This window comes from Gambusia affinis, linkage group LG19 (assembly GCF_019740435.1).
Source record: "Gambusia affinis linkage group LG19, SWU_Gaff_1.0, whole genome shotgun sequence".
In the NCBI taxonomy this organism is placed as follows: Eukaryota; Metazoa; Chordata; class Actinopteri; order Cyprinodontiformes; family Poeciliidae; genus Gambusia; species Gambusia affinis.
The window spans coordinates 20265227-20549439 of NC_057886.1; the positions used below are offsets into that span (position 1 = coordinate 20265227).

The window sequence follows — 284213 nt, forward strand, 5'->3', positions numbered from 1 at the left end:
TTTGTTTCTGCTTTAACTAAGCCTTGGTGGACTTCTTGTCCTTTTTGGAGATCCAGTGATGCTCAAGTTTCTGCTTTCCCACAATTCCTTGACGTTTTATCCAAGGGTTTCCTGGATCTTGACTGATTCTTGACTTGTTCCCTGTGTAGCGCATTGTGGCTACACAGCGGCTACAAAACCAGCTTCATTAGAGGGTTTGTTAAAAGAACCTGAGAGAGATGCAAAACAGAGCATGCCACAGCTACCAGGGAGACGGAAGAGGAAGTAAACTGTGGCCTGTAACTTTAAAAATATTTAAAAATTGATGCAAAATTGTACGTTTCCTATTTTTTTACAATAGGGAAGTTTGATGTGCTTTGGCATTCAGCCCCTTTACTCTCATACCCCTTAGAAATTGAAGCAGTTCTGTGACGTCCTCAGTAAGACATGGCCCATGACGTTGTCATCCACTTGAGGTTAAGCTTCACGTTTAGCAGGGATGAACATTAAGAATCTCTCTGATGTAATGATTCTTAATCTCAGCAAAATTACATAATTGATCAGTTGCAGCTTTGGAAACCACTGTAACCTGTGCCAGCCTGACCCCACCTTCTGAAAATGAACCAGTACCTTAATCCTCATTGGTTTGTGGAAGACACTAAATGGTAGATGTGTGCTGATAAATGTGAGGTGAAGCAGCTTGCATTTACACAAGAGAGTTAAACCAAAGTGCCTGGTGTCTCAATGTTTTGTCTATTTTTGTGGGCAATATTCCGAATGTCCTTCTGGTTGTAATAAGGGGTTGGGAAGTACTCTTCACCTTGAGAGTACTTTCTGAAGTTACCTTCAGATCATCCTAAAAACACTGCTATCATGCTGGAAGAAGGTGGTGGATGCATCATTCAATTAGGATAATTTAGTCTCTTTAGTCGATTTAACAGTCAGGTAAAATAGTTTGAAAACCACAAATCCTTCGTCACAGTTTGTCTTTCATATGAAATTCCAATAAAGCACACAGAAGTTTGAAGTTATAACATAAAAATGTGAAAAATTTCTAAACTGCATTAATACAGCACTATATAGCATTAAAAGTCCCCTTTTATTTACAAGTTTATTGTAAATAAATGAGTTAAATTTCTCTAAATAAATAAATGAAGATGTTTTTCTCTTGTCACAAGGCTAGCATTTTGACTACCTGAAGTGATCTTTCATGTTTCTCTTTGAGTCAGCACATCCTAATCCCTAATAATCAGAGACGAGGGGAAAAGAACTGTTGAAATCCTGGGTCACAAACTTGTATGAGGACACAGTTTACCCCCATTCAGTCCCAATAGCTGCTTTTAATGCGCTTTCTGACTGTCAGTACTTTGGGAGATTTAAAATACACCAACAGCGGAGAGCCATAACTTAGGCATGCTTAAAAAGCCTTTAATCCATTTTAATTCTATTAAGCATTGGACTACAGCTGGACGAGAGCATACCTCCAGTGGCTAAGCCGCCAGTGGCTTGAAAACACAAAGTGAAAAGCCACCACTTTATGAAGGACAAATGCATCTATTGGTAGTTGTGGTAAGCTAAGATTTGTTGCAGTGTGTGTGTGCATCCTGTCAGACAGATGCAATGTGTGGAAAACTGAATCAAGACAATCTGCAAATTCCTGAACGTTATCTTTCTTAGACAAAAAGAATCTCACATCCAGGTGTTCCCGTCTTCCTCAGACATGCAGATGTGGCGGTGAGCTACGTGCCTTTTCCCCAAACGTTTCTGCGCTGATCTCAATCGGCTGCAGAGTCCGTCTGTGCTGCTTTGCACAGTTCTAATCTTATCGAGGAATTCCCCAAAGGTATTGTATAAGGAGGCAGCTTTAATTTTATTTTACAGCGAAGCGTGCAGAAATAAATGGCTTTCACCTGTGGAGATTAGAGTTCAAATAGCCCCCCTCCTCATTTTAAATGACCACTATGGGAGGCCACTGCTCCTGTGTGCACAATCAGAGCAGAGCAAATAGCGAGACCCTTCTGACTCGACCTCAGTAATCTGAACATGGAGAATCTGCCCCTGCTTGTTGATTCCCATTTGTTTTGAAACAGGCCACGGGGTTTTTCAGCAAGACGCCTGCCACTCACAGAGTAAACGAGACGTCTGACAGGGTGTGTGAGCTATGTGCCTATGTGGAGCCTCCATCTCACTCTGCTCCTTCACACACACCTAAACATGAGACAATAACAGGCAGAGCGAGAGAGAGGCAGACGCAGAAAGACGGGTACCTGTCGCACAAGCATGGGCATATGCACAGGAATGAGACATGTCTCCTTAGTAACAACGTTATGAAAGAAAACAACTATGATCACATTCTTACCCCAGGAACTTAGCAACTAACATCTGATCTACAAAGCCTTGCAAAACTATTAAAACTCCCTGAACGTTTCGAGTTGTATTTTATTTGGATTTGATGTGATATCTCATCACAAGAGCACAGAACTGAAAAGTGGAAGGAAAATGACACATGGTTTCCCACTTTTCACAAACAAACAAAAAAGTTGCACAAATGTTTTAAATCCCCTTTACTGAGAGTCCTGTAAATAAAACTTAGAGAAACAATCCCAGCTCTGTGCTCCTCACCCTAAACACATCTCCGTTGTGAATATTAAACTGAAGCAGAGGTTCACATTTCAGTGATGCAATAAGCTACAACAAGATGAACATTCAAGATTTGGAAACTGTTGTCACTACAGGCTCCCTACACATTTTAAATGAGCTAATGGTGTTTTGCAATGAAGACTGGGCATAGATGCAAATTTGGTAAAAACACACCAAGTAATGAAAACAAAAAATAAAAATGCACTCAACGCTCTCCAAAGTTGTATTTGTAAAATAAACCCTCCACAATCATCCTCTGCCTTTGGTTAGTGTCACATTCTGTCTCAATGTAAAGCATAGAGCCTTTTGGGATGCGCTGTATACTTCCATCTGTTCTGCCACACGCTCCAGAACTTTTTCCCGTCATTACTGGTTCACCCTTAGTTTAGCGTTACACTCACAGAGCCATTACCGGGGCCCTCTTTCCTCCTCTTTTTGCTCTCTTTGTTTGATCTGGGCTGCTTTTCATTCTCCCCCAGTAAGCTTGGAAGTGAACTGGAAAGAGAAAGTGGGGGGAAAAAAAGAAAGAAATGAAAGTAAATGCCTCAAACGTCCTAACCTGTGTCGCGCTAAGCTTCTCCATGGTAGCATGAACCCCCCTGAAACAGCCCATCGTGCTCCACTGCACTTTAAAAGAAGTGCGGGGAAGGGGCAGAGCAAGGAAGGGTGTGAAGGAAAGAGAGGGAGTCCAGATAAAGAAAACTGCAAACAGAAGTGGAGTACAAGACTCTAAACTTAACACATGGCTATATCGCTTATCACTTCTGCTTTTATGTTTTGTTCCAGCACAAATTTCTTCACTTCCTGCACGGAAGCAATTTAAAAGCTGTTTACTGACTGATGTGCATGAGTCAGTAAACAGCTTTAAAGATAATTAAATAAATGATTGAAACCACTGCTGCTCAAGGAAACCATGAGAGCCTCCACTGGGCATGTATTGTTCAAGTTGGAACAACTCAACGAGACATCCACTAAACCGGAAAATTGTCAACAACCAAATAAATAAAGAAATAAAATAAATATTATTTACACAGCAACAAATCTTGCTCAGATCATTTCTATGAGAGGTTTGTATGTTCTTCTCCCTTTGAGATTTTTATTGACTGTAAGCCTCGTTAACATCAACAAAAATGCTTCCAATATTGTTGCTTTGAGTCTAATGAATTTACATGCAGCAAGTTTTCACTCAGTTGCAGAAATTAATCATGTTTTCTGATATATTTTCAATTATTACACCACATGAATTAAGGAGCAAGGACAATACAAATAAACTTAAAACTGCAAAATTGCTGCAACTTTCTAAACCTTGATAAACAATTTTTTTGTTTTTTATTTGTTTCTATATATATTTCCATATAAATATCCAGAATCTCCTTGCTAATTTATGCAGTTTCCACAGTTTCAAACCCCTTATACTTGACCGAATCTTCACGTACTTAGTACGTAAATTACTAAGTAAATTCACGTAAATTAGTTTTTCTGTCATATTAACTGGTATTGTGCTTTCTTGCTGGAAGTGTTTTTTGCTTGTTTTGAAAAAGGTTCTGATTTGCTGTTTCTGATTGGCCCATTGTGTTTTGCCTTACAGCGTATTTTGCAACAGTACCGCAGGCAGACATGGGAAAGAAAATCGTGCTTCACATGTACTTCTTCCAAAAATAACAGACAGCAGAAAAATTCGAAAACAGTTGACATTCACTTTAATGGTTTGGTTGGGATTTTTTTCCTTTTTTTTTTTTTTTTTTTTTTGAGTACAGTGGTTATTTCTGCCTCTGCGGCATTCACAGATATAGACATAAACAAATAACAATAACTGGGAACACAACACATATAGCTTTGTGATAATATCTGTGGCTCAGTCTAGTTGTTACAAAAGGCACAAGAGAGACACTCTGCACCTGTACATACATTTACACAAACAAGTAAAATTTGTCCAAGTCTTGGAACTAATACTTTTAAAATTCTGTGGTTCATAAAATGACAGCTATTTACATACAGTTTGCACAATTAGAATCTTAAGACAAAATCATAGTGTATGAGTTTGAAGTTAAGAATAATAAACACTGATTATTCAGTTGTAATAAAACATTTAACATAGATTATAATTAGAAGGTTAGCTACGGTCAAGTGCTATTAATTTTGATACACAGGAGAGCAACGTCTCTGTCTCAGTGGCATAAATCAAGGTGCAGCTTAGAGATTGGAGTCCGGGGCAAAAGTCAGAGGTTACAAAAAATTCAGTCAAGCCTCCACCTTCTGAGAAAAGTGGTTAGTACAAAAAGTGGTGTTGTAGAAGAAGAGCCGAAACCAACCCGGCTCCTCCACAGAGAACGATAACATTGTATTGTGTTGTATTGTACTGTATTGCAAACACACTGGGGATTGTTGAGTCAAGGTGATGCCAGGCAGCCTGATGTGGAAAGTGGCCCATCGTAGCACCAGAGGTAAAGATGGTCCCACACTTAAGCAAGTGCTTGTTGGTCATCTCTGCTAGTTATGCTGACTTGTGCAAAGCGCTCTTCACATCTGAAGTGGTGCGGTGCTCTATGTTCAAAGCTGCTGGTCGATATTTTCCCAGTTGAACAGAGAAGCAAAAATAAAGAGGAGGCTGGTATTTTCCCATAGATCACTTGTGATCAAAGAGTGATCAGATGTGCTCTGAAAGCCAAGACAAACTCTAAAACCCTCCTCATTGGGAATAAAAAAGACCAAAAAGAGTTTAACATTAGCAGCTTATAAAATCATCTTGTAGAATATGCATATATCTTAAATTTATATAAAAAATATCTGAAATATTCATTCTTTTCACTGGGCAGGTTTTACGTACCGCCGTATGAGCCTGTTGTATTTCACGAGTGTGTGAACATGTTACATGAAAGTACGTCAGCATGTGAATGAGTATGTCAAGATGTATAAGCTTGCGTTAGATTGTACTCTATCACATCCTTGTCTTGAAATGAGTCCCTTACTTTATATACTAATGTTTATCTTTTCAACATCTGTTGTTCTTGCTTTGTTGCAGTCCATCCTCTCTTGTGTGTCTCCTGACTCCACCTGCTAGCAAACCGTTTGCTGGCTGGACAGTGGGCTCTCTAGGCACACGCTTGTTGGAGACATGTCTGAACGGGTGCAGGGCTTGAACATGGACGAGATGTGAAAAGCCTGCAGGCAGAGATAAAAAAATGTAAAAAAAAAAAAAAGCATGTCAGGAGATATACACAAACCCCACATGAGAGGGCAGAGTGAGATGGTGGAACGAAACTACTGTTTAACCCAACTCCCCCGAAAGGAAACAGAAATTAATCTTGCAAAGAGGAGAGTAACTCTGAACATACCACCCAGTATGCAGTGAGCCCCCCTTGTATGAAGCCAGTGAGGACATCAGTGGGGTGGTGGCGGTAGTCGGAGATGCGACTCAGGCCTGTGTAGATGGCCAGCATCACTAAGAGGAACTGCACCAGTGGACGCAGTAATCGAGCTCCTCGCCATGACAGCCTCGCCTGCAGGTAGAACTGCAAAAAAAGAAGATAAATACTGTTATTTTACAATTCCCACACTATTAATATATGCATGTAGATGCTTGTGTGCTAATGCATGCCCCAAACACATAAAACTGTGATTATGTTTAATGACTAAAGTTCTGCAAACGGAGACAAAGTACTTTAAGTGAAAGATGAGCATCCGCTCCATCTGCAACCCAGAGGGAAAACAGAAACTTGGCGTGACTCCATAAACAGTTCTTATGCCGTGTTCCATCCCTACGTTCATCAACCACATCGGCGCTAAAGGGAAAATAGAAATTTGCGGCTTCAAAATACATTTAAGTGTGATGTTGAGGCAGGAAGAGCTTTATAAAGTTATCTGAGTTCTGTCTGGGCTTATCAGACAACAGGACCCACATTCCTCCAGGAAAGTCGACCTTCATTGGGTTTTTCTCAACTTCCACTGTGAGCAGGTGTTACTCCCACTGCTTTATGCACCAACAGCTGGCTACAGTCCGGGAGGCATGCACCTACAGGCCTAAGTCGTCTACAGATTATTGAAACATTAGGAAGTAGTAAGCCAATGTGCAAAGCTGTCTGTCTGAACACCTCTTATTATTTTTTATTTCCCGTTGTTTCTTTTTTTCAGTAGTTCTGTTACAACTATCAACTTCATCACCTTGTAATGGATATGTATGCAGAATAACTGTCAAATTTATGAAAAAAAATGTATGCAGCCTTCCAGAAACAATATTCTTTAGCTTCTACATCTTTTGCAAAACAATGCACTCTCTACAACAGACCTCCACTTCTTCCACAATGGAAATAGGGTTTGATCTAACCCTGTTTCTCCTGAAATCTACAATCATTTCCTTTGTTTGGTTCAAGTTGAAGATGAGCTGATTGTTCCCACACTACGTCACAAAGCGGTCCGCCAGTTTTCTGGACTCAACTTCTTGTTGATGCACCCGACGGCTACAGAATCATCTGAGGATTTCTGCAGATGACAAGAGTTGGAAAGGAACGGTGAGCGTACAGTCCCCTGTGGTGCTCCTGTGTTGCTGACCACCTGGTTAGGCTCACAGTCCTTCAGTCTCTCAAACTGTGGCCTGGTTCTCAGGTAGTCATTGATCCAGGTGACCTGTGTCTCCTGAAGTTTCTGATGAAGCACATCAGATTCCACTGGAGAAATGAAAGAACATGATTTTCCAGATGACAGTGGGTTTGTTGAAGCAGGTGTATGATGGCAACTCCAATTCCATGGCAATAAGCAAACTGCAGGGGGTCCTGAAATGTCTTGTCTGCTTACTCAGATGATCCAACCGGAGTCTCCCAGGACTGGTATACAGTCGTTGATGACTGATGGGTGAGTTTTCTTCAGTACTGAAACAAGACAGGATGTCTTCCACAACTCTGGAACCTTCTTCTGGATCAAGCTAAGGTTGAAGAGCAGATGCAGAATCCCACAGAGTTGCTCTGGCCTTCTGGACTTTAGGGCTGACACCATCTGGACCTGCAGCCTTCTTCCGGTTCAGTCTCTCCAGCTGCCTCTTCACCTGACTTCTAGAGACAGAAAAGTGGGAGGGAGAAGCAGAAGGAGCAGCAGCATCTCTGGAATTGCTTGAAAACAAACTTGAGGAAACAGAGGAGTCTATGACTGAGGTGGAAGATAAAACCCCGGAGGTTTGACAGAAAAGCTGCGGGTCAATGGAGGGTGAAATGATGAGTCTGTTCCTGAACTGAGTCCGAGGAAGAATGCGTTCAGTTCATTTGCTCTTTCCCAACTTTCCCGTTTGCTTGAAATCTGTGATCTTCTTCACCTCTAACCACACATCTCTGATATTATTCTTTTGTAGTTTGCTTTCTAGTTCCTTCCTGTACACATCTTTGCTGTCTCTATTCTTTTGTGTTCTTTTTAATAATTCCCTGAAGACTCTTTTTCTTCTGCTCAGTAGTTCCTTCAGGCTGGTCACTCCTAGTCTCTTCTTAGCCAGAAAGAATTGTTGACAATTTTACTTGTCAAGGCCCCTTTAAATAAAAAGTCATTGAAAGTCAGACTTGTTTAGACCATTTGAACCAAACCACTATTCAACCACATTTAGACATCAATAGACTTCTTTATGTGAAAGTAATTTTCGACTTTAATTTCTCAACCACAGTTATGGGTTGTTTGGATGGAAGAAAAGGTTTTCTATTATTTCAGGGTGACTTTTAAAGGTAGTTGGTAACACTGGGTTTTATTTAGGCCTATCAAATGATTTTACTGGTAAGAAATAAATGTAAAAAAAAAAAAAAAAAACAGGCGTTTTTTTTCCCCACGTCACACATAGACCGACATAAAGAGCACATCACATAAAATCCCACTTAGACACACTGAAGCTTTCCTTTCCAGAGGCATAAAGCAAATGAATGAAACATAAGAGGGGCTACTTTGTGCATGGAAATATTTAGGTCATCTGAAATGATCAATTATGGATTAATTATGGGTAATACACAAGGAATGTGGACACTGTATGGATGATGACAGGCTTTTGTCTCTCTCTAACTGTCACTTCTCTCTCACAAAGCAGCCATGAGCGCCGGGCAGTGCATTCAAAGGGAGAGAGATGAAGAGATGGGGGCGATTGGAGGAGGGGGTTTAGAGGGTGTCTATTGCTGAAAGAAGCCTGTCGATCTCTCAGCAGGCACTTTCAGCCCTCCACCCCCTCTGCTAAATGAGAACCACAACAAGGCCTCCTCTGTTTGTGGAGTCTCTTCATCTATTCATGCTCCCTGTGGAAAACAGCCTCCCTCATTCTCCAGCCCCCACCATCTCTCTGTCTCTCCAGTTCTTTCGATCTGAGACAGGATGCATGTTGGGAACTGCCGCTCTCAAACATCCCCTCCTTCACAATCAGGAGTTAATGTATTAAACAGCACATGCCTGTCGGTGTTTGTTCATCTGTGTTGAATGGATTCATGAATACTCGCAAATTTGGTTCTCTAGTCTCAATGGATCAGTACTTCAAAGTTTTATTTCACATAAAGAGAAAGTTGGAGCTGCAGCACTTAGAGAAAAAAAAGACCTTTAGTAATTGCAGCATATATGCTCATGAGTGAAAGTGAAGGTCATGTTTATGATTAGTTTCATGGAAAATGTGTCTGTAAAGCACTTACTGCCAGATATAGCATGGTGTACATGGCGAAGGAAGCATGCCCGGAAAAAAAGGATTTCCTGAAAGAAAAGATTAATAAAAGATGTCACATTTTACACATTAACTGCTTGAGTTAGCTAACACCATAATCCACCCTTATTTAGCACTTTAGCACTGAGCACAAAGAAAATAGAGAACAAACATAGATACACACCTTGCCTCTACCACCAACTTGTCATTGCGTGGATTGCATTTGACCTGATTGACATAGCTGCCAGGAGTGCAGTTAATGGATTCATATGTGATGTTACACACAGAGAGGAAGTTTGGCCGCAGGCGCCCCACACTGAGCTTGGCCATGTTTGTAAGAGACTGGCCCACACAACAACCAAACAGGAAGCTTCCCAGTTCCTTGTACAGGCACGACACGTAGCGGTTTCTGACAAAAGCTCGTGAGAGCACGCCTCGAAAACGCACACGGTAGCACTCGCCCAGAGCAATCTGGAACAGAAACAGCAGAAATTGGTTTGTTAATGTCACGCTGGACAGCTGAGTGAAAAAAAACATGAGGAACTTATATATGGTCGGCCTTACTGTTAAGCCAGTGATGGCGATGCCACCTGCGATGAGCAGGGTGTCGGGGATGGCCTCCCTCTCTAAGTATGGGTAGGTGATGCTGTCGTCTCCGCAGAAAAAACCTCGTTCATACGGAGTCACTGCCTTCAATTCACATGCAAAAAATGGGATGGAAGCTGATGAGAGACGAAAAAAAAAAGGGTGAGGATCGAGAAGCAGACAAAAACAAAAGATGACTTGATGAATGTCTGAGTTGTGGTTTGTGAATCAAGGATCACAAAGACTCAAAGAAAAGAGAGGGGGCAGCCTTGATGGAGGCACAGGCTGCTGGCAGCATGAAAGGCTGGCTTTCTCCTGACTTCTGTCATGAGATACAGGTAAAGTAAGGAGTGATATTATGTATCAGGCTTTTGGGTACACAATCTGCTAATAACTGGGGAAAGACATTCCAGTCATAGCTGCATCAACCTGGATGCAGCTATTGGGAGGAGGAAGAAGGAAAAGGACTGACAGACAAAGACATGGAAAAATGAGCATGGCACTGGAAAGTTCAGAAGTGGAAAATCAAAAAGAGGAAGGAGGAAGAGGGCATTACAGAGCATAGTAACAAAAACTACAGAACTTCAGAGAGTAAAAGGAACAATGAATTCACTCTTCAAAGAGATCTAATTTTAAACCAGCAATGAGTAATCATCTAACCTGACTTTTCAACCTGGTAAATGATTATCAAAGCAGAGGTCAAAGTCTAACTTTTGCAAAATAGAAAGCCCAGTCAGACAGCAAAAGTCAAAAGTTGTGCAATGCTTCAGTGATGAGTGGCAATGCTGTGTCAGTACACCACTTTACCCCCCCCAAAACACAAAAAAAAAAACTGATGAATGTACTTTTAAACTAAAAGCCAATAACCTTGTAAAGGCTTACCCAGAATCCTCCATTTCTTTATCCCATGTCCCCCTGTGGAATGCAGTGAGAACATGGGACTAATCATTAACCTCTGCCTCCCCTTCTCATCCCAGGCCTGCTCTTTGGTTGGAACGCGCCCAGGCCAAAAACGCTGCTCCTGCCAGGGAATCTTTCAGACTACGTGACTTTGTAGTGCACAGGATATACACTTTAAATGCAGGCAAGATAAACAACAAGCAAACACACAAACAGCAGTCTGAAAACACGTATCTAAGGTTTAAATATAATCCATTGTCAGGTATTGTATTGTCTTCATTCAGCTCTCTCACGTCTATTCAAGATCACTCTCACTGTACAGATAAACAGTTGCTATGGCAATTATCTTCTGCCACTTAAAATTCTGAATACTCCTGAGACTAAATTCTCATATCGCACGATAACTTGATTTACAAACGTCTGGTGCAGTCGAGATTTACTGGTTGAACTCTGTTCAAAGTCAAGTTGCCCTTACAGAAAGACCAAACAGAGCCATGTTTAGGAAGTTTAGCAGGGAAGCAGAGAGGAAAACCCACAGCAGACAGATAGCAGGGGCCATGACGCCAACAAAGAGAGGGAGACAGATAGGAGGCACCTCTCATCTGACCCCCATCTCTCACTCATCACATTCAGTCACCACATACATATACACACCCACACACCTCCCACAGGTATCCTTTCATCATTTATGTTCAGCTTTTGTTTTGACATCTTTGATTTTAAATCATGTAAAGCAAGTCAAAACACTAAGCTTCGACAGTAAATTGATATGGGACTGCATGTACTTTATTCCATATTTAGAAATCTTATAAATCTTGAGATGAAGACCTGCTTAAAATGTGTAGCGACCACAGAGGTTTTGCAACCCTGACAGACCACACAGAAAAATCTTCCTAATGGTAGGTACAGAAGACATGCTTCACGAAAAGATTCATACAACTTGGACTTCTTCACATTTTATGCTGCAACCACCAACCTTAATGTTTTGTGACAGATCAACTCAAATTAATCCATAACTGTGAATTGGAAGGAAAATGATAAAAGGCCTCAACAAGTTTTTAACAATTAAAAATCTGAAAAGCATGCATTAATATTCTGACCCTTTGAGTCAATACTATGTAGTACCACCTTTGACAAAAACAGCTTAACGTAATTCTCTTGGGCTATATTTTTACCGGCTTTGCATATCTAGACACTAACTTTTATATCCTGTGATTTCACGTAAAATAGAAATTGAGTGAAAAGTTTAGAAACAGTAATTTTCAAGTATTGCGAAAGATTCTTGTTTGGATTTTGGTCTCGGCTTCGGAGTTTCGTCTGGGCCGTTCTAATACATAAACATGCTTTGATCGAAATTCTTTGTGGCTCTGACTGGATGTTTGATGTTGTCCTGCCTGATGGCGAACCTGCATCCCAGTCTCAAGTCTGCATTTTACAAGTTTCCTTCCAGGGATTTAATTCAGTTCAACTCTGACCAACTTCCCTGTCCCAACAGAAGAAGGGTATCCCGAGCGCATGATGCTGCCACCAGATTTTACCATAGGGACTGTGGGATTTAGGTTATGCAAAAACCAAAGTAACAAAACCAAATGTAAAAATATTCATGAATTTGTTTTGCAGGTAATATATCCTAAGAGGCATTAATGTTATAGAAAATGTTATATTAAATAGTAGACTCCTAATAATTGGAACCTAAAACAGGAAATTGTTTGAGAAAGGGTGTCTTGCATGCGTTTTGCTATTGGAAATGCATATTTAATTCCAACATTTCAGTGTTTGTTTCTCTGTTGCAGTTTAAGTCACAACAGTCCAGCTTAAAACTGGATGCCAAAAGTAATTTGTATCACCCAATAGTTCACAACAATTTGCTGTGCTGGTAAAAATGTTTTAAACGATATTTGGGCACAGGATATGTCCTCCTAGATAGTCACCATTTGAACATAACTGACGTGTGTTAAGCATAACTGAGGCAGTTTTGTGACAAACAGAGATAGAGGCTTTTTGCTTGTCCATGAAATCCATTAACATCCCCTTTCGGACGCCTCATCTGGTTTTACGATAGAGCCGGTCCTTTTTCAGCAATCAATATGTTGCTGCATTGACAGAGAGATAATGGATAGGCCCACCATTAGGGTCCAAACACGGCGCTTTTACAGAATGAACATGGACTTTTTAAGGGATCGTTTTCATTGCTCAGTGTCTAATGGGACCCATGAAATGCTGAGCCAGACAGAGGTATTTTTTATCAACCAGTGAGTGGCAATGAGAAAGGCTTCTGCTGTAGCCCTGTTTTTGCGTATGGTGCAACTTGCCTCTAACACACATTAAACAGTATTAACGGTAATATGACGCAAGTCACTCCGGCTTCAAATCAACTACAAAAGTTACCTTCATCATCAGGTGAATCACATTCAAAATGAGTTGATCAACAAAAAAGAACATAAACCAAATGCACAGGCCTAACTGCACATTACAAACTCTTGCTTGCTTTGCAGCTACACAACCTGTTTTCACAACAAGACACAAAAACCCTCCAGAGACTGTCACATCATCTATCAGGCAGTTGTGAGCCAACCTCTGCACCTGGCCTAGACATGCTTAAAAGAAAGCCAGAACATGAGGGCCTGCGAGGAAACTGAGAGGAGGCAGAGAAGTGGTTCAGCTCAAACAGCCGAACCGAGCCGGGCCAAGTGCTGCTCTCTGGGCCTGGCTTCAGAGCCAGAATTCTTTCAAATAGTCAAAAGGGACAGAAAAAAACAGGGGGAAGAAGGAGGGGAGACAAGCCCCATTCTGAGAAACTCTTCTGGTTCTAATTTACACATCTATGACCACGGTGCAGAATGAGCTCACTGTGAGAGGAGAAAAACAACAACCAACAACAAGAAAATAACAAGGAAGTAATTAAAGATTGCGAGCAAAAGCAAGTAAATTATAGTTATTCTCTGTCATGGAGTGTCAAAACAAAAACAGGCTAAAATGGGCAGTCAGGGGAAAGATTATAGATGATTTGGGCAGTAATGCTTGTGTGAGAGAACAATTCAATAGACAGAGTAATGAAAGATGCAACAAGGGCTTCTCCAAGAGGAGCAGCACACGGAGGCGATTAGTGGCGGTTCTGGAATGTGAGGGTCAGGGATCTGGGCTCTGCTGGGACCCGCTCTGTAAACACGACCCCGCCTCAGCTAAGAGAATACCCCTCACATGCCTAAAGAGATTCATATACACTTTAAAACCCACAATTACATACAAATAAGGCTAAACCCACAGACTAATAGACAACTAAACACACCACAAGAGCAGAAAGGGAAAAGAATCACTCAGAATTAAAACAACTCATCAAAATATACAATGCTGCCAAAAAATTACAAGGGCATACTGTACATTCAGGGCTCTTACAAAATCACATGCCTAGATAACCTTGGTGTATTCTGCTTCTATCTGTTATACAGTCCATCCAACCTCATAGATAAGGGACACAGCCTAAAGCTAGATCTAAGCAGCAGTAATGGCCACCCGTATTATTGCACCCGATAGCACAGGCTTGGATTAGCTTTTGGCCTTTGACAGAAGTGAAGGACATACAATTAGTGACCTGTCAACACAGGTCTATCTGGCCTGCAGCTTGGGACTGAGCTATGCAGCCTCCCTGACAGGTGGTCCATCTCCTGTTTACCTTTGACCGGCTTACATGTACCGACGTACTCTACATAAATCTTCAAGCTGCTTATTTTTCTTCTAGTCAACTCTTTAAAAAGAGGAAGAAAAATGCTGGATATGCATTGGCATATTCTGAGGCTTTTGTGGGCACAATAATCCCCTGTAACAAAATAAGGAGCAGCCTGATGTCTTCCCTAATATGCCAATAAACAGCAGCGAGGGTTTTGTTTGTGATGCAAGAAAACTGGCATCCAAGTAATGTCTATAAAGTCTGAGCTAGGTCTTTTGTGGCAATGTGAGAAATTATGTTTCACTCTCACCACCAATTAAAGCCCAAAGACATTAAGCAATTGCCAGTAGACAGTGTCTTGCCCTGTTCTTTCTTGGTGACCCAGTTCAGGAGATGGACAGGCAGAAGAACAATTAAACTCCTTCTGCACTGACACATTCTCTATTTTCCCTTCTGATGTATTTTGTCTGCCCCAATGGCACCACAAAGAGATTTATCACTGAAGAACAAAAAGGTCTGAGAAGTCACAACAGACTCATATCCTGAACCCTGAGATACCATCAACGTCTTCTGCAGCTGGACCCAAAGCAAGAATCCCCCCCTGCTTCATTTATCATCATGCATCTTATGGAGACAGAAAAATGCCCAGAGAAAGACAGTGACTCAGCTCAAGGTACCAGTCTAGCTATAAACAATGATATCATTGGCCTAAATCAATAAACAGACATACAACAAAAATAAACCACAAATATTTCTACCTGGATCTAACTTGAATTATTAAAAAAACAAAGACTGTCAGGAGAGAATTCATGCCCTTCAACACCTTTATTGTTACCACTGGCCAGAGGAGACATGCTACCCACAGCTGCTTCTGTTCTCTTCACACTTCAATGCCCGGCTTCCTGGAGACCAGTTTCGGAGCTAAGGGTATGAGTGGAGTGTCTTGTATGTCTGTCTCTTATTCAGCAGGAACAAAAGGGACATATTCCAGTTGTATGCACCTTGGAAACCTTCAAGGTTTTCTTTGGAGGGCTTTTGTGGTGAGAGGGTAAAGGTGCACACAGAAAGGTGAATGGTGGTGATGTCAAAAACAGGATTCCAGAAAATGCATTGAGTATGGAGTTGACATGAAGTGATGGTACTATATATTTGGAAACTGGTGTATGTGGATGGGTATTACGTTGGTCAGTTCTGATTTAAAAGGAAACTTGCTTGAACAAAAACTACAGAATGGAGCCAAAAGTGGACTGCATGCCTTATGTTGACTGGAAATCAAGTGTAGCTTTGTGAAAAAGTCACAAATCAACAGAAGAAATTGTTGGAAGTTCTTGGTGCACCAGCATGTTGACTCAAACAAAAACTTGATGAGTTTACACAGACCTAGTGACATTTTGGCTATTAGCAGCCTGGCACTCTTCAGGGTTCATCTGACCTGACCAGAGATAGTGATTGCGAGGGAAGGACAAACCAGTGGCATGGGATAAGTAGTTGTTGTGTCTTATCTAAGAGGTCTATCAAGGTTATTTTCAAAGGAGGAGAGCAGTTCTTGTGTGTCAACAGTCCAACCTGGGTGTGGTGATTTAAAGGGAAAAACACTTTTACAATAAACATTGCACATTTCTTGATGGCGAGAGGAAAGTTTGTTTAAACAGAAGAAGAAAAAAGCCTTTAAGTTTAAAACACTCAAAGGCAGAGACATTGTTTGTAATCAAAGTCAGGTGGAAAACTTGGTGGAGACCCTTCTCCAGACCGACTCCAACTAACGAGCGCTGAGGTTTGAAATGCTGCACAGATCTTCATTCACTCATTAAGGCTAATACCAACAAAACCACCAAAGGCATTTATGGAACTGTCATCTAGATTGGAGCTGTCTCATTAAAATTACATTTGAAGCTTTCGGCAGCCAAAATTGTTTTCTGAGTATTCCGTCCTGAGATATAAACAGACAGCTGTGTATAGGATCCCACAGGTACCCAAGGGTTGAACCTTTGCCCCGTATTGTAGATCTTCATCTTGTATCCTTCCATATCCCTCCCAAAGGATGTCGACTCATTCCGGCTTTCACTCGCCCCTCAGCCTTTAGGCAACTGAGACATTTCTCAGTCCTGTAACATACTAACAGAAGAACGAAGCAATACAGTAAAGTGCAGTGCAGTGGATGGTAGAAAGGAACTCTTATTGGATTTCTGAACCCTGACCGTGCTGTCAAATGGAAAGAAGATGCATTAATACACTAATAAAAGGCAGTATGCAAAGTCACTTCTTCCACTGACTAACGATTTGACTGAGCCACTTTTTAATAGCTCTCCATCTGTCAGCCCCAGAGTGACGCCAGTTTGTTCCATAACTTCAGGGAGTCAGGGCCCAAGACGTTCAGAAAAACAGGACCGGCAAATTTGTCAACAAACAGCAAGCACATGGCCGCTGTAGTAGCGTCGGAATTAGAAGCCATATGACTCATACACTTTTACACGCACGCACACACACCCACACCCAATTACACACATTGCAAGCTATTTAATATTCCTGGGCAGACACACGCAAACGTGCTGTGACGTGTTGGCCTCCAGCCGTCTTACTCACTCGGCAGCTTTCTCTGTCAAAAGACGAGGAATAAAACCTTCTAACATAAACCTGCCCAAATCACATGGAGATGCATAAAAAAACAGAACACATTTAGACCACAGATTTTACATTTGGGACACCTGAACTGCTAAAATAAAGTTTGCTTGAAGCTAAGAGAGGGACAAAGAATTTGTTGTGTAACTGGAGATACGGTCGAATGAACAAGCTCTGCTTGAATCCTGATTTCTATCATAGATACTAGCCATCTACGGTCGCAGCATGCTGCTTCACGTCTTGGAACCAGATCTTGCTTTCCACAATGATGATAATCTGAATATAGCTTTCTTTTACTTTTCAGCTGGGATACACATTCTGCTGTAAAAGTGGTTGCTTCTTTAATTGCCTTTCATTTTGTGAATCTGTTAGTTCAGTAGCTAAGATAAACCACAACCATGTCTTTTTCTGTACTTCTGCCTCTTGTGGTATCAGATGTGTGAAAAGAACACAGTTCAGTGTTTAACCTCTAGAGAAAGGTCAAGCCTAAAGGCATTCCTACTGGTCCAAATTAAGCTTAGAGGAGGTTTTTTAATGGCACCTTCATATATTGCCCAATTATCCTTGAATTATCCTTGTGAGACTTAATAACAGGCTTTATTGGGGTGATGACAGGGAGAAGAACACCAATGCAGGTGGAAAGCTGTGAAAAGAGAGGAAGACCTGTCCACGCTTGCTCTTCAGAAATGACAAACACCCAAAATCTGCTGACCTCTCAAAGTTCGGACCCTAAATCTTAGTCCCAGCCAAAGGGCGCAGATTTTGTCAGCTCTGGTTTAGTCTAAACCCCACAGTCTCAACAGGAATGCATATATTTAAGCACACAAGCAAACACTTGACTAAACTCAGGCAATTGGATTCTGCAGCTTACACAAGGAGAGCCGAGCTGATCCAGAACAATCCATCTTTGTGAAGCAAGCATTGTAATCATGTCTTTGCTGCCTGTAACCAGCCCTGTCTTATAAATGACGAATGACAATTTTCAACAAACCTGGTGTTGAGTCAGAAGCAGGTAGACCGTGTCAAAGTCTCTGCTTATTTTGTCAATAATCCTGAAGACTAAAAATGTGACCACATAATAGAAACTTTATGTTGCCACATTGAGCTAAACTTTAGAAGAAAAGCCCTAGAAGCCTCAGAAGACTTAATCACTCGTCAGGTGATCACATAATTACGATGACGCCTCAGGGTGAAATTCCCCCATCCCAAGCATGAATAATACTCCAGGTCAACTGTCTGTGAAGATCTAACGAATGTGTTTCAGGGGGATTTTTTTCTTTCTTTTTGTCAGAGATAAGCAGGCTGTGAAATGAAGAGTCCGATTCATTTCCAATAAATGGAGCCATTCACTTCCAAATGCCAACAGATGAGCCAAAGTTCAGCAACTGCTGTCAGCAAGCATGCTGGTTACCAGGACAAGGACAAGGACGAATCAAACAGATGGCAGCCTGTAGAGCTAATAATACTAATTATTACCAACTGTATGTTATGGTGTGGTGATTTGAAGGCTGTGACTTCAGCATGCAAAGAATTTACAACTTCACTAGAAGAGGTCGCACTGTGGGCCCAATGCTGGCGATGCTTTGTTACAAAAGACTCTCAAACATGTCAAGAAATACACACTTTAATGCATTTTACTAAATCTGTGTAGCAGTTTATACAATAGAGATAAACTGCTACACTCGTTAACTGCTTTAAATAGATTTTACTGATGCTCTCTCAAAGAGTTTGTCCTACTGCAGAGATCCTAAATATATCCAGTAACATTCATAAAATGGGAATACTCATTCCAAACAGGCTTGTTTCTCTTTGAATAGCACAATGTTTAAGCAGATATTCTAATTACTTTAGCTAATCTCACATTTTTATATTAAAAATATTGTTTCATTGGTCCGATGTAATATTCTAATTCTAAATGCCATGTTTTCATTAGCTGTAAGTGAAAATCTTCATAATTAACATAAATAAAGGCCTGAAAACATCAGTCAGACTGCAGTTTTTCTACATAATGTGTGAATAGAGCTACGAGAATAAATAAAGTTTCCAATGATATGCAGGCCTGTACAAATACAGATCAAACGTTTGGAAGTATGGCCAGTACTGACCAAGAAAAACTAAAATACCAGATAAAAATGTATTCTGAAAGGTCACTTTATAAATAGTAATTTGTTTTTAGAGCCACATATGATATGATTCATTACAGTCAACACAGCAATGTCAGTGTGTCTAATATCACAAACTGCAAACGGCTGATTTAACGCATTCTTTGTGGAGCTGTAGAAGTCCACCTGCCATGATTACCGTCCACTCTGGCCACAAATAATAAACGTGTCTTAGTGTTCACAACCAGAAGGTTCAGGAGGAGAGATGGGGACATCGTGGTGATGGAAAAACAAAGAAAGAATAGACAAAAATGTGGGGTAATCATAATCAAATACAACATTCAACAATTATGTCGCAAAGCTATGTTTTCCTGCATTTGATCTCGCTTTCAAACACTTGAATCTCATCTGGTGAAATTGTTTCTCTTTTTCAGTAATAAAGGTAAAAGATGAAAAAGGCACAACAAATAAAAAGTGCCCACTTTTAGGGAAAGAATAAATATAAATGTGTTGGTCAAACTGTTTCTACCACCTTTACATGCAAGTTATTTTAACTCATACAAATAGAGAAGATTTGTACACTTCAATACCTGTTGACTTTATTTTTATATGGACACAAAATCCTTCATGTCTACATACAAGTGAATTTGTCAAACTATGTGTGGTGATGATAACATTCCTGTGCTCTACATTTAGATTAAGGTACATATGTTGTTAAATTTTGTTGTTGCAAAGTTTACTACTCTGGTCTCTCTCCAAACAAATGACACAAATTTTACACTGTAAAACTAATCCTAGCCCATGAAGAAAATGTATTCTTCCCAAAGGAACGCTGCAGCAAAGCAGCAGGTACAAAGTCTGTGCAGCATTTCATTTTCTAACAAGTCCAAGTATGGATCTGGGAATTATGCAACATCCAGTTTATGCTGCAATTTTTCTGCAGCAAGTTGCTGGCTACCAGACGTCAATATGAGGTTCTGATGCATGTATCTCAATCCAAAATGTTTAAGGATAAAAGAGGTCAAAGAAAGAAGCTCTGTGAGAACGAAAGCTGCATGGTCACCTGGAGTTTTAGTAGACCTGACCTTTCCTCTACTCAGTAACGATGACAGGTGTCCAACCACTTTCGGAACCAGCAACCATAGCTGTTAAGAAGTGTGCTAAGTGAAAAGCTAATTGCATACCTTTAGGGTTAAGAATTGTGTGTTACTGAATCTAAGAGCCTCACAAAGCAGTTTTGTTTGTCTCTTTATTTCTTACACTTCAACTGCCAACGAGCAGACCCGTTGGTCTGCCTTGACGGGTTCTACCTCTCCCATGTTTGCTAGTTAAACGAATCAACACTTACTCACACAACATCAGTTCTCTGTTCCCTGGGCTTGTCACAAAGTAATGCATAAACCAATCTACCCTTTCAATCTTCAGAATTACCAAATAGCACTCACTACCAACTACTTCAAGGTTAAGATTCAACACAGAGCAAAGTTTTAAACCAGCTTGAAATGCATCCTTAAAACCTTTACTCATGTTCTTGTAAACATCAGCCATGTAATCCTATTTCTTTGTAATAGGAATAGTAACGTAAAGAAATATTTCATCAAGATTTATCAAAGGAATGAAACTTTAAAAAACACTGACGTTACGTTATTATATATTGTGTCCAGTTGAACAAACTTACTCGAAGTTTGATGCAGCATTCTCACATTACTATTTGCTTTATATCCTTTCAACAAATGTTTGAAAGCTCAGTTCAGTCTAAGTACAGCAATAATAGTTCTGATTATATGGCTTTTACAACAGCCTCATCACCTGTGCTCTACCAGCCAAACATAACAGCACTGAATCTTGATCCCATCAAAAGAACCCCCCCCCCACCCCCCCCAAAAAAAAAAAACACATCTGTTTGTACATGTAGATTGGTATTACAACTATGACTGTTTACATTTATTATTTTGTCTGAACATGAAGCAGGCAATGGTTTCTGTTTTGAGACAAGATAGGTATGCTAGAACATTAATAAGGAAAATCATTGTTTGTTGTTATTTGCTTTCTAGGTAAGGCTATTATTGTTTGACATCCACATTTCATAATAGCTAATTTCTACTGTTCCCATATCATAATTAAGCCCTGGCAGAGGTTCTCCAATTATATTGGTATTAAGAATTCTTTTTGTGCTTCTGCCAGCTAATTTATCACATAATAAGCCTACAAAATATTTCAGCTGTGCTTGGTAAATTACTTGGGGATAACGCTCAGTAATCCTGCAGTGAGACAGGCTAAAGAGCTCGGTGAGGAGGGGTAATTTTCAGCACGAGAACACAAGCACGAGGCATGTTTTCATCCTAATTCCCACGTTCTTGTCCCGGGAACTTTGTGGGGTTGCCATGGGAACAGATGAATTCTCGGGACAGCTCTGCTGCTGCCAGATGACCACCCCCATCCCACCCCTTGCCCCTGCCTGCGCCGTGCCTCCCTCCCTCTTTCTCCCCCACGTGAATTTTCTTCCTCTTGGAACATTTTCCACGTCTGGAACTTCTGGAAAACAGTTTTGCAGCTGTGTTAACTTTACCAAATTTCCATTTGATGTTGCTTTCCTGTCTCCCTGAAAAGCAACTTTATTCCTAACATGCATGTGAGAATGTTGAAAAGAGAGAAAGTTGATAATCAATTAGCTACATGTTTGAAAACGGTCTACGAAAGCAGTGACGTCTTTAGGTTTATGAGTTAGACTTGAATAAATTGCTTACCAACACAGAGACATATAACATCCAAGCCGACAAGCATCTTCCGCTTGGTACAGAACGAGCCCTGGTCTTCTGGCTGGGTGAGGAAATGTATCCCTGCGCCGTTCTCCCTCCCTTCCCCGGACCCTCCGCTGTCAGCCAACCGCAGTTGCAGCTCCGCGTCCCGGGGCAGCGTGCTGCAGTGAGTCCCGCTTGAGTTGAACTTCTGCATGTCTGGGAAAGTTTTTTTTTTATGTATATGCGTAGGTATAACTTTAAAAAAAAAAAAAAAAAGTTGAAGACAAAATAATTGCAGTCAGTTCGTCCTGTCGCAACTAGTCGGCGAGTGAAGAAAATTTCCCAAACTGTTCAGTGCGTCCGTCGGTGCAACAGATCCATGTCAGCTGAAGTTTGACAGCAGCAGACCTCGGTCACCAACTGATCGACCGCTCCCCTGGAGGCAAAGTTTGTCATCAATAAGAAGTACAGGACGTGGGTAAAAGAAGCTGAGGAATCAAGCAGAGACCTGGAGGGAACAGTACTCTTTAGATTAAGTTCACAACACATTTCTGAGTGGAAGCATGTTGTTCTGCTCGGTCCCTTGAATCTTAACGAGTTGAACTTCTCACAGTGCTCCTCCCCTTTTATTTTGTTGGGCTCAAAACCCAATTACTGCTCATACCTGTTTTCTGTGAATTGTTGCAGCTCTGGGTCTGAAATCGAAAGGGGCTTTGTCTGCAGACCCTGAAAATCGATGCGTATTGATCAGACTGTAACCCACATGTTACCCCCGCCCCTGACCTCCCTGCTGTTTGTCTGCTTCCATCCACTCAGATATTTCCTGAGGCGTTAAACTGTCCCACCCAGGTCAGGACGTGCTCCACTTACAGCTCCTGTTCTGTTCCACTAACAAACTCATAAAAGGACACTTTGTTTACAACACATCGTTCAACTATGCTGTTCCTAATATCCAAGTGGCTGCTAAGCTACGCTGTTCTGTACTGCAGTTGAGGAAAGAAACCAGGTTTTACGGTAAAATAAAAAAGAAAAAAAGGTATGTTCTTTCACAGATGTCTCTAATAAATAACAGAGTAAATACAAAAAGCTATTCTGAAATGGTGATTGCATTTATTGAGGGGAAAGTAAACAAACCAACATGATCCTATGTAGACATTTTTTCCCCACTTTGTTGAATCATTAATTAATTATGATTAGCATTTTTTTGTTTTGTTTTGTTTCGCTTTGACCAGCCACACCCAGGCCCCTTTACTGCCTGACTTGTGAAATCATGAAACCCCTCTAGCAGAAACAACATGATTAACACACACCAGTCTGGAAGGAGCACAAAGCTATTTCAGAAACTTTTGAGAGTCCAGGGAAGCAAAGTGAGAGCGATTATTGTCAAATAATTACTGAGCCACCCAACCAAAATTACTCCATGACGCATTGACAACTCATCCAGGAGTTCATGAAAGAACTCAAAACAACACTGAGAGGGTTGCAGCTCAAGATTAAGAATTACACTTGGCATAATTGGCATCCAAAGAGCAGTTACTTGGAAAATCCACCACTGAATAAAGAAACAACAGACATTTATTTTGCACAACTTTATGATGTCTAGGAACTTTGACATTATCAACACACAGCAGGTCATAATTTTTGAAGGTTTGTCCCAATATACATATGTGATAAAGCTAATATGGCATATTTTTTTAAAAAGTACATAGCAGAAAGAGCTGAACGTGTCTTTTTCTGCGTGATGGCCAGAGGCTTTGCTGCTTCAGGAACTGTGACTGATGGGAACCAAAAACAGGATTTTTTTTTTTAGAATGACGTAGTCCAAGTCTGATGTTAAATCTGATTAAGATGCTGTGGCATGACCTTAATTAAGCCATCCATTCTCTAAAACCCTACAAAGAGACTGAATTAAAACAATTCTGCAAAGAAGAGTGGACCAAAAATCCTCCCTGGGTCTGAAACCTGAGTTCTCAAGACCAATATCTTAAAATATCCTTTAATTCCTTTGCTTCAGCATAAGAAATCAAATAAGAAAACCCTTATGAAGACCCTTATGAACCTGATTGCATGTTCTGGAGTAAGGTTAATGGCTGATGTTTCTACCAAGAGGGGTACAACCAGGTACACATAGGATCACAACAGTTTATATGTGGATTTTCCACTTTCTTTACCTGCTTGTTCCTGAAGAATTGAAAGAGCCATGAACTCATTTAGTGGTCAGTGGCTGAGAGGCAGAGTGCACCTTGAACAGATTGCCAGGTCATCACAGGAAAACAGGGACAAGCATTCACACTCATATATCTTGGCAATTAAGAGGTGACAGCAAACCTTACTTTCATATTTTTAGAATGTGAGAGGAAGTCATACTGAGAAAGAAGAAAGTTGTCTGGTTGGGATGTGAGCCTAAGACCTCCTTCTTCCTGCCGAATAACCGTTCAGCAAAATCTGAAAGATGTTATTGAAAAACTGTCTTTTGTACATGCTCTGGTTATCTATGTTATTTAATTTTGTTAACCAAGACATGCTAATTGGTTTTGGATGGTTTTCATCATGCACAGAGATCTGAAACTTAACAGGAAAATACATGATTTCATTTCCATTGCTGGTAAAGATTTTGTAACTACTTATGGATGACAAATTCGTTTTCACTTTTTGGGTTATCCTGCCACCTGCTGAAAGCATTCTGAAGGAGCAGGGGAAAAAGTCAAGAAGATGTGATGGTTGTTATGGTTGGTGACAAAGGAATGCAAACAGCCTAAAGTTGTGAAACATGATGATTAATTACATGCTGTGACTTTTTCTTTTTCCCCTTTCCTTTCCTCACTGACACATCATTGGAACATCGAAAAATTACAAATAACATTAATAAAATGGCACTCAAGAACTATGCTTCCTCTAATAAAAACAAATACAGCTTGATTTTCAATTAGATTTTTTTCAAATTATGTAATTTTTCATGCAATTAGATTGGTCAGTGATGTATTTGCAGAAGTGTTTCATACCCTATTCAAATTTTACGAACATTTGTATTTGTAGAACCACTTTTATCTGCATTTAGATCCTTTGTGATTTTTGTCACAAATAAATAATGACATTCTTATTTTCAAAATAGCTCAAATGCAAACAGATTGAACATCGAGCATCAATCGATATCTGTTTTAAAATTTTGATTCTTAATTGGATTGAGGTTTGTGCTTTGACTGGGCCGTTGTAATTGGAGTGAATCCCCAGTGTGGAAATGCAGAAGAAGAGACGATTTCCCTCCTGGAGGTTTCAGCGCTGAAAGCCAGTATTCACAAGAAACAGAGTAAAAAGAGAAGCCGCGGGGTCAGAGGTCATCCCTCCAGCTGCCTTGTGGAGAAATAACAGTGTGATTTCTGGGGACTTCCTCCATGCTATGATGATTCAGATGTTTCTGTCCCTCCTGGCACAACAAGTAGATGCCAAAGAGAATTGAAAGAGACCATCTGTCTGGGGGAGAATAATCGTAAGAAGAGTGGAAGTGAGGTCCATGCAGACTCTTTCACTTTTTTTAGTTTATTCCCTCCCAGCAATTTTACTCATATTCACCTGCTCCTACATATAAACTTTGAGAATTACCTTGAGATGAGTCACTTGGGATGTTTTGAGACAAACCAACTTGTCTTTGGTAACTGTCTGTCTCTTTTTAATATAGGATTCAGGTCATGGGTGCCCAGCTTCAGTCCTTGTTTGAATCAAGTCCTCTGATTCAAATGACCCAACTACCTTCTCAACATGACAATATTCTTCTGAGTCTTACTAATGAACCCTCATTTGACTCAGGGAACAAACTAGAAGGACTCACTCTGGACTCCACTGTGTTAGTGGTTTCAGGTGAATGGTCTCGTCTTCTACCTTTCCCATGGATTTATCAATACTATTGAAGATCTCTTGTAATAATCCAAGCCTACTGTCCCTGATCTGTTTAAGATGTTCCTTGGTCTTATAGTGGCTGTTTGTTCGCCAGTGTTCTCCAACAAACATCAGAAATGTTTATTGAACAGCTGGTTTTTTTTACCAAGATGAAATTACACACAGGATTCCCTCAAAAAGCAGTTCATTGCACAATATTTATTTAAAAGCAACAAAGTAAAGCGAATGTAAAACCAATATATAACAAGCTTTTTAGATTTTTATTTGTTAAATCTGTTTATCCTTTTCTCCCAACACACGGAGATGTGCTACTTTGTCTTGGTAAATCACAATGGAATGCATTGAAATTTCTGGTATGACAAATTTTGACTTTTTCAAGTAGGAGTACATTTATGTTATTGTTTTGTATAATTGAATTTCTTTAAATGTGTAATAATAGCTGCTTTAAAACCTACAGTAAAAAATTCAGCTGGGAAAAAAGTAGTTTTGAAATAATAAACTGAAAAAAGTATTCAATTTTCCAGTAGAAATATTGCATGTAGTAAAATAGTTTATTTATCTTTTTCTGGCATTTCCACTTATAACTAAAGTTGTTTGAAGAAAATCTTCAACTAATGAATTATCAGTCATTCTTCAAGAATTATTGTATTTTTACAGGCATTCACTAACAGTGAAAAAGACATCTTTAGTAAAGGATCAGAAGCATTGTCTATTACTGACTATTAATCTTACTATTTATCATAAACCTTTGTGCATTTCTGACTGTCGTCCTCTAGATGGCTGTAATTCATCAGACCTTAGAGAAAAGCATAGAGGAAGTAGCGCCTCATAAAAGTTGATCAAATATGGATTGAGTCTCGTTTTACTGGTGAGATGTTTTCCCATGCAGTGTGTATTTCATGACATCAGTGCTACCACATGTAGGTCTGTGTCAACATTTTCAATTCTCTGTGTTTGTTCACTAGATTTTCCGGAAACTGACAACATCACGCTGATGTTGTTTCCCACTAGATACAACATGACTCCTTGTTTCCAACATGAATTTATCACGTCTCAGGTGTCCATCCTCACCCACTCTCACTTTGGCTCGCAAGTTATTGAAAAACATCTGTAGTACGGTGCTTCCTCTGTTTTTCCCTAGTGAAACTATGATTCATTCAGCTTAATGGCATTTGATTTTGACTTTTGTTTGGAAAAAGTTACATCATCTGAAAATGCAGAAGTAAGCAAAGCCATTCTTCTAAGACTTTGCTGAGACAGGTCTATTTCCTTTCTCATTTGCATTTTGTTTTTCATAAACACAAGGGAGGCCTTCTGACACGACATGACTTTGACATGCACAGCTGCAGCTGATGTGACCATCACACAACGTTTATTTATTTGTTCCAATTAAAAAAATCTTTAATCAGGGTTTCAGGTACTGCAAAGGATAGTTGGTACCTATTCCATGATATAGTGCTTCTTGATTCCTAGTTAAAAATAATAAAAGTACCTCACCTCAATCATCATGTTGTCTTTTGGTCCTTCATAAGGTTTGATGACACATAGCTGAACTAGAGCCCATCCTGTTTTTCTGCCATAAAACTTTCCACGAGCACAGAACAAACGGAGAAAGTGAAACCACAAGCACTGACCTCAACCAGAATTTTTGTACAGGTGGGAAATTTTGCGAGGTGCAAATAATAAACAGAGTGTTGTGACATTTTGTTAGTTGTTCACTTTATTTCTGCGTGACATTTAGTTTGCTATCACACACCATACATTGTAGATTAAGAGATAAGGTAGAGATCGCACCATTTCTTGACTTTGGGATTTTATGTAAATAGGAGATAAGAAAACCAGAACTGATAGAATAGAATATTGTATTTTTAATATAGTAGTAATTTTACATAATCTTCTATCAGGTACTTTATTAGTTTCTGGTGTGTGTCCTTTCAGTTTGAAAAAAATGACCAAAAAAAATATTTTGATAATGATAATAATTCTTAACATTATTATTATTATTATTATTATTATTATTATTATTATTATTATTATTATTATTATTATTATTATTATTATTATTATTATTATTATTATTATTATTATTATTATTATTATTATTATTATTCGATGTTGCCTCCTTTATTGTCATTCAGATTTGCTTCATTTGGTTAAACCTGGACATACGTTTGGGGAAAATACTTCATAAGTGAGAGGAAAGGTTACCGTGTTGGATTGCATACATAAAGAAGGAAGTTTAATAATTCACATATGTTAATGTCAGTAGTTCTCTTCTCTTCTTGTTCTCCCTGGTAGCCTTGTTCCTTATTTCGGTGTGAGTTGTGGTGAGTGGGAAGGAAAGGGCCAGCCCCCAGATGCAGACACTCTCTGGGCCTACCGTGTCTGCCTTCACTTGCACAAAAGGGAAAGTACCACTTGGATAATTTTTTGTTCTGCAGATAGATAGAGCCATCTTCAACGTATCACAGGAAGCGACTTCACTCTGCTTGGGTGCACACCAGAGGAAACTCAGGACTTGAACAGTCGTCACTTCTCAACATCTGTCTTCCTGCGTACTCTGGGCTCAGACGGCTCTGAACGCAGCCATCGGACGGATCATGCCACAGAGGAGCCAGCATCCCCTGGTCTACATCCTCCTGATTTGGATCAGTATTCTCACCATAGCCCAGCTTTCATTCATCCCATTTTTCTTCACACGGGGACAGGTGAGTTTTTATATACAAGTTCCCTATTTAGGCGTAGAGAGTAAAAATGTAGGATCAACAATAATGACGCTAAATCCACAAGCAGGTATCTCAAATTTGAATGAATTAAAATGATAATGTCCTTACTGGCGTACATAAATACCTCAGCAGCGCTTCTGTTCTTTCATGTGGTTTAGGCAGTAGCTCAGCTGGTGAGAAACACACCTGTGCCTGTGGTAGTCAGCTGCGTACAGACCCCCGCTACGGATCCCACGTAGTCACAGCTTTTTCTCAGAGTTCAGGCAGAAAATGTCTGACAAAAAAAAAAAACAACAACAACAAAAAAAAAATCATGCACTTTGCTCCGTCTCAGACTACTTTCTCTATAAATCTTTAGCGGTCTAAGATCAGTCACGTCATACACAACCGTCGTTCTGAAAGCCCGTTGATGCCAGGTTTCCCTGTGTCATTTAGGGAAGCTGAAGGAAGTTTTAGCTGGTGTAGAAAGGAAATATCCATTTCCAGACACTATTTTGTAACTTCCTCTGGTGCCATGTATCATTGGTGTGTTTTGTGCTTCTGTTTCCCTTTCCAGCCTACGAACATTAGCAATCCAATCTCATCCCCATTATCGGTACAAAGTATATCGGTAAGACGACTACATTTTCCATCTCTTGCTCCCATTGACCTCACCATGTTCAATTGTTTAGTCTCATCTTGTCAAAACAACCTCATGGTGATCAAACTTCCATAATTTGTATTTATTGATTATTGCATTTGCTTCTAACATTTGCAGTCTAGGTATTTAAGAAACCCAAATCCTGGAGAGCAAGCAGATTAATCTCGAATGACTTCCATTTCGTTCTGAGTTACTTGTTGCAGTTGCTTGTTTGTCTAACCACTCTCCTCATGTCTTGGAGGAAGCTCAGTGACGTCATTGACACATTCGGGGAAATGCCACTAAACTAAACAGATCTCTCTTCATTTTCCTCTTTAAGATCTATTCTGTTCTCTCTCTCAGGCGTAGGTGGTGGCCTAATCCCCACATGAAATAAATCTTAAGTTTTATGCAGCTGCTCTGTTTGTGACATAAAGAAATGATGCAACTTTCGAGACTAACTTCTATTGTATTCTTTTTTGACAGAACCCCGTTGAACTAGTCAACTTCAAAGCTGAAGGTAAACATTTCGGTTTGCATGAAAAATGTGACTGCAGTTATCACTACTGTTATAGTAAAGGTGCAGTTTCAGTCATTTTATACACAACTCAGAAAACTTCCAGCTAACAGGAGCGTTTGTTTCATTCGCAGAACCAGAATCAGCCAGGAAAACCATTAAATGGGAGGTAGTAACAAGGTCAGACCTGATTGGAACAAAATCTGCAAATCCTATCCTATTAATGAAGGAAGGACACTATATCCTAAATCTTCAGGTAACACTGTTGCCATCTACAACACAAGTCTCAGACAAGTTGCACTCCGTCACCCTCAAGCTGAACAACATAGTCAGGCTGATCGGATGGTTTAATAAAAATTCAAACAGCACAGGCATGCTCAGCAAGGCTATGTTTCTGCCAGCGGGGTCTAAGGTCGACATAACTATTGAACCTGAAGCCTTGATCAACCACAATCTGTCAGTGACTTATCTGGACATCATTTGGCTGAAGAAACTACAGTAATAGCTCCAATGAAACAAATGGACCCTTCCTCCATAGAAATCCGGCTCTGAATAGAAGGTTGTTTAGTATGTAGAGTTTGTTTGGAACTGATCTAAACAGAAAGGCCATAAGTTTCATAGAGTGTGGACTAAACACACAAATTTAACTTTTCTTTCAGAAAATGAGGTAAAAACTTTTCTTCACAATTTCCAGCTCAACAATTTATCCTCAAGCAAAACCTGTCAGAAAAAGTTTTTGTATGTTTATGAGTCTCAGGGGTTAAAATTATCACTACAAATTGATTTTTTATTTTTTTTTTTTGCTTTCTTTATGCCTTACAGCTATTTTTAGTTACTATCTACACATACACATCCAGTAGAATTACCAGAATTATGCTGTAACTCTGAGAAGGGAGGACAAATACGTTTTTGCTCATCTCTAATCTTAGCTCTCTGATACAGCCTTACTAAATTGTTTAGATGTTATTTCTTGGTTGTAGTTATTTTACATCACAATGTGATTAGCAATCTTCAAGAATGTTCTATACAGAAGTGCCAAAAATATTGGCAAATAAACTTTTTTTTTCTTGAAATTGTACTTTTATTTCACCAATTTTTTCTAAATCCTGGTTTATTGACTTTATTTGCCATGCGCTATGAATTTATATATTTATGTTGAAGCTATTTATTAATCTGACAGGACTTATTTACAGCATGGACATTGTAAATATTAAATTTTCACCGATACTCAACGAATGTATAACCTTTTGTGTTACTGTGTTTTTCTGTGCTACACATATTTGTTTGTTTTTTTCTGTCATGATTCACTGGAATACACTTAAAATATTTTCATTATGTCCGTCCACCTGACCGTTTTCGAACTGGAAAATGTGGTTTCCTTTAATTGCTTTGAGGTGTTTTTGGGTTATACTTGTTTATTTTTACAGCCGATCATGTTTTATTTTTAAATTACACCGCCTACACAACTGAGTTAATGTTTTATAGAATTATTTTTAAACTGAAGTTTCTCATACAAGCTAAGCATCCCAGTCATTGTTCATTTTATTCATTCTGGTACAAAGAAATCTGTTTGTTTTTTTTATTGTTAATGCAGATTTTGTCCTGGTGTTAATAAAATTATTGTTTTTAGTACTTGATTTTCAGTTTGTATTAATTTGAAGTGATGGGAGAAGTTTCTTGGGTTTTTATAATATGGTGTTACAATTGAGCCTTTCAAGAGAGCCTTGAAAATTGTGCTAGACTCCCTTTAATTGGATGCATTAGCTGCAGTGTTGAGCCAAATCGAGTCACAACAATGACTTACATCCATTTACTGAGTCATTTTTGAGACCCTAAATTTAAAGGGGAAGTGAGAGGTTAAACATTAATCATCCTGCAGAGTCACTAAAAGAAATTTACGCTGGGACCCTCCCTGTTGCTTTCGAAGAACGTGCCCTCCAGTCAAAATATAGAACAGATCTGCTGTTTGAAAAGTGTACATCATAACATCTATTGACCTAAATTAAAATGATTACCATCTGCTACAGAAAAGGTCACCGGAACATGACATTAGTCATCACAGGCAGGAAAGATATTTTCCAAGTTGGTGAAAGTTTTTCTTTTCCAAACCTCAGCAACAGAGTCATACTTCTCAGGCTGCTCTTAACTGCTGCCTCCGAAGGTTTCGATTAAACTAAAACTATATCCAGGGAGTTACAATAAAATACAGACAGCAGAAATATTCAACTACGCCCGCCCACTCTGTCTCATTTATTAGAGTCATTTGCACAACTTAGTTTGTCCCTACTTACTTTCCATGCAGCCGAGGCAACGACTGCTGAAATATTTATCGACTTTCTTTACATTATTTCCACCAAAACGTCACAGGAAAAGTTCAGGTGCAGCCATCATAAAAACTTCCACAGCAATAATAGAGTTTCCAAAACTCAACAGTTTTGTGGGACACAAAAAAAATGCTGTAATTAATTAATATTACCATTCTAAATTTAATATTTATAGACATACAAATGTATATGTATGTATACATTATACACACAGTGCAATATAAATAATACAGATTATTTTCATTAGAAACATTTCTAATGTGGCCCAATAAAGACTGTTTTTAATACCTGCTCAACATTATTTTCAAAAAGGCTGTTTTAATCTGACACACGACTCTAATCAGAGAGCATACGCAACATGGCAGCATACATGCCTGAGTCTGGAGGTTTTTGATAAACGGTTTTTACTTTGTTGAGGATAGATTATGGTCCATCCTTCTTTGAAGAATTGTTTTAAATCATTCTCTTTGGAAGGCATGAAACTTCTGTTGACTAAATCTTAATTAACAGAACATGTCATCAAGTCAGAAGAGATTTGGACCAGACTGCTCCGAAACCTTCTGCTTTTTGGTTGAGCCATGTCATAGTGGACCTGTTCTTGTTCTCTGGATCATTGTCCTGCACCATTATCCAAGTGAACATGAGCTTAAACTGACAAACTGATGGCAAGACATTAGGAACCTGAATTAATGGTCTCAATTACTACAAGCTGCCCAATTTCTAATGAAGCAAAGCAGATCATAATCTACATGCTACGTGTGGCAGAACACATTCCCAAAAAGATCCCCCTTCTTTTTCAATTTAGGAAATATTCCCAAAGGTTCTAAGAAACCCTTAGAAATAATCTTGTAACCCTTTTCAGGCAGATAGATGTCAGAGATTTCACTTTCATCAGACTGGGGCATAATGCGTTGCTTTTTCCAATGCTTATGTCTTGGTTTTGTTGTGGGATTGGTTCAAATTGAGTCATTTCTTGATTTCACAAGTGCGGCATCAAACAGATGTGGTTGAGGCCGTAAAACTGAATTTAAAAAAAAAATCCCAATCAATGTTAAGTTCAAGGTCAGCAATTGACCTGAGATCTGGCTTAACATTTGGTTAAAAATGACTTAGTTATCCTTTAAAAGCACTTAAGTTATCGGTTTAAAAATGTTTGATAACTTGAAACATCTAAGTGTAACAAAAAGGGGAAAAAAAATGGAAAATACTTTTTCACAGAAGCCAACTTAGAAGAAAATTATCCCCAGCTAAAACACTATATACAATGTAACAACGATTCCAGTGAATTAAAACCATGCAGTGACAAAAATGGAATTTATTTATCATCAAAACGCAGACAAAGCAAACACTGTCTCACAGAGTTTTGTATTACTTCAGATTTTTTTCATTTCTGCCCGGTTTCATTGTGCATGTTCTCTTTCAGGAACATGTGTCTCACATGGAACATCCCTGGAGCGAACTTCAGATCAACAGAGCCTTCAACAGTTTCATGTAAATCACTGTTAAACGCAAAATGGAAAAACAGTGTAAAGGTTTCAATGAACCACTTTCAAATATTTGAGAAATCCACCCTATTTCAGTTCATCCAACCTGTGGTATGTAAACATTACTACAAACTGAATGGAAGATGTTGATAACAACTCATAGCAACCCTACAAATATCCACTTAAAAAATTTTTTTTTAAATTCTTGTTTAAATCCCAGCAATTGTGGGTCTTATGAATTGAATATGTTTGGATTAAAGTGGTAGCGTTCAGCTCAGAGCAAACACCTGCTACATGTTTCCCCTTCAAGAGCCCGACACAAGGGGACAGCATTTAGCCGCGGACCATGAGAGGTGCGCCGCGGCCAACACTTTCACTTGTGCTTTCACTGAGAAAAAAAACCTTAACGACACCCCATGTTTGACCTTGCTTCAATGTAGTGTGTAAAAATAAGCATTTCATCAGAGCACCTGTGTCTGACTTCACAATTTGGCTTCATTGATGGAAAAAAAAAGATGGTTTCATTGATTCAGAGTATAACTGCAGACAGAGAAATCTCGTCCCACACAAATTCTCTGTAAAAGTCAGAACTGGTTTAGAGTTTAATGATGACACGGCATGAATCCGAACCGCACACCACATCACCCCCTCCTTTGAGACAATTGAGCTGCACACCTCACAGGACAGTCAGCGCTGGAACATGATGACTCATTCTTGAACATTCAAGACGACAGTGCAGAAGCATCGGTAAGGGCCAACATACACACACACACACACACAAACACACCCCGTCTGCAACAGTCTTTATCAGCCACCGTGCTCCAGGTCTGGGGTTGGAAAGTGAGTCAGGCATTCTGCTACTGACAACCCCCCCTCCGCTCTGCTCCCTTCCCCAGCGGCCCCCACCACCACTTCCTCCTCAGTTTACAAACACACAAGTCAGTGGGTGCTATCATAAGGCTTCTGCGAACCGTCACAAATGAAGGGAAAGAGTAAGAGTGACTGTGAGAGAAATGAAGAGCGAAAAAATGCACTTCAAAGAGTGATGGGGCTTTTTTTTTTTTTTTGTACAAACCAAGTAAGAGAATTTGTCATCAAGTCATGAATTGAAATTGCTCATTTGGAAGTTTACAGTTAACAAGAAGACATCCAGATTTTGAGCATAGAACATAAACAGGACACAGTGTCCCTCCCCAAAAACTTGGATCGAAGCTAATTTGTTTTTCAAATGTTACTTCTGAATTTTTCATGCTTCAACCAGAAGACCTTCAGCAACTGATGACATTTCAGGTTAACGTGTTGGAGCGGTAATAAAAAAACAAAAACCAATTTGTACACTTTGTGGTTGGAGAGAGTGGGTGACACATTTTCTTTAACTGAGACCATTCTGCTCAGCCTCGCCTGATATAACAGGAAATGAATTCAACTGGCTCACAAGACCGCAACTGCAGAAAGATAAACTTTTACTTGTTCAATATAGACTTTATTGCATATTTTTTGGATAAACACAGCACTGTTAACATAGTTACATACGAAAGGAATAAATAAATAACATTTATAATTTTTTGAAGCAGTAAAATAAAAAAAAGTGCACCATCCTTGTTTATGTTAGTAAATAATATTTAGCAACACAACAGTTGAATCTTTAATCAGCACTTGAAGTTTTGATTCGAAGTAGAAAAATGTCTTTTGCTTTTACATTGCCTTTCGGTCAGGTATAAAAAGGCAACTAAAAATGGCCCTGAGAAGAGTTATAAACTCTTTTTTAATCTCCTGTCTGTCTGATATCTATATCATATATGCACCAAACACGTTCTCATAAGATCTGTGTCTGGCAATCTGTGTTGTGCTGCTAACATTTACATAGATAGCATCATTTTGAGACAGGTAAAACACCCCAGCTAGGAAACTGTTGGAATAACTCTTGGATTCTTTGTCTTTCTTTGATGAATACTCTCTGGCCTGCAAGAGGGGGATGCCTTTTCCGGCATACATTTTAGTCTGCATCTCCACAGAATGGTAAAAAGCACCACCTTGTGAGAAGTAGACCTTGGAATAGATGTAGTAGTATCCCTCTTTCTGGATGATGAGGTGTTTGTTCTCGTATTTCATTTCATAGAGGAGAGGCTCTGCGATAACGCTCCATGCCATGACATGTGGGCCGTGATGGACGTCTTGGCCATCTAATGAACAAAACACGAGAAATGGTGTCAGTACTGTTTTGAAAAATGTTTTCATCTTGGTTGGAAAAATGGAACATGTCATTAGAAGAAGTTGCAAAATTACTGGTTGCACCTGTGAGATGTGCAACCGGTTTGGATGGATGAAGACGACCATCAGGGTCTGTCATATCCGGCGGAGGGCTTCCTGTGTGACGGTCAGACACATTGTTTCCCGGTCAGAAGAACAGACCTCAAGACCTTTGATTATGCGAAAAAGAAAATGCTGAGACATACCGTTGATTTGCATTGAGGTGAAACCTGAGGGGGCCTGCAACAGTAAACAAAAAAGGACATTCAAGTGGTTTAGCTTTGATCTGCATGCATGCATGCTTTCCTGGCAAGCATTCAAACACAGTTGCATGACCGCTGGTGCACATGAGGCTGCATTGGGATGTGGAAGGTGTTAAATCCAAGGCAGTACAATGAATCATTACCTTTTTTTAGCATAAGCTAGCATTTATTTTGTGTTAAGCTATCATTGAAAGGGTTTTGGGTAAGGTTTGTATACAATGCTTATACGGTAGATCATAATCGTGACACAGGAAATAGACCATTTCCTTGTCTATGCTGTCTTTAATTTTTGCAGCATGCATGAAATGCAGACCCACAGAAGGTGAATCAATAGTTTCCCTAAGTACAAAACCCGTGACTGCTGCCCTCAGACAGCAGCGGGATTTCATAGGAAGCCAAACACAGAGTCTTCACTGTCCGCAATCTCAGGGCAAAGAGCGACTGTGTGTCCAACTCCAAAAGACGTCAGAGGAGTTCTGTATAAACCGGCGGATTTCTCCATCTGTGGTCCACTCTGTTCCTCTTTACCGTAAAATAAATGCAAGCTCAACACTTTTTGGAGTGGGATGGGGGGGGGACTTTCATGCACATGATCTGAGTAAATGTGAGTGTGGTTTCTGTCACAAGAGACCTTCATTTTTACTCACGTCTCAGTCTCAAGAGCCCCACATATGAAGGAAGAGGAAAGGAACATCTCGTTGTGGAAAGCAGAAGACTGAAGTTTCCACGTTGGAAATCCAGTTAGGTGGAAAAGCCGATGAATTTTCACTCAAATATCAATTGGCTCTTATTAACATGTGCAAAAGAAAGAAACTTTTAATTATAACCATGTTTTTGATTGTGTTTTGAATTTTAACCCACATTTCCATTAAGTTTGTCATCTAGATTTATGAGTCCACCTCACTGAGACATTTTCTTCACAGAATCAATTTATTCAGTTTATTCCAGTATTTTCAGTAAGCATAATTTAACAAGTTTAAATATAGAGTTGTGAAGTACTCATGATTCATGATAAACGGAATATATCCCTTAAAAAAAAAGTAAAACTGCTGAGACAATGAAAAAAGTGTGAGAAAACACTCGAAACATGAAAATAATACCGAAAGCAAGAATTGGTAGCAAAGATGATTAAATTCTTATCATGAAAGTGAGATTCTGTCAGTGGGGTGAAAAGGTAAAGGTAGTGGAACAGAAAATGTACAACGAAACACACACGTACACAAATCACAGACCGATATTACACAATTCTTTACGTGATACTCACATATTCAGCGTGGTAGAGGCGATAGATGAAGAAAGCTTCAAAGAACACGCCAAGCAGTGCCAGGGTGACCAGGATGAACAGCAGAGTCTGCATGGCCCCACTTTGCTTCCTCTGTTTGCCCAGTCGAGGTGGCACAGCTGGTCGGGTGGCATGGGTGTCCACTACAAACACAGAGGGAACGCCATTGTGAGCCATACGCCCCCCGCCACTTTTGAAATTGAAAAACATCTCAGATAGAAATGATCCTCCAGCGGTCAAAGCTGCTGTTTCAGAGGGGCTGAAGAGACCAAACTACAGTGGAGAGGCAGCGAGGTGCAACAAGATTGCAAAATGGGTGGGCTCACTTCTGGTTGGTCCAAGTGGAGATGTCTCATGAGTAGACAGAAACAGACAGCAACATAAATCTTAGGATGTATCACCACAGCACCTGTGAAGGCTGGTAAAAGATCCACTTTTACTGTACTCATCAAAATGAAACTTTACATAAAGGTCGCTTCTCAGTTTAGAATATAAAGGCTGAAGTTAAACGACCATATGAGTGAAGCGGAGATCAGACAATGTGCATTTTAACCGTGTTTCACACCCTCCCACTTCACTGCAACAGCTATGTCGTTCACACTTCCTCTCATCTGTACTCTCTCTTTGTCTTCATGTTTAAGCTGCAACATTTGTACCCAGAGTCAAATTTAAGGTCTCAATCTTTTATCCTCTTCTCATTCTCATCATTGCTCAGAGGAAATAAAGTCTGGTCGCATAGTTTTGGTACAACCACTAAAACATTTCTGTGTGTTTTGAAAGCCACAATATTCTACTGACGGGGAAACGGTTCTGTTTATACTTCCTAAAGTCTTTACCTTTTAAAATGTTGATTGGGTTTCTCTGGCAGGTTTTGTTTCACTGTTCATAGGGAATGGCTAAGTCCAGTTTTACAATTTGTCCAAGCAAAAAAAGCAAGATTAAAATGTTTTGTCTTAAAGGTAAAACAATCAGTGACTAAGTCTTCGTGAAAGGTTTGATATAAAATAGTTAAAAATTGTCAAACTAAACTTACAACTGACCCTTTACTCCTGAACCTTTTCTTATTTTGTAGATTTTGTGACCTTCCAGTCCAGTTGAATAGTCTTTACTGATCATGTTGAACAACTTGCTGCATAATGGTCTTTTTTTCAGACCTCATGTTGTTCCTGAATGGTCTGCAGTGTAGAACGTGTCTATTTAACATCTGCTTCAGTTTTCTGTCTTCTCTGCGGGTTTTCTTGTGTTCCTCATCAAGTTTATGTGAGATAGGGTTAAAAGTTTAATGGCACTTTTCTGTTTTATTTTATTATTTCTGCAATATAGACTCTCGTCATGGTTAGACATTTTCTTCTTGACTCCTTCAAATAGACTTCTTTTCAATGTACTGCATTAAAGTATTAGATCAATTATCTTTATGAGCTTGAAGTCTTTCGAGAAGTCAGATCTTGGGGTGTGTTTATGGAAATATTTGTACATTCCACCAAGAGAACTTTTTTGAGGTCAAACACTGATGTTGGACTAGAGGGCCAAATGCATCCCAAAGGTTTTATAGACCAGTGACATTCATGTTTTCAAGAGGTTATCTCTTTTACACCACAGACACGTCCACAACATTTTATTTTGAGCTGCTTTTTGGTTGCTGACCACTTCCTCATAAAATAATGTGGGGACACGTTAAAATGATTTGCACATATTTCCTCATCTTTGCAAAGGTTTTTCTTTTTAGAGATTTCAGAGTAAAGAGAACAAAATGCACACCATATCTTTAATTTATTTTTGAGGGGGGAGGGACATCATTTTCTGTAAAAATGAATATATAAATATCATTTATAATTTCTTTGTTCGCCAAAAGAAATCCCCCCAAAATACACAGACATTTGAGGCTGTAGCGTGGTAAAATGTGTCCTAGACGTGGAACCTTTTTCAAGGCTCTGTAAAGGATGTAGATCAGCAGACAGATCACCAGTTTTGACTCCATTGTGGCTGGCGATGCACCCTACTTATTTAAGAGGGACCACATCTAAACGAACTTAGACACAGTCAAGTCTGCACGCCACATGTGGCTGTAGGGGAAGGTCTGCAGGTGTAATCTGATATTCACTTCCTCCAAAACAAACTAATTCATGGCAGCCCGTGAATAATGTTGAAACTAAATACTTACATCGAATAAAAAGATTCATGTACATTTTTCCTCCCAAATTATTCCTATTTGCAAAATGTCACAAATCTTTTGAGATTTTTTTTCAATAGAATTTTTTTAATTCAGAAATGTACATACATTTTCTTAGTAAAACCTTTTGGGCTTCCTTCCACGAGCTTCTCACTGGAATAGCTTTCCAGTAAACTACTGGAATAGACAGTATGGAGTATTTCTATTTTTATTGTGGTATCTCAGAGTCTGATTCATCCTTGGGGTATAATTTCCACAAGGCTGAAGGAGACACATTCATCTGTTATATCTATAACTGGTTCTCAGAGTTTAATCTGTTTTGGTGAGAAATCCGATAAACAAAACCAAAATTTTGGGAGATTTTTGGGCTGAGGCTAGTAAAAGCTGTCCAAGTTATCCAAAGTGAAACAAATCTGAGGCTGAAAGGTCACCCAGAGAGGAAGAAGTTATTACTTCAAAAGCAACATAAAAAGCCAGATTTCAGTTTCCAAATGCACTCAGTGGCAAAGACATGTCCTGTGGTTTGATGAAGCTTATTAGAACTAAACATGACTCAGTTGTGCTGACAAACTATTTACCAAAATTACTAACTACCCAAAACAGATGTTTCAGGTATGTAGGTTAACAATAATGAAATGTATGGCAAGTTCTGAATAAAGCTACTTTTTTTCTCTCTCATTTACCAAACAGAAAATATTTTAAAAATTCAAAGTTAAAATCAGACAACAAGAAAATAGATGTCCTTTTATACAGTATCAGTAAATACTTGGTTTCACGTTCAGTTATCCTCATCAAAACTCGTGAAGAGTTTTGAACATTTATTTAATTTATGAGTTTATGTTCATTTGTGTGTGTTGTGTGCTGAAAGAAATATGTGGGCCAGTAAGATTAAGATGTTCAGAACTAACAGCGCCTCCTAAAGTCAGAGGACAAGATTTGTCGGGAAGTGCTCTTCAGTTAAAAATGAAGCTAAACGTTTTTTTTACAATCAAGGAAAATTATGGGGCATAAAAACATGTATGACTTGCAATTTCTTTGAAATATACTTGAATTATGAACTTATAAATTGCTATGTTGTTAGGTTGTTATTAAAAATCCCAAGGAGAATCTTTTTTTCCCCCCCACAGCACTTAAATCACAATTTCACGACTCAATTGACGTGAATAAAACTCATGAAGTTCTTTTTTATGTTTTGTTTTGTTTTTTTAGTTGGTGCACAAACCCAGAGTTTTGCATTACCCCCATATGACCCCTTAAAAAACTTTCTGAAGTAGCCTATGTTTGCTAAAACGCAAATGAGAACTCCGCAAAAAAATAAATAAAATAAAATAATAATAATAATAATAAAATATTAAATTACATAATTTTTTTAAAGCCTACCGTAAATATTATTCCGACAGCCGTCAGTGCTTGATTCATTAATAAATGTGCCATCACAGCTAAAAATAAAGCCTGGGTTTAACCCTGTCAACTCACAGCAACTTCTCAGCATCTAATTGTTTGTCTCTAACCTCGTTTGGTCAAGTCATGGCGGAATGATCCCCACCTGAAACTTGTGTTTTATTGCACACAGTTTTTCATCTCTGCTGCAAAACGAAACTGAAATAAATAATGACCTAGAGGAAAAACAAAATCAACCTGCTTGTTTTTGTGGCTTTTATTACACTGGAGGTGCACACGTCGTTTGAGTGTGAAGTCCAGACCGCAGAGCGCTTCTGATCCACAGATAGTGGCTCCACTGACTCAGATTTGACTCAGGACGCAAGCTCTATCTGACAGACTATTGTTCAACCACCGGAGTATGACAGGAAGTAATTACACACATTCAGTGCGTTTGGCTTATTGTGCACTGGAGAAATTACCCAGGTTCTGGTGGAAGTGGGGTCACTTTATTTACTGGACCGTTCAATGATGACTTCGTCTGCACAGCTCTATCTGATGGGATGTCTGATTCTGACTGTGGGGCTGGCTTTGGATATGGGGCCAAACCAAAATGTGGAGTTTACATTTATGCTACCCACAAGCGGCACAGAGTGTTTTTACCAACCTACCACGACAGGTGACACCATGGAGATAGAGTACCAGGTAAAAACAATGTGAAGAGGAACTTTGGTGCACCTTTTGCTGCTATTTAACTGTTTTGTTTGGGATATCTTTTAGTTGGTTGTTTTAAAAGTTTGCAAGCAACCGAGTCCAAACCGTTGCTTCAACCGAGCAACAGTTTGGACTTTGGCCTTGTTATCAGAGAGATAAGGAAACCGCTGAAAGTTTTAAAGGCACATGCACAATAATGGGGCAGAACAGAAAATTTTTTTCCTTGTTAAGGTACCTAGCCTGTTACTAAACGAGGAATTAGCAAAACATTAGTTCCTCTGGCAATGTGGCTAATTAATCTAGTCTAACGTCTAGATATGAATCCTTAATGTACAACCAAACTCAGAGAAGAAGCCCAGCAGATCTATTTCTATTCACAAAATCAGGACAGCCTAAATCATGTATATCTATGCACGCTATTCTCTGATGAAGAGAGAAAGACAGAGTTTGACTGTTTAACTCTGAAATGTTTTTCTTGATGATCTAAAACACAGATAAAAAATGACACCAATGTTAGCATGTTAATGCTGCACCCTGTGGAGGCTGCAGACTCTCTGGGGTTGAAGCAGGGTTGGTTGAGCATCCTCATGAACCTCCAAAGTATTGCGTCATCATGGGAAACTAACGTCACCATCAGTTTTTGTCAGACTGAAACCTGATACATTATAACCTGAGAAAGCTTCGGCTGCTTTGTGTTATCTGGTTTGCTATCACGCCGTTCATTTGAATTTCAGGTAGCAGTTCCAAAGATATTATGAAGCGAACTTGAGCAGCTGCATGGGTTAAAATGTGAGGATGACTCTGGATATGTCACTTCTTTTTTTGAAGGTTATTGCAGGATCCGGTCTGGATGTTGGGTTTGCCTTGATCTCACCCAGTGGTCAGCGGGTGGTCTCTGAGTTCAGGACATCTGACGGCATCCATATGTGGGTGTTCCTCATGCTTTCCTGCTGATCTGAAGCTAAAACCGTGGTCACCAATAACGTCTTGTTGTTGTTACACATTGTGTTTTCTCTGTCAGGGTGGATCGTACAGAATTTGGAGATTACCGGTTATGCTTTGACAACAGCTTCAGTAAGATGTCTGAGAAGATGGTGTTTTTCAAAGTCATAATTAACAGTCAAGGCAACACATCTGGAGGCCAAGAGGAGTGGATCGACTTCACTGTGACTGAAAGCGTGGCGGACTACAGAATAGAAGAAATCAGGGTGAGAAGGGGAAACTTCTTGCATATTGTAAGTAGCTGCCTCCCACTGATGCCACCTGTCTTTTAATCTTTCTGTTTCAGAGAACAATGGACTCGGTGTACCGGCACCTGGAGAAGACCCGTCAGGTCCAGGCTGTGCTGCGGGCCTTTGAGGCCAGGGACCGCTACTTGTTAGAGGACAACCTGTGGCGAGTGTCCTTCTGGTCCTGTCTGAACCTGATGGTGATACTTGGTGTGGCCGTCACTCAGACTTACACCCTGAGACGTCTCTTTGATAATACCAAGCGGGTCTGCACTTGACAGAACCAGCACATTACTTTTATCCCTCATGGGATAATACGACAAAGAGAACTTTTTTACTTCTTGTTTTGTAAATTTTGTATTGATATTCCATTGCATCATGTTGATCTACAGATCCTCGATTTAGAGATGCGGGTAATTTGAGAAATTAAAATTGAAAGTGAAACCCATATTTTAGGGAGGTTTGTGATGCATTTTGAGAAGATAAAATCTGTTAATTTGATTACTGTGGCTCATAGGTTATGACCAATGACACAGGCTTAATAAAATACAGAAATATCAAGTCTGACCACTTCACAGAGCTCAGACTCAATGCTTAGTTGAGGTTCTTTTTTGTGAGTCACTGCCATGTTGCTTGGAAGTGATCACCCTGTTTGCTCCAAGGATTTTGTGGGGGGTTTGTCAGGCCAGCTTGCATTTGACCTAAAATGATGCCAGATTTTTTATTAACGTTTAGTTTTTCAAGGTTTGATTTTACAGCGTTTTATTTTTTAATTCCAAATCTCTTAGCTATCTTCATTTTAGCTGGCCCGTTTTACCTTGGGTTAGGGTTAGGGTTAGGCTTCATAATCGTGAAAGGAGACCTGATACTTTAAACAGGTGCCAAGTCCTGCAAGAAAAAAAAATAAGTATCTCCCTGGAGGTAGAAGCTGGGGAAAGAATGAACTGTTGTGAAAAGAACTGAAAAATTGCTGTGTGGATTTTGGTTATGAGAAAACTCAGTGGACCAATAGCAGCAGATGACATGACTTCCTAAATCATCAACTTTGGAAACGTCACAGTGGACTCAGACAGCTTTGATTCTCTCCAATTTTTCTCCACTCAGGGACCTTAATTTCCAGATTAAATGTGGAATTAAATGTGCATCGTAACAGTCCAGTTGTTTTTCACCTTATGCCTCTGATATCATCACTGGTTCAGAAGTGGCTAAAAACTGAAAAAGCTGAAACCTGTGTCCTAAATAAATCAGGGTGTTGATACTTGAAAGTTTAGACCTGATGACTCTCCAGGTCTCCTACAAATTCATGATTGCTTCTTTTAACCACACTTCTTCCTTCCACTCATTTTTCATTAATAGGATTGGATACAGAAACAACCACTTGTGGTGTCGTCAACCTCTCAAATGTGTGTGTAGGTTACAATTTTACATATACTTTAAGACATAATAAGGACACTAAAGACAAAGTAAAGCTTATAACTTCATGAATTTGAAGTGCTAGACAATATAATTTAATTATAAAAGCCCCAATGTATTGATATTTGTGAATATTGTCAAGTGAATCTAGAAAGCCATAATTTGCTCCAATGTTATTTTATTAAATACCATTAACAGTTTCATTGATATCTTAAACTTTCAGAGAAATCATTTACAAATATTACCCTCATTGGATTATCATAGCTTGGCAAAAACAAACAAAAAAAATCTGTTTAACAAACATCAAAATCAAACACTGGGATTCAATAAAGGAAGTTAAATGTTCACAAAGATGGCTGCCTTATCAATATACGTCACCATATTTTGTTTTATGTCTTTGTACTAATTAACCAGGGTCCTTACATTTTGATAATTATTTTCAAGTGTAACAGCCAGTTTCTTGGACAAGATTGCTTTGGCTTTAGAAAAAACAAAAGGTATATATATATATATATATATATATATATATATATATATATATATAAAAGGCCTTTTGTCCACCTCTTGGTTTTACCATTGTCTGAAAATAAAGGTTCAATAAACAGATCTTCCTGCAGATCTCAAATTTTCAGAAAAAAATATGACATGTCAATATTTATATAATATTCAGGGCTACTCCCAACATGAACTAAATGGTAAAATACCTTTGTTACAGTTTAATGCCCATGAAGCAGCTTTAGCAGCTCAAAATATCAAAACAAGGCGTCTGGTGATGCGGCTTTACGTCCTTTAGAAAAGGTAAAGGACATAAAACATGCAGCTCCTCTGCGTCTCCTTTGCCAAACTTCTTCAAGTTCAAGTTCAATGCCTGCTGGTTTGGGGGTCACTGTTTTCCACGGGGAACCGGCGGGGGGCGCCTGTTCAGGAACAATCAGCCTACGTTAGTGTGTTGACCTTGCGAGATGCAGTAAAGAAATGGTTTTGCAAATTTTCTGCAAAGAAGCAAACATCAACCTGATAATTACACAATAATTCAAAGAGACAGAGGACAGCTTTACACTTTAGGGGGGTTCTGTTGGAAAATTCAGGGAACATGAATAAAATATTGATACTTGCCCTAAAATTGACCATGGATCACATGGAAATGTTTTTTTTTTTTTCTTCCTACATTCTGCTAAGCCTTCAATCACATGACAAAAAACAGACGAATAACTGAAAATATGTTGCTATATTGCAATAAACTTACTAGGAGGTGACAAGATCCACCAGTCAGGACATGACTGCTGCATTGTGGGCAACTAAATCAGTGCTTAAAAGGGTGTGTTAAAAAAAGGCAAACTGAAGTTTAAACATTGAGGTCATTCTTTTTGGGAAAAAAAACCACTGATGTTTCTTATTTAAGGACAAAGGCAACATGTGCATGCAGATTGAAGCATTCCTCCATTAAAATCTGAGCAAAGTCATAATTACAAGTTTGATTGGAGGAGAAAACATTGAGAAATGTCCAGAAACCAAACAGTCTTATTGAAAACAGCCTGAAATGCTTTAAAATGGAAAGAGATTTAGAGGAAAACCGTTTGCCATTTTGGCTGTATGTTGGTTCATTCAAAGCCTTAGTTTTGCCATTAAAACATACCCAGAATATTTGCAAGAATATCCAGAACGTTTTCCAAATACTAATGTGGGATTAAATGGGGTCAATAATTTTTCAGTTTCTATAGAAAATATTGGGAGTTTGCAGAGAAAAGCAGATCGTTTGCTGCCCAATCTTCCTTTATTCTCTTTGCTACAGTGATGCAGGTTTGCATTTATGAAAACAAACCCACATAAACAATTGTATGTGACCTAAAGGAACATATTTAATATGAGTTTTATTGTGTTTGTGCAAACATTTTTGCATGACAGAACAAGTACGGAGGTAAAGATCACTAACCTACTTGTAGGAACAAAAGAAAAATTGAAATGCAAAGTGTATCTGTTCGGTTTAGAAACTGGAGAAGAAAACTAATAAAGGTTCTCTACCCGTGACAGAAACAGCAGATCACACAGGACACAAGAAGACACCAACCACCAAAACCAGTCCCTTTATTGAACACACCTCTTTATTTACTTTTCTTTCTAAATCAGGTCATGATGTTTATTAAAAATCCATTAATTGCTACAGAGGCACTTCATAAGGGTTTGAAAAACAAAAAGAAAGATGTTTGCGGGATGGTTTCCAACCCCTTCCTGCAGATTCAGAGAGGGGAGGGAATAAGGATGGACGATACACACAGACAGTATTCCTACATGTTCATGTAGATTTTACAGTCTTCACATGGACAAGCTGGAGTGACAGGCATGTGGGAACTTAGTTTTTTTTAACTTTTTTTAATCTTTCATGGTTTCTTAGGATTCAATGCTGATTATGTTTTAGGTTCTCAGGCTCTGTCACTGAAAGCAAGACCAGGAGAAAATAAAACAGGAATAAAATACACATCCTGTCTTAAGACAGTAATTTGGGATTTATATAAATCATTTTCTTCAATCTTTTAATGGTTGTGTAATTATTATTTTTTCAGTGTTCTAGGCAGCTCCTCTAATGGAACCTGCACTTATTCACCAAAACCCCCACCACCAAATGATCAAAAAGAGAAGAAAATCTAAGAGGCCCATTATCACTCCCAACTTAAACCATCAACACCTGAAGGTCAAGACAGAAAAGAAGTATATATATATATATATATATATATATATATATATATATATATATATATATATATATATATATATATATATATATATATATATATATATATATATATATATATATATATATATATAAAAGAACAAACCCTTAAAAAGTAATCAGACATTTCTCAGCATATAATTACAGCTGTGTTTGTAAAGACCCAATAACAATCCCAACAAAACCCATCGCTGCAGCAAAATTGAAATAACGGAACAAAAGTTAAGGAATTGGGCAAGATGGAAGCTGAATCGAGCTACTAGAAGTGCATCCAAAAACCGTAAAAAAAAGAACAAATGCCCAGGTTATAAATAATAGGAGCTGAAAAATTATTTTTAGAATCCTGAGGTTAAAAAAAAAAAAAAATTCAATAAATTGAAAGTTTGTTTGTTTTTTGTTTTTTTACTGTAAAGACTGATGAGGCTGTTTTACATTTCCTGGGATGATTATGCCTAACATTTATTTATTTTTATAAACCTTGTGACAAAATGAGACATCTCTTCTGTCAAGGCCAGCTATTTACAATATACCTGATGCGCGGAAGCAGAACCGATAACTGTAATAATAATAAAAAAACATTTTCTTAAGGAGAAATTAGACATCCTCCTACTCTGTGACCCAGATCTCATCTCAACACCCTGCAGCTCAGAATCTAATCCTCTTTCACAGAAATCTGCTCTTTTTGAATCAGCTAATCTAGGAATTAGACTCAACCTCACCAAAATCTCAATGGGATTAAGAGAAAAGAAGGATTATCAATCAAACTTTAACATTTCTGAAAGAGCAGACAGGCTTCAGTCTGTCTCCCTCTCCTGGAGGTGTGGGGGCGCATAGTGTCCAGACTACAGCATCCGTGCTACGAGTGGTTTCTTGCAAAGGCTCAGTGGCTAGAAACAGATGGACTAAAGCGAAAATAAAACTTTTCTCTATGGAAGAGCAATTAAAATAATCTTTCCCATATGAAGAAACGAAGGCGGAACGATTATGAATAGCTTGCATCTTGTCTTGTTGTGTTTTATGAGTCGACTCTGAACTTAATTTTAAAGCTACATTTATAACGCTCATCAGGAAAGACAGTCACTCAAGTGAAAACAACACAAGAACAAATTATTTATAACCGACACCACCACAGACATCATGTTAAGTAACTGTTTTCAGTATGAAATGAGTTGGGATGTGAAAAACCAGTAAAACATCAACAATAATGTATTCTATACCCAGAGTATCTGGGGCTAAAAATGGAGGGAGTGGAGGAAAAGAGGAGGGGAGACACCGTGCACCAGATAATATGAGACTATATGTAGCATGTGGCTGAGAACCAGCTGAATAAAAAAACAACAGGAGATTTACAAGAAAATCTGAAATTAATTTGAAATGTTTGCTAAAGGCGCTGATGGGTTTTAGTTTGCAAGACATGGCAGGCAAATGGAAAATTTAAATGATAAAATGTTTTTTTGTTGTTTTTTTTTTTTGCTTCTTGGGCGTGTAAATAGAAAGTATTAGCAGCTTATTAACATTGCTTGTAATCTACACGTCATTAAGTCATCCCCTCCTGTTGACCCCCTCCATTCCAGGCCAACAGTGTGCAGACACACATCCAGGAACAAAAAAGCATGCTAGGGTGGGCTTGGCCACAGGTCTAGTCTAGCAGGGAAGGCTCTGCAGGACGAATAATGGTGGGCCGGTGAGACGGGGCACCAGGGGGTCTTCGGCTGCAACGGGGAGAGAAGAGACAGACAAGGTGTGAGACGCGCTCACAAAGAGACAGCGATGAAACCAAACAACCCAAAGAGAGAAGAAACAAGAGGCAGAGAGGAAGAGGAAACCAACAATAAAAAAGTCAAGAATGAGTTCAAAGAAATGCGATAAAAGGTGGAGGAAAAGGGTGGGGTGGGGAGAAACGATACTAAACGTTTCCAACTTTAGAAAAACATGATCATTAGATGTTGGTGATAAAATGTTATAAATGAAATGCAACAAGATCAGTGACTGTTGAGGCTTTGATCAAAGTCTTACCTGGGAACGCCGGGTGGGACACGGGCCGGCCGGGAGGGGATCTGGGGTGGAGCGCTGAACGGATCCTGGCTGCTGTTGAAGGCACCGGCGGGTGGACCAGGGCGGGAGGGGATCGGAGGGGCACCAAACGCTGGGGAGGGATTAAAGGCTGGGGTGGCGTTCATGGGGGGCCCTGGGGTCGGGCCCCGAACAGCGGGAGGACGGTTGGGGGGCTGGGACGATGAAGGCGGTGGTCTTCGCTGAGGGGTTGGGCTGCAACAGACACATGTCTTTAAATGTAACCAATGCTAAAATATGTAGTAAATCATTTGATGCTAAATTTAAAAACTGTTTGGTAAAACAACATTTCTGAACTACCTGGAATCCTGGAGCCAATTGTCGCTTACGGGTGGTGGAACTGGCGTGGAGATGGTGTTGGTGGTGATGTCGCCGATGATGTGCAGCGCTTCCTTGAGGGCGTGATACATGCGCAACATTTCGTCCCTGCGCTGGGCCTGGTCAGCCGACTCCTCCATCAGGCTGTTCTGGTCCCCTGATGAGTAAAGATAAGCCAGCAGCTCCGAGTGGATGAAATCCTTCGCCTGGAAGGATCGCCACAACGGCAAGAATTTATTTTCACAGGAGCAACACAAGCCAAAAGAGAAAATATTTAATTTTCTGGAGTAAGAAACTAGAACTTGAAACTGAATATATTTAAGGAAGCAGTAATAGTGAGAAAAGCTCTTATATTGTAGATGTGTAATAATAGGGAAGCCTTGCTCCCACAGCTACTATGATGTGACCGTTAAGAATGGACAAAGGGTTTCATTTTAAAACTTTCCATCAGAAAAACCAAACTTCTATCCAACTTCAATTTCTCAGAGTATTTCTCAGTACATATTGTTTTCTTTTTAGTTTGTGTGAATATTTTTCAATTAAATGGTTTACGATAAGAGTTTGTCTTTTGCCAACTGGCTGAACCACATATGAGACAAAACGCCCTTCGCCTGCAGGTTCTGCTGGTTCCGCTTACATTGTTGATCATGAGGTGCATGATGGTTTTGGGCACAAGGTCTCTGATGGATTTGTTGATGATGCCAATGTACGAGTCCACCAGGTTGCGGATGGTTTCCACCTGCCGCTCCAACTGAGGATCCATGGAGAACGTGTCTGTGGGTGCCGTCTCTTCGTTCTCCACCTAAGCCAAAACAAAAACCCCAGAGAAAACCATTATATAAAGAAAGGGGGGAATACTATATGTTACAGAATTATAAAGGCATTATTTGAATAGAAATTACCACAGTCTTAAAAACTAATTATTAGTCTTTTACTACCTTGTTTACATAAGATAAAAGTACTAAGTTAGAGTCCAAGAATTACCAATGTTGGTAAATTGTTAGTCATACCTGGTCTTTTTCAGGATAAACCCCAGCCCTGAGGAAGGACGCCTTCCAGCTGTCAACATCTTCCTGAGAATCACAGGCCAGCTCTATTTGTCGATGATCCTTGTAGACGTTTCTGTTCAGACAAACGAAAACAATAAAGTTTTCCTGTAGGCTATATCTAACATTACGCCATGCAAGAGAACAGAAATCAATAGGATAATATTGATGTGCATCCGCTGGGGTCAACTAATGTGCCGACCTCTGTTCAATGTTGAAGATTGCAAAGATGTGCTTTGTGGACATGAAGCCTTTCTCCACGTCTCTGAGCTTCAGGTTGTCCAGAGGCAACATGTACTTCTTTTCTTTTTCCTTAAAAAAGACGAAGAACAAATTTAACTAAATACGATGAAAACTATGAAAACAACTTTACAGACACAGGTGCCGACACTTTGAGTTCATACATGCAGTCTATGACTACATCTGTTTAATTCTAATCTATTAAATAATGTGATAAAATTTAATTTGTTACAAATATGTTAAAAACGGTCTTGGTAAATGGGGAGACATTTTGTTAGTGTTCATATATGGTTTTTACTTCAGTTAGCAGGAAAACTGTACAGACGGCATCTTCTTAATTAGGATGTATTTTAATTTCCATGCCATTTCATAAGGGTTTTATGCAGATGAAATTGGGTTCTGAAGAAAGGACAAAGCATTCTTTTTTAAATTATTTCACTGCTAAGATGTTTGGTATATAAAATTGTACTTTTTATGGGTTATAAAACCAGAAGAATCTTTTGTGCCATTCTTAATCAACAGGGTTTGATATGTTGACTCAACCTTAGCAGCTTCAAATCGTCTGGGAAGAAGGTTTTCCAAAAGCTTTAGGAGTGTGTTCACATGGATTTGTTTTAACCATTATTCTAGAAGCACATCTGAGTGGTCAGACACTGATGTTGGACGAGAAGGTCTGGCTCACAGTCAACGCTTTAATTTATCCTAAAGGTATTAAAGTGTGCTGAAGTTCGGTATCTATGAATGCCAGTCCATTTCTTCCACAAAGTCCCTCATCAAGGTCTTTATGGACAATTGTTAATGATTAGGTCTTCACAGAATCCACTTCATGCCTATCCTACTTTGAATTAATTAGATCATGGTGCCAAAGTAATGGCTAGTAGATCAAATACTAGATGTATTTTGAATAAAAAATTCTTAGGTAACAAACATATTAACTTGGAATAAAGAGTAAATCAAAACCAGATGCATCTTGTGTCTAAAATCATGTTTCTTTTAACCACGCAATCTGTAGGAAGGAAGCCATTGCTGTAAAAGGTATTTGTGCACATCATGTAATTACAAACACATGGATGCATTATTTATTCATCACACGTCTCCGTTTCCCTGCATCCTCCCCCGGTCTCCTCAATGATCCCCATAACTGTAGAAAGATGTGCATGACGGTTATAGAACTGCTGAGCAGATGCACATATTTCCACAGCCACCTCATTATTGGTAACATAGTACATCTAAATGTGGAAATTACCATTCGTCATGTTTTAGAAGTCCCTGAAGAATTTCTAAAAATTGTGTCCAAGTAGATATGACCTTCAAATTTAAACATGGGAAAAAAAGCATAGCAAAATCTACATATAGTTTTTATTTTTAATAAATTTCTTTATTTAACTATGTTTATTTAATATGGCTCAACTATACATAAAAAAATATCAAATATTAAGAATATGTACTTTGCTTTCTCTTGGTGATGGCATTTATTCCGTTAGGCTTCTTGTGATTATGTATAAAAATAAACATTTAAATAACCTGGATGTGTACAATGCATTTAAACCTTAACATATTCAATGTAATAGTACAATTTTTAAAAAAGTAAACCAGCTTTATTACATAGTCGCCAATGTGCAAACATGAAAGAATGCATTTCCTGAGTGTGGACCACCCCCAGGCCCGCGAGATGGAGAAATGCATGATGAAGATGAGGAGGAGGAAGAAAAGGAGGAGTTTGTAGGAGGATGGGGTGGGGGTGCCAGCTTTCACTGCTGAGCAGAGACATCTGGAAGCATTTACATCTGCACTAACAGAGTGGCGCAGGCCCAAAAGTTACATCACTCAAAGATCTGCACAACCCCCCTCCCTCACCACACATCCACACATATCGGAGTAAATCCTTAGTTTCAGGAACGAAATGCACGTGTGGCGGAAAGAGCCGGACAAAGGCATAAAGTGAACACAGAGTGCGATCAGAAAGACACTTGTAGAGTTAAATCCGACTTCCCAAACACCCAGCGGGAGTTGTGAGGACAAGCGCCTACACACTTGTACACACAATCACCCCCTCCCCTCCGGCCCCCGTAACCCAGTACGATTTCCTGCAAATTCCAAAGTCAGATCCCGGCTGGAACATTTCAGCTTGACTGCCACGTCAGTTTGCCTACACCATCCTAGCCCGCTTATTATCCAAGCTTTTCCGCAAGAAAGCCGGTGAAAGAAAGAGAAAACGAAGACAAAGAGACATCTGTTTCAGTTTTTAATTTGAATCAGTTCTTTAATATTTTTTTAGATTGCGTTTTTGATGAAAGAAGACAACGAAGGCTTGAGAGAGCGAGTGGTGAGTAAGCAATACCAATGACAACTTTGAATGTAAAATAGTTTTAAAGACTTTCGCTAATATTTCTTTAGATTCTTTACTGATTAAGCTGCTTGCTTAAGATTTTAAAAAGCAGTTTTTACTGATTCATATTGAAGCAGTGTCTCAATGTGTATGCTCTACACTTTATTCTGTACAATAAACAGTTGTGATTTATGTCATTTTATTCGATGTATGACTAGGAGATAATATTTAAGCTTTTTGTCCTCTGTCCCACAGTCCTCGTGTAGCGACCTACAGACGCAATGACCTCTGGGTCCTTCCTCTCAGTCCTTCCCCCCCCACCCAGCCTGCCCAGTGTTCAGACTACCTGTTCCTACAGCTACAGTTGAACAGTAGTCTGCACATTGGTTAGGCCAGGCTGGGATGCACACAGCTCCTCACCTCTGATGACGACAAACCTCCATAAGGATATATACAGTCTGCAACATTGCCACCATTTGCTACAATTTAACCGATTTGTACCCGTTTCTGTCACATTAAAGAAGTCGTTGAAGCAGCAGTTCCTCTCACCTCCTCATCTTTGTACCAGGATAGCGATTCGGCCGTCAGCACGAACCAGTATTCCTTGGAGCCTCCTTTCATGATGCTGATGTTGAGGGTTAGCCAGCCTTTCCTGATTACCTGCACAATGAAGGGATCGTGTGGAGGAGACAAGGATTGCAGGGAGATGGGGAAACAATAGAAACAGTTAAGCTGTTCTGAAAGTAAGATTTAAAAATGATGAATTATTTATTCAAACACTGACTTACCTGTGTGGTTAAACACTAGTTTTGTTTAAGTTTTAAATTAAACGTAATTTAAATGTGATTTTAGTGATAGTCAAGACTTCCTACGACAGAAGTGCAAAAAGGATGGAATAATCAGAGGATAGTAAAATGTGCATCTTAGAATGGGCAGTTAGATGTTAAAAAATATATACAGTACCCAGACTGAAACTACTGAACAGAAATGAAAGCCTGAGTTCTGTTTTACTCAATAGAAAATGAATCAAACCAAGAAAGTGAGATGCTTTCTAGGGCATGCCTGCCCCAATTTAGGGGCAAATCCGAAAGGTTGACGGCGGCGTCAGAAGTTAACCAGAGGATCAGAGGTGCTCAATTACACAGAGAAAATGTTAAACAGCTTTCCTTCAGAAGCATACAGAACGAATGTGTTAGTTGAGTAGACAAATGCTGCGTTTTCAGACAAGCACAAATCTAAACAGCGGCTGGTTACATGTTAAGAGAAGGAGGATGAGACAGAAACAGCTAACTGTAGGAGGTTATTTTAGAAAAAAGTTATCTAGTTTCAAAAGCTCTTCTAAAAATCACATCTTTATACATCGACTCCCATGCACTCCTACTACGATATCAGGAAGTACGTTGTGGAAAAAAAAGCTGGGGGGGCGTGGGGTAATGTGTTGGGTTCATGTCAAATCCTTCTTCAGACTTTGGTTGTACAATTTCTGTCCATTCAGAAGAGAACTTCAGTGGGAGATGGTGGAGGAAGAGAGGGAGCTTATTTACTTGGCGTAAAAGTGCCAATATCAATATGGGAGAGGAGGTAACAGAGTTCCTGGAGAGAAATGACTCAAGCTTTACAGAAATGAAAAAACCCAAAAACTTTAAATCCAGTCAGTTGGGAATATTGTTTCCTGTGTTTTACAGTCAGCCTGTGTACGTTATATAGGGGAGTCATAGATGCTCTGGTTTCCTTTCACAAATGTTTATATTGAATGTTCTGCTTAAATGTTGCTAATTCATTGGTTAGTTAAAGCTGACAGACATCTGAGATTAACAACAAAAATGCTTCATAAGACGTGTGTGGGGGACATAAAAGCTCCAAGTTCAATATTAAAAGCTTGAGATATGTAAAAAAATGGGACTAAAATAAATTATTTTAGTTTTTTCCACTTTTATTGTGATGTAAAACTGAAAGAAAAATACATCTGACAAGTATGTCGGCTTTAACTAGTAAAATATTGTGTTTCCATAAGTGTGTACACCCTCATAACTTGATATATAGTGGTGTCCTAATCAAACTGCCATCATTTCAACAGCCTCTGCTTAACCGGACATACAAATTGAGCTGTAGTTTTTCGCCCCTTTTCGTTCCCTTAAATTTCATTAGCAAGCCAATAATAAAACCCAGAGTCTGCAAAGATCTCATTGGTACGAGGAATCAGTTGGGGCAGCAGGGCACAAACACCTTTCAAAGCACTCAATACATCTTAGAACAGTACAGACAGTCATCAGGTGGCAAGACGGAAATCTTCTCTAACCAAGAAAAGGAATCCAAACCCAGCAGTTAAATTCTGTGAAAACGTGTCTTGGGTTTTCCAAAATCAAGTAGGAAAATGTGTGACTGGTCAGATAAAGCCCATATTTCATCAAAAAGTAAGAGTATTTGGATCAAAAACTGCACACCACCAAAAACGTATCATACACACAGTGGTGCATGGTGGTAGCAGCATGATGCTCTGAGCCAGCCTTTTCATTAGTGGAGTAAAGGTATTTAATAAAGTATTTAAGGGTACACACACTTATGACACCACAGTATTATTATTATTCCCCCTAAAAGATTTTTTTTCCTCCAATTGAGCTTATCTGTTGCATTAAAGGTGGAAAAAAGTTCTAAAATGATTTGTTAGTCTCATTTTCTTACATTACAAAAACTTTGCTTTTTTTAGGGGTGTGTGGACATTTTGTATGTATTGTGTATAAACATGAAGTTTGCCTTGATAAAACTCTAGAAAATAAAACAAAGATATGATGGCGAGGATTTATTTTGTATTAGCCATTAGCATACACCCCAAAGCCATGACAAGTCACCAGATTAATTAAAAAACAGATTGGATGAGATGAGAAATTATCGTCAGACATTTGATTATGTTAGTAGAATTTTAGAACTTTTACGTAAAAGAAAAGAAAGTCATATTTTTTCAAATAATAAAAAAAAAACAAAAAATACACTTTTTGTGTATGTCGCTGATTTGATTGGTCCCGTTATTCCCCCAGTGACCTTCAGGACGGTTCTCACAAGGCAAACATTTGGATCACAATGCATGAGGCAGCAGCAGAGGTAAACACCAAGAGACAGAGGAACTGACACCTCCGCAATTACAGGCTGTAGGGTTCTTCATCCTCTCTCTTGTCCTCAGTGGAGAGACAGTAGGATTGTAGCGTACTACGACAATAAATTAAGACCTTTTTCAAAATTTACACTTGAACGTTGTTAGTAGAATTACTGGCAATTACTGCCCCCTAAAAGAAAAACATTACAAGTTTAAATAAGTCAAGTGTTAGTCCAAATTACTGGCAGCTGTGCACCACAGTTGGAATTACAACTGGTGACACTTTTGTAAGTCTGGAGACTCTACCTTCTCTTCCTGGGCCTCGCCTAAACCGGCAAGCTGCAGAAGGGTAAAACATTTCAATAAAGTGACGGCGTCACCTTTTATTTACACAGGAACCAACGTTCGTTCAAGTATCTCTGAGGAGTTTGTGTTCGACGCTAACTGAACTGGCTGACCTTTACTGACACGGCCTCAGTTCTTCTGCATGGCCTACCCCTGCTGCCCCTGACAGGGTGTGGTTTAATGCGGGGTACTTACCAGAATCTCACCCTGCAGTAATAGGAAGGGAAGTGGGGTTAAAGCAGAGGGGTAGTGTAAAAATCAAAGCCAAAAACAAATTGGAAATCAAAGAAGTGGACAGTGCAAGATAGGTAGAAGAAGTGAGGAAAAAGAGGTGGAAGTGAATGAAAATTAAGAATAGAAGAAGAGAGGGAAAAAAAAAGTGTTTAAGGGAGCAAACAGAAAATCCAAGAGGCAGCCAGAGAAAAGGATGAAAAAAGGACAGAGAAAGAGACAGAGCAAAAATAATTACATGCAATTAAAATTACTTCAAGATATATCACAATTTGGTTATGTCACAATTGTTGCTCAGATGATTGTTGTGATATCCATGCTCATCTTGAATTTTAATGAGCACAAAGATGCTTGGAAGTTAATGGGAAGGCAAAACAAACATCATTCAGTTATTAATTAATCATCGTTGTACTAATGTAACATGCCCGGATCACATGCAGAAAATCAATGTTGATCCTGAAGAGATAAGCTTGTGTCAGAAAGCAGGGAACGGGGTCTTCCTCTTACTATCTAACACAGCTCTCCCTTTAAACCATCATCATTAAAAAAAGGTGTGTTCAAAAAGGTCAACAAGTTGTTATAAAACCATTAAATAATAGACAAATATCGGCTTTAAAACGTTAAACAGATAAACATAAGGACTACGAAAGACTGGGTGATAATATTACCAGAGGAAGAAATTGATTGGCCGTGGCTTGTTGAGAATTTGATTAATTAGGTTATGTAATACAATGTATCTGTGAAAAGATGATTAAACCTGGCATTTGAGAAAAGGACAAATCCAAGTGTCAAAACATACCTGGTTAGGTACTGCCCTCTTTTTGTTTGCAGCAATGTTCCTCTGCTGAGCGCTGTCACACACACAGAAAGACAGACAATGATGGAAACATTTGTGGCGTTCCTACATATGTCTGACGCTGCATTTTTAAATAACACTATGGTTACTTCCTCTTTTTATTCTTCTGGCTTTCATTTGTTAAAGGAAATCAACTGTCACATTTTAAAGTGGTCTGAATTATTTATTTAACAACAAAAACACAAAGTTAGGCATAATTGTAAAAAGCTTTAAATATTTGTGCACTCTGAGATGCACAGGTGCATTTTAATAAATTACAATATTAAGAAGTTCACTTATTGCAATTATTCAAAAGTGAAACTCATATATTTGTTAAACTCAGAGTGGCATTCCTAGCATTTGTTTTCATTAATTGTAATAATTATTGCTTACACTTAAGGAAAACACAAAATTCAGTTTCTATGAAACTTTGAATGTTACGAAACATTTTTCAAAATAAACACATTATATTTTGGTCGACACAATCAAGGTGACGACTACTGACAGAAGTTTTCCCAGCAGACTTTGTGGCATCACTGTGCTCAATTAGCCAAGCAAACTAGCCTGACCAATATCAACATAGAGAACCTATGAAGTATTGTCAAGAGAACGATGAAACGCGCAAAACAATCAGAAGCAATCGGGGCCTCCTGAGCAGAACCACATTCTGATCGGCTCCACCCCACGTTGCATTCATCTAGTAATTATACTGTGCAGTAAGAAGATGTAGACAATACCATAAAACATTTCTATATCAAAAAAATACATATACAATATCAAATATTGTTGTTCTTGAATATTAATTTAACGCTCTTTGTGAGACGTCTTTAATATTATGTAGAGAACCATTTATTTCCATGCACTTGTGTTACAAACAAAACTTTGATTCGTTCCCGTATGCCCACCTGTTGTTGCTGTACCCTGGGGAGCTACCATCATCCAGCCTTCTGTAGTCAAGACTGAAAGTGATGTCATGAAAACCATTAAACCGCTCTTGCTGACCTTTGATGCAATGTGTCAATTCCCTTGCCATGCAGAGGCAAAACATAAACTCTGACACATGCTCCCAAAGGGACTTTTCTGTTACATTGTCAGAAAAAAAAAATCCACACAGCAGAGGAGCTTTACTCAACTATAAATTACTGTTACTGCTGCACTAGGAAGCACATGAAACCACCCGCAAACTCTAGATTGCTTTGAGATACACCACAGAAAACATGAAAGCTATGCCTTGTGCAAATTAGTTTCCACACAAAGCAGCAACAGATAAAAATCGCGAGCGTCGCTTTTTTGAGTTCAACTAGCATGCTTTTTAACGACAACATGATGCAAAAAGGAATTTTTATTTCTTTTTTTCAAAGAAAAGTGACTTTTGGGGAAGGATGGGATTGTTTCATGCAAGGGGGAAAGAAACTCACAAATAACAGAACTTTGATCAACGGGGCAATTTTGATTATTGTGGCATCCACCTCCCTCCTCAGGGAGACATAACGTGTGTATAACTACTGGTGACATTTAGATTTATCACTCATTCTGATGAGAGATAAACATAAAAGTACTGGGGCTGGGTTCAAGACACTAAGCTGTAAGATAGACTAACAGGAATGATGGTTACATACTTGGCAAAGCCTATGAAGTCTTCATGGTTGGTGTTGATGTAAGACAGCTCAATGTCAATCAGCAGCAGAACCTTTAACAGAGAGAAAATAGATTAGGACAGAGATGACTTTAACATACTAAGACAGGCCTCAAATTAGAAAGTGAAGAGTCTCACATCTGATATTTCAAGCTAAGACAAACCAACTGAAAACCATCAGGTAACATCATGGCTGCGTACTGCAGCACTGAGGTTGAGTTGAGAAAACGGTATTACTCAAAAGTTTCTGTTTATAAATCTTCAAATTTACCAAGATCCTGACCAGAGGTATCGCTACTCACTTTTTAAATCAATGTTTGGGACATTATTACCATCATGTCTTCTGAAATCACTCATATTTTATAATGAATTAAATAAGAAATAAATTGTCTCAAATTGTATAAGAAAAGTTGTCTTCTTTCATTTTAAATATTGAAAAGGCAACTAAACAAATAGACACATTTTCTGTCTTTGTTGCACAGCTGGTTACTCAAATATTTAGTTTTTAACAAATGAACAGATAAGAATCTCACAAAACTTGTGTCTTTTTAAACTCATGTTGGAACTTGCATAAAAACTTAAAAGAGGAACAATGCAAATATTTTGCCAAACAGATTTAATTCCTGATTTTAAATTGGGCATAAACAGGTCGGAAAAGGTCCATAAAAGCTTTTGAGTACACCTCCTGTAATAAAATACATATAATAATCAATCTGCACTTAGTAGAACCCATTTCATCTTTCAAATGCTCCCTGCTGGGCTCTTGTTGCTTGCTGTTGCAAACAGGACAGAAAGTGAAGTAATGGCAGATAATTATTGGTAGATAACTGCAGGTGGACATAACCTCAGCTGTCTCTGGCCCTAAATGGGAACAGCTACAGAGTTTTTAATGCCATCAACTGATGAATGCAAAGATGGAACCTAAGTGGTGTTAAAAAGGTTCACAGTAGAGTTTTTTTTTTCTCACTCACACTGCCACTGGAAGATCAGCAAATTGAGAAGCCAATGACTCATAACAGCTAACAAGCAAAGTGGATGTCACTTACTGACTTTACCATAGACTACGTCTTATCTACCTTTATATGCTAAACTACCACATTGTAAAGTCCTGTTTCTGCATACTTCTGTTTAAAGGAGATAAACATCAAACCATTGATTTTAACCACAAGGAACCTTTACCAGTAAGCAAGGTTTTAATGTGGGGACTCATTTGAGCACCACAGCTCTTAATGCCCTACTTCCACAACCAATGTAGGAAATATTAATCACTGAGTCTAAATTGTAAACACATAAAACTGGACTAAGCAGAAGATAAATGATAAATATTTTTTATTTAACATAGAAATAAAAAAGTGTTTCCTATACAATTTTTCTTTTAAACTGTCTCAATTTTCCCAAGTCAAAGTTCTGACTAGTGTCAGACTGATGCAACAAAGCAATGTTGCTATCTGCAAGTTGCTAACATTCAAACAGTGTGTTTTTATTACTTCACTGCTGCCAATATAGACTTTATGGATCTTTTAAAATCCCTCTCAAAACACGTCACTAGGCTAGTGGTGTTACTCAGCACAGTTAGCATCAGAGCTTGTCAACAACTTTTGACTTTTTCTACTCTATTCTAGGCAGCTGTCTCACGAACAAAATTTCTCCAAGCAACTTCTTTGATTTCCAACTAAAGTTGCTCTTCCACAAACATTGTCTTTCTAGCTATTAGTATATAAACTCTTAAAAATCCCCAATTTCCTCACAAAACCTTTTAAAACGTGTTTTTAAAGCTTTGGTTCAGAAGCCCAATGGTAACAATGGGGAATAATGCCAGGTCCTGTAAAGTCTCAAGTTGCCCTTGGGCAACACAATGAACTGATCAAGATGATCAACGAGGAACTAGATCATTGGATTAAAAGCCTAGCAACGCACCTGATCCTTGGTCTTCCCTTCTCTTTCTCTTACGTGGGTGGTGACGATCCTCTCCGTCTCCTCTCTCAGTCTGGGGTAGGAGTTGAGCTGAAAGGAAACACATCATGTAACTGCAGCATTTAACACAGGAATACAGACATATACACACTCACGCACAGCTTTACCTTAGTAGGACTTACCAACAAGAATCAGAGAAAAACAGGAGTGAGAATAAGTAGGAAACAAAGAAAAGAGTAAAAACATTGTCAAGTGACATTTTAGTGTCACACAAAGGCAGGCAACCACAATCCAACACAAACACACCACAGATTGTAAAGACATGGTGGTTATTGGTGTTGGAGGCTATATACCAACAGCCAAAGATGACATTAAATATGTTTAGTTATGTTAACCAAGACACATTTAGTCTAAACCATACATTAGTAGCAAGACACTGATAAGTATGAACTTTAGACATGCCAATAAACGTTTAAACTGTCATCTGTGACTGGTAGTACAGGCTTGAATAAACAAATGTTAGCAAAGACTGGATGACAGAGGACAGTCTAGGCTGAGGCAGAGGAAAGCCAAAAGGCAGGGAAGAGGTAAGTTTGGCCAAATATGCGTCTAACAGCATTTCTTACTGTGTTGTGCCCTCAATTGTCCACAAGATGGCAGTGATGCACTGTTACAAATAAAATGCTTTTGTCCAAGAAGCCACAGAGGGTATGTTCTGGAAGTATTATTCCATTTAACCCCTTTTATCAGTTCAATTTCTTTCCAGTTCAGGTGATAGCAAAATGGCAGTCATTTTGCTGTGTGGGTCAACAAGCGTGCAACACAAAACTGAGTCGGTCGGCTCTTAAACAGCAAGGGCAAAAAGGAAGCAGAGTGGGGAAAAAAAAATACATCTGAAAAGCTGAGGCTGAGGTACAGAAATATGTACACAATGAGTCGGACGGGGGACAATTTGCACAAAAATATTTATATTAAATGGTACTGTGACATCAATAGAGAGGAAAAACGGGGCGATGCAGACTTTAAAAGCAATGATGAGCAGTGGATGAAAACTGGACTTTAATGGCAGTCATAGACAACAACAAAAAAATCTCTTCTCCCATCATGGCATTATGTTGTGATATGCATCCCTGGTTACCTTTTTGGCACACTTCATGACGAGAGCAGTGAGTTCAGTCACCACAAGATCCACACATTTGAGGCTTGGCTCTTTGAGTTTGCGGATCTGCTTTTTGACAATCGTCTCGAAAGCCAGGTCCGGGGTGAAGAGCCCCGTTCTGAAAGGTCACAGGATTAGTTTGGCAATTTGTTGTGAAGGTGGTGGGAGGGGGTGGAAATAAAAAAGAAAGAGGAATATTTGGAAAGACAGAGAGGAAGAAGACAGGAAGTGTTTGTTAAGTAAGCCATTTTCTAGTTGATTAGAAAGAACTCAAACAGTGGAGGACAAGCTGCAGGTTGTTCACATTTTGTTGCCTAATGATCCACTTCCTTCTAAACTTGGGTGGTAAAGATAGACTTTGCATTCTGCTGGTTATATGTACTGAGATATGAGACCTGCAGCTTGTCCAGCAGAGATAGCAGAATCTCGGTCCTGAAAACACCTCTAATCCATCACAACACACCACCCGTCACAACACTCCACAACACGACAGCGCTGCCTGAACTCAGTTTTCAGGGCCGGGTTGGCAGAGGGCAAACTGCAGGGGACGTTCCTCAATTAAAGCATAGAAACTAAATCTAGATACTACAGCTAACGTTCTGTGAGAGCATGCCCTCTGCTGTGCCCGTGGTTGTCCCTGCTCCGAGTCATGGCTGGGTCGGGAGATGCTGGACTCTTGCAGTACCTTGCTGGTGCACTGCCTGACTGTGTTGATGAGTTCTTGAATGACCAGATCGATACATTTCAGACAGGGCGTTTTCAGCTTAACAATCTGCTTTTTCACGATGGCCTCAAACGCCAGATCTGGAGTGAACAGCCCCGTTCTGAGGATGCACAGAGACAGAGGCACAGAGGCCGACACACGTAACAGTTAACAGACATGTGGGCTGAAGCAAAAAAAAAAAAACAACAAAAATTAAAAGCACAATGGAACAAAATGACAAAGCAGGTGTTGAGGAAACCTCTAAATTGGCAGAAAAACAGGATTGAAACAGTGACAACCTAAATGGGGAGAAGATATGAAGTGCCAACGCCAGGCTAACAATGAATGTGGCACATAAGATGGCTCATAATACAAAACACAATAGAGACCAACATTATGAACTGAAAACTCTAGTAGACACAAACCGAAAATGAGTGGGTGGCATTTCTGAGAGGCAGTCACCAAGAAACAGCAGAATGGAAAACATAATTCATAGAACAGCTGACAGTTTCTGAATACATCACATTCAGTTGGTACTGCTAGTCTGTGGTACTTGGGTTTGAATTAAAGCTCTGACAAAAGACGGACAACCGTATTCAGAGTCAGATACATTTCAGAAGTGTTATCTTGGGAATTTTTGAAGTTGAACTGTACTTGCCTGACACCATGGACATTTTTGATTGCATGACTGATTTCCCTCCTCAGTTCTTTCTCATCAAATACAATCTGGAGAGCAAATTAGATGATAAAAGACTTTTAACAAACCTCGCAGTTAAAGTGAATTTGACAAAACACAAACTACTTAAAACTCTAAGGAGGAAATTAACACTGGCGCTCTTAACCTTGACTAGCTCGAAAGGGAAACGTTCATGGAAGAGTCGGTTGATCCTGGCACCACCTGACAGCTCGTTAGTGTCCACCTGGTCCCCAGATCCCTCGATGCATTTTTCAAAGTCCACACCAAACTGCTGGACCATCCTTTATTTAGAACAGAAATGACAGGAGGTCTGAGAGTCGTCTCTTTTTTATGTGTTTGAGACAAGACATCTTTCATTTAGAAGACTTTGGATCTCTTTAAAGTCTAGCTATGATATTAGATTATGAAACTTTACAATCCCTTTACCCTTCTTTATGTTCTGAAGCTCAAAGATGCATCAATATGCAGCATTAATGTGTCAACTGGTTGCTAAATTTGTGTACTGGGATGTTAAAACCCAAAAATCTTACTTTTACCTGTACAACTAAACACTTATTGTGCCCTAGCTCTAGGTACTAACTGTTAAACATTAATTTGTAACTCTGGAGAGACATCAAAAGCTACACTCACTGCAACAATGCCTTTGTCTTGCGAGTCGGATCATCAGGACGGAAATTCTTGTACTCTTCCACCTCCTTCTCCAGAGACAGCAGTTGACTCTGCAGCTTACTGCGCAGCCCAGGCAGAGTGTCCCTGATGTGGTTGGTCAGTTGCTGCAAACCCATAGTCATGGGATTTTAGAAGTTGATAACATGGAACGGCAAGGAGATTGTTTCGAAACAGAAACAGAATGACACAGACCTGGTTGAGAGTTTTTTGTAGATGCGGGGTGCCCATACGGTCTGCCATGTGTCGATAGGCGGGGTGGGACAGGAAGAACTTTCTCTCTGCAGCTAAAGCAGCTCGGATGTCTTTTTTACCGTCAATGTCTTTTTGACTCCGGTTGACCACACCAATGTAACCTGTACAGACAGTTTGAACAATTATATAGTCAGCCTGTACATGTTTCATGTAAATATATCTCTGGGAGCCACACGATACTGACCTCTCCTTAATGGAAGCAGTTTATTTTCGAGAATATCCTTTGCATCTGTGCCTTCATCCATAAGGTCCAATTTTGTTATGACACCAATGGTGCGAAGACCTGAACATATTCATAAAGAGCAGCATGTTTTAGTCAAATATGCTTTACCTTTCATCAAGCAAAGTCTACTGGAATTTCAAAGTATCGGACTGCTAAGGGTAATGCTATGTTGCAAGTCTGATGTTTCAGTGTTGAACTTCGTAAAAACTACATGCTTCACCTTGTGGGTCCACCTCTTTGGCAATCTTCAAAGCATCTGAGTTAGCCAGGTCCATGTTAGCAGGGGTGACTGCCAGGATCAGACAGCTCTCCTTGGTGATAAACTGCATCAGCATGTCTCTGATTTGATGCTCAATGTCTGCGGGCTGATCTCCAACAGCAACCTTGGTCATACCCGGGAGGTCAATAAGAGTCAGGTTCAAAACTGTCACATGAGGGGGAAAAAAACAAAAAAAAAAACAAGAATATAATGTAAATTTTCTTTTATTCTTGAAGTTTACCATAACCTGACATGCAGTAAACGTTCATGTTTATTAATAAATAATTTGCATAATAATTACAACAATGCTATTACCATTTGGGGAGTAGACCCTCAAGTTAATGGGGATAGGAGAAATGCCTTTATTGGATCCTGTAATCCTATCCGTTTCCGCCTCAATTTCTGCCCGCACTTCTTCAAAATCCACAAACTTCTTTCCTTTGCAGTGCAGGAATTCAGCATGTTCTGCACAGAAGAGTGGGAATGAGTTTGCAAGAGGTAGGCAGAAAAATAAGGAGCAGACAGTAAGACAGAAAAAGCAGTGAGAAGAATGAGAAAATTAAATTTGAGACATGAAAGTAGCAAATAGGTTGCCTAGCTTGAGGCGCAGTGACAGAGAGGCCATATGCAGGGCAGTGATGAAAGAAAATTGGGATTTTGTGTTGCCTGGGAAAGGCGCACTCACCTGCTATATTATTGACCAGCTGCAAAATGAGAGGTCTGCGAGTAACAATGCCTGATCCGCGAGGAAGAAAGTCCCTGAGCGAAAAACGAGGCAGAAAAAATAAACAGCTGAAAGGTGCAGAACAAAAGCTCTAAAAATAAATACAAAGAAAACATGCTGGATTCAATGCAGCAAACACAAAAAAACAAACAGGACAAAGGTCTAACTGACAAGCAATAACATTTAATTATTCTATATAGTAGAGTCCAATTTGTATCATAGCCTTTGGTAATTTAACAAGAAAATTAAAATTCTTTTTTCTCTACCTTGCTAAATGAAATGTAACTTTAATAATGTTATTAAAACTCTAGTGATCAATGCATTTGCTGAATTCACTTCTAAAATAAGGACATTTTACTCAAACACAAATTCTGCAATATTTTACACAACTCTCCAATCATGTTCTAATTTTGATTATAGTTGTTAAATAAGTAAACAGGGAAGTATCTTTCATACTATAAAGTTAGCATAGCTAATTCTAGCTGTAACATTTTACCCAAACTCAAAACTCAAAGTTTAAATCTTTAAGTGATTCTCATAAGATATGCCAGCTTTCTGCTACAGTACAAAAACACAAATGTCATATTAATGGGTCGTTTTAAATTTCCATCAGGAGTGAGTTTGTATCCCACCTCTCACCCAATCACCACTGGAAACAGGCACCAGTCCACACAGATAAGCGTATGTACACAAAGGATGAATGTTGAAGCAAAAATGAGTCAGAGGGAATAAACTTCAGCTCACACAGTGCTGCTCATGATAAAAGGTATTTTATTTTGCTTACCTAGAGCTCTAATGTGCTATGCAGAGATAACTGTAAACAAACCGCAGATTGCAATGCAACCTAATGGCCTTTCACAACAACATTAACGTTAGCAGCTGAGCAAAAAGCAAGCGATCATCACTGTGCTTCAATTATGTGGTTAGATACCCTTGCTTCAAAGGATGGATTCAAAGTTTTGATATTGACGATGATTAAATAAATGTTAACTTTTTAGTTGTAGTACCTGTGAAAGGGGGAGGTGACTGTTTTAATGCCTTAACTGAGACTTTATGCTGATCTGGTCAAAAAGGCTTTCAGTTATAAAATGCTGAGGATTTTATTGCAACAACGTAATTTTAAGAGGTTTACCTTTTAGCACCTACAGTTTTGTGCTTGATCAGCGTTTACGCTGCCAGAAGAAAAATATACAAATGGATAAATGTGAAACAAAATTACTAAGAATTACTGTACACAGACTTTACAAAGGAAATTTACTTTGTTTTTAATTTTTCTGAATGTGATTACAATTTACTGATTATGCCGACACTGTTCTGGTTTAGTGTCATTAAACTGTTTCATGAATATGAGTACATGTTTATTTAAAACTGATTCTCAACAGCTTTTTTCATATCATTCAGATAAGCGAAATAAGATGGTTTTGGCGGCTTAATCCTTCAAATTTTATTTTAGGAGTAAGAGAAGTAATAGTTTGTTTTCTGCTGAAGGGTGACAAAATATCCTTGAACACATTTTCCTCTGTTTCATATCCACAAAAAGGTTTATTTAAATGCACCTATGTTCTAAATCCTTAATCGGTTTTATTTAGATTTTATTTTTATTTTATTTGATTTGAATTCTGTTTAATCAACTAATAAAAAAAGCCTAAATTAATTAAGCTAGGGTGAAACTAAGTGCAGACTGTCTTTTAGCAGCGGAACAACTTCTGTTTTTAGCTACAACTGCAAGTTGAAGTGGGCCAACAGAGAGTGGTGCCCTGAAAGAAGCATTTTAAATAATAGCACAATAACAAATAAGTTTAAAGTATAAATAACTGAATTATCAAAAAGATCATCACACGTCTTGATCATAAGGTTTAGCCACATGACCTTAATTTTTTTTGTCACTTAAAATGACGAAGGTACATTGTAGCAGCTGCTACTTGGAATAAAGCTAATAAAATATATGACCTCAGTGAGAAGCCACTCCCATGGTTTCTGGCAGGGAGAGACGTGTCAATAAGCCATATATGCACCACCCTGCAAAGCAGTGCACAACACAATAGTTCAGTCACAAGCTAACCACAACAAATGCTACAAGTGCAAGACTGAATCATCGAGACATAGGCAGGCAGGAAGAAAAACTTGTCTGTTTGTTCTCCTTAAGTCATTTGCACAAAACATGGCTGACATGAGAGGAATTATCAACTTTAAGCATATAGTCCCTTAGCATAATCATAAATATGTAATTTTAAAATTACCATAAATTGAGCGTAAAGCAAAACTAAAGTGAAATTTCTTGTTTGTTTGCACAAACTTGCCAATAAATGTGATTGTGATTCCATTGTGAGAATTATTAAAAAGTGGAAATTTTTTAACTGCTTTTTTCTGAACTGTGCAAATTGTGAAACAAAGGCTTTTCCAATAGTTCATGTACAGAAGCAGCTCTTCAGCTGCAGCTAAAACTTTGGTTCAGTTTTGCTCATTCAGCTCAAAGCAAAAAAAGAAAAGTTGGTGATGCAATGAACTATTTTAGGTCAAACCATGGAAAAGGGATGTTTGTGTCTAGTTAGCCATTTACTGTCTTTAATACTTCCTCCGACCAAAAAGGTTGGAGGAAGATTCTACTCACCACAGCTCTGGTTATACTGGCTTCTTCTCTGCCAAAGTAACTAATGCACTTTAAACTTTAGTGAACATTGGGGGTACATAAACATCTATAAAGTACTAGATCAAAACCAGTCTGAGGTACACCACCAACCAAACAGCAAAGTACTGGTGAAGTAACTTAAACAACAAACCAATACAGCTGAACCCCCATGTTTTACTAACTAAACCTTTCCAGTTGTAAGGTAGGAAATATCCAGTCAGCTACTCAAAATATTCAACCCAAGTAATACAGTTTGAGCTAACAAGGAAAAATATGTGAACTCATACATTTAAGAAAAGTAAAACATTCTCTTAAAGGGACATTCTTCCTTTTTCTGGTATTTTGTAAATATAAATATTTAAATCCAAATCGATCTAAAAGAGGAAAAGTTTAGGTTAACTTAAAGCAGCAAAATAAATTAAGTCAAATTATCAGAACCACACAGGGCTGCCTGCTTTGATGCAATATTAGTGAGATAGTAATATTTTAACAGTCAGGCATTTCTAGTATGGATATCCCTCATATATTTGACTCTAACTGATTATAATTTATATTTTAAGTAACTAAACATCATGTAACAGTGAAGAAATAAGAGTCAGGAAAATTGAGGATTGATTGGAATCGATATTTTCTTTGCAACGTTCAGCTTTAATACCAGAATTATACACATTATACAGGGTTCTAGTCTAATCTGAGTGTCTAGAATAAATGTTTCTATTTATTCTGTTTATTTCAATTTCTGGTTCCAACTGTCAGCCGATGATGATGAAGAAACATACATCTGGTGGAAATTACTCAATCTGAATGATTGCAGCAGGGCTCGGGATGGATTCTCTCTTTATTTTCATAGCAGAGCCAGACCTACATAACTGAAGAGAATGAGGCAATGTTCACCCAGCCATCTGATTTCAGATTAGATACTATGTGTCTGCCACAAGGCAAGAGTTGCCATGGTATGCTCCCAGACTGTGGTCACACAGCGTAGAACCTTCTGGATGGTACCCAGAACAAAAACCCACTTGTCAGCAAAAAGCCACACGTCTGTGGTTTAGCACTGGTGTTGTGTCATGGACAAAGTGTGAAGCCCTCAGACCGTTGTTTCCATGTTCGGCAGTATAGGACGCTCAGTGTGAAGCTTGTAAGCAAGTGAGAGAGAAGGAGACAAAGTATAAAATTAATTCCAGCTGAGGGAAAAAGACAAAGACGCTCAACTATCAGAATACTAAAAAGTTTCTGCTTACTGAGCACAGCAGTGATCTCTCTAAAAACATTGGCAGCTCAAGAGAGGATTATTTCTAATTGTCTAAAGCCTTCAAGTACACTGACAAACAAGGTTACTTCATTGTTTTTTTTAACAGTTAAACCTCACAAGCAAAACAGGAACTTTGGGTGAAACTTTTTTTAATATAAAAGTAAAGCTGTTACTTTTAAACTTGTAAACACAAAAAGAAATTATTCTTTAAGTCGTTCTCTTGTGTCTTCTCAGTGGAAGCGATACACAAAGGCAGAAGTGAGCCATCCGGTTTTTATAGAGAGAATTGGATAAATGGCAGCGGCATAATAAAAAGAAGCAAGCGGTCAGGATTCTATTATTGATGTCCTTTAAATGATAGAGGAGGCTCAGCAGATTGTGTATCATTTCATCAATCATTTATAGTCAAGCTAAGAGCATCATCAGTCTGTGTGCCTCCCTCTAAGAAAGCAGAAATCAGAGGAGTAGAGCTGCCTCCCTAATCAGTTACGACTCGCAGCCGAAAGTTTCTTTATTTCACTTGGCTCACAATGACACACTTCCAGTGTGAGAAACTTTGAGGTTATACTAAACTCTCAAGAGAGCATCGTTGCACAGAAATTTGTTTGTGGTTTGATCGAGCTCTTTCAATGGGCCATTAGAGTGGCAAAGAACACATAATCGTGGCTACCCGCATTCCCACATCCTTCAGTCACTGTGAGAACCAACAGGCAACCCCATGCACCCAAACCTCCTCAGACACGACTAAAATCCAACTGCTTACTGGAAAATCCCTTCAATCACTATTTGTGTCTTAGTTATCCCACAAGCTTCAGGGATGATGGATTTCTGTTTACAGATGAGAGGAGGTTTGCTTCACCAAACAGAGTTGAGATAATGCCCACTTTTTAAGACAACTTTGATTTAAACTAAGTGCTTTTTTACTTAATTTTTGAAAATTGGCTGATACTTGCAAACCGATTTTACTCCACAAAGGTCTGAAAATCTGTCACTGTCTGCTTTTACTCTGCAGTGAGAGAGGATTGACTGACAGACCTGCCCAGAAGGTCACTGCACAGTCCTGAGGCGACAATAGTCACATCATCATTGGCAACTCTGTTGCTAGATTTAGAAAGTTTTCAGTGCCCTCTGGCAGCGTCAGTTATAAAAGAAGAAAAAATAATTGATATCGGCAAGTCAGGCTTTTTAAAGATCGGTGAGCGACAGGAAACTGCAATCGATGCACCTCTAATTTTAGGAGTTAGGTTTTTAGTTAACAGGACAAAGCACCAAAGTTCAACTGCTGGATGGATCGCTCACAAACAGCAGCCTACAGCTATACAAACAATTTGCCTAAACCTATGCAAATTGTTTCAGGGCTTGTTTGCCATGGTTTACGTCACAAATCTGAAAACTCTTTTCACCCAGACCAGTCTGCAATGCCAGATATAATATCTGAATTACCAAGTACGATGACTTCACAACGCAAAAATTAATAATTTAAAATACAGCTAACGATGTGGGTTATTTTATTGTGGCTGTGCCAGGAAGGTACCATTTCTAAGATGAACTGCTATGTTACTGCTACTGCTGTTTGTTTATAAGTTATTCAAAAAAGTCTCACTGTCCAGAATTTCAAATACAAGACTGAAGAGGAAATAAACAACAGAAATACTTATTACTGCAAACTCCAAGGCAGAGAATCAGAATCTACTACATGCTTTACTTTAGTTGCAACATAGAAGACTGTTTTCCAAGCAACTCATATTTTAGTCAAACATTTGTCGGTACATTATAGTCAATTAAAATTTTGCAGGCGAAACAAAAGGTCCAACTACAAGATGAATTCAGCTGCTCAAAAATAAGAAATCATGCTGCTTGATGTTTTTTACTCCTGGCACATTAGTTATGCCCGTGTGTCTCTTCAGCTGATCATCATACATGGTGATGTGTTTCATAAGAAAACCAAACAAAAAGGTCAACTTCCCCTGTATGATGACACCTAACTCCAAGTCCATCCACGCTTCAGACAACTTCAACTATGGAGAAATTTTAAAAACCTGAATAACTCAGCTCATCAGACAGTTAAACAGACGATTCTTTAAATTGAGCTAAATGGAGGAAGATAGTCGTTACATTTGTTGTGAGAAAATAAAATAAAAATCTAACCATTATGTGTGGACAGACTAACATAGTCAATTATATATTTATGTGAATTAGTGGCAACATCCTTAATTAGGGCTGTGAACATGGTTTGACTCTAAATAGCAACATTGGTACAGTGAGAAAATAACAGCAAACAGCACAAAGATGTGATATCTGAAAATTAATGTTTCTTTTTTAACTGGAACAACAGAAACACGGCAATGAACATGTTACGCAAAACACAAGGTTTTGACAGGAAGTGGGTCTAAAACATCTAAGAAACATTTGTCTAATTGTGCGACTTCAACAAAACTGCAAATGTTGTGAACACAGATGCCAGTGTTTGAAACCAATCTAGAAAACCTGGAAAACATTGGTTATTAAACTGATTTTACAATCTATATTATCTGTTTTTACTCCAAGCTAACCTCTGAACCTCTAAGCAACAAAATGTCTGACTGATGAACCAAGAAACAATCAAACACCACTGATGTAGTCAGAAAAAAAGAATTACTAAAGCAGCAGCCGCATCAAAAGCTAGAGATCGAGGAACTGTTACCTTCCTTAAAATAGAGGCTGCAAAATAACTAAAAGGCTCTTCATAAACAAATCATACTTAAATGACTCCAAGAAGATGGATCACCAAGACTTCAGTCATGGCTACATCCAAGGATGAAAAATCGGAACAATACCAGAAATTACAGAAAAGGAGTCTTCTGGTCAAACTGTCATTTTTCTAATGAAATGAAATAAATCTGGGCAGCACCAAAAATACTGGTGCAAGACATTTGTTGCTTGAAACGAGTACGTCTGTAGATCAAGACTGCTTCTAAATATACCAACTCAAAGTCAGCAAAAAGTTCACGCTGGGGAGACAAAAAGAGGAAACATTTTTTCTGTCAAGATCAGACTAGTTGTTGTCTGAAATGCATGTCAAGACATGCTATGTGTACATTTTAATTGTAGAAAATACATGTTTTTTTTTTTCCTTGGACAAAGATTTTAATCTTACTATGCAAAACAATAAAAAACACAATCTTTGTCAAAGTGTGAACTATAAATCAGCAGTAACAAAGTTATACACTGCAGACGGTGTAATACCACTACAAAAAATCTGCGCTTGAAGCATCCAATTAAACAATACCTTTTGACAAAAAAAAAAAAAAAAAAACCACTAACTCAACACATGACAAAGCATTTATGTTATCAATTCCTCCTGGGCTCAAACACACCCTAACATCAACAGTGACTCATGAGCCTGCTTGTTGTTATAGTGATGTGGAGCACCACCCGAGTACTTCCATATTGTAGGAAGGCTCCACCTTAAACAGATGGCTTCGATTTGAACAACTCACCTTGCCTGCTCTCAAAGTCACATGCACACCACTGCCAGTGCACCATGGGTAGAGTATTAACTGAGCATTTGTGTTATAATGTTTGGTGGTGTAAAGTGCTCTTTACTGCATCAAAGGAAGAATAACAAATGGCATTTTAAACTCAACTGAACAAAAATAACTCTAATCATTGCAGAGGCAGTGGAAAGAAATCACAAATGGAAATGACAGAACAAAGGATAACACATATTTTAAAAATCAGAGCCCTCTGAAATACAATGATCATGTATCGAGTGATGTTGCATCAAGTCATTTGAATTAATGTGCACCAAGTAGAAATACATTAGTGTCTGCAAAGTTACCCTTGCCTAAGAGAAACATTCTGTTTCAAATATGCTTTTATCTGACAATCACTGAGCATGTCATTTTACCACCCATGTACTGTCTCTCCAGTGCAGGATATACCGTGCTGCACTGTGAATGTGAGTAACACTGAATGGGGCAGAAACCTGCTAAACCAGTTTCTTTAAAACTACTTGTTTTGATTTTTACCCTCACTGCCTGCGTATGTGGGAGAGTACAAAAGGATAAACTTGTTGGAAGACAAGAAAGCCAAGCTGCAGGGAAGCAATGTCACTTCAAGCCTCCAAACAACAAAAACAGGTCTTTCATATTTCCTTCATTTCTAAACGCTAACCATAAACAGAATCAAAAGAGGAAGACTGTGTAGGAAGTTGTGTCTGATACAATTGTGAGGCCATGGAGAAACATGTTGACATTTGTGACAGTAGGCTTTAATTTTATGCTAAAGAATAGTCGAGATAAAAATCAGCAGGCCAAAGCAAGTTGTGACAATATCGAGAAGTATTCTCCATCTGCACTACCTGAAATAAATAACACTGCACGGAAGAGCTTTTACAGTTGACAAATGTAACAATTATTGATTACTATGAATTCTATCAAAATTTCAGGGTGTGGCTCTAAATATGCAAAGGGGGAGAAGGGTAACAGAAAAATGAATGTGACAAACCTATTAGTGAGAAAGGCACATTGTTGAAGCCACTTTACAAGAAAGGCTGGTTTACAACATGCCGTAAGGCATTACATTGAACATGTACCAGGAATACATTTACTAGGTTAATTTAACTTTCTTAATAAATATCTTGCCGAAATACTCTTATTACAAGCAAGCATGCATTTTTAGAACGTACCAACACAAACAAGAGGAAAGAGAAAGATCTTTGCAACCGATATCTATCCTAACCATTCTCGCTTACCTGCCAACAAAATTTTCCAGGACAGAGCTTTTCCCTGCGCTCTGTCCGCCTACCACAGCAATCTGAGGAAGGTCTAAATTGACACTCTGACCAATTGAACTGAAGGCGTCTTGTAGCTTGTTGATTAGGGGAATCAGGTCTTCCATGCCCCGGTTCCCCATGGCTTCGTTAGCTCAGACAGCCCTTCAACACACCGCAGACCGGAGGCTAATGTTAGCTTAGCAGCGAGCTGCTCTCGGGTTACTCTGAAAGTGTTCAGCACCGTCGCTTCAAGCAGCTCGCTTCTTGTAATCTCACTTCAAAAACCGGTGCGCCTGTCTGACAAGGGTAATTCAGAGAACCATAACTTTGTATTCTTTAACGCGCATAAATTAGGACCTCGGCGAGTCGAAACGGACGGAAAACTCGCAAAACAAAACTTCCTCTACATAAACGCTATCCGGTTTGAGGACATGACGTCAGATCGAAACCGGTGAGAATATGTCCACCTACTTTTTTTTTTTTTTACAAAACTGAGATGTCTATTGGCTAATCCAGAAGACTCTCCTCATAACTATGTTTTCATTGGGTGTTCAAAAGGCGTGTTCATCTTGCTGAGCAAGAAACGTGTTTCTAATTGGTCAAACCAACTGTCGGTCGTTTCCACTACATGTCAACGGTCGGAGGAATATGGCTGCTACCATAACCTCTGAAGCAGATGGAAATATCAAAGAAAACAGCATGTTTTTAAAGAAAACTTTAGCCACCGTCCCGCCTCTTACTCTGAGGATTATTGCAGAATGTCCTGTGACAAAAGCAAGAGCTTGTGATCTGACTCTGCCTCACTCCAGCGTCAGCACGCCGGTTTTTATGCCTGTTGGTACACAAGGAACCCTGAAGGGGATCACGTCGGATCAACTGGAGGGTCTCGGTTGTCAGATTTGCTTGGGAAACACGTACCACCTGGGCATGAGGCCGGTAGGTAGATTAACGGTATCTGATGGATGATTTGTTTTTTACTGCTAATTTTTCACCGATATAGAACTCATATGGTTACAATCCTAACTCTAAATCCAGATGTTACCAGATGTAAATGCCTGCGAAATCAATGAAGAAACATTAATGTATTGTCTCGCTGTATTTTTTGATGGGAAAAAAATATACCAGAAATTTTAATTTCACCTTGCCTTCTAGTGCTTTTAGAAGGGGGTGTAAATAGGTATTTTCTTCTTACTTCACTATCTCAAGGGACCTGAGTTGATAGAAAAAGCCAACGGTTTACACGGGTTCATGAACTGGAGGAGAAATCTTCTAACTGTAAGTGTACCTTAAACTTTTTGAAAAAGATTTTGGGAGCTAAGTTTCGGCTTTAAGTCTGTTGTAGTATACACAAAGGTTGCATAATATGTTGGAAATATGTTGTCATCTCATAATCAATATCACAGTCTATTTATTTTCCAGCAATTCTATCAAAATGTCAGGGAATTACATATTTCCTGGCATTAATACTTCTAATTGGAGCCTTACTGCAGTAGTTACTCCGATGTTGTGGGTCGCAAAGAGTGATGGAAGTTATAATGACACAAGAAAAATCTATTGTCATAACAATACTTAAAAATAATGATTCAAATCGTAGAGTTTTCCAATACTGTACTGCCCTGTAATAAATATCGACTCGAGGGGATATGAAATAAGATTTATATGAAAAACTTTATTTTTTCCTCTTTTTCTTTCAGGACAGTGGAGGATTTCAGATGGTGTCTCTCGTTGAACTCTCAGAGGTCACAGAGGAAGGGGTCAAATTCAAGTCCCCATATGATGGCAAAGAGATCTTGTTGAGTCCTGAGAAGTCCATTAGCATACAAAACAGTCTGGGTGAGCTAAATGTGTATTATAAGTTAGTTTTAGAGCATTTTAATTGTTAATGCTTTTCAGTGCTTTTCATTATGTCTTTTGCTCTTTTGCAGGGTCAGACATAATGATGCAGCTGGATGATGTGGTCAGCAGCACTGTGAAGGGACTGCGTGTGGAGGAAGCCATGCATAGATCCATTCGTTGGCTGGATCGCTGTATAGCAGCTAATAAGCATCCAGATAAACAGAACCTTTTTGCCATCATCCAGGGAGGACTAGATACAGAGCTGCGCAAGGCCTGTTTGGATGGTGAAAAAAGAAAATATATAAAAATAACCCCCCATATTGAAAGTTTTAAAGACTCATTGTTCTTGGAAGTTTACAATATTTAGTCTCCCTCTCTCATTGTTTGTCTTCATGCAGAAATGACTAAACGTGATGTTCCTGGTTTTGCCATTGGCGGCCTGAGTGGAGGAGAGGAAAAGGACGATTTCTGGCGGATGGTCACACTGAGCACTGACCATCTGCCACGAGAAAAGCCTCGCTACCTGATGGGTGTCGGGTGTGTTCTTATGCACATGATTCAAGAACTGTGCTGTTTATTTGCTATTGAGCCATTAATCTCTGTGTATCCCTCACATGGGCAGGTATGCCGTGGACTTGGTGGTGTGTGTCGCTTTGGGATGCGATATGTTTGACTGCGTCTTCCCAACCCGCACTGCAGTAAGCTCCCTTCACCTCACCTGCTAAAAAAAATGGAACATTTTATTTAAGGTGATTGATCCACATTGATAAGTGATTCAAAGTTTGTCTGTGACCATGATTGCTGTCTTTCCTCAGAGGTTTGGTTCTGCCTTGGTACCTTGGGGGTCTCTTCAGGTGAAGCAGAAACAGTACGCCAAAGACTTTCAGCCTATAGACCCTGACTGCCAGTGTCCCACCTGCAAAAGGCAAGTGAATGAAAAACCATTTACATTTCAAGCTGGAATAGCTGAACTTTGCTTTTACTTTTTAATTCTTCATTAATTTACATTGAAACTTTGTTAATAATGTATATCTGACCTATCAACCTATCAGTGGTGACTTATGTTGTCAGCAGAAAATGCTTGAAATGTATTTAACCCAGGAATGTCTTTTTCTTTTTTTTAACGTTATTATTTATTTCAGACATAGTCGGGCCTACCTGCATGCTTTGTTTAAGAGTGACACTGCCGCTATGCATCACATCACCATTCACAACATTGCCTACCAGGTCAGTATCAGAAAAATCCTACAAGCTCAATGTAACTTTGAATTGTTAGTATTATCAGATAACTCGTTTTAAAGCAAATTTCTTTGCTGAATGCATTATTTAAATGTTAGTATTTCCATTTTTATTTTTTTTTAGATTTGTTTAGTGTATTAGATTACGTGAGAAAACGTTCAGTTGGAGTCGAGATGGTTTCAAAAATATTCAGCCTAGTTATACTTATCCTTTTCTCAAATTATTTTGTTTTCAAGCAACACAAACTGTCCTGTTGTTTAAGTGTAATGCACTCAATGGAAAGCCTCACAGTTACATAAACAAGGAGCTGTTGGAAAAATGTAATAGTGTTGTTATAATACTGTGTTTCAGACAGAATGCAGTCGCTTTGCCAAAGAATAAAGCTGCTCATTCTGGTTCCACAGTGGCTCCTTTTATCACCAGAATAGCTATAAAAGTCATTTTTTTAATCTATGAGCCATAAAAGCTTACTTTAAGAGTTAAGAAGAAGAGTGGGAGGAATATTGGCAGCATCATTAGATTGCTTTATGAGAAATGGAGACTTTTTTTAATCTAAGAATCTTGGCAGTCACAAGCTGTTATAGTTTTGGCTCATCACTGAAGCCCAATTTCGTTTTTACTTTGCTCATATCTTCCAAATAAGCATTTAGCCTGTTTAAAATGAAATATCGATGGGATGAATTTACCCTGTCCAATGCTGACCTTTTGTCACAGTGATGTATTGTGCACCTGCTTATTATTGTAACAGTTTTAAACTGAAAATCACAACCTATAAATTGATTTTTCTATCAAACTCAAAGCGTTAGTAAGGAATTAGAAATGACTGAATATCACTTGGTAGATATTGATGAATTGCTCACATAGATGTTCCTCTCGCATGCAGGGAGGTGGGGACAGTTTAAGACAATGATAAATAATTTCAACTGAATAAGGCAGAATTTTGTGTATCAACAAATTTTTAGTTTAAAGGTGCACTTAAATGTGCACCCAGGTTATAGCATCTCTTTTTCTTTTTTAAAATTTCTGACACTAACAGATCGGTTTGTTTTTCAGCTGAAATTTACAGAATATCATATTTTAAAAAACGCATACACACAATGGAAATTATTTACGAGGATTTTTACTTTTTAAGTCCTAAAAACCTGAAACACCGTTAGGTATCAAAACATTATTTAAAAATCCCATTCCCTGCAGGACAATGACACTTTTTGTATTAAACCCCCTCAGAAGTTTTTTTTTGTTTGTTTTTTTACCAGTGACTTAAAGAACAAAACAAACAATCAGAAATGTTCAACCAGGTTCTAAAAGCTTTAGATAATAATCTACTTGTGCCTGATGTTATCCCTGGGAGGCAATGGCAGTTTTCAGAATCCCTTCCTTTCAATCTGCAAAGCACAAAAGACCTATTAAAAAATCCAGAATATCCCCAGAGGATATTTATCCAAACCGAGCTAGTCAAAATAGTTTGGAGGTGAAAGTGAGACCTTCTTATTTGACATTGTTGCCTTCTCAAATTGAACCTCTTGATGTCACCGACTGTTATTTACTGCACCTTTAATTCAGTGTGGCGTCTTAGGCACTCCTGTTTCCTCAATCTGTTTTAATGATTTATCAGAATTCAACAGACTTCAGTAATAACGTAAATAAATATTCTGCTGCCACTGTATAAAACTCCGACTGCTCAGAATATCTTGACCTGAAGCTGACCTTTTATTTCTCAGAAAATGCACAGCAGATCATAATGGATCTCTAGAGGTTTACAGTAATCAAATGATCCTTTGTTCTGCTCATGAATGTTTTTTTTTCTGTACAGCTCACCCTGATGCGTTCTGTGAGGCAGAGCATCGTGGAAGGCTGCTTCCCTGAGTTCATACGGACATTCATGAAGCGAATGTTTCCATCGCCGGATCAGTACCCCAGCTGGGCGGTGGAGGCTTTGGCTTCTGTAAATGTGACTTTGGAGTAGAATTTTGAAGTTGGACTCTGAATGGAGGGAACCATCAAACAGACTGATTTATTTTATTTTTTTTAAAAAAGAAAAACTTTAATAACTTTTTTACATAAGATTGTTTTCTACTCTTTGCATTTTTAAGGTCTTTAGAAATACCTAATTTCACAATCAGCCACTGAAGGAGGAAATTGGCTTTAAATTAGGTTTGAAACACACGACTGTTTCTTCTGAAATAAGCTGTTTTGGTTACCATGGTTACAGAAGAAATCCTTTTTGATTTCTTTTTTACTTCTCTGTCAAGCCTTTTATAAACGTAATATAGTTCAAGACTGTTTTATTTTCACCACTGTAGAGTGCTATTCTGGGCTTATCTCTATTAAGGTTGTGTTTTTTTAAAACTTGCATCTCATCACATCCTGCTAGAGCTGATTCAATTTGGCTGCCTGCAGATTGTATGTTTGCTCTTCGATGACCACTAGAGGGCGAAATAGATGCATCTTCCTGAACTTCTGCTTCCAAAATGAGTATAAAGCAAAAGTTAATAAATCAAATAAAGGTAGATTAAAGATTTGGAGTGCACAAACACAGCAGTATCAAATTACACATACGCCAAGCTCTTCATCTAATTAAATGAGTGTTCCTTATTGGATAAACACCTGAACTCACATAAGTGTTAATTTGCCAGGGCCAGGAGATTAATATTAATTAATGGAGGTTAATTTGAATAACATCTGTTGTCAGCCCTCCTAAGTACCCCATATGAATTTCATTACTTTTTCCAGAACATTAATGCCGTTTCATCTTCTGAGTTGTAGATAAAGTAAAATGTTGCACAAAGTCGGGTGTTGCATTAAAGAAAAGATAGTGAATTTGTTGCAAAATTACATTACATATGTTGGCTGTTGAAATTACTTTTCTTTTTTTTTTATAGGAATAAGTGAGGAAACCAACATGTTCTTCCTGATGAAAATGAGTTTATTTTCCTCATCTTCTGCTTCCACTGAGTATTCTAATTAAATTTAGTTTATGAATAAAATAACAGCTCTCAGCTTACTTGGCAAGCCACCCAAAATCGCGTTAAATGTCTTCCAATGAATATACACCATCTACAAATCAACTAATTTCCGTTGTACATTTCAGCTGTGCTTTTCCAAACTTAATTTTAGATAACTGCATCCACCTTAAAGTGACTATTTAGTCAGCAGTGGAGTTGAGGTGAAAAAATAAATAAAAGAGAAAGCGCGGATAATTCCACGCCTCTGAGCCTCTTCTGAGTGTGTTTGGCATTTCTGGGGGGTCAAGGGTGAATGTGGGACAGATCGCAGAGCAGTAATTGCTGTCACAATTCAGTGTGGATTCTGTGAAGATCGCTCTTTGCTAATTGCTATTTTTATGTTGTTCTAAGCCGTGATTTCATAATTGCATCTGCAAGCTGTCCCCTTTCTGTGCGCGCCTGCCCCTCAGTGCGTCCATGTGGAGCTCAGGCGGGGAGGAGAGGATGCTGCTGTTGGGAGAGAAACCAGTTGCGCTCAGCCTGAGAGTGGAGTCTCCCCTCCCTCCAAGCACCGAGGGATAAGCTTCCTCGACCTGTTGCCTCGTTTCGACTTGCAGTAAAGCTGCTCTTTTTTTGTTGTTGTTGCGCAGACTGGAAAAGAAGAAGTGGATTTTTCTCTAAAGGGGGGAGGCTGAGGACAGTGCCATGAGACGGACCAATGTATTCGTCTTTCATTTACGTTGTGAATAGCAGAAGGAAGAGTAGCGGAGCTGTTGGTTCCGGGAGCCACCTTCTCGGCCCGGAGGTGCGGTTTGAGGTGCTATTTCTCTCCAGCTCCGTTTTTATGAGGGAGGTGAACCATGGTTGAACTGGAAAAGGAGGTGCTCCCGTTGCCGCCTCGGTACCGGTTCCGAGACCTGTTGCTCGGGGACTGGCAGACTGATGACAGGTAAGATAACAGATTGTCTCTCCTTGTAGCGTTTTACGCACGGCGCGCTGCATCTGTTGCGCATCTCTGAAACGGGGAGAGCATCACATCAGTTTGGGATGAGAAGAAGTGGCTCGCAGAGACACAATGATCCCATTATGTCAAAGCTCAGTGCTTCAGGTGTATGAAGCAGCCACGCTGTCGACCTGTTGGATGTTGCAACAAGTTCCTCTTTTCCTTGTGTGCGCAAAAGCGAGTGTTACAAATCGTAACTGGAAACTGCACACTCCAGTATTCAAATTAATTTATTTAAAAACCAAAATGAGAGCAGGAGGCCAGCAGTAAAAACATACAACGCTTTATTATGTACATTTTTAAAAGAAAAAGTGCAAATGGGGGGATTTGGAACAAGTCATTCAGCAAAATCTACCAACAAGAAGAAGCCCATTGAAAACATTCTCCTACTTATATTCATCCCTCAATGCCACATTTTCTGAGATTAACAGAACATCTGCCACCTAGACAGTCAACCTGGATAACTGGCAATTAACCTTTCCCTACAGTCCACTTTGCAGGGCAGCCGATTTGACGTGCTGTATGAAATTTGTTGCTTTAATAAGCTCATTTTATTATGCTGTCAAATGGAAATATTTACCCCCTTCCCCAGGCCCAATGTGTCTTGTTGCTAGGTGGAAACAAGGACCAGAGGACTTGCTTGTGGAGTTGAGTGGGTGTTTTTAAAATCTGATAATTGGGTGAACTCACCAGTCCAAGTCTAAACATTTTCAGCATACCAAATAGGAGAACTGTAGTTATGTCCATGTGATAATACAGAGATTGGCTTTTTCTCTCTCTCTTTTAGTACAGTTTATGGCTCCTGTTTTTGCAGCTTAATGACGGAAAATAATATCATGCAGTTTATCTCCTCCCTGACCATTGGGTCACTGGCTGCCCAGCAGAAGCCTGAACCTGTTTGCTCTTTCTGCCTGTAGCTCCTCTGGCCTTCTGAAATTTGTCATCTATTGCCCAAGGACTGATGTTCCAGTGAAGCGTGACCTCAGAGACCCGATTACAGAGGTTTTGCTGGCTTTTATTTTTTCTAAGTCAGCGAGACAAGAAGGGATTCTCTCTGTCAGTGCAGTTACATCATCCTCTTGAAACGGAGAGGAAAGGAATATACACTGTTAAATTGGCCAAACCATCAACTTGACTAGTACTGTGGTTCAAGACTCATGGTGTGTGTTGATGCTTCACTGGCTTCCCCAGATGTTCATTAAAAAAAAAAGAAAAAGAACAATAAGATTCCAAGCTAATTTCTCCTCATAGTAAATCTATAAGGTGAATAGCATAGACCACATGCTGGTCATTGTTCACATCTCAAAAAATACATTTTCTATTCCACCACCTAATGTCAGGGCTGTATAATATTACATAGTTGTTACTTTGGAATATGTCAGAAATATGTTTATGTAACAGTAACCTATGCCAAGAAATTGCATATTTATTTTAAATATCAATGAAAGAACAATTGTACAATCTCACTCTTTGCTGTCTTGCAGATTTTGCTGTTTTGGTTACATTTAAATGTATCAGATCATCAAGCAAATGTCAGAATTGTACCAAAAAAAGTTATATAATTACTTGTGGCCCTATGTGAAAATAGAGTTATCACCCTTAATCATGTGTGAACTATGATTAACTACTTTAATTGATTTGCTTTAATTTCACTATCCACACTCAGGCTTGGTTACTATTTTACCTGAGAACGTCTCTGACAGCATAAAGTCTGTCACAGACATTTATCAGACTGGAAATGTTTCACAAAGGTTTTTCTAAGTGTTTGAGACTCCAATATATAATGGAAGGGTGAAAAACTTTTCCACAAATGGTCAGCCTGTCAAAATTATCTTGAGAACACATTCACGGCACATCCAGACGGTCACAAAAAGAACCAAAAGCATCGTCTAAAGAACGGATGACCTCAATCTTCTATGTTAGAGTTAATGCTAATATTATAAAGAACGAGAAACTGGGCAAAATTGTATCCATGTGATAGATTGATGGCAAAAAAAATTAAATAACACAAAAGTCTATCTCACATTTGTAAACAGACATTCTGAAGATCTCTTAGACGTTTGATGAGGAAAAACTACAAAACTAACAGTGTTTCAGGTACACTGTTAGTTTTGTGTGCTTGTTAGGTTCACCGACCATAACATGGTGGTGTTGGGTGGATGCATGCCCCTTCAGCCTAAAAGCTAAGGGGATAAGGGACTGTCTGTGGCTCTAAAGCTAACTTTATGTTGTTGATTTCAAACATCATCAACACACTGGACACTTTGCTTTACTGTGATAAAGAGACATTTTGTGCTACCTGACAACATGAGCAAAAATAAGTAGGTACAATCTTGTGGGAATTTTGACTCTTTTCCACTTATATAAACAAGCATTCACTCTACCTTCTTCAAAGCTGTGCTAATAAGTAATGGAGGTTCATCCAAATACCTTAACAGAATATTTCTTTAGTTTTTTAATTTTACAAAACTGAGCTATGCTTTCTGGGGCTTCATGCCCCTAGGGTCACCCAAGGCAGACAGGTCATAGGTCAGGGACCAGACAAAGAGCAGCCCAAAGACCCCGATGACGAACAGCAACATTGGATTTCGTGTTCCCTCGCCCGGACGCGGGTCACCGGGGCCCCACTCTGGAGCCAAGCCTGGATGGGGGGCACGATGGCGAGTGCCTGGTGGCCGGGCATTTTCCCATGGAGCCCAGCTGGGCTCATGGAGGGTTCTGGGAGTTCGCCCAACCGGTCTACATGTGTTTTGTGGACTTGGAGAAGGCGTTCGACCGTGTCCCTCGGGGAGCCCTGTGGGGGGTTCTCCGGGAGTATGGGGTACCGGGCTCCTTGATACGGGCTGTCAGGTCCCTGTATGACCGGTGTCGGAGTCTGGTCCGCATTGCCGGCAGTAAGTCGGGCTCGTTTCCGGTGAGAGTTGAACTCCGCCAGGGCTGCCCTTTGTCACCGATTCTGTTCATTACTTTTATGGACAGAATTTCTAGGCGCAGCCAGGGTGTTGAGGGGATCCGTTTTGGTGGCCTTAGGATTGCATCTCTGCTTTTTGCGGATGATGTGGTCCTTTTGGCTTCATTGGGACGTGATCTGCAGCTCTCGCTGGAGCGGTTCGCAGCCGAGTGTGAAGCGGCTGGGATGGCGATCAGTGCCTCCAAGTCCGAGGCCATGGTCTTGAGCCAGAAAAGGGTAGAGTGCCTTCTCTGGGTCGGGGGGGGGGGTGTCCTGCCCCAAGTGTAGGAGTTCAAGTATCTCGGGATCTTGTTCACGGATTGGGGAAGAAGGGAGCGGGAGATCGACAGGCGGATTGGTGCAGCGTCTGCCGTCAAGCGGGCGCTGTACCGGTCCGTCGTGGTGAAGAGAGAGCTGAGCCAAAAACCAAAGCTCTCGATTTACCGGTCGATCTACGTTCCCATCCTCATCTATGGTCATGAGCTTTGGGTCATGACCGAAAGAACGAGATCGCGGATACAAGCGGCCGAAATGGATTTTCTCCGCAGGGTGGCTGGGCTCTCCCTTAGAGATAGGGTGAGAAGCTCAGTCATCCGGGAAGGACTCAGGGTAGAGCCGCTGCTCCTTCACGTCGAGAGGGGCCAGTTGAGGTGGCTCGGGCATCTGGTCAGGATGCCTCCTGGACGCCTCCATGGTGAGGTGTTCCGGGCACGTCCCACCGGGAGGAGGCCCCGGAGAAGACCCAGGACACGCTGGAGGGACTATGTCTCTCGGCTGGCCTGGGAACGCCTTGGGATTCCCCCAGAGGAACTGGTGGAAGTGGCTGGGGAGAGGGAAGTCTGGGCCTCCCTTCTGAAACTGCTACCCCCGCAACCCGACCACAGATAAAACCGAAGAAAATGGATGGATGGATGGATGGATGAAAACAGAAATAAGAAGAGGTCTTGACTTTAGAGAGATATGCCAAAAATATCAAATTTACTTCCAGCGAGAGAATTTCAGCCCAAGAGCAAACCAACCGATCCAGTAAATACAAAAAAAAGCAACAACAACATAATACTACCTCCAGTATGTAAATGCATATGCTGAGAACAGGAACTGATGGTGCAGATGTGACCTTCATTAGAGCAAAACGACAGTTTGCCAGAAGACAAGGGCCTTAGTTGTTGCTGTAAACAAGTGCAGTCCAGAGCTGAAGACATATTTTCAGCAGAAGACTGTTGTACCAGCTGGGGTTGTTTTCTGCTTCGGGGACCCGGCGGCTTACTGTCTCCGTTTTCAACTGTGAATTCTGCATCACTGCAGCGATTTCTTTTACAAAATGAGAAGCCTTCTGTCTGTAAAACTGAGCTAAACTGATCACAGTCGGTACACTAACAAGTTTGCTAGACATACCGTGAAGGCAATTTTAAAACCTATGGAATCCCACTTTAGTGAGGTTTAGAAGAACATGTTGCACATGCAAAAACATCACTGACACCTCTTGTACCGGAGGACAAATTTCATAAGTTGACGGCTGATTGAAATGATAGTGATGCAAAAATAAAACCAGCCAACATAATGTAACTTTATCTATTGACATAAATTGTCTATTGTATTATTTCTGCTACAAAAAGGATTTAAAATCCCTTAGCAGTATATAAATGAGTGTTTTATGCTCAGATGTTGAAATAATCATTTCCACTTGATGTTTTTTTTATTTTCTGCATCCATTTTGCATTTTGATTTGAAGAGTTTGCTGCAAGGATACCGTTATCTGAAAATGTACCTCTTTGAATTTCTGCACACCTGTCACTCTTTTTGGCTCCTTTTGACTTGTGCCATCAGCATGCATGAATGCTGCTTTAATCCGCAAATATTTGTGCTGTTGTGGCAGTGGAGAGAGTGGTCATGCAGCGGCGCAGCGTGTTGATGTCAGCGCCTGGGGAGTAATCACTCCTGTGGAAAATGGACTGATTAGAGGGAAATTGAGAGCTATGATTGATAGTGACAGAAACTTAATTACAGCTGAATCACACAGAGTTTATCCGCCCTGGTCCATAAATCTAATATTTTTCATTTCTAGCATCCTTCATTTGCTGCCGGTGCTCAGATTGCTTTTATCCAGTAGGACCACATCCAACCTCAAACATCCGAATCTCAGTATGTTTACACAAAACTTATCTCCCCGACACACATGGCTGTGCTTTAAAAAAAATAAAAAATCTTACATCACAGAACACAGTAATACCTCTTCTGTCACCCTCAGTGGGCCCGGTCTATTCCTCTCTCCTTTCTGTTTGCATCCCTCTGGGTGTGTGTGTGTGTATGCGTGTGTGTGTGTGTGTCTCATGTGTCACCCTTATTTAATGTTCAGCCCCCCTCTGTCCTTTTTTTCTGTATCTTGCATTTGATTGAAGTGGCTCCAAATCTTTCTTTTTCTCTCTCTATTCAAAACCGTTCCTAAAGCCCAGTGGGATGTGATTTAGTTGTTGAACAAGATTGCAGTTGAGACTTTTGGAGAATAAATTTGATTTAATGATTAATTTCACACATGGGGATCTCCTATTCTTTTCTCTGAAAAATGTCTCCATGCATTGCATAAACCAATTTTTTTTCACCTCTGCTGTTTCTTTAATTTAATTACATTTTTACAGAGACAGAGAAAATAATACATTTCATGGATTTCATGTCTTATACTTTTGACAAATGACACAAAAACATAGATACAGCTGGCCCTCAGTAAATTCGATGCAACTTACTTAAATTTACATAGGGAGTCTCCTAAATTCAAAAAGTGAAGTATATATTTCAAAGTACAGGGCTCCTAGAACGTTAGATTAATTTTACTGATCTTCATTATCCTCAGGAGTGAGTGTGTATGTGTGTGTGCACACATGGTTGTTTGTATTGTGTATCGATGTTTTGCTGTGTGATAAACTGGCGACATGTTCAAGGTGAAACCCACTTCTAACCCAATTACAGCTGAAGACAGGCACCAGCCCTTCCATGACCTTATCAGGATACATGGATATAGACAACAATTGGACATAACTAATTTGTCTGCAGTAAATTTAGTTTTTTAATTTGTCTTATGTAAAACCTTCCAGAAATAAACCCTGGAATCTTAGTTTCGTTATTTGAATTGAATTCATTCAATAACTTTAAAAAATACCAATAAGTAAGTAGCTATTGAGCTGCACCTGAAAAATGTGCCTCTGCAGACTGAAACAAGAGTTAAGTTTGGTTTCTGCAGAGCTCCCACCGTTCTGTATTTCTGCACTGTAAGTGAGAAGCACGCAGATACTCATCCTTTTGTTGGAGAAGTTTTTAGAGAAATTAAACTGGGAACATTCTGGTGCCTGTTCTGATCAAACCAACATTTATATTTTTTGCCAGTGAGTCAGAGGCTTCTGTTTGGAGGAAATGCCAGATGACTAAACAGTCAAGTACAAATCTTCTTCAGACTGTTGAGGACTTTGCCAGTCAAGCAAACTGCCCGTATTTACCTAAACTATGGCCGATTGTCCAGAAATAGCTCTATTTTTCTTGTCTGGTTCGGAGTTTAATATTTGTCAACCTGGCACCCGAAGTTGTATTATTTTACCAAAATTCTGTTGTGTCTACAATTGATCTTGGGGAATATCAATAAAGGTCGGTTGGCGCTTTAATGCAAAAATGTTACTCCTATCTGAGTTTAACTCAAATGTCTGATTTGATTAAAGTTGACTAAAAGCTAACAAAATCTCCTCAGCTGCAATCAAACCACTGTCATACAAATCACAGGCTTTTGATCTTAAAACAATTTCTTACTTGTCTCCTTCTCAACTGGCGCTGCTCCAATAATTTTTTTCCTTCCCTCTTAATTTTTTTAATCAAATCCTAATCTAGTGAGAACAGAGCAGAACATGATCTCTCAATAATGCCAATATTCATATCTATTAGCCTAACAGTGTGTGAGCGAGATTTTCACAAAGGATTTGTATTCTGCTCATGTAGGACCTCAAATCGCCATGAGCTATTTCTGTCCAGAAATCTGGGAATAAAAATTGTATTGTACATAATTTTTTCATGTGATCAGCCTTGCCTTTGGCAAATACGTTTAATTATCAAATAAGATACTTATAAGCTTTAATTTGAATGGAAGCGAAAAGGTAAATTATGGATAGACATGGTGTAATATTCCTAATAAAGTCTTTAACATGTTAACTCAGAAAAAGTTAACGCATGTTTTACAGCAAATTCACCTTATATGCATAGGAAAACAAATTAAGGTGCCAACATGGTTGATTAGAAGATTTGGGCGTCTATTGTCTGCAAAGACCAAAACTTTTTTTGAAAAATATTCTAATAAATGGCTTTTAATTAGCCCTCAAAGGTCGCCAGTTCATCACTAGGCAACATAGAGACACACAGGACAAACAACCATGTGTGCACGCTCTCCTACCTGAGGCTAATTTAGAGAGACTAATCAGAGGAAAGTACAGAAGGCAAATAATGTACTGTCTCTGTTCTGAAAATATAACATTTTGTATACTTTTTAGCGCTTTTCAACTGATTGTCAGATTGAAATCAGGACTCTGGACATAGATTTTACTTCCAATCAGAATAAACACATTAATCAAATTAGATACTCACTGTGTTTGGCTTAAATTGGTTGCACCCTGTCTCTTTTAATGACATGATAACAACAGCCTAAAGAAGTATTGACAACAGACAGTAAACAGGTTGTCTCTCATGGTCTTCAAGGCTCTAAGACTATTTTTAGGCTATCTTTGACTGCAAATACACCTTAATGAGGCAGCTATTGAATTCCCATGACAAACCTTGAAGTTTTTGAATTTGCAATGTTAACACTTCAGTCTTTTCATGCTGTGCATGGAAACATTGCCGTGGGGCAAGCCAGCAAATATCTGACTGTTTTTGGGGGTCTTGCAGTGGGAAACTATAAGACCCAAATCCAAAGTGTGGCAAACTGTTGGGTGCTATAGCCTCAAACACCAAAAGAATTACATTTCAAGTCCAAAGCAGCTCAATGACACAAAGGACAGAAAAACAGAAAGTTCTTCTCTCATGTTTCAGTCATTTTGCATCGGCCATTATTCTCAAAGAGATTTTTTTGAAGCCTAGTGTGAAAAAAAGGCCCATATCTCCCATTGATCTAATCAAATCTGCAATGCCTGTGCACAAGTGGAGCTAATGCAGTCTCCGGAGATAAAAAGATAGGATTTCATTGAAGCACTTTCAATAGAGTTGAGCACCAAGTCAAGCCATATATTATTTCATGATTAGAATAACTAATGCAGGGCTATTTGCTGTCTTTTTGTTCTGTCACTCAATGAGTTTAAAACTGAACTGAAGCCATATTTCTCAGCTTCAGCTTTCATGCCTGTAGAAAACTTTTCTTAGTATCAAAACGACAGAAGCCAGAGAGCAGCGGATGCATTTTATAGTGAACACTAAAGTTTTTATCTTTTTGTATTTATGTCTAATATGCCGTAGGATTAAATGCTAATTTTCTTGTAAACAATTCTGGCCTACGGACTACACTCACTTTTAAGTCGGGTAGAAATCTACATGCATTAGTGCAGTTTGTCACTCATAATTATATATTTTTTTTCTTGTTTCTGAACTAGTAAATGAACAGAATAACAGACTCTTTGAATGCCTCAGTCATAATTATGCTCTTATGAAAGTGCTTGATGCACTGGAGTGATAAAATCAAATAGGTGGCAACAGCGAGGGGTATTAAAAAATGCTCTTCATTTCGTTTGACTCCTCCGTTAACATGAATCCCTGAATTGTAAGTCATGAAATATAGAAATGTGCCTGGAAAATGGATTTTTCTCATGCAGGGATGTGTCCACACGGCCTCGTTCTTTTCCACCTGCCGTCTTTGCTCTTTTATGTGGGTGATGGTTGTGTATCTGGGTCAGGGACAAGCTGTTCTCCTGCCCTTTGCTTGGTTGAAGCACAGTGCACCTTGTCTCTCTTTTAGATGTTAGAGCCGGGTCATGTCATTCATTTGCCTCATTTAGTGTAACTGAACTTATCTGCCCTTGTTTATGATCTGTTTTACTGTGATTGAGAAGCATTTCTTTCAGGAACTTCTTTGTTTAAGAAACCAAGAGAGCTTCTATAAACTCACCTAAATACACAGAGAAACTCACCTTTACCTCAGAGGCTGAATGAACTTCTCATAAAACTGAAGACAAAAATCTCTACTAATAAGCTACTGATGCCAATTGTGATTAGTTCCCAGCAAAGCATTGCATAAAAAGGAACCCCTTCCCTCTGTAGAGGTTCCTGTCTATGAGCTGTCACTGCCTCCAAAAGGATTTGTGACACAGAAATATTGGAAATGAATATTTTATATAGGGCTATGTAAATTTATCCAATTACTTTTGAACCTTTAGGAAAGAGAGAGCTAATTATGGAAGACTTTTTATTTCTTAGCTGTTCCTTCCTCTAGGGTGCAAATAGCACACATTTAAAGCTGATGATCTGCACTTCAGGATTATTGTTGTAATTTATGAAGCAGACATAAGATCATTAAACTGTCAGATATAAAACACTTCTGTTACATCCTTTAGTTTAGCTAAATTGATGTTGTGTACCTCTTGAACCTATTGGCCCTAGTCTTCCAGCTCAATACTTTAAGATTATTTTACTTATTTTAAATTTTAGCCTGTGAAATTTTATGTAAGTCAAGTATATTTGTTCTTAAAAGTGAAATTTTACATCTCACTCATAAAGTTGTGAATTTAGCTACAATTACTGTAAGTCAATAAAGTGTTTGATATAAATTTGGTGACATGGTTAAATGCAAAAAAGAATAACATTTGAATTATTTGTTTTAGTTGTGTCTAAACTGTCAAAATTTTGCCCTGGCCATGAAAACTTGTGTTGTAATTTTTATTGAAACTTAACATGAAATTATCAAAATATTCTAATTCCTCTAGAAAACTGGTATGTAAGGCATAAAATTTCCAAGGTTTTGGGGATCAGTTTTCAGTTTATACAGGTGTAGAAATTTTTCTTTTAGGTATGTAAACATGTAGAAATCGAATGTGTATGAATACATTTAAGATAAATGTAACTTCTGCTAGGGGAAATAATTAAACTGTCCAAATATAAGGTCTGCAGACTGTTTCATATCTTTTATTGGGTAAATTCTACCAGTTAGTTTTATCAGTGTGCTGGGAATGATGAATTCATCCAGACTAACAATGGCAGCCTCTTCTATGAGGGGGACATGATGTGCTAATGAGAAAGGAGATACCGAAGGAAAAATATTCATAGAGGACAGTAGTTTCTGATTTAAACCGAATTATTGGAAAGTATATCCAACGAGAGAAAGAGCAGATGGATATACAATACAGGAATACTTTAAAATCTAACATTTGAACTAAGAAAGAAACGACTTAAAATCTTTGTTCCCTTGTGTGCTGATACAATCTTGTTACCGCTGCACACTCACCATGTACTACCACGAACCTGTGGAAAGAGAGAGCGAGGAAAGGTCAAGGGCGTACATCATTATCCCTATCATCTGAGAATGCATTCCAGGCATCGACGATTTTTAAGGTGATGACCTGCAATAAAAAGCTGGAGCCACAGATGCTCCTGGCATCCAGGCTGTTTCACAGACACAATTTCTTATGTTTTGAAAGACAACAGCGTTTAGGTAGAGAGAAAGGTTTTAGCTGTAATGTCTTCTATGGTGTTGGTGAATGACATAGACATGATTGGAAAAATGACTACACGCTTTAGTCCACAGCGTTCGGCACTAAAAGATGGATTTCACAGGGGCGACAAAACAGAAACGACATGCTTCATGTTAGGAAACAAACACTGGTGATATTCACAGATCTGAGCTTCCTCATGTGCCATGCCAAGCTTAGGAGTGGAAATAAGTTTATATTTAAGATATTTTTTTATTTCTCCCACACCCAATCTGTTCTGAAGACTTTTTTCACAGCCTGGTAGCTATCAGTTTGATTCCACTTGTGAATTTAGATCATCTCATTCAATCTGAATAACTCCTAATAAGAAAGAAGGCTTCTTTATTTCTTTTTTATTCACTCAATCACTGCTTTTAAATTTAACCATGGAGCCAGCACAGTGCTGCTGTGCACATGCACACATTTAGGTTTCTGTAGTTTCCTTTACTGTGTCATTAGTTGGCCGACTGCTGTGTCATTATAGAGTGAAGGCATGGGTGGAAAAAGCAGGAGGACAAAGCTCGACAATCTCTCCCTCTCTAAGATCCGCCTCTGCATGTCTCCTTCGGTCTGTCTGTCCATTTAACCGTGTCTCCTTATTTTGGCTCACACTTGTGCATGCTAAGACAGATTTACTCCACATTACAAAATGATGTGCAGTCATCCTCTTCAAAGCATGCTTTCTTTGTTAAAACTGAGCTACAGCTTCAGATCTTTTTTTTTTTAAATTAGATTTCAATTATGCTTTTGTTTAATTCATATTTTTGACGAGATCAAAGGATTTTCTTTTATTTGATACATGGAAATGTTATTCCTGAATTCACAGATTTATATAATTGTTTGGAAAACTAACATTTTCTTAAAGAATCTAGTAAATATTAGCTTTTCTGAACATGCGGGTGTGTGTAGGTAGTGGTTATTTCTATATATTCTTTCCTTAATTAAATACCCCAACCCAACAACATAGAAGATTACTGTGCTTCAAAGTGCCTTGCAAGAGTTTTAAGACCCTTTGAACATTTTCACACATTAATTAGAGAAACAGCAGAGAGGCCCACGGCGACACTGGAGGAGTCCCATAGTTCCACGACTCAGGTGGGAGAAACTCAACAGGACAACTATAGTGCACTCCACAAATCTTAAGTCTTAAGATAATTATTTTTTAGATTAAGACAATTATGGCAGAAAACCTGTTAGAAGATGCAGAAGACTTGAGACACGTGAGGGAGCTCATCTTTCCTCAGGAAAATGACCCTAAAGATACAACCACATACATTTCATTAAAAGGTCATGACTATAAACCACTTCCATTTTGATAATTATGTGTCATTTTGTTGGTCTAGCACAGAAAAACCCAATAAGTGCTTTGAAATTTGTTATGTCACCAAAGTGAAACATGAAAAGAATACTTCTGCAAGATGCTGTCTCTGTTTTCAGCCATCAACTCTGCTTTTAAAACATTCATATTAGATGCCACCGTAGCTTTAAGATATAAAGTTTGAACATGCTTCAAGAAAGAAACTTGAGTGTTTATTTGAATTCAAGGACATAAGTCACCTAAAATGTCCTGGGAAATAATGAAACCGGTGGGGAAAAAAAAAATCTGAAGTCGTTGGATGTGATAGAAAAACACTGTCAGCATGAGATAAAAAAGTGCTTTTTCTGATGGATGCTGCTGTAAAAGAACACATTACCTTGGAAGAAAGAAATCATAAAAGCATATGCAGTATTTTTATGAGAATAATAAACAAGAATACAACACAGCAAAGCTTTTCAGAAGAAATGGAGGACGATAACAGACGTGCAGCTGTGGGAGGCTACCGCACTATTCTGGAAGTACTTAGTAGGCTGTCGATTGCTTGAGTGGTTGAGTTTGCATCTTAAAGAGTATCTAGGGATTTAAAAACGAACACAAAGAAAGACAGGTTGGATTTTGTTTTTAAATGATTTGCTAAGTGTATAAACTTAGTCCTTAATTATTAGCTTAATCTTGTCGAAATGCGTTGTCATCCACTTGGATGTCAAAACTTTACCACAATTAGCCTACTTATGTATTTTGTCAACCGTCTTGTTCTTATAGAAGGTGAAAGCTTAAGTAAAACCTCCTTTTAGTATGGAGCTATGCAGATTTGTGTTCTGGGTTTTTTGTTTGTTTGTTTTGTTTCAATCCCCATTATGTGTTACCAATCTGCTCAGAGAGAAGGGGGCCGCCGACAAGTTGCAGTGGGGCCTTCAACTCCGATGGCTGAACACAATCCACTGGAACATGTTTGCACACATCTGCTCCTGTGAGACTGAGGGAAGCGAACAAAAACGGCGTTCCCATAGAAACAAAAGAAAGTTACCGCCTCTCCCAAATCTTCACTGAGAGGTGTGCTGCTTTGGTGTGTGTCAGACCATGTGGACCGGTGATAAAGCGAACCCTCCGGAACACAAAGAGGACCCCCTACCGACGCTGCCACCTCTTCCTGCATTCAGGAGAACAGACACCGGTTGTTCTGCTCCTCTTTTATCCTCCCATGTTGTATAAGGAGACCACCAGCGTGCGGGGCCAGACTTATTTCACGTCCAACCTGAGTCATCCACTGCTCTGTTCACTGAATCAAAGCAGAGCTGCGGAGAATTTCCCCCCCTGAGGTGGTCAGACAGGAAATGCAGTCACCTTACAGCCTGTGTGATAACGTGACTCCACACATGGAGCCGTTTCTTAACCATTTCCGCCACATGAAAATCCGCAGGAGCTGGACGTATAATTGGTCCGATATTACTAATACCCAGGTAGCAAGTGTGCGTTTTTTTGCGTTTGTACGTGCATAAGTCTGCGTGTGTGTGCGCGTGTGTGTGTCCCTCCTAACAGGGGGTGCCGGACTGGGGAGGCAGAAAGAGCAGTAATTATGGCCTCCCATGTTCAGCAGAAACATCAGAGGGAAGTAATTTGTTGCTCTATATTTAATCAGTGGAGATAACGAGAGCGAGTGCGGCTGTCTGGGCCGATGGGCAGGCGCACAAGCAGGAACACCATTTCCTCCCAAAGCCATTAGTCTTTAATGTAGCCAGCCGCACTGTCATAGTTTCATACTTTTCTGCTCAAATAATCATTATCTCCTTTTCTATCTCCAATTTACTCAAGTGTACGCTTTCTTTTCTTCACCTTTGTTCTTTTTTGCTGTTTACCTCCCACCTCTCGCTCCTCTCGGCTCCTGTTTCTTGACAATGAAAGAAGCGTTTTCTCCCCTCAACTACCCAAAAGCACCTCCTTGTTTTACTCGTTTCCTCATTATTCTCACCTCTCTCTTACCGACTGCCCGTCTCTCCATGCCTCTCTTATAGGGTGCAGGTGGAGTTCTATGTGAATGAGAACACTTTCAAGGAGCGTCTGAAGCTCTTCTTCATCAAAAACCAAAGATCCAGTAAGTCCTCGAATTTTGAAGCTCACCTCCAGCCATCTGGAAACGAAATGTGAATATTGCTGTTTTTCCGTCTTTGTTTCCACCCATTTTTTTTCCCCACTGTTGGTGGAAAAGATGGGTTTCACTTTTGAGCGTCAAGCTCTGTGGCTCTTGCTCTGTATTTCATCATGTTTCCTCAACTTGTCCTCTCTTTGAAATGGTCTCATCTGTATCTCTGGTTGTTAAGATTAAACCTGCTTCGTTCAGAGTGTTAAACTTTTTCCTGTTAGCCGTTTATAGAGAACTTCACACTTATTGGCCCTCAGAGTAGAAGGTAAACTCTTTAACACGGATTCATCTTTTTATTTCCACACCAAGAACTTCATATTATGGATGTTTGACTGAAGATGTGGACACATTTAGACAAACAGATATTTGCTTGTTGGTGATTTTCTGATTGACAAACATAAACACACATATCAGCCTTATGACTGAAATAAGTCATAAGAATAATGACTTCCCTATTTGTTTTTTAATTAATAAATAAATGTAATCATTCTAAAAGGCTGTATTTCTGCAATTTTCAGTGTGAAATTCTGACTTAAAAGCATAACAAATTTACTTTAAGCCTTTTTATGCTTGTTTACCAGGAGTGCCAATATGTTTTAAAATGGTATAAAGAGTAACTCATAGAATACTATAATGTGTCTTTGTGTTTTTTGTGATTTAAAACATTCAGTGTCTATTCCCTTTCGATTTGCATTACAGGTCTGCGAGTGCGAATGTTTAACTTTGCTCTGAAGGTGCTGAGCTGCCTCCTCTATATCGTCAGAGTCCTGCTTGACAACCCGCAAGAGGACAGGCAGGACTGGTGAGAGAACCGGCGATAACACGGGGGGATTAATGAGGTGAAACTCTGTGACTTTAAGGGCCTGATAACAGGAGCACCAGGTCAATATAAGAGAGATGATGGTGTGTGTAAAGGCAGATTTTTTGCTGGAGAACAGAGGGATGTTGGAGTTTTTGCTTAAATTTTGTAGATGTGGCAGAGAAAAAGAATTGTATATAAATGGGTTGTTTTTTTTTTCCCTACTTCTTCATTTGTTTTGCCCCCTGCAGTGGCAACGGAGTCAACTGCACCAAGCAGAACACATCTTCCCGTCACTGGAGTGAGTTTGACTGGTAAGCATGCAAACCGCTGCGGCGCTAATGAGGAGCGATGGCCTCTGCCTGCGGACGAAACCTGAGAATGAAACCACACATCCAGGAGGACGAGAAACCCACGACCCCCGGCTCACCGGACGGAAACGCTGCATAACACGATCAATGCAGCTTCACTGGACCGGCGCAATCTGCAGTATTGATATTAAGCAGGACCTCATTCATTTGTCACAATCCAGCTGTATCGAGTAGCTGTCATCATAATATGTACGTAGTGGCTGCGCAGGCTAATCAACAGCGATCTAGTGGAGATAAAGTATGTAATATACTAGAACAGAGACAGAAGAGCTCTGGACGGCGTGCACAGACCTGAGGCTGTGTCATATCTCCTGTTCAGGGGACCTATTGATCTAATTGATGGCTAATGACACTGGCTTAGCTCTGGCTCCAAATGAATAAGGAGCCTGACATAGTGAGTTCAGGCCGCCTCCCTTTGCAGGCAGCATCACATTCATGGCAAGCAGCCTACCCTACGCTCTGGCGCGCCTTGGAGGAAGGAGAAACACCCGTTCCATCACAATAAGAATTCAAATGTGAATCCGCAAAAATGACTTTACTCCTTCCATACGAGCCCTCTGTGTTTCAGCTGTGAACACTGTAAACACAGCTGGATTAACTCAGCAACTCAAGTTGTGTTTGTAGACACAGTTGCAGTGTTTGGGGGAAAGAGAGTTGCCTGTATTTTGCATTTTAAAACTATTTATATAAACATTGTTTTTACTCGACTAATCTCCGCCCTCCAACCCTCTTTTCCCTCCAACCCTCTTTTCCCTTCGTTGCCTCTGTAGGAAACTCATCATCTGGGTTGACAGACCTCTACCGCTGTGGGCGCTGCAGGTCAGATATTTCTTATCACATGCCTTGTTAAACATTTTTCAGCCTACAGTCATTCACACATACTCACAGAGTTAGTATATGTCCCAAATACTAGGTTATATGGGATATTTATTGGTCAGCTGCAACATTAAAATCAAGAATGTGATAATAATTAATGACCTAGAACTTAAGTAAGGTTTTAATATCTCACAGTATAGCTTAGGCCTTTTGCTGATTGTTTATTCACTTCATTGAAGGGAGGCTGGATTTTTGTCCCTTCACTTCAGTGTTTTTCATTGTAAAGAAGATGGACCTTGTATTTTTATTTGTCTACTGTGCTATTCAACCCCTAAACATAATAGAAGACAATTTATATGCATAGTTTACGTCTCATTGCACCAAAACGCATCAAGCTGCATTGGACCTGAATGTAGCAAATACATTCATATTGATTTTTTAGCTGATTTGTCTTTAAGAACTTTAAATAACTGTTAACTTGGTAAATGATTAACTTGTTTGCTTTTTCTATAAATGGAGCTTTGAGAAGCCTTTTAATTGTGAATAATCAATAATACATTTTTAAATGCAGTATGTGTTTCAGTTTTACAGCTCAGAACATAATTTCACCAATATCTTGATATTAAGCAGGACCTCATTCATTTGAAAGCATTTAGTGTGGTTAGCATGGCTGGCATTAGAAAATAGAATCAGTCTATATATGTATTTCGTGCTAGCTTAACTGTGACATTTCTAAGGGATTACTAAGATATTGCAATCCATCATGATACATGACAGGTAAAATTGGACTTCTTAAAATAAAATACAGCAAATTTGCTGTAATGTTCAGTTTCCTTTTTTTAGCCAAAGTGCCTCCGTAGAAAATAGTTCCCTTTCTAAAAGTGTCGTGTCTTTTTGCTTCCTGTGATTCTATCTCAGGGATGCTGAAAGAAACGCCATCAAAAGTCTTTTTCCCACATTAACAACTTCCACACAACCTGACCTGTTAACACTTACATGTGGGAGGCTCACTGATCAGAAAAAAATAATCTGTCAATTCTAGTTGGCAGTGATTACTTGGTGTATCCTGCACATCCTTGCTAAACCTGTTGCAGAGCCTTTTAGTGATAAGAAATAAGAATGAGGCCTAATAAGTTTGTCAACGCTAAGTTTTATTGGAATTTCTTAGTAATGTATTTTGTTTCTCAGAGAAAACTGCCTCTGGTTAGACCAGCGTTTCTCAATTCCAGTCCTCAGGTCCCCCTGCTCTGCATGTTTTAGATGTACCTCTACTCCAGAGCAGCTGATTCAAATGATTGCATGACCATCAAGAGCTGCAGAAGCCTGTTAATCACCTACAGATTCAATCCAGGTGTGTGGCAGAAGGGGAATGCCTAAAACATGCAGGGCGGGCGGGCGGGCGGGCCTGAGAACTGGAATTGAGAAACACTGGGTTAGACTGATTGTGGTGGCAGGATGTGCCCATATTGTCTGTTATTGTGTGTTGTAGCGTCAGGCTGCTGTGCAACCTTCATCTAAACATGATCAGAGTCACCTATCAGGTGTTTTCACTGTGTGGCTGGCTCATGTATGCCCACATGCCAACATTTGTTTTGCATTTTGTTTGCCAATGAATTCATGTGACGCTATCTCAGGGTTTTGACACATAGAGCTGAAATTACTGTAGTTAAAATGTGTTTACACTAGCAGAGTGATTACACGCATACACATGTAAATATAAAAATAAAATAAAAAGATCAGACACAAAAATGTCTGTTGGTTCATTTGAAGCTATTCCCTCTGAAGCAAAACCTTCAGCCCTCCCACTGATTCCTCCTACGCTCTTCATCTCTGTGCCTCCTAATTTCTCACTGCTCTCGTCTCGTCTCTCTCTCTCTCCCCGTCTGCTTTGCCTCTGTGTCTGTACGACCGTCTCTTACCTACCGTCTCTCCCTCTCTTTTTGCAGGTGCTTGTGGCTTTCATCAGCTTTTCAGAAACTATGTTGCTCGTGTATCTCAGCTACAAGGTGAGCCACTTGTGGCCCTCGACGGACACTCTGAAGCCTTTTGTGAAGTCTGAGGCTCTGATGTCCACAGGCAGCGTTGGAAACATTTGGATGGATTTGATATGCATGAATGTTTCTTTTTCTTTTTTGTCGTCATGTTTGCTCTTCCAGTTTGAGAGGCCTTCTAGCTTACTCGCATGGTTCTGTAATATATCAGAGCAGCTTTAGGGGAACCCCCTGTGTCGAGGCAGCTGGGAGGGGGGAGAGTCCATCCATGGGTTGCCCTGCTTTTGATGTATTTGACACCTCAAGCCTATGAAGAGCTCACTCCACAGATTCCTCTGGAGGATGGAGGTCTTAGCATTTAAAGCTGACTGATTCCTGTGGACTCAGCCTGTGACTGTCCACCTACACTAGTCGGATTCAGGTCAGCATGCAGGCAGCAGACACATAAAAACAGCAACGGCTGACATCTTAATTGAACATCGTGGCTTAGAGCGAACTGAGTAATGCTGCTTCGCCTCTTAAACCTACACAGGGGAGTTTTATAACCTGTGTACATCCTGATGTGTTTTATGGCGGAGAAGCTTCCCCCTCCAAGCGACATGAGTTAACTCCTAAAGTCGCAGCAACAGTGAAGATTCCTGACCTCTCTGTGTGCGGTTTCTGTTTCCAGGGGAACGTTTGGGAGCAAGTCCTACGTGTTCCATTCATTTTGGAGATGATCAGCACCGTTCCCTTCATGATCACTGTGAGTGGGAAACATATGCTTTACTGAACCCCGGTAATATGGGACTCTCTAAGTCGGCCTTTCGTTTTGCAGTGATACATCGAGGACGTAACAAGCAGCTCTTCCTCACATAATCTCTTCTCTCACCAGAGATTTCAGGAGTGTGTATTGTAATAAAAAAGGTGATAAGACAGAAAGTCCATTGCTTTTTTTTTTTTTTCTCCTGACAGGTGATTTTGCCCTCCTTGAGAAATCTTTTCATCCCAGTATTTCTGAATTGCTGGTTGGCCAAACATGCTTTGGAGAACATGATAGTAAGTGAAGCACTGAAGTTCTTAAGCTGCATTGACTCATCACTGGAGAGAATCCCATGATTTTATGTTGAACTCCTATTAATTATCTATCTAAGCTGTTCTTATCCAGATGTGCCACACAAAACTTCATACTTTTAAATACGAGAATTTGTTGCATAAGTTTGGACTTAATGTGGGTTTTTCTTTGACGTTGGCATGGCCAGAATTGAGCATGCAATAATATTTCCACAGTCTCATCTATGTTTGGGTAAATTTACGTTAGCAGGTCTCCTGCATGCTACACATTAAATCATTATATTCTAAATGATGATTTAATTTATTAAGGGCTACAGCTATCCATATCAATCTGTCTTTTGTGGAATAAAACCCTTCTTCCTGTAATATCACAAATTAAATGAGCTTAGGTTTAATTTCACTCGCGATAAACACATTTCATTACTTCCACATCGTCACAATCAAGAAATAAAAGAATAACCTGCTTATCTTCATTCTGACAGTAAACCATGGTTATGATACTGTGACGGCTTTGTTTGTTTTATAGTTGAATTTAATTTCAAAGAATTTTATGCTGGACACAAAAACCTAAATCACTCGAAGACGGTAAGGAAAACAAAATGTAGCACATCTTCAGGTACAATGATAGAATAGAATGGAATTGAACCAGTTTTCTCTCTAATAAAATAATTGGAAACTGGTCTTTGTATTCGATTAGGTTATTGTTGTTAAATGTATGTGACAAAAAAATTAATCAAAGGGAATTTGTAAGGGAGTGAAATCTTTATTTTACTCTTTCTGGAGGAATTGGTAGTGATTTTTTTTTTACTGGTTTGTTTCCTGGTTTTGAACAAAATAATTTCTAAACATAAAAAAGATTGGAATTCATTGTTAAAATTGACAATTTAATATGATATCCATATCCATGATGAGTGTATGTAAACATATGCCGTAACTGCATATTTCAATTTAGCTTCTCATCTTTTTGCTTTATTGGTTTTCACTTCTTTCCCTCAATACTCCGTCCATGCTGCTTCACGTATTCCAAGGGTTACACTTTCTCCTCTCAATTTAATATTTTGTATATTTTTCCACATTCTCTCCATCAGCTTGTACAATATGTATTCTAAATAAATATCCTTCTCTGTGTCCTCCTGCAGAATGATCTCCACAGGGCGATTCAGCGAACACACTCAGCCATGTTTAATCAGGTCGTGATTCTGATCAGCACACTCGTCTGTCTCATGTTTACATGGTGAGTACCACAACTAAACAAGGAGGGAGTGGCAACAGGCAAAGAAAACAAAAGCTCGAAGTGGAGATGGAATAGGAGAGGAGAGAAAAAAGATGAGATGAGGCAGCAATAGAAAGAGAAAGAGGAAGGCATCTAGAGGGATTGGAAATTGCCGCTATCGGAGCTGAGAGAGAACGGCAGAAAGAGGAGAGGTAATTGGTTACTGCCGGAGTGAGAAGGTGCTCTTAAATGACAGCAGGTGATGGCTTCAGTGAAGTGGAGGATGTGTCAGCTTGCCTCACACGTGGGGCAAAAGGCACAAGCAATTCAAGGAGATCCTATGCGCACAGCTTGAGTTAATCTCTCTGACTACTTTGAGTTTGACATTTTCCCAGTTGACTCACATATCAGCTGAATATTACAATAACAGCCACAAAACATCTCCGTGCAGAAATTTCCAACAAAGGCGTCCAGGCATGCAGCCGCCCCCATCTTTGCACATAAAAAGTCACAGATATTTGCACAGGTGTGAAAAACATTTCCACCTCAATAATGGCTCCCATGAGCGCCCGTGCCTCTCGCAGCATGAGAAGTGTCTTTGATGCTCACTTTGCCGTTCTTTCCATCTCTGTCTTTTCCCACCCTGCAAACCTGCATCAGCATCTGCGGCATCCAGCACCTGGAGCGAGCTGGAAACAACCTGACCCTCTTTGACTCGCTCTACTTCTGCGTGGTCACCTTCTCCACGGTGGGCTTTGGAGACGTCACTCCGCAGATATGGCCCTCGCAGCTTCTGGTGGTCATCATGATCTTCGTGGCACTCATCGTGCTTCCCATCCAGGTAACAAAACAGTGATCATATGTACAGTGTTTTGCAAATGGATTTATACATTAGAACCACAACATATGTTACTGATACCAACACTTTTTATTTTAGTTTGATATACCAGCACACTTCTGACCTTTAAGTGCTTTTGTGGTTTTTCCATTAAAATATTTGTGAAAACCTGGGGACAGAATTTCAACAATGTTTATGGGTGTCTGAAAATACATACAATACATGTGTGCATATTTTCCTGCTCAAACACCCTCTCTTTTTTTTAGAGGGGTTATGTGTGATGGTTACTGGGAAGATCCAGGCGACTAAATTCAAGACAATCTAGAAGGAACATCTGTTATAGTGCATTCATATCAAATCCGTTCGGAGCGTCTAGCACGGCGCGATTTGAACTGTTTTATGAGATTTGAACGCATTTTAAGTGTTTGGACGCGTCCAACGCGGCACATAGACATAACACATGAACAGATTTGGTGTGAACGCACCATCAAAGGATGCTACATGGTGAAGCAAGGAGCATGTATGACCTGTGTTTGAATGACCTAGTCAAAGTCCATACGTAATTCCAATTGAGGATCTGTTGCCTGACTTGCTGTTATGTGGGGAAAAATGTATCTCTTGTTGGTTTATTGTACAGCATCCCAATATAAAGTTGTGATTTAACTGTCTACATGTTGAAGAATTTTTATTTTTTATTTTTTATTCAAATCATGTTAACAAAAGTTATGTTTCCTTAGTTAGCTGTGGAATCCCTGAGGCAAGAATTCATTTTACTCTAATTTGTTTTATTAAACTATAAGATAGTATTATATTTCAAATATAATTCAAATTTTTTTTCTGGCTAAACCAAGTACGCACATGTTTAATGCTCATGGAGGAAAATATCACAAAGATTAATTTAGCAGTCAGTTTGTCTCTCTCAAAAGATTATTAGTTTTTTTTTTATGTGCTCAAGAACATTAAAGTTCCTCCCCTTATCTCTAATAATCTTGTATCTCCCCTTCACACAGTAATTGGATGACTCACAGCTTCCTACGTAGATTTACGACACTATTTTTATTCAGAGAGCAACAAGAGAGTCTTCCACACTCACTCGGTTTCCTAAATCCCATCCCTGTCTCTGAGCTGCTCCATAAAAGGAACATTTATGAAGGAGACTCAGAAAAGCTGTTTACACACGTACAGGGGCCGATAAAACACCTTGACAAATGTAGCGTTTGATGGTTTCCCAGCAGTTGTTCATCAGATCTGTGTAAACCCGGAGGTGGAAGCTGTGCCTGTATTTCTCCCAGTACATGCAAAGGTGTTAATGGGATTCTGAGCAGATGTTTTCATGTGTCTTACCTTCAGTCGGAGCAGCTCTCTATAGACACACCACTAATAACTTATAGGATAATGATGAGCTTCGCTGGTACACTAGACTGTTTCATTTTGTTTTTTTCAACCAATTCAGATTCAATAGTCATTCAACTCAAAACTCGTTTATTTTCAGCAGAAATGAGCAATTTTACCTACCCACAAGAATACTTAAATCGACTTCCCCTGTTGAAATAACTCTGTTTACAAGTTGTGTGAGTTTGGATTTTAATTTCAAATATACAACACTATGATATTAAAATTAGTCTTGCCTGTGAAACCATTCAAAGTGCTATTCAATTAGTGCAACCCAAACGATGGTTCATTATTTTTATTATTATTCTTATTCTTTTTAGTTGAAGATTCAGGACTTCACAAAGACTGATTTTCACACACAAATTTCTTACACTTTTTGATTTTTTTGTTAAATCAAACAAACACATATAAAGTAAACTTTTTTTTTTTTTCATTTTATTAAAGTGAAAATAAATCTAAATCCAGACACAATGTGAAAATTTGTTTATACCACCAGCTTGTGAAACCCTGAGTAAATTGACTAACCATTTATTTTTTGGAAGGTTGCATCCAGACCTGTTTATAGCCAGACTCAAGAAATTACTTCAATAAAACTTACATAAAGTAGGCAAAAAAAATTATGAATGCTGTTTACCATTGTCTATTAACTGGCTGTTAATTATATGTCCGAGGTTTTCACTTTTACATATCTGTGATAAATGTGGAAACAAGTAGCCAGGATGCAGTAATACAGAAAAAAAAACATGTTTAATAATCAAATCTTGCTAACTAAAATACAAAGGATTGTGACAATATTGAGACTATAGAGCTGCTCAATATGTTGAACAGAAATCATGTTGGCAGTATCGATCTTTTCAATAAGTAAATCACAGCAGCTTGTTTGCAATATTTGGTTGGATATTACATTTAAAGTGCCAGTAACTTTCTGCATACAGGTAATATATTTGGCTGGATGAATGTACTCCAACAGTTTTACGAGTGTTTGACTTAAAATCCTGAATTATTTGCCATTTATGAGTCATATTTAAATGCTTTTAAATTACAGTACATTTATGGACACAGTACTTTCCAATGCTTTAGAAGACTGTAATAATGTGACTTTGACTGTCATTTTTTTATTGTAAGTAATAAATGATCTAAAATGCAGCTAAATGTAACTGTGTTGATTTATTAAATGCCACAACTGCTTGTCATACGTCTTTAACTGGGACTGAATCCCACGCTAACATGATCAAAAGCTCTCTGTATTCCAGCTGGGCCAGGGTGATTGCACAAAGCCCTCATTACAACAAGAAAACTTTAGCTTCAGAACATTTTTACAAACTTGGATGAATACGTTTATGCAAAACGTTTCTTTAACTTTGATATCTCATGCTCTCCCCTTCCCCTCCTTTCATCCTTAAATACCCTGTGACATTTAGAAACTGGCTCCCGCTGGCCCCCATCCTGTCTGTCTGTGTGTGTGTGTGTGTGCGTGTGTGTGTGTGTGTGTGTGTGTGTGGGGATGTTTGTGACTGAGTGTGTACCGCTGTCTGACCCTGACCATTGTCTGGGCTACAAACAGCCGATTTTTCTCTTTACTTGTTGTCTGGGTTTTCTGAACAAATTGCCAGAGTTTTGCAGGTTGTGCCTGTTGATGGGATTTTTAAGATTCTGAGCGAAGATTAGGATTTAGTTTGCTTGAAACAAATCCTGATATTTTCTGTGTGAACCTTGTTATATCATTAATTTTAAAACGGTTGAATAAGTTGGGGCAAAATAAAATACTATCCTAATGACGTCCACTGCACTCACCCCTCATGTAAAAGTCTACAACACAACAATTAGATATGTCTGGAAAATAAAATAATAAAAAAAAAGATACAGCAAGTGTGCAAACTTGTACTTAAACTAATACTTTACTGAAGCAACTTTTGCTTCAGTTTCAGCATTCAGTCTTCGTCGGTTGGAGTTTATCAGCATCTCACAGTTTGACGTGACAATAAGTCAGCACTCTGCTCTGCAAACGTTCACCACATCCCGCCGCCATCTTCAGGTTACCTCACAGATTTACTGTCAGATTTAGACTCCGGCTTTGGATCATTCCCCTCCTCTGCAGTCGTCATTCTGTTGTTTTAGGGTGGATGCTTGGACTCACTGTTGTGTTGAGAAATAAAATCCATGGTTATCTGCAGCTTATTTTTGGCGAACACCTGAAGGTTTTTCATCAAAACCGATTGGTGACTGAAAATGTTAACATATTTATAAACCCTGTGGATTATCTAAAATAAAGCAAATCGTGGCGAATCAATCGCTCTGTTTTTGTGAGTAAGGTGTTGTTTAATAATTAATGTTGTTTGTCTGTTTCACATACCTTTGTGAATTGTCAGTTTCATTGGACCGTGACTCATTCTCCCTCTAGTCAGATAAGGATAAACAAACAGAACTTGGCAGAAATTTCTGCAGCTCTTTCATTGTTGATGATGAACTTTAGGCAGCCTTCCTGAACTCTGTCTTTATTGACTTTTCATCCATTTTTCTGGATGCAGTGACCATCGTTTTCTTAAATTGTTGATAACTGCCTTTTCTCTGACATGAAACACATAAAAAACACTGCAGAGTTCTGGACTCAACACTGCTAAATGCTGAACTTGAATCATAAAACGCTGTAAATTAATGGTGTGGAAACCTTTCCGACCACTTGTTTACCCCACCACAGCATTTTTCTTTTCTTTTCTGATTTTTAACAAATTGTCCTACTGGTAAATATGTTTGTTTTTTTGTTGACCCAAGTTGGTTTTCATTTTTCTATCATCAAAATGTGGAGTTTTAACTGGGGTGTGAACATTTGATAACAATGTTTTATTTTATCTGAGGCACAATGAAAACTTGCAAGAAAAGAAACAGTTAATTACAAAGATATGAGATCCAATATTTTTATTATTTGTCATTCATTGCAACAATTGTTGCTCCAACAGAGGATCCACATCCGAGCGATCACCAGGGCTTCTGCTTGTCAGTGTCGACTCTTGACTCTGTGACCTTCAGATTGAGTAGATTTGTGTGTGTGGGCGTGTGTGTGTGTGACGACAAACTGAAGTGTGTAGGAAACTCTCGTCAATCCTTCAGCACTTCATTTTCTCAGATTTAATACTTTCTACCATCCGTCGCTCCTCCTGTTGCACCAGATAGCATCTGTGCCGTTTTGTCTGAGCCTCACGAATATTTCCATTACGTGTTTCTCCCTGTTAATGTGCACTATCACATTGCACTCACCCACACTCCTGAAATCTCCACTTATCTTAATTTGCCCCCAAACACTTTCCCTGATCAAATGGAAACACCACACACTAGGCATCGTTTTTCTTTTCATATACCACCTGGGTCTTTGCTGTATTCCAGCTAACCTAATCCGCTTTCCATCTGTTGAATGTGATAAATGTCGTCCTCGATGCAGTTTGAGCAGCTGGCCTTTCTGTGGATGGAGCGGCAGAAATCCGGAGGCAACTACAGTCGCTACAGGGCACAGACGGAGAAACACGTGGTGCTGTGTGTCAGCTGCCTCAAGATCGACCTCCTCATGGACTTCCTCAACGAGTTCTTTGCTCACCCTCGGCTTCAGGTCTGCTTTGAAGTAGGGCGAGAAGGTTTTCAGGGGTCAGTTGAATGTGTGGAAGTGTGTTTGTTCCCTATAATTAAAGCTTTTCAGGAGCCAAAGCAGCAGAGGGCAAAGCAGGGGATTAATCCTGCAGTAGCAAGGATCCAACTCTGACTTATTCATGCTGGAGCAGCTGTGAGTCTGTTTGCTGGAAGGTGTGAATATTTACTTGTTTTTCTGAGGATCATCTTACTTTTTGGTACTCAGAGCAGAATGCAGATGTAGGCTGAATATGACTTATGCATTTTTTTTTATTATTTGATATGTGAAATTTGGCATTAAGTGAATAAGTAACTAAGTTTTTTGACTTTCGGTGGCCTCTGCAAGCATTTTTGTGGTCAACAAACATCTGAAACCCAAGCCTTTTGGGCTGTATTTTTCCTCTTGTGTGTGTGCAGGACTACTATGTGGTGATCCTTTGCCCCGCTGAGATGGACGTCCAGGTCAGGAGGGTCCTTCATGTTCCTCTTTGGGCTCTGAGAGTCATCTACCTGCAGGGGTCTGCCCTCAAAGATCAAGACCTTATGAGGGCCAAGTGAGTAATCATGACTGGCTGTCTTTATTAAAAGCTTAATTACAACAGTTTTATTAAACTGGGGAGATATGAGAAGCTCCACAGTGGTCAATAATATTTAATATGCAGCTCAGAATTAATTCTTGAAGTGTCTGGAGGCCAAATGTAACACCTGTAATTTCCATCCCCAGTTTGAATACAATGACATGCAAAGTATTCATACCACATGTACTATTTAGGTAACTTCTTATGGCAATCAGTGGCATTGTATTTTATTTTGGAGTGTCAGAGTTGAGGGGACTGAAAATAGATGCAGGTTACATCTTTCAGGTTTTTACTTGCTTAATTCTTCACTTTATGATTCTATGCTTTGTGTTTACCAGGCACTTAAAATCTCAAATACATGCCATCAAAGTTTGTGGTTGTGACGAAATGTGAAAAAGTTCAAGGCATATGAGTACTTTTTTGCAGGATACTGACTTGCAGATAAAACAAGTTATGCTAGTGTCACAGAAAAAGCCTCCTTGTTTATTCCCCTCACCTCCCACTATCTCGTCTTAAAATGGTGTGTGCAATAAAGTTACTTTGGTACATTTGTTGTTCTGTCGTCCCACTTTTTTCCTCTTTTGTCCTCTCTGACAATAACATGACAACACACGTCTTCCTGTGTCTCACGGCCTCCCCGCGATTCTCTCTTCCTCTTTCTCTCCCTCCCACTCCGTCTGCCTCTCTCGCTCCTGTGGCTGCTGGCTCTACTAACTACCTGCAGGATGGACGATGCTGAGGCCTGCTTTATCCTCAGTAACCGGTTTGAAGTGGACCGCATTGCTGCTGTACGTGCTTCAACATTTCCCTGTTTGATCCTGACTCTCTGGCATTAATCATGGCTAAAGTTTTTGCTCTTCCTGCAGGATTTTTAAGCATAATCCTATTTTTATTTCACAGTCATTGTGAAATAAAATGCCTTGCCATACATCCAGATCTTTTGAGGAAAATAATCTGGATGATTTTTGGTAGTTTCTGGGTTGTTTGTGCTCCTCAGCTAAATTCTGATCAGATGATTTTGAAATGGGGGGAAAATGGCTTTCCCAAAGCCCAGACTGCAACCCTCTAGAAATCTGCTAAGTGTCCTTAAAAGCTAAGGCTGTATCAGAAAATCAACCAATTTAAATGAACTCTAATTCTCCTTAAAGGAGTCCTGAAATATTCAGTCAAGTCTATGGATGGTGAAGTTAGAAAACGTCTGCAGATATGAAAGGAGCACCTTTCAAAAGGTGTAACCAATAAAGTATTTTGGTGAAGTGTATTTCAAGACATCACACATTTTGTTCAATGGATATTTAGAGCAAGACTTTCATCCTCTTCAGATCAAAATAAGTGCTAGCTGTAATTGTAAATCTTTATGCCATTCTTACTTTCACACAGTTTTTAAAAGCCATCTCATGACCCTCATTTCACAAGTAATTCTTCACCATCTTAACAAATCTGACAACAAGAAGTCAAAATTTCATTGCTCTGAACTTTCAGGACTGCGTTGCGCCAAACCATCAGGCAGGTTAAGAGGAATGCTGTAACAGTCTGATGCCTCTTATGATCTCTTTGTACCGTACCATCTCTCTCTCTCTCTCTCTCTCTCTCTCTCTCTCTCTCTCTCTCTCTATCTCTCTCTCTCTCTCTCTTCCCTCCCGCTTTCTGTGGTCAATACAACTCAATACACTGTTTTTCGATTTTTGGCAGGACCATCAAACCATCCTCAGAGCCTGGGCTGTCAAAGACTTTGCTCCAAACTGCCCTCTGTACGTCCAGATTCTGAAGCCGGAGAACAAGTTCCACGTCAAGTTTGCAGGTGGGCAGAGAGTGTGAAAATGAAGAGGCTGGCATTGTTGGGAAGCAGCCTATTGTTTGAAATAATATTTCTTCCTAATCTTGTTTGGATGCTTATTTTCTGCGGTTTGTGCTTTTTTTCCACTTTAACAATGGAAACAGATTGTCCCCAGCTGTACCTGAACCCGTCTGCTTGACTTTTTATCCTGAAGCATGTATTTTCCCCCAGAGTGCCCATGCAGCCCTATCTCTCCTCCCAGCTCAGAGGATGTGTGGGACAGATTGGCACAGCTTGCCTGTAAGCCTTTTGCGAGTTTCAAACGTTGTTCTTTGGAGAGTCTCCATCTCCATCCTGCACAACTACAGACACCAGTCAGTCATCTGTGAGTGAACGACAAGGACCTGCGCTCTCTCACGTCCTTTCTTTCCTCTTGCACGTCTCGCTGCTTGCAGCCCTGGACGATCTGAAACCCAATTCAGTCCCAGCTGTCTCCATCGATGACTAATGTTTTACTCTACCACTTTAGCAAAGAAAAGCGCCCTCTTTTTGAAAAGTGCTGCAGTTGCGCTAACCTGGCAGACAAGCCCTCTCCACAGGGTAATCCTCCCACAGTGGTGTTAAAACACTTTGCAGGCAGGCTGGGCCCTTTGCTATCAGCAGTGCAGGAATTGTTGTGCACAAAGAGAGTTTCATGTTCATCCCTTATCACACCTTTTCTTCAAAACGTGATCAACACGGAGCTCTGTGGGAGGAATCTTCTGCTTGAAGTCTGAAAACTCTGCGGGACATGTGTGAACAGCTTTGATGTTTTTCATGTCATGAATGCACAAATATCTTCCTATTCTATTAATTTACTAAACAAATGACTCGCCCATTGTGCTTTGCCTAATAACTTGTAGCTGTCCCCTCTTTGATGAAGCAGACGTTCAAAATGTAGCAAATTTGTGATTTCTTAATTCCTTAATTTATATTGCATTATCATGCTTCAGTGAGGAAAATGTTTTACAACAAATTGAGTTTATTTTGTTCTCCAAATCCTCAAATCACAATAGCTTGAATCACAGAGCGTACAGTCACACGGACGTTAGTGAGAGTACAGATGCCAAATTTTGACACCACTTAGAAAACACTCCTGAAGTGATGGTGTGGGAGGCATTAATGAGCAAGAGATACACAATTTAATTTGATCTGCAAACTCAGCCTGATGGGAGTTGAACGTTCATTAGAAAAGATCAGTCGCCGCGATGCAGTAGCAGACCCAGAAACGTCGAGGAGCAAAACGTATCCTAACCCGACTCGTCTCTTGATTATTCATCCAATTTCTGTTGAGCAAAAATATTCTCTTGCCCCCCAAGCGAGCTCTGCTTAAGTAGCTACACACTGTTAAAAGCAGCCCACTTATCCACGCAGTAACAAAGTTACTGATTTAATTAGCTAAGCTGTTGGACCTGTGGTCAGGTCCTAATTGCACTGTTGCAGATGATGCAAATAGCCATATTTGCACTTGCAATGAGTCATATGTTCAAGCAGGCTTCGGTCTAGATATTTCATCCTGGGCTGAAGCAGAAAACACAAAGAAAAGAGCGAAGGTCTTTAGAGCAAGAATGAAAGGAAAAAGGAAATGTGTCTTTGTGTGTATGCGTGTGTGTGTTAGGACAAAGTCTTTGATTCAGTCCTGAGGTCTTAGTTCAGGAATCTGAAGGATGCTCAACCATGAGATCGTTGACAAGGAAGGAAGGAAGGAAACCACCAGAGGAAGAATAAAAAGACAGTGGCTTCTATCTCTGCATTTTCTGAATTTTAGCTATTCAGTGGAAATATGTGCATGATTAGAATAACCAGGACTGCTCCATAGAAACTACTTCATTTCTTTATTTTTGTCTTATCCTCTGCAGCAGCAGCAGATGCCCATTTCTCTTTAACTTCAAAATAAGCTGACAGGCTGAATAGCGGGAGACTACAGCACATTTTATGTGTGCGCTGCATTATGATGTGCTGATCTGAGCCAAAGGAACATTGCCACTTAATCAGAAGAATCACAATACCTTGTTTTTTTTTAATTGACATGTTTATCACCTAGCCACCTTCAGTCACACGTCTCATTAATTTTAACACAAGCTGCATTTCTATCTTATATGACCATCTGCTTCTTAGATTAGCAGCCGATTGAGTGCGATTCTCCGTCTCGGGCTTTGATGCTCTGTCACCAATTATATCCTAATGTGAAGCACATTCTGTGCTTTTACTGCCCAGACCAACTGTATTGCTTAACAGGCAGCCTAATATGCCTGTGCACTGAACTGAAGACAGTGCAATCAAAAAATAAATATCCAGCACAGGAAATGGATTCTCCTTTGGCTCCTTTTCACTGGTTGGCTCTCTACAAACATTAACCGGTCGATCAGATTTTCCTTTGAAAGAGGAGACTCTGAAAGGAAAGTGTGGTCTGTGTTTGCTCGGGTTGTGTGGTTGACCCACACGGCTCCATTAGGTGTTAGCTGATGAATGTGACTGAATACTCTGACCTGTTGCTCCAGCTTTCCTTCTCTCTCCAAACTTTAACAGCGACTTGAGATTCTTCCTCTTAGTTGAACGAGCTGTGAGTGGATTTTTGATTGAGCCGTGAGTTCGATGCTCTCGGTTCTTCATGCTTTGTGCACGTAAACAGCAGGTCAGTGGCAAGTGCAGGAGATGCATGCGAGTGTTTCGTGGCTTACATGGTGGCAGCATGTTGTTGCCACGGCGCTTCAGCGAACCAGAAACTGAATCCAGCAGTTTTCTGAATGTAAGAGAGAACAACACTTTGTGTGTTTTTCTTTAATCTGCCCTGAAACTTTGTCTCAATTTGCCATGTAAAAGACAAAAACTTCAAGAAAGTCATTTCATGTACCATTTACTATGGTACAAAAATTGTTCAAGGAAGATTTTTTACCTTTAAATAAGGTCTTGTTAAAGGAGATTGATTTTCTTTTTATTTAAGAGGTTTGTAGATTCATAGAGCTAGAGGACTAAGCATTTAAAATAAAGCTGATTGTTTTTGTTAACTTTAACAGATTTTAAATTATCTCTGAAAATCAGTCTGCAATAAAAGTTAGAGTAATAGTCTTTTTAAGGGATATTATTGTTTGGTGACTTCTGAAGGCTGTTTGTTGAACAGTTAATGGACCCAATTGTTTTGCTTTGTTGCTAAACTGAGTCAAATTTTATGTGAAGCACCTCAAGGCTTAATTCATGGCCCATTTTTATTTCACGTTAAAGTGATTCCACTTGGTCCAGATTATGGAGTAATAAAAATACCTCTTAAAATCTCAACACTAACCACATACAGAGTTACATTATAGTGTTGCCAGTTGAGAATAGTCCACTATAACCATTTAGTTTGTCCAAAATACCCAAGAGTGAATCGATCAAAATTGACTTCAGGTGGAATTCATTGTTTTGGGAGAAATGTTTAATCTCAATGAGAGCTAGCTGGTTAAATGAATTTAAAAAATGGAGGATACAAAATTTAAGAAAAGTGATCTTAAAGGATTGTGTAACTATGACTTTATAAAAATTTGGTAACATTGTTCTCTGAATTTGATACAGAGCCATTGTGTTTTATATGAGTGCATTCATAAAAATCTATTTATTTATTAGATTATGTTTTCACTGTGACTTAACTCATTTTTAAAACTCTTTGGCACTCATGAAGAGCAATTCTTCTTCTTTACTGAAGCCTATAAAAACCTTAGCTGATGTGTCCTTAATGTGTTTTTCTGTCTGCAGATCATGTGGTGTGCGAAGAGGAGTTCAAGTACGCCATGCTGGCTTTAAACTGTGTATGCCCCGGCACCTCCACTCTTATTACTCTATTGATTCACTCCTCCAGAGGACAGTGAGTTTACCACCTTTCATTCATTTAATTTTGTCTAAATGTTGATATTCCCTTCACGACCAATAAATTAAACACTAGAGGGATAAACCAACAGAACAAAGCAGCTTTTGTCTTTACATTTTTTCTCCTCCCCTCCCATATCTCAGAACTACACCCCAAGAGGCCTTCAAGCAACGAGCCGGAGCTTTTCAAGCCCTTAACAGGTAGAATACCACGAAATAAATGGATGCTTATATTTACTCTGGGACGCATTCATGTATGACGTGAATCCAAAGGATTTCCTGTCATGTAGCACAGGAAGCAAATATGTAAATATTTGATATTTAAATTCACCTCAATTATCTGGAGGGTAAAAATAACTCAAATGTGACTAATTTAAAGTTTTAAACATTTTTTATAGAGAATAAGTAAACATAAAACTGTCAGAGTTTTCTTATGTCACAAAGCGCTAAGAGTCTCAGGAGGAACTTAAAACCCACAGAGTCATCAGAAAGGTTTACAGTACATTTCATTATACAAGAACTATTATGATCATGTGTCATAGTTGCTTATTTAAGTTTTATTGTAGAAACATTTAGACTACCATCTTTTAAACAGAGGTCTAATATGGACACTGAGCTGCATGCTATTGAAAGCAAATTGTGCTCTTATGAACTGGGATTTTGAGTTAACACAGTTTCTACAAAATGTCTTGCTGCCAGTTAAACTTTACATGCTTTATTGTTCGATAAAAAATATCTCAGTTGTTAAAAATCTTGTGAAAAATGTCAAACCTCTTCATATACTCTTCAGAAAGTCGTTTTTCATTTTACTTATAATGTTCTGGTTTAAATTTCTGGCAATCTCTAGAACATTGTCACCAAAAGATCAACATTTGTAGTGTGCGCCGTTTGGTCTTTGGGGGTCCATGTTTCACTCAGACAGGGGAACTGGCAACTAGTATGGGATTGGTCTAAACTTTTAAGCTTGTCTTAAAATTGAGCTGTTTTATTAAAAATATAAATCTTCTGTGCAAATAACCCAGATCTGACCAGCAGTTAGGTTGACTTTACTGTGAGAATTTCTCTCTGAAAACTGAGAATGTTCTGACGGCTGTCTGCTGTTGGTAAGATACTGACTGCTAATTCTACAGAACCATTAAGGCTTAAAGCTACATACACATTTTAAGCAGAACTGGAGTTTTATTACATTTGCTAACTTGCAAGTTATTGCTTCAGGAACAATAGTACTCTGATATGTGGAAATTCAAGTTGCATCATTGGTATTGTAATGCAATCAAAAATAGTAATAAAAAAATCTGACCAAAAAATACACAATTATTGTTTTCTAAGGCAACTGTGCCTGAAATAAGGAAAAATTCAGTTTGTTTCAAACTTATGTGAATGTTTATTTATTCAAAAGCAGGGAAGCAGAAGTGAAAGCCTGTTTGTTAAATCCAACCTATATGTTAAATTACCCTTTAAAGAATGTGTCGAGGTGTTTTCATGAGAATTCATCTATATCTGGACTCGACGCCATCTGGGTTTTGGCTCTGATGGTGACTAAAACTTGCCATCCTTCTCTCCTGCCCCACAGCCAGATCCTGTAAATTGAACATTTCTTAACACTCTATTTATATGGAGCCTTTTTTCTTCTGCAGACTGTCTTCAGTCACACTACCTCCACACTGTTGCTTCTTGTTGTTACCTCTTTAGCCCCCGTGTGTAAAGCCGTATCCCCTCCGAGAGATCTGGTGTGCTCTTAACAGTACGAATGACTAAGCCAGAGCTGCAAGACCTTGTCTCCCTCCACGCCTGGATTGCAGTATTGATTAGCAGCTTAGATAGAGATGTAAGACGTCGCCACTATAAACTTGATGGAATATCCTCTCATGTGACCCTGGGTGCTTCAAATAACACATTTTAAAAGGTCACACCTCAACAATTCCCACGTGTGTTTGGGTTCTGTCTCAGGGATGGCGGCGCAGGGTCATCAGACCAGTGGCACCGAACGTATAGACGCTGCTCAGCCAACGAGGTGCATCACATTCGTCTGGAAGAGAGTAAATTCTTTGGAGAATACCAAGGAAAGAGTTTCACTTTTGCGTCCTTTCATGCACATAAAAAGTGAGTGAAGGCACCACTACGCGCTGCACATTGAAATCTATCGCTCAGAGCTGATCAGGCCTGCGTGGTTGCAGGTTTGGGGTCTGTTTGATTGCAGTGCGGAGACTGGACACCACAAACATCCTGCTGAATCCTGGACCGTGCCACATCATGGGGGCTTCTGACACATGCTTCTACATCAACATCTCCAAAGAGGAGAACTCGGCATTTGTCAGGGGTCAGAGGGAGCCGTCCTGGGGAGGCACAGGAGGGAACTCAAGAGGAGTTCACCAAAGTATCTACCATGGACTCACCCGCCTGCCTGTGCACAGCATCATCGCCAGCATGGGTCAGTAAGAGACAGAATGACTGCATGAAATCTGTCTCAGTGTTTTCATCATTCAGAATTTTACATCGAAACTGTTTTCAAAACCGTTCTGCATTTTTATGAGCATCTCCATCCAATAATATTAGAATATCAATGGAAAGGAAATTTATTTCTGCATTCGAAAATTATAGGGTTATATGCTTTACAGATTTGCGCTGTGGTGCCGTCAGTAGCACTGCTGCCTTGCATCTAGAGAGTCCTGCGTTTGAATCGTTACTCAAGTAAGAGTAGAACTACTTCAACATATTTTTACTCAGGTAAAAGTAAAAATGTATTTGGTAAAAAGTCTACTCAAGTATTGAGTAACTGATCAAAATGTCAATCATCTAATTTTTAAAATTACAAAATATTACCAAAATATAAAGGTAAGAGAAATAATAATTTATATCAGTAACAAAAATAATAAAATCAGGTAAAGAGTTGCCTAATCAGTTTCTTTCAATAAAAAACTTTAACAAAAGCTGCAGGTGTCTGTCTGTGTCCGGTGAATTTTTGCTTAAAACTAGTATGTTTTTACATTCAGTGGGTAAAGAATTCAGAAGTTTTACTCAAATAAGAGTAGAGAAAAGTACAGTGTAGTAAAAATATTCCTTAAAAGTACATTTTTTTCTAAAAAGTTACTCAAGTAAATGTAATTGAGTAAATGTAAGTAGTTACTATCCAACTCTGGTGGCCCCTGGCCTGTTTCTTGTGCAGTTTTATCTTCTACATGTTTTCCTTCCACTCAACTTTTGATTAATATACTTGAATACAACCCTCTGTGAACAACCAGCTCCTATAGCCTGTGGAGGCTGTCGCTGTCTGCAGAGTGGCTGTGGAGGCCGTAATATTGGTGTTTCAGAATGTTTCTAGTTATAAATCCTCTTTTCTTGGGTCTTATTTGTTATGTTCTAGTCAAAATTATAAGCAATAAATGCTTGAATTATCTCACTCTGTTCCTTCAATCTTTGTATGAGTTTCACTTTTTAATTGTATTACTGAAACATTTTGACTTTTAACATTACTCTAATTTATTGCACCTGCATTTGATTAGAAAGGATCTTGCCTGTGGTCAGGTTCTGTTATTACACAAACCTGCCACCAAGTGGACAAAAATAAAGCTCAAATTCTCAGCCCTCACACTTCTGAACCATTTTACAGGTTTTTAAATGGTCGATATTTACCTTATGGGTATGTTTTCAGGCACCGTTGCCATTGACCTGCAGGACTCCAGTGACAGCAGCCCAGAGGGTCAGGACCCCGGAGGCACAAGCCTCTGCAGCGGCAGAGGAAGCAGAAGCAGCTCCAGGGTAGAGATCGGGGGTGCAAACACCTTGGCTCTGCCCGTCATGGGAGATTCAGGGGACGAAAGACGGCACAGCATCGCGCCGGTCCTGGAGCTGGTGGACGGAGTCAACAACCCAACCTTTGACCTGCTGGGGGAGCAGTCAGAGGACGAAGGAGGAGAGGAAAGCAAGGATGACGGCGATAAAGATGAAAGCGCCCACTGGTGGGGTCGACACTGCGAGTGAGTGGAGCAAATCGTATATGAGGTTGTTTGAATAGATTCAAAGGTAAATGTGAGTTTGTGCTGCAGGTGGGTGAAGGGATACCCGCTGAACTCTCCGTATATCGGCAGCTCACCTGCACTTTGCCATCTTCTTCAAGAAAAAATGCCTTTCTGCTGCCTGCGTATGGATAAGGTTTGCAACCAAAATTGCTTCTTCATCTTTACTCATACATACCAGAGGACAACCCCATAATCTCTCACACTTCTCCTCCAGCCTTGTCCCCACATCCCTTTTGAGGATGCACGTTCCTACGGCTTCAAAAACAAATTGATCATTGTTTCTGCGGAGAGTGCAGGAAATGGTCTGTACAACTTCATTGTGCCTCTTCGGGCTTACTACCGAACAAGGAAGGAGCTTAAACCCATCGTGCTGCTGCTGGAGAGCATGTGAGACCTTTTTCTTCTCCTGCTTTTCCTTACATCCTGTGTACCGTTGTAAAACCAGGTTCAGACTCTAAACAGGTCGCATCCTGGTGCTGTCCATAATCGCAGCTTTTAATAATGGCACCGGGATTTGAAATCTAGGTTGCGCAGAGTGGCAAAATTGGTCCCCTCTTAAAAAAGCAAGTGGGGGAGAAAAACTGAGCCACTGACCGTGCTAGTAAACATGATTGGTGACATACTGAATGCTTTCAGCACACGTCTTGTTTTTGTGGCAGCTACACGAACACAGTCGGCCAAATGAGAGTGGAATCCAATAAAAAGGCAATAAAATGCTGAGTCACTACTGCGTAGTGCCGTTATTTTCAGCTTTCTCAGAAGGCCTTTTGTCTCTTCAGTAAATTCAGCGCAGAGGGAGGGCAGACTGTAGCTGTGGGAACGTTTGTTCTCCTCTGTGGCGTGTAGGAATCACTCTGAAATCTGTTTTCCCCATTTGTTTAGACCTGAAGCTGATTTTCTGGAAGCCATCTGTTGGTTCCCAATGGTCTTCTACACAGTGGGCTCCATTGAAAAGTAAGACCAAATTTATATTTTTTACATTTATACCAATGTAAAAAATGCATGTGCAAAAGTATTGTATATTTTTTACACGTGTTTTCACATTTAAGTCAGAATCTGAAATGCAGTTCATTGAAATCATAACATTAATGGAAGTAGACACGTACGAAGCAAATATGTGGAAGAAGTCGCTCAGTTAGATGAGGCCAAAGTGAAGCCTTTAGGTCAGTGTGTAAACCATTTCATTGGATAATTCTGTAAATCGCCCTGAACACTCCATCCCCATGGTGAAACATGGTGGTGGCTGCATCATCCTGTGGGGTCACTGATAACAGTTGAGAAAATAGATGGAGCCAAATACAAGGCAAATATGAGAGAAAACTCATTACTGGCTGCAAAAAATTTCATATAAAGGTCAAAGTTCACCTCCCAGCGACCCTGAGCTGAGGATTAGAGCTACAGTGGAGGGGCTTAGATTTATGCTCTAAATGCAGCTGAGAATTTGTACCAAGAGTGAAAATTGCAGCTTACATACACTCTCAATCCAATCTGGCTGATCTTAAGATTTTTATTTCTGGTATTTGCAGAAAAAAATTGAAAATCTCCTATTCTGTTCATTCCACTTCACAGTTGTATTGGTGTATCCCATAAATTTTTGTCAAAATTTTGTGTGTTTCTAACAAAAAAAAAAACACATTTTTGTTTTAGTGACAGACAACAACAGGGTTTTTTTTATTATATATTTCCTCTTGCACTAGAGTGACTTAGGGCGTACTGCAAGGTTGAGTAGTTGGGCCAGTTCTCTTTGCTACAAATATGTTTCCACTTTGTAAAAACTGATTATTCTGGCATAACAACTAAAACTGAATCCCTTCTTGCAGTCTGGACAGCCTCCTGCGATGTGGAATCACTTTTGCGGACACGATGGTGGTGTTTGACAAAGAGAGCTCCATGATTGCAGAGGAGGACTACATGGCTGACGCCAAAACGATTGTTAACGTCCAGACACTGTTCAGGTCACTTTCACCCAAACGTTCATTTGCAGTTTCACACACAAAAGCGATATGTTCTTTGTACTATGTTTCTTATTTTTCCTGTGCTTTTCAATCCCAGACTGTTTCCAGCTCTTAGTATCATCACAGAGCTCACACATCCTGCAAACATGCGGTTCATGCAGTTCAAAGTCAAAGATCACTATTCCCTGGCTTTGTCCAAACTGGAAAAGGTAAAGTCCAAAGCCTTTGTCTCCTTTGATTAATTTTATGAGTCAAAAAGGAAATAAGCATGACAAGTGCTTTATTTTCATGAAAGTTCATTGGAACAGAAATGAATAAATAGGATGGTAGGATGAGCTTTTGCGCTAATATCTGGCAATTTGTTGCCATTGTTAACATTCTCAATGAATGTTGCTCTGGGCATTAATAACAGCCATTAACAAAGCAGTAAATTATCTACAGTCTGACATCCTCTCTCAAATTGGTCCAACATCATTAGGAAAACCATTGTCTCTCCCTCTTTCAGCAATAAAAGCTTTTTATGTTGTCTATCAACTTTATTCTCACACCGCATACAAATCAAGGACAATTGAATCTGATCTTAAGACTGAATGTCAGTCTGTCTGTAATAAATCCTTAAGTATTGTTTCGGCCTCGCTGGGGGGAAATTTGACACAGGTAGAGACTCCTGATCCACTCAGAAAACCCGTAAAACCTGACACCTAGCTGAGCGTCGCTGTGTTTGATCTGCAGAAGGAAAGAGAGAAGGGCTCCAACCTGGTCTTTATGTTCCGCCTGCCATTCGCCGCCGGAAAGGTGTTCAGCGTTAGCATGCTGGACACTCTCCTCTACCAGGTGTCAAACACACTCTCCCTGAATAACAAGTGTCTTTCTTCAGGTGGTTTCTGTCTCAGTAATGACTTGTGTCTCGTTGACTTGTTTGTTGTGATGCCATGCCAGTCATTTGTGAAGGACTACATGATCTCCATCACCAGGCTGCTGCTGGGGTTAGACTCCATGCCTGGCTCAGGCTTCCTCTGCGCCGTGAGTAGCTAAAGCACAAACAAACGAGTGCCTGGATTTTAGTTTGGGTGGACAGAGGATCGCCTCAGAGACCGACTGTTGTTTTGTTTGGTTTCCAGATGAAGATCACAGAGGACGACCTGTGGATTCGCACCTACGGGAGGCTCTATCAGAAACTATGTTCCTCCACAGGAGACATTCCTATAGGCATCTACCGGACAGAGGCCCACAAGCTTCCAGTGTCCGAGGTCAGCCTTGTTCTCATGTCATAACTTCAGTGTTGAACACATCACGGAAACCCCACATAAAATATCTCAACAGCAATCATCATACAGCGACCATGCTTTGCAAACGTGAGTCGGGCCTTTGCGCTAAGCAAAGGTTTTGGACTGGATCTACTTTCATTAATGCCATTTTTGCCCAATGTAGTTTTGTTTAATTGAGCTTAGCTGAGGCAGTTGAATTGAATCTGCTTTAAATTGTGTTCTCGGGCTTATTGTGACTTCCTCGGGAGACATTGCTGCACTCTTTTAGTGAAATGGGAAGAAGGTCCCCCACTGCTCCATGTATTCTCCATCTCTGGATAAAAGCTCTCATTGTGGTTCAGTGGAGTCCTGACGCTTTAATATGAATTTGTAATTTAAACCTCCTGCGTGTTGTCAGACAGGATTCACTAAAGTAGTTTGTTTACACTGCCAACACATATGTTTGTCTGGGTGTGGCTTGTGAAATTAAACTCCGTTCTCTGCTTTACTTTCTTCAGCTCATGTTTCAGAGGATCTTTTGTGTTTGGTGAATTTTTTCTGTTTGATTTCAGCATGACTTATTACACTGTTAAAACTTGATCTATCTTAAATATAGATACATTTCCTGGTGTTTCAAACAGTTTAGAATGGCATTTGGAAGGGAAACAAGCCCCCAGCATTACAGATCCCTCACCGTACTTAGCAGTAGGGATGTTGCTTGCTGGCGAAAATCCCAGTTAAAGTTTCTCAGCAGAATTTCACCAGAGTCTTGTTGGAGAAATTGTTTCCGTCTTCACCATCCCCTGCAATCAGCGTCGGGGAGATTTGTTTGTTTTACTTCCATTCAGTTTAAACTTTTTAATTAGTGCACTTATAGGAGAAGTTTGAGTTCTTCTAGCCATTTGATGACCTTTGATGATCAACACACATCAGTATCTTTACAGCATTTGCTTACAGTCAGGATGATGAATTCCTGCACAGTGAGCTTGTTGCCAGCGTAAGAACCACCGTTCATCACAGCGAAGGCCCGGATGGAAAAGGTGACCTTCGAGTTCTCCACCAGGTCGGCAAAGTGCCGCTACAAAGGAACTCCTTTTTTTTTTCAGCAGCTGCAGCAGTATTGGCTTTTTCGAACAACCAGGATAGTTTTTGCTCCAAATTTGGATCTGTTCTCCATGCATGCTGCCCAGATTGATTATCGTCTGGTTTACTATAATTAACGAGTGCAGCGGTAACAGTTTGAGTAATGTGACTAACAGCCGGTGGTGGTGAGACTTGTCGTTGTCCCAGAGCTCCAGTGGAAACTTCAGTGGTAAAAATCGACCCTGAATGTGTTGTTTCTGTGACGTCTCTCTCGCTTAGATGGTCCATTGGAGAAAACTTTGACAAGAAATAGAATAGGAGGATTACTTAATAAGAAATATGGATCAATTAAACTCATCATGCTGTTTTTCTTTATTCACACTTCAAGCTTTTCACTCCTGCTCCTTCATCAGTTGATGCATGCAACTATTTTATCTTGATTCAACATATTTCTGCTTTAGTTTTACAACATGTTCTCTTGCCTTTCCCTTTTTGAAGAGTGACACACACATTAAACACTAAAAAAAACCTTATATATATATATATATATATATATATATATATATATATAAATTAGAAATTTTTGAGAGTGAGACTGTGAAAAAGCTGAACTTGTCTGAAGTCCTAAACATTGTGAAGTGTGCTAAATTTGTTAATTAGAAATTGTTAATGATTTATTAAAATTTTTTTCTGTACCTCTTGTTTTCTATCTTTGTGAAATTACTAACAGTTCTGAGGAACAATTAAAGCCATCAAAGCTCTGCAACATGTTAATCAAATCAAATTAAGGCAGAAAAGAGTTATTTTTTAAAATGTTCTTCAGTCCCAGGTCTCCATCACTGTTGAAGACTACGAGGACACCAGAGAGCCCAGAGAGCCCCTCCTGTCCCGCACCGGCGCTCACCGTAACTCCACCTCCTCAGAGCCCGTCTCCTCCCACTCCTCGGACCACCCGCTGCTCCGGAGGAAGAGCATGCAGTGGGCGAGACGGCTGAGCAGGAAGGGGGGTCGGGGGTCGAGTGGAGCCAAAGGTGGTCCGGGCAGCGCGGCGGAGCGGATCAGCCAGCAGAGGCTGAATCTGTTCAGGCGCTCAGAACGACAGGAGCTCAATTCACTGGTGCGAACCAGGATGAAACATTTGGGCCTTTCTCCAACTGGGTTTAGTAAGTTTCAGGTTTTGTTTTGCACGTGCTTTTTCAAACTTCGCACTTCTGCCGTTTGAGCGGATGCAGCTCCTCCTGCTCTGTATCCTGTGCTGAGTTTATGTCCTGCCTTTCTGACCTCTTTTCCTCTGGTGTCAGATGGGATGACAGACCAAGGCAACAGGCTGTCGTACATCCTCATCAACCCCTCTCCAGACACCAGGCTCGACCTGCACGACGTTGTGTGAGTGGAAAAAACCCCAAAACAAAACAGTTTTTAGGTGATGGGGCTCTAAAGTGAACCCAGCACGAAACCTACAATTAGAACCAAATTCAATTTGCGATCCCTGACTGTGTCCCATCTGCAGGTACCTGATAAGACCAGACCCCCTCTCCCTGGTGCCCAATCAAGGAAGCAGCAGGAAGTGCAGTGCTGGACTATCAGAGAGCCACAGGTTTGATACGCAGGACAGCACCCACCTGTGAAGGAGAAAAGACTAAACTCAGAATGCTGCCAGGAAGAAAGGGGGCAGCATCAATGCAGTCACCAAGGAGAAATCCACAGTGAAAAGAAAAGAGACGGCTCAGAACCTCTGTGACTTCAGGATCAGAGTTTTCTGTGCTGGGCACACATGGACCTTTTCTACACTGACTGGAAAATGTTATTTATGCACCTTCCTTTTTTTCAGCTGAGAACTGCGGACACAGAAGTGCATTTAATGAAAAGCTACATGTACTTATATCTGTTGCTGTGCATGTTAGTACTGCATCATGTACTGTATCCACAGAGAGCATGTACAGGGCCAAAGGTATTCACACCCCCTCGGACTTATTCTCAATCTGCCTCATTATGACCTCTAAAATCAATGCATCTTACTGAGGAAATGTGTTTAGCAGTAGATCTCAGATCACTTCACTCCGATACCCCAAAATAAATCTCAAAGTTTAAAAGTGTGTAATTCAGTCCCTGTATTAATGAGGCAGCTGCGTAAAAGTCCCTTGTCTCATTTGGGAAACATCAGAGAATAAACAGCAACGTGACGACAAAGGAATACAGCAGAAAGAAGATAAAATAGATAAAAGTTAGAATAACTTTGAAGGAGTTAGATTATTAAACAATACTCTAATTTTCTAACATATCAGCACTGATCAGTCTATGATCTGACATATGTGAGAATGTGACGTAATCGCAGGGAAGACTTCAAAATGCACAAGGTAACTTTGGAAGAGCTGCAGAAATCAACAACTCGGGTGGGATAACCGTTTGGATAGACAAATATTTGTCCTGCTCTCTGCAAATCTGGTATTTATAGACTAGGGGAAAGAAAGACACGGTTGTTAGAAGAAAACAGTAAGAAGCCTTTTTTATAGTTTTCCACGAGACATGTAGAAATCCCAGCAAACCGGAGGAAAAAGTTGTTCTATTCAAATGGGACCCCAAGCTGAATGTTTTGGCTAGCAGTGTACAGATGCAAACACAGATCACCTTGAACTTTCACCATCTCTATCTGAAACATGGTGGGAACAGTATTATGCTGTGGAGACGCTTTTCCTTAACAGGAACATGAAGGTGTCAGAGTTAAAGAGAAGAAGGATGGAGCTAAAAAGAGGACAGTCTATGAAGGAAATTTGCTGGAGACTTGGGTAGAGATTGCAAAAGGACAAACCAGTGAAACGTTCTGCAACTGGTTTCACAAACTGGGGCAAAATTCAAAAAAATGTCACACTTTTTACATTTGCATTTGCAAAAAATGCAAATGAATTTTTTGCTATTTAAAGGAACATACCTCGTTCCTTTAAATTTATAATTATCACATAAAATCTCAATAAAATAATAAACTTGTGGTTGTAATTTGAGAAAGTCTGGAGGAGTTTAAGGGTTGTGAATTCCTTTGCAAGGCACTGGGCATACAGTGGCATGCAACATTTTGGGCACAAATACTTAATGTTTTAATTTCTGTTAATAATTAAGTGAATCAAAAGTGAGTTTTGGGATCCAGTGCCCATATTGTAAGAGCGGATGATAGAAATTTAAAATTGTAAAGATTTCTGGCCTTTAAAAATGAGACAAACAATTACTGTAAAGCAGAAATAGTAAAGCAGAAATATATAATTGGGACATTAACTGTAGTACTGGGGTTGTTTTCCTCCCCTTAACAAATTTCTAATTGAAGTGACCAGAATTGTTTGTGCCATATAGTGTGACTAAGCGTGAATGGATATGTACATGTAGTCACAAAGCTTGAGCGAGACACTGCCAATTTTATGTGGACTGCCAAAGGAATCTGTTGCCAAATGAGCATCAAGGAAATGTTTGTGGTGTCCTTTTTGGTGTTTTGTCTTCTTTTGTGTCTTTTAGCATTTTTCATCAAAGCCAACACCCCTCTGATTCATATTTTTGTTTCTATGCTCACCAGCAGCGAAAGGATCCAAAGAGCTCCAGTCTCAGTCGTGGACACAGTTAGACTCCAAGCTTTACATCGTCTCTGTCGGGCTGCCGCGTTACATTTCTTTACTTACATGAGCTCTCTTGCAACAAGTCTGACCTGAAGTCATTTTATTTCTAATTTTATTCCTCAAATCCTCCACTTTCAAGCCGTCCTGCCGCCAGTTTGTTTTTGTTGATGTGTAATGAACGGACAAAACAGTTTGGACATGATACACTGTAATATAAAAGCACTTATGCCAACAGCTCTGCAGTAAACACCTCTCTTTGTAAAGCTCTTCATGTATATTGGAGACCATTTCAAAGGGGTTTTTATCCAGCTTTCAGTTTAGAACGACGAATGAAAATAAAGTTTAAATGTATTTATTGCTATGAATTTTCACTTATATTAAATATACATTTTTTAATTTAGATTTTTTTTTTAAATGTTAGAGCTGGGTTTCAGTCAAAAAGCCCTCATATTTATCTTAAAACTGAAAACAAACTGTTCACATCCATTAACTCAGCCTGTCAGACCAAATCAATCTGTTTTATCAAAGTAAATCATTTGGAAAGCTGCACTGTTATCAAAGGCGTTTGAGGAAAAGTCAAACTTCACACAGAAATGGAGGAACTCACACTTACATTGTCAAAACAACAACTGTAGAATGCAGAAAAAATATGTACATATTAAACTCACTTCTTACTTGTCCCTGGCTTATTAGTGCTTGATGTCAGCTTGTGTGGACGGGAGCGCAGTCGCTGACAGGAAGAGGTCCACATCAACACATCATCTGATCTTTTCCAGGTGGAGAGCATGATCTGATGGGGTTTCTCGTGTTGCTGAATGAGGCCAAATTTGGGTCATTCCTGCTTTGAAGCATCAACAATCTGTGGGATTCACACCCAACGTCCAGCGTGTTTTCTCCGAGGCATCACGCAGTGCTGCACCTTGTTAGTCAAAGCTTTCATCACATTTTATGCCCATCGAGGTCAACGGCGTTGGCATTCTCTTCGTGTTCAAAACCGAGAGGCACTTTGTTTCTCACAGCTTTGAAAAGCAAACTTTAATAACTCTTCCTGTCTGTACCCGGCATGTTCACACAATATCCTTTTTGCTTTTATTTCTCATCCCGAGTGCCAATTAGTCCGCTTAGAAGTTTGCCTCTTTTTTATGACCAAACCTTATTATTCGTGTCAGAACATTAGTCGGGTCAAGGTAAGGCAAGAATATTTGTTTACCAGCATAAATTTGAAGTGGCTTCCAAGAAAATAAGGTAAAAGAGATAAAGGTTAAACTATAACAAAAGGGTACAAAAGATTAGGAATCATATAAAAAAGAAACAGTTAAGTGCAAATTGAAACAAAAAACTGCGATAATAAAAAATAAACTGATATTTAACCTTACAGGTACAGTAATCTACAGCAAAGTAATTTAAAACACAACTCCTCTGCAGTAATTTATAGGTTGGTGTGATTATATGTGGTGTTTTTTTTTTTTTTTTTTTCAGAGACCAAGACAACTTTATTATAATCTACGTTACGGAAAACAAAACCCTAAAGCTAATTTTGTTGTAGATTTTCTGTGGACACAAAAATGTTCATCTAAATCCATAAGCATGCTCATTTTTAAGTTGATTAAGTCTAGTTGAGTACTGATCTTTAATCTTCCTTGTTGGGCCCCAAACCAATGATTTCTGAAATTTATGCATTACATCGGCAGAAATTCTCATCCATGCACTCTTGTGGTCATATGGTGACAGAGAAATATAAAGTTGTGTGTAAGCAGAGAGATACTGTAAAATATTCTAATCTTAGTAGAAATTAAATGAAAGTGGTGTGTGAATGGAGCCTTGAGGAACCCCAGAGGGGATTAGGAGTCAGCAAAAACCCAGAGATGAAGAAGGATGCCAACGACCCTCTCCAATAAAATCAGTCAACTGATGAAACTGCAACTCAGGTGAGTCTTACCTTTATTTATTTTATTTTTTTTTACTTGTTTTCAAACTCTGTTGGAAAATATTAAATTACTGAACAAGTCAATTGTCTGTAAAATCACCGGGACAGGGTGGTGAAGATAATTTATTCCTTTCATAAGTGCAATCATAATTTGAAAACAGCTGTTTCTGTTTCACTCAGGTTCTTAAAATGTGTTTGATGTTATGAAACATTTGAGAGTGAAAAAAACCCAGCAGAAACAGAAGACATCTGTAGGAGAGGGAAGCACTTTCTCCTGTGTGACGTCCTCCTCCGCCTGCAGCCGATGCTCCCGTCTCTGTCGGACAGGTTTGACCTTTGCAGCGTGAATAAGTGCGCCGCAGGAGGGCTCTCATGTGAGGACAGCCGAACTCAACCTGCTGATAAACAATGCAGACTTTCTGGACAGAAGGACTCACCATGATACCAGTCCTGATGACACACAGGCAACTGGTCACTGGTATGCCATTAAAGGACAGGGCAGCTCTAAAACACAGAACTTTAATGCAACATTAAACATGTAGCATTTTATTTCATTTTCTTGCCAAGTGGCAGCTGAGAATTCAGGTATGTTAAATCAACTGTCCCTGCTGTTTTTCCTCTTTTTGTTTCTTATCTCATGTTTAAAGCAACAGCTCTACTCCACCCAGTGACATGGGTGGAGAACTTTCTGTTGTCCTGCAGAGAACGTTTCTCCAAATAAGGACAAAATCAAACAATGTACAGGAAGCAGTTTATTCACTGACAGTTATACAGGAAATGTCAGGACTTATGAATGTGCACAAGTTCTTGTAAAAGAAAAGTTACAAGTATTGTTCAGTCTCCATAAAACAAAACAAAAACTGCAAAAAAAAATATATTTGAAAAAATTAAGTCAAGTCCAAATGAGACTATTAGGAGACTATCCAGGTTTAAATGTTTATTTTTACTGGAAATTATTTGAATTTTTGGAAGAGCCCAGTTAGACTCCTGACCTAAATCTGGTGGAGAATCTGGTGGAGGGAGTCAATAAAGATTAGGGAGATTGTAACAAGGCCTTCTAACACCAAACAGGTCATCACCTGAAACAAATCACCAAAATAATGGTGGAAACTTGACTTCTGGCTGCTGTAATGCAGGCAAAGATGTTTCTGTTGATGACCAAAAGGGTTTGCATAATTTCTCTACATGTTCTTAATATTAAAATGTAAAAACAATATGTAGTTTGTTTGAGTGTCTTTTAGGTTATTTTATTCTCTTTCAGAGATCTCTGCCTGATGTTCTGTGAAAAATAAACATCTTAGTTAAATAAAGCTTATTCAACATCTAAATCTACTTGTAGTGAGAATAACTTTGGGCTTAATTGTTTTTGTTTTGTTTTGTACAAACAATGAAGAGAACAGTGAGGATAAATAACTTCACGAATTTAAAAAAGAATTAAAATTTTAGGTATATTTTCTGAATTTCCAGCATCATTGAAAGAAACACAATTGCAACATTTTTTTAATTTATTTATTTTTGATGGTTTTTTTTTTTTGTTTTTTTTTTGCACTTCTCAGTCCTTCTGATTTAATGTCCAGAATATTCTTATGAAACGCATTTTTACCTTAAAGAGTGAGTGGGAACCCTTGTAGCACATAAAAATCTCGATATCAGAAAACTCTCTTTTATCCGGGTGATTTGTAAGATTAAAACATGGTGTGAGATTTAAAATGTGTGTTTTTTTACCACCAGGGGGAGAATGATGCTCTCTCTGCTGCAGCTGATTGAGAAACAGAAAGGCAATTAATGGAGTTATTATAAGAGTGTCTGGTGTTAATGTAAAAAAAAAAATCAATAAAGACAGTACTTCTTTATATCAGGCTCAGTTCACACCTGCCCAAAAACATCATCACATGTGCGATGTAACACATCAGTGCTTCCATATCACCAGGTCGCGCTGTTCCACACGGCCACCTTGGCGGGGCAGATCTTCAGAGGTTCAGGGTTGCTCCCGTTGATGTTGACTCCGGGGCAGAAGAAGGGATACATCTTTTCAGTGAAAACGTCATTGAAGGTGTAGACGGGCTTCATGGTCACAGGGTTGGAGAAAATGACCTCTCCGGCCGCGTAGTCAAGCTGCACCCTGACCCGGGTCAGGTCGCCCTCCAGGTGGAGCGGCGTGCTGGGCCTCGTCATCGCCGAGTACTCGCCCTCAGAGAGAGAGATCATCCAGAACCCCCCCTCAGGGCACCCTGAAATTCGTCCTTTCCTGTCTATGGTTTCCTTGACCACGCCGAGCATCCAGTCCTCTTTACCGCCCACCTCCACCTCCCAGGCGTGGCAGCCTGAGGTGAAGCCCTCTGACCCCAGCACGAACACAAAGTGACCAAAACGCTCGGGATTGTCTGGGAGCTGCTTGAGGGATCCACTGTTGGCCACGCTGGTCAGGTCTGAGGAGAGCGACAGCCAGGAGTAGGCGGTGTTGGGATCCAGGGTGATGGGAGCTAAAATCAGAAGAAAAACAAATCATTTAACCAAGAAATATTAATTACATTAATGTTCCTTTGTGTTATAACACAGAACAATCACTGAAAATATCACAAATTAAAAAGCAGAGTAAATATTTGCATTTTGAGTTTAATGTCGCAACGTCATGAGAACGACAGTATTTTGTTTAATATGATCTTTTTCAAGGATTGAGTTGTCTTTCATAAACATATTAGTAGTATTCAAACATACCATCATGTTTTGAGGCTGTAGATAAAATAGTAAAGAAATAAGGCAATCATGATGATAGTGTTGACAAAAAACCAAAGGAGAAACCAAAGGTTTCATAGCTAAACAAGACAAACATTGAGGTATTTGGTCAGAATCAAGAAGTAGAGATTTCAGAATCAGACTTTCAAATCTATGAACACTGTAACAACTGCCAAGCATGATGGTGGTAGCATCATGCTGTGGGGCTGCCAGTAGTACCACAGTATTAGTACACACATTGGACCCTGAAAATGGAGGAGATTTACCTCCAGATTCTGATCCCACATTTGCTTTGAAAGTCATTCTGGTCTGGATGAAGTTGACTAAAATTGGATGTCCCTAATTTTCTGCCTTAGCATTATTGAAATATGTTAATATGTCTGAAATCTGGATCCTAAATAATTCTACAAATCATGATAAAAATAACCAAGTAGCTGGAATTATTCCAGAAGCTTATTGATGGATTCAAAAAGTGGTTAATTGAGATGAAAAAAAGTTTAATTTGTGAGAATGTATTTCAGTCTGGTTGCATAATTTTGATTCTGAATGGATCTTTTTTTTTAATTATTAAATATATTTTCATTATTAAAAGTTGAAATGTAATGTGAAGTCCGTCCTCATCTTAAATATGTGATCTTCAGGCTTCCAATAACATAATAATCAAAGCTCTGCTCAAAATAACAAAACTGATCTGGTTTAAAATGTGTCTGCTGCACACAGCCCAATCAAAGTGAAAAGATGTACTTACTGTACTTCACCAGTTCCCCCATGTTTGCCCAGACGTGGTATTTCAGGGAGCTCACATGCTTGGCCACATTTATAAGGGCACCTGACAGTTTTTCCGGACCTTTCTGGGGAAGCTGTGTTCTGAGATGACATGACACAGTATAATCATTCAGTACTAAAAAGAGTTAGACTGTAACTTAATATAATATTGCAGGAAAATAAAATAATAAAAACTTTACCTTTTCTTTGCACTGATGTAATTCTGAAAGGACACCACAGGCAGTTGGGATACATTATGTTCAGCGTGGGGCAAAAGGAGTATTTTATTTTTGCCTGGAGGTAAATCTACTCACCTGGAGGAACTGAGCATCACTGGATGCAATCTCATTCTCAATGGCGATGACGGCGTGGGAGAAAGTGAGGATGTCTCTGGTTATGCTTTCAGACTTCTTCCTCACCAGCTCCTGTTTCTCCTCGTCCTCCTTTTGCAGGGCGGCCAGTCTCACTTCCTCCTCCCGCTCCAGAAACTCCCGAAGCTCCTCAAACTCCTGCCGTATCTGCTTCTCTGTGGACTCCGTCTGGTTCTGCCATTCATGAAAATAAAAACCATCACTTCAGATATGCTGAATGTTCCTTTGCCTTGATTTAATAATGACTGCATAGTTTAGTTATTGAAAAATGGGTGTTTTTCTCCATTAGACAATGGAAAGAAATGGAAAATTACATGATTACCTTTCTAGTTGAAGGTGACTGAAGCAGCTCTTTTTCCTCTACAGACACCAAGTGATGGATGGGAGTTTCCCCAACTAGCCTATATATGTTTAGTGAAAGGGACTCCAGGCCCTTTGACCAGTGGAGCAGGAACATGTTGTCTACTTAATGAACCAAATTAGTTCAATTAGACATCCCCGAGTCAGAAAAGGCTAGTTTAATCAATCTAATCTGCTGATGAAATGCTTCCTGGAAAGGAAGGGTTTAGATGCTACTCAATATTTTCAATGGGATTGAAATAGGAGGTTTTAGCTGGATTAGACATTGCATTTGTGTTTTTGTAAACTCACAAAGGCAATGGACTCTGGGATGGCCTGAGGCACCTGCAAGCTAATCTGATGCTTTTGCCCAATGTGAAAAACAATTCAAATTAAGTAACGTATTTTTGCAAAGTTAAAGAAAACAAAAAAAAAAATTTTCCAATTAAAAATCTGAAAAGTCTGCCACCTTCACTCGAATGCCTGCAAACTTGCAATTTTAATATCTAGCTTTGCAAAGGTGGTAAAGACACAACATGAAAAGCCCAATGCTCTGAATGTGGTGAAAGGACGTTACATTTACATACAATCAGTTGTACTGCATTTCTTTCACATTTGTATCAAAGTACCGTAACAAGGTTGAACTCAAAATGTGAAACACTTTCCTTTGAAACATGGTTTGAAAACCATGTGTCATTTTTTTCCCCACTTCACAGACAACACATTTTTTGTCTTGAAATATCAAAGTTTGTGGTTGTAACAAGAAAAAATGTAAAATCAAGAGGTGATTTAACCTGACTTCTGACCTCTGGGGGAAAACATGCCTAAGTAACACACTGGTACTGAGACTTTGATGAAGAGACCTGTAAATAACTCTGTCATAACCGTTTAATTATTAGTTTCCAGCTCCTGTCTGTGAATGTTTCATGGATTTATTTGAAACAGTTAATTATGGACCTTCTGGGAAGAATCTAAAATGTTGTGCTTATTGGTCTTTACACGCTACCAGTGCATGACTCAGCTTGCGTTAAAGTTACATCAGCTGTCATGCAGGTCGTCTACTGTTTCTTGGACCTGTTTATTGATACCTTGATGTGCACAGTTGTGTCATCACACTCCTGCTTGGCTTCATACAGGCGCCGCAGATTCTTCTTCAAGGGGATCAGCTCCTTCTTCAGTTCTGACTGGGGGTAGAAAAACATCAGAAATCAGAGGAAATCCAGCCGATATGTATGTTTCCATCTGGGCTGCACAGTGGCGCAGTTGGTAGCACTGTTGCCTTGCAGCAAGAAGGTCCTGGTTTCGATTCCCGGCCCGGGGTCTTCCTGCATGGAGTTTGCATGTTCTCCCTGTGCATGTGTGGGTTCTTGGAGAACCCGGAGAGAACATGACTGTCGGGTTAATTGGTCTCTCTAAATTCTCCCTAGGTGTGAATGGTTGTGTCTCCTGCGACACACTGGCGACCTGTCCAGGGTGAACCCGCCTCTCGCCCGGAATGAAGCTGGAGAGGCACCAGCGACCCTCCCGACCCCATTAGGGACAAGGGTGAACAGAAAGTGGATGGATGGATGGATGGATGTTTCTATCTATAGCGTCATTAAAGAATTTAAGGTTTTTAATGCTTCAGAGCAATTAAATTAGGCATTTCAGCTGTACAATCATAGGTTACTAGCGTTGAAGAGGTATTTTTACCTTCAGATCCTGTGCTCCTTCATCTAGAGGACACACTTGGTGTCCCTGGTGCTTCTTGGAAGTGTGACACACACAGCACAAGACTTCAAAGTCATCCATACAAAAGAGTTTGAGAATCTCCCCATGTGTTGCACACTTCTCCTCCAGCACCGCCGCTTCCTCCGTGGCCACGCCAGCCCCCGTCCCCGGCCTGGCGACAGCCGTCCTCCTCTCCTGCTCCTTCAGAAAGGTGTCTGCCACATTCTTCAGGGCCAGGCTGACCGTGGGCTCCGTCAGAGAGCACTTCCTCCTGCAGACGGGACACTCACGCCGCGCCTTCTTCTTGTTCCAGAACTGCTGCAGGCAGGCCCTGCAGAAGCTGTGGCTGCACTTCAGCACGACTGGCTCCTTGAAGATCTCGCAGCAGATGGGACAAGACAGCTCGTCCTCCAGCATGGAGCCTGAGCGAGAGGAAACGGCTCGTGGACGAAGGGACGAGGTCACCTTGGTGATCAGAGGCAGGGAAAGTTTTCCTGGCTGGGAGGAAGCTCTGGGTCGCAAAGCCATAACCAGTCGTTCTTATAACAGCTTTTGTTGTTCGTAAGAAGAGGAAGAGCTCCAAGGTGGGTCCAGAGAGTAATGTGGCCACACTTTAACAGCAACCTTAGTTATAGATCAACAAAGACTTGCAAAACAGGTTTACTTCACTTCTAGTAAATAAGGTAAAGGTCGCCATCCCTCATTTAGCAGCCACAACAATACATTTTTCCACTGAAAAGAGCTTTGGATACTCTAGAACAGTGTTTCCCAACCCTGGTCCTCAAGGCACACTGCCCTGCATGTTTTAGGTATTTCCTTGCTTCAGTGCAGCTGATTTCAATTGATGACTGATTAACAGGCGTTTGTTGAACTGCAATCAGTTGAATCAGGCACATTAAAGCAGGGAAACCTCTAAAACATGTAGGACAGTGTGCCTTGAGGACCAGGGTTGGGAAACACTGCTCTAGAAAACAAGTTAATGTATTATTCTGTTTGACCCAGTGTGTAGAAGAATTATTTGATCAGCTGTCCATTTTTTACTTCTTTCAGTACTTTCATATTATTATTGAGAGGCAAAAGCTGGGCTGAAAAGATAAAAATTAATTTCTGTTCAGCTCACTGAGTGAGCTGAACATATAAGGGACACTAGAGCCCACAAAAGACCCTCTGGAGGGGTTAAAAAAAGTGATAAAGGTGCTGGATAAAAAAAAACAAAATTGTATCATCTTTGTCAGATACTCCAAAACCTGCTGTTGGTCAAGATACTTTTTCCTATCATGATTCTGATACTTGGAATAAAACTCCAAGCAACATTTCTCAATTCATTTAAAGAAAAATCATAATATTATGCTTCTGTTCAGCTTAACTTCTTGCTGGTACACTTGAATTTCCCCACTGTGGGACAATAAAGGATATTTCTATTGTAGTCTGAGATTTTAGATCCAGGAGAAAAAATAAGCCAAATTTCAGCTTGATAAATTTGAAAAGCTGGTTACCAGTACAAGAAAATACTTGAACACAAAGGTTTCCCCTACAGAATCCAATGCCTACTTTGCTGAGAAATTAAATCCTTATTTCACTCAATTACATGCAAATCATTTTTAATTTTATGCTCCATGTTTGTTTTTACTTCCATTCATTTTCCAAACAATAAGAAGAAACATTTTCCACCTTAGCTCTCTAATTTGCCACCTTCCTGACAAAGGTCTGTAAGTGACCTCGGTGAGTCCGTCCAGAGCTATCGAGTGAGCCCAGGTCGATCTGATTACCCCAGCCGACAACCACTGACCGTGATTTCACAGTCTGAATAAACGCCATGCATATTTCAGGAGGACAAAGGAGGGAGAAGAAACACAAACACCCTTCTAGGTGGCTTCTGTGAGCGCCCGTAAAAAATTCAGATGGTAAAGTGTGCAGAAGACAAAAACATCACGAAGAAAGACCAAACAGAAAATGCTGCGTGGGTGTTGTTATTGCGTTGTATTTGAACGTGGACCGTGTAACACAAAGCCATCAAAATAATTATTAGTGTTAATTACATCACCCATGTAGATTTATCATCAACTCTGAGGAATGAAACAAAACTACAAAATAGCTTCTTCACATTTGGATCATCTGAAAATGTTAGAACAACAAAAGGGTTTATTTCTTTTTCTTAAATTAGGTGTTGTTGCACGATGGAAGCAGCATCTCATTCGGGATCAACATCATGCATCTGAGCGGTAACAAAGAAAAAAAGACAGACATGTCCAAAATAAAAAAATAACATTTAAAAAAATGGATGAAATGCAGATTTTGTTTCTTGTACAGCGATTCCAAACCATTACTGCTTCTTTGTTACAACTCTCTTGGTAATAAAGATGCAACGACATGGTGAAAATGTTCATCTTTTTACACAATTCTCAATCTTTTTTTTAAAATAGACATCACATCACCTCATATAAAAACACTAGCTATAAAAAATAAGTCGACACAGTTCACAAACCAACCTCCTGCTTGACCTTGAGGAACAGGAAGTAAACACTGTTTTCCTTTTAACACTGTAGAGTCTCCTGTCTGTTTCACTAACAATGAGCTGCTTAAGTTTTTAGTGTAAAGCTACAGTTTACTCTCACCTCTTTGTAACAAGAGATTTTATTTCTAACGTAAGACCAGATGTTAGGAAGAAATGTAAAATAAGAAATGTAACAGCACATGCTTGAAAAACTGACCCATAACAGTAACATCAAGTGGTTCAGAACAGCACTGTAGCTCAGGGGAGAAGTCACGCAGTGCAACATCTAACCAGGTGAGGCAACGTGCGGCTCATCCTCATCCCTGCTGTTGGCTTGCAGTGCAGAAAGACACGTAATTTTAATATCAAAGATCTCATTTCTCCCATATCAGACAACAGATTCCGCTGCCGGCAACTACAACGTCAACATGCAGGGAGGTTTTCAGTGGGGGGGAAAAAGAGGGGGTCAGGCGATGTGCTCAACGATGTCATTTCTGGAAAAACGCTGGAAGACACATTAAAGCACTTCAGAAAGTCACGGCAGTCACCTTCCCCTTCGTGTAACCGGACAGTCCACTCTGGCTCCCAAAAGGGTGGAAATGCACAAAAATAGAAGGAGTGTTGTACACTGGAATAAAAATAAACTCATGATGGTGGTGCTGTGTGTTCTGGTAGTGTTAACACCCGCACAGGGCGCTCTGCTCTGTTAGCTCCTGCAGTTACACACGTCCAACCTTTGCGTCACCGATGGCACCCCAGACGTCGAAAACAAACTCGTCGGGGAAGGCGAAGTCTCCTAGAGTCTCATCCAAAGCTTCAGCAAACTCGTCTGGGTTCTTCTTGTCTTTGCCCAGCTCCACCATAGTGGCGGCTGAGGAGAGACAACGGGTCGTTTAATCCGTCAGAAAAACAAAATAGGATCTGTGTCTACAGACACCAGTTCTTACCCAGCTCGCTGTCTCTGATGCCCATGTAGCTCTCTAGCAAATCATCCACCTTCTCAATCGCTTTTTCCTCAAATGCAGAAGGCTGGCAAAACAAAAATTAATGTGCATGACCAGGTACCAGAGATTTAGTAAACAAAAAACCCAAAACCTCCTGTGATCAGCTCACCAGCTCCTCCACGGTGGCGGGACCTTTAGAGCGCAGACGAAGGGTCCCTCTGCCCGTCCCGAGCTGGACCCCCGAGCCCGACCTGGAGCCTGACGACCTCTGACCAATCATATCTGTCAAAACAATTAAACCTTAGTATAAACTACATGCATGTGACTTTGAGCTAGAAACTCAAAAATCTGATTTTGCAACCCCCCCTCAAATCAGTAAATGCACCATCCCTAAACACTAACAGGTCCCTTTAAAAAAAAAACAATAAGATGTTAGTAAGAGAAACAGGTGCAAAGTTAGTTCATTTTAGTACCAAAGAAATGCTGGAAAATTAAGAGAGGAAGAATAACAACTTTTAAGAAGCTAAAAGAAAGGAAACTGTTTTCTACAGATGATGAGTCATGCTGTTGCAACAGAGTGCAGCACTACAAGTGAGATTTTTTATGTCTTTGAATTTTCAAGATTTGACAGTCATGGAGGATGTTGGATTTGGAAATGTTAGCAAGGTACTGGAAATCTCCCAGCTGGGCTAAGATCAAACAGAGGCTGATTGTTTTCAGTTAGAAATGCTAACCAAGCTAAGCTGCTAAAATAGCAATCTGAAGAAAGTTTTAATTCATGTTTGTGTTGTGAAATACCTGTGAAATCCTTGAAAATCTCCATTTGTTCAACTTCTTATCTGTGGCAGTGTGAGACAAAATCGCCAAATGCCCACTTCTGAATATTAGCTCAGCTTCAGTGCAGTTATTTTGGTCTTATTTGGGTCCTTTCAGGTCCTTTCATTAAGATGCTGCAGCTATTTTATTACCTCAGGATTTTGATGCTTTTCTTTTTTGTAACAGGATGTTAAATAATGAACCAAAGCCAAAGAGGAAGTCAGTATCAGACTTCCTCTGTCCATGCAGAGGAAAGTCCATGCAGGATTATCTGCTGCAGTTGATATCTTCAAGTAAATTCAGTAGAGATCAAGAAATATGACAGTCAGGCTGCATTATTTAGGTCACCATTCTCTCTAACCTACCAAAAGCTTTGAGGGGCTCCACAAGCTTGATGGTGAACATTTTCCCCTTAGGAAGCTCCTTCAGCATTTTGGCAACTTCGTAGTGTCGACAGCCAATGAGGCGATGGCCGTTAATGGACTCGATCATGTCACCAACGTTAATGACCTGGATTTGGTGGATGATGCTCCCCTCCCGGATCCTCTGCAAAGCACCAAAAGTTAAAACATTTCAGGTAAAAACAATCCAGCTCACAACATTTTGTCAATACTGTATGAATATTTACACACAACAATCCAGGATCTGGCCCTACTCTGTAGATTTTCAAAACTTTCCTCACCTTGATGAAAGCATAACCTGCTCCGTTATCAGTGATTGTCAGTCCTAAAGCATCTTCTCCTTTGAAGATTTCTATTTCCTTCTTCTGGCCTTTAATGTGGGCAAAAATGAAGTCCTCAAGCCCAATCTGTCCCCCTAAAAGTTTATCCATGTCCACCTTGTGAGTGTTCAGCGTGCAAAACATAACCTGTGGAGAGAAACTGTAACATTTAATCTTCATCCCAATCAAAACATCTTACATTTTTTTAAAGCCTGACTGACCTCAGATGCTGGGATGCCAAAGGCCTCTCCAATTTTGGCATAGAGCTCTCGCACATTGCTAAAGCCCTCAATGCGGCCTGTGGGGCTGCCGTGAGCCAGTTGGGTGTGGAAAATCAGCCGGGGTCTCATGTTGTTTGGTGGGGGAGGAAGACCGTCAGACCCTGCAGCCTCCCCAGCGACTCCTCCATCCAAGCCCTCCATACCCGGCAAGTTGAGACCACCGCGGATGGGCTCCGCTTCCTCATTCTCCACCAAGGGGGACGCCTTCTTCCTTCTTCCCAGACCCAGAGGCATTGTGGACGCCGCTCTAGGAAGTTACCCCACAATCCAGACCAACATAAACCTGGAGTGCTGAATCAGCAGCAGATTTATTCAGTGTTTACGTCAAAGCCCTCCAGACCAGTTTGAAAGCTGTATCAGCCAGGCACTGAATGAATGTCGGAACACACACATCAGAGCAGCTCACATAGCTGGGTGTGTAATCAGCTGGACAAGAGAAACAAAAACTCCAGTTATTAATATGCATCAAACAGAGCCAGGGAGAAACCCTGGAACAATACAAAAGCTTTAGTATCATGAGCTGCTTCACAAATAAGCGGCGAGCTCAGCGTTAAATCTAAAGAAATGTGTTACATATACTGAAGTTACTTCTCATTTAACACCACACTCCAGCCAGGACAATCAATGCATGAGACAAGGCTAACACTGGCTGCTAGCTGGATTCTAGTTAAAGCAAAACAAACACTTGACAGGTACCCAGCTACAGAGCTAACACCAAAATAACACTAATTGAACAGGTGCCTGTGGCTCCTTGTCGCCATATGGTTACTAAGAAGTGTTGATGTTAATTAGCACGATCGGTAAACATGAACCGAGACGCGAAAACATGGCAGGGCTCGACTTTTAGCTCTTCCTGTTAGCTGAGCAGCCCACTAACCCCATATCTACTGATAATATTTATAAAATAACCTTATTCTATTGAAGGACGCTCTTCACGCTGCTCCGCTTCTGGCTGTGATGTTTAATTATCCCGATCAGACTTGTGGGAAATTATAGCGTATGTTAGTAGCGGTGTGTTGTTGTAGAATTAGCTTAGAGCCAGCCAAGCTGGGTGGAACAATGACGCCTTCATGTAACCTCGTAAAAAACAACTCCTCCCCCGAATACCGAGTGAATAATCTAGAATGTGAAAAGATGTGGGAGAGGGGGGGAGATAAAAGGCTTGTTTTTCATTGATTATGATTTACATGGTCATTAAATGAGAGGAAGGTGGTAGATATGTGAATAAATTAACGCTAAATAAGTAAATAATAAATAAGTAAAGGTTAATATAGTGGTGTTTACGAATTCTGATTATCTCTACGGTATGACTTTTAGAAGCACATCCTGTTGCGTTTGTCCTTTACGTAACTCTTTTCTGCCCTCTAGCGGTTGATCATTTTAACTGCCACGAGTCAGACTATCACCACTACTGCCATTTTTGCCCTTAGTTCAGCTAAATAAAACAAATTTAAAGCCGCAAATATTACATTAGCTTTCTAAAAGGGATAGCTTATAATTTTTGATAATCTATTTAACGTTGAGCATTTCTTGATATTTTTAAATAAATACAATTTTATTACTGTTTTTTTAGGTTTAAAGTTCAGAATTTTTTTATAAAACAGTTTCTTTTCTAATGATAATATATCTACTTCTAATAAATGTTGCTGTTAGTTTTAGTATCATCCTGCGGTGTCATAACATAACATGTCTGTCTCAAATATAGATTTCTATTGGTCTTGTGTAACATTCAGATTTCAAGATAAATTGACTGTAAAGCCTTTCTCAAATTTCTGTACTTATATTTAAGCCTCAGCTTCAGTTAATTGCAGAAAAGAAATATTTTTGGTAAGCATTTTCTGCCAATATTTGCTATTTAGAAAGAATTTTAAACAGATCACTTTTTACTGAAACAGACATTCAGCTCTGTAGATATCATACAAGAAAAATAAAACTAAAATAAAACACTGTTAAAGGTGTGCTTTACAGTTTCTTTAATGTCAAATCAAAAAGGATAAAAAAAAATATCCTGTGATAAAATCATTCTTGTTACAAATAAAAGGATTCTGAACCCCCAGCCACAGACTGTAAAGCATAAACAACACATGAATGCTCTATGGTTTCCCCCTAAAAGAGGAACAAAGTAAACAGGCTTTTTGCCTTCAAAAACATCCCAGAGATGACACATCTCTAAGTTTAAACCACCCGTCTGTGTCTGACACCTAAAGTTCCAAGAAAAGCAGAAAAAAGCAGCACTAACATATTTCCCGACTTTGTAACCTCAAGTCATTTTTTTCCCACTCGAGCATCAAACAATCTCCCAGTGATCAGTCTGAGCCGTGGAACTACTCATTTCCAGGGAGCGAACAACATGGAATCAAAACGTAGGTTAGTGTACAGAGTAGAAATTAAAAGTAATGATACTGAAGTTTCTTTATGCCTGGCAAAAACAAAATCATGTATTAAATATGTGATTTTGGTAGAAAATAAATGTTTTAAGTAATCAGCAAGACAGCAGGATTCACACCTTTAGATATACATATAATTTAATTACATAGAGACGGCTGTTTGGCACAAAACAAACAACGTACATAAGGAGCAACGTAACATCTTTAACGATCAGGCTCACTAATCTGATATTTTTTTCTTCCCCTAAACTTTCATCCCAGGCACGAAAGGATCTGTTACTCCCCACCGTGTCACACCGCTCAGCAGTCTGTAATCAACTGGGATCGTTTGCATGCATCATAACTCCAAACACACGACTCACATTTTAAGCCTTCAGAAGACTTTCGGGTGGATTTTTTTTTTCCTTTGCAGTTCAACAGGATCACAATTGAGTTGTCGTGGAATTTTTCCCACGACACAAAATAGAAAATATGCATTTTAGTCAGAGTTGATTCTGTTCGCGTACAGCTAGGCTCAAGCCTGCATCAATGCACCTGAGGGGCGGTTAAGTAGCTGGCTGCACATCACTTCAAAACGTCTGCTGTGAAGCAAAATCAGCCGTGCAAACTTTTTAAAAGACATTTGATTTTTCTTCCTTCACATTAAACCAGATTTGGTTCTGAAACCCAACGGGAATAAAATCTGATCCTGAATCATTTAGGCCGCAGAACGCAGACGCCAACATGACTGGAAACGTTAGCTTGTTGTTAAAAGTGTCGATGGAGACGCTTTGGTCACATGGGGAGGATCTGCTCTAGTGCGTCTCGCGTGTTTTCGCCCAGTTTCTCTGGAAATTTAACAGAGAAGTCCAAGATCATGTCGCCTCGTTTGTCGGGATACTTGGACAGAGGAAGCCCCTCTCCCATGATGCGCTTCTTCATCCCGGGCTTCACAACTTCCCTGGAGTGAACAGTGATGGTGCGGCCGTCCAGAGTGGGCGCCTTGACCGTGCATCCGCACAACGCCTGGAGGCAAACACAGGGAAAATAATAAGAATTTATGATCATTTTCTGAACTTTTATTAATAAATCAAAGGAAATATACCAGATTACTTACCTCTTTGAGGGAGATTTTCGCAGGATAAACTATATCTGACCCGTCTCTCCTGAACACAGGGTGGGGTTTGTCCTTAACCACAAAAACCACGTCGGCAGGAATGTTGGTCGGAGTCTCGTCGCCCTCCTTGGGGAAAGTGATTTTCGTTCCCTCTTTCCACCCGCGTTTGATATTAACTGTTAAAATCTTGTCCTCTTTGCGTATGGTGCAGCCGTCGGGGTTCACTCTCTTGCGGGAAATCTTCATCTTTTTGGTGCAGCCGCTGAAAACCTCCTCCAGGCTCACGTTCAACTCGTGCACCACGGGCGGGTCCTGCCTCTTCTCGTGCGGCCTGTGCAGACCGCCGGGCTGGGTTTTGAAGGACCTGTGGAAGCCGCCCATTCCTCCCATGCCGAACGGGGAGAAAGGGTCGTCGATGTCGCCGTCGATGGACGATGAGAAGAAGTGATCGAAGGGGCTGCGGCCGCCGAAGAACTCCGCAAATATGGCGTGGGGGTCTCCATTGAAGGTGTAGTTGAAGGTGGGGCCGCAGTGTTCTCTGCCGTCTCCTGGACCCTTTAATCCTGTTCAGGAGGAAGGCAACAAAGAGGCAGCTTAAGCTTTTGCACGTTAGTATCAATGGAAAGAAGAAATGACAATAAATAAATAAATAAGATCTGCCTTGGAATGATTCAAAAATCTTTATTTAATTTCTTTTAAATTTTGACAGACGAAGAAACTATCGAGAAAATGTAATGAAGTGATGGTTGGATCTACACTTTAGATTTGAAAGCAGCATTTAAATAACTCGTATGCAGCTTCTTAGCACAAAAATTATAGTTTTTCCAGAGGCTGAGCAAAGTTTCATGAGGCCTTGGGTAGAATTTGAGTCCCCACAGCAACAAGAATTCATATTTTCTATTATTCAACCAACATATTGTCTGACTTGTTCATTTTAAGTGAAATTCGGTTTGGATGGAGTCAGGAAGGTGTTGACGAGTCGAATTAGTTGTTTTTACAAGGAACTAATGTTGATTTGCAAACATTTGTTGTAATCTTTTTTATTTTGTTTTGGATTCTACATTTTCTCTATTTTTGGACAACGTGGTTCCCTAGAGAACCTCAACAATGTTAGTGACTTTGTTTCTCCCTTGTACTTGAATTTCTTCAGATTGATACAATTTGTTGCTTTTAGAGATCTTTCAGGACAGCTTATGCTAACAGTAAAGTTAGTAGCCAGGCCTGGATGGGGCTACAGAACTCAGCTTGCTCAAAAAAAATTTGGTTAATCACAATTAAATTAGAGCAATTTATTATATGCACGTAGGACCTGGTTGATTTAAGTCACCTGAAATAAAATGTGAAAACTACATTTTGCTCAGTTTAACTTTGATATTTGATTATTTTAATGATGTTAATCAAAATGACAAATTAGCCTTTAGCTATCTGGTGCATGCTCATTAGTATGCACTGTCCTACTCAAATAACATCAATTAAATTCAACAATGCCAAAAAAGCAGAAGCTGAAGGGGTACATACTTTTTCCACAGCTCTAAAATTGGCAATTGTTTATGTCAGTAGAGCTTTTAGAACAAGCTACAGAAGAAGTAGCGCCCTCTAGTGTCTCGATAGCCGAGGGTTACATAATCCTGGCCCTAAAGTCGCTTATACATTGGACCAGCTACAAATCTAAGCATGTTCATCTGTGCACCAGTACCACAAAAACAAAACCTAAGCATTAACATATAATGCTTAGTTATATGTTAATCCAGAACTGTAATGTGAGACAGCAGAATGGGAGAAAAGGACAGAGCCTTTGGTTTCCAGCAGCTTCTTCAGCTGCATCCATTGTGCACTGACCTTTACATAGTGTGACAACTGATGCAGAAAGATACAGGAAAGCTCACTGTATTGCAAATAATGCATCGATTGCAATTATGCACTAAAATATCTGAGGACGAAATTATGCTAGCATTAGGGAAAAGTGGTGAAAACTAGAAAGCAGCATGCAACTTGTGTGAGAGAGTTCAGGTACCTTCTTCTCCTAAACGATCGTAAATGTCTCTTTTCTTAGCGTCACTTAGGACATCATACGCTTCAGCAACCTCCTTGAATTTGTCTTCGGCTCCGGATGACTTGTTTTTGTCCGGATGGAAGCGCAGAGCCTGTTTTCTGTACGCCTTTTTGATCTCGTCGTCGGATGCACCTCTGGCTATTCCCAGCACATTGTAATAATCTTTACCCATCACACTGAACGGTCAGCTCCAGCTTTCCCCACCCCCGTTATAAAAGCACAGCCAGCGGGGACATCCAGGTGGTCATGTGTACGGCGGCTCAACTTGCTTTGCCCACGCCGAAGCTGGTGTCACCTCCGGCGGGCAAAAACCGTCCGGTTGCCGTGACAGTACGAGGAAAACTTTCGGTTTTGCGCAGAAAAGCCGACGAAAAAGGTTCCGCTTATTTATCTAAATATTTTTTATGGAAAAAAAAGTAAAGAACAAAGTGTACTTAGAGATGAGATGCCGCAGCGCTAAAGAGAAGCCGGTCACAGAAACTTCTGGAAGAAGCTGACGAATGTAGGTCGAGAGGATTCCCTCCAAACAACTTCCGGTTTCATCTGACCTAGTTAAAGGTGCGTTGGTGGATTTTGTTGTTTTTTAACTGAACCAGGCAACCAACCGAACTCACAAATAAAACTAGTATGTTATGTTTTGAAATTTGGCAATGATTTATTGTTTAATCCTTATTGTATATTTAGAACATTAGTTGACGCGTCTGCTGACGAGGAGGGGTTCAGCTTTTGTGCCCTTCAAAATAAATCAACCCTGTTTAGGAAAACGTTATTAGACATGACAGTCGTTCCTCAAAAGCAAAAATTATAAATTATGCGATTTCTTCTTCAAGAAATATTCAAGAAATTTTCACTAAAATTATATTTTTACAATATACCTGTCAAAATGTATCCTAAACGTTTGTTTCAGATCCTCAAAAAAAAAAAAAAAAAAAAAAAACAACAACTGAAACCTGAGTAAATAGAAAATGCATAAGCAAGAATTACATTTTTACTGGAGGAAATCTGTCCCTGACCTTGGTAAATCATTATTTGACAGTGATAACCACGTTTTTTGTTTGTTTGTTTGTTTGTTTGTTTGTTTGTTTGTTTGTTTGTTTGTTTGTTTGTTTGTTTGTTTGTTTGTTTGTTTGTTTGTTTGTTTGTTTGTTTGTTTGTTTGTTTGTTTGTTATAGACAGTTTCTTAAAGCCAAAGCACAGAAAACAATCCACCCCCCACAGATAAAACATGGAACAGTGGTGAACTTTCCCAAGAGAGATTGGCTGACTGCCACTGCCGCAACTTGAGCTCGCTGTTTCCAAAATTATTTCAAGAGCAGATCCATGAATCATCCAGGATATCACAAAAGAACCCAGAACAGCATCTACAGTACCACAGCCCTCAATTGCCTCAGTCAAGGTGCTCATAATGTAACAATGAAAACAAAATAGGAAAAAACATGGCATCCATGAAAAAGTCCCAAAGCAAGAACTACTTTTATCCAAGAAGAACACAGAGGCCCATCCATCCAATAACCTTTGGGAACATTGATACCAACCAAACTGTAACTTTTTAGAGGGTGAATATCTTATTACATCTGACGTAAAACATTCAGAACAAAGACCCTGACACCAACAGTCAAAGATGGCGGTGATAACTCAGTTACGTGTCTACTTTGTTTCTGAAGGTCTTCTACAACTTGCCATAATTGATGGTACCATAAATTCTGCACACTACAAGAAAATCCTGAAGGGGAGTGTCAGGTGATCAGTTTGTGCCGACACCAGCCAGTCTACTTCTGAATACCTCTAATGCAGTAATTAGGTGACTGCAAATACCGCAGAGACGCTGCATCACGCCCTAAAACTATTCATGCTCAGACATTTTTCACATGTCTAAAATAAAACAACTTTGTGAAGAACAATAAACCAAAATTCCTCCACAACAATGTTAGATGTCAATTGTTAGTTTTCATAAACACTTGCTCTCATCACAGGTGGAACAAGCCTTTATTGAGTTTAGTGGTCAGGTTTTTTTGTTTGTTTTCATAGGTTCAGGTTGTTTTGGATAAGCTTTCCTCCTTTGTTAATAAACTCACCATTTGAAAACTTAAGTTTTGACTTGCTTAGGTTATCCAGATGATATGAAACATTTAAGTGTGACAAAAATAGAAGAATAAAAGAGCAAAAAAAGTTTAGACAAAATGGAAGGAGCTGAAACTGGAAGTAAAGAGAGAAAAAAATAACTAAAATCTTTTCATAGAATTCAAGAGGGGAGAGTATCTGTCAGTGCTGCCAACCAAATGCATTTGATGGATTGAATACCAGGAAGTGTGATCACCTCAAACGGGAGAGTTGGCAGCTTGACCGTCCTGAGCATCCAGCTGAGGTGCATGTTGCCACAATGCCAAGAACAAACGTCAGCAATGACCTTATTGAAGCAATTGTTGCTGCCTGTCAATCTGGGAACCGTTGTCATGCACTTTCCAAACAGTCAGGAATATTCTACAGTGATTATCCACAAGCTGAAAATATTTAAGACAGATGTTTGTCTTCCCTGGCATAGATGCAATGCTTCAGAGAAAATGCAATATTTCTAAGAATTCAAATGGGCCTCAAAGTGATAAGTGTAACTCACTACAGACTTATTGAGAATGCATAGATTTGCTAATATCTCATTATATCATAGTCTATGTAATTTAGACAAGTACATGCTAAGATTGCGATGCCATCCAGTGTGTCCTTTCACTTTATGTATGCCAGCTGTCTTGTAATACACAATTTTATACAAGTTTAACAGTCGACACCATGACATGCAAAAAAAACCTCAAACTTTGGCCCCGTTTTAAAGGTGTGAATGTTGTAGCACAATAAAGTACTTATGACGAGATCCTGTCAACTTTGTTCAAATTTAGCATAAGAAAATGTGTGGCTCAGGTTCATACTGTACACAACAATAAGCTCACTGTTGGCAAGTTCATACAAGAGTCTCTGGTGAGAGACGTGTGGCTGAATCAAATGGCTGAATTACTTCCTCTGTCTCCAGTCACATTCTCCAGTCCTGCTATGACCTCATAGTTTGATTCAGGTGTGTTGAAGCAGAAAGACATCTAAGATTTGCAGAGTCTTACAACCTTGACATCTTACTACCTTACATTGTAATGTGTCACCATGACCTCTTCCCTTTAAAGTTTTCTTAAGCTGGAAAAAAAAATGTCTTGATTTTTAAAGAGGGAGTATTATATACTTCTCAGGAGCACAATAAAGTAACAAGGTTACCTTCAGATGTTATAAAAATGCTGTTTATGTCAGCTGTAAATAAAGTTGACTTTGCATTTTGACGCCTTGAAATTGGGCCTCCATCTCCACTATTAGCACTTCATTACAACAATGCTCCTCCCTTTCACCACTGTATTTATGAATTTAGGTCTTAGAAATACTTCTCAGCAGACACATAGTTCCACCAGGTGTTTGCTAACTGCTGCTGCTGCTAGTCTGCTGCTAATCTGAGTGCGGCGGTGGAGAGTCAAGGATTCCTTAAAGGTGTGCAAAAGAATCAAAACAACACTCCAGGTGGATTTTTGGAGAGGATATAACATTATAAAATTACATAAAGCCCAGAAAAGTAAATTTTACATAAAACCACACATTTAAAAACCTTAAAGCTCGTTACCCAACTGCACTCAGTGCATGGCCAATTTAAGATTCATGTTTAAAAAGGATAATGGAAACTGCTTTTATTTAGCTTTTTTTCTTAGAAAGTGTTCAAGTTTCCTTTTAATTTAAAAACAACCTATGACTCAAACTTGTGTGCTTGAGTACAGAAATCAAGAATTTAAAAAAAAAAAACAAGAAAACCCCTTTGGTTAGCACTCTGCATTTTCAACTTTCATTTACCAACTCCACCAAAAATAGATCATATTTCTCCAATTTTCAGATTTCTTCCTCCTTTTAGTCTTTGCCGACCATTAAGAGTGACACAGGAATGTTTTTAATCAGAGCCTCAACGAGAACGGATATTACTGTTGTTTACTGCCTGGTTGTATACAGCTCGAAGCTGTTATAAATAGAGAGTAGAATACAAATATGCAGCTGGCTATGTGAGCTGATGCGCTTACCCGGTGTGATGAAAGGTATCTCTGATCTCCTCCCAATCAGCATTTTCTCCACTCTCCTCCCACCACAAAGCTTTCAGAGATGATTTAACGCAGAGCTCCAGAGATGAACACGTTGTCTTTGTTCCAGAGTTTCAGAAGAAGAGATGGCCAGCTCCATGGGTGGTCTCAGGGTGGGGGACTGGGGCACCATGTGTTGGCAGATAGAGATTTTGCAACCAAGTGTGCAGCAAAACAGACAAGATATGCGTTTTACAAGTCTAACGAGGGCGTATTGGCATGTGTCACTGAGTGGAGCTACATACGGCTTCCTGATGTTACCAAGTCGGTGCTGAGCGAATCGGGCGACTTATATTTAGCCTTGCAAATGGTGCGCTATGGATTATGTCTTGGGGCTCTCCAGTTTCGTCTTCGGTGCGTTTTGTTTCATGCAAGGACTGTGGATGTCCATGAGGCTGCTGTTCAGGTACTGAGCAGGTCTGTCTCATAGTCTCAAACCAGCTCTTCTTTTTCATTCAAACTCTATCTCCTTCCTGAACTCTGGAAGAGGCTTTTTTATGTCTTTTCTGAACTGAGATATCTTCAGTTTGGATCCTAAGATTTTGCAAGACAAACTGTAGGTGTAGCCTGGGAACTTTTACTTTTAGTGTAACTAGGACACTACAGTTTACTTCACTGTATTTTTGAAGTTTTGGTTCAAACACCATCATATTATGGATATTCTAGCCTTAGAAGCAAAAGGCCAAAATGGAGCAGAAGCTGAAAAGAAGTCTACACCCAAGCCAAAGCCAAAAGCGCCCAAGAAGGCTAAAAGGATTGTTTACTTTGAGGTGGAAATCTTGGACTTGAAGACTAAAGAGAAGCTGCTGTTGCTGGACAAGGTGAGTCTCACGTTCTGTTTTGTTAATACATTTAGGGGTATTCTGATTCTCATTGCGGGTATAAATCTTTTCAGCTCAGATATTTTGAATTAAATTGAAAAAGATGAAGCACATGTGTCATTTTACAAATAAATCCCTAATAATCCACTCACCTGATTGTGTTCTTATCAGTTACACGTCTAATGAGAGTAAATAAGTTTAGGGATATTCTGATTGTCATTGCAGATACACATCTTTATGAATCAAATCTTTTTAATTAAATTGAGAAGTTTTGAGCACAAGTGTCATTTTACAAAGACATCCCTAATAATCCACTTGTTACCTGACTGTGTCATTATCAGTTACGTGTCTAATGAGCAAGCGTTGCATTTAGGAGGTGAGAATTCCCTTTTCATCCCCGAAGAATGATCTATTCCAGCTACAGCACATGCCTGTGCTGCATGTCATGAAGATAGACAGACATGATAAGCCGCTTGCATAAACATGCTGTGGGGTACTGATAATGAAAAAAAAAAAACACACACAGGTATAAAACAAGTGTAATTTTTGTTGAATTTTAAAGGCACGGTGTGACAGTGATCTTGCATGCATGTTCTTTATCTCCACATTCTAGGTGGAGCCAACAGCCACTGTTTTGGATATTAAATCCTTGTTTCACAAATCATGTAAGTTTAATTGGAAATTATGCTCATAGCCAAATTGGTGTACAAACATTTACAGAGAGTGAAGCCCACACTGTGTGTTTTATCTCTCAGATCCAAAGTGGTATCCAGCCAGACAGTCTCTGCGTTTGGATCCAAGTACATCTGCATGCTTTTCATCCTGTTTTCTCATGTATGCAGAGTCACTGGTTAGAGAGTATTGGGATAGTATAACGACATATTGTCTGATTTTCAATTGTTTTAGAGGCCAAGTGTCTCAGGGATGAGGAAGTTCTCCAAATGCTACCTGTGGGAACCACAGCCAGCTTTTATTTCAGTGACCTGGGACCCCAGCTCACATGGGGAACAGTAAGGCTATACAAACACACTCAGTGTTTTTCACTATTTCATGGCGAAATGTTAATTGGTCGTTATGTGGCTAAAAGTTTAAACTCGTTTTTGCTTGACTGAAAGAGCATTTCTTAACTTAATTTTAAAAAATAGATTTGTTTTTCCAGTATGCAAGATCTTCTAATCTGTTTCTCAACAGCTTTTTTCATCGTCGTGTCTGCCTGTTGAAGTCTTGCACATAACTGAAAGCCAAAACCTAAAGAGAGAGATTTTCACCCCATTTTTCAAAGCGTTGAAACCTCTTCAGTAGTCCCCTAACATTCATGCGCTTTAAATATAAACCGACACCCTCAGTACCTCCTGTGCATAAATACCAGTGTGCAGTGACAGATAGAGGTGATTTGCTGTCGTTCACGCTCCCTCCCACCCCCTGCACTGCGTGTCCTCTCCAGCAGGACATATAATCTCATGGCCCCATTTCTGCTGAAGGTGTTTATCCCTCTGACCTCTTACTTGCCTTTTACTGCGCCTCATTATTCACCCTTACCTACACTGTTCTTTCATCCCCACAACCCCCAACATAAACTCAACCCCCGACACCTTCACAGGTGACGGTGAGGGTGGAGAACCGTGACTTGCCCCAGCCGAAACCACCAGGTGCTACCGGTCAGGCAACCTGAGCCGAGGCTCCTCCTGGAGGTGCTGACTCAGGAATCTGTTTTCACCGTCAGCTGAGATGCTTCGCTTGATCGTATAGATGTTACAAGTTGTAAGATTTGCCTTTTAGGTGTATTATTTTGCATTAAATGTGACAGCTCAGAGAAAGTATGGCAACTGCTTCTGCATTGAGGTGCCACAGTAAAATGAGCTCATGGAGAAACCAAGGCCTTTACTGGTGTCAGTTACATGTTGGGTCTCCTTTTGGCAGATATTTTACACCGCCAACATTCCTTTCAGATATCCGGTATTTAAAGTTTCCTGGTGACTAAGTTTCATACAGTGCTGTGCAGGTTTACTGTAAGAGTCACGGGGATGGCTGTGAAGTTTTGGATCTTTTTAACCATTTTGGTGTTAATTTGGTCAAACGTTTTGGATCAAACAAAAAGATTCAGCGATTACCTATTTGTATTTTAACAGCATAGTTTGATTTAAAATGTTCTTCTATTTTAAAGAAGTCAATATGTGATAGATAGACTTCAACAAGATTCCCGATTCCCATTACAGATCTTCGACTTTGATCATGTTTAACTGTGGCTTTAAGGCCTCATTCCATGCTTCAAACCTACCAGGAGGTTCTTGACTGAAAATATTCCTGTTAAAGTCCCTGTAGCTTTTAACAACCTGCATGTTTATGATTAGTGGGCAGAAGAGGTTTTTTGAGGTTCCTCCCAGAAATCCTGGTTTTCACCATTGATATTATCTAGTGGTTGTGATTCAGACACAGTGATCCCAAAATGCTACCTTGTACTACAGTGAACTTAGAATATTCTTTTCATATTACCTTATTATTGCCCTTACTGTGCCTGTTAGAAAGGTAAATATGGGTCCTCATTCAGCCTAATGACCTGAAATAGGCCTTGTTTAAACAGAAAGATAAGAATTATTAGTTAGAAGTTCCTGGAAATATGAACAGCTTAAAAAGTCAAGCATATAAAAAAATCTTCAATTATATTTAAATATTATTAGAGGAGCTAACTATTTCTTAGGAGATGTTTTTTTTTCCTGTGCTGCAACTTTTGTGCTGTTATGCTCCTGCAAAAACAATAAATAGACACACATTTTCCACCCTTTGCACCAATAAATGTGGCCAGCACTATATGTATATAATAAACTGGCTGTAATTTCTCATTTCAGGTGTTTTTAGCCGAATGTGTTGGTCCTTTGATTCTTTACCTAATGTTCTACTTCCGCCTTCCCTTCATTTACTCTCCAAAGTATGATTTCACCAGCAGCAAGCACTGGGTTGTACAGTAAGTTTCAATTAGTTAGTTTTTTCCAGTATCTTAATCTTTTGCCCAAACATGACAAGTCCTGACTCAGGTGCCAGTGTAATGTTTGGTCATGATTTAAAAGTTTAAGTCATGACCAAATATGTATGTTTTTATTTGTGTGTGTGCTGTTGCAGCTTGGCCTGCATGTGTCACTCCTTCCACTACATCAAGAGGGTTTTGGAGACTCTGTTTGTCCATCGGATCTCCCATGGGACCATGCCTCTCAAAAACATATTTAAGGTGAAGTTATTTTATGCTCAAGTGATCTTACAGCTTGACTCAGATTGTTTTACTTGTTTTCTGTTTTCTCATGACCAGAGTTATATTTTCATTTTTATGACCCTTGTAGGCCTTGACATTGCTTTGCTCTGCAATCTTAAAATTGCAGTTTCAGGTCACTTTTTGTGGCCCCTCCCCCTCCCGCCCCAGTATTAAAGTGGGGATCAAATAGTTACCCAGTGAAAAATGTGAGAAAAGATTTGGTATATATCAGGGATGATTGTCTTTTAGATTGTATGATTTGGGTCAAACTTTCTGGGTTTTCTTCCACAAACCTCTGATAGGCTAATTATTAACATCCCCACCTTGAATACGCTGCCATCTTGTTTGTCACAATTGGAAAGTCAAAAGAAATCAGCCAAGACATCAGGAAGAAAATTGTGGAGATGCAAAAGTCTGAATGAACCTGGGTTTAGATTGTGTGCTCAGTTTTTAGAAACATGTGCTGCACATGTCACTGGCCTTTACAGTATTCTTAAAAAGGTATTTTCCTCATGCCTGGAATCATTTCAAACTCTACTCATAGTTCTTCTGATTATTACAGGCCTGTTCACTTGAAGAATCACATCAATAGCAATGTCTTTCTTTAAAAGCAAATTCAAAATGTCCCTTTTTTGGGGGTCGTTTTAGCTTTACTCATTTATTATATTTGGGTATATTTTATTCTCTTTATTCTTGGCTCTATGGTGTTATTAAAAATGCCTTTTTATGATATGGACTCTATAAATAAAGCTTACTTTCTCTTCCAGAACTGTGGCTATTACTGGTGCTCTGCGGCTTGGATGGCATATTACATCAACCATCCACTCTACACTACACCCTGTAAGAGCTGACCGCTGCAATATTTCCTTTTCCACATCAAGCAGAGTTGATATCGTTGGTATTTTCTCTTTAAAACACTTCTAGATTACGGGCAGCAGCAGGTGAATTCTGGGCTTTACATTTTCCTGGTAAGTTTTGGTTTTGATATCCTGCAAATGTTAAATCAATTTAACTGGAGCTTTATTTTATTCTCATCATTTGATTTCTTTATGACTAAAGTTCTGCCAAGTGGGAAATTTTTCAATCCACATTGCACTGCGTAACCTAAAAGTTCAAGGTAACATTTTTTTGTATTTGTATCTGTATTTGTATTTGTATTTTTTGTATTTACAAATATTATTTATTCTGTTTAATTTGGTTTTTCTCAAACTAATCAGAAATGTTCTCATTATTTCAGGCTCAAAAGTCAAAAAAATACCTTATCCAACAAAAAATCCCTTCACATGGATTTTTTGGCTTGTCTCTTGTCCCAACTACACATATGAGGTAAGAAGCAACATTTATCACTATTTTTACGTTGTCACTTTAAGAAATACGCTTTATTTCAGAGAATTTACATTGAGTGGAAAATGTTTTTTACGTAGTTGTATGTTAAAGATGTGGGGAACAATTTTAAGAACAATTTATCTCACATCAAGTGTTTTAAAATAAGCTCGTTAGCAAAATTTTAACACGAAAGGGAATTAGATATTTCTATGTGCTTTGATCTGTGCAAACAATGTGTGCTATTGCTGCCACCTACTGGTAAAACGCATAACATGCTCTGTTAGTACTACACCAGTTGTGTGTGTAAACCTCTCACTCACAGCTGGGATCCTGGATTGGCTTCACGGTCATGACCCAGTGTGTTCCCGTGGCGTTCTTCACCATCGTGGCCTTCGTCCAGATGACTGTGTGGGCTAAAGGCAAACATCGCAGTTACTTAAAAGAGTTTAGAGATTATCCCACCCTTCGCTCGTCTATACTGCCCTTCATCCTGTAATAGAGTCTGGAAAGGAGAACCGTCATTCCTGCTCACATCCATGAGGTTAGGGGTGTACAGGTGCATCTCCATAAAATAGTATACCACAAAAGAGCTCATGTGTTTCAGAAATACAATCCAAACAGTCAGATATAGATTGGTGCAGCTCTGACTGTGGACTTGAGAAAACAGTGGACCAACATCAGCAGATGATACAGCTCTTCAAATCATCATTTAGTGTTAAAACTTCACATTGGACCTCAAATGGCTCAAGAGTGGCTTAACACAAAGAATTCAACAACTGTAGCTCATGTCCATGAGACGTCTGTGTGTGGCGCTGACTCCAGCTGAAGTAAATCTCCCCCATGCCCTTAAACAGTCAAAAAATGGTTAATCAAAAATGTCACTATCATTGTTGCTTATGCACATTTTTCCACCACACTTTTTTCTGTCTCTCAACTTTCCCACTATATGCTTGGATGGAGCATGTTGAACAGCCAGCTTCTTTTGCTTACCCTCCAGTGACCATCAATTCATTGTATTTTAATTTGCTTAGGCAGTGAAGTTTGGGTTTTCATACAGTATGAGTCAAAATAAGCGATTGAGATACATTTATCTGTGACAAATTATATATGAACTCTAGTTTTACTTTTTGAAAGTATTTAATGAACTACCGTACTTTTTAATGGTGTTCTAATTCAAGGAGATGCACTGTAAATGCCTTTTGGTCATTTTTTTTCCCTGGCTGTTGGACTTTTATGGGCAAATAAATGCAGCAAATTGCAGTAAAGTCTTACCATAAAGTGTGCAATTTAGTGAAATGTGTCATTTTGTATTTTGCTACTTTAAGTTTTAAGATGCCCATTATAAATTGCTCCAAATATATTTATGTTTATAGAGAGAAACGTGTGGAAAATGGAGTGACCCCTTCTTGATTTTCAATTTTGAATGTTTATAACACTTCATTGTTTCATGTTCTGAAAACACTGAACATGAAAAACGAAAGTCAGGAAGGGGGCAAGCACTTTTTCATACTACTGTATAAATAAATAAAAAAAACATTGGACAATTACCCTTCAGATGGGAAATGAAGTGGCTAATTTTGTTAGTTTAACCGACGGCAGCTTGGAGCTGCTATTGCGACTAAATGTTACTGATACTTCTGTGATGCAAACTTTACAAGATTTTTCAGGAGAAAAATGAGCAGAAATTTGTTGAAGCAAAATGTTAGTTTTCAAAGTTTGGAATATTTTCCTCATTCATGCAATGAAACTGCTTTTTTTCCCCAGAGAGGTTCTAAGTAAATAAACAATCGAAAAGTCAACCAACTGAGAGAGATGAGCTTTATTTTCCAACTCTGGAAGAATTGTTTCATATTACAGATAAAAAGGGGAGAGGCTACACTTGAGATGAAGACTACATAATATGGAATGTTACACAGTTCAACTGGCCATCAAAACACAACGCTTAGCAGCTCTATTGTATTTCAAACTACATAACCAGCAAGAGCAGTGTTTCTTGCAACATTATTACTTTGTTTTGCTTGAATGTAAGAGCACATTATATTGGGCTGCATATTTTATGGTCACTTACACCAGGTATTATTTCCCCCAAGTCAATCTGTATCGTTAGACCACAATCCTTTATAACTAAGACTGAACAGATAGTAAAACACATTAAGGGTTATATCTCAGTATGGCAGAGACACTGAGGCAATAATCCACTGCCGCAGCTACTGTTGGAATGGGAACTCAGGAATGAGACTAACGTTTAACGCAGACACATCGACTTTGACGCTTAGATCTCATCACATATCAACAGCTGGTGTGCTTAATGTTCTTTGTGACCTTCAGTTTTAAATCTTACAGGAAGTTGATGGGAAGACACCCCAACCTGTGGCAGCAATGCGCCACAACTCAGGCATGTCTGTGGTGGTGCACCTGGTGTAGCTCTGTTTACCGTCTGCTACCCAAAGTTTCGCTCTTGCAGAAAGGTCAGCGCTGCTCCGCTTAAACAGATTTTGGCTGCAGCCGTCTTTTGTCTCCAAAGGGGCCACAGGGATGAAATGAAAACCGTTTGAAAAACCAAAGACCACAATGAGAGGTAGGATGACTGTCTTTCAGTTTCTGGTCGTTCTCACAGTGAAGCCGAATTCCACCGCAGCCTGTCCCACTCCACGCACCTTCTACTTATATATATGAAGGCGGGCAGTAGGGTCCAGATGGTAGAGGGACTGCATGCATGTCTTAGTTCATACAGCATCATCTGTCATGCCGATCATCCCTTCAGATGTCGTCGCATTCCAGGAAGTGGGTCCTCTGCAGCACTTTGACGTGGCGCTCGTAGATTTTGAGGGCCGGGCCGAGTCGGATGGACAAGCCCGTCAGGACGTCGCTGCGCTGCATCAGGAGGAGAGACTTCCCGTCAATTTCCTGTTGAGGGAAAATCAAAACGCATGAAAAATATTCTACCTCAGAGTTACCAGATGAAGGGAAGTTATGGCCTTTTTGCGCCCTGAACTGAACTAACCTGTGTTCGGAAAGCAACGGCCTGCTCTGGAAAGCCTGCCGCTGAAAAGTAACTGGCCACATCTGCCACAGTCCACTGCAACAAGTTCTGGTTCATCTTCTCCATTTTCACCGAGCTGCAGAAAGATGGAACACAAAGAGTTTTAAACAACTTCAAAACTAATCTTATCTATCACTTTAAGCAGCTCTTTCAAGCTTTCCTTATGGTAGTTTGTGCAAATGACAAGTTTATTAGTTTGTTTTTATTCATAATCAGGTGGACTAAAAATAAAGTCTTCAAGGGCTTGTTTCTCATTAACACAAAGCTGCTGGGTGAGGGGATGTCAGTGGGCGTAACATTGCCTCATTGAAAGGCACATTAACACATGAAACAGGATGTTTAGAAAACTGTGTCTCCATTAGAGGAAAACTAGCTTTACATATTGAGACAGCCACCCGTTATCCATCAACTCTGGATAAGCTTGTGTCTTCAAGGTCTTTAAGTGGAATCTGAAACACGACGATGTTGAAGACCAAAGCTTTAAACTCAGAGCCCTGTATGTTAGATAAAGCAAGACGTGAAATAATGGTGACTTTGTTCGATTTTAAATTCGGAGCGCAGCACAAGGATTCATACTTCTTAAACTATCCCCAGATTTTGTCACAACACAGCCATAAACTTCAACGCCAATAATCATGTGTGCTTGAAAAGTAGCTCTTCTCTAAACACTCTGTCCCATGGCGGTGGCAGCATCATGCTATAGAGATGGTCAGAGTTGATGGAAAGATGAATGAGATAAATACAGAGCAATCGCAGAGGAAAAATTGTTAGATTCTGCAAAAAACATATACCCAAAACACTGAGATGAAATTGTAGTCATGTGCTGTAATGGCTCAGTCAAAGTCCATACCTAAATCTAACAAAGAATCGGTGGCGAGACTTGGAAAAATAGAAAGATGTTTTCTATCTAATCTGATTGAGCTGCAGCTGTTTCACAAACAAGAGAAATACAAATTTTCTCTCTCTAGATGTGCAAATCTGGTAGAGACACCCTAGAAGACTTGCAGCTGTAATTGCAGGGAAAGGAAGTTTTACAAAGCACTCACTCGGGGCGCCAAATAAGAATACATGTCACACTTATGACTTTTACTAGTAAAAAATGTTAAATAAATAATTTTTCTTCCAATTAACAGCTACACTTTTCTGCTTGTTGGTCTGTCATAAAACCAGTTGATTTTTTGGTTGTGACAATATGAAAAAAACCTCAAGGAGAACGAATACCTTTGCAATGCACTGTATGGTAAAGCTGAAACCTGTTCAGCGTTTGAGAAACTTATTTTTGGAAATGTAAGTTGATCTGTTAAATGCCAGAACATATAATACTGCAACACAAAAATCTTTGTATATTCTGAAATTTATTTTCCCCTAAAATGTGGGAAAATACTAAAATTTTATAGAAAGTTAGCTCATCGTGAGTGACTGAATAATGCTTCTATAGATTTAGAACAGCAGCACGATACTCACACTTCATCACCAGTACCACCATTCATGAGTCCACCTTCAGCCGCTGTGAAGGGCGGCTCGATCTTCTTAAGCGTACCTGTAGACAAAAACAAGCTTCAATACTCTATGAAACTATAACTTTTTCACTATTATTTTTATTTTTATATATATTTATAATTTGGTCATCTGAAGACAAATCACTTCTGTTTGATATGAATATTTTCCAGGAGAACAAATCTATTCAACAATACGTAATGATATTCATTTGTGAGATGAAACGTTAACTAGAAAAGATGTTTTTTGTTTTTTTTTCTTGCATCTAGTTTTCTGTTCAGAAGCCTCTGCTGTCATGGTATGATGTGTTTTTCTATTAGAGATGGTTCACGGTTCAGTACAGAGAGGGCTTGGAGAATGATGCAGTTCCTAACTGGGCCTGTCTATTTGAACAAAACCGACGATGGGCTTCATGCTGCTTGGCATGCATGAAACACATGGCAGGGATCTATAAGCATCTTTCAGTGGGATGTTCCTACTGGGCAAACAACAGAAGCATAACATATAGAGGCGTGGTGTCTGTGGTGATAAAAATTACTGGATGATGTCCATTTTTAACATGTCCTTTGTCCACAAATGTCCCAATAAAAACTAGTAAGAAAACGCACTTCACGGGTTTCAAACGATAAAACAGAACTTCCTTTACCAAAAACTATATACTGTTAGGAAACATGCAGCATATCAGTAGCAAAGAAGGGATAAACAACTTGGTCTAAACAAAGACCATATGGATGGAAGGTAGCAGGACAAGTTTGCAAAGAACTCAAAAATCTTGAGGAAGCCTTCAGGCAAACAAAAGCTAAATGACAACCAGAGATGGATTTTAAACACAGACTTTTATCAAAATTGACATTTTATTATGAAATCACTTTCCAAGTTAGTGAGCAGAACAGAAAAAAACATTTTATGTAAAAGAAACCCACATGAAACAAAAGATTAACTGGTAAACTAACACTAACCGTTTTCAGGGGGCGGAGACACCGTCTGTAATCTTCCATCAGAGACATTCCTGACTTCCTCCTGTTGGCCGAAATGAATGAATTCAAAATGAAAACGTCAAGTAAAACCCCAGCTGGAAGAATGCAGATGCTGTTTGACATAATAAGCAGATGGCTGGCAAGTTACCGGGCGTGCAGTAGAGTCAGGTACCAACTGGTCAGATGAGAGGCTGCTGCTGTCCTCCCTGCTTTCTGCTTCTTTCTTTCCGTTGGTTAAAGCGCTGGGGATCATCGTTCCAGAGTGGTCTGCTGGCTTCAGTTCTACTGCAAACACAGGGTTAGAAAACAGCTGTTCACCCATCCAACACAATCCTACAAGGACCAACTATACCCTAAAGATGACCTGCAGCATAAAGCAATGCTACCAAGAGAGCAGATTAAATGAATCCTAAATGACTGGTGAGAAAACTTAATCTGCATGAAGATCTCACAAATCCTCCCACAGCTCTGCATCTGGCTTTACTGAATTTCTGCTGTAAATGTCCAATAATTAATCATAACTGCTTGAAAGCTCCCATCACAGCTTGGAATCCACTGCAAAGCTTAGTGTAAGCCCACACATAAAACAATATCAGAGTGGTCAAAAAGAACTCTGGCAGCCCACATCATCCCGTGTCTAGCAGTGTGGATACCTTTGTCCTTCTGCATTCCTGGGTGCTGGCGGTCCACTGGGCTGACAGCTGAATCATAAGCCCATTCATTGTGTGTTAGGACCGCGGGGCTGGACGGGGGCAAGGAGTTGGGCCTCTCGCCTGGCTTCTGGGACGCGGCACAGTCCAGAGCAGAGCCAGCGCTGCAGTTGGGGCCAGAGCCAGGCCGGGAGCCAGAGGGGGAGCAGGGAGCAGAGGCGGCCCGCACAGTGGCACACTGCGCTGAGGCTCCTTCACGGTGGGGGCTGGGAGAAGGTCGGTCCTGCCCATCATGGCTCTCCTCTGCCCCCTCCTCATCAGGATTACTGTCTGTGTCCATAGCCATAGAGGTGTCACCCTGCCAGACACAACCATGTAACATTCCCAAATTTAATTTATTTAGAAACCTCAATCATTCACCATTCAAACCTTTTTGAAACTTAAACACTTAAAATGTGCAAAGACAGTTGAGCGGGACTGAATGCATGTAGGTGTCACATCATAAAAAAAACCAACAACATGCTCATACTGGTGTTGCAATTTGGTAAATCATTGCCTCTGAGTGTCTGCGAGTCCTGCCATTACAAACGGGTTACCGTCCGTGAAAACGTGATTACAACGCAGTCTGGTGGAAGATAACTAGTTTTACCATCTGTGCTCATCACTTGTACTCGGGAAAAGAGAAGGTTTTTTCCTTTTTTCTTATTTTCCTCGACGGCGCCCGGGGAAGAAAAAAAATTACCTTGTGTGCGACTGCGTGTCCTATACCCAGCAGTCGTGCACAAGAGCGCAGTAAAGCCCGCCCCGCTCCTGTGGAAAGAGCCGCTTCTGTGGAATTCAACCCATAGGATTGCATTTTGCACAACTTTCACTAAGAAGCGCTGTCAAAAGCATCGCGATTTCGGGTTCTGAACTAGGATGTTTCGCACAAATCAGGCGCTTCGCTCGGCGTGCCCCCCTCTTTGTTTTAGAGGCCTTGTTGAGCGGTAAAATTAATAACACACGGGGAGCACGAAAAGGGCCGATGGGAGGCGTTTTATCCTGTCTCAAATTTCCTCCAAAGTGCGCCTGGAGTTGGGAATGCAAATACCTCGCCATTGTGTCTGAGGGCTTTTCCCCAGTCGCGGCTCAAAACATCCGCACAATAGAAATAAACGCGAGGTTTTCAACGAAGCTCTCCGATTAGCGTCAGCAGACGACTCGATCGCCAGCCTACTTTGACTTTGCAGCGGGTCAACAGTTTAGTGTAAAAACGAGCCAGCGCAAAGAAATGAATCCGTTATCGGACACCAAAGCAGCTACATCCGCAAGCCCCGCAGTGCAAGATTGTCAAACAGCAGCCTTCTGGTGGCACTGACCAGCCGCATTCGTTTTTTTTAAGCGACACACACGTCTTTCAGAGAACAAAGTCAATTTTGATCTCGGCTTAACCCAAATCGGATGGGCGCATCCGCCATCTAGCGCCAGGAAAACAGTTTGCGATCGCTTTTAGTTTCCAGCCGCCGGTTCCTGCGCGTCAAGCGACTTTGCATTGATGTGACTCAAACGTCGTACTGCAAGTAGTTGTCAGAGATTTTAAAAAGAAGGGGGAAAAAAACATAGTGTGCACAAGACGGAAGGAACCACAACGACAGTCAACGCACGTCTTGGACGTGACCGGGTTTGGGAGGCTGTCCGAAAATGGATCTAGGGGTTCGACTTATGCACCGTGTAGAATTCCCCCTTCCCATTACGGGAAATAAAAATACAACCAAATTACAAAATAATGATTTATCATAGCGTATATTCTGTTGGTCACTTTGTTGCATATCGTTATGGATTTAATCGTTTTATAAACACCGGCCCTTGCGACCGACCGCGAAAATATGTTTGGCCACATGGTGCAATCCACCATCGGTCGTGTTTCAACTCGTTTCCAGACCTAAAAAATAAAATAAAAAAATCAACGATCAGACGTCCCGTCGTCCCCGAACAGGCTCCTACATCCGCGGTGTTCGACACTTTTTCCCCCACCTTTACCCACTCCCATATGATAAGCGTGAGGCAGTAACAACAAGCAATTCCAACCCAAATAATTCAAAAATAAAAGTCTATTTAAATATAGTCTACTTGAAAGCTATTATTTTGAAGGCTACATCATTCAACTTCCGGTCTAACTGTAACCGGTTTCTCCCCCTTTCGCTCAACGCCGAGTTTGTGGCTTGAAAAGCGCTTTTGCCCCCCTCGCCTGCTGTAAATGGAGGCTGGGATTGTTGCGGGCGGACCAAATGGGAGAACTTTATGATTGTTGTCCGTTTTTAAACCGTCTGCGCAGTTGTTTTAACGTGCTTCTTTAACAACCGGCGCAGCATGAAATGTGGCACGCTCGCACAAGCTACACGCGCACCTTCTTTTCTTCTCCACCTCGGCAGCGCTCGAGCGAGCTCCAACCGCCGCTCCCCGTCTGCGGCACTTTTTGGGTGCACTTGCAAATCACTCCCCTCACCACTCCCTTTCTACTAACAAAAAGAGGAGCTTTTCCACCATTTTTTTCACCCCCCAACTGCACAATGTCTGTTTTAACTTCCACCTGTACGTTTTGTGTGATGTGACATGACAATGACATGTAAACACCTCAACCGTGGCTTCCCCCCTACATCGGGTCTGCATTACCTCCAAATCCTCCTCGTCCTGGTCCACGGCACCGAAAGCGCTATCCCCGTTGCTCAGGTCGGAATGACTGGCTTCTTCCATAGCGCTCCGTCTCGCAGCCGTGGCTAACGAAACATCGTCTTTCTTTCTGCTCCGCCGCTGAACCTTGGCAGCGTTCCGGTACGAGATGGAGCCCTTGTAGTTAACTTTGAGCACGGTTTGCTCCTGGATCAGTTTCTCCAGTTCCGCGCAGGTTCGGTCAGGCTCGGACCCGTGTCGCCTCCGGACCATTCGGCAAATCCTCTCCAAGTCCGGCCGGGCTTTTCGAGACCGCAGCGAGTCGATAGTATCCAAAATCCACTCGCGGTACTTGGATTCGGACATCTTTTTTTTCTCGCTTTTTTTCTCCCCTTCTACCTAAGTGCGTCAAGCTTGAACGTTACACACGGCGATTTTTCGTGAGTCGCGGTCCGAGCCCCACTGAGAAGCGGAAACCTCGCTCTACGCCTCCTGCGTTTGCGTGTGCGCTTAAGGTGGACTGACTGAGTTGGAGCGAAAAGTTTCACTCTAGAGGCCGCTTTTAAGGTGGAATTTGCTGTCCTGGACGGGAGCGAGCGCCCGCGCCAGGTTTCTCTCGGCCCTTTTGTGAGTGCATTAGGAGACATTTTGTGTGCAACTTTACTTAAGAAAGGAGAGGTGGTCACTAAAGAAACTGCATTGTTTGGGTAAACTAATACTAAACAATCAAGAGAGAAAATATATATGTATAAGTAAGTCTACTAGGAGTCAAACTTAACTTATGCGGACAATAGTGGGGAAATATGTATCAATTGCTCTGTTTATTGATTAGTTTACATTTACTTTGTTCATGGAACCTGAATCCTGCACAGAACAAGCAGTAGAAATGATTAAACACCTCAGGTTATGGCTGCTAACATACCTACCAAGCTGTATTTTTCTGTATGAATACTACTAGCAGTTCTGCATTTCAGGTCCTTTAAATGCTAATTATATTTCATTTTAAATTCTCTAAAAAAATTAATGTAAGGACATTTTAATTTTTGAGTTGTATATGTTTTTCTTTCTAAACTTGTACAAGCCTAGAAGTCCTAAGCAGATGTTTAGTTCCCATTTTTCTTAGAGCAGCACTATAAAGAAAATCCGAAAATCCAATGAGGCTCCAGAGAAGAACACAATGATGTTACTGTTTTTTATATTTTAGAGGATGTGACAACTACAGCTTTCACAAAAGCAATGTTTTAAATCTATATTCACATTCAGTTCCCTTTAGTCATATTTTATGTGTATAGATAAATAAATGTTTCTATTCTTTCCTGTTTTTCATTTTCATCTTTATTTCCTTTAGCAAATGGTCAAAACTTACCAAAATACTACTTCATAGCTTAAAAGATGAAAATATTATGTTGTAAAAGTAACTCCTTCCCTGCCCTTTACAGATTTCTTAGTTTTGTCAAAGTTAAATGTTTTAGATAACCAGTGACTCACAATGCTGCTAAGAGTCATGGAATTTTATGGGCAAAATACTCAGTTCAGCATATTGTCAACTGTATATCTTTTTACTTTCTCCTGAATCTGACTCCTATTTCTGTGGTACAGGACGTTGTGATGTCACTTAAGATCCACTCCTAGTAATCCGTTTATCCAAACAACGTCATAACCTTTTTAATGAATTCATCCATAAAAATGTTGCATTGCTTAGTTAAGTTGTTCCAAATTATGTTTTAAAATGTTTAAATGTGACAGTGGAACAGCAAATATTCTGCTAGTAGAGACATCTAAAGCTTTAATCACAATATAGCCTCACATAAGGATAAGTGTCGTAAGCCTCAAGTATTTTTATAAACTCAAACTGATACATATCTCACTATGATGCTTTAGCCACTATGTTCTATTGTCCTGTGGATTAAGATTCAGTGTCTAACTGAAAACATAATCTTGCTTTCACCCGACAATAACATGTTGCAATATGTTTGTCATGCGCTGCCCATCCAGCACCAATGTCTTTTTTTTTTTTTTTTTGCAGGATGATAGATTGGCATCACTTAGGCATCTTCTAATTGTTGCAACACTCACTGGTAATTAGAGATCATTGTTGATCATTCTGGAGCTTACCATTGGTTGAATCCTTGTTGGCAACACGTTGATTTGCTTGATTAGCAAACTTCTGTTTTCTTCATAGTTTAATTTTCCATTTTAAAACATTGGGAAGCTTTTTAGTCAGGCAGTCTGTAATTTTCTATAATTCTTTGTGTTTTTCCATCTGCAATCAACTATTTCACCAAATAATGATTTATTTATTTATTTTTTTAACAAAGTAAGAAGGCATTTCACAGAGACTGTCACAATCATCTACATTTGTTGCTCTTGTCCTAAAATAAACATTTGAATGCATTTTATACAGAATAAATTACTCCACAGATTGAATCCCAGTGTATAATTTGGGACATGTCGCTTTCAGTTAATAATTCTACACCCACAGATAGATTTTTTTTTTTATCACATTAGAATTTCTACCAAAAACCAGAGATGGAGATGTTGAGCTTAAAGAAAGTTGTGGATATGAGCATATGGTCAGTTGCCCAGGGTGATATTAGAAAGGGACAACAGCCAGAAAATAAAATCAAGTCCATGTTAGTTGTGGACTGATTAAGTTTTCTATTGCTTTTATGGGTGTGCAGAGAAGTAGAGATACCCTGCTTGCTACTGACAATAAGGAAGCTAGATTACGTGCGTTACCAGAGCGATTCATGCAGGAACCAATGCTGGTTGAATTGGTATCATTTTGAACAACTTTAAGTGTAGCTAACCAAAGGACTTAAGATTTATGTGGAAAAAGTTAAATCTGTACCATCTATTTATAAAATTACACACTGCATAAAGTGAAAGATTACTACAAGCCACACATTTTAGTCTTAACAAGTAAAACTTTATTGGAATGATACATTTTGCAAAATATTACTTTGTTTATATTTTTTTAAACATACTCATTGTGTTCTAAGGGTATCTCTCAAGTTCTCCAGAGGGTAAGATAGTTAAGACTGTCAAAGGCAAAGATATACAGTATTGTTTCCCAAAAAGGTACAATAGACTACACAAGCACTGTACCCAGGTCATGAGGAAAAAAAGGTTGATGTTTTGTTTTTGCTTTTTTTCCTTGTTTTTCTGAAAATACAATTAGAAAATATGAACGCAAAACAGCTCAGATGTAAAAAGTGTTATGCTTGAATAAAGTGTGTGGAAATAGAAGGCAAACAGGAGACAAAAGTAATGTAGCACAGATCAGTTGATAGTGTCTAGCTGGTAAAAAAGAATGAGACAGCTGACAAAGTTTGTGTGAGAAAAAGTGTAACAAAAAGAAGTTTAATGTCTTTAGTGTCTGGAGTGGATCAAGTCGATTCGTCTTCTATATCTCAAACTCTGATTTAGCCGTTTGTCAAAAGATGAAAAACTATTACATGTGCTTCCTTTAAAATACAAAGGTATACAGAGTAAGCACAAATTATTGAAACTGATTAGAAAATGCGCGGCAAGTGCTTCATTATTCAGACAAATCATGTCAATGACACGCGGCCTAATTTAGTGTAATGTCCAAGAAAAAAAACAAACAAAAAGAAAAAGATTATACAGACTGTTAGCTCCAGAAACAATGATTTTTCTCAGAGATGTCTCAGGTCCAGAGGTCTTTCCATTATTCTGCTGTACAACATGCAAGAAAACCAAGCTCACCAAAGAAACACGTTATATAAAAAAATTAAATACACATCAGGTTTCCAAACAGCACTGAAACATCTCCTTACCAAGACATTCAAAAGGTATCCTGTGGTTGATCTCAATTACATTAAGACACTGCCAAACAATTACTCTTGCCTACTGAAATCATGTAGTCACAAACATTCTAGAACTGTCATGTTACAAGACTCTGACAAATAGATTGATGTAAATCAAACAATTCACAGAAGCTTCTGCAGTGAGATGGACAAAGTCTAGCACCTCGGGCCAATGAGGGGCAGGTTGGTGAGAGCTTACATCCTTCAAAACAAAACAATGGGTTCAGTCAACAAACCAGCACTAAGATTTGGTCTGTGATTGTCTTGCATCCACAGAAATAAACTTGGCAAAAAAGGGGAGAGCTCCAGATCGGCTTCCTTAGTTGAATTTGAAACAAAGGAAGCTGGTAACCAAACAACAACCTCAAAACAAGCCCCCCAAATTTGGCTGGGCAGTTAAACCATGCGACAGTGTTCAAGGAAGAAAGGGGAGAAAAAAAAGAAGTAAAAGCAAAAATATCAACATCAGTGAAAGTAATCTGCAAATGTCCGCCCTACAAGTGAAAGCTGAGCAAGGCCCAGTAAGGCTGACGCATTTCACTGGGTCTTCGTCCATGTTCAATAAATCATTACATGTAATTTGAATATTAAACATCTTATCCATAATCTCAAATACCTTAGCTCAGATAAATCCTCTAGTTCTCTCTCTTTGAAAGTGATATTGTACAAAAATGCCATGCACGCCGTGTTAAAAAGTTTTGCTACTGTTTTTGCGTATTTATATCCACCATCAGTTACATGTAGACAACCGCAATCTACAGTTGACAAAATTATATCTCGGTTGTACAGCTAAGAGACGATGTGGAAAAGATGGAGTTTCCTATGTTTGGTTATGAAAATTAATCAAACAAATAATCATCAGGAGTGTGACCACAACGTTAGCAGCTGCTAAACCACGGCTTATAAACCCACCCTAGAGCACTAAGTAACACACAAGCACAGAGATTGACATAAAAAGGACAAAATGATCACCAATAGTAGTTGTAAAATGCTCTAGTAAATTCATCTAAGAGAAAGACAGACTTAAATGCAGACCTCACGTTTACTTCTCTCAGGTCCCCCAAAGGATTAAGACCTAGATGAAGTCTACTGTGATAAATAATTTTCACTCTGATCAAATAGGTCCCAACTGCTTCGAATGCAAGCAGTTAAGTTCATCATCCACCCATTAATCATGCCACATTGAGCAGACAAAGGCAGATGCAGACAGGTTTCAAGCTTTCAATCAAATGGCCATGAGGGTCAACATAGCCATAGCCAAAACTCTGCACCGACTAGACACAGTTTTTCCAACCAGTTGGCATTATGATAGGCACATCTGTTGGACTTGGTATTGCTTGGACAGAGTCAGGTTGGAGAGATGGAGGGAAACAGGCTGACAGGATACAACAATCACTCTACAGTTGTTAAAAGCTTGTAGAGTGGGCCCATTCAAAAAGGAGCCGAACAAACTCAGTACCATCACAGAAGAAAAAAAAAAATTAAAATAAAAAAAAAAAAATCAGTGCCTCCGCCTTTAAAAAGACTGCGAATGTGTCATTATGCCTCCAGAAAGATACAATTGTAGCTGAACTATGCTTGTCCTTGTCCAGGCCCAGTCACAAACACAGGAGGGAGAAATAAATGAATAGCAAAGAGACAATTAGAAAAGGCAACACTGCTGGTTCTGTAGAGCTTTCTTCACTTTGCCTGTCTTACCAATTTGGGGGGGGGGGTAGGGAAGCTGGGGTAGAGGATGATTTTACATTGTTTTCTTCACTACAAATGAGCAAGTTGTCAGTCCAACCTAGTGTTTCCTGTATTTGGATCCCCGTACACGTTCTAAATCTCTGTCCCTCACTCTGCTACTCGTGGTTGGAGTCTAAAACTCTGCAAACTCCTTTGCACACTTCTCTGTGAAGGAAACTCGGATTTCCTCTTCGTCGTAATCATCGAAGTTGCTCGTATCACCAGGACCTTTGCACTTTGGGATAAAAGGAGCTTCCACCTGCAAACAAAGAAGGTGGCAAATATAATGACATAGTGAGTCATACAAGAAATCACTTCCCCCCTTACAAATGGATCAAACTGGGTAATTAATCACAGGCTACATTCACAAATTTCAGTGAGATCTACTGGGATTTGTGTGACAGACAATCACGAGTGAATGTCCAGTGATGAAGTAGAAGGAAAAGGACATTGTATTAGAAAGGGTTTACAAATAAAAATCTAAAAAATTTTTCAATTCTAAAAATTTCTGTTTTTTTACATAAAGTTCAAGCTCAGCGTGAATGAGGGGTGGAGGTCTGTGAGCATCTTTTTTCCAAATCATGTCACAAATTCTTAACTGGACTTTTTAAAAAGTTTGGATAAAACACATGAAAGATAACACGGATTAGATCTGGACTTTAACCATCCCATCTTAATGTCTTGATCTAAACCATTGTAGCTCTGGCTGTGTTTATGCAAAGTTCTGGGCGATACAACTTCAACATAAAATCTCTAATTTTTTCATACCAAATCCTATTTTAATAATTTCTTTCCCTCTCTTTCCTTTTCTTAAAGAGAAATTACAAATGATTGAAATAGGAGCAAGATTGTCAAAATATTTTCTGTCATCCCTTCCGAAGTTTAATCTGAATTCAAAGTGTAGCAAAATACAAGCTGCAAAACAAGATGGCAGGCCTTGGGCAAGCTGACATAACGCTGAACTATGGAAACATTTAATTCATAAAAACTGATTTATTGATAAAATTGATTTATCACTCAATGTCGTCTCTCACTCTTTCTGCTTTTGTCTGTTTTTTCCAAAATTCTTGGGGATCCAATGAAATTTAAATAAGATTTAATGTTTGTTCTGCTCAGCAGTGGTTTCTATCTTTGACTCTGCCATGTAACCGTCTGCCACTGCCTTCACTATCTACAATAACTATTTGAAGAATTGAATTAATGTCAGTTATAACAGCATTTAATTTTCCTTTGGATCAATAAAGTATTTTTGAATTTGAATTCCAACAAATGCATCTACAAAAAAATAGGTGACTTCTAAAAACAATCATTTACAATGAATTTTATTTAGTGGGACTAGAAAAGAGGGGGCTGAATACGTGTGTTTCTTTGCACAAAGTTTTGAAAAAAAAATTATTTTTTTTCTCGTATTACTCTTTCAATTGGTACTTATTGTGCAAGAGGAGTAATAATAAATTCTCTGATATTATTAATTGTAATTTTTTTATGGTTTTGTAGTTTGCAATTCACAAAAATTCTGTTAGAAGCGTAGCCAGAGCTATTTCCACTTATCAAAGTTTAATTTAAACTCCATCTTGGTTCATTTGAAGGCTTTTCTCTGCCTTTGTAACACAACACCCTCTCCACACAATGCGAGAATAAAAAAACGCCAGCCCCACCTTTCTCTGGTAGATGGCAATCCAATCTGTGGTAGCAAACCACTTGTGACTCTTGATATCGTTGACTCCATTCCTGAGGTTGCCGAAGCGTTTGGTCAGGTCCACCTGCAGCAAATTTCTCAACAGATCCTTCAGGTCTGAGCTGAAGTGGGACGGGAAACGAACCTGCAAACGGTAAACGCGGCATTCATGAACTGTTAGCGTGAGCAGTTATGTTTTGTAATATGCAAATACAAAAATCATTTTTCAAAATGTTTATTTACATGACAGTGATAGATTTTACTTAAAGGATTGTCAGGTTAGTCGCAGGTCCTAAAAACAAGTTCTGTCTGAAAGTTACCACTGAATAAACAAAAATTTTCACTTCCAAAAAATAAGTGAGGACATGAACCAGAGTAGAGAAAATATCTTTACAGGAATTAAAATAAAACTACTGCGACTAAAATGGAAGAGTAATTCAGCAAAAATTTTATTTTTGGAAATTTCATACAATTTTAGTGAATTTCCCCCCCCCCACATTTTTTCTGATGGAGAAAAGTGAACTGATTTCAGAAAGTGATTATTGAACAAGATTTGACAAAATTATCCAGCTAAAATGTGCAACAAATGGGTTTTGTAACAAGGAAAAGGCCTAAATTAAATATAAAACAACTGAGTCAGCGTTAGACCTCCCAACGCAAAGTGTAAAATTAATTTCATGAGGAACAATACAATTGCAGCTGAAACACTGTCACTTAAACCAGTGGGAATTTTGATGGCAATGGGAAATAAATTTTCACTGTCAAAAGCAAGACCGTGTGATTAATGTGACTTTCCCTGAACTCACCTTCCCCGATACAATCTTTTCATAAATCTGAATGGGCTGGTCCGCGAAGAAGGGAGGATAGCCAGCAGCCATCTCATATATCAGAACCCCCAGAGCCCACCAGTCCACCGCCTTATTGTAACCCTGAAAACAGAAAAATACAGAGCATTTTTAACAAAACCCAATATGACAGAGGAACATGCTACTGAATTCCCTGCAGGACTATGAGCTGCTTCAAATGCACTGAGCTCAACACTTACTTTACTGAGGATGATCTCTGGCGCCAGATACTCTGGAGTCCCACAAAGCGTCCAGGTTCGGCCTTTCACTCTTTTTGCAAATCCGAAATCTGTTACCTAAAGAGAGTAGCAGAGAAGGCAGGTCAAATCCCTGACCACATGCTTTATACAGACAAGACAGAAATTGGTATCGATTGGACAGGGGGCTTAAAAGTAATTGCACAAATCTCTATGTACCTGTATGTAGCCTTGCTGATCAATCAGAAGGTTCTCTGGCTTCAGATCTCGGTAGATGAGATCCAGGGAGTGAAGGTACTCAAATGTCAGTACAATCTGGGCTGCGTAGAAGCGGGCGTGTGGTTCACTGCAACACATACAAGCCTCAATATTTACAGTCAAACACAAAGTGGATAAACGACGTTGCCTGAGCCGATTCAAAAAGTGAACTTACCTAAATCTACCAATCCTCCTTAAATGTGAGAACATTTCTCCCCCAGGCACATACTCCATCACCATATACAGATTACTGTTATCCTACAGCGAGACAGCAAAGGTGTTACACCGGTGGGCGCAAAAAACAATGCGTCCACACTTTAACAAACACAGGTAAACATTTCAAGACGCACCTTAAACGAGTGTTCCAGTCGCACCAGGAAGGGGAAATTGACGGCTTGCAGGATACGTTTCTCGTTCAGTGTGTGTTCTATCTGTTTCAGTTTCACTACCTGGGAATCAAATCATGGAAGAAGGCTTAATCACACATCCTGCTTGAAATTAAAAAAAGTGCTTTTCAAATTAGTCTTTTAACAGACATTTACTTAAAAAGTTGCTGTATATTAGTGCTATCATCCAAGCTATTTTCTGACTTGGAAGACGAGCATCAAGCTTAAACTACCTTTTGTTTGTCAAGTATCTTCATAGCAAAATGCTGTCCTGTCTCTTTGTGTTTAACCAACATGACGCGCCCAAATGAGCCAGTGCCTAAGGTCTTCAAACGCTCAAAGTGATCCAACGCTGCAGTTTGCTGGAAGGGCAGAATAAAACATCAGTAAGAAAACTAAACTAGAGACAGAAAACGAAGTATATTAAAATTAATCCTTATTAAAATGAATTGTGACGCTGTGCAGCTAAGGCTTAGGAATTGGTGTGTAATTTCACAAATGACCAGCAGAGGGTGTCCTGGTCTTGTGAAATAAAAAAGCCAGCAAATAACCGATAGTTGGCTAACAGCAAAAGCGTGTAAGAAAAGCTTAAACCAGGATTAAATCATAATTAAAGAAAAAACAAATGCATATGAAAAATAACATTTTCTGTGTAGCATATTTGTATTATCTTCACTATCGAAGAGAGTACAGCACAGACAGTAACAAGAAATGGACTGATCACTTCCTCACTAACCTGAGCTGGATTCTCCCATTTTTTCAGGAAATCTTCTTTGGCTTTGGCAAGAAACTCCTTCACTGCAAACAGAAACAAATACAGACTTGAACCAAAAAACAAACAAGCAAACAAATAAAAAATAAAACAACAACAAATACATTAATAAAAATTAATCAAAGAATGCCCATAGGTGGACACTCAGTGTCAATGAAACCTCAGTGAGGAAACTGAGGTGAAAACATAAGAACCCCAAAAATATACAATATACAGAATCTAACACAACCTGTGACAAACTAGGAGACTAAATTAAGCAGGAAATCTTTGTGAATTTGTAAAAAATAAAAAAAATACAAATAAGTCAAGCTGCAGACTATGAGATGGATGTTGTGCTGGGGGGAAAACAGGAATTGGAAAATGTTGTAAGGCCCGTCACCACAGCAACTTTTGCTGGACAATAAATTGACCTAATTATCATGATGAAAAAAAAACCATTTTTATTTGACCATTTTCACATAACATGTTGAAATTAATATTGGCATGATAAGGCAAGTTCACGCTCTTAAAATCCAACTTTTTTTTACTTTGTAAAAACCACTTACGTTTTATTTGATCCAAAATAAAACAAAATCCAGAAACAATAAAAGCAAAACAAAGCAATAAAAACACCCGTGTATAACCAAAACCATAAATAAAATGAATTATGGTGCGTCTATAAACAAAAGTGACATAAAAAAAGAAGCATTGGGTGGAAATTACTGAGCTCATTTTAATTCACCATACAATTAACTGATTAATTGCTTATAGTGACAGGCTTAACGGTAGTTCCCATTTTCACCCCTTGGCTGGTTATTTACAGCTCCTCATGACCAGAGTAATTCTGTGTTCAAATACTGCCATGTGTAGCATAACGGCCCATTTTTCTGAAGACGTTGGCTTTTTGAGTAACACTAGTAAAAAAAGAAAATCTTAAGCTAGACTCCTGAGATCATGTTATTTTTGTGCTGATAAACATACAATAAACAACTAAATGAGGGTTAAACAGGAGCAGTTTCAGCAGGACGGCGACTCAATCCCGGCTTGAATTTGTAGATCCGTGGAAAGTAAACATTAAACATACAATTGTTAGCTTAAAGACATGTACAGATTAATTACAACTTGGCACACATGTTGTCATATGGAGAAGTTCAGTTTTGCCCCTTATCTTTATGGGGCTTCTCACAGCGCTCTGTGGGAACATGCAGATAACTACCCCTTCCTCATTCCTCCCCACCATGTGAGCACTGGCCACAGTAACCGAGGGAATAGTGCTATTTCTACTGTCAGCCTTGGACAGACAACGATGGACGGAACCTAGAAACAAAGAGCTGCCGTTAGATAAAGGACAGTAAGCTGTCAAAGTACTTGTGTGAAGTAAGACTAACAATTACAATTGGGTATTTAATTTAACAAATTAGAGAAAAAAAACACAATGGAAAAGAATATTTATACCATCATAAAACTATTTAATATTGACAATCAACAGGAAAAACAGCAGAACAATAACTCTAGTTAAGCTCGTCATGATTATGTAAATTTTCTATCTAGCTAATCAATACCTAACAGCTGCCTGGGGCACGTTAGATAAAGCTGACCAGTGGTCAATAAAGTGCAAGTGAATTGTAATTCATTTCTCAGTTTAGGGCTATAAATGTTGACACGAATGATAATCTTGCACTGTGTTTGAATGGGAAAACTTAAACTCCTGCTGAATTGGAAATGAAAGCCTCACGGCAACCAAACACAAAACCTCCATCTTTGCTTAGGTGGTCCGATTTCCTGCAAACCCTCTAAAGACTTTCAGCTCCAACAATAGGATGGGAGAAAGCCAGCAAAAATGGCAAAGACTAAAGTTCACGTAAACATGTCAGGAGCGCCGCAGCTCCCACAGAGAGCAAATGAAAGCAGAGCTGGTCGCCAGGGAGAAAATATTTTCCGAGAAAGTTGCTCAACTTCCACTTCCAAGGAGAAAGAGCCAAAAATGGAGCAATTACTGGACTATGCTGGAGCATGCGGAGGAAAAACAAGGATGTAGTGGCTGGAGGATCGGTAGCCGTCCTGAAGGATGCTGGGCTTCATCTAGTCGGCTTTCCTGTAGATGTCAGAACTACTCTGGAGCTGCAAGTGAACAACAAGAAAAAAAAAACGCTTCCCACTGTACCCTGAAACTCCTTACCATCTGGGAGGACTATGGGTACCTCTGGTGCTGCAGCCTCTGCTGAGCGCGACCCAGATTCGCTTGAGCGCGAGGATGACTCCCTCTTGCTTGCATGCCTTCTGGAGCTCTTCCTGTCACACATTAGCCTTGCAAAGTCTCCCCTGTACTTCTTCCTTTGCCTCTTCCTCACAGTTAGTGACTCATGACCTGTCCTCCCCCTCGGAGAGCTATCTGACTAGATCAGCAACCAAAACCTTGACGAAAACCAGTCGGGTGTCCTTGCCAAGCAGACAAGTGTTCAGGCTTTCCAAAGACTGTCACTTTGCCAGAGACCGGGTTTAAAAAAGTAGCATCCACCTCCACCGAGCAGCAGCGCTCGCGTTAACACTCATTCAGATCAATTGGACCCTTGCTTGGTTTGTATCAATATTTATTCTGTACACACAGTGCTCTCTGCTGTTCCCTCTCATGTTAAAACACACACAAACACACATGCACACACACACACACACACAGAGGCTATATATTGATCTAAACAGGGGCATAATCACCAGGGGGGAGGGGCATAAAACACTAGCTGGTATATTAAACCGGCCCCGAGATGAAGTCCTATGGAAAACTAGGCCCAAGTAGAGGCCCCAGAGATGCAGCAGACACCAATAGATGCAAGTCAAACTTTCCCTAATTAGCAGAACCAATCAGATTGCACATCTTTGATGACAAACCTTTAGAGATGATCTGGGTGCTTTTCAAGAAACATAAAAGAAAAAAAAAAGTGGCACTCTCAGGAGAGAAGCAAAACAGGAAACGGTCTGCCACACAAACTTTTTCTCTAAGCCCAAATGTACCAGAGCCTACATAGTGCCAGTACTGAATTGATCCTCCAAAAATCAATCCGACATCTCTCCCCTGGGCCTCACTGGCCCACTCTGACGCAGAAGCAGAAGGGTTATATTAGGGCAGGCCGACTGACATTTACACCATAAAAGTGTGGAAAATCAGGTCTTAGTCGACAGGCAGTCTTGGTCAGATGGAAATAAGGACAATGTGGCGCAGAATAAAATGGTTAAGGCAGCAAACAGAGTGCTATTTAGGCTAGAAATGCGTTTGCCAGTCTGCAAAGTTGAAAAATCAATTTCTGACATCAGCTGCATATAGCCAGGGGGCCCTTACTCAAAAACTCACCAATGGAAAGTTGTTTTATAATCTAATGTCCTGAAACACAGTGGCCAGAAAAATTACTAACAGATCAGAAACACAGTAGCTCATGAATTTCTCACTGCTAGTTTCGTCTTATTTTAACTAAAATTCAGCCATGTGAGGACAGCCAGAGAATCTCAGTTTATAAAAACATTTTTAAAGAATCAATGTTAAGAAATAACCTCAATTTTGCCACAAACACAGCTAAACCTATGTATGTCCAGAAAACATGCACATCAATAAGCCATGGCTCTACTTATTCTAAATAGCACTGAAGTTGACAATGTACTTTTAATAATACTTTTGTCAAATTAGTGTAACAGACAATTTTGCATTATAATATATTTGTTGAAGTACAGTTGCTAGGGTAGGTGGCTAAAGTTATTGACCAACTTCTGGTTACTCTTTGCACATCTAACATTTTCTTTTACCTTTTTTTATTAGCTAGAGCCAAGCTAATAAAAAGGGAAATGACGCTGGTCATTTCCCCCAATGGACCGGTCAGTCGTCATTCCAGCCATACGTCAATTTGTATCCGCAGGCATAGAGCCAAAATGGGGCGTTGCTAACGTTTAAAACAGATAATGTTAGATTATGCTGTTGGTATATTCAGTCTTCTGCTGATACCAGGTTTGTGTTACTACTCAGCTTTGTGGTCACCACACTGCTCCACAGACTGGACGAGGACATATCATCCTTTGGCTTCTCCTTTTTGCAAAAGTAGAAAAACCCCCAAGCACCACATTTGCTTTAGTCTTTTCAACTAAAGACATTGTTGTGGTGCTAAAGTAGTTTCAGAGGGTGATTTTACACGTGACAGCCCAGTAGGCTTTTGGGGACCAAAATTGCAACACTTGTTACATTTTCACCTGGTGAGGTTCACTTTTATACTGCACTGCATCAAAAGAACTAAACCAGTTGGGAAACCTGTTTATGTCTGATGAAGACGTGCAGTGGCGTCCGATTTTAGCAGTTGTAGACTAAAATCAAACTGTAGGTGGCATGAATGCACTCCGAGTCCCAGAACCAGCTATAATATTCACTGTTCATTTTGACAACCTTAAATACAACTCAACTTGAATTTAGGTAGGAATATTATTCTCCATTTTAAATAAAAGGTCAAGTAGAAACACAGTTTTCCATTGAAGTTTCATTCATAACTAATCTGAGACCAGATATTTCCCAGGTGGGTATTTCCAACAAAACAAAAACCACATGGTCACACAAAAACATGATCTAATAATACATTTCTGGTTACTAATTTAATCAGTTTGGGGGTGTGGGTAAGATGAAGTTAAAGTTACCACATGATTTCCAAAGACCAACATTCCTGCTATTAAGGAAACTGGACAATCTATTAATCTCATATAAACATTTACATAAATAAATCACAAATGTCTCAGACTCTACTCTCCAATAACTCATCAATGTTGGTGAATGGTTCCCAACAGCTGATATTTGATCAGCAACATCTTAAGAAAAGAACATTTTGAGTTGTTAACAGCATCTCCTCATAGTAAACAACATGTTAAGTCAAAAATCGAGATTATGGAATCAAATCAGTGTTTATGTAATCCATGTGACGGGTAATATCAAAACAAATAATGTGAAAATCAGTGACAGTGTACTCATACTATTCCACTCCAAAACTGAAACTTTATTAATGTAAAAATGTGAGCCGTTCCTTCCTCTGGCCCATCTCAAACATACTGAGATAGCACCAGAAAGCCCCCTATAGGAGAACAGAGAAAGTGAATATCTGATTCACATATTTCTTGTTATTGTGCTGCATTGCTGATTAATGGGCTAGCTCCATTTTTGTACAAATAAAATAGAAAAGTGAGTATCAGTAAAGATTCTTCTGACGAGCTTTAAATATAGAATTTGAACATCTGAAATGACTACAGTTAACCACACCACAAACCTCTGTCCACAAGCAGCATCACCACAAGTTACACATTGAAAAAAAGGTACAATATTCAGATTGTAGTGTCAGGCGCAATTATTTAGCATTAGTATTACACACACAAAAAAAGAAAAACAAACAATGGACCATGGTAAAAGCAGTCTGAATTTTATCTTAGCCATTTCCTGGCTTTCCTTTTTAGCCTGAAACCTGCATGAATCTGACAAAAAACATTGGTGACAGGAATCCTAAATTCACAGCAACTTCTAAATAAGTGCGTAAATACAGATGCACATTGCCTTAAACTGTTCCGTTTTAAGATGCCAATGTTGTCGAGTCAAACTGTCAAAATCAGTTCTCATTGTCGCAGCTACGTGACGAAAACCACATCATTTTGTTCTCAGCCACATGTTAAACACCCTTTCTTGTCGCAACCCCTCTGGGGAACTTTTTGTTATTTATGTGTTTATTAATGTGGAAAACAGCCTCAACCACTCAACTTCCAGAAGCCGGTTTTCCAGCTTGAGAGGAGGATGGATCATTTTAAGGAGCCAACGCCGTGAACAAGTACGTCGTAAAACATTAACTCCCCCCGCTCGGTTCTGGTCCAATTCAGCGCAAGAAAGTTTTGCCTTCTGTTCTTATGTTCTGATATTATGGAAAATAAAACAAGATTTTCCAGTTCGTCAATCATTATTTCCTCCTCTTCTGAACTTGTGAACTCGTAATAGTTGATCCTCTGTGCCATGAAAGCTGTGTTTACTGCACTGTTGTAAACTATGTATATGGCCGAACACCATAACTTACACTGCATTGAGAAGGTTTTACATGAGCTCGGCTCAGTGGGTCTTATCGACCGTGAGGGATCTGTGCAAAAACGAACATCCAGAAACTATGTGACTGGGTGCTGACAGCTTGACTTCGGCACGACCATGATGGACCTTAAGTCTGCACTCCAGTTTATCTTTGATGCTAGAAAACTGTGGTCCCGTGTCTGACAGTGAGAGACAGGCAGTTTATTTAACAATGCGAAAAAGATGCTTAACGTTTGTGGTTGTCCAACTTCAAAATGGTCTAGAGCTAAAATTTTGTAGAAAATAAAGTCACAGCTGGCTGAAACAGTTCCCTTGTTGAGAACATCGACTAATAAGGCTTTATGAATATTTCCAGTGAGGGAAAGAAAAATGCATACTCATTGTAAGAAAATGAAGGAACCACCAGCACGCCCCATGTTTGGAGGCCTTAGTCCTCGACGCAGATGTCGCGGGTTTAACTCCCGGTCCCGACAACCTTTGCCGCATGTCTTCCCTCCTCTCCTCGCCCTCTTTCCTGTCTGCCTACTGTCGCAAAAATACGAGCCACTAGCGCCGCAAAAACTCTTTGGAGAGAAAAAACAAAACAAAAAAACTAACCAGCTAAATGTAGGCTGTACCTGAGCAACTAGCCCAACTACAATCATCTAATATCAGCATGTTATAATCTCTGCTAGGTATTCATAATAGATAGCTCCCAATAAGCCACCTGTTGGATTTAGTCTTTAGGTTTTGAAGAGCCTAAAGATCTTAATGAGTGTTTAAAGCATTTCAAAAACAAGGAGCGAGGAGAATTTGATGATCTTTCCGTCACAACGAATAAAAATACATGCATCACATGTATTTTATTGCCCAACCTTACTTCAAGTGTTCCTTTGAAAAGAGGCAGAAAACCAAAAAGGAAGAAAAATCTATATCACAATCAATAATAAAAAGTTTTATGGAACACTATTACAACCACAATACCCAATATTTTATGCTGTTTCAGTAGCACTCTGGTTTTCTGTATTAAATAATCTCACACTGACCCATGTGTAATCATTTGTCAGAGGAAACTCCATGTGTATCTCTATGATAAATGTATTAATAGGCACAAGTGTAAAATTACTGACCTCTGCACTGTCTAATCTCTGTCACCTACAGCTCGGAAAGTAAGAATGAGAATAAACTATTACCTCTATTGATGCGGATTGGCTGTAGGCAGAGCAAAACAGATCACTCGCAACAGCATGCAACGGAATCTGACAAACACCGCAGAAGGTTTTCTGGAATATTTCCACAGTTTTACTTTTAATGTTCCTAGATTAACTAAATAGGAGTGCAGTAATTAGCTTCACAGGACAATGAGTGTTTTACAGGCTCCAGAAAGCATATAGAAAATAGATGGATGTAGCATGTTTTAGCTGTAGGTCAGAGCCAGAAGTTGCCATTTCCGCTCTCCAAGATGCCCGAAGCAGCTGATTGGCATATCAACCGCAGAGTCTGCTGCTAATCAGCGTAGGCTTATAACAAAGCTCCTTTATGTAGAGACAGGAAGTGATGAGAGTGATCCAAACACGAACCTGGCTGCTACACAAACCAGCTGTGTGCAGAGAGGAGGAAGGACGTGAACAATGCAGATATTTATAGAAAGAAAGTTGCACTTTGACAGAGCACCAAAGTACTGCACGATAAAACTCTGAAAACGTAATTTAATGTATGACATAACTTAAACCAATTCTGTTCAAGGTACATATCACATAGTCTTAACTTGTCCTGATGTTACTAGAGGGTGGAAGTACAACTACATCTTAATAGCAGTCATAAATTATGAAGTACAAAGACCCAAAAATGAAAAATATGTAGACAACATCAATTTCACACTGTTTTCAAAAGTATGCAAACTTGTAGAAACTTGTCATAAATAATAAATCAAGAACAACTAATGTTTCACAGAAAGAAAGGTCACTCCAAAGCCACTAAACAACTAACACTCCATTTAATGGATTTAGCAGCAAATCTTATTAAGAGAAAAAAAATACACAGAGGTTATGTTTCAGACAACTGCATTTCTGTTGTGACTGGCTACATAAGTGGGACACTGCATGAAAAACAGCTCCACCCATAACCCCGTGCTCTGTCAAGTTCCAGAAAGACAACTCACTGGAGTAGCAGGCCTCTAGCTCCTCCTGTGGTCGGTGATGTGAGCCTTCTCCACCGCTCACGTCCCCCAGACACGGTCCGCCTCGGTGAAACAACCTTCCTGCCAGCTTGTGAATAACAGACATCCTGCAAGGCCACAGAAGGCGCACTAACAGCCTCGAGACTAGCTTTCGAGACTCTACAGTATGCCCAGACCTTTTTACAAAGCGGGAAGTCTGCAACAACTTAAAACCAGGTACAAACTTTCAATTAGCCTGTGTGTAGTCTACAGAACAGGAGAGGAGACGGCCGACTGTGCGAAGCCGGGGCTGGACCTTCCTTGCTCCTTCACTTCCTGCTGCAGCTCACAGTTTTGTCCGCCCTGCTTCTTCCTGTGGGCCAGAAATCAGCCCTTTATACCAACGCAGCAGCTCACTACTTCTGTTCCCCAATCCGCAATATCCTATGGCGACAGAGGCCGCGCACCTGAAGCAACCCTCGACGCACACGTTCCTTTTTCCACAGGAACCAAAATGTCCTGCCATGGTGTGCCTAATCTCTGGCTGGTCAGTGGGGGGGAAAAAATGACACCTCTGCATGTGGGGCTCTAAAATCCCTGGTATGCACCTGTCTCTGGAGATCAGGATGGACCGACAGCAAACAGGCTGATAAGAATGTGAAGCATGAGAATATAGCACCTCTTCTGTACCTCAAAAAATAAATAAATAAAAAATCTAAATCAGAAAAATCTACTTTTTAAATCAACACTGGGTTACTGTTACAGAGGCTGGGGTTCACACTTACTCTCCATCAGTAACAAGGAGCTGATGATTATTTCACAGCTCCACGTTTAGACTTTGCACACTTGGACATTATTTATGGTTTATAAGTAAATACACAAAGCAGTACCCTCCTGAGTATTCTGTAAGGCTGGTGAGATCGATTGAAAAAAAGAAAGCAAAGAAACTGTCAGAAAACCTTGAAACAAAGTAAATATTTTGGATCACTCAGTTGTTAGAACCTCATTTGGATGTATCTGCAGTTTTTTGATAACTTGTAGTCTATTGTGCATTAGTTATACGTATAAGAAGAAGTTGCAGAGAGCAACAGCATAAAACAATTTTCCTACATCAGAAACAATGTGTGCTCACAAAAACTTTGCGACACATACAAGTGCCTTTGTTGGAGTTGTTGCTCATCACATGGTATTCAAGAGACTCTTCAGCTCCCAAGTTTCTGCCTGGAGAAGATCTCTCTGGTGCATCATATGACTCCACCCTGGTATCTGTACTTCTTTTGCTGATAACAATCCCAACCCTTTATTTTATTTGAGATGCAACTCATTAAATGCAAACTAAACAACTGTATCTCCATTACTGCTTTTATAGCTTTACAATCTGTTAATTCTAAGAATGTTTTCCCACATACAAAATTGTAAAGTTGGGGTGTGTGTGTGTGTGTGTGGGGGGCAACAGAAACCACAAAAAAACCTATGACTGTTTTAAAAGACCTTGCTTTCGTAACACTGGTACCTCTGAATTTAACCCGGGGCTTAGGATCACGAGGTTTCCCACAGGATGAGACTGTGTAGCAGTTTCTGCGCTCCAACAATGTGGCTTGACTTTTTGTGTATGTAAGTGAATGGAAATTTCTCAAGCTTTTGAGGTCTAAAACGCCGCATTTCACTAAGGATGTTTGGCTCTTGAAACTCTGAAGAGGTGATAAATTGCTGCCACAGTCAGAACGTACTGCAGTAAATGGTTACACCCAAAACAATCTACACTTACATGAAGTTAGATATAGAGCTGGTGTGTGTGCGTGTTTTATTTATGAAACATACCTGTGCACACTTCCTCAAATAAGCAAAAGTAACATTAACTTAGCCATCCCAATGATGAAATCCAAAATGTGCATTATTATTATTATAAACAAAATTCTGTAATTTTGAGTAAGTTTTATTTTCACGTTGCATTTCAAGGATAGGGGCTGCTGTCAATACGGGGGTACTCACCACTTTCCATTTCATTGCCTTTCTTCGCGGTGGGCGTGTTGCCCATGATTGCAGCCTGATGGTGGGGTCTCTTGGCTCCGAATGACTTTTTCTTGGAAGTCGCCTAGTTAACGTGCTCCGCTAACGAAGTCGTAGGACTCAACGAAGTTGACAGCTGGCTACTAGCTGACAGCTATCATTATTAGAAAAGCCAGGTGGTAAAATTTTCCTCCAACAGTTTTTCGTTGAATTGTGAGTTCGGAAAAAGTCCAGTTGAGAGAGAGCGTCTTCAAGTCTGCAGCTAAAACTAACTGCTGAGGTTAGCTAAGCTAGCGCGTTAGCTCGGGGAGATAGCCAGCGGATATCAGCTTACTGACGTTAGCAAACAAATTTCCAACACAGCCCCGACGAATCCTGCGGGTGTCACTCGGTTTCTTCTTTATTCCAGAAGCCACGTAATTTTCTCCAATGTCCGGTCCCGATGCAAATCGTCGAAAGATGCTTTTTTGTTTTTAACTAGCAAGTTAACGTTAGCATTTCGGGTCCTGGCCTTAATAAACCAGGTGCTGTCTCAGGCCTTGTCAGTTGATATTTAGGTGAGAGAATTTATATCCGGTTGACTCGTTTTTCCTGCAATCGGATATTTAAATTGATATGGTTCCATTCGTTTCTTGATCAGTCGTGAGGTGCAACAAAATCCTGGGACCGACCACCTGATAGTCGATTCTTTAGATCAACAGACCTCTTCCATTAATCTTCAGACCGCAAGGGAAACTCCAGTCATCCATCCACTTTGTCCCGCCTCTTATCGTATCTGATTGGCCTCATACCGAAATACTTGCATGATATGTGTCACACAAGAATCTCCCATAGGTTGAGTAGAAAATATCCAAATATTGGATTGATGCGATTCGCCCGTTGAACGCTAGATCCCGCCTCCCATACTTGTTAGTAACCAATACGCATGAACGTGTATTTTCTGGCTTTGTACTATTAAATGTTGGGATTTATATTATTTATTTTAGCAAAGCAAGTACATTTTACACTCTTCATCTCATTTATTGAACATCATTTTTTCAGTTACGCACACAGCTCACCTCCTTTTACCCCGCCAATGTGTGACTGGGCGTGACGTTAACGTGGTCTATTTTTAGTAAAATGTGAGAATACAAAAGGAAATACAGCTGGCACTTCAGCTTAAACGGTGGGAACTGGTAGCTGTAAATAAGGTATTATGAATAAAATAACTTAATTTGTCTTCCAAATTACAATGAGAACTCCAGTCACGCAGAAAACTATAACAACTTTTATTTGTAACACAAAACTCCAATCAGAAAAGAAACAAACAAAACAGGAAGTAATACAGTTCTTACAATGCCTTTCTGAAAAAATTAAGTTAAGTAGCAGTTTAAGTGCAATTTCACACAAATTTTATTAGATTACCAAACTTCTTCATACATATTGCTGTTTATGTCAAATATTTCAGTGCTGTAAAGTCAAAACAGTTACAAATCCACTCTGCAACCAAAGAATGTGGCCAAGTCATAGAGCGGCATATACGGTAGTTAAATTTAGTTTAGCTGTATCATTTCATGGCCGTTTATTTTCAACACTTCAATGTAGCTTTCAATAATCACAAGAACGGCACCTTCAAATGAACAATGATTCCATTAAGATGTTCATAATGTCATAGGAATAAACACCGGAAGTGAGGATTGAGGATGTTTCAGGAAAAACTGAAGCAGTAAGGCTGAGAGATCTGAATGTCATTTAACCCACACTAGAATGTCCATAGGCATCCTTTAAAAACAAGATAACTTGCCATCTGTCATCACCTTTTGGGTATCTTTATAAGCAATCCATAGAGTTATCTGGGAGTATGCCCACTGGTGGGACCTTGCCTGGCAGACAGGACGGGGGAAGCATGGAGTTTGATGTAGGATCCACGTTTTCAGAGTCTTCCATTTTCTCGGCGCAGCCTTCCCAGTTTATGTGAAATCTTGTAACACGTGGGTTTGATGCTAGGATATTTCTCTGGAGCTGAAAAAAAAACATACAAAAAAAAACAGAATGAGTTGCCATGGTGGAACAGTAAGATTTATGGTAGAAATAAATAAATATGGTGTCTGGGAATGTTTAGAGTTTTTTTAGGCTGCCATTAACTACTGAGGTAAAGTTAAAACTGTAGGAAAAATAATACTGGAAACTTACAGTTGTTTCAGTCAAAGAAAAAACAGCTTAGTGGAAATTTGGATCTTATAACCTTTACTTGAGACATTTTTAATATGAAATGAGGAAGTACATTAAGTGATCACTTTGCAGCTTTAATCCATCTTTTTTGTGCCTCTAAGTGAAATCTTATTCCACATGTGAGATGACTGAAAAATGTGACACCTACAATCAAAATCCTTTCTCATTACGGCAAATCTCACAGCAACTTACGATCAAAGCGAATATCCGAATAAGTCACTGCTTGCAAAATGGCAGAAAATCTCTGTAAATTACATCATCAGGAAAGGGCTAATTAGCTATTCACAGGACTTTGGTGGGCCATAATAGCATGCTTGATGGTGTGAAAGTTTTTTTTTCATATTTTAAATTTGCAAGCACAAAAATGTAGGCAAACACAGACCATGTGTTTTGCTTTTAAATAAATATGTTGCTAATGTTTATCTGTGGTATTTTTAAATAATGTTTTCGGTCTGATAGAAAAACCTCAAACCCTGAAATGGCTTCAAATGGGTAAAGTTCCTTACAATGGATTTATCAATATCTTCTACAGATTTCACCTATCAGATTTCTTGTTTTTGCATTATTGATTCAGTTGTTTTAGATTATCAAACAAACATTAATATCAGACAAAAATACCTTGAATGAAAACAAAATGCTCTTTTCAGCAGCATTCTGATGCTTTTATACCCCTGTAACGTAATTTTGCCCCAGTCCTCTGAAGAATGTGTTTAATTCAATCCCAGATGAGGGTTTTCAGGCGTGAAGACACTGTTTTAGGTCACACCATTCACACCAACTCCATCATATTCAAATTTGGATTTCTAAGCTCCAATAGAACCAACCTTCAGCTTATTTTTTTGAGATTGAGAAGTGCACTTGCTGGTGTTCTTTGGCCCATTTCTATTGGTGTACAACCCACATGAACCTTGGCTTGAGGTCACAAAGTGATGGCCAGAAATTCTGGATTTTCTGGTAGAAACCAGAATTCCTGGTTCTATAATTATAGCAAGTTGGCCAAGTCTTGAATGAGCAAAGTAGTTCTCAGTCATCACAATACATTCAACATGTTTGGCTCTCGGTATGCTTTTTGTTCCGAAATGCTGTTATTTTTACACCAGATGCGACAGGATGCACATCTTCCAGCAAGCTTCTTCTTTGTCTTGTCAACCCACAGAATACTATATCTACACTGTAGGTTAGTCTTATTTGGCAAATGTTATAGTTACCTTTGTGAGGTTTGGTCAGCAGTGGTTTTTCAATCTGAAACTCTTCTTTGGTGCCATTTTGGCCCAATTTTCTTCTTATAACTGAATCATGAACACTGACCTTAAGGAAGGAAAGTAAAACCTGCAGTGCTTTAGATGTCTGATCTGTTCTTTTGTGACTTCGGAGATAAACCATCAATCCACTCTGTAACTAACTTTGACAGATAATGGCATCCCAATCTCTTAGAAATGGCTTTGTGACCCTTTCCAGAGGGACAAAGGTAAATGACGTCATTTCTCAACCGAGTGTCTTTGGAACCAGGCATGATGTGTTGCTTTTTAAGATCTTTTGAGTATTTTGGGATATCTGTAAAGGATTTCTTGACTCTGCAGGTTTGTCAGAAAGAAAGTATCAGTAGGGATAGTGAAATTGAAGTTTGGTTTATCACAGTTAATGCATAATTTACTAAAAGGGGACAGTATTTTGCCTTTTATAAAGTGAATTTGAAAACTACATTCTATTTTCCCTCATATAATTTAGCAAAATTCTCAGCATATACCTATTAGCTTACACTTGCCATTTTATAAAATTATGAATACATCATCATTATTTATTTTACCATCCTTTTCTTTCCTTTCAAGTTTATCTAAAACCAAAAAAGAATATTACTAAACAGTGACACATAAAGTCAACATTTATTTTTTCTTTTATGTATATATAAACTTTATTTTAAACATTGAGATATTTATGTTAGCAAAAGCCATGTTACCATAAATCAACCAGTCTGACCTGTGTGTAGTCTGGCTTGATTGGAGGATTTTCACGAAGCTCTGGGTCTGTGTATTCGTTGTTCACATAGTAACCAATACGAATAAACTCCTGGCCACGATAAGTGCATGTAATTAGAACTACGGTTACGCCAACAGCATCACTTTCAGGAATCAAACCAGTATTTGGGGCGTCAGCCTGACGAAAGAAAAAAAACAAAAACATTAAAACTTCAAATGGAGTATGCGTTACATAAGACACATGTACAGGTAATCAGTAATCTTTCTAGTATTTTTTTCACGTTTTCTGAAAACAAACATACCTGAAAAACAAACATATGTCTCCCAGCAGGTACAGGCCCAACCAAAACAGAGTCCAGGATTTGGTCATACTCCTCACTTTCTGCTGAACCGACATAGATGATCTTCCATTCTAGGTCTAAAAAAATATATACTATAGTTACACATTAAAAAGGAGTTAACTACAATGCATAAACGTGAAGCAAGTTTAATGTTTGCTCAAATTTAGTGATTCCAGCATTAGGAGTCCCAAAAATTATATCAACAGACTGATTGTGGGAGTGTGAGGCCGAATTCCCACCCACACATGGATTGGCCACCACAGATACCAGACCTCATGGAGATTCTTTAAGATGCTGAACAACATTCAATTATGCCGTCAGAAGAATTTCTCTACTCATTAAGGAGTACAGAATATTGCCGTCACATCATTTAGAAGTCAGTACTTGTTAGAAATCCCTGCAGCTTTTTCAGTGCTGCAGTCAACCTTTTGGCAGTATCTTTGATCAATCTTTTCATTGGTTGTTGATGACTTTCCAATTATCTGCAACATGTGGCTCTAGAGATGCAAGAGGCTCTTTGGACCTTTCAGGATGGCTCTTATCTTTGGTTATAAATGTTATGGAGCTAAATTTGCCAAATATAGATGTTTCAACAAATGCCGGTTTTAGCAGCTTTTCTACAACAGCAATACACTAAAAGTACCAGTAAAATCTTTTTGGACCCAGTTCTATTAACATTAGTTTGGAAGCTATTGTGCTTTAATTTACACAATTTTCCATAAATATGATCAGAGGAAAATGTGCCATATCCATCTTAATTTTGCAAACCTTTTATTCAAAACCTAAAAGTGTAAATAAACAAAGTGGAAGCTCAGATTCTTTACAACCGATGACAGGTGTGAACTCAGTAAACCTCGATGCTTAAACTGCTCAAACAAGGTCATTGTTGCTTTTTACTTTAAAGATTTTTCTCCCGTTTGTAAGAGAGCTAGTTTTCCCTCTTTAGTTGTATTTCATAAATGTCACATCAAGTGTTGAAAAAATTATTGAAATTGCCCATTAGTGTTTAATTTTACTTGCGTAGCAAAAACTGTCATTTGATATTTGTGCCACACTTTTAAACTGCAACAAATTGAACTTGCTGTATCTCCTTTTTCTCTAAAAGTCAAATCGAGAACGTTATATTTAAACAAAACCGTATTATGCGAATATTCTCAGCGTCTATCCCGACGAATATTTAAGTCAAGCTGTATTAAAAGTCTTTCTGTACAGCTCGCTCTGTTAACTTTAACCGAAGTAAACCGATAGCCGTTAGCCTCCACCAAGGAGACTGTTTTTAGCGTCACACAAGCAGTTATATGAAGGTTTTTCTGCGATGGTACTCACCTTCAGGAAGGTCTTCCATACATTCAAAGGTGATTTCAAACTGAAAAGGGTTTCCAAAAGGACTCGGGTTGTCTAAGACGGCTACATTCAACACTTGTACCTTTGCCATTGTTGCTGGGGCGCTAAACTCTGGGCTAATAAAAACAAACGTCCAATTTCCAAGAGGAGCTTTAACAACGGCACTGCCACGCGAGTATTAATAACAGATCTACCCGAGACACGCCTCCGTGTTTACCGGCTCAACCAAACGATAAATATTGAACTTTTCACAATGTCAATGTTAAACTAGGTAATGTGTCTTAGTATTTAACAATAAATTGCCGCCCTCCCGCCGCTTTGACTGTCCTACCCAGATGTCACCGCGAGTATGGCAAGCCGTAAGTACGTGGGAGACGTGCAGTGCGCTTGTTTGAAAACAGAGACGGACTGCTTTTACTGACCCCTACTGGTAAAAACACACAACATCGCCTGTACACTTTTTTTACTTTCTAAATCTGAGATAATCCAAACAAAGAAAATCTATCACTGTACATCACAAGAGTACCGGCATGGTACGGAAAATACGGACTATGCCCTTGATACAAAGTATAAAAGAGCAAAACATAAGATTTTTATACATTTGCAAAGGTGCAATCTCGTTTTGACTGTTTTTCATATAGATTTAACAACATTGCGTGAATAAAAGATAGGTTCTTCAGTTGTTGTTATTGTTGTTTATTCTTTTTGTTTAGGTTTTTTTTAAAACAAAACATAAATCCAAACAACTATAAATTACATTAATTGTTTTCAATTAATCTTATTTTCGGTCGCAACATACACCATAAATATCTTGTTTAGGTTTTGATTGACAAAAAAATTGCATTCATTTTGTGTGCCAAAAGTTTACGTCAGCAGTACGTGGTGGAGAAGATATGTGTCTTACAAATATCCTACAATTATTCATGAAATAGATTTTTAAAATTTTTTAATTTTTTTTTAGAAATTTCATCATGTGAGACATAAATGCGAGTAGATTTCTCATAGAAATGTACCAACATATTTCAGTCACTCTTTTTTTATCTGATTTTTTTTTTTTTTTTAGCAAAACCTTTTCCTTTGCACACAAAGGAATAGAGACCAAAAAGGAAAATTAAAAATAAAATTGTAATAAAAATGTTTTTTATTACAATGGCACAAAAAAATTACAGATTGTTCTACTTGGTTTAAAAGGCAAGTAAAATTGTTGAAAAAATGTTGTAAACATTTCAAATTCTTCTCAAAATAAACAGTTTGCTCACATTTTATGCCCTAAGGATCAAAGCAACCAAAGTTATGCAAAAATAGCATTTAAAAGAATTTGTACAGCATCCAGAAGGCTAAGAAAAACTTGTTTTCCAGTCTCCAGACTTTGCCTGTACATATTAATTGAAAATATTAATTTAAACTAAGCTGCCATACTGAGGACAAACACTTATTTATAGCCTTTAAATTAACAAAGAAGTTGATTTTATGTAACAAACACACATCCTCTACACATCCTCAAAGACATACTGTATCTGAAAATTTATTTTAATTTTTTTTCTTCTCATTTTTTTACCTATAGTATTATCAACTACTGATAATAAGACATAGTAAAAACACAAACCAATTCACTGAGAACTCTGCACACCAATACACTTGATATAGTTTTAAATAGGAGCGTAACAAAACACACCTCAGTGTCCTCTTAATGATCTTAATAAATTCAGACCTGCAGAGATTAAAATTGAAGTAGGCAACTTTTTCCTTTCACCCCAACCCCGAGTCTGAGAAGTGGAGATTACTGGAGGATTAGAGTCCATTGGACCAGCTGGCCTCCCAAATTCATCCTTCAAATATCTCAGGAATGCTGATACCCCCTCTCATGATGGGAACCGTTGAACCTGATGGAGGCGCTGTTTAGTGATACCTACATGAGCAGGTTGCTAGGTAAGAGCTGGACAGGACAGGACAGGGAGTGCAGTTGAACTCACATTGTCTTTGTGCAGTTTCGGGCAAGTGACAGAAACTAGGCTTATTCACATAACAAAAAGGTTTGAGACGTATTTAACATTTAGGGAACAGACAATTAAACGGATTTGGAGATGTCTTATTCTTTTCCTCGAGGGCTTCATGGGGAAGGAACTGTTCTGCTTCACTAAACTGCGGCTTTCTCCGACTTTGGTACAAAGGAGGATCTGTCTGCCCTGCTGCAGGTTGATAACTGTGCACAGGTAATGTAACATGAAACTGAATCATGTGACCAATGGGAATCTTTGAAAAAAAAACTGCTTTGCATAAAATATCTTCTGAAAGAGCAACCTTGCATGCAGTCCGGTGGTAAAAACACTTTGAATCGATTTTAGAAGAATTTCAATACCTTACGTTACTTTTTGGATCTGTATTTTTTTTAAATCCGGGTGATTATTTATGCGCAGAAGTGAGGCGGAAGCTGCTCGTGCGAGAGGAATCAACCTGTTTGATGTTTTCCCGATTTGCTTCGACCAAAGCAGGTAGCTGGATGTTGTCTTATTTAACTTAGTCAACAGATCTTTTAAGAATAAGAATTGAAAGTCGACTTTTCTGTTTTAAACTTAAATTCGGATTGCAACACATTATCTATTTATAGGGTTTTTTTAATTATTATTATTTTCAAGCAGTCTGAGCAGGTTGATGGTGATTCAGCAGCAGAATGAATATGACTCAGTTGTGGTATCAGCTGCCTGACTCAGCCACACAATACAGAGTGTCTAAGTGAACTCAGAAGAACATAAACCTCCTCTTTAGTAGTAATGATAATACCACTGTGTTTGTAGCAGTTAAAAGGAGGCGTTAAGTTCCCGGAGCGAGTGGTGGAAGTAGTGAAATGGACCCAAGCTGATGCTCAGTAACTCCAGCCTGCCCCGCAGAGATGGCAGCCTGTCCAGAGGTGCTGCCCTTACCTGAAGCCGTGGTTGGGAGCGTTTTACTGCTGGTGCTGAGCAGTAATCCTGTATGGGGTGAGTAAGCGGCCATTCTCCACACTCCTAAACAAATGAGCTAAGCATCCGACTACACCTACACACATACACACAATCACACCTTTAAATCTTTTCAAAAACAAATCTTCAGAGACAAAATCGGATACATGTAAAGGCTTGTTAGTGTTTCCTAAAAGCATTACATTTAAAGAGACAGATGTATTTTTAAGAGACAAGGTACACAATTCTGCTTTAATCTGGAATTTAGACAAAATGTTTTGCAGTGTCCCTTCTCTGACCCTCTGTTGTTATCAAGTTGTACTTTCGTCTTAGAAAATCTCACTCTTTGCCATTCGGTGAATGATTAACTCAGGATACCTTAGGCGCAGGTTTCAGTTTTCAAAACAAGACTTTCTCTTTAAGAGGACTCTTAGGATACCTAACACAAGCAAACTGGGCAAATTTGAGTTTTTTTCCCCTCTATATTGTTCAAACGTGAATGGGATGTTGACTCTGCACTGCTATGTTTCTCATCTCGCTGCTTATTCGCTCTGCTGGTTAAGGAGTTACTATGAAACTTCATGAGGTAAGCGAGCGGTTACATGGCTGGACAAGGATCAAATGGCTGATAAGCAGTGGCTGACTGGAGGAGTATCTGCTGCTGGTTTCTCGAAAGTGGTCAACAAATAATTTGCTGAGCTGCAGCTTTAGTTTGCTTTTTTGTCTTGATCTGTTGCACACAAAATTCTAAAAAGAGTAGGGAGTAATGTAATGCTGCTGGTGTTAGTAATTTGATTTTATCTTTGTTGGGTTTTCATTTTACATATATTGTGAGAAAAATATCATTTAACATGGTCTTCGTGTTAAGGTTCCATGTAGGAAAATTATGCATTTCGTCAATTTGCTGATCCTAACTAAGGCTTTTATCCAATTAATGGGCTGTTACATCTCAGTTATGACTTGTAAACCAATTTTGTTACTATGTTCAGCCAATGTTTAAATCAACATTATGAGATTAGAGCTGCTAATTTTGTGATATGGACACTCAGGCCATTTTACCTTGCTAGTACTGTGTTTGTATTCTACAAGGTTATGGGAAACATACTGTGGAGAGTTGGTCCATGTTGACATAATAGCATCACACATTTCTGCAGGTTTGTCTGCTGCACATCCCTGGTGTGACGAGCCCTTCCTCCACGTCCAGAGGTTCTCTGTTTAATTGAGATCTGGTGACAGAGGAGGTCACCACAGTGCCATGTGAAGCAGTATAGAAATTCAGCAAGGCAGACATTTTTTTAAAATAATATAAAGGACTCAGGGTCGCCTGTGTGAATTGGAGCTTCTATTTATTTTTCTTAGCTGAAAGAAATGATACCTAAAATAGTCTTCTGCTGATGTAGCCCTTCTTCTTTAAGGTTTCACATGTTCGGGGAATCAGAGTATTCTAAATATCTTTGCTGTAGCAAAGAGTTTCTGGATCTGCTGTTGCCCTTCTGTTATCTCGAAGAAGTCTATTCGTTCTCCTTCCGCTCACTGGATATTTTCTTTCTTTTCGACCACTCTCTTTGAAAATGCTTCGAGTGAATATCCTTGCAGAGTAACAGTTTCCAAAAATACTCAGATCAGCACGTCTGCCACATTTGGCAGCAACGACCATACCCAAAATATTCTTCCTCCTTCTCTGTGATGCTCAGTTTGAACTTGAGCGAGTCATTTTAACTGCATTTAAATTCCAGAATGCACTGAGATGATGCCATGTCTTTGACCCAGTTACACTTTGTGTCAACAAGCACAGGCGTATCTAAAAGAGCAGCTACTGAATGTAGGTGGATGTTTTTCAAAAACCTGTTTTCTTCTATAGTGGACTTGGAAATAAAAACAGACACTGAAGCTAAGCTAAAAATGTTTAACTTTGTTACTTTTACTGTTTACTTCACTATTTATTCACAATGTGTAACTCACTAAGTATATTACAGAAAATGGTCTTATAAAAATAAATTTTTGGATTCAGCTTGTGCCTCTAATCACAAGCCGTTTACTAAATATGGGAGTCTCTGAGGTTTATTTTTGATTTGTGTCCTGTGGTCAGTCAAAAATTGTATGTGTGACACAGGAAAAATATTTCCAACAATGATTTTATAATCAGTTTCACTGGGACCAAAGTGATGTTTAGATTTGCATTTTCTTATACAGGAAATGCTACGGCCGCCAGTCCTACTAACAACACAGTAAGTGGAATTACTTTGTAATGTTCTCTATAAAATAATGTAATTCAAGATAAAGATATGCGAAAATCATATAAACTAATTAATTGTTCTATTGCAGGACATTTTTAAGCAGAAACAATTAGTAAAATTCAAAATGTTATTGAAAAAAAACCCTGATCTGTGAAGATAAAAAGTTGAATTATTTTTAACAACACGTCTGGCGTCACCACTAGAATTACCACTGAAGCATTTGAATCTGACTGTTTAACTCCTTCAGAGACCAAACATTGCAGCTATCGTGGCCCCGACAGTCACCCTGGGTGTTCTGGCCGTAGTTCTGGGCGTTCTTGGCTGGCTGTTCTTTGTGGTGAAGAAGAAAAGACAAACCGAAGGAACCTACAGGCCCAGCGCTGAGGAAAACTCCGGCCCTCGCAGCGTGACCGCACCAGATGCCTTACAGCTACCAAAGGAGGAGAGACTCATTTGAGATTTGCACAAAATACCAAAATGGACAAAAAGTTGCAAACACTTTGTGTTGCTAAGTGACGTGGCTTCATGCTGATAAACTGAGGAAGAACTTCAGGTTCAAGAGAGGACGGGGAGTGAGTTTTTAAACTCCACAGCATGATGCATAAACCCACTGCTTCCTTTTTAAACAAGCACTGAATAGTTCCTGCTTGGCACACAGCAGAGGAACGCTCAACAATCTTATGGAGGGAATCAAGAACAATTAAACACTTCAATCAACTCTGAATGTCTAATAAGCACATTTGATACTGCAGTATTTCATAGGCATTAATAATTTTAGCTATTATATGTTTTTGTTTTGTTAGTATCCATATGCCAATGTAACACATCACTTGATTAAGCCCATTATGAGGTCACTTTTAAATCTATGCGGATCTATAATGTCTGATTATTTTTTTCAGCCAATTTTATTTGAAATGAACATGGAAGCCTATTTTTATTTGATGAATTATATCAAGCATGATTTTATTTTAATCTAAACCTGCTGTGTAAATATAAAACAGTTTTCATTTTCTCCAAGCAAAAGCAAAAAGCTATCAAATGTTTACACTTTGAAGTATTCTTGGAGCAATCATTATTTACAGTGGCATGGTTCACACATTTCATCAAATCAATTCTGCATGTTTATTTATGCTTTTACCAATAAAATAGTGAAATATTAGTTTGTTGTTTGTGTTATTGAACGTGGTGGACAAAATGTGGTTGGGAAACAGACGTCTAAACTAATAATTAAGTATCAACACGTACAGTTTCTGAACTTACCAAAAATATTCTCAGGATGAAAAACTTTATCATTGCATTTGTACAAAAAGTCTCAGAATGATAAAAGAACGTTGCAGATAAGCATTTCCTGTAACAAGAATGTGAGAAGAGTAAAAGCAGTGTCATGGTTAAGATATTTGTTGAAAAATTAGCCGAAGGAAAGGACTGTTCCTCTCTACCATCCGATATTCATAGGCAACAGACTGAACTTTCATTGTCCCAGGCTTCAGTTCACACCATGGACTTACTGTGTGTTTCAACCTGATTATTCATGATGAAAGGCTGTCACCGATAGCTCCAAGTAACTTTGCTATCATTATCTTACAAGATTGGATTGTAAAATATAAAAAGTGTTGGCTTTAAGTCTACAGATCTTTAATTGAGGTATTGATTATAAATGTATTTTTTCCTGTGGTTCTGGAAAAGACTTTCATTAAGGTGAAGCAGCATTTTTGAAAACAATGTGAGACTCCCTTAGTAACTAATAATTTCACATAAAGACTTTTTGACCTTTTTGGGAGAAATTGATAGTCACTCAGCCCATAGATGACTAGAGTAGAGCTTTCTACAATATCTAACGGACTGAATCTAAATTGTGTCAAAATTCACCTGCTTCATAGTTCTGCTAAAACCTGGTTTTTATGCCCCTTTCTTACATTTAGCATGTAAAAGGAGCAGTTTTTCTTTGATTGTTTGGTTAATTAAGGGAAAGCAATCCAAATAAAACCTGGCCCTTTCTAAAGAAGCAGTTGTCAGCTTTGTTAAATCTTTAACTAACTGTGATTAATCATGTTGTTTTCTTTAGTTTCAATAGCCACACTCAGGTCTGACCTAGAGAATCACTATATCATCAGAATAGACAACGTGAAATGCACCAAGATTTAAGGAAATTCAAGGAAAGATGAATAGTCATTTAAACATGAATGGGTTACAGAAAACCTCCCAGCGGTTTTGATCTCCAGCGAACAGCAACAATGAAGATGTTTATCCAAAAATAGAGAAGGCATGGAAGAGTGATAAACCTTTCCAAGAAAAAACCGGTTTATCAAAGCATGAGTGCAGTGATGACTCCTCCTGAAGGTATGGGTAAAAACATCTGCTGGAAAATTGCAAGGCCAAAACCACCATTGATCAAACATAAAAGAAAGGACAGTTTCACATTTTATTAAACATCTTCTTGATGATCCCCAAGACCTTGGAGAGAATACACTGTCGATTGATAATAATTGTAAAAAAATGAACGTTTTGTAAGGCGTGGAATCTGTTTCACTTAACATGAAACTAGTACAGTCATAATGAAAGTCAAATAAAGTGGTGATAATGTGATAATCTTGGCTGTTTCAGTGCATGCATGCTTGCTTGACTTGTCTGTGCTATCAAGTGAGATAATTTGGCATGAATCATGAATCACAGATCACTTGGATTGGATCCCACACAACCTGTTGCTGGATTAAAAACCACTCTGCAGACGACTGGGTCAGAATTCCTCCACAGGGATTTAAGGGAGTCACTGCTGGGGGCAAACTGGCCCTGGATTGTATTAAACAAAGTTTTCAGTGTAGCAAAAGTGAAGTCTGTAAGGAGTCAAATGCTGTTTCATAAACATAAATATCCAGTCTTTAAATCTGACTGATTAGTTTGAACTGTTACTGGAGTAATCTTAAACATATTTAAAACATTAAAGACGATTTGCAAATTAATTTAACGAGTCTTCGGCAGTGTCAGTTTTAACTGTGCTTTATCTTTTAAAGTTTTTGCATTAAGCACAGAAAGGCAAGTTTAACCCAAGCAAACTGTTTGTTCTCAAGAACAGAGATAAATGGGAGCCAAGATTGGAGGAGTTATTATTTAAACTGATAAAATTAGACTGGATATGCTGAAAATCAAGTTGGCTGGGTAAATATTCATTTGTTAGTAATAACTGCTTTTAGATGTATTTATGTAGAATATTTATATTTTAGAAAAGCTTCATCAGGTTTTGCATAGGTCTCTCTAAATTGCGTCAACACGTCTATAAACATTTTTGTCCAATTTTTATTCTATATTTGAAGAAAAACTTCAAGTGGCTTCAAAATCTTGTTCCTTCAGTTTATCAGCCTAAATTATAGACAGTGATCAAACAATCTTAATATTTAACAGACAGATCTTTTAAAATTTTCTCTTTTGTTTTGAAAAGGTTTGGATTTAGGTTAAGTATCATAAAATATCTAAATGCGACTAAAAATACCACAAATAGATCCTCAGGGTTGTCTTCAACAAAATAGCCCTGATTGTTACGCAGATGTTTGAGATTACACTAAATGAATTCAGAGGCATGGAACAGGCCTTTCAATGTGATTTTATTCAATTCTTCATTTACAAGGTTTCACGGTTAAAATCACTTGCTTTTGGACATGACAAGGGAATGACAAGGCAAATGTATGGAGCTCAACGATCCGGTGCTTTCACAACATGCACGACTTTGTAAACCAATTACATCACTAGAACCAGTTAATATCAACGTCTAACACTAAAGCAACACCAATATAATTTGCTCAATGTGGAGAACTTTTCCATTGCAGAAGGGAAGGGTGGAGGAAAAAAAGCCTGGGAGATGGGTGATGTAAAATGAGATACGGCAGCTGTGTGAGACGAGGTTATTTTATGCAACTTCCTCCTCTCCCTCCTCTTCAAATTCGCCCTCCTCCGCGGTGGCGTCTTGGTACTGCTGGTATTCGGACACCAGGTCGTTCATGTTGCTCTCGGCCTCAGTAAACTCCATTTCATCCATACCCTCGCCTGTGTACCAGTGGAGGAAGGCCTTGCGGCGGAACATAGCGGTGAACTGCTCAGAGATGCGCTTGAACAGCTCCTGGATGGCCGTGCTGTTGCCGATGAAAGTGGCGGACATTTTGAGGCCCCGTGGCGGGATGTCGCAGACAGCGGTCTTCACGTTGTTGGGGATCCACTCCACGAAGTAGCTGCTGTTCTTGTTCTGCACGTTCAACATCTGCTCATCCACCTCCTTCATGGACATTCGACCCCTGAAGATGGCGGCAACGGTGAGATAGCGGCCGTGGCGGGGGTCGCAGGCGGCCATCATGTTCTTGGCGTCGAACATCTGCTGGGTGAGCTCAGGTACTGAGAGGGAGCGGTACTGCTGGCTACCCCTGCTGGTGAGGGGGGCAAACCCTGGCATGAAGAAGTGCAGACGGGGGAATGGCACCATGTTTACTGCTAGTTTGCGGAGATCGGCGTTAAGCTGGCCGGGGAATCGCAGGCAGGTGGTGACCCCGCTCATGGTGGCCGACACCAGGTGGTTGAGATCTCCGTAGGTGGGAGTGGTGAGTTTCAGTGTGCGGAAGCAGATGTCGTAGAGGGCTTCATTGTCGATGCAGAATGTCTCGTCTGTGTTCTCTACCAGCTGGTGGACAGAGAGGGTGGCGTTGTAGGGCTCCACCACGGTGTCAGACACTTTGGGAGAAGGCACCACGCTGAAGGTGTTCATGATACGATCGGGGTATTCCTCACGGATCTTGCTGATGAGCAGGGTGCCCATCCCAGAGCCAGTGCCTCCACCCAGCGAGTGAGTAAGCTGGAAGCCCTGGAGGCAATCGCAGCTCTCGGCCTCTTTCCGAACCACATCCATGACAGAGTCCACCAGCTCTGCTCCTTCTGTGTAGTGACCCTTAGCCCAGTTGTTCCCAGCTCCACTCTGACCTGTAGGTCAAAAATATTCCCCTTTATTTATGATTCACAGAAAAAATTAAAAACAGTGGATTCACATTAAATTTGCCAAGTATACCAAAAACGAAGTTGTCAGGTCTGAAGATTTGCCCGAATGGTCCAGATCTGACCGAGTCCATTGTACCGGGTTCCAGGTCCACTAGGATGGCACGGGGCACATATTTCCCACCTGAAAATATTGAGAAATTATTAAAACCAGGAAGTCTTATTATTGTTTAGCATTGCTAATGCTGGATCGGCAGCCTACCTGAGGCCTCATTGTAGTAGACGCTGATCCTGTCTAGCTGCAGGTCGCTGTCTCCATGGTAGGTACCAGTGGGATCAATGCCGTGCTCATCGCTGATCACCTCCCAGAACTGTGAGGAAAAACAGGCGTGGTGGTGAGTGAAGTAAAACAACAAGTTAACTTTATTTCACATTTTTACCTACTGGTATAAAAACATATAGGAAATTTGCCTTTGCAGAAATATAGGGTTTATAAAAAAAGCAAACTAAATGGTGAGAAACAGATCCAAAGAGCAAAGCATCAGTCTGAAACACTTTCTCAGAATTACTTCTGATGGCAATGATCTGATAAATAACTCTTTGCATATTACATATAAAAAGAGACAAGAGTCTAATATTTAGACGTAGAAAAGTGTGATTATAATTGGTCAAGCAGAAAATATTTAACTGAAAGTGGTTTGATGAAAATAGGTCAGATAAAAGGGGGAGGGGAGGCTGCTCCTCCACTGACAGTAAGGACGCACAACACACGATCTGATTACCGTAAAAATTTAATGCTAGTCAGGAAATATATATTTATAAACATTTGATTTTATATTCATTTCTATAGCGATAGCCAGTTCACTTTTGTCACGATTAAAGAATTGCCACAGTGCACGCACTGCAAAAAACATCACGCGGTAAATTGATGATTAATGTTTCGTTGCATTTTGCATAGTCAAAGCGCTGCAACGATTTCTGATTCGCTGCACGGAGTTCCTTCTGGAGAATTCTGAGAGGGTGGATTAGTGGCTGCCGGCCGAGGTGCGTCTGCGTGAAAATCGGCACCAATCTTTCCACGATGCAAAAGTCTACACATATAAAACATTAACTACCTTTGCTCCGATCTGGTTTCCGCACTGGCCGGCCTGCAGGTGCACAATCTCACGCATTTTGGGCAGAGAAATGGGAGGATGGTCGAGTCGATGCTGGAAATCTGAGAGATACACAGGATGATGGCTCCCTACTGCAGTCGATGGTGCAGGATTTGTTGCTCCGCCTTTAAGATTCTCTTCATTGGCTTGAAACTGTGGTGCAACCTGACGTCATCGCCATGGCAACCAAAGACTGGAGGAGCCAAAACCCCGTGGAAATGGTGGATAGGATGCGAGGAGCTGCATCACTCCTCTAGATTCTCTCACGAACCGACTGACCCGCTGCAAAACATGAACATGAAAACTGTGGGAGGCAGTTTGATCAGTTTGGCATGAAGTTAGATAAAACGTGTAAACATCAGTTTTATTTAGAACTTCTTTGTGTTTCAAAATACAATGATACTGAATACGAAATACTTTTTTAGGTGGCATACTGGAACTTTAGCATGTTGGTGTGAACAGAAAAGGACCCAAGAATCAGCTGATATTGATGCAAAACATTTCCCTCGCTGGTTCCCTTCAGTCTTATCAAAACAGCACTTTAATTGCTGTTTATTGTCTCTTCAGCTTTGCAACTCGGCATCAGATTACAAAGAGAATTTTTTTATATATATATGACTTATTCTGCCCGACTAACAATGCCAAAAAAAGAAAACAAAATGTTGCCAAAACAAGTTGATAATGGGAGGGTGACATTGATGTATTATATTCAAAACTGCTTTTAATATAGCTTAAAACTTAAGTAATGTATTCAGCATTCATCAGCTCACATGGTGTTTAAAAGCAACACCAGGTACTGAATTTAAATTATTAAGCATTTAATATTCATAAAAAGCACAACTATTTAAATGATATAATTAACAAATGCCTAACAATCTAAAATAACATGTTCACAGAGTAAAAATGGTCACCAAAGCCTAAAAATACAACCTCTCTTCTAACAGAAACTTTAAATCTGAATGCTCCCTCTCTTTAATCTATTTTTGGCTTCCACCGTGTTACAGGAGAGTGAAAAAGATTAAAGCACAATAAAAATAAAGAAAGAATAAGGTAGAGCAGCACTGAGATTTTGACAAATATTATTAAAAGCACAGCTGTTTTCAAAAGTATACATACCCCTGTTAAAATTTATTGTTTTTGTCGTGTTAAAAATTAGATCGAGATGAAGCTTATTCCACCTTTGATCTGACATGTGTCCTTTGCAATTAAAAAAAAATTATCTAATGTGTTTAGTGTAATAAATGTGCACAAAAAATTCTCTGACATAGCTGCCTAAGTTTACACACCTTTAGACATCTTGAAGCTGTTATGATTTAAGTGATTGAACTAATTTATTTTCATTTTAGTTTCTGTGTTGAGTATTTTCTTATGGTTTATTTATTTGCTTAGCACTTGCCATTTTAGTGTATCAATTTAATGTGCTAGACTGGTAGAATCAAAGGTGTTTTAATAAAGTATTGGTTAAAGGTTGCAACCAGGAAAATGCAACTTTGAATTTTTTATTTAATATCAAAAGATTTTCTGCAAATATGTAATTTAACTTGAAAGGTGGGAAAAGTTGCATTCATCTTGTTTTTTTTAAAGCCACAAAAACCTCATATTTTGCCAATGATGTGAAAATTTTTAAATTAAGATTTCAAGCCAATTAATTTCCAAATTCACTTGCCAACGTAGTGAGGCCACAGTCTGAACCTAAGTGATAGTTTGAAAGCAAAACTGCAGTCACTAAATTCACTCATACATAAAAAATAGTTGAACTATTTATATCTCACTTTCCTCTGATCTGATGGCCATTTGCCAGAGAACATTGTTTAGAGCTCCTATTGTTCAAAGCAACAGGAGCTTTAAACAATTCAAGCAGCTTGTTGTGCTGCTTTGAACCGTCAACACAGATGTCAAAACTGAAACATTCAAATTTATGTCCTGAAAGATCACATTCCAGCCTTGTAGAAAGTTACCAACCGGTTTTAAGTTCCTTCTCAACTGGCCAATGAGGCTTTATTTCCTGTTTGCCAGCCATGCTACATTCGGGGCTTTCTCACACTGCTGCATGACTGATGTTACACCCACAGAGGCCAAGCACAGGAAAACCAGGGACATTTGCCTCTTCTCATCAAGAACAATAGATCAGCTTGAAGTTAACACAAACAGAGACTCTAGGACGGCGTGCGTTGGAACCAAAGAGCTTTCTTTTTTAACACTGAGCGTTTGACATTCGTAAGGTAAGGATCATGTCTCTCCCAGAGGAGGATCTGACATGTCCAGTGTGCTGTGATATCTTCAGGGATCCTGTTCTGCTGTCGTGCAGCCACAGCTTCTGCAGAAGCTGTTTGAAGAAATGTTGGGACACAAGGACAAGGGAATGTCCAGTTTGCAGAAGGAAAGCGTCCAAATGCCCTCCTCTGTCCAATTTAGCCCTGAAGAATGTCTGTGAAGCTCTTCAGCAGGTGAGGAGGCAAAACTCTATAGAGGAGCAGGGGAGGTGCAGCTTACACGGGGAGAAGTTGAAGCTGTTTTGTCTAGCTGACGAACAGCCCATCTGTGTGGTGTGCCAGACATCCAAACTTCATAAAAATCACGACTGTTCCCCGGTTGAAGAGGCACTTCTGGACTGCAAGGTAAGGGAAATAAACCACCTTTTCAGAGAGCTGTTGAGAGAATGCGGTTCTACTAGTCCATCATGATTGTCAACCATTGTGTGAGAGAAAGAGACAAGAGCAAAAACATGCCTGATGTCATGATGTCTGCTGATTGGATATGTTTGGCTTCCAGGACAAACTGGAGCTTATGCTGAAAAGCTTGGAAAGCAAACTGGAGTACCTCGAGAGAAAACACAGGACCTCTGCTGACATGTTGGCATACATTAAGGTAAAACATGATTAAACGGAAGCAACAAGTATTTCCATAAAGACGACAGAAAACATTGAACATGTTTCTGATAATCTTCCTGACAGTATCAGACACTGACAACTCAAAACAAGATAAAAAAACAGTTTGAGCAGCTACATCAAGCCCTCTGTGAGGAAGAGTCGGTCCGGAGAGAAGCTGTGAAGAAGGAGGAAGAGGAGAAGACTGCATCGATCAAAGCAAAAATGAATGAACTTTCAGCAGAAATGCTTTCTGTCGCTGAGACCATGTCTGCCATCAAAACACAGCTGAAAGAAGACGATATGATTATATTACAGGTTCGAGCTGCACAATGCTGCAATATCATTGAGGGTTAAAAACACACTTATGCTTAATGCTGTTTTGTTTCTTTCAGAATTTTAAAGCCACTCAGGGAAGGTAGGTTGCTAATATTTTAAAACATTAATGTTATAAAATATATGTATATTGTAATTGTTACTGTGTTTTAATCACAGGGATAAAGATATGGAGGATGATTTAGATTGCATGTCGGGTTTACTGTTAGATGCAACAAAACATCTCTCTAACCTGAAATACAATGTCTGGGAGAAAATACTGGACAACACTGACTATAGTAAGTATATTTAACAAGTGTATAACAGAAGAATTGTCCACTGCAAACCTGATTTGTAGGTGATAAATACTCTTTGGCTAATTTTCTGCTTTGTAGCCTCTGTAACTTTAGACCCAAACACAGCACACCCATGCCTCGTCCTATCCGAAGACCTGACTTCCCTCCACTACTCAAAGCAGCCCAGCTGTTGCCCTGACAACCCTGAGCGTTTCCACGTGAGTGCAGAAGTGGTAGGAATGAGCTCGCTCGGCTCAGGAAGCCACCACTGGGTTGTGGAAACAGGAAGTAATGAAGACTGGCTCCTGGGCGTGGCCTCATTGTCTGTGCCGAGGAGCGCCGAGGTCGCAGCTCGGCCTGAAAATGGCTTTTGGACTTTGTGCTTCCGGGACGGAGAGCTCAGAGCAATGAGCTCGCCACCCACCCTGCTGACTGTTACAACTAAGCCCGAACAGGTCAAAGTTCAACTGGATTACAACAAGGGAACAGTGACATTTTTTGACCCTGTGGACAATTTGCTCCTGTATACTTTCACGCAGACATTCACAGAACCTTTATTACCATATTTTTATACACAGAGTAGTCACCCTCTGAGAATAATGCCAGAGAAGGTGCTCATCACCGTGCTGCGTCAGTAAGTAGGTTTTCTTTCTGTCTTTGTTCCTTTTTTAGTTTTCCTGTTCTCCCAAAACAATGTTCCTAAATGTCTGCCTTCATTTTATAAAGTTCTGGACACCAATCCTCATGTTTAAGCACAGAAACTTTCAGCTTTTAGTTCAAACCAACTCCATCCTCTCAAATCCAAGTAATCTCATTGAAACACAAAACTTTGCTTTTAGGCATTACATAAAAGACTCCCCTCCGCAAATAGAAAACAAGAAGTGTTTTGTAAAAGTATTCATATTTCTTCAGCTTTTTACATATTTTGCCACGCTAATAAAGCAAACTTTACTACCAGGACTGTTTGTTCAGAGGATTGTGGTATTTTTCTGCCGGATGTAGCCAGACCATGTTCTTCCACAGGTTAGTTATGTCACTAGTGGATATGGATTTGGACAGTTGTTTGTTTGAGGATATCAGAGTAAAGGAGGCCGAATATAAATCCGCATTACACTTTTCTGATTTTTATCTGCAAGAAAAAGACAACACCACAAAGCACCAATTTATTTTTTCACTTCGCAGTTATGCATTAGATCGGGAAGGTGGTGGCAGTTTTGAACCGCACACTCCTGCTATCTAAATTTATGGATTTGGTTAAGCTTTTTAAATAGCAACTAAAATCTCACCTTTTTACAGCTGCTTCTGCAACACTTAGTGTTATGGAAAAAATGTTCTACTTACTTTACGTTTACTAACTTACATAAAATGAAATGAAAGATATTTAGCACATTTGAGGTTCTAACTTGATGAAATGAGAATTTATTTTATTGACTATAAAAATCATTGTATCGTTTGACCTTTTAAAAAACTATTAACCCTGGTTATTCTACTTAATGAATGTTCAGATAGGATTTTCAGTGATTTTTACTTTTGTTGCTCCATTGTGATAACTCTGTGGAAGCTGCACTGACTGTATTAAACAGTACTATGTATCAGTTTGCACTAAATTTACACTGAAAGGGCTGTATGAATAGATTTGTATTTAGACCAGGAGTCCATGTTTTGTGCATCCAGAGCTACAAGTGGAGCTTTAGATTTAAAATAAATAATTTTATACAAGGACTTATTGTTTGTATAATTGTCAGTGATGGTCAAACAAAGTTAAAGCTAGTTTTAGATGTTTTGCAACATTTGGACTAGAACTAGGGATTTTTGTCAGTTTGCTAAATAAGTGATTTTAAAAAATTTATTTATTTTTTCTCATTAAATAAAACAATCTGTACAAGTTTCCTTCTTCTCAAACTTGATGCTATCTTTTTTGAAGGTCCGTGTAACATTTAGCTGCCCCAAGATCAAAAATTGTTATTTGGATTGTGCGGGTTTAGGCTCCTGATTTAGTTCCAGGAACACAAACTGAGCCAAATATTAAAATATGTGAACAGTGTCATTATATCTGATGTGTTATTTAGAAGATCGGCCGGTGTTTTTTTTGTTTTTTGCTCATAGGACAGTAATAGAAAATACTGTGATGTATTTTACCCCTGTGTGTAATTTTGCTGCTGTCTTGTGTTGGTGACCAGTAATAAAGATTCTTTGTCAAGATCTTGGCTGATTTGTCTTATTTTTTATTGTGAGATGTACATATTTGGGATTAGCTCAGTGAATATGAAGAAAATAAAGCCAAATTCACGTACAAAAAAACCAAACAAACAAACAAAACAAAGTGTTTAATTTCTGTTCAGGTGACTGAATGGAAAGTCATCTACTGTAGATCAAAACATATTGTTGTTGCACAAAACACAGTGGCATAGCAAAGGAAGATTTGACAAAACTTCATATCTTAAATGACAGAATTTATTTTTTATGGTTTATTTTTAGACACAAGAGGGCGCCAAACCCAAACAATTGACTTGTGAGTAAAAGTTATCACATGCCAACACATTTCATGTCATAATGAAGTTGCTACAATGTCAAGCTGAAATGGACAAACTTATATTATTATATCATTACACGTTTTCTCAAAACTGCTTTTATTTACTTACTTTAATTTATTTACTTGGCATGGAAATAACATTAGATCTAAAAACATTTCTAGAGGAAAAAAACTCCTTCAGTCTATTTCGTTACAGTAAATTTTGTCTTCATCATGTAGTCTTACAGATCTAAGCTGATGGATTTTGTGTGGATATATTTTTATTTTTTTCTGTGGTGATGCAGGAAGTGAACTTCTTAATGCAAGCATCTGGAAGGAAAGGAACCTTCTCCAGACGGGACAAGTAGACAAGTGGTTGGATAGTGCTGCTAATGTTTAGAAAAGCAAAGCCAACGGGCTGCACATAGCAACGAAACACATCGGGGGTGTAATGATCTTCAAACGGAAACAGTGCAACAAGGGGCAAATAGTTGAAAATAATGATACGGAGGATGGAGAGCACCATGTTGAAAGCCTTCTTCTTCATGGGATGCATGTCGTCTTTCCCGACGCCACGAGATTTCTTCAGGACCCATAATATGCTGGCATTACAGACCACCATCCAGGTAAAAGTTGCAAGGACCTCGCCGGTGAACACCTTCTCGAAGTTGGGAAAACCGCCCACCATCTTGGCTGTAGAGTAGGCGACGGTGAGGCAGAGAACCAGAAGTGTGAGGCTTAATCTGTATTTGATGGGTTTCAGCTGCCCAAACGTGATCGGGAAGAGCACTGCCACAAATCGATCCAGGCAGATGCAAGAAAGAAACAGTGGGCCGCTGGTGTCTTTAACACCGAAGGAAAACTTAACGGCTGCCCAGACCTCTTTGCTATGCCAGATGTAAAGATTTAAAAAGTTGAGGGGGGTCATGGTGCCAAAGTAGGCATCCATGAAGGCCAAGCAACCCAGGAACAGGTCTGAAGTGGACGGTTCTTTGCGATTGTGGACAAGAATTGCAATGACAAGCAAGTTGGCAGGTATTCCCACGATTACATTGACGATTTGTATGGTCAGGTCAAACAGAACTCCCTCAAAGTACCGCTCACAGCCATCAAACACGCTAAAATGTTTAACAGTGGCGTTGACATTAACTGTGGTGTTGTGAGGGACTTGTGCAGAAACAGAGGTTGAGTTAAGTGGCAAGAAGTATCTGTCCATGTTGACCAGCAAACGCACAAACTCTGAAAGAGAGAACGGAACAAAAGTCGTGGTTGTTATCCAACTTATACAACAGCGAGAAAGGATTTTTTTTCATGAAAGCCCAGAGTTATCTTGATGATTTGTTTCATTCTCTTAGCCTTTTCCCAACTGAGCAAAACTCCAAACTGTCACATCAGATACTTTGGAGTTCTTTATTAGTCCCCTTGGGTTGTGATCTCTGAGCAGTCGAATCTCAGCAGGAACAAAGTGGCTGCAGAGGCAGCTGTTAGACAGTAAAAACATGTTACAAACACCAACAGGCCCTCTCCTCAGGCTGTTATTTTGTTATTGTGTCTGTGTGGGCTCTCCTCCGGGAAACACGACTCCCTGAACGAGAAGATGTCTAAGACACTTCAGAGACGCCTTCATCCTTTCATAGGAGAATAAAAGAGCATCAACTCTCAGTTTTAAACAGCAAAGGTCATACTTTGCGCGCCGACAATAAATGATCGTAGATGTTCTAGAGGTTTTTAAAGGTCAGTTGCTACGTGCGATTGTTTCTAAAGCTATTTCTGAACAAATAATTATATAAAGGGAAATAAATTTAATACATTTGAATGATGAAAAGCTGATTTAATATATGAGGGTCACATAGGTGTTGGCTGCAATCTCTGTATATTTTCCTGGAAGTAGGAACACAATCTTCTCTGCAGATTGTATTTAAAGCTAGAAAACTGTTTGCTGCAACTCTGATTATTGCTCTGCACACAATCTGAAACTTAAACACTCTCTTAAAGTCATTACACCTGAGCTGCCTCCAGCTACAGACTACTGAGACCAGCCTGTGATTATTCCTTGCCATCAAGGGGACTGATTTGCTTTATTGTAGACCTTTTTTAGCCTCAGCCCCCCTGCGAATGGTGTTTCCAACCTCCCTCTGCTCCAGGCCTCACCTCAGGCCAGTCACACTCCTGTGGGATTAATCACACCTGCAGAGGACTGAAGTTTTTAACCAATAAGCTTTTCCTTCGAGATTACAGACAAAGTCAATTGTTTTCTTTTTCTTCAAGCACATCTTTTGACAGTGAAATAAAAAATGCCCAATCTAAAAGATTGGCTGTTTGTTAGTCTACAGCATGAGTAAATTTGCAATTTTCAAGTTGTTGAAAAAGTGACTCGATCCATTTGCATATAATTTAATTATTTGTGTGCCTGATTTATAAGGGGTGAAGTTTGTGCTATCAAGATATAAAAGTAAACTTTGTAAAAAGAATTTTTAATGTTTGCGAATGAGACATTTTCTGTCATAAAAAAACATTATAAATTAACATTTTAAATTGTCTATACTTATTGGTACGCACCAAACAGGTTGCCAGTCAGTCACGGGGCAAATGATTTAAAATAATATTCATTAATTGTACTGTAATATGTATTTGAACATGCTTTATTTTCATTGCCGTATGCTAAATTGGCAATATTGCCTTTATACCTTTAAAATATGCTAAGAATCACAATAAGCATCAACTTTACACACACTTTGTCTTGACACTCAAACTAACCGTCATTTATAATGAAGGTGAACAAAAGTTGAAATCCACATGAAAGTAAAAAAAAAATGCAATAGTTTCCTTTTGTAAGTTAGACCTACAATTTTACTCATCTTCCCTTTTTGCAGCAGATAATGAAAATAAAATACTTCACTGATCCCAAAAGAACATTTTATTTGTTACATATTCTCATAAATTCTAGTAAATAAAGTCAACCTTTAATGGATAGAATAAATCGATTCTCAAACTCAGTTTTAGTGTATTTGTTCAGACACTTTTCATGACACAACCATCAAAAAAATCTGCATATAATTGTTAGACTTCAGAGTTTATACTCACCGGTTTGGTATGTTCTTCTGTCTTGGTCCCTACGATTGATGCAGGGTGTTGTCCAAAGGCGCTTATATATCTGTTGTCTGGTGTGTCATCTGTTTGACGCCAACCGGTGAGGGAGGAACATTTAGATATCAAGAGAAAATATGGACCTCTTCAGTTGAGTGCTTTCGATTTTATTTTTTTTATGTGGGAAGGTTCTTTGTGTGTCAAAGGATGGTTATCATTTTTACAGATTTATCTACAGGCCAGATGTTTCTGTGTCTCTATCTTGATTTAAATTTCCAAACATTTTCTGCTAATTTTATCAAGGAGTTTGTTTGCAATGCATGCTTCTGCGTCCTCCCTTCCTATTTGAATATTTAGCATATGGACTTTGAAAAGATCAGCCCTCCAGATTTCACAGAGAAGAATCTGTTTGGTTTTAGCCCTCTATCACTGGAGACATTTAGTTCAAAGGCACAGATGGTTTTAGAACATCTCCACGTCCTGTTCATGCATCCAAAAGAGGATGAGAAAACTTAAAACAACAGGTCACGTAGGCCGTCTCTGCAGTGTCGATTAAAGGGACGGAAAAAAGGAATTGGAGATGTGTGTGTCAGCGGGTATTAGAGGCGATCGTTCCTGAGAGTGGCTAATTGCATTTGAGACACTGTGTAGGTAAGCAGGACCCAATGTTCTGTTCCCATGTGGGGAGATGAGACAAAACCCACGATGATTGTTGCACTAATGTGTAAATCACACCAGAGAGATGTACAGAAACCAGTGTGAATTGGTTGCACTGGCTCTGTTGTGCCTGAGGGGGCAGTAGTGTACCGTATTTCACATGGATTTTACAATCACTTCTAAAAAGGACACTTTTACGATTTTTTATGTGATATATGGTGCATATAATCTACAAATGGTGTTGGATTTAGAATCTGTGATCTGGCTCCTCCTTTTCCATTAAAAAAATAAGAGAAACAAAGAAATGTAACATAAGCATGTAGTTCCGAACTGTCAAACAAACCACAATTATTTTGTCAAATCTTGTCAAATTATACTCCCTGTCTTCATTCTGTCCTCTTATTTTTATTATACAATAACTGCATTCTAAAACAATTTCCTTCTGTTTCCTACTACTTTTTTACATCTGTCTCCCTCTACAATTTAAATGTTTACCCCATATTCTTCTGGCCTCCCCCTCAACATAAATGCTGCCTCGCTGGAACAAATAACACTTTGAAATTATGTAAATATTAAATAAAAACCTTAAAATGTTAATAAAATGTGAGGAAATTCATCAGATCAAATCAGAAAATCTATTTCTTTTAGATTTCAATAAAAATAAATTGTTGTTTAGGGTGGCCCAGCACTCTGCAAGCTGAGCCAAATCTTATACAAATAAAAAGTCACATGTTTATCTCACGCTTGTCTCACATGCATAAATGTTTTCATTAATTCTGCAAGGCGACATTATGTGGTTAGGTTTTTGCATGTATTTCTCTTCAGGCTGTCCAGATGCCGATGCCAAAATTATATTAGAAGTTGTTAGTGACAGTGTGCAGAAACCACCCACACAGCGGAAAGCCACACAGAAACTTCTTTGGTTCAGAATGAGACAATATAGGTTCATTTTATCTATTATAATGCGTCTAAAGCTGCAAACATGTTGAAAAGTGTGAAAGCTGAGCATTTTAATTATCATCCTGATGACTGATTGAATACCAGTTTGTCTGCTGAGGACATAGAGGGGCAAAAACTCTTGAGACAGTTTGTAGCAAAGATTAGCTTCCAGCCCTGCCAGGATGAAAGTCCTTCACCCACCCACCTGTGTGTTTGCATTCACATGTGACGTTAACACTGGTGGCAAAACAAGAGAACAAGGTGAAACAGTACTTTAGCACAAAACTTGGAATAAGGATAATAATCTTTTTTTTTTTTTTTACAACACATGTATGATGGTTTTAGTGCTTTGTTAATAATTACTTTCTCTCTACCAGTAAGTTGTCTGGTAAAGATCCTACCAATTGCTTTTCTGCTCATCTCTGGAACATCCGTGTGTGTTGACAAATGTTTATTGAGATCACATGGTGAGAGAAATTAAAAGCAGATGGACATAAACAGAGTGGTAGAAGTTAAATAATCTCATACTGCTGTAAACACATTTCTGTGAGGAGTTCTCCAGCAGTTTTCGACTTTGGAGCTTGGTGGATATTTGCCTCCGAAGGGAAGCTTACGTGCAAAAAGGAAGGTTGATAGGAAGGCAGCAAAAATTAGAAAAGGAAAGGTACAAACCTCTCTAACCATCTGGTTTCACCATTATCAGATCAAATAATCCTGCCAGTGCAGAAAAGCATAAAGCACAACGAAGAAGGAGAGAATGAGACGGGGGAAATGACATCATTAGTCTGTGTTTTGTTCATGACATTTGATGACACATAATAGCTTTGGTGAAATACTTATTAATTTGCATTTACATTTTTTTACCCAATAACTTTGCAGAATTTGTTTATGCTCTGCCATTAGTGCAAAGGTCATCCATTTAAAGAATACATTTTGTAAGATGTGCAACAATAAAAGTTGAAACTAAGCTAATGCTTTGCTGTAAAAACAAACAAAAAAAATGGGACATGGGGTTGAGCTCCCACTTCACTAATTATTACAATTATGCCATTTTAAGTGTGAGGTAATCACCATAATTATGGTTTGCCTGTCTTCAGGCGATTAAACAAACAAGTTTCATTTCGCATTTGCTTCTTAATGAAGTTAATTATGCAATGAAGCAACATGATGTCATGAAGCATTTGCGTGTTTTTCAATGCATGCAATCCACAGCGACAGGATGAGTCTCTTTATTTGATTCAGTATCAGAATGAATACCGAGTGTTTGAAAGTGATAAAAAACAAAATCAGCCTGCCTGAATTTTGACAGTGACGTATGAAGAAGCACAACTTTCATAAAAATAATAATGCAGGCAGCTCTTCCTCTGCATTATTTGACTTGTGCTGTCCATAATGTGCAAGTGATCTGGACAAAATATACAAGTTCAGCAGGCAAATCAGGTTTCTGCCAATACCTGGTATCTCTGTTTCAACTCAAGTTAGAGAAATTGGATATTTAACCCAAAGTTCACCGTCTTCCATTTCTCCTGAATGAGAGCACTGACTAGTAAGGGTTTGTCTAAAAAAATCTTGAGAATTAAAATTTACAAGGGCTTTTAAAATATTTTTTTTTTGTTTTTCACCTGCTCAGTCATCAGCTGAATTCAGGAACCTATAATGGAAAATCATTACTAAAAGGGGACAATTTTCAGACACCAATTAATTAGTTTTGTATTCTTCCAACTAAAACCATCTTTGTTCAGCACCAGACATTTTTAGGCAATGTTATTAAGAACGTTTTTCAATCAGGTTTTAAAGCACGTCTCCGAACTGAAACGTTTTAAATTATCTGTGGCCTTTTTATTCTAGCAAATTTGTCTATGTTAAAGCTTTTAGACACTAGAGATGCTTTTGACATGGAAGCTTACAGCTTTCTATAGTCAAGTCTGTTGTTGGGATTTATCAATCTGCATTGCAATGTATCTTCTTTTCGGAGACAAAACTTTGACGGTGATTAATTTCCTTTTAATAATCATTTTACTATAGTTTCTCATACGTTTTACATCTATTTGAATTATGTGTTCATCATCACTATCAGCCAAAAGCCCAAAACAGAACTAATTTGAATGTTAATACTTCTTACTGCTGATAATGCATTTTCAATATGCTTGTATCTATTTTTAGCTGTTAATTTGGGATCCCAGATAAAAAGTTGAACAGTAATTGAACATATAAAATTGTATTTGAAGATTTTCTGAACAGATTTCCAAAAGTAACAAACCCCAACAAATATGAAAGTAGTGCGTATTTGACAGTTTTTAGCATCTACCTATAGCAGTGTTTCTCAATAGTGCTGTGCATGTTTATGGTGTTTCCCTTCTGCTTCACTCCTGACTTGAAAAAGTGTGTGATTAACAGGCCTTTTCAGCACTTGATGGCATGTAGAGGAGGCCATGCTATCATTTGAATCAGCTGTGCTGGAACAGAAACACATCTAAAATATGCAGGGCGTGAATTGAGAAACACTGGTCTGTAGAAAGCTGAGCACTTTGGACTCCACTATTGATATTTTGCTACTTATCTATGGCTTGCTTTGTCAAAGTGAAGTGAGGAAAAATAGATTTGAAACAAAACTCCTCCTGCTTGTTTTCCTAACTTGACAGAAATCCAAATCTAAACAAACATATTAGTCATCAAACATACTAGAAATCATCTCTCCTTGGAATAAGCTGGAGCTTTTCTACTTTTGAAAGCAAATCTGGGTTTGATTTGAACTTATCACTGCCCTTCCATAGCAACAGAGATTTTAATTATGAACACTGCTGGGTGGGCAGGACATGTGGCGTGGCTTAAGTGGGAGCGAGAGAGCGTGCCAATAGTTGTGGGAATGAAGAGATAACACTGTGGGTCAGATGGCTATTTTTGCACTCAGGGCCAGAGTCCAACTCTGTGACACAAGCTTCTGGGGTCTATTGTGCCTCCGTAGTTCACAGGAATAAACACCTGCTGCAGTTCTCAGAATAATTATACACACTGCGAGAGCTTCCTAAGAGTGTGCAAAACGCCAAACACCAAAAAAAGTCTTATGTATGGATAATACATGGCATTATTATGCATATGCATATTGGAAATGCATTGCAATATTGTTTACCTGAGTAAACAACATGAGTAAACAAGTATTGTTTAGTATTGTTTACTTGTTTACATGAGTAACAGCTGAGAAGAAAATTTTTGTTTTCCTGCATAATAATAATAATAATAATAATAAATAAAGCCTGAATGTTTGAGCAAACAAGGTGATGTCAAACTACGTTTTCAACCAGATTTCTTAAGAAGCCCCCACACAGTAACAAGACTAGGATTACTGAGAATTCAATAGATAATAATCCAGAATCGAGAAGATCAATCCCTACTTATCAATATTTAAAATGAGAGCAAAGATTTGAGCTTGAACAAAACAAACTTTAACTCTAAATTAAGAAACACTTTTATAGCCAGGAACAAAAATCCCATGTTAAAAACACTGAGCTTTGTTTTTGCATTTATTGATCTCATTAGCAATATTTTTAAACTATGAAGCAAAACAAATGAAAGCATTTAGTAATCTGAACAAGATTTTGATCGAATGCATGTAGCTAAATGAACATGAAAGTTTTTTTTACCAGAGACAAAACCAGTCTTCCTCCATTTCTTTCTAAATCCTACAGAAAACAATAATCTCTGAACATTTCCCAACTTAATAAATCCGCTCAAATTGACACTATTTTTAAAAACATTCAGTGTAAGCTAATGTGAAAAGGTAAGATTAATTCTTAAAAATGTTTTTTTAAGCAGCTTTTACACCCAGTGCTAAAAAGAAATTAGCCAATACTGTGCGACAAAAAAGTATCTAATGCTTCATCATGTTTTAATTCAAAGATTTTCTCTCAAACATAAAACATTTCATCTATAATAATATTTGAACATTATGTATAGCGTTAGATTGATTGATTTATGATACAATCACCATGTGAGACGCTACACAAGAATGCAGACAACATCCCATTGTTTTCTAAATTGCTCATGTTGCCACTAAACATTTGCATTAAGCCTCTCCATCAATCATGAAAGCTCTTTCACGTTTCCAAGATGCGGGGTTTTAATTTGACCTCACAGAGGAAAACTTGACTTGTGATAACATTATTCTACGAAGACGCCTCTCCAGGGAGAATCACTCTCCTGCCAGCCGGCTGTCAGGGGCAGCAAGGCGAGAAGCACAGCTGATAGCCCGTCAACATGACCGTACATCTATCAGCTCCTTTCTGATACACCCTGACAGCGTCACTGACGGGGATTTGGCCGGAGAACACTCGGGGCTGCGGGGTCACATGAGAGCGCAGAAATGTTTCAATGGAAACACACTGAGTGTTTGTGCTCCATGTCGCCTTGTTAGGGAATTCAACCCTCGCTGCGACGAAAGAAACACATCTGTTTCCTGGCTGCATCTCAGAAGCTTTTATTTCACGTCAGACGGGGTAAAACTGTTTAAAGATGCAGGCAGTAGATTTTTCCTCCGACAGCTTCTGAATGAGGTATTTACAGATCTCACACACTCAAACCCAATCACCTACAAAAACAAGACATTTTGCTTTTACTGTAACACTCAAGTACCTCATTTCTCGTGAAGCAGCTCAGAAGGGTTCTCTGTGTTTACAGTAAAATCAGCATGTGAGAAATGCAAATGTGAGCCACAACTAAAACCAACATCTTTTGAAAGCGTCTAATTCCCTTCCAAGCTATGAGAGAACATTTATGTGTTGCAGCGCCATGAACTCATGTTGCCATGGGGAAAATAAGGCCTGATCAAATGCCAGTGCCATGGCCAGACTCAAAGAGCATGTTCAAAAAAACACAGACCTTTCTCTGAGGGGACTGGCAGACCTAAGGCCAGAATGCATCTAACTCTGACACACACAAAGCACTCACATCTGTCCACTAGTTCTTCCAATTTCTCTTTCTTTCTGGATGCTTTTTCACCTCATTGTTGACTAAAATTTTCCCAACTCTGTAGATGAAGTCATCAACTGGCTGCGAGAGCATCTGAACATAAATTTGTCTTGACAGCGGTGGAGAAATTTAAATGAGGAGTATGGAAACACTGTGAATTTATTTTTGCTTTCAAGTGGTGGTGCGAAGTGTGGCGTCTGAAATCTGCTAAAAGTCGCTGTTGCTACTTGAAACCATGAAGACGACTGACTGAACGTGTTCATGCTTTTACAGTAGGGTTATCTCTCGCTTTAAATGTTAATTTTGGAAACATTTACAGTGACTATATTAAATGCAGAGTAAATTTAGATAACATCCAATGGGATTAGAGAAAGACAAGGTGGGAAGTGACAATAACTTTATTTATAATCTATAACATGTTTGTCTAAGTGTTACCAGTTAACTTTCTGATATTCTAACCAGTAAATAAAATCCTAAACCAATTGTTGCACAAGTTAATCACAATTAATTGGAATATCACTGAAAAGTTAATTAATATGAATAATTCAGCTCAAAAGGTGAAACTTATGTCATCTAGATTAATTATTGTAATGACTCAAGTGTTTATTTCTGCTAAATTTGATAATTGTGAAAAACCTTTGTGCTTCAGAAATTTCAAATATTCCACATGAGCAACAACAACAAAAAAGTGCCACAATGTCATTGTGCTGTAAAGTTCAACATGTATCTGCCTAATACTTAGTCACAGCTCCTTTTGCTTGAATTATTTCATCAGTTCAGTGTAAAATGAAGAGGATCTGCTTGTGGCTCTGTGGTGTTTTTGAAGCAGGTTGCTTTAAGAGAAGCTTTCAGCTCGTCTAGATTGTTTGGTCTGGCGTCTCTCGTCTCCCTCTTGGCAATCATCCATACATTTTCTATGGAGCTTAAGTTAGGAGCGATTGCACACAGTGATACCATGGTCACTAAACCAGGTGCTGGTACTTTTGGTGGTCTGAAGGGTTGCCAAGTCCTGCTGGATTTACATAGAGCTTTCTCGCTAGACAGCTGTGCTGACTTTGGACTTGATAAAACACGGTGGACCAACAACAGCAGTCATAGCTATGAAAATCATCACTGACAGTGAAAGCTGCAACTTGGGTTTTGTGCCTCTTTGCTATTCCTCCAGATTCTGGAACCTAAACTTTTAAAATGAAATAAACTAAGAATCTATGTTGATTTAAAAGCAGTCCAGTCTACTCCAGGTAAGATGAGTCTGATGTTGTCTTTGGATTGGGAGGGGTTGTCTGGATAAAATACTTATAATAATTTATTGGCTCTTAAACACTTTTTCCTTCCACTGAACTTCCCATTATAGTACTCTATGAAGCCATGTGAACTGTGTCAGTCCCACAACACGCAGTTCTCACTGCACACCTAACACAGGTGTGCTGAGAGAATCTTTACCTCTTTTAGGCTAAATATTTTTTACAACACCTAATATAGAAGTCATTCCTCTTATTTTTGGTTGATACAATGTTACGTTTTGGCTTCAGTCAGAAATGCTACAGCATCCAACATTTTTTTTCTTTTTTGTAGCTCAATGAACCCCGCTAAGGAATGAAAAACAAATTTAAAATTCATCAGAGTGTAGTGGATTATCTACACATGCAAGATATGATCAGAAAAGCGAGATGCTTTGATATGCAGTCATGCAGCTCCTATAAAAGGTTCAATCTGCTGCTGAAAACCTCACATACTCTGCCTCAGGCCGGCGAGAGGCTGAGATGTGGAGGATGGGCTTCACCTGATGAAAATGCATTTCAGCATTTCGGTGTGGAAGTAAAGACGCCTGATTATTAGACCGTAGTATTGTGTGTGACCAAGGCCTGCAGGAGCTCACAGCGGTTCTTGCATCACCGCTCAGTCACGAGTTATCCTCATTCGTCTTTTGTTTCACATGGAGAGGGCAAAAGTCACATACAGGGGCTGCTGCTGGCCAGTTTGTAACCCGGCTCAAAGCTCAGGATCTTCAGCAGCAGCAGCAGCTGTTGCAGCGCGCGACTGATAAAAATATGAGTACGTGGAGGTATTTGACCCGCTGACCCCGTCTGCTGCCTCCAGTTCCATCATTAGCAGCACTGTGAGCAAAAATGATTGACTATTACACATTTGAAAAGAAAGAGGACATGTAAGATTATCAAAACAATTTGTATTTAGCAGGAAAGGAAAGATTAATACATAAGAAAATAGTTTCAAACGTGTTGTGTTTCAGTACATTTTTCACAGAGAATACATTGCTTTGGCTGTATGCAGCTTATTGACACAGAAGGTCCTTGAACTCTACTTATGGGCAAAGTTCACAGTATGTAGTTTGTTCAATAGTGTGTTTTGCAAGAAAAACTGTTTTGCTCAAACAGTCCTCGCCACTATCAGAAGAAGTCTGCTGCTAGGAGGGGATTTTTTTCACAAAAAGATGTGATGACCGGTGATGAAGATGATTGATTGAAGTTGATAAAATGCAAGAGAAACACCTTTGTTGTCTAGTGTTGTTCAACACGATTTTCCCAAGGATTTAAAACAACGCTGACAGCGTACGGTGCATCTGGAAAGCACTTATCACTGCACACTCTGCAAAACTGTCAACCAGGTGACTGATTAGCTGCCCAGAAAGAGCTAGTGTAAGAGGAAGAATCCTCAAAGTAAACATATATCATTTCAGCTTGGCGTCTCCACGGTGATCACATCAAATTTAAGTTTTTATTTAGAGTAAAGAGCCCGCCAGAGAAACACACACAAGAAATAACAGGCTCAGGTCTCCTCTGCAAGCCAACTCATATTGCTTTGCCTCAGAGAAAAAAATTCACAAATTTTCAGAGAAATTACAGCTGAAAGGAGGGCAGAGTGTTGAATACTGGTCATTTTTCGAGCAGTCAATGTCGCTTGAACTTAACGTGAAACAACCCCTGCAATGTTTAAGGAATATTATCTCTGTTATAACGTATTTGGAGTTTGATACATATTCATTCATTCAATTATTTTTAAATCCTGATTTTAATTTTCTGAGCTCTTCATTGTCAAACTTCTTCCTATCTTACCTTCAAACCAAAATCTGCCCGTCCTGAGGACCAGCAGCAGATTGATTTTTCCAGGCTTTTGTACCTCAACTGTTGAATGAGCTTCATCTATTTTGTTGAAAACCTTGACTCAATTAAAAGCAGCGGAACACATTCAAAGATATTTTTCCTATTTTAAAGTAGTTCCTGATATTTGATCTCTATATTGTTTCTGTTTTTCATCTTTTAAATCACTTTTTGTGACATATTTCTGTGAAAGGAATTATATAAATGAAACTTCTGACTTAACTGTTTAGTCTTTCAGCAGCAAACAAAAATCAGTACTATAAGAATATTTTAATTAGTGCTGTTCAGGTAAACCAATTTCTTATTAACAGTATAGTACTATGTTCTCTCTTTTGGTTTTAAATACTAGCATATTGCAGAATAATTTATCTTATCATGCTGTAATAAAATTAAACTCCGTGATGGTGCATCTTGTTTCTCTTTTTAACCTGCAGCTCCTGATTCTCTTGCTATTGCTGCAGTTACAAAACAAAACAAAAACAAAATTCCTGAAGCAATATTTCCCTTTGGGATTTTGGCTTTATTACTTTAAGCATTCTTATGATGAACCAGCCTAGCCTCTTCTCAGAGACTCTCCCATAATTGCTTAAAATTAAACAAAAGGTTTATTTATTTATGGAGAATGAGGATATTATTAGACCTAATTTGATTGTTTTTAGTATATATATCTCAAATAAGTAATGTTTACCTTGTGTGCAAAAAATAAACATCATAGTGTGACCTTTCTTTGTGTTTGAACTTCGGTTTGTACATAAACACATCTCTGCAAACGACAACCAATTATCCCTGATTGCTTTAAGCTCCGCCCTCTTTCCCAGATTCCACCGCATCCCCTGAAAAACTTATAAGAAGTGAACACATGACACTGGTGATGTCTTAATTATGACCCCCAAGTAAAGCTACTGAATAGGAAAATATGTTAAAATATTATTTTCAAAGTTGAAAATATTTTGACAGGTGAATGCTAAAAACAAGACAAGTGTACATCAATAAGAACAAGTCCTGTGAGCGCCTTCTTCACATTTTTAATAAATATAATTGGTCAGAAGCACTTTGCACCCATCTTTCGTCTCAACGAGACCGAGGCGACACCCGCACCCTCCTCCCCCCAGCGTCCAGTTGCGTCACGCGGCTACAAGGAGCGGAGCGGCTCGGCTGAATCACGCACACACACGCGGAAACACGCACACGGCCACCAGCGCCCACCGCGCGCAAACACAAAGTGTTTTATTTCCTTTCACTCCTTCTTCAGGAGTTTCGTTTGAAGCCGCAGACCGACGGTGTTCGCGGTGTCGCCGGCAGGTCGGAGAACTGAACTTCTTCCTCCAGAATCTCTGCTGAAAGTTGGATTACAGCGCAGCGACCTGAACTGAGAGGGAATAAAGCTGCTCAGAGGATGAGCGTCTGGGATATCAGCGGAGCTCAGTGCTGTCAACGGTAATTTGTTCCATTTTTATTATTATTAATGCTATTATTAGAATTATTATTATTATTCGTATTATTACCAACAGTAGTAGTTATAATAGCATTTGTTTCATTTTCTTTGGGGTCAAGTTTACATTTCTTGATTTCTTTATTCTTTCTTTAATTCCAGCAAAATTCACTTAATGCCTTTTATGCTCCATTATCAGTGCAATTCCATCAACACCATCCTTTCATCTGCAGCATCATAAACCAATCCCATGTGCAGAGAAGGAATTAGTGCATTTTGTCTGTGCAAACTGGTTTAATCTAAATAGCTCCAAATGAATATAACTCGTTTAAGGTTTTTTTTTAATTTATATTTCTCAATTTAACTTAAAATGGGAGTGCAACAGTTCACATTAAAAAAATCCTGCCTTTTTTAGGCAAGTGAAACATAAAGTGTATTTATATTTTCCCAGGCATGATATTAATGTTAATTTTCACTATTTAATTTTTACAGACTAGAAAGGGAATCTCTTAGCCTTTTCTATATGAACAAAACCATGACGGGTAAAGTTCTGCCCTCTTTGTTTCTATAATTGCATGCCAAACACATAATTTTATAACACATTAAAGGTGTACCTAGTCCATGACATGTAACTGTAATTACACACCAGGGAAATGGTACTTCTTAATGCAGAGTTTAACAGTGAATAAATCTGAATTTGGTTGTTACGGGAGTTAATTGTCCAGGAACCATTCTGTTGTTAATTAGACTCACTTGAGCGGCATCACGCAAACCAACAAAAACATGTGGGTCCTCGGTCTCTTGTGCATCTCACTGAATTGGGTGTTTGAGAAAAACATGGTGCATTTTCTGATAAACACCTACCACACACATGTAAACAAAGCGTATTCATTAGCAGCACATCTGCTGCAGTAATGCTACAGAGCAGCACAAACACCAGCTTGGTGAGGAATCAGAGTCATGCTCTCCGCTGCGCCGCATGGCTGAGGGAGCTTTGGCTGCATACAGTCTTTGAAGCTGATTTGCAAGCATTAGTGGGCGGTGAAGGTGTTTCAATGAATACTGAAAGTAAATTAGTGAAGTTTTCCAACGCTTAAAGTGACCCTTGGCTCCGGGAGAGCTGTTGGACGCCGATGGATGACATCGGCCCAGATTGCTCACAGTTCAACTGTTTTTGTGTTTTAAAACATGGGATGTTGATTTTGGGCGAGTGTTTGCGCTTGGTCATTTATTTGAAGAGGTGACATGATAGAAACTCTGAAAATAAGGAGCCCTTTGGGGTGTTTTTTTGGTTCTGTGTGGGTCTATAAAATACATCTTTAGTTTTCATTTTATACATTTTTTATATATCTTTAGGAAAAGAAGGTTGTGAGGGATGGCTTGTAAACAGTAGGAGAGATGAAGCAAATACAGCTTTAAATTTTATGTGTTTCATTATCATATGATTCATTGACTTGCCTATAAATGCATAACAAGTCACTGATGTTATATGGTTAAAAATACTTCTGTAAATTAATAGTACCTTAAACATAATTAAATAATCATTAATTTGTTATGCATGCAAATATTTTTTTCTATATTTGTCTTGTCCTTATAGAACATGATTTTATTTATTTTTATTTATTTTTTACCTTTCTGTTCTTGTTAGAAAGAAAATGAAAAATTGAAAGCATTTAGATAGAATATATGACAGCCTATTTGGAGCAAGAAATCAAGATCTGTGAGACGGTGGCTTAATATGGGTGAGCAGTGTGAGACTTGACAGCTTTAGCCTTTTAGTGTGATAAGTATGAGGGTTAGTGAAATTGATAGGTGGGAACAGAGAATAAAAAGGTCTTGTGTTGTTTTTTTTTGGTTTTTTTGCCATCATTGCCTGTGGTAATAACTGAAAAAAACAGAAGGCATTGAAGAAGAGAAAGGACATTTTGATTTGAGCGAGACAAACCGTGAGTAAAGAGAGGAGAGACAACTAAAGGAAGTTAAAAGAAGAGCTTCAGCTTGGTCTTATCTATAGGAGATGAGAGAGAGTAAGAGTGCTGGTGTCGGTCCACATCAAGTGACCATGAGCATCATGTGGGTCACTCCAGGTTCTGATTCAGCTGGACCCTCACAATGAACCTTGCAAGGCTAATAATAGATTCCACAACAATGAACCGTCGGCCCAGATTGTGACAGAACTCTGATAAGAGTCTGTCTAGATTTGAATGCCTCTGTTCTCGTAACACCTGAACAAAAATACACAGTTTTTCAGATCCTGAGGGCAATTTGTTGAACTGCAAAGAGAAGAGTCTTGCTACCAGGGATCATATTGGGATGTCAGAGAATCTTGGATGGTGGTTTTAATGTTATAGTGATTCCAAAAGGAAACAAAATTATAAGGATGAATTATTTTCATAGCTATTCCATTGCTCACCCCATCACTGTTGATTTAACTATTGATTTAAAAAAGATAGTTTTGTATTGGTTCTGCCCCAGTTCACTGTATGTTTTGATGATTTCCCACTTTGGATTCAGGCTGGATACAAATTAACTACATTTTCTTGAAGAATGTTAAATATGCAATGTTGGTCTAACACCAGAGGACGAGAGTAAGACAAAATTAAAATGTTAGAGTAATATTATATTAGCACAATTAGACAAACGTAGCAAAATGCACAATACAACCAGATCATGCCAACCTTTAACCTGGTTAAGCAACACTTTTTCTGGGTTCATCCGTTTTATTTTCTCCTCTGAGACGTCAAAGACTCACTTCCTCTATCGCTTCTGTTTGCTTCCTGCAGAAGAGCATCAATAAGAGCTGAGCACCCAATCAGAAGATGACTTAATGTAATGTGTAAAGATACCTCACGTTAGAATAGTCCAATAATCTACATGCATTCAATTCTCACGTTCTTTATATTTCAAGGTGAACAAAAATCCTATAATCATCCTATAATTATTTCCAGACTGGGGCTGGTTTCACATTCAAAGTTGTAATCATTGAAAAGTTCACATTTTAGAGTTTAAACCAATCAATCTTTAAAGTTGTGCAGTTTTTATAAAGCTTTTTAAATTATATTTAAAAAATGGGCAAATAAGATTATTCACTTATATTGCTGAATTGAACACTTGTCACTGTCATAAAACATTCATGATCTGTGTATAAGAAGAGGTGCAGTATTTAGAGAAAATTATTTGTTTTGATCTACTCAGTAACACACAGCGGTGCTTGTTGACCTTTGCCATTACCCTCTAACCTCTTTTTTCTTAAAAGTCATCTCAGAAAAATAAATTTTCCTCACGTTTTTGTAATCTGAAACAAAGCAAAGCAAAGATATTTTATTAGACTGCTCAAAAGCAGTAGCAAAGAGAGTTGTCCCAGTCAAAGTAACGACAACCGACAGGTTTTAATTTTTTTATTTGACTGATTATTTTGCTAACTGTATTGTCTCTAAGGGAGCTTTTTTGGCTGACCTCTCACACTGTACCAACAATATCACATTGATCTGTACAGTTTGTTTACAGGCTGACCCCAACTTTCTAAAATCTCCGTTTCTGTTGGATAGTTAGATCTGTTTATCTAAGCCGGAGTTCAAGCTGAGATGCTAAAACTCTGGCAAAGTAATGACACAGCAGGAAAGACAAAGCATGGTCTGAAATACCGCATGTCTTAGCAGGTTTCTGGTTCTGTGCACACAATGCTCATTCAGAGGGCGTTCCTGTGCTGCCAGACCCGTGCGGTTACAGATTTGGAAAGCTTTGACCATGAGTGAGCGTAAATCTAGACGTATGATTGGAGACTCCAGGAAATCAAATTTGAAATTTCTGATAAACAATAACATGGCAATTTATTTCCTCAACATCCTCTTTAGGGCAGCTCCACAACATTAACTCGCATGATGTGCTTAATTTTATTTAATTTATTTATTGCTTCTCTTCCAAACTGGAAACTTAAAAAAATAATTCCAGTATAAATGAGTTCTTTAGAGAAATCAATCTTGCATGTGAACCAATTGGTATTTGCAGCAGAATATATTTTGTGGTTAGATCAAACTTTTTTAAATGGAGTTCTTTCATGGGGTCAACTTAATGGCTGTACTGGGCGGCTAATTTCTGTGTTTGAATTCAGTTGGAAAACAATCTGAAACAAATAATTTCACCAGGAGCCTAGTTGAATGTCCCTGTGGTTGGTTGTTCTGGCTCATTACCAAACTGATTTCATCCACCTAAATGGACAAATTAAACTTGTAAATGCTTTGTGGAGCTAAAGCATGAAGGATTTGGTTGTGTTGACCTCTTTGAAACCAGAATCACTTTAAATTTCAGCTCTGCAGAATCCACTGGAACATCACAATGGGCAAAAAAAGACCTCCTACGACAGACATATTGGTACATTTAGATTTTTAATATAAATTTATGCCTGGCAAATATCTTTGAAATTCTTTCAGGTGAGGAGTAATTAGGACATCTCTAAGTTTACTTTTGCTTGAAATAGCTAGAGTCACACAGTGCTGCGTCTCTTTTGGTTACACATGATAAGAAAACCATTGCTCAGCATGTTGAAGTAGGTTTGCCATGTTTAAACCTCTGACATTTACTTTCGTCTGCTCCTCCCAGCTAAATCCAGACTGATCACCATGGTAGGACTGAAGGAGCTAAGAGCTAAAACATTACCTGAGAGGAAACAAAGGCCAGAACTTCTGGAATAATGTCCTCTGAACAAATGAGTCTGATATAGAATGACTTTGGGCACCAGAAAAGATGACATGTTTGTTATAAAATAAGTGCAGCGTTCAATGAAAAGAATCTCATTACATCTTTGAAGCATGGAGCTGGAAATGTCAAGGTTTAGAGATCCTCTGCTGGATTCCTAAACCATGTCAGTAATTACAAGGATTGGTTGAGAACAAATCAAAGTCTCGTCTCAATGATGCTGCAAACTTTCCTCAGATGATGTCAGAGGTTGACGTCTGCATGAAGTTATTTCTTCTAAAAGGATATTTGCAGGCTAATAGGAGAAGGATGCCCTAACTTATTAATAGCTTTTTTTTTCATTACTGGAACGAGTTTAATTGTTTAGGTCCATTTAAATCACTTTATTTTACAGAGTTGAAAAAAGGTTGACATGTGAAGGTTTCATAATTTGGGTGACCTATTTTTTTTTTCTCTAATTGCTAATCCTTATTGTTTAAAATCCCAATTGAACTTGAGAAATCAGGACCAGTAATTAACTTTGTGGAGCAGCAAACAACCAGTTCTTATGAAGTACATTGACTATTGCTTCAAGCCACAGTCTAATGGATGATTGTGCTGAACTCTTAAGCACCTGCTTGCTTAAACCAATAAGACCCAACTACACTCTAATAGTGTGTTAATAGCTGAATAAATTTCAGTTCCTGTAATGAAACCTCTTTAAATCAAGTTTGTTACTTCCAAAGCTAAATTGAACCTCTTAATCTTATTTATTGAGCAAAAGTAGATGTGTTTTCAACTGCTAGAGAAGTTAACATCTTTGTTTTTTTCCTCATACAGACCAGTCACTAAGAGAATTATGGGCTTGTTTCTTTGCAGACATGTGCACACCTAATGTATTGGCTGGAAACCATTTAGCCGTCTGCCCATTTTCAGCCATATTTTTCTGGTCTCTGGTTGATGTTTGAGCCCATTTCCTCCCAGTTTCTCTTGTTCAGTACAGAAACTAGGATCAGATATTTGGCGCTGCACATTCCACCTTTTACCCGCGGTTTGAATAGCTGCCAGCTGCTTGTTACCTTCTTGACCTGGGATACAGTTCAAGAAAGTATTTTGATGTTGTTTCCCTCTTGAGCTGGAAATTAAAATAATTATTGTGACAACAAAAAGAGCCTCATTGTGCAGACCTCCTCAAAATTAACAGATTTGCTTGACATTTGTTTAAGCTCTATTCATTTTCTGTTCACTCAGTCAGAAACTGTTACGTCATACGATGTTTTTCAATTTCTCACACAGTGAACATAAGAAACCTATTACCATCTGTAACAGGCATCATTCTTGGTTCTGTAAGAGCTTTGCGATGTCAGCTTCACAGCACGAAGACTCTCCACCACATTCATTTTGGACATCGGCCAGACTCTGAAAGTCTTAAATCACATTCTTTCTGTCTTCACTCAGTCGTTTGACTAAACTCTCACAAGTCAGGGGATCATCGATTCCTGTGATGTTCAAATTAGATGTTTGGAAAATTGTTTTTAGTTTTAACTTCACATCTACTCACTGTTAATATCAGTAACTTTTGGAGCAAATCAAATTCTTCGCCATATAGATTTGAAGCTGGTTATCTCCGTCGCTGTTTAACTGCCTTGCCCTTAGCCTCACATTTTTTTCTTAGAAATAGTGGAAACTTTAAATATAGGTTTAAACGTCCAAGACCGAAAGCCAATTTGCAGAGCTTGCTTGCTAATTTGCACAAATTTCCCCTGGTTGTTACTGTTATTTCAACACATTCAGAGTGACCTGGAGCTCCTGCACAGTGTCAGTTGTCTCTATTTAATGGGTCTCCCTATTCCAATGACCAGGCTGTTGAAACCCAAAGGAGCAGGCTGTCCAATAATAATAAAATGCAGTAATGCAAATCAAGAACTCTTAAATTAGAGAAATTAGCAAAGGGAAAAATGTAAAATTCTGTTTTATTTCCCCTCAAAAGGCTGCAAATGAAATCCTAGCCATAAAAATAGTTTTAACCTGAAGAAGACTAAGAGACGTTATACTAAAACTTAGACATAGTGTAACTGTGATTAACATGGATTTCTGCCTTTGTGACAGGAGTCCAATCTGTAAATAGTTTTTTGGTTGAGGACAAACTATTGCTAGCGCTTGCTTATCGCCAGTTCCTTGTGTTTCCACCGTCACAAACACCGGCACTGATAAAGACCAGACTGGCACTCGGACAAAATGAACTCATTATCCCTAATCTTTCATCTGTATATTTTGATATCGCCTCTCACAGAGTTTAATAGTAAGAATTAATTATGTTTTAATAACAATGCTAAAAGTTCAGTTGGTTCCACCTTTTGTGCAATACTCTATAGTCGTAACAATACTTTTTGCATTTTGTTTTGAAACAGTTGAACAGGGTCGTAAACAAAATGCTCATATTGTTACGTATCTAGCCACGCTTTGTTTGAACTAGCATTAATAAAATAGGCTGGTGATATCACAACATTTGCTTGCAGGGATAGAGAGGAAAACAACTTGATATAAAAGTGGCAGCATGAGCTGCTTAAGAACTGCTTAAGTGGAAAAACTAAGTAGGTAACATTAATAAATAATGTTCTCAGGGATTAGGATTAATCCCTGAGAATTTATTTGTTTAAGAATCTTGTGGCATCATCTTACCCTGTTTGTTTTACAAACAGGGTAAGATGATGACAACTCATAGCAACTCCGCAGAACCCCATTTTAGTAAATGACAAATTTTTCTTTAAGTGACAAAAACATCTAGAAGTGGAGATTAGTTTGTACAAGTGGCAGATCTAAATGAATTTGACTGACACGACTGAACAAAATATATTTTTAAATAAAAATATTAAAAAGTTGAGACTTTCAACTGAAAGAAAAAAAACATAATTAGCTTCAGAGTTTCCTTAAAAAATAAAGTCATAAGGGCTTCATTTTCCCTATTGATGCCTTTAGGCTCCTCTGTCTAATAACATGTAAAGCAAACCCATGTGAGAAGTCACAAAGGATTTACGTCAGATGCACAGAAAATGAAATTTTGAATGAATAATTGTTTTAGGAGACCTTTCCATGGGATCATGACTAAACATTTTTTTCCCCTGATTTAAAAAAAAAGAATCACTTTTCAGATTGATATCAATCAATGACGTTTCTGTGCCTGGCCGCATTTAATGACGCATATGAAAAGCATCTTTTATTCTTTGGTCTCAACTTTCTCTTTGTGACCAGTTTCAAGCAGGCAAAATAAAAAATGAAAGAATAAAAATCCCATGTGTTCGAGTCATAAAAATCTATCAAACTGTCTCCAACTTCGATTGTATAAGTAGAATAACAGGGAGAGAAGCCAAAAAAGTCTGTTATTTAAGCAAAACAGATGCAGGCCAGCAACATTTCAGTGTTCTCTTTCATATGTTAATACTTATTCTGACCTCTTTATGTCTCTGGTAAGTAGCCGTCTGCAGAAAATCAGCATCTCCATTAAACTCAATCAGAGCCCAAAGATGAACTGAGACTTGCCTCATCATGCTGCAGAGGTCATGACTGGAGGGATCTGAGGACTCATAAGTTATGCCTTGCTGAGAGGAATCAGTGGGTTGTGATGATGGAAACACACAGCTTATGCTGTCTTTCTCTAAGATGAATTACACGATCAGGCTTAGCGTGGCCGATATGATTACCCCAGTAATGATCAACCTACACGCTACTGTGCTGACTGAACAGGGGCCAAAGGTGCACGGCTCATCTGGGGTCACTCTTAGTTATCTGATTTGTGAGTTTTTAATGGAGGCACTCAAGACATTGTGAGGCTCAAATCAAATCAAAATCAAATCAAACTTTATTCGTATAGCACATTTCAGCAGCAAGGCATTTCAAAGTGCTTTACATCAAATCAAACACAAAAACACAATGCAACATAGAATCAACAATAAAAACAATATCAAGTCAGAGTCCGTCAATAAATTTGCAATTGATTACGTTTCAAATACAACTCTAAACAAGTGGGTTTTTAGTTGAGATTTAAAGGAAATCTCACCCGTTTGGAGGGGATCAAACGTACCTGGACCCTCTTCCTCACAGAGAGAGATTTTGGCCCAATGAAAAAGCGCCTGGTTTACCATACAAAGGAATCAATACCTGCAGAAGGATTTGAAAAGATCAAAGAACACAAAAAAGCCTTAGTTTTTGTTTGAACTGCTTCGTAAACCCTGGAGGCGGTAAAACTATCGAGCCGTTTTCTGTTTGCTCAAATCTTCATCACCGATGCACTAAAAATACCCCACTCTTCCCTCGTAATCTGTGGGGGTCTAGGGTCAAGTGTGGTTCGTTTTTGCCTCCTAACACAGTGTGTTTTTTCGCCGTCCAGTGCCCAAACTGCAGTTTCTGCATCTCAGTGGCTGCTCAGCTGGAAACTGTCACAAACCCTCTCTTTGCCATGGGCTTTGGGTCACACACCAACTACGTGACAACATTTCTCCATCAGCAATCAAGTTGTCTTTACATTCAGGTCCACTGACCACTTCAATGTTTTGTTCTTTTTTAAGGCTCTTATTTTGAGTGGCTCCTTTTTTCGTTGTTTATTTTCTGGGTGAAACAGTTTGCAAAAAAAGAAGAGATAGGGAAGTAAAAAAACAAACAAACTCTGAAGCTAAATAACTCGGTCGTAGCCGAAGCACCAATGCGATGGATTCCTTTTATTGAATGTAGTGTGTCCATCTTCACTGAAAAAGAAGCAAACCACAGTGGAAATCTCAGCTTTCTTTTCCTGGAGGATGATTTCACAAGAAGATGTGAGCTGTGAAAAGGGGAAGCGAATTTAGACACACGACTCATTTTTTTCCCCAGTGAATGGGTTCCAGCCATTATGAATTAGTGTAGCATACGGAGCCCAAAGGAGTCCAGTCTATTTCCACAGCTGTAAGTAAAAATGCTTTTCCATCATCTGGAGGAAATGCACTGTTATTTTTGAAAATATGTTGAGTACATAACAATAAAAAAAAAAAAAAAAAATTAATAATGAGAACACAATTTCTCAAAAAAATGTCTACTTCAAGGGAATCAGCATTATTTTTTTATCTTTATGCATTTTTTATTTGTTTGCAAACACCATGTCAAAGAACTGAGGTGGAAGATTATGCAGAGCTTCACAAAATAAGGCACAAGCCAATGAGCCCCCTGCAAAAGAGCATCAGAATGCGCCTGCAATTACAATTGTTGAATGTTGCTTGTACAACGACTGACAAGCAACACAAGCTCCTTCTCCAAAATCCAAATGAGACGAAGCATATTAAATCTGTCCTTGTTTGTTACAAAGTGAAAATTTACGAGTACCCCGAAGAAGCAGATCATCTGCAGGAGCAGCTCACTCTGGTGGCTTCAGTTCTCTGCTGGGGCTGCTTTCACACTGAATAAATAATCTACCACATTCTCCATGACCGTCTGCAGCATCTTCCTGCTATGATCCAAGCACATATGGACATAATCACATTACACTGCAGGCCACAAACTTGCAGAATGCAACTAAGTGTTGCAAGATCATGTCCTGCTGTTGCAGTATTAAGGCCAATATGGGGTTGTTGCTCAGACATTAGGTGAGCATGTGCAGCTGTGCCAGAGTAAGTCCTGCTCTGTTCTGTGTAGAAGCGACTACATTCACAATCCACCATAGAAAACATTGCAAAGATCCTGAGTTTTGAACTTTTACAGGGATGGATATCTCCCTCAATTTCAGAAGTTGAAGACAAGACAAACTTGTTCAAGAGTTCATCTTGAACAAGTCCGTCTTGTTCAAGAGTGATAGTAGCATAGAGCAGGAGATGAGCACAAGGACTGGGGTCTCGTCTGCAGACGTGTGTCTTAATTAGTCCATTTCTGTGTGGATCCAGTCGGATCTAGCCGCCTCTGCTAGGATGTTTTCCAGGAATATGCTGTGAGGAAGACATCTCACGGGCAAACAAAAACAAGCTGGAGGCCATAACCTTTTATAAACTAATTAAGAAAAACACGAGATCCAAAGTAAAGCCATTCCCGAGCAGCACAAGCTTTCAAAAGCATTGCATCTGAAAAATGACTATGAAACTTAAGGTCCATACCAGGTCTTGACAAGGTAATCAGAAAATATTTTTCCTTTGTTGTTGGAGCACTGAAGCATTTGATAAAGTAATACGTCGTAACAGTTTACTAAAATTTTCCCCCAATTGGGCAGGAGGCTCTATTTTCTCACGCATTTGGCAACACAAGTTGTAAAAACGCAGCCAAATGTCTTTGCTGCTGCGGTCAGCAGTCTTACTCTGTGCTGTTTGCTGTTTGTTCGGCTAGAAGTAAATAGTTGGGAATTAAGACCGTTTGTAAACGGACGGTATCCGAATTGCTGACGGTGTCAGGATGTCTTCCAGCAACATGTTTTTGTCTGCGTTACCTTTGGATGAATAAAGCCTTTCTGTCTCAGAGGCGTGGATTGTTAGCCGGAGTTGAAAAACAACATGCGGTTCTGCGTCACCGAAGAGCCTGCTGATGTCAGTGTGTCAGCGACCCGGGGGGCGGGAGGTGGAGCTCTAAAACGCTGCAGATAATTCAGGAGACACTGACCTCTTTGCACAGTATAGTATCTTATTGTTCAGGGTCTATTTTAAAATAGAAATCTCCAGTATATTTAATAGTGATTACAGTAATCAAATTTATATATTTCTTTTTTTCATTTAACATTTAAAGCTTTTTAGCAATTGCCGTATTCAGCAATTATACCAAGCAAAAGCTTTACAAAAGTAGGGGAAAAAATGTCACTAATATTGCTGCTGTTGAAATTCACAAATAAATACCCTTTGGTGAGGGAGGAGTGTGTAACTTAATGGAGATATTACTGTTTCTTCTCAAAAAGCGACACAAAAGGCGACAAAGTGAAAAATAAAGGTAGACTTTTTAAAATAATTTGATTGAACATCTTTTCAAATCTTTGTTGAACTTTTTTACGTTTCCTCTGTCTATAAGCTTGCAGAATTGGGAAAGTTTTAATTGGAGGGCATTTATTTTTCTGTCATGACTTCATCACCTTTAAGCTGTTTGACATGTTGACTTTTCCTCGCTCCAACATGATTCACACCGATGTCGAGCAGCTCTCTCCTGTCACACGCCATCTTCTTTAAAGAGTTGCCATTGAATTTGCTTACCCCTCTTCTCTGAGACAAGATGTCATCGACTAAACACATCAAATATTCATAGACAACTAACATCCTGATGGCATAAAGAGCTGTTTATATTCTCCAAATTAGTCTGTGCACTGCTTAAGGTCTGAACGCTCGGGACACTCTGACATTTTGCATCAATGTCTTGTTTCTTCTTACTTTCTGATTTAATCAGCTCTGGAAAAAATTAAAGGACGACTTAAAATGATCAGTTTCTGGGATATTACTTATTGTAGGTATATGTTCCAATAAAATTAACGTTATTCTTTTATTTTATGAACTAACGTGTCTCTGAAATTCCAAGCAAAAGTTTAGTATTTATTTGCAGAAAATGAGAAATGGTCCAAATAAAGGAAAAGATGCAGTTCACATTTATTTAGAAACAATAATACTAATGTTTTAACTCAGGAAGAGTTCAGAAATTAATATTTGCTGGAATAACCAGGAGGTTTTCAATGGCATTTTATCTCTACTAGAGTCAAATGAAACACAATGTCTTACAAATTAATAATCCAGGCTCCGCATGTTGAACCCTCAGTGATTTTACAGCAGTTTTAGGAGTATTACTAGCTATAGTTTTATCATTTATACCTTGAGACTTTATGCCTTGGGACTAACTTTCCATCCATCCATCCATTTTCTGTTCACCCTTGTCCCTAATGGGGTTGGGAGGGTTGCTGGTTCCTCTCCAGCTGTATTCCAGTCTGTCGCAGGGCAACACAGAGACATACAAGACAAACAACACACTCACACCTAGGGAGAATTTAGAGAAACCAATTACAGTCATGTTTCTGGACTGTGGGAGGAAGCCGGAGAACCCGGAGAGAACCCACCATGCACAGGGAGAACATGCAAACTCCATGTAGAAAGACCCCGGGCCGGGAATTGAACCCAGGACCTTCTTGCTGCAAGGCAACAGTGCTACCAACTGCGCCACTGTGCAGCTGGACTAACTTTCCATTGAATAATTACAAAAATGACATACCACTCAAAAACTCTCTTTTAAAACCACTTGTCTTTTTAAGAGACAAATTTGGTCTCAAAATCATCCAGGAAGTAGAAAAACCCGAAAGCGATCAGCTTCATCAGTGGTCAGTAAGGAATATACAACATGAATCAAAGTAGCTTGGATGTTTACATGCAAATGACCTGAAAACCAAATGACTCATTTTAATGTGTGTTGGCAAAACCTCGCCGTAAAAGCCTTAAATGCACCTTGCTTATGAAACCATGATGTTTTATAATATATGGCTGTAACACTCTGAACTTTTTTTGTCACATAAAATGTAACCTGATGATAATTGCATTACAAATATTAATGGTAAAAAATATCTAGATACAGTTACAGTAAGGGCTTTAAAAATAAGCAATGAAATCGCCCCAAACTCCAGCAGAGAGACGGTGAGGAAAGGAGAGATCCAGGGTGTTATGTTGAGCTCCTCTGAGAGTTTTAGAAAAAACAGGAGGAAAGAGAAGAGAATAGACTGACAAAAATATCAAAAAAAGAGAGTAGATAATAACATAAATGATGTATTTAAATGGATTTAAAGAAGAGCTTATGTTTGACATAAAGGCTCATTTCTTGGGACCTCTGCTGACCTGGATACAGTAAATTTACATCATGGGAACACAAACGATCTGACATTCGAGTTAACACTGACTCTGATCTCTGTGTGATATTACTGACTCACATTCCCCAAAGAGCCCTTGGTTTCCTGCGTTTTGCTGTCCAAATCCAGAGGTTGACATAATGTGACACTTTGATATGCTTCTTCCTTGAATCACATTTTCTCTTGATTGTCTGAGATGTTGCTCCTGGACAGTTAATGTCAGTGTATACTGAAGCAGAACATTTTATATATATATATCCATCCATCCATCCATTTTCTTTACACCCTTCTTCCCTAAAGGGGTCAGGAGGGTTGCTGGTTCCTCTCCAGCTGCGTCCCGGGCGAGAGGCGGGGTTCACCCTGGACAGGTCGCCAGTCTGTCGCAGGGCAACACAGAGACATACAAGACAAACAACCATTCACACACACCTAGGGAGAATTTTAGAGAAACCAATTAACCTGACAGTCATGTTTTTGGACTGTGGGAGGAAGCCGGAGAACCCGGAGAGAACCCACCATGCACAAGGAGAACATGCAAACTCCATGTAGAAAGACCCCGGGCCGGGAATCGAACCCAGGACCTTCTTGCTGCAAGGCAACAGCTCTACCAACTGTGCCACTGTGCAGCCCCTTTATATATATATCTATATATATATGTCTATATCTATATATATATGTCTATATATATATATATATGTCTATATATATATATATATATATATATATATATATATATATATATATATATATATATATATATATATATAAATACTTCAAATTCAAGGTTTTTGAAACGTTCAAACCAGTGTGATCAGTAATGTAAAAGTTTAACTCATCCATTTGCTGCTGTAAATCTCAACAAGTACAAATATCATTGTAAAATAAATTTATGCATTTTACCAAAATGTGATATCTATATAATAGATAAATGTGATATTACACAGAACCTTATGAATTTCACCCAAACTCTTGAAAGGGCATTTCTTCAGAGATGGAAGTTATTACTGTAGTTTATGGACTGTTTTCTACAGCACTTTTTCCTTCCACTCAACCTTTTGCTATGATGCTTGGATACAACCATCTATCTGTCCATGCAAAGTGTATTGTATGTGCAGCTGTACAGACTAAGGCGTTGATAAGGCACATGGTGTGAAATAACCCAGAAGAGTTATGAAGAGAGGGAGGTGCAGGTGGTAGATTGAGATAAATCACTTCAGTTTACTTCAGCATTGCTTTCAGCATTATGTCTAAAACTCGGGACTTGTGTGTAATGTATGTTGCTGCTCAGGTGATAATTAGTTTATCATCAGCGAACCAAACTGATGCTTAGGGATTTTCAAACTGAAGATAAAGTAACGATTTTCAGTTCTTAGCAACTGAAACAAAAATACTGTCAAACCTATGGAAACGTGCAGTTCATCGCGCCACACACACACGCCCACACACACACGCCCACACACACGGACTCACACACATATCGTACAACTGTACATCTGTGGATGAATGAGTCATCGCAGTGGCCCAGAGGACTGAATGTAACCAGCTGGGAAAAGCTTTGAGAGTGAAGCCACAATTCACTGCCGTTTCCTGGAAATAAAGATCACAAGGGACCAATTTTATTTCTTGTTGTCAATAATAATTATGTTAATAAAGTGTCATTTAACGATTCATCTATTCTCTTGATATTTATGAAGTGAAAGTTCACTACAAGTGATTCCTCCCTGTTAGAAGGCCACAGGTGAGATTTTTATTCATGCTGTTGAACGGGGAGCCAGTTGTGCTGTGGGTGTTGATTCTCATTTACCTGCCAGCGTAACAGTTTTCACCGGATAAATAAAATCCTAAAACATCATTTATTCCATCTGAAATTGGTAACGGCAAAGCAGCAACATTTCCAGCAGTTAAAATTATCTATTATTTTACATAATCTAATATAATAATCAGTTTATTTATACTCAGTGCATCTTGTAAAATAAAAATAAAAACATTCATAATTGTGCCGTTAAAACATAAAAAGAAATTTAGTTTTTACCATATTAAAAGATTTTCAAGCATGAAATATCAAAGCATCTTCTAATAGTGCTTTGTCTGTGTTGAATCTACAGAGAACACCTTGCAGGACAAATTCACCTTAGCAGATATTTGTCAGAATGAATTATGTTGTACTTGCACTTTGTCTGAACGTAGATTTCCAAAGCGGACATTTTCAACTCAGCTTTAGGTAAATCTACTCAGATCAGAGAAACAAAGAAGCTTATTATTGCTGTTTAAAACCACTGCATCAGTAGTTTGTTATAAGTTTGAACATTTGGATGTCAAACTCCCCAGACTGCAAAGTGGCCTGGTTGTTGTTAGTTGTGCTTTCAGACCAGTTTGTATGTTCCTCCTGTGAATGTGTGGGTTCTCACATAGTCCAAAAACAGCCACTTTAGGTAACCTGGATTCTGAAAATTGCCCTAATGACCACTGGAGATGGGCACCACTGACAATACAGGTGTCTTTGTGTGGATGGAAGTGAAACTTTTTCCATTTTAGGTCCAAAGAAATTAACCTGAACACTTCCAAAGTCCAAATTTTGAGTTGCGAAGTCAGGATTTCACCAAACCTGATGCCAAAAGTCCTTATGAAATGTCCTATTGGGAGTAGGGGCATTTTTTTCACCCCAGATGCCCTTCCTGAAGCAAACCCTCTCTGATTACTCCCAGGATGGAAATGGTCTGAACTGATACAGCTCAAAGCGCTTTACACAAGAGCCACATTCACCAATATGCAGATAACTCGGGGCTAAGTGCCTTGCCCATCAACATGTGACAGAAGGAAACTGGAATCAAACCAATAACCTTCTGTTGGTAATTATATGCACCCCAATGAACCAGCTGAACACATTAATAAGGTGCAAAAACTACCACGAACCTAATGGTTAATGACAAAAGGAAATGGCATGATCCAAGTTCTTAAAGGTAGCAAGGTCCTAAATTAGTCATTTAATCATTTGCATGACTTCTGTAATTTCTCTTTGATTTTGAGATTTATGTTTAAAGTCAGTACTATGCATCCAAACTGTCAACTATTTAATTTGGACAGCAGTGGAGTATTTTTTTATTTGCTTCACACACTTGTCTAAATGAATAAATCATGAATATATCTGTCCTAAACTGAGAGAACATAACTCCATCAGATAGAGTTGAGTTGCTACAGGAAATTTCTGCCAGCTGGATAAATTCAATATTGGTTCAGTGTCTTTAGGGTATTTGTGGCATGAAGAATGCCAGCCTTGTCCTCTCTGTTACTGTAGTGATTCAATTAGCATACTTGGTAAAATACTTGCTCGAAGCTTCTCTTGGGAATCTACAGTATCCCTGAGCTATAATTTTTGTTCAAATGAGGATCTGTTTTGATAAAAGTGAAAAGACAGAAGAAGCCTATGAGTTTATTCTGCTGCACAGTCTTTTTCCCCCCCTGCCTTCTGGTTTAACTTGGTTTCCTCATCTGACATGAACCCAAAGTTTAACTGAATCCTAGTTGGGGCTGTTCATGCAGCAGAATAGCCGCTCCTCAGACATTGCAACCCAACCCCGCGGTTCTGCTTTGCATCCTTATAACAAAACAGCACGGCCTTTTGGAGCAGCAACTTTTCCTTCATAAGTGATGGATGTTCTTCCTCTTTTGGCCAAACAGCCTGACTAAATACGGTTTCAGATATTCGGTGTATCTACATCCGTGGTCGGAAATGTTCCACGACTCTACCACCTTATAAGACACAGCTCCCTAACGTGTGATAAGATCCAGGCTGATGGCAGAGTGACAGAGAAGCGCAGCAGAGCTCAGGGGATTACTGAGCATAAACACTTGCTGCCAGCATCCATAGGAGAGCAACATACAACAGATGTTCGTGGGAATAGAGTAGCAAATGGATGCTTTCATATCTCGACTACTTATCCCATAAATAGCTCAGAGACCATGAGAAATTGATATGTTTCGAGCTAGAAACTGATTAAATATCATGCAACTCAAATCACTTCCAAAAAGGTGTTTTTTAAATCTTTTGTGTCTTTCCTGTTGTCTACATGTTGTGCATTTTGTCCCTTTGTCTCGTTTCAGCTTTGTAGGTAGCTTAGATTTATTTTTCCGATGCTGCCTGTCGAATATAAAGTCCTCGCATGGTGTGGTTTGAGCTGCTTTCTTGCATTAAGGATGATGGCAAATTTATGACCAAATGTTTATTGATCATAATCAGGAAGCAAAGTACTTTACAGATCTGCTTTGTGACTCTGCCAGGTCTGTTTTTACACTTCCTTCTCAACAAAAGCTATTTTTGTTTCCCAGTTGGGACATCTACATCAAACTTGCATGGTTAATTTTTAAAGTTTGGCACTTGTTTATCCCTCTTGCCCCTAAATAAGTAGATTTCCCATTGGGCTTAATTAGGCAGTTTATCTTATCAGCAAAGATATATGCAGCATTCCTTTACACAGTTGAGCAAAAAAACTAATTTATATTTTCACAGCTAATTTTGTCTTTTGCATCAGAACATAAAATGATCAGTGGGTTAAGTTTATCAATCTTTTAAATAAAGTCTGTAAACACAACACCGATATTCTCACTGTTCCATTTTGGCAGAGATAATTCTTTCAGTAAATGTCCCCATCAAGATGTTTTGTTTTCACGGACGGCACAAAGTTTGACTCGTCCCTCTGACTTCCCGGCGTTGACAGGTGACATTGCAGAGCTCGCTTTCTGCTCGCTCTTTTGTTTATGCCAAATCTAAATTCAACTGGTGCAAATGTCACTGAGTGAGTTATTACTGCTCAATTTATTCCCATGAGACAAATATGAAATGGTAGATTAGTTTTGCAGCATAAGGTGCAATTTCGTTTTGGCTGATATAGCTTGCTGGCTGGCATAGACGCCCTGGATTCATTCATTCAGCAACTTTTGAGTTGCTGGAAACTGAATTTAATCAAGCAGTATTGTATATTTCTCTTCCCTGAATGTGCCTTTTGAGAGCATTTATTCATAACCTGTCCATGTTCTTTAATTTAAAGAAAGAAAACCAAACAGTTCTCAGACTTACGCTTTTACCTTAAGTGATGTATGAATTTAAAACCTGGCAGAAAAAAAACACTTACATAAATATTATAGGTTTAGTACTATAAATGCCAAGATTCAAGTCTAAATCAAAACTATTAATACCCTTGGAAGAGTTTAATTTAATATAATTTTAATTTAACAAAAAAGTTTTGGTTTTTTTCCGACAGGAGATAAGAAAACTATAATCCTTCTGTTTCTATTTACATTTTATATTTAAGAATGGCATACCAGAAATTACTTACAGCCTTCAAGAATCAGTGGAAACATTTTTACCAGCATTACAGAAACCAAACCCTTCCTATAATTGTTGACAAGCATCTTTTTTTCCCCAGCTAGGATTTTGCATGTTTCCACTGGAATCCTGATAATTCCAGTAGAAACTCCAGAGCATAAACGGATCATCAACGCTGATGAGCTGCAAGTCTTCCGTGGTTGGAAGAAAAAATTTAATCCATAGAAAGACAAAATGATTTGTTTAGTTTCACTATTTTCTTGATTCCAACAAATTCATTGTGCACCCTCCCTCAGAAGCGGCGCGGAGGATTTTCTAAACATGGCACGCGGCTTTAAACAGGAGTTAGAAAACAAATTCATTTCTTGATTAAACTATCAAATAATTCTGAAAAAAAAAAATCCTTTGGGTGCAATTGCAACTCATTCTGCAACAAAGTAGAAAAATACTCTGCTCTGAAACAACACTCACTGTTAATAAACAAGATTATGCATTTTATTATTAGTCATCCCCAGATAAACCATGGGCTCAAATGAGATCTCCATGACCGATTATGTAAACCGTTTGGGTTCGGCACTAAAACTTCTGTCAGCGTTTGGGTCCAGCCGCTGCTCTGATCATTTGCAAAAACACAGGAAGCCATGAAGGACGGTGAACTTGGCACCCCGTGATTGAAGGTTTCCAACGGGGGCTGTTTGCAAAAAAAAAAATAAATGTTGGTCCAAGTGTAAGAATGAAAGCAGCAACAAAGCCCTTCCTACACAAAGTCCCACACAGAAAAGCCTCACACTCACTCACACGCGCAACACATGGAGAGCTCAAGTGCTGACATGTCCGTTTGTCATTGTTTCCCACCTACTTTCATCAGATGCGACCTCTGAATGGGAAACGCTTGCCACTAAATTCGAATAATCGGGTTACGGTTGCTGCGCGTGTATCATCAACGATGTGTCACATCACGGACTGCGCTCCCACATTGTAACAGGGTCAGTGACAAACTGAGATTTTCAGAGCTTTAGCTCAGCAGCCGTAATCTGAGCTCCGCTTTTTTCAAATTGCTTTCGAGCGCAACAGTACCTCCTCCTCTAACCGTTTTCTTCATACTGTACTGCACAATAGAGTCCTGTTATGTCATTCTTTTGTAAATATGGGACATTTTAAACAATGGATTAGCAGCTCGTGGGGAGGACAAAATGTAAAATGTGGAGTTTGTTTAAATGTCTGTGTGAGACGTGGAGGCCGAGCCAAACCTTGACACGTTTTCCAAACACAGATGTCAGAGAGCGAGCGGGCGGGCGGCATCGTATCCTCCAACACATCCAACAAGTCTGAAGCAAGTTTACAGATGAATCAAGCCCTGGCTATGAACATGTGAAGCATGGTGACTTGTAGTACAAAGTATTATTTTAAAAACTGCCTAGAAACGGTGTGTGACCATTCAAATATTTGGATTCTGTCAGTAACAGGCTGGAAACTTAAAAAAATTTATTCTCTCAATGAGACATTTACTTTCTTTTGTTTAATGTAGCTCCACAGTAATGTTTTAAAATTTGTCTTCTTGTGTTACATTTTTATTTTTTAGCTGTACCTTTAAATATGAGGTGAAAACATTTTTCACATTACCTCACAACTATATTAGATAGAAGCTTGGGGGGAAAAATATTTAAATAGCAAGAACTTTGTTTTTGTTTTTTTATACACAAGGTGACAATAACCAAAGCCTTAAAGTATGAGATAATGGCTCAGAGAGATTCATGTCACAAGAACAGTGTCTTTTGTGCAACTGTTTTAATTTTTCTTTTAAGTCCCACCTTAGGCAAGACAAATATGCATAATTAATCCTTGTCAGAGATTTTGGTGTGAAATATTTGAAAGATTAATGCAAACACAAATCATGCTAAAGGATTTGTTGTTGTTTGTTTTTTATTCCATTTTTAAAAAGCCTAAGTGCTGTTACCGTTTTAAAAAGATGTTAGCATCGTTGTGTGCTGCCACTCTATTGCATGTCTCCAGCATCACTTTTCTGTAAAATTCACTGTGTAAAATTCACAAACGGATCACAGGAAAAGACACATAAGCTCTTCGTCTCTCACACACCATTTATACCACACATATGCTCAGCTGCTGCAGCAGTAATATTATTACATAATCTCATGCAATGCAGTGAAAATGTGCTGTCTGTGTTAATATTGATGCACCTACTTCTGCAAACTTATAGTTCTATTACCATCTGGCCAGTGGAGATTTTCCATCAAAGCTTCTTTATTTCCTTGAATCTTTATACGTCTAACACATTTTTCCATTTATTACTATTTGTGGAAAGATATTAAACAGTGCAGCAGCAGATTTATTTAGTATTTATTTAGCTGGTGCCGAAAGGTTTAAGAGCTACCGGTATAGTACGATTTGGTTTTCTGTTTTGCTGCATCTATTGTCGTTTCTTTTTGTCCATGCTGTGTCTCATTTGCCCAATCCTGCAATGGTTGTTGTTTTGCTGCATTGTTTCCTCATCATTTAGTGATACAGAATTATTCAAATAGTTTTCTTTGTTATAATGTGACCTGGGTTTGTATTTCTCCAAGGTAGTTTTCTATCTTTATTATCAGATATCTGGGCCTTTTAGTTGTGTATTAATTTATTTTATTTGTATTTTTTTCTTGTATAAAATAAAGTTGGGTTAGGGTCAGGTTGTCAAACAATGATACTGTGGATGAGTTGGTTTGGTTCCTTATAATAACATGTTAAGTTTTCATGAGATTTTGTATTTTTTATGCAAACACTGACATGCACAACCTACTTTTGTTTTTATTTTCTTAATCAGTCTTTGATTATGTGACGACAAGCCACGCTCCATGTCTACCTTCTAGTGCCTGCACAGTAGTCCATAAAGGCATACTTCTTAATTTATTTTTAGACATTTCAATGCGACAGGTTGCTCTCCGTGTGCACTCAGCTGCAGCATTTTAGTCTTGTGCTGCAGTTTAATGAATATTTGATAGTACGTGGTTCAATGAAGCAGGGCAGGAAAGCTACTTGTCAGGACACATTTGTTGACTCACAGTGATCTAAGCTGTAACTTTGCCATTAATGACCTTCTGGAGATGTCGCATCTGACGTTCCTCTACAAAGACTTTGACACTCCAGTCGGCGCTTCGCCTGCTCGCTCAATACGCAGTTGTCTGTTTGCTGTGTTGGATTTTTTTAGGAATACATGCAAAATCCCTACACTTCCTCTTGAAGAAAGGTTGAGAGTTAACAGAATTTCAAATGTGCCTCCTGATAAGCAATGCTTGTGCGATCATATTAAAGGTCGGATGGGCAGAAGTAACTCTAGATGAGTAAGTTTATTGTATGATCTGTTTCTGCTGGCCTAAAACAAAAACCCAGGTAGGCAGTTTGTTGTTTGCCTCTCTGTGTTGGTAGAGGCAAACAACAATGTTGTCTTGACTCAAATCGTCAAGGCAACATTTTCTGGCCTTGCCAAAAATTGTGCGACTGTCTTAATAATGACTTTTCTCAGTTCAGAGGGCCAAAGTGTGCTTGAGTGAAAAAATTAACACAATTCTCCACTTTAACATGCACATTGAACATTGAAGGGGCAAAAAATATTTTTAGCATAAAATTAGGCTCCAAGACATCTTGATTTCAGCCCAAAGTCCTTTAAGTTGAATTTTGTTGTGCACTGATGCGACACAAAAGCGTCTGATTTGATGTGGAATGTCAAACAATCAAAACATTCGTAGCGGCTCAGTTTTCAGCCAGCCATAAAAGATTGCCTCAACTGCTGCAACCAAGTTGTAAGCACATGCTTCAGCGTGCTGCCTTGTTCATTCTGAACTCTGCTTCACCTTCCTATGCATTTCACCATCTGCCTCCCTGTGGTATGAGGCCTACCAGGCTTCACCCTGGGTAATAACTTCATGTGAGTTGTGCTGCAGTTTTTAGGATCAGTGGCGCTATTTTCTTTTACTGTAATTTAAAATGATTCTCCATTATTTCAGAGTGGGAACCAAAGTCCTGGAAGATGAAACGTGCAGGACGTCTCTGCATCGAGTCTTGTTCCTTGTTTTGAAAAGTGGATGATAGATTGAAGATCACAGGCACATCTGCAGGCTGGGTGGTTGTTGTTTTTTCAAAGAGGTTTGTTTTTAGTCCTTGCTTCTCCCCTCTGCACAACATTCAACCATGCATACTCTCCTTTTGTAATGTTATTTGCTAGACAGCACAATGAAAAGCAAGTACTCTCCAACAAACAACAGTAATTGTTAGTGGCCATTGTATTAAGCCATTCAACATCCACTTGAGCACAGAGCGATTTAAAAAAAAAAAAAACAGTTGGGGCATGTGCGTCATCCAAGCCTGATTTTAAAAGTATTTTCCCCACAAATATAAATAAATTTGCACACAAGTGTAATTTAGACGAGGAGTGGGGTACGGTTTTTGTTTAGCAGACAAAAGCTGAGTGTAAGATGATTTGGTAGCATGTTTTTGGCTGAAATAGCCTCGGGGAACACACCCAAACGACTCCAAGAGGTCAGCTCTGCCTCTGCCTTCACAGCCCCTCAGCTGTCCTCCAACCTGAAATCAAGATGTGCAGAAGTAACAGAAAAAGCTCGGGGATATTTGCTGTAACCTAGAGTTAGTGATGCTAAACAACATGTTTCCTGATGGACCTGGAAATATCTTCGGGTGCTGTGTGGCGGACCATAGCTGCCATGCTATTAAAACAGCCAGATTTACAAGCCTTATTAGCCTCACACCTTGGTGCTCATTAGTCCTTCCTCAGCTCTCTCTACATGTGTCATGTGGCCCTAATTATCCTGCAGCGGAGACACCCAAACACGTCCAATCATCTGGATAACAGACACAGTTTGTCTTTAAAAAAAATCTTTGCAACTTTAGCAATATTGTCTATTACAAGCAGTGCCGTCTTTACCTTCAGCTTCAGCTATGAGCCAATATGAGATCTTTACATTATGATATTTACATATTTTTTATTAGTGGCACTGTATTCAAATGAGCATTATAAACACATTCATATCTTATTGCTTTTGTTTTAAATAAAAACAACAATTAGTCATTTTGCTGTTAAAATAATATGAATAATTACAGTTGCAATATTATTAGCTTGTGTTATCCTTTTGATTTTGATATTTAAACTATGGAATAATATTTAGCGGTGTGTGACTGCATGCTTCATGCAGCCAGAGGAAACTCCAGTCTCTCCAGCATGTTTTCCGGAATCACCTCCCTGAAAGAGTATTATCCGAGAAATGGCCTGTCAGAAGATTTCCGTGGTTTTTGAAACATAACTTATTAAAACCTCAGTGTGTTATTATGAAACAGCCCAAGCATGATCAGCAGTGGTGGAAGTGATGCAGACATAAAGCAAATCAAAGCTGTAAATTATCAGATTTGTAGTAAAATCCCTGTACAGATTTTCTCCAAGGAGAGATACCGTAAATTTTAAATAATATTCTGTATCACGGTCATTACTCCTGCTCAACGTTTTTAAAAGCTGCCTGTGAACATAGTAATGTGGTCAGAGGCCAGGTTGGGACAACTTCTCTTTTTTTTTCTCTCTCTCCCCCACACTTTGCCAAAACCCGATCTCTCTGTTTCCCTTCCTTTCGTAATCTCTCCTGTGGGGATCACTTTTGTTAATCATTGTGTGTCTTTAGTACTAAGTTGCACAACGTGGTGCAAGACGGGTGGCTGGGGAAAATTTGTCTCTGAATCTGTTACCTTCTGGGGGAGAGGGCGTGTCTTTTGGTGTGTGTGTGTGTGTGTGTGAAGAAGGAAAGTCAGAAAGCATTCTATGTAGTTATGTACAATATGTAAACAATCACATCTGGCTAATCTCTGCGTAATATTTCACAACATGTAGAGCTTTCAGATGTAGTCGCTCAGAGCACAGAGTGAGGCTCATAGGTTGTTTTCATAATATCGGCTTTTGCTCAACCTCAAACTGTTGCAGAAACATTTCATAAACAAAGGTTGCTGACCACATTATATCTGATTGTGTGAAAATGTGCACGAGTCTGCGTTCTTATATCAGCGGTACCAATCCTGACCCGATGTCAAGCCAGACAACAGTAGCTCCGTTGCTTTGAGAAAATACTACAATCCTTCAGTGCTGCTGCTAATGCCTCCAGCGGTTATTACGCTGCACAGCCCATTTAGAAAGTTGGTTTCTTTGGTTTAGATTTAATTGTATTTGACTTCCAGTAGTGCAGCAAAAGGTGGCAAGAACATTCCAGCTGCAGTTTGAGGCAATATTTCAGAGTATTGTTGTTGACAGCTTAGGATGCAGAGTGACGGTGTCGAATGTGGGCTTTTTTCATCACAACTTGTCCATCTGTCATGACACGCTGCTCTTATCTGTTGCACAAATAAGTAAGCTAAACACAACAGCATGACCCTGTCCTCTAATGTGCCACAGAACTGGAACAGAATGGAATTTGAAACGTTTTAGCCAAAAATGTTTCTATGGTCAAGGTGTTTTTTGCAGAAACGTTTCAGATTTCGTTCAGTTCTCCGGCTTCGCTCGAGTCCGTTGGGAGCTGGAGGTGATCGATGGCCAGGTGAGTGACCTCTGGCACACACTGAGACACGCTCAACCAAACACTGATCGGTTTTAACGAGAAAGTGCAGCCAACTGCGAGTCTCTGAGTGAGTGCAGCTCCTCTCTGCTGTGACCGTCTCTCTCTGACAGAAGTAGCAGCAGTTCCTGGAGGCTTTCGACCTTGTACTTAATGTCCTGAACAACTTGATGCTTTATTCAGTTGACAAGCTTTGCTTTTTAAAACAAAGACTGAATTAGGACTTATGCTCTCCGTGGACGCCCTTTCACCTCCAAATTAGCCTGTTTAGATAAACATAGATTTCAATTATGTTTTTGTTTTTTTTTACTTGCCTGCCTTCTAAATCTGGGAAAATTGCACTGGTGTAGACACGACCCAACCTTTTCCTGTTTTGGTCATCTTGTTATGTAGGGCTAATATGAGTCAAGTTAATGTGTTTTCAATGAGCTTTGATGGATTGTGTGTCTCTGTGTCCCTCAGGCTGTGTGGCGCATGTAGATAAGCCCCTTATGAGGTGAAAAGCCCTCCCCATTCTGCAGTTTCCCCTCCCAGCACCACCGGCAGGAATAAGGGATGTCACGGCTGTTCCTCTTTTTGGCAGTCCTCATCGTCTCGTGCAGCATCCAGGTACGTCACAGAAGTAGCTCTTTGGCATAAACCAGTGCTTCTCAAACTTTTTCAGGCTGAGGACCACTTAAAACATTTAACAAGCACTCACAGACCACCTCGCTTAAAATTTACCCGCAATGACAAGTCTAAATATGTACAACCATACATGCAAATATTAGCCTCTGAAAGTACTTATTGCCATTTTCCTTGCCTGTACATGCTGTATTTGGTAAATGTGAAGGGCTATGACAAAGCCACAAATTGTTTCAGAATTACAGATTCTGTAATCCAATGATGCCAAACACATGGGAATAAAACAAACAAGTTGTTCTTTACTTCCAAGTGTAATAACATTTAGGGCTAGTTGTAATTTAGAAGCACAATTTTTTTTAAAAACAGACTTGGGTTGCATCGCCAGAAGCAACCATCCTATTCTACACCATTAATTGAAAAATTATCCACCAATTTCTATTCTATAGGACAATTTAAGGATCTAAGGACATTGTAATTTACATTTAAACAAAAATAGATTCCATACTTTTCTTTAAAAGCACTGTAAGGTTTTTAAGCACTTCTCCAATGACGTTTCGTCTTTAGCAACAAGCTTCAAATCTTTGATGTTGGAAGGCCTCTGTGCCATCATCCTTATCTTTAGCTCCGTTTATAGTTTCTTTATTGGACTCTGAGATCATCCAGAGTGTGAAACAGTTTGATTTTTTTAATAGGACTTTGTACTGTGGCCATTCTTTAATCGTCTTCATAAGATTTACAAAACCTCTGCAACAAAAATCAGTGTCTTCAGTCAGAGGCTTCTGTAATACAGACTGCTACAGGAGATCTTTCCTGCTTACAGGGATCAGCATCTACAAGAACTTTGAAGATTTAGACAATCCCTTTGGGATTGATGAAGTATTTTTTGCGCCAGATGCTTTTTCACATACTAAACAAATCTTTTACACAAATCTAACATGTAAAAACACAACAACAGAAAACTCTAGCTCTTACTTTTGACATGGTGCCACATGGATCTATCATCATATGTTGCTAAAATTACACAAAATATTTGTTTTTTTCCTTTCTAGCAGTAGCAGAAATTAAATTATTTGTAAAAAGCTTTAGGAGGAACATGATATCACAAAGAGTAATTGTTTAGTACATATTGTACATAAACTTGATCTACTGTCAAATTAATATATTATAATTTACTAACATGTTTTTGTTGGAACTCTGTTTTTTAACAGCTTAATTGAACTGTTTACTTGGTCTGATCACAGCGTCCACAGGTAGCAGATCTTCAGGACATCACTGCTCCTTTTTATTGAATTTTCTCCTGTGTGTGTCTAATCAGATGTCTCCTGCTGCTACCCTGGATAAACTGAAGGACGACTGGAAACGGTATAGGACAGAATGTGAATACAACAACAGTCAATACCCACCCAGCAGTGGTGAGCTTCAGATATTGGGTCTATTTTTTTTATTTATTTATTTATTTTCATTCCTGGCTTGTTACTGCATAACTTTCAGAGAAAATTTTGTAGTAAAGTCAGTTTTTGCCTTGTGTCACAGACAACTAAGAGTAGGTTTGCTCTAGTTCCACCTTTGGAAGTTAAAGATGACATGAATCACATAATGTCGAATCAAGAAATTTGTGAAATACCAGTTATTGATGAGTTATGATCTCTAAACACATGGAAACACAGAACATACACATTTACCTCTCCACTTAGTCACCATTATGTTTATTTTGTTGTTTTTGACTTGTGTTTTGTTTTATTTTGTTTCATCCATCCATCCATTTTCTATTCACCCTTTGTCCCTAATGGGGTCAGGAGGGTTGCTGGTTCCTCTCCAGCTACGTTCCAGGCGAGAGGCGGGTTCACCCTGGACAGGTCGCCAGTCTGTTGCAGGGCAACACAGAGACATACAACCATTCACACACACACACTCACACCTAGGGAGAATTTAGAGAGACCAATTAACCTGACAGTCATGTTTTTGGACTGTGGGAGGAAGCCGGAGAACCCAGAGAGAACCCACCATGCACAGGGAGAACATGCAAACTCCATGCAGAAAGACCCCGGGCCGGGAATCGAACCCAGGACCTTCTTGCTGCAAGGCAACAGCTCTACCAACTGCGCCACTGTGCAGCCCTTATTTTGTTTCAGTTGGACCAAAGTTGTGTGATCTAATGATTCAGTTATGATTCAAAAAGACTTGAAACTAACCTTTTGTGCAACTGAGCAAAAGAAAGATAGTAGGATTTAAGAACAGCCAGTGTGACAGCTGTCAAACTACATGTGAACTCTGGATGAGAAGTAAGAAGAAGAAGAAGTAAGAAAGTCTTCAACAATTAGGTGAATTTTGCTCTTCAGGTGCATTACTCCCCTTTAGAAAGTTCTGCCTCATCTTTTAAAACAAGGTGCTTCCCACACTTGATACAAAATTGCTGCTCTCCAACACGGCAGCTCTCACATAACATCCCTGCTGTTCCATTAGTGTGAGAGCAGCTAAGCAGCTATAGAGAACATAGGATTCACCACTTTGTCCCCCAGAGCTTCCAGCTGCCTGCACTCTCACAATCATGACTGATGTCCACTGATGAGAGACATAATGACACATGGAAAGGGTGATTGTGAGAGGAAAGACCACAATGTACCAGATAATGACTTCCACCAGACATTACTTCAAAGACCGTTTTGAAACTCCAACAGTCAAAATATTAATGTTGTTTTTATTTTATTTTATTGTTTTTCCCCTCAGGTCTTGTGTGCAACAGGACGTTTGACGACTATGCCTGCTGGCCTGATGGATTCCCCAACACTACCGTCAGTGTGGAGTGCCCGTGGTATTTACCGTGGCACCATAAAGGTCAGAGTTTTAAATATGTTGTCTGAAAGAAACTGATAATATCTATTTGAAACAGACAGCTGTCTGTGATGATGAGATTTTTTTTGTTTAAAGTCTGTTTGTGTGTGTTTTTTTTACACATAGTACAACACGGCATGGTATATCAGGACTGTGATGCCAACGGCCAGTGGGTGACCAAATACAATACCACCGAGTGTGAAATCCACAGTACAAACCAGGTGAGAAAAATAATTATTTTAAGAGATAAAAGGATAACGCAAATATTTTATAGGCAGAATGACAATTTTACTGACACATTAAATTTATTTTTAATGTGTTAATTGTTAAGTGAAAGGTGGCTTAAACACTAAACACTCTTGAATATCAGGGGATTGCAAAGATTAAATAAAAAATATATATTGAAAATAGTACTAACAAAATCCCAAAATAAGAAAGTAAGTTACTGCAACACTGTCCTAAACGCTCATAAATTTCTAACCTGTCATGTTTCCTTATTCATTTATTTGCAGATTTATTATAGATGTATCCGGATCATGTACACAGTGGGTTATTCCTTGTCCTTGGTGGCGCTGGTACTGGCTCTTGGTATTCTCATATTTTTCAGGTACTATTTATCATCAGAAGAAATTTATTGTCATTTTTCCTTTGCAATAAAGATTAATCACTAAAAAAAGAGAATCAGTTAACTTTAAACCAACTGACCAAGTTGACATCAGCATCTTACCTGCCATGGACAGTAAATCAAAAATCAAATCAAATTTTATTTGTATAGCACATTTCAGCAGCAAGGCATTTCAAAGTGCTTTACATCAAATCAAACACAAAAACACAATGCAACATAGACTCAACAATAAAAACACAACATCAAGTCAGATTCCGTCAATAAATTTGCAATTGATTACGTTTCAATTAAAACTCTAAACAAGTGGGTTTTTAGTTGAGATTTAAAGGAAGTCAGTTTTTCAGCTGCTTACAGTTTTCTGGAAGTTTGTTCCAGATTTTTGGTGCATAGATGCTAAATGCCGCTTCTCCTCGTTTGGTTCTGGTTGTGGGGACGCAGAGCAGAACCAGAACCAGAAGACCTGAGAGGTCTGGAAGGTTGATACAACAACAGCAGCAAATCTTTAATGTATTGTGGTGCTAAACCATTCAGTGATTTATAAACTAACAACAGTATTTTAAACTCTATTCTTTGAGCGACAGGGAGCCAGTGGAGGGACTTTAAGACTGGTGTTATGTGCTCTATCTTCCTGGTTTTAGTGAGAACGCGAGCAGCAGCATTCTGGATCAGCTGCAGCTGTTTGATTGATTTGTTGGACAGACCTGTGAAGATGCCGTTACAATAATCAATACGACTGAAGATAAACGCATGGATGAGTTTCTCTAGATCTGGCTGAGACATTAGTCCTTTAATCCTGGAAATGTTCTTCAGGTGATAGAAGGCCGTCTTTGTGACTGTCTTTATGTGGCTCTGAATGTTCAGGTCAGAGTCCATCACTACTCCCAGGTTTCTGGCCTGATCTCTGGTTTTTAGTTGTAATAACTGAAGCTGTGCACTGACTCTAGATCGTTCTTCTTTAGGTTCAAAAATAATAACTTGTTTTGTTTTTGTTCAGCTGGAGGAAGTTTTGGCACATCCACACACAGTAATATTACATCACTGGGTTTTTTGTGGGGGGTTTTTGCGGGGTGGTGGGGCAACAAGTAATTTGACAGCAATCTCCTGCAGGTAAGATACTGACTGCTGACACAAATTCCAGGAAAGAACCACAGTTTAACAAAAACCAAACTATTTCTCTAAGTTGAAACAAGTATTTTTGAGAAATCCAAAGCAGGTCAGCCTTTCTTTACCCCCGTCTTGTTTGTTTTGTTTTTGTCAGAAAACTTCACTGCATGAGGAACAACATCCACATGAACCTGTTTGCTTCCTTCATCCTGCGAGCCCTTTCGGTTCTAATCAAAGATGCTCTGCTGGAGGCCAACTTCACATCGCAAAAGATCAGCGGAGACAGGGACCAGGGGTTCCCCAGTGAATCGATACCCCCAGTGGAGCTGCTGGTAAGTATGGAAGAGTACTACGAAGAAAACTATTCCATAGTTCAAAGTTCAGCATTCATGAAAACACAAACAATCTTTTCAGGAGGTTAATTATGTAATTTTCAGAATTATTTCTCCCACATTTGCTTTTGTATCTCTTTATAACTTCAATTCTGTGCCTACTTTAGTAAGATATGTAATAATCTGATAATGCACCGGTGAAGATTTTTACTGGAATGAAACACGGATGGGGCTAATTGTTGGATGGAGAACAGCTGAGAAGGAGCAGAAACCCAGAAAACAAAAACCACATAACAGGTGGGAAACTGAGAAACAGAAAGTAAATGGGATGCTGTGCACAAAAAAGAACCAGATGGCCAAATTAAAACATACAAAGAAGCAATATTACACAAAATACGTAACAATATATACAGGATCAAAAACCCACAAAGAGATATGTAAAAGGAGTCCAAAGAAAGTCATCAATAATAAGTCAGATTGCAGCAAAATAAAACTTTTTGCTGATATTACAAGAAGGTCTGATGTGAGGTGATGCAAAACAAACCTTTGTTGCAGCAGCAGCCTTAAAGACCAGCTGAGTCCTATTGGTTTGGTTGGTGATTCTCACTTGGAGGAAGCTTTAATCTGAGCTTCTGCCTGACCATCAAAACAAATGCTCTCAATTGAAATGGACACCTGCAGGGGGAACGTAAAAATTCCTGACCTCATTCAGCCAAAAGTGAGTCAAAACTTTAGTCAGTTGCCACGGTTAATGTGCTGAAGATGTGCAACTTCGTCACAAATGTCAATAGCTTTAAGATAGTAATACAAGCTAATTATTTACAAAAGGAAGACGGTGCTTCCCATTGTGTGCTGAGCTGTGTGACACGGCTGGCTGCTTTCATAGAATCCGATTGCCTTTGGCACAACGCCTGAATCCCGCTGCCACAAGAAGATCCCATCTGCAGCGGCTCCGATCTGACCACGTTCAGCTGGAAATGCATGTGCAGTTTTGTGAAACTTCCCTCTGCTCTCTTGCAGACCACAATTAGCTGTCGCACTGCCTTGGTGATGATGCAGTACAGCATCATGGCCAACAGCTACTGGCTGCTGGTGGAAGGCATCTACCTCCACAACCTGCTGGTCATTACTGTGTTCACGGAGAGGAACTACTTCAAAATCTACCTGTGCATTGGTTGGGGTGAGGTGGCCTATTCTGGATATGAGGGTGTGTGTCTGCAAGTTCAGCATATAATCTGTTTGTTGTTTTTCATACAGGAACACCATTGATATTCCTTGTTCCTTGGGCAGTCTCTAAATATTTATATGAAAATAAAGAGTAAGTATTTCTTCTTCTTTTACTTTTAGTTTTAAAAGCAATATACTTATGCGACCATGTTAAGATGTCTTCAAAAGGTGGTTTGATCAACTCTAAATGTGTGATGAAAATGCTCTGAGGAGAAATTAAATTATGTCCTGGTCAGGAGTTAAAACATTAAAATGTCAGAAATATTTTTATGTTTGTTGTCAAGCTCCTCTTGCGCGCTGCTTAGTGGTAAATGGAGGGACAGGAATTTCACAGCCACACTTTCTAAATGCTGAGAAAATGTCTCATCAGCCAAAACGAGACTCAGCAGCAAATCTCAGAACAAAGAAGCTATAAATTACAAAGCAAATGTCAAAGAGGCATGTAAGAAATGTCCTGCAGGTGCTTCAGTTTCCTTCAATGTGTTTCTGCTTTCAGGTGCTGGGAGCAAAACACAGACATGGATATCTGGTGGATAATCCGAGGGCCGATTCTGCTTGGCGTTGTGGTAATTCTCTGCAACATCCATTTTTCATTTCAAATTTATTTTGTTCTAATTCAGCACAAATGTAATCCCAAGAAAACTCCAAACGCACGACTTGCATCTTGCATTTCCACTTGACTGCATGGTGTTTTTGTCAAATTGTATCCCATGCAATATTAAAACCAGCTCATTTATTTATGAGGTGAGAAAAGTTGGCTGTGCTTCAGATCTAACGTCTGGGAAGCACGTTAGGCCTCCTAGGATTTTGGGTCAAACAAATACAATTATCATGCATTTTGTTCAGCGACACAGATCGTGTGCTTTGTGAGGGTCAGTTCAGAGCGTTTATGTTGCTCCAATCCGTCATGCTGCCAGACATCCTGGCATTTTCCATGCATTAATCGTCCTGCTAAGTGGCCTGTGTCCCGCAGGAATTCCTGTCCGAGTTGTTTGTAGGAATGGCGGGGCTGGTCCTCATTCCAGAGTTTCCCTCGTTATTCTGATCCCACCGTTTTTTTTTGTTCTTGTTTTGTTTTTTCGAACTCCGCATCAGATCAGGAAAACCCGAAACACTTCCAGAATTAACAAACTACTAACGAAAAATGTTCAACTTACTTACTTATCCAAAACTGAATCCTAAAAATCCATTCTCTATTACTCAGGTCACATTTTAAATATTCAACAAAATAAAATTAGAAACATTTAGCTTTTATGTTGCTCTGAACAGATAGAGATTAGTCATGCGTCCAAATTAAGTCCAGCATACTTTCCTAATTTAATCCTCGCAGAATGAACATCTTAAAGGTCACATCCAAATGCATGATCATCAGAAAAGCGCCGACTGACGTGGAAGAGCCAAAATATGTTCCAGTGATTAATTGTTTTACATTTAATCTGCATGTGTTGGTCAGAGACAGATTCAGTTTGACAAGAAACTTCAGTTTTTTTATTTAGTTGTTATAAAAATGAGCTGCAGTTGCTGCTTGCGTGCTAACCAGATCTTCTATTCTTCAATTTCCAAAAAAAATGTTTCTTAGAGGCAATTATTAGGAACCAAGAATCTGTGATTGTTTTAGACATAATTGTTTAATTAAATGTTAAACACAAAGCACAAAGCAAGCTAGGTAAAACCATAAGAACTGTGTTTACAGAGGAAGGGTAGAAGCTTTAAAGTATCTGGACCAGATTGTTAGAAGTTACATAAGCAGCTGTTGTTTACTTGCAGTGGATAAAAACCCTTAAGATTTGAATATGTTGTCTTTGATGATCAGCCTAATTTCAGAAAATGTAATGCCCATCTGTAGTCTTTTTTCCTTGGTTCTTTTCTTTTCAAGTTTAATCAACTAAACAAATCTTTACAAAATTAACATAACCAGAATTTATTTTTTTTTATTATTTATTTTGGTGATAGTGATTCACTGGCAATAATCGCCAGGCGACTGGAATCAATAAATCATCAGAGTGGTTCTTTTCTCTTTTCAAAACCTTTGCAGACTCTTTACCACAGCTTTTTGTTTCAAGGTTGTTATTTACGTATAAATCCAGCTGTTCTCCCAAGGCCTCAGAGCTTTTCTAAAGAACATTAGGGAACAAAAACTGCATCACAAAGAGCTGGGATCACAGCAGAGAGGTCGGGAATGAAGTGGTGGAGAGGTTTAATCTTTAGAAATCTTTGTGGGCAATGTTCAATCTATTATCTGAAAATGAAAAAGGAATGGTACAGCCACAAACCTGCCAAGATATTGTGGCTCATCTAAACTAAATAGCCTGGCAAGGAGCGCATTAATTAGAGAAATGGCTCTGGAGGAGCTGCAGAGATTCACAGTGCAGGTAGGAGAATCTGCTGACTGGGCAACTATTAGTCCTGTTCTCACCTTTCTGGAAGAGTGTCGAGGCGAGAGCGAGGTGAATAAAAAATGCACAGCACACTTTTCAGATTGTCTGTTTTTTATTACACCAATAAAAAAAACCACTGAAGTGTGTGATAATAACATGAAAAATATGGAAAGCTTTAAAGTGTGTGAAGAGTTTCGCAAAGCACTCGTTGAGCCCAAGCCGTCACTCTGCCTTCAGAGATATAAGCAAAGATGATGCATCCTTCAGATTAGAGTGAATCAAGTTATTTTTTCTTCCCTTCACATTGTCTCTCAGGCAGCAGAGTTCCAACAAAGTTGTGTAATATATTGTTTTAATCTGGAGGATTTATTCCCGATGCTTATGTATGTTTGACTTTTCAGGGGAAACTTAAGCATTTGCTCTTGAGAAATCTTCCATCTGTATTTTCATCAAATTTAGCAATATTCCTTCAGCAGAACTTTTCACTTGGTTGGATGTTGCTTCACAACAGCAACAGGCATCTCTGGATCGTCCACAAACGTTATCTTCAATGGAAGCCCGAGCCTTCTCATTTTGCTAACTACAATGTTTATATTTATTTATCATTGCACAACAGAAAACTGGATAACAACATTAGGGGCCTCTTGAATCAGATTTCTTACCACCAAGCAGGGTGTTTCTCTGCTGGGGTCGGTGGCAAGACCTCTAAAGTTTGCAAGATTCGTAGAGCTCATAGAAACTTGTAAGTTGTGAAAAATAATGCAGGGTTAAGTTATCATTTGAAAAACAACAAAAAAGAATAGCCTGTAAAGAAGAAACGGTCCTATAATTTTACAATATTTCCAAGGGGCAAAGCAACTTCAGGAAGCAACAAATATTTTACGCATTTCATTATGTTTGTACCCCATTTTTGCAGTTTTTGACAATATCTCTGTCTTTTCACAGATCAACTTTATTATCTTTATACATATCATCAAAATTCTTGTCTCGAAACTTCGAGCACACCAAATGAGATACACAGATTATAAAGTCAGGTAAGTTTAGATAATTAAATTGATCCTTTTAATTGTTGTTTCTTATTTGGAACTTAGTTTATGTTCTTTTTCTACATCTCAGGTTGGCGAAATCAACTTTAACACTGATTCCTCTTCTGGGTATCCATCAGATCGTCTTCATCTTTCTGCCTGAGGAGACCACCAACAAGAGCTTGCATTTACATCTCACTAAGCTCTTCGTCGACCTCTTTTTCTCCTCCTTCCAGGTGGAGCATGAGTTTAACAACAAACACATTTATTTACACGTCTTAGTCAAGTCATTTCTGAAGCGACAGCAGAAAGAATAAAGTGTTTTTAAGAGATTAGACAGCTGTAGAAGTCCTGTAAAAAGTCAGTGTGTAAAATAATCTATGGAAAGCACAAATAAACCACATAGGATGGAAGATTGTGTAAAAGAGTTAAAAACACATTGGTGCAACTTTCCTCAAACTACAGATGACCCTCAATGCACGCACTCCTTGTACCTCACCAATTGTTACTAACCTGATAAAAAAAAACTTACTATCCATTTGGTTGTTATTTTTATTTCTTTTGCATTTGTTTCTTTCCGTGTTCATAAATAATAATCTCGCCTCACAATGCGTCTCGTCTGATCAGCTGTGTCCTCAACAGCCGTGTTGCTTTAAAAATACTTGGAGAAAATTTGTCACAGATATTCCGGATCAGCGTGTGTGTGCTGTAGGGAAAATAACGAAAGAACGAGCAAAGAGAAACGATGAACAAGATGTGGAAGATTACAGCTGAGCTCAAATATTATTCATACCTCTGGCAAATTTAACTTTGAAATATGTTTTAACTTTGACAACATGCCTCCTCTGACTGGAAGTAATACAAATGTTTTGGTTTGGCATGGTCTGAGCCTCGACTGGAAACGCATGGAGAAACTTTGGTGGGAGCTAAAGATTAGTGTGATGGCCCAGAGGCCCTCCAGCCTCAGAGACGTGGAGCTCAAAAAGCAAAGATAAATAATCAAAACGCCAGTGGAAACATGCAAAACATGAATTCACTGCTGTAATGCCAATGCTGATGTTTCTGTTGATTATAGAGCAATTTTTGACCAAATTAATGTAAAACGTGAATAAAATCAGATTTAAGAAATACTCTTACCCCTCTCACATTTTTATTTTTAATATCTTTTGAGAGAAGCCTTGTATTTTCTGTCATTGACAAACTTCTTGGTTACATGAGAGAAACTTTAACATCAATCAGTCAAATGTGTGAATAGTTTTAGGGCTTAACTGTAGGTCTTAGTTATGGCACCTTCTGTTTCCCCCCATAAAAACAAAATGCACTGAATTTTCTTTGTGCTGCTCCAAGGAAAAATAAAATCCTGTATTTATTGGACGTGCATAGAACCAATAGATATTTAGCTATCTTAATTTGTCTATTTTAACTTGTTTGTGTTTAAGTTGTCCATTATTATTGCTTGTCATTTGTTTATTATACAGTACTTTGTTTACCTTTGGTTATTTTAAAGTGCCTTATAGATAAATGTTTCATGGCGCGGTAAGAGGTGTAACTAACACCCCTCTATCAAATGCTGCCTTGGGCAACTAGCCGTATGGCTCATCACTGGTCATATTTGTGTGAGTGAGAGATTTGTGAAAGGATTTTCCTGTGGTCTCAAAAAGTGCTACATTTGGATAAGTTTTGGGTAATTATCCGTTGTCTTCTCAGGGTCTCCTGGTGGCGATCTTGTACTGTTTTGTCAACAAAGAAGTGAGTTTCCTGAGCTACATTGAATGTTTCCAACCTCTGATTTTTATGTTGTCACATTTCTTAACGTCTCCTTTAACTTTTGTAATTTCCATAGGTACAATCTGAGATCCTGAAGAAGTGGAAGCGCTGGAAGCTAGGGAGGAACATCGAGGAGGAATATCGCCACACCTACAGCAATTCCAACAACACTAAGACGGCCAGCCTGCTGAATCACATCCCTCGGCTTCCCCACCTCCCAGACATCGGCAAATCTTCTGGCCCGGTCTGCAGCCCCGAAGAGCAAACGTGGCTCGTGGCTCGCTGCCACAACGGGATGGTCCACGGCAAGGAGACGGAAAACTCTGGCTCGCAGCACAACGAAGGAACCAGCAACTGCACTCTTGTGGAGGACATCAGCCAGTCCGGGAAGACGCAGTGTTTTGAGGCTCAGAGAGAGAACGTGGAGAGCCACCTTTGAAAGAAACAAAGAGAAAGGAATGAACAAAGGGAAAGTTAGACGGCTTTGAGCTCTGATGGAGCTCTGACTGAAAGCCCTAGTTGGGTTTTGAAGAGGTGTGCCGACTGATTCACTCGTGGGAGCAGTCGTCCGTCATCAGTGTCACCGGGAGACGCAGCGGCTCTCGGCCCTGTAATATGACAGCCGCATGGCAGGCGTCCAGACCAGGATGCTCAGTGTACTCAGTGCTCTTGTGAATGGATGTTTTGTCATTTTAATATAGGAACCTACTGCCTGTTGAACAATTTTACAAACAATATTAAAAAAACACACAAATGACTACAATAGAAAAACAAAAACCCAAAAAACACACCAAGTCCCGGCGTGAGTCTTTGCTTCAGTGTTTGCCGTCTGACAAATGTGTGTTTTGTGGTACAACAAACTGGACATTGGACTGCGCACACAATAAACAAGACCAAATGACACTGAACAAGAAGGACAGAAGGGATTGCTTTTTGTACTCTATATGTTCTGCTCTGGTGCGTGTTTGTTGCTGTCTTGTTCATACTGATTTTAATGAAACTGTACAGAGAAAGGAAGAAAAACAAACATTCTGGGGACTTTACAGTGAGGTAACCACAGTTATTGTGGATGGGAAAAAGGCAGCTGCTCACCCTACCTGGCATAGAAAAACAAATAAGATTGAGGTGTAAAGAACTAAATGAATGACATTGCTTTTCTTTTGGTATTGCTTAGTGTTACAGTTTTATATTGGTCACAGTTGTGAAAGTATTAATACCCCTTTTCACATTTTGTTGCATTACAAAAACACAAATTTCAATGTATTTTGTTGGAATTTTATGTAAAAGACAATCAGAAAGAAGCACATTATTGGCAAACTAAAGACAAAATATTTAATGTTTTTATTTTTGTTTTAAAAATATTAATCTGAAAAAAGTGGTACGCATTTATAGCCTTGCCGCTGTCATAATGTTTTAGCTACTCTATATAAATCCTAGTCTTTGTCTGTTGCTTAGAGAGCAAGTCTTTCCTTCTTGTACACTTAACATTGAAGTTAACTCTGATTGTTTAGTTTATTTTTGATTCTTCTTTTAGCATCCTGTTTTCTGCTTTCAGGGTGAACTTGCTGCAATAAGTAGACTTATGCGTTTCAGCAGTTGTTTTAAATATCCTCCATGTATAGACTGTTTTCTGGAAATGGCTTATTTTTATTCTTTTGAGACCTCTTTAAGTTCAGTATAAGATTCAGAAGATCCTACAATATTCATCTTAAAGGTTGCAGACAGCTCTTCAGATCCAACCATGGTGTTCAACTCTCAGTTCAGCCATCGAAAGCACACCAAGCTAAATGTCTGAGATTTAAAAAAATACAAAACGCCTTCAAAACGCCGGCTAACTGCAATAAGCTTATGTGTACATTTAGTCTTTTAAAACAGAAATTTATGTGGGGCGTCCTGATTTATTTCTCAATGCGTTGATGTTTGTTATTTACATTTTGCAGAAATATTCGATGGATGGATGTTTCTAAAGGCGATGTTGCACTGGATTTTATTTATGGGCATCAGTCTAAAGGAGAATGAAGATGCATGCAACACAAATTTCAGATTTTTTTTTTTTTAATTCGCAAAATTAGAAGACAACATGTCTCATCAACAGTTTTGGTTGATTTGCCACGTAAAATATCAATAAACAGACTGAAGTTTGTGCTTTTAATATGACAAAATGTAAAAAAAATAAATAAAAAAATAGTCAAAGGGGTAAGACCTTTTGCAAGGCACCTTAAACTGTATGTAGAAAAAGTGCCAACCATGTGCCGCTATAATCAATGCAAAAACAAGCCATCAAACAACCAAGTGAAGCCACATTTCCATCACGTCAAAATGGATCAGTGTCACTCAGTGTGACCCAGCACCTCCAAATCAGTGTGTGTTTGCAGTATTACAATTTATCAGATACGTAGAGGTATAACTACCAACTCATGAGAATCATTCACAGAGTATTAACATATGCCATAAAGTGACATCAAATACCTTACAAATGTGAGTCCGAAGGTGCTAGTGATTACATATTTCTCCATGGTCAGTGTTTACCATGCAACCACATCCTGGAGGTAGAACAAAGCTTCTCCACTTAGCTTTTAGATGCTAATGTTAGCGGTACAGTTGCTTGTAGATAAAAAGCGAGGACCACCTACAGAGCATAAATCAAGCTTTGAGTTCTTAGCAGATCTGTGTGAGCTACTTAACATGATTTTTGTATGAATGACTATTTGGACAGTGTTAATTTATAACAGCTAAATATTATATGCACATATGTGAGAGTTTATATGCATAATTTAGCCTTCTTGTGAATGTTTGTTTATACAAGGTATGGATACTTTTGACGTTATTATTCCAGATATGTGGATGTATTACACTAAGAGGAAATACATCAGCAGCCAAAAGGCTGCTGAAGAAAAAAAGAGGAGCACAGAGGTTAAAGGCCGATACAAATCAGTCCCACTCTGGCATTTAGCAGAACAGGATCACAGGACATTCCCAGAATTCATAGTTCGTAAAGAAGAAAGAGCTCTGTCCTTTATTTCAAAGCCCTGATGGACCTCAGAGCAAATTTGAGCACTACAGCAACATTTTTGTTGTGTCAGATAATTGTTCTGCTCCCAGCCAGTTTCTACCGTTGAGTGGGTAGAAAAAAAAATGCAGGCAGAAGCTATTTTCCATCAGCATCTGCCGAGGGTTGTCACAGAGTAAGTAGACATCCAATAATTGAGCTGGGAGCACGGTGCTCACACGGGTGCTGCAGAAGTGGAGGGAAATGCTTGCACACTCAAAACAGATGAGTAATGACTGGTTCCAGCAAAACAGATGTATATTGCTTTTTTTTCATTTCAAAGTAAAATCTGTATTTTAACAAACTCTGACTTGTAAAGATGGGTTTGGGTCATTCCTCTTTGTCTGAATGTATTCTTGGAAAGGCTCAAATCAATATGTTTCTTTACTCTTGCAGTCACGGTGGTTATGTAAAGTGTGAACAGGTCAGTGGAAGCTGACCACATTCAGGTGTAAACAGTCTGTCAAATATTGTGTTATATCTGTACAAGTGGTCAAAGAATTAAATTTTATGTATGTGAAATATGAATTTACCTCACTAAGTATTTTGTATCATTGAACGCTTAAGACATTAAAGAAAAGAGAAAGCATTTGCTGATTAAATTGAGAAGTTCTTTGGTGACAGTGTTTTGACTGATGAAGAAGTATACCTTGCTAAAAAAATTAAGTATTGATTCGTTGTCTGGTCCATCTCCCGATTTAAAAGCCACACCAATTAATAATTTTCTGATTAGCTCTTTTTTTCCCAACGCTTTTTTCTTTTTTGACTACAGCTCAATAAAAAAAGGCGGCTAAATAAACTTTACCAACATATGTATAAAGACTTTAACTTCACAGTAGATATTGTGACCAGACAACAGTATTCCAAACTGTGCCATTTTAAAAACAACACTGATTATGTAAAAGTAAACAATATGCTTGTGCAGCTAGGAAGTTACAATTTAAAACTTCTCAGTCTACTTTGTTCTCCGTCAATTAATATTACTGGCGTGAGACATGCCATCCAAGAAAAAACTAGAGATAGAAAAATGTCCAGCTAAAATGGAGGCTTAGACAGAGAAGATTTACAAGTCAGTATATTAATATGAAAGATTATTCTGAAGAATAGTTTGGAAACCTATCAAACAGGCACCGTAACCAGGGATTTAATGGCTTTCTATTCCCATTTTGCCTATAATTTGCTAGTGGTGAATGACAATCTTAAACAAAAAATTGTAATTCATACAACAGTAATTCTTTATATATATATATATATATATATATATATATATATATATATATATATATATATATATATATATATATATATATATATATATATATATATATATATATATATATATATATATATATATATATATATATATATATATATATATATATATATATAAAGAAGGAGGCAGAGGACTAGTGAGTGTGAGAACCACTATCCAAGACGAGACATCCAAGATCCATAGATACATCAGGGACAAAGCCTCAACAGACAATGTGCTCAGTGAATGTCTCAAACAATGGGGAACAGAAGCTGAGGTGCTGGAGGAACCATCAAGGGAGGACAAGCCCCTGCATGGGATGTACCACCGGCAAATAACCGAAGTGGCTGACATCAGAAAATCCTACCAATGGCTGGAAAAAGCTGGACTGAAGGACAGCACAGAGGCCCTCATCATGGCCGCCCAGGAACAGGCCCTAAACACCAGAGCAATTGAGGCCCAGATCTACCACACCAGACAAGACCCAAGGTGTAGGTTGTGCAAGGAGGCCCCTGAGACAGTCCAACACATAACAGCAGGGTGCAAGGTACTGGCAGGGAAAGAATACATGGAACGACACAACCAAGTGGCAGGCATAGTGTACAGAAACATCTGTGCAGAATATGGACTGGAACCCCCAAGATCAAAGTGGGAAACACCCCCGAAGGTAGTGGAGAATGACCGAGCTAAGATCCTGTGGGACTTCCAGATCCAGACAGACAAAATGGTGAGGGCGAACCAACCAGACATAGTCGTGGTGGATAAACAACAGAGGAAAGCCGTTGTGGTGGATGTGGCAATACCAAGTGACTGCAACATCAGGAAAAAGGAGCATGAGAAACTAGAGAAATACCAGGGCCTAAGGGAGGAACTGGAGAGGGCCTGGAAGGTGAAGACCACAGTGGTGCCTGTGGTCATCGGGACCCTCGGGGCAGTCACCCCCAAACTGGAACAGTGGCTACAACAGATCCCAGGAACAACATCAGACATCTCAGTCCAGAAATGTGCAGTCCTAGGCACAGCCAAGATACTGCGCAGAACCCTCAAGCTCCCAGGCCTCTGGTAGAGGACCCGAGCTAAGAGGAAGAAGAATCACCACCCGCGGTGGGTGAGAAGGGAATTTTTATATATATATATATATATATATATATATATATATATATATATATATATATATATATATATATATATATATATACGTTTGTTGCTTTTTTTTTTTGCTCTATTCCTAACCAGAAGAGTTATTGTGCATGCAACAGCACTCCTTTTCCTCTAAATGTTTGACAGAAGGCTTTGAATTACTGAGCTTTGGAGTGTTTCTGTAAAACAGCAGAAGCAACTAAAACGTTCATGTTTGTATGATCAGTAAGTCCTTTTTATACTCAGCACATGTATGATTCACAAAAATGGGAGCAATAAGCTGACTGAACAACCAGGCAAATTTATAAGTTGTATCATTTGTTTTAAACTTTAGTTGTTGTGCGAGATGGCTTGTAGAAGATACAAAATAAATTTTTGTTTTTGGTGTTATGTTTTAAAGCAGTGGTCCCCAACCACCGGGCCACCGACCGGTACCGGTACCGGGCCGCGCAAGAAATAATTAAATATGTCGGTTCTATGTACTGAGTCTGGAGGAGCTTTTATTTTGAAAATCCTAAACCGGATGCTGTCGGTTACGTCTTGCCGGCCAACATGCAGCAGAATGAGTAAGAAACAACAGCATCAGTGTCCATGGCAACAACGCGCACCCCCTCTCCCCACCCTCCCCACCCCCCAGGCCACAGAAAACGTAGGAAGGGTTGACCGGTCCGCTGTACTAAAAAGGTTGGGGACCACTGTTTTAAAGGATCATTTATAATTAGCAAATGCTTTTGTAAACAACATGGGGTTGCTGAGCAGTGGCATTTGCAAGATGCTGCTAAACTTCACCCTTCATGACAGCCAATTCAGTATGAATAGTCAGAGAAATATTATTGAATTTAGTTTTCTACTAGCTGCTGAACAAGGTGGAGATAAACAATCTGCTGTAACACAGCGTTCATCCTGGACCTGTAGAGCACAGCTATGTTTCTTCCTGCTATTGTTGCTTCAGGTCATTCATCTCTTCGTTCCTTTCTACTTAATGCTGATCTGAGGATAAGAGGTTGGATTGTTTACACCTGCAAGTATGCTTGCATTGTGTTTATCAGCTGAACATAGATTTGTGTCAGATCTCTGAAAGCGGTGCGGTTTTGTTGTCAGACGATGTAACAGACACAGCTTGTTTTGTGAATATTTATACTATGTTTTCAGTGTCCCCATAAAATCAACACCGCAATATCTTGGCATGAAAAGACCAAGCAAACAAAAATTATGTCATGGTGAATTTTATTTTAAAAAGATATTTATTTTAAGTACAAATACGCACATCAAATCAGCAAAGCAGGAATTTAAACATAAAATATTTTCCATATATGGTAGTGATGAGTGGTTTTAACATTAAAAGTACAATTAAAAATGTGTTTTTCACACATGGGTCTTTTTTGTGGTCATTGTAAGTGATTATCATTATTAAATTTATACCCGTGTTGTGGTTAAAAGAGGTGATAAAATGTATTCATACTCCAGTATTGCAGTTGTCTGAACTCCATCTGTTAGACCCCAATTAATCCTAAAGTCTGTCCACCGTTTAGCTTTTTCCACAACATTTCAAGTTTTTCAAGTAGTAGAAAGGGAGTGTAAATTTCTGAAATACAATCTAATATTCATTTGGCTCAGGCACTGAGAAAAAAAATTACTCACCACTGCAGCTAATTTTCATGGATAAAAATCCTGCAGAAGGAACATTTGGAGGAAAATTTATATTTAATTAATCAATCTATGGATATCAGCAGGCACATCTGCTTTCTGTTCATGTGGGATATTTGTCCTTTAAGTGTTTTACTCGAATGTAACCTAACCAGTGAAAATATTATATAGTTAATTTTTAAGCTCTAATTTGTCTCTGTCAGTTTTATACAACTGAACCAAACTGTTGTGGTGTTTTTTCTGACTTTCCTCCCAGTTTCCTCTACTGAAGCGGCTTCCTGCCTGGTCGTTTGTGACGAACGTAAGAGAGAGAGATTACAAACTCTGATGAAATGTGGTTTACCATTGGTCTGCATAATGGTTTCAAAATACAAAGAGCGCGCAGAAGAAGCATTTCCAATGATAACCTGCCAAATATCTGACAAAAAATAAACAAGGACATTATATAAACTGAAATAACACTTTTTTTCAGTTGTTTACATTATTTAATAATAGAGGAATAATGAGAAGAAAATGTGGCTCAAACTCCCTTTATCTGTATATAACATGCTCAAATGTATGTATTGGGGAGAAAGGTCATTTTTTTCTCCCTCGGGCCTGGGAGCTGAGCCTGCAGTGTCCTGATGTGGACAAACTGATTATATGTGATTGAGCCATAAAGCCAGTGAGTTATTTTCCACCTTCTTGTCTCCGACAGGCCTTTGTGGCTCTCGTGCTGTCATCGCCTCCCAGCATCTTCATCATGGCACAGCTGCAGAGACACAGCGGATAGTGAATGAATATTAAACATCCACATATTTCACAAGGACAAAAGGCACTGAAATAAAGTGTGAGTGTGTAAGAGTGACGTGTGCTTTTCGTGTGAAAACAGCGATCATGTTTCATATCTGAGGAAGGGATTGTGTCATTGCTTTGAGTTTGTTTCCCATCAGCAAAATGAACGAAGACAGAGACCTATAGTACAAAATCCTTTCAAAACAGGCTTTCATTTTACAGTTCAGTGACTACAAAACTCAGAACTGAAATATAAGAGACTGTCAGATATGACATAATTAACATAAACACAAAGACTTCTCTGTCAGAGTTAGAGTTTTATCTGTTCCAGTCTTTTCTTCTCATTATTTCTGTCTCAAATTTTAGCTTTGTAAATGTCTAATATTAAATACATTTTCACAGTTCATGGTCAATATTCAAAACTTATCACACCCTGTAAGATCTCACCCAGCAAAACCTGTGTGTGTTTTTGCAACATGCTTCCTGAAGAAAGTACTTTCAATATTTTCAATCTTACTTACACCGAAACACTGCTGTAAACAGAAATCATGAGTTGATAAATGTTTGCACTTATAGTATAAATGTGCTACGAGGAAGAGTTTCATACTTATAGTGTCAAAGAAATATTGCTAAAGAACACAGACAGAGTTTTAAAATATTTAAGGATGCTCTGTTTTTCTCATGCAGGCCATAATGTTTACTCAGACTGGCTCCCAGCTGTGCAGAGACCTCTTTATAGTCACAGGCTCCGCCCACAAGAAGAAAAACAAACACACAAAAAACTAAAAAGTGTCTTCCAACTCAAGTAAACTGTTATCAAATTATGCAAAATAGATAAAATAATCATAAGACTGAAAAATAACAAACCTGTGACCAGAAATACAATAGCCTACTTTAATTTAATAGAAAACCAAAACGCTCAATACGTCATCACGTCATCCCAGCGCGTTTAATCCGGAAATAGCGTTGTTTGAAAATCTAAATCAGGAAAATGTTTGGTCGTGAAAATTACAAGCTAGGATGAATATGACAACTGAAGCAGGAACACCGCGTGTGCACCCACGATGAACCGCGCCAGTTTGTGCTGAAACCAAAAAGTACGTCGGATGTGCGTGTTTGTTTGTGTGCGCGTGACGTGTCGGCTCGGCAACTACGTCCCACCTCCTGACGGCTCCTCCCTCACACACTGTTGGTGTGATAATTTTGCAGCCAGTTGCTTGTTTTATTGATGGTTAATTTAAAAGATGCATTTTGAAACTACCTATATTGTATAAAAGACAAAACATTTTCCCCCGTCTTTCTGCTTCTTACAGTAGTTTGCTTGAATTCAAGCCCATTCCTCAGAACTGGGTCATCTAAGTCAGATTTGTAAGTTTCCATGCTCAAACTAATCTTTCCAGCTTTGCATACAATTTTTTTCTTGGACTGAAATCAGGGCTTTGTGATGGTCACAACAAAACCTTAACTTTGTTGTCCTTAAGCCTCTTTGTAATTTGGAGGAATAACTCTGGATATTGTCAGTAGAAAAACCTTTTTGTGTCCAACCATTGTTTTTTGTTTTTTGTTGTTTTTTTCCCCCGGTTCATGCCTTGATCCGCTGTTTCAGTATTTTCCTGTAATTTCTTTTTATCATGAATTTATTTAATTTGGAGGTGCACCAGTTACCACCTTCCTCAAAGCAACATAACAAAATGCTACCACCTCTGTCCTTCACAGTAATAAGTTTCCTTCTTTTCTTCTTCTGAAGAGTTTGGCCACAATCACCTAATGTAACCATGGTGATTGTGGCCAAACTCTTCAATTACAGTTTCATCAGACCAGATGAAACTGGTCTGATCAACAAGAATTCAGTTGTTGTTTTTTTTCAGAGTGCATTTGCAAATTGTCATTTGGCTTTTGGAGTTAAAGTAAATGCTTGGAGATTTGCATCATAATTTGATCACCTTCAGACATTTTGTTTGTATTATGCAAAAGCAACATCTCTCAGCTCTCCATCATGTTATAATGTCATTCTCTCAGACACATACATAGAGTTCTGCTCTGATTCATTCATGCATCTTTGAGAAATCCTTGAATCAGAAATCCTGATAATTCATAACCCCTCACACTTTAAAAAACTTAGTCAAAACTTGTGTTGTTTGTGTAAATGCTCTGAAAAACTCTTAGTTAAACTGAAGATTTGATAAGGCAGACATTTTTTGAGATGTTTGTTTTTTGCCAAGATGAGTTTCTAGGCATTCACACATCACACACAAAAAGTAATGTGCAATAGCAGTGTAACTGAAGAAGTGTAAATGCATGTACATGACTCATTTTTTGGACAGTTTATGTTTATTTATTCCATAATCCTCAGGTTTGAAGGCTTGCGTTCTGCTCTGCTAAATTAGCATCAATTACCCTCATCCTCACAAGGCAGAGGAGTAAAGCATAATCTCCATCATTTGCCTTCACGTCATCGGCGCAGGCATCGGTTGCAAGAACTCATTTGCTGTATTTGAGAAGTCCTCTTATCTTGTCCCTGAAGCAACGCAGAGTCCCCTGAGTACACACAGTCTGGGTCAAAGCCAATTTACCGAAGCCACAACATCCCCATGTAATACGAAGAACACTCGGTGGACTCACACACAACTGAAGATGCCCCTCGCCAGGGCCTAATAGTCTATCAACACCCCGGTGCTGTCTGATCACAAGCGTGACAAATTAAATTAACATAATGTGGGATCAGATTGTAGCAGTAAAACGTAGAATAAGCTGAACAAATTCAATCTCTCAGACATGCTGTGTTTTATAGCAGAAGCACTAAGGCAGAGTGACTAACGTGGCTCTGGCTAAACTCATGGATCGGGAGTCAGATAACCAAGCGTTTCTCAGATTAAAAGTAGAGTTGTGTATAAAAATAGTTGCATGCGATTAGATGACTGACAGAACTCATATCACTGCATGCAGGTATGTGTGCAGAACACTGGATAATTTCTACACAGCAAATTAACTATTTTACTCAAAATCAAAAATGAATCCTATGCTAAACCAGGTCTGAAAAATGTGACTTTATTTTCATTGACAGTGAATATAATTAGATAGCATGGATGAAATCTGCCTTTATTACAGCCATAACTCTTCCCACAACACTGTGACTGCACTTAAAGAGTGTGTAAGTATGGCTACCTCACTAGAAGACCAATTTAGACAAAAAAAAATTAAATAATAAATGGAAAATAACCAGATTTATTAGTTTTAATTCAGATAACCAACCACTGAAATTGCATATGATGTCCAATACAAATACTGCTTTTGAAATATCCTGGTATGTTTTTTGTTTGTAATTATGTGCCTGGTAGATGTAGCTGATACAAACTAATAACAGTCTGCTATCAGTCAGGAGTATTTGTGGATCAAAACTGGTACAATACAGTAACATGGAAACATTACTGTCATGTTCGGTTGATTTGAGATAGAAATTGGAATCATGAATTCATTTTCAGTTGATGACAACGAAACAACTGCGACAACAGAGCTGACTAGTGTTAGAAATGAAGTCTTTCTTGGGCTCAACTCCTCCATCGCGCAGGAGTTCACCATTAATAGTTTGCCACCTGGTGGTGAGTTGGAGTTGGTGAAGAGGGAAGCTACCAGTTAAACCATAACATTAAAGCTGAAATGGTAAAGTGTGGTGGAGACCCTGGTTCATGTAAACTCTCATCCCTTGGAGAGTCATGTTCACAGCCATCACTGCAGATGCAGTTTTCAGGAGCTAAAGAGTTGTTGAGACGGGTCATTTTGGCTGCAAGGTAGTGATTATGTAAAAAAATAAAATATATATTCTTCTTTATGATTTTATTTTATTGCAAGAAGCACTTTGTTCTAGGACACAAATCCCTTTTCTAGGAATAATAATGAACAAACAGACAGCTTGGAGTCATTTATAGAAATCAGGATTAAAATGCTTGTGAAATAACCTCCAAACCTCAGGCATTAACTGAAAGGCAGTTTCTATCTACCCTAATTGGTTGCTGCAATTGTTTTCATATTGCTATAATTTAACAGACAATATATTACAACTGTGATTTGCATTATTTTGTAGATTGGTTAACTATTATAGCTGATAATCCGTTGGTAATTGGTGTTTTTTTTAGCATGATTCACTTTGATACATGAGCTAAATTAGCAGCAAAGGTCATGGATCTGTAAAATAAATAAAATGCTAGCCAAATCCATGTTAATGTGGTGATTTGATACTGTGGTAGGGATGGGTAATATGCCTTAGAGCACTAACAGTGGATGTGTTTTAGTGAGAGGAAATCAATTCTGACAAGCTGCAGAACCAGAAAGTTTATTTGTATCAGCCTGAGGAGCTTTATGAAGCTTACTCTTTGTTATTTTTGACAGATGGATCTGTGCTGCTAAGTGGAAATAAAACTGCCATTCAGAAAACACCTGAAGCACATGCTTTAAAAAATTTAAAAGACAACAGTAGAAATGTTTGTGGACAGGTAGAAAAATCCCAAATGCTGCTACTGAAACATAGCAAAAGTTGAAAAGTTCAACCTGATAATGAAGATTCTTGTGATTTAATGGCGTCGCTCCTTGATGTTCCTACACAGCTCTGTCTAAAACTTGCTTCCTGTCATTTCCCCTAAGGAAAAGTAACAATGTTTGTCTATTTTCAAAGACAAATGTTTCAAAGACTCTCCAAAATCTGACCATGTAGGAATGAGACTGATCTTAATCTTGCATTAGAAACCTTAAAGCATCTCTTTCACCGGTTTCTGGCCAGAACAGCGAGAATGAGCTAATCAGGACCATGGTCATGACTAGCCATGCTGCCAAGCTGTTGCTGCCTGTTTTATTTCAAACATTCTCCGTTTGCGTTTTCTGCATGGCTGTTCAACAACAAACAGATGAACATATAAACCTGCTTCCATTTTGTCTCATTTCTAAAACTCCAACTGAAGAGCCACACTGGCACAAGTGTACATACTGAGTTGATTTGAAAGAGCAAAATTTTAAGCAGAAACATCGTTCTCATGAGAGTAGTTTGCAAAAATCGAACAGTGCCACCAAACCTCCTCCGGCCCCGAAAAAACACATGACATCCAACGTGAGATCAAACCAGGGAAGAGATGACATGTCTGGTATCGAAGGAAACGTCCTGCCTGCAGTTTTCACATTCAAATAAAGGGCAAATGTGGAAACTCACAAACAAAAATGCATTTTTCAAATAAATATGACTTCTGTTTTACCTAGATAATTATTTAAGGACTTTACAATGTGTGGCGAAAATATTCACAAGCTTTGATCCTTGTGAATTACATTCACAAACTCGAGTGGGTTTATTAGGATTTTATTCAATATACAAGCAATGTAGAATGACACACAATTTTTACAACAAAAAATAAATATATCTGCAATCTGGTGTGCATTTGTAAGCATAGCACCATATTAGTGGTTGGATCAAAGCAGGTCCACCAAAATGCACAGGTGAAAGTCTAGACTTAAAACAAATAGTGAATCTGTGGCAGAAATTGTTCACAGATGCTTTTCCATTCAGTCTTACTCAGCTTGAACAGTTGAAAAAATAAAGAATGAGCAAAATTTCACAAAAATGTGGAGACATGTTTTCTCAAACACAGGCTCCAGGTGTGAAGGAAAGCTTTCAGATGAACAGAAAGGCTATGAAGTCAGTGTTGTCCAAACCAAAATAGGATTTTTAATTCATGTTAAAAAGGGACTTTCTGTTTTGCCTTAGTAGTAGAAAGTTAACAATTTATTAAATTTTAGGGTCAACTGTCAAACAATATGACTGCACAGTTGCTCTGCAGCAAGAATGTGGTAAATAAATGGACTGAACTTATATTTTCCAGTCGTTTTGACCACTCAAAGCACTTTACACTAGTCCAATGCTTCTCAATTCCAGTCCTCAGGCCCCCCCTGCTCTGCATGTGTTAGATGTGCCTCTACACCAGAACAGCTGATTCAAATGATTGCATGACGTCTTCTGCAGCCACCAAGTACTGCAGGAGCCTGTTAATCACCCAAAGATTCAATCCAGGTGTGTGGCAGAAGGGAAACACCTAAAACATGCACGGGAGGGGGGCCTGAGGACTGGAACTGAGAAACACTGCACTAGAGACACAGTCACCCAGTCACACACCGGTAGGCAATTTGGGGTTAAGTGCCTTGCCCAGAGGCACATCAACATGTGGCAGGAGGAAGCTGGCATCAAACCTACAACCTTCCGATTGCAAGACGACGACTATATCATAGAGCCACAGTCGCCCAGAAGGTTCAAATCCCATGCTGGGGTCTTTCTGTATGGAAATGGCGTCTTCGCCCCGGTGCTACGTGGCTTCCTTGCATTGTCTAAAAACACAACCGACATTTGATCACTTGACACTTGATCACTCATTCATTGATGAGTGTGTGTGATGGACTAGGAATTCGTCTAGGGTGCAAAGCACTTCAAGTTAAACAAAAACCACCTCGACCTTCATCAGATTTCAAAAAGGTAAAATATCCGATGTTTCAACATACTTTGGTGTGAATTACATTCAGCTCAGCGATTATGGTCTGTGGCAAACATCATGTTGGGTTTAGGATGCCAAACAGATGCCACTATTTATCAGTGGTTTCTCTGAGAAATTGCAGAAGCCAAAAAGAAAAATCTACACAGGATTTATTAGGAAATAAATTCAACCCTTCAGGCACTGCTGCTTTAATAAAACCACTCAGAGGTGGTTTTTGAAACTGAATCCAATCCCATTCATAGCAATTTGTTGAAGCCATTGTTGGAGAAATATAAAGAAAAGCTGAAATATCCTGCTAGAAATCAATTAGTTACATTATCTTACTATTATAGCTATTTTGTTTTCATAGAAATATTTAAAGATTTTACAGGAGACTCTATAGGAGTTAGAAATACTACTCTAATGATTGGCAGTGAGCAAAATTAAAAAAGAAATTTAATAAAATAAATGAGTAAAATGGCAATGTTACTTTATTTTTTCAATTATCACAGTAAATTTCAGTGATATACAATTTGAAATACCTGGTTGTGCTTTTAATTCTACATAAAAGAATCAACTTGCTCATAGTTTGGAAATAAGACACTGTGAGGGAAAAGAACCCATTAACCTCTATTATACTGACATGTGGAGGGACAGACTGGGAACTGTGTGAGGAGTTAATGGGATTACATCATTAAAAGCTCAGTATTAGATATGGAAGGACAAATCATTATGAGATAACACCCCAGTCTGAGCAAGAACAGCCCGAAATGGCTCCAATAGATTTCCCCGACCTCTGAAATCAATAAGACTTTGGACCAGAAGCAGACAGCTTGACATCTGTGCGACCTTCCTAATTGAACTCTCTGACCAGACTATGACCTTCTTCTTCCTGCACAGTTTGCCCGAAGGACCAGATGTAACTTCCTGCTCAGTGTTTCATGACCAAAGTGATGAGCTCAACAAGAACTTAGCATGTCTTTTTCGCCTGGCCTTGTTGCACCTGGTAAAGCTCTCCACCTCCAACCCTTTTGGCTTCATGGTGATCCATCTGCTGCCGCTGCTTTCTTCAGAAGAAGAATCGGCTCCAGTGAACAGAAGCTGCCAGGAGATTAAAGCCGCCTACCAAAGCCTCTCTGCATTCATTAACTCAACGGACCAGCAACAGAATACAGATGCAGTACAAGACAACGAACCCCCTGGGTGGGAGATGCAAACAGGCAAACTGACAAGTGAATGATTACCTTTTGGATTGTGTCTATCTGTCAGTACAAAACGGAGCTTGTCTGTGCACAAGTCATAAATTTAATCTGTCTTGAATTTATTCCCATTCATTAATTCTCGCCGCATGTACTCCGTCTCAGGGATGCACTAAATCCTGGCTGGCAGTTCCACCACCTGGACAGAAGAGTCCTGCAGGCAGGTGAAGCCTAACTGCAATACTTTACAGGTCACTGGTTTTGTTTCAGTTCAAACATGATCTATTTACTGCTCCCCTGGGTGTCATTCATACATGAGGTAACCCAGGATGGACACCAGAAAGACCTGCACTCTAGAATTTAGTAAAAAAAAATAATAAAAAAATACAGTCAACAATATCAGATTGACACAATCAGACAACCAAACTGCATGGTTTTTTCCATTTCCTGTTCCAAATATTATCCACTCAGATAAACCAGTGCATTTAGCCTTTACGTACGGAGAGCAAGTTTCCTAGAAGTGTCCTTGCTTTTGATGCAAGCACAGCTTTAAATGTTTTACTCAGCAATGAGAGATGTGACATTCCCAGCTATTCATCTGAAAAAAAAAACAATTAACTCCTCAAACAGTTATTCCAATCTCTAATGCAACCAAGGGCTGTTGGGAAGCTGATTATAAAGTAAAACACAAAGCCACATCGGACCAAAGACCCCACTCTGTCAGTGCTCGGCATCTCTGAGGTCAACACCATATGTTAGCTTGGAGGCATCTGATGTGAATTAATTAGGAACCGATAACATGCACAAGCAAATCAGTAGTGTCAACTTCAGATCCCATCTGCATGATGATTTTATTCTCTTCCATGCAATGTAGCTCTTAAGACCAACTCTGCAACCTTCTTAGTGAACATGAGCCTCTTTTTACTGATGTGATCTGTTCCAGTGGCATTAAACATTCTGTTGCAATGCCCTTTAGCCAAACTGTGCTGTTCAGTCCATCCATCCATCCATCCATCCATTTTCTGTTCACCTTTGTCCCTAATGGGGTCGGGAGGGTTGCTGGTGCCGATCTCCAGCTGCGTTCCGGGCGAGAGGCGGGTTCACCCTGGACAGGTCGCCAGTCTGTCGCAGGGCAACACAGAGACATACAACCATTCACACACACACTCACACCTAGGGAGAATTTAGAGCAGGGGTCTCAAACTCCAGGCCTCGAGGGCTGCAGTCCTGCAACTTTTAGATGTGCCTCTGCTGCACCACCTGAATAGAATAATTAAGGCTCTGGAGAACTGATCTACACAAGGTGGAGTTAATTAAGCCATTTCATTCCAGTGTTTTGTACCTGTGGCACATTTAAAAACTGCAGGACTGGAGTTTGAGACCCCTGATTTAGAGAGACCAATTAACCTGACAGTCATGTTTTTTGGACTGTGGGAGGAAGCCAGAGAACCCGGAGAGAACCCACGCATGCACAGGGAGAACATGCAAACTCCATGCAGAAAGAATCGAACCCAGGACCTTCTCACTGCAAGGTAACAGCTCTACCAACTGCGCCACTGTGCAGCCTGCTGTTCAGTCCTTCATCTGAAAATAGGAAGAGTAGGAGGCAGCTGAAAATCTACCAAGATATGAGAAGAGGTCAAATTAAACTCAATAGTACAATGAAACATGATAGTGGCAGCTTCATGCTGTGAGACTGCTTTTGTTTCGATTGAACAAAGAAGCCAGTCTGATCTGAAGAAAAAGTAGATGGAGCTAAATAGAGAAAAATCCTGGAAGAAATGCTACTTAAGTCTGCAAATACCAGACGCCACCACGGCGCTGGGCGTGCTGTGGTGGCGTAGGGGATAGCGCAACCCACATTTGGAGTCTTGAGTCCTCGACGCGGCGGTCGTGGGTTCGATTCTCGGGCCCGGCAACATTTGCCGCATGTCTTCGCCTCTCTCTCTCCCCACTTCCTGTCAGCCTACTGTCATATAAGGGACACCAGAGCCCACAAAAAGACCCCCTGGTGGAGAGGGGAAAAGAAAAAAGTCTGCAAATACTAGAAAACTTCAGCTTTGCCAACATATATCACTGAGCTTGGGCTATGCTGCAAAAGAGAATGAACAATTATGTCCCTTAATGAGTTTCTTGTTGAGCTGCAAGAGACACACAAAAAAAAAAACAGTTTTTTTTATTTTAGACCAGATACAAATACTTTTTCAGGGTGCTTTAACTTTTACCCACTGTGTATGTGTTCATGCAAAGAAGAGCTTAAATACAAATTAAAATAAGGTTTTGTCAGACACAGATTGGCACAGATTGTGGATTAATTAAAGATGACAGCATCTTTTCGAGTGATCGATTTGGGAGTCTAAAGCCACTGGGATACTTTTGCAACAGTACTCAGGCTCAGCACATTTCTGGTTAATTAAAAGCTCCTTCAATAGAGTAACATCTGACTCACTCCTTTCCCTCTTTTGTTGTTCTCATGGAGACTGAGATGGTACTGGTGAGAAGCAAAACTAGCATTTAAGAAGCAGACAGAAACGATATTTGGTGGAGGAAAAAAATGTGCAGTGTCTGCTGAGTGGGTTTAGTGGTTTTTGCCCTTTGAGTAAGAAGGACATTAAGTCTCTGCTTACACAGGGACCTCGTTAATTGCGCCATCCATCCTCAACAAGCACCTACTTATTTACTTGGCACAGGTCTTGGCAGTACCAGTGAGTTGTTGTGACGTCTTTAAACACGACTGGTTATCCTCATGGATAAGAATGCTCTGGCAATAAACCAACAAAGAGCACGAACACAGTGGGCTCACAGCCATTTGTTACTATTTTACAGTATAAACTGGACGTGTGGTTTTTATTCAAACTTAAAAGTTCAGTGTTTGTCCACTGAAACTTTACACACAACTTTAAAGAGTGATTTGTTTCCGAATTGCTGATGTAATATTTTGTTTCCGGTAAACAACAGTACAAAGCTTTGGCATTTCTGTAACAGCACATAATATTTTTGGCTTCGTTGTCCTACAGCAACTCAAGACCTTTAAAACTAAGTTCTTTGGACTTATTGCCTTTGCACACAGACATCCATTATGTGCTTGCCTGAACAAAAAGCATCTCTGAAGAGCCTAAGGGCTTAGAAACTACACTTTTGTTTCCAGCCAGGTGACATTCCGGTATTTTTGCTTTGCGGCACTGAGATAGCAAATCCTGCAGGGAACTAGAACATTTCCAAAATGTGTTTTGTTTAAGATTTGACAAAAACAGTGTTGTGTTCATTTTTTAAAAGACTTTCCTGAAACGGTAAAGTAAGGAGAAACCTAAAAGTATCCAGTATATTAGTCACTGCAGAATAAGCAACTAAAAGAGTTATCTAACAAGTAAATAAACTCACAAAATATATTTTATCCATTGAAGAATTTTTAAAAAAGTTTAGGAAAGCACATTTTCTAATGGAAAAATATTTAACTTTGGCACTTTGCAGTAAAAGTAAAAGTTTTTCATGAATTTGGCCGTCTTAAATTTTTTTACTTCCATGGAGGAAGGACAGTGAGAAAAGGTGTTTTGTTTTTTTTGTTTTTTTTTCTTATCCAGTGGGTTTTAAACTTTATTTACTAATAACAGCATGGTCCTTTTTATATCTGCAATAAAAGAAAAAAATATTTTTTCCTCCTTACTGCTGTGTAATTGTTAATCCCATGAGCCTCTCTGCCCAGGAGAGTTGATGTCACATTTAAGGAGCAAGTACACCTGGCTGCAGCAAACAGAAAGGGGCGGGAACAGACCACTGTCAGCCTCATACCTTATTTGAAAATGGGGCCATTGCACTCTGGAAATGAAGGGGGCGCTCATTCTGGCATTATGGTTCCAGTAATGCCAGAATTAAAAATGATTAAAGTTTTTCTGCAAACCTGATTCAGTGATGTAATTATATTAGTTGTGTTACCACCCCCACGCCACTAGAGGCAGTAGCAAGCCCAAAAAGATGAGGCTAAGGAGTAGATTTAGAAGTACACAGAAAGCTCCGGAATTTGTTAAAAATTGTGAGCTGCGCTGAAGTAAAAGAAAGAGAGAAGTTCAAATACATGCCGAGAGTGAAACTCTTTCCTAAAGATGAATATTTATCACATTTTCTTTTATTTCTTTTTTTAAATGAAAACGGGAGGCCGTGGATAATATAGAGTGCAATAGTCCCATTTCCAAATAAGGTGTGAGACTGACAGCGGTCCGTCCCGCCCCTTTCTGTTTGCTGCAGAGGTCCTGCTCCACAAATCTACCCAACCTGATTCACCTCTCCTTCAAACTTGTGTTAATACGTTTGGAGAAAGATGCGTGTGAACACTATAGGCCTATTTTATGATAGCCATTTTATGCTAATCTACACATAAAATGTGGACTGTGATCAGTTTGATGTTGTTGTGCCTGAAAATAGCAACATATACAGCAGAGCTCATTGGACTGCTTCTGACTTTAGCTACCGTCATGGTTGACCCAGTTACACTGGCTGCCTGTGTCCTTCCACTCCCTCCTCATGTTTAACACATCATGCATGCTTTAAACCATGAACATTTCTCTGAATCAGGAATGGTCTCATATTTTTGACAAAGCCTAAATATTTTAGTCCCTTTAAAAAGTGCACAAGTGTTCTTGTGGTTTCATTTGTGTTTTTGTTACAAAATAATCGCTTCTTTCATTTGGGTTGCCAACGTTTGAGGAAGGAAGTTTCGGTAGAGAAAGGAAACATTTTAAAAATGGAGGGTAATGCTTTTCTCCTTGAATGAAATGAGAAAATCAAACATCAAAAGTAAAAATTAGATCTTGGGCTCTCAATAATGAAGCAACTACATCAACAGCTACATAACAATCTTTAAGACAGACTTCACTTTGGTATTGGGATGTTTTGACATTGTCGGATTTCACGCTACAACATGTCTACTAACTAGACTGATGTTCAGCATTTCACCAAAAGACTTCAGGGAGTCTTGCTGTTTAACTCGCTAAGCGCAACATTAAAACCCTGTGAGAACATTAACTGTTATGGCCTATCAGTGGGTATCATTAGCAGTTATTACTCTTCCAACATTGTGATTCCTATTTTCCGCAAAACAAGTAAGTTAATTTTAATGTAGCAGGAATGGAAGAACTTTTGTGAGGCATAATTGTAATAAAGGAACATTGTTTGTGTGTGAGATCAATGAGGCTATGATCACATGTGGGTGTTTGTTTTGGAGAACAGTAATGGTGGGCTTCCATGTGGATGCTGTCTTCTTTATGTGAACAGGATGGAAATAATGGGAAATTATGTGTTGCTTTTTATTCATCTTCATCTTACAGTGATAATGAAACCATTCTGAACAAAAATGAAATGGCATTTATTTAAGCTGAATTTCTGCTTTAATGGTTATTACTAACAGATGGTTAAGTATTCCCTTTTTACTTAGAAACGACGCAACTCTTTTTTTTAAATGTGTTTTTAAGGATATTGCTTTTTTAACGAGTATCATCTATGTTGTTGCATGTGAGGGTATTTTTATTTTACACACAATATTATGTTTCATTAAGGAAAGAAACGCATTTGTAGTAACTTTTGTTTGTGTTGCAAATACGTGAAAATGCATCGTAATAGTGCATGTCTAGTTTTATGTTTTAACGAGGCATAAAGACTGTGCAAAACATTGACATTTTCATTGCTTGTTTTCTGTTTGACAGGGACACCTTGTTGCTTTGAAAGAAAATTTCTAATTTCTTCTAACCTTGATTCCACCTGACACAAGAACGATTCACAGTCATGACATTTCGACTCTTATGAGTGTCAGACAAGAAGTTATATTTTTAAAAACCCAGTTATCTTTGAAAGACAGATTTTAATAAGCCAGCCCTGGCACGGGAAATGGTGCAGTTCACACCTCACTGCAGAACAAGTGAAAATAGTTGGGCTGACAAGACATGTGGATTGGAAAAGGTGGAGCGGGACAATGCACGGCAGCTGGTCAAACACAACGAGTGAGATGGGAGAATTTAACACAAACAGTTTCCATCATAGTAAGGATCAACCCATATGAGCACCAAAACATGAACAAATAGGGTTCTGTGTCTGTTTCTGTTTTGTTTTGTTTTTTATATCTATCAATGGCATTTAAATTCACACCAAGTTACGGGGATTTCCATACACTTGAATGCAAAATTTGATGGATGACACAGTGCATTAACTGAAGGTCACAGTAAGATTTGAGGGTGAGACTTTAGGTTACGATTTATGCAGAAAAAAACTCTCAAACTAAATAAATACCAACACAGTTCACTTTGCATCTTCTTTAACTCTTTCCTTACCGTTTTTGTCTCTGTTCTAATGATGGGCCTTGTTTTCACCGACTTTGATGATGTTATATGAAGAATGGTGAACAGCTTGCGCTGGCGGAGGTGCTGCTTGGCCACCTGGTAAGTAGACAGACTGGTTACCAATCTGAATGCTTGAAAAAGACACGGGATGTTTGCTTAGTAAAGCGGTTATGCATCACATCCCTTAGCTTTTGCTGCTAATGCTTAGCTTGGGTGCCATTATGGATGATCTACGGTTACCTGTATGCTGTATGTCGCTCTGCTTTTGTATTTGACCGTTTCCATAGTAACTTTTCGGATTAAAATAGTTAAGAGTTACTACCACTAGCTGGGGGAGAGCTTGTTGCTGTAGGCATTCGTTTAAGGCTGGTGGAGTGATATTATTTCTGACCAAAGAGTCAGTCTATCTGCATGGATTTCTCCTATCAAGAGGTCATTAACAATTTTCCAAATGTTTTTGGCCACTACGTTATGGTAAAGCTGCTAATTTATAGGCGGTGCGGTTGGTCACGCAAACTGACACCAACACATTTAACTCCTCAGCAAGTGCAAGGGTAAATGTCTCTTGTATTTGAGTCTCACATGGTGAACTCAGCTGAAGATCACCCGTGATCAGCTCTTAGTCACTTTGCATTATATCCAGAGCTGAATTTAGCACAATAAGATGCCCCGGGCCAGTCTGCTGCAGCCAGTCTGCTGCTGAGAAAGAACAAAGATCAAGATGTGCGGAGTAAATCACTGCATAATAGTTGTTGTTTTTTATTTAGTATTTGTTTAAAATTAAATTTAAATAAATGTTACCCTTAAGTCTATTTTAAAATTTAACAGAACTAGATCTTAAAAGCTTAGACAATAACATCTTGAAGCATTGTAACAAATTTGTGTGGTTTATCATGGCAAATTAACAAGTAAGACTAGAAAAATGTACATACTTTGCAAACAGTTTCAAATTGTTTAGTTATTTAAAGCAGCAAACGCAAGACATTTATGGCAATTTATTTAAAGAAACTGTACAGACATTGCAACTGGTGTGAAATAATTTCAAATAATTTTGCCAAGTCAGACATTGCTATGAAGGGCATTCCACTGAAATATTAAAGGGCCAAAAAATAACGTGGCCTTTTTGTTTTATTTATATTTTTACTGTAGACAAGCTGTTGAGCCGTTCCAGTTTCACAAACTCCTTTTCATTATGTGAAAATCGCCACTTTGGGGTTTAAGAAAAATTCTCCAGCTTTAGTTTCCTGGGTCTGCTTTCCCGTTTATGCCCCACTGCCAGTCTCAGCACAACGCCAGCATTTATTATGTAAGTTTTCACTTTGTTATCATTCAACACCAGGCTAACAGGCTTGGAGGGGGAAAGCAGAGGTGAGAGAGGTGCGGCTGTCGTGTAATTAATCTTTCAGCCGTGCTGCAGTTACTGTTGTGACCGACAGGGGCAAACTAAAGACAGTGATGAAAATAGCAACAGGGGAATGAGTGGAATGATTATTGGCAAGTAGATGGGCTTTTTCCTGCTGTTGCAAATGCTAATGAATAATTAAACATATCTTTGATGGATGTGTTTAATTAATAGCAATACATTTGTTGTATAGAAAAAGATTAAATGATCTGTAATGTAGAAGGCAAAAAGAAAAAAATACTGAGCAAGTGAAATGCTTAAATTTAGTACGCCTAACACTCGCTGCAAATGGATGTAATGTTGATGGAATAGGTGACTTTTAAGAGGAGTATTTACTGGTTTTCTTAAAGTGGCATTGGAAAATCAATCCCATTACAAAATCTGTCCGAAATCAAAAGGAAGCATCAGGATGCAGCAGTTTTGTGCTGGTTCACTGTTTACTGATTCCAACGTATTTCCTTTATGACCAATAATATTAAAAGCCTCTTTTTGCTTTTTGCTTTTTTTTTTTTTTACTTTATGTTACAAAAAAATTGCAGTTTCTTATTTTGTTATTCCTATCAGATCAACTTTGTTTCTGTTCTACATTAGTTCTTATGTTTTTAATTTATTACTCATTTCCTGTGCTCAGTTTTTTATCTTTGTTAAATTTGATTTCCCTTTTCGCCTGTTTTTGTCCCAAAAAGCAGAAACTTTGTGGTTGCTGCTGGGAGTGATTATCCTGTAATGAAAACTGGAAACATCTTAAACCCCCTTCACACTCTTTGTTGATAGATTTGTTTTGAATTTGGAAGGATATTAGGAAGAAGTGTCCCATTCAAACATAAGCAGCCAACAAGAGAAATCAGAGATGTTTATGTTTTAATGTTTTTCTCCCAGTGCTGTTTGAATGATCTTTGTGAATTTTACCAGGCATAATTAATCAATTATAGATGTAGGAGGTTTGTTGTGGGATTAATAGGCTCATTGATGCAATTTCACCAGAGGCTCTAAAGCTGTGTTAGAAGCCGCCTTCAGGCAAAACCGAGATGAGATTGCATCCGGGTGGCAGTGTTTAAATTACCTTGTTAGACTGCCAGTCGGTAGTAATCATGTTCCACTGGCTGTACCTGATAAGCACCAGCAGTATTTCCATTCAGTCTCTGTCATATCTCACAAGAGTCATTTCTGTGCATCATTTACCCGCTCTGTTCTTCCCCCGAGACACATTCATCCGAAAACCAGCAGCCATAAAGACGAGCGACCCTCCTGACGACAGGGACTGACGTTCAGCACCAAATAGCAGTTGCATGTCTCCTCCGTTCCAGCCACCCCTGTATCTGGATCACTGTCATCAGCCACGAACGGTAGGAGACATGCACAGAGAGCAGCGCATTCCTTCACCTTTTTTGGCCACAAAAAGTTGCAATCTGAAACAAAGTTCACCTTATTAGATAAACGATCAAACCCCAACTTACCACATTTACAAATGATCCACTTAATCAGATATATAAGTGTAAATTAATAAATGGTTTGTAAAACTCTTCCCCTTTCCTATACAAAACTGATAAAAGAGCTGCTACTCCAAGTATATGTGCTCTGATTTGATCCAGTCGATTTAACGGTTTCTTTCTTCTATGAAGTCAGTAATGAAGCTACTATTAGCTCCTTACTTTTTTTATAACTGAACGTACTTATGGACCACAGTCTCTTTTTCGATGACCCAAAAGCAAGAAACTGTGCCAAGTGATTTACGTTTAAAAGATCAGTTATATAAATATTAATCATTGTATCTTTACAGGTACAATGATTAAAATGTCCGGGCTAAAAGAGCAGCAGAATGATTAGAGGAGGTCTTGTAATGATGATGGATTGTAAATCTTGAGTGCCAGGAAGGATAGTGAAATGGTGAGCGCTGGTTGGAAATGCAGGAGCGACCGTGCTGAAGGTAAGTATGAAATTCTCTTCCTGCAGGCTGAACACCTGAGTGAAGGTGAGAATGTTTCAAAGAGCCAAAGTGGATAAGTTCAGGTAATCATGAGGACGTGGAAATGAAGGCAGAAGGTGGGCAGGTGGGTAAAAGCGCGAAGCATAATCTGAGGTAAAAGCCTGTAACAATTGTAAGTGGACAGACTTTTTCACTAAAGTAATTAACATGACCCACTGGTATTAACATTAAAATACAGCAACATTTTACCATCTAACCATTTCTTTTCTGATCCTCTGAGAGGTAAAACCAGGTCATTTCAAAATGCAAAGTACCAAAATAATAATCTGGTTGCTTTTAGGCTCCTCTCTGACCCAACAAACCAGGTCATTTATTTGGACTCATTTTGGTTAAAGCTACCCAACAGTGTAAAACAAGTATTTTTGGTGAAATATGTAACCCAGCAGTTTTTGAGAGTGTGTTCCAGGATCAATTAAAAACGCCTCAATCCCAACTTTTCCATGATACTTTGCTATAAACCGTCATTCAATCCAGTTCTTTCCTTCTTACATAAATTTTTTCCGCTAAATATAATATAACTCAAAAAATTTAAATCCATTTATTATATTTGCTCATCTGCATTCATACACCCATTGATATTTCATAAGATTAATGTGAAGTCAGCAGGAGTGTTGACAGGAATAATTTGGGAAATTTTCTTCTAAAAACTGATGTTGGGTGAAAGAGTTCGGGTCACTGGACCTGAGAAGCCGCAGCTTCGTAAAAACGACTCTAAGCATCACAAGTAACGTAATGCAGACAGGAAAGTCAACACATTTTTGGAAATGCCACTAACAGCTGGTTATGGAATAATTAGAAGAGATGAAATTTCATGATTTGACTTATTGGTGAAATTGTTGTATCAAACCTTCCAGAACCTCTCAGGTTCTGGTTCTGGTTCTGCTCTGCATCCCCAGAACCAGAACCAATTGAGGAGAAGCAGCATTTAGCATCTATGCACCACAAATCTGGAACAAACTTCCAGAAAACTGTAAAACAGCTGAAACACTGACTTCCTTTAAATCTCAACTAAAAACCCACTTGTTTAGAGTTTTATTCGAAACGTAATCAATTACAAATTTATTGACGAAATCTGACTTGATGTTCTGTTTTGATTGTTGATTCTATGTTGCATTGTGTTTCTGTGTTTGATTTGATGTAAAGCACTTTGAAATGCCTTGCTGCTGAACTGTGCTATACAAATAAAATGTGATTTGATTTATTGCACAAGTAGAATCATTTGAATTTACCATCTGGCTTTCGCTGAGCTCTTGAGAGCAACTTATTCTTTCACTAATGTGTGAGGAAGCCGTCCGTATGTCTTTTGCTGAAATGTAATCACCTTTAGCAGATGAAGGGATGAGGAAAATAGGAAGCTCTGGGTGGATGGATGAGTAATTTAGTGTATATATGTGTATTAAGAACGAGCTGGAACATGCTGTCCATATCAGGGCTGAAAATAGAGTCAAACCTGATGAGTTGTTATGGATTCTGTCGCCGCTACTCTGTGAAAATAAATCTGGATAATGCTCCATTTGTGTAACCTGTCGTAGGAAACTGCTTATTGAACAGGTGAGTATACCAACTGACCTCCTGACCTGCCTCATTTCAGGAGGAAACTACTCAGTCGTCGCCCGATGGCCCCCTGCTCCACTAATAACGAACATCCGCCTCCCTGAAGGTTGTTCTTTATCAGGGGTCCAAGGCGGCGTGCAGAACAGCGTCCCTCTGACCCTGTTCTTCCGCTCTC

At 39.2% G+C, this 284213-nt stretch overlaps 18 protein-coding genes and 2 long non-coding RNA genes across 36 annotated transcripts; 8 read left to right on the plus strand and 12 right to left on the minus strand.

Moving 5' to 3' along the window:
* Positions 1-4296: 4296 nt before the first annotated feature.
* Positions 4297-22659, minus strand: ppap2d (phosphatidic acid phosphatase type 2D). Its single transcript, XM_044099667.1, has 6 exons — positions 21886-22659; positions 9830-9987; positions 9450-9736; positions 9258-9315; positions 5955-6131; positions 4297-5781 (listed from the first exon to the last, which is right to left on the minus strand). The coding sequence occupies exons 1-6, from the start codon at positions 22091-22093 to the stop codon at positions 5677-5679; spliced, it is 993 nt and encodes a 330-aa protein (XP_043955602.1). The 5' UTR covers positions 22094-22659; the 3' UTR covers positions 4297-5676.
* A 12256-nt stretch (positions 22660-34915) lies between these two features.
* tnfsf14 (TNF superfamily member 14) lies at positions 34916-37509 on the minus strand. Its single transcript, XM_044099942.1, has 5 exons — positions 37221-37509; positions 35900-35933; positions 35739-35810; positions 35148-35626; positions 34916-35093 (listed from the first exon to the last, which is right to left on the minus strand). The coding sequence occupies exons 1-4, from the start codon at positions 37446-37448 to the stop codon at positions 35232-35234; spliced, it is 729 nt and encodes a 242-aa protein (XP_043955877.1). The 5' UTR covers positions 37449-37509; the 3' UTR covers positions 34916-35093; positions 35148-35231.
* Positions 37510-41114: 3605 nt separating this feature from the next.
* On the plus strand, positions 41115-44658 carry tmed1a (transmembrane p24 trafficking protein 1a). Its single transcript, XM_044099404.1, has 4 exons — positions 41115-41493; positions 42331-42428; positions 42524-42710; positions 42791-44658. The coding sequence occupies exons 1-4, from the start codon at positions 41317-41319 to the stop codon at positions 43007-43009; spliced, it is 681 nt and encodes a 226-aa protein (XP_043955339.1). The 5' UTR covers positions 41115-41316; the 3' UTR covers positions 43010-44658.
* Positions 44659-44687: 29 nt separating this feature from the next.
* Positions 44688-74684, minus strand: dnm2a (dynamin 2a). 8 transcript variants are annotated; one of them, XM_044099398.1, is made up of 21 exons: positions 74233-74682; positions 65578-65651; positions 65208-65357; positions 64854-65057; positions 64595-64693; positions 64351-64511; positions 64120-64262; positions 63635-63770; positions 63451-63518; positions 62775-62913; positions 60934-61020; positions 59000-59070; positions 57345-57396; positions 56510-56521; positions 53428-53538; positions 50512-50621; positions 50274-50385; positions 49901-50065; positions 49246-49469; positions 48889-49140; positions 44688-45061 (listed from the first exon to the last, which is right to left on the minus strand). In XM_044099398.1, exons 1-21 carry the CDS (start codon positions 74391-74393, stop codon positions 45028-45030), a joined length of 2565 nt encoding a protein of 854 aa, XP_043955333.1. In that variant the 5' UTR covers positions 74394-74682; the 3' UTR covers positions 44688-45027. The 8 variants fall into 8 exon arrangements, with proteins under 8 accessions (XP_043955333.1, XP_043955334.1, XP_043955332.1 ...); XM_044099397.1 differs by lacking the exon at positions 44688-45061 and adding an exon at positions 46198-46373; XM_044099401.1 differs by lacking the exons at positions 44688-45061; positions 62775-62913 and adding exons at positions 47226-48584; positions 62069-62207 and having other exon boundaries at positions 74233-74683.
* Positions 50659-53413, plus strand: LOC122821461. Its single transcript, XR_006369022.1, has 2 exons — positions 50659-52875; positions 53134-53413. It is a non-coding gene; the product is annotated as an uncharacterized LOC122821461 (long non-coding RNA).
* A 147-nt stretch (positions 74685-74831) lies between the features above and the next one.
* On the plus strand, positions 74832-79548 carry qtrt1 (queuine tRNA-ribosyltransferase 1). The gene is made up of 9 exons (XM_044099403.1): positions 74832-75189; positions 75460-75528; positions 75948-76086; positions 76179-76373; positions 76488-76626; positions 76712-76787; positions 76905-77014; positions 77232-77316; positions 79142-79548. Exons 1-9 carry the CDS (start codon positions 74902-74904, stop codon positions 79292-79294), a joined length of 1254 nt encoding a protein of 417 aa, XP_043955338.1. The 5' UTR covers positions 74832-74901; the 3' UTR covers positions 79295-79548.
* A 1189-nt stretch (positions 79549-80737) lies between these two features.
* LOC122821462 (potassium channel subfamily T member 2) lies at positions 80738-126280 on the plus strand. Of its 3 annotated transcripts, none has more exons than XM_044099406.1 (30): positions 80738-81222; positions 95260-95339; positions 96087-96189; positions 96438-96500; positions 97328-97376; positions 99320-99379; positions 100035-100109; positions 100319-100402; positions 101557-101651; positions 102291-102471; positions 107297-107461; positions 107896-108032; positions 108781-108844; positions 109749-109857; positions 113605-113713; positions 113860-113916; positions 115666-115818; positions 115893-116146; positions 117368-117692; positions 117762-117867; positions 117949-118121; positions 118617-118688; positions 119555-119689; positions 119787-119898; positions 120422-120523; positions 120629-120712; positions 120811-120939; positions 122843-123182; positions 123321-123405; positions 123530-126280. In XM_044099406.1, exons 1-30 carry the CDS (start codon positions 81134-81136, stop codon positions 123645-123647), a joined length of 3708 nt encoding a protein of 1235 aa, XP_043955341.1. In that variant the 5' UTR covers positions 80738-81133; the 3' UTR covers positions 123648-126280. The 3 variants fall into 3 exon arrangements, with proteins under 3 accessions (XP_043955341.1, XP_043955342.1, XP_043955343.1); XM_044099407.1 differs by lacking the exon at positions 80738-81222 and adding an exon at positions 94318-94707; XM_044099408.1 differs by lacking the exon at positions 80738-81222 and adding an exon at positions 94932-95060.
* A 2800-nt stretch (positions 126281-129080) lies between these two features.
* trim35-12 (tripartite motif containing 35-12) lies at positions 129081-134252 on the minus strand. Of its 2 annotated transcripts, XR_006369096.1 has the most exons (7): positions 133449-134252; positions 132845-132940; positions 131361-131591; positions 131247-131269; positions 131030-131148; positions 129418-130028; positions 129081-129304 (listed from the first exon to the last, which is right to left on the minus strand). XR_006369096.1 is itself a non-coding variant. In XM_044100377.1 (6 exons), exons 1-6 carry the CDS (start codon positions 133992-133994, stop codon positions 129469-129471), a joined length of 1575 nt encoding a protein of 524 aa, XP_043956312.1. In that variant the 5' UTR covers positions 133995-134252; the 3' UTR covers positions 129081-129468. The 2 variants fall into 2 exon arrangements, 1 of the variants encoding a protein (XP_043956312.1); XM_044100377.1 differs by having other exon boundaries at positions 129081-130028.
* Positions 134253-135431: 1179 nt separating this feature from the next.
* gipc1 (GIPC PDZ domain containing family, member 1) lies at positions 135432-139816 on the minus strand. The gene is made up of 7 exons (XM_044099845.1): positions 139632-139816; positions 138663-139148; positions 138403-138588; positions 138086-138266; positions 137074-137186; positions 136908-136989; positions 135432-136831 (listed from the first exon to the last, which is right to left on the minus strand). The coding sequence occupies exons 2-7, from the start codon at positions 138954-138956 to the stop codon at positions 136680-136682; spliced, it is 1008 nt and encodes a 335-aa protein (XP_043955780.1). The 5' UTR covers positions 138957-139148; positions 139632-139816; the 3' UTR covers positions 135432-136679.
* Positions 139817-140678: 862 nt separating this feature from the next.
* On the minus strand, positions 140679-144814 carry dnajb1a (DnaJ heat shock protein family (Hsp40) member B1a). Its single transcript, XM_044099389.1, has 3 exons — positions 144220-144814; positions 142206-142768; positions 140679-142114 (listed from the first exon to the last, which is right to left on the minus strand). Exons 1-3 carry the CDS (start codon positions 144428-144430, stop codon positions 141884-141886), a joined length of 1005 nt encoding a protein of 334 aa, XP_043955324.1. The 5' UTR covers positions 144431-144814; the 3' UTR covers positions 140679-141883.
* Positions 144815-148324: 3510 nt separating this feature from the next.
* tecra (trans-2,3-enoyl-CoA reductase a) lies at positions 148325-155599 on the plus strand. Its single transcript, XM_044099393.1, has 11 exons — positions 148325-149230; positions 149844-149895; positions 149986-150030; positions 150137-150240; positions 152077-152192; positions 152348-152453; positions 153242-153314; positions 153399-153442; positions 153534-153591; positions 153712-153800; positions 154123-155599. Exons 1-11 carry the CDS (start codon positions 149063-149065, stop codon positions 154294-154296), a joined length of 1029 nt encoding a protein of 342 aa, XP_043955328.1. The 5' UTR covers positions 148325-149062; the 3' UTR covers positions 154297-155599.
* A 5-nt stretch (positions 155600-155604) lies between these two features.
* On the minus strand, positions 155605-163159 carry samd1a (sterile alpha motif domain containing 1a). Of its 3 annotated transcripts, none has more exons than XM_044099391.1 (7): positions 162620-163159; positions 159971-160325; positions 159466-159599; positions 159300-159360; positions 158308-158383; positions 156805-156919; positions 155605-156707 (listed from the first exon to the last, which is right to left on the minus strand). In XM_044099391.1, exons 1-7 carry the CDS (start codon positions 162980-162982, stop codon positions 156561-156563), a joined length of 1251 nt encoding a protein of 416 aa, XP_043955326.1. In that variant the 5' UTR covers positions 162983-163159; the 3' UTR covers positions 155605-156560. The 3 variants fall into 3 exon arrangements, with proteins under 3 accessions (XP_043955326.1, XP_043955325.1, XP_043955327.1); XM_044099390.1 differs by having other exon boundaries at positions 159466-159602; positions 162620-163158; XM_044099392.1 differs by lacking the exon at positions 162620-163159 and adding an exon at positions 160710-161745 and having other exon boundaries at positions 159466-159602.
* A 2364-nt stretch (positions 163160-165523) lies between these two features.
* On the minus strand, positions 165524-183307 carry prkacaa (protein kinase, cAMP-dependent, catalytic, alpha, genome duplicate a). 2 transcript variants are annotated; one of them, XM_044100210.1, is made up of 10 exons: positions 182501-183307; positions 172275-172336; positions 171772-171900; positions 171503-171601; positions 171328-171410; positions 171114-171240; positions 170898-170993; positions 170659-170781; positions 169833-169997; positions 165524-168433 (listed from the first exon to the last, which is right to left on the minus strand). In XM_044100210.1, the coding sequence occupies exons 1-10, from the start codon at positions 182544-182546 to the stop codon at positions 168308-168310; spliced, it is 1056 nt and encodes a 351-aa protein (XP_043956145.1). In that variant the 5' UTR covers positions 182547-183307; the 3' UTR covers positions 165524-168307. The 2 variants fall into 2 exon arrangements, with proteins under 2 accessions (XP_043956145.1, XP_043956144.1); XM_044100209.1 differs by lacking the exon at positions 182501-183307 and adding an exon at positions 174469-174719.
* Positions 183308-183767: 460 nt separating this feature from the next.
* Positions 183768-188775, minus strand: LOC122821902 (histone chaperone asf1b-B). Its single transcript, XM_044100211.1, has 4 exons — positions 188373-188775; positions 187008-187123; positions 186707-186883; positions 183768-184519 (listed from the first exon to the last, which is right to left on the minus strand). Exons 1-4 carry the CDS (start codon positions 188479-188481, stop codon positions 184328-184330), a joined length of 594 nt encoding a protein of 197 aa, XP_043956146.1. The 5' UTR covers positions 188482-188775; the 3' UTR covers positions 183768-184327.
* Positions 188776-190275: 1500 nt separating this feature from the next.
* On the plus strand, positions 190276-194725 carry crb3a (crumbs homolog 3a). Its single transcript, XM_044100213.1, has 5 exons — positions 190276-190603; positions 190808-190882; positions 191186-191368; positions 193523-193557; positions 193814-194725. Exons 3-5 carry the CDS (start codon positions 191281-191283, stop codon positions 194021-194023), a joined length of 333 nt encoding a protein of 110 aa, XP_043956148.1. The 5' UTR covers positions 190276-190603; positions 190808-190882; positions 191186-191280; the 3' UTR covers positions 194024-194725.
* Positions 194726-197148: 2423 nt separating this feature from the next.
* Positions 197149-199822, minus strand: LOC122821906 (tubulin beta-4B chain-like). Its single transcript, XM_044100215.1, has 4 exons — positions 199653-199822; positions 198800-198908; positions 198611-198721; positions 197149-198525 (listed from the first exon to the last, which is right to left on the minus strand). Exons 1-4 carry the CDS (start codon positions 199707-199709, stop codon positions 197468-197470), a joined length of 1335 nt encoding a protein of 444 aa, XP_043956150.1. The 5' UTR covers positions 199710-199822; the 3' UTR covers positions 197149-197467.
* An 88-nt stretch (positions 199823-199910) lies between these two features.
* LOC122821905 (zinc-binding protein A33) lies at positions 199911-205370 on the plus strand. The gene is made up of 6 exons (XM_044100214.1): positions 199911-202309; positions 202464-202559; positions 202646-202876; positions 202954-202976; positions 203054-203172; positions 203269-205370. The coding sequence occupies exons 1-6, from the start codon at positions 201923-201925 to the stop codon at positions 203805-203807; spliced, it is 1395 nt and encodes a 464-aa protein (XP_043956149.1). The 5' UTR covers positions 199911-201922; the 3' UTR covers positions 203808-205370.
* A 561-nt stretch (positions 205371-205931) lies between these two features.
* Positions 205932-206897, minus strand: LOC122821907 (G-protein coupled receptor 183-like). The gene has a single exon (XM_044100216.1). The coding sequence runs from the start codon at positions 206895-206897 to the stop codon at positions 205932-205934; it is 966 nt and encodes a 321-aa protein (XP_043956151.1).
* Positions 206898-214811: 7914 nt separating this feature from the next.
* Positions 214812-260782, plus strand: LOC122821908 (glucagon receptor-like). 4 transcript variants are annotated; one of them, XM_044100217.1, is made up of 15 exons: positions 214812-214914; positions 219701-219885; positions 245754-245900; positions 247231-247327; positions 248643-248750; positions 248874-248968; positions 249260-249354; positions 250631-250808; positions 251829-251988; positions 252066-252126; positions 252532-252601; positions 255359-255447; positions 255530-255674; positions 257146-257187; positions 257282-260782. In XM_044100217.1, the coding sequence occupies exons 3-15, from the start codon at positions 245847-245849 to the stop codon at positions 257642-257644; spliced, it is 1557 nt and encodes a 518-aa protein (XP_043956152.1). In that variant the 5' UTR covers positions 214812-214914; positions 219701-219885; positions 245754-245846; the 3' UTR covers positions 257645-260782. The 4 variants fall into 4 exon arrangements, with proteins under 4 accessions (XP_043956152.1, XP_043956153.1, XP_043956154.1 ...); XM_044100218.1 differs by lacking the exon at positions 214812-214914 and adding an exon at positions 242691-242829 and having other exon boundaries at positions 219588-219885; XM_044100219.1 differs by lacking the exons at positions 214812-214914; positions 219701-219885 and adding exons at positions 242527-242611; positions 242691-242829.
* Positions 260783-263989: 3207 nt separating this feature from the next.
* On the minus strand, positions 263990-281818 carry LOC122821909. Its single transcript, XR_006369081.1, has 3 exons — positions 281680-281818; positions 279087-279191; positions 263990-265044 (listed from the first exon to the last, which is right to left on the minus strand). It is a non-coding gene; the product is annotated as an uncharacterized LOC122821909 (long non-coding RNA).
* Positions 281819-284213: the final 2395 nt, after the last annotated feature.

Bases quoted from the DNA above. Each gene is read 5' to 3' on its own strand.
- LOC122821907 (XM_044100216.1), bottom strand. From the start codon at position 206,897: ATGGACAGATACTTCTTGCCACTTAACTCAACCTCTGTTTCTGCACAA.
- LOC122821906 (XM_044100215.1), bottom strand. From the start codon at position 199,709: ATGCGTGAGATTGTGCACCTGCAGGCCGGCCAGTGCGGAAACCAGATC. The intron at 198,909-199,652 runs GTAGTTAATGTT...TTTTCCTCACAG, and splicing joins GAAACCAGATCGGAGCAAAG to TTCTGGGAGGTGATCAGCGA. The intron at 198,722-198,799 runs GTAGGCTGCCGA...CAATATTTTCAG, and splicing joins CTACTACAATGAGGCCTCAG to GTGGGAAATATGTGCCCCGT.
- gipc1 (XM_044099845.1), bottom strand. From the start codon at position 138,956: ATGCCTCTGGGTCTGGGAAGAAGGAAGAAGGCGTCCCCCTTGGTGGAG. The intron at 137,187-138,085 runs GTAGGTTAGAGA...TTGTTTTGACAG, and splicing joins GGAGCCCCTCAAAGCTTTTG to ATATGATTGGTCAGAGGTCG. The intron at 136,990-137,073 runs GTGAGCTGATCA...TTGTTTTGCCAG, and splicing joins CCGCCACCGTGGAGGAGCTG to CCTTCTGCATTTGAGGAAAA.
- LOC122821908 (XM_044100217.1), top strand. From the start codon at position 245,847: ATGTCACGGCTGTTCCTCTTTTTGGCAGTCCTCATCGTCTCGTGCAGC. The intron at 248,751-248,873 runs GTCAGAGTTTTA...TTTTACACATAG, and splicing joins TTTACCGTGGCACCATAAAG to TACAACACGGCATGGTATAT. The intron at 257,188-257,281 runs GTGAGTTTCCTG...TAATTTCCATAG, and splicing joins ACTGTTTTGTCAACAAAGAA to GTACAATCTGAGATCCTGAA.
- LOC122821902 (XM_044100211.1), bottom strand. From the start codon at position 188,481: ATGGCAAAGGTACAAGTGTTGAATGTAGCCGTCTTAGACAACCCGAGT. The intron at 187,124-188,372 runs GTGAGTACCATC...ATATTTTTTTAG, and splicing joins TATGGAAGACCTTCCTGAAG to ACCTAGAATGGAAGATCATC. The intron at 184,520-186,706 runs GTCAGACTGGTT...TTTTTTTTTCAG, and splicing joins TCAAGCCAGACTACACACAG to CTCCAGAGAAATATCCTAGC.
- tnfsf14 (XM_044099942.1), bottom strand. From the start codon at position 37,448: ATGTTTTTCAATTTCAAAAGTGGCGGGGGGCGTATGGCTCACAATGGC. The intron at 35,811-35,899 runs GTATGTCTCAGC...ACCGTCACACAG, and splicing joins CACCTCAATGCAAATCAACG to GAAGCCCTCCGCCGGATATG. The intron at 35,627-35,738 runs GTGCAACCAGTA...TTTGTTCATTAG, and splicing joins ACCGGTTGCACATCTCACAG to ATGGCCAAGACGTCCATCAC.
- prkacaa (XM_044100209.1), bottom strand. From the start codon at position 174,592: ATGTGTGACAGGAAGAGCTCCAGAAGGCATGCAAGCAAGAGGGAGTCA. The intron at 171,602-171,771 runs GTAGTTTAAGCT...TTTGATTCCCAG, and splicing joins AGATACTTGACAAACAAAAG to GTAGTGAAACTGAAACAGAT. The intron at 171,411-171,502 runs GTGCGTCTTGAA...GTCTCGCTGTAG, and splicing joins GACTGGAACACTCGTTTAAG to GATAACAGTAATCTGTATAT.
- tecra (XM_044099393.1), top strand. From the start codon at position 149,063: ATGGATATTCTAGCCTTAGAAGCAAAAGGCCAAAATGGAGCAGAAGCT. The intron at 149,896-149,985 runs GTAAGTTTAATT...TTTATCTCTCAG, and splicing joins ATCCTTGTTTCACAAATCAT to ATCCAAAGTGGTATCCAGCC. The intron at 150,031-150,136 runs GTACATCTGCAT...CAATTGTTTTAG, and splicing joins GTCTCTGCGTTTGGATCCAA to AGGCCAAGTGTCTCAGGGAT.
- dnajb1a (XM_044099389.1), bottom strand. From the start codon at position 144,430: ATGGGTAAAGATTATTACAATGTGCTGGGAATAGCCAGAGGTGCATCC. The intron at 142,769-144,219 runs GTACCTGAACTC...CCTCCTGAACAG, and splicing joins CGATCGTTTAGGAGAAGAAG to GATTAAAGGGTCCAGGAGAC. The intron at 142,115-142,205 runs GTAAGTAATCTG...GTTTGCCTCCAG, and splicing joins CGAAAATCTCCCTCAAAGAG to GCGTTGTGCGGATGCACGGT.
- tmed1a (XM_044099404.1), top strand. From the start codon at position 41,317: ATGATGACTTCGTCTGCACAGCTCTATCTGATGGGATGTCTGATTCTG. The intron at 41,494-42,330 runs GTAAAAACAATG...CTTTTTTTGAAG, and splicing joins CCATGGAGATAGAGTACCAG to GTTATTGCAGGATCCGGTCT. The intron at 42,429-42,523 runs GTGGGTGTTCCT...TTTCTCTGTCAG, and splicing joins ACATCTGACGGCATCCATAT to GGTGGATCGTACAGAATTTG.
- LOC122821905 (XM_044100214.1), top strand. From the start codon at position 201,923: ATGTCTCTCCCAGAGGAGGATCTGACATGTCCAGTGTGCTGTGATATC. The intron at 202,310-202,463 runs GTAAGGGAAATA...TTTGGCTTCCAG, and splicing joins AGGCACTTCTGGACTGCAAG to GACAAACTGGAGCTTATGCT. The intron at 202,977-203,053 runs GTAGGTTGCTAA...TTTTAATCACAG, and splicing joins TTTAAAGCCACTCAGGGAAG to GGATAAAGATATGGAGGATG.
- crb3a (XM_044100213.1), top strand. From the start codon at position 191,281: ATGGCAGCCTGTCCAGAGGTGCTGCCCTTACCTGAAGCCGTGGTTGGG. The intron at 191,369-193,522 runs GTGAGTAAGCGG...TTTCTTATACAG, and splicing joins GAGCAGTAATCCTGTATGGG to GAAATGCTACGGCCGCCAGT. The intron at 193,558-193,813 runs GTAAGTGGAATT...TAACTCCTTCAG, and splicing joins CCAGTCCTACTAACAACACA to AGACCAAACATTGCAGCTAT.
- ppap2d (XM_044099667.1), bottom strand. From the start codon at position 22,093: ATGCAGAAGTTCAACTCAAGCGGGACTCACTGCAGCACGCTGCCCCGG. The intron at 9,316-9,449 runs GTGTGTATCTAT...CTTTTCTTTCAG, and splicing joins AAGTTGGTGGTAGAGGCAAG to GAAATCCTTTTTTTCCGGGC. The intron at 6,132-9,257 runs GTAAGTGCTTTA...CTTTTTTTGCAG, and splicing joins ACACCATGCTATATCTGGCA to TTCTACCTGCAGGCGAGGCT.
- trim35-12 (XM_044100377.1), bottom strand. From the start codon at position 133,994: ATGGCTTTGCGACCCAGAGCTTCCTCCCAGCCAGGAAAACTTTCCCTG. The intron at 132,941-133,448 runs GTAAAAATACCT...TTCTACCCCCAG, and splicing joins AAGGAGCACAGGATCTGAAG to TCAGAACTGAAGAAGGAGCT. The intron at 131,149-131,246 runs GTAAAGTTTTTA...ATGTCATCTCAG, and splicing joins TACATCAGTGCAAAGAAAAG to AACACAGCTTCCCCAGAAAG.
- qtrt1 (XM_044099403.1), top strand. From the start codon at position 74,902: ATGGCTGCTACCATAACCTCTGAAGCAGATGGAAATATCAAAGAAAAC. The intron at 75,529-75,947 runs GTAAGTGTACCT...TTTTTCTTTCAG, and splicing joins GGAGGAGAAATCTTCTAACT to GACAGTGGAGGATTTCAGAT. The intron at 76,788-76,904 runs GTAAGCTCCCTT...GTCTTTCCTCAG, and splicing joins TCTTCCCAACCCGCACTGCA to AGGTTTGGTTCTGCCTTGGT.
- dnm2a (XM_044099401.1), bottom strand. From the start codon at position 74,393: ATGGGGAACCGGGGCATGGAAGACCTGATTCCCCTAATCAACAAGCTA. The intron at 64,263-64,350 runs GTCTGTGTCATT...ATGGGTTTGCAG, and splicing joins TACAAAAAACTCTCAACCAG to CAACTGACCAACCACATCAG. The intron at 62,208-63,450 runs GCAAGTACAGTT...GTGACCTTTCAG, and splicing joins AAAAATGTCCATGGTGTCAG to AACGGGGCTCTTCACCCCGG.
- LOC122821462 (XM_044099406.1), top strand. From the start codon at position 81,134: ATGGTTGAACTGGAAAAGGAGGTGCTCCCGTTGCCGCCTCGGTACCGG. The intron at 99,380-100,034 runs GTGAGCCACTTG...TTCTGTTTCCAG, and splicing joins TCGTGTATCTCAGCTACAAG to GGGAACGTTTGGGAGCAAGT. The intron at 116,147-117,367 runs GTCAGTAAGAGA...GTATGTTTTCAG, and splicing joins CAGCATCATCGCCAGCATGG to GCACCGTTGCCATTGACCTG.
- samd1a (XM_044099390.1), bottom strand. From the start codon at position 162,982: ATGTCCGAATCCAAGTACCGCGAGTGGATTTTGGATACTATCGACTCG. The intron at 159,603-159,970 runs GTATCCACACTG...CTGTGTTTGCAG, and splicing joins AGGAATGCAGAAGGACAAAG to TAGAACTGAAGCCAGCAGAC. The intron at 159,361-159,465 runs GTAACTTGCCAG...TTCGGCCAACAG, and splicing joins CTGACTCTACTGCACGCCCG to GAGGAAGTCAGGAATGTCTC.